This window comes from Ammospiza caudacuta, chromosome 9 (assembly GCF_027887145.1).
Source record: "Ammospiza caudacuta isolate bAmmCau1 chromosome 9, bAmmCau1.pri, whole genome shotgun sequence".
Lineage (NCBI taxonomy): Eukaryota > Metazoa > Chordata > Aves > Passeriformes > Passerellidae > Ammospiza > Ammospiza caudacuta.
This window is the reverse complement of record NC_080601.1, coordinates 21,113,994-21,402,351: the sequence shown is the minus strand read 5'-3', so window position 1 is coordinate 21,402,351 and position 288,358 is coordinate 21,113,994. Positions and strand designations below refer to the sequence as shown.

The 288,358-nt window shown below is 41.3% G+C and overlaps 4 protein-coding genes and 1 long non-coding RNA gene across 6 annotated transcripts; 2 read left to right on the top strand and 3 right to left on the bottom strand.

Moving 5' to 3' along the window:
• Positions 1–568: 568 nt before the first annotated feature.
• On the bottom strand, positions 569–112,848 carry WDFY4 (WDFY family member 4). Its single transcript, XM_058810186.1, has 62 exons — positions 112,745–112,848; positions 108,545–108,827; positions 104,909–105,023; positions 104,195–104,298; positions 102,685–102,831; positions 102,139–102,328; positions 100,861–101,050; positions 98,852–99,012; positions 98,035–98,487; positions 97,545–97,649; positions 96,505–96,695; positions 93,349–93,959; positions 89,278–89,371; positions 84,532–84,746; positions 83,559–83,659; positions 82,388–82,595; positions 82,042–82,118; positions 81,142–81,360; positions 79,967–80,151; positions 76,810–77,041; positions 74,745–74,896; positions 74,161–74,272; positions 73,859–74,049; positions 72,207–72,359; positions 71,814–71,887; positions 70,866–71,027; positions 68,610–68,701; positions 67,655–67,754; positions 66,638–66,843; positions 65,907–66,076; positions 65,417–65,542; positions 64,816–64,977; positions 64,506–64,703; positions 63,401–63,518; positions 62,662–62,819; positions 61,972–62,210; positions 60,033–60,142; positions 58,869–59,060; positions 58,183–58,322; positions 49,202–49,279; positions 48,056–48,259; positions 47,125–47,176; positions 46,093–46,259; positions 41,857–42,005; positions 40,607–40,727; positions 38,990–39,075; positions 37,599–37,661; positions 24,803–24,845; positions 23,893–24,012; positions 23,299–23,416; positions 22,517–22,626; positions 18,827–18,980; positions 17,128–17,219; positions 14,059–14,271; positions 13,389–13,536; positions 12,790–12,947; positions 11,072–11,230; positions 7,981–8,160; positions 4,938–5,123; positions 4,246–4,333; positions 1,944–2,055; positions 569–955 (listed from the first exon to the last, which is right to left on the bottom strand). The coding sequence occupies exons 2-62, from the start codon at positions 108,824–108,826 to the stop codon at positions 889–891; spliced, it is 9,603 nt and encodes a 3,200-aa protein (XP_058666169.1). The 5' UTR covers position 108,827; positions 112,745–112,848; the 3' UTR covers positions 569–888.
• Positions 34,015–34,869, top strand: LRRC18 (leucine rich repeat containing 18). The gene has a single exon (XM_058810205.1). The coding sequence runs from the start codon at positions 34,015–34,017 to the stop codon at positions 34,867–34,869; it is 855 nt and encodes a 284-aa protein (XP_058666188.1).
• A 6,969-nt stretch (positions 112,849–119,817) lies between the features above and the next one.
• On the bottom strand, positions 119,818–126,637 carry LOC131561541 (uncharacterized). The gene is made up of 4 exons (XR_009275076.1): positions 126,544–126,637; positions 123,743–123,787; positions 120,908–121,073; positions 119,818–120,201 (listed from the first exon to the last, which is right to left on the bottom strand). It is a non-coding gene; the product is annotated as an uncharacterized LOC131561541 (long non-coding RNA).
• A 172-nt stretch (positions 126,638–126,809) lies between these two features.
• On the top strand, positions 126,810–244,665 carry ARHGAP22 (Rho GTPase activating protein 22). Its single transcript, XM_058810469.1, has 10 exons — positions 126,810–126,882; positions 142,528–142,727; positions 146,661–146,748; positions 211,311–211,439; positions 228,219–228,426; positions 232,124–232,256; positions 236,655–236,728; positions 237,686–237,807; positions 240,089–240,992; positions 244,437–244,665. The coding sequence occupies exons 2-10, from the start codon at positions 142,548–142,550 to the stop codon at positions 244,663–244,665; spliced, it is 2,067 nt and encodes a 688-aa protein (XP_058666452.1). The 5' UTR covers positions 126,810–126,882; positions 142,528–142,547.
• Positions 244,666–252,758: 8,093 nt separating this feature from the next.
• Positions 252,759–285,651, bottom strand: MAPK8 (mitogen-activated protein kinase 8). 2 transcript variants are annotated; one of them, XM_058810911.1, is made up of 12 exons: positions 285,607–285,651; positions 270,490–270,656; positions 267,822–267,951; positions 266,576–266,634; positions 266,324–266,462; positions 262,045–262,210; positions 258,820–258,891; positions 256,813–256,995; positions 255,901–256,025; positions 254,896–254,959; positions 254,105–254,182; positions 252,759–253,703 (listed from the first exon to the last, which is right to left on the bottom strand). In XM_058810911.1, the coding sequence occupies exons 2-12, from the start codon at positions 270,609–270,611 to the stop codon at positions 253,687–253,689; spliced, it is 1,155 nt and encodes a 384-aa protein (XP_058666894.1). In that variant the 5' UTR covers positions 270,612–270,656; positions 285,607–285,651; the 3' UTR covers positions 252,759–253,686. The 2 variants fall into 2 exon arrangements, with proteins under 2 accessions (XP_058666894.1, XP_058666892.1); XM_058810909.1 differs by having other exon boundaries at positions 252,759–253,698.
• Between the last annotated feature and the right edge of the window lie 2,707 nt (positions 285,652–288,358).

The following is a 288,358-nucleotide window of genomic DNA, read 5'->3' as shown; positions in this document are numbered from 1 at the left end:
GGCACATGAATTTATTACACTATAGTGTCAGCCTTCATTTACTACAAATACTCACTTTTACCATAAAGGGAGATTGTGGAGTTAAATCCTGAAAGATGTCCAATATACTGAACTTCCAGAGAGTACAAAAACAAGGTTAAAAGGAAGACAGAAAAGAAGGAAAACTAATGAATATGTTGACTAGCCATGTCAGATCTTTCTCCTCACCAATTCCTTACATTTTGCCTGCCTTATTATAAAGAAAAAGTCAGAGATAGGAAACATTGCACCATAACACATGTTCACAGAGGTGCTGGATAAAGGCACCAGCATCAGGCTGGGAATTCCAAACTTCACTTTGCAAGCAAAACAGCCTTTCAAAAGGCATGCATATATTTTAATGCAAATTCAGGGAGAAGGGAAGAGTAAGAATGGAGATATTAATATTCTTGCATGTCAGTGAAGAACAAAAATACTGGGACATACTCATTTACCTGTTTGAAGCCCAAGTATTTTTTATCCCATTATATTAAAAATGCAATATGTTATTATTAAGCTACACTGCTCTTTGGCATAATCAAGGCAGTTTTATTTGCTAAATAATATTTGTGAAATACAATGTATTATGTCAAATTCAGTATCTAAAATAACATTTTAAATACAAAAGTTTTCCCAAGACAAATACTACAAAAATCTCATTGTCTATGTGCATATCTGTCAGTTTCTCTCAACTTTGGGGTCCAGTGTCTAATTTAAATTATGCTTGACTCCAGGGTCAGTCCAAAAACTCCCTTAAGATTCAGTCCCCAACCAGAGGCTTCCAGTTTCTCTGCTTCTCTCATGCTCTGAAGGATAAATTTTCTCTCCATCCAAAAGGTTGAAAAACCAAGAAATCTTGACTGTTTCTTCCTACCCATCCACAGACCAGCAGTAGAGTCTTCCCCAGTCATCACCAACTAGGATCTTGGATGAATTTCTTGAGAAAGAGAGAAAAAAACAAAGAAAACCATGTTGAGGAAGATGACACAAACAGGATCAAGGCTTTTTCTGTATGTGCAGAAATTAGGAGGATGCAATATTCAGGGGTGAACATTCTCTTTAAAGTTAAAATTGAAGACCCATGTTATAGAATATTCAGAGTTTGGTAGTTCAAAGATTGAGCTTAGAATTGGATCCAAAATTTCCTAGAGTTCAGTGGGTGAGTTTGGGACAACTTAACCAGATCAGAAGGTCTCAGCCTTCTCTGAGATTCTATGGATGTTAAATAATCTGCTGTCCAGATTCAGAATTCAGACTTGCTAGCACAATGTCCTGGTTTCAGCCAACGAAACCTCTGCTGCATGCAGTGCCACCAACACTAATGAAAGTAACCCTCACCCCGAACGTTCCCCCTCCTTTCAATGCACATCAACATCACACTAACTGCTCTAAGGCTGAGCATGCAGAACGCAGGGGTTTTATCAGCTGTCAAAATTGCAACACTTTCAGAGAAAGAGACAGTAAGTTTTTTTCAGTACATCATAACATCCTGGAGTAGGAGATAGCAACAAACATTACAGCCAGATGACTGCGGGAGGGGCTTGAGTAAACTGAAATACTGCTGGCTGTGCAAACTGAGAGGAGTTGAACAGCAAAGCTGTCCTTTGGCCAAAAACTTCCTGTTCACATTTTAAGGAGGTAGTATCTCCAGCAACTCCTAAGACAGGAGTTAGTTCCATGTTGCAGAGATGGTGTAGCAGCTACTAAGTTCTACAGCTATTCTGGCCAAAACCTGCTGTTGCTCCTGGCTTGTCTCCTACCTATCCAATGACTCCCCCAACATCATTCATTAACGCACCTAGCCAGGCTAGCTCCTTGGGGGGCTGCTTTTGGCTACAAGAGGTCCAGCTGAGCTCTCATAAGCCCCAACCCGAGGGAGCAGCAGGAGCCCAGCCCTGAGCCCCTCTGCTGGGCATTTTCCCTACCCGGACACGGCCAGCGCCGTCACCGCCACGCTCGTCCTGCTCGCCCGGCCAGCCAGGGCAGCGCTGGGGTTCAGCTCCCGACAGAGAACAAGATGTTTTCCACACCTGTTACCTGTTGTGCGGTTTAAAAATAAATATTTAGAAAGCGTCTAGGGGGCAGCACGGATGAGATTGTTATTATTTACGGTCAGCAAGTTGTTAAGTTGAGAACAAATATATTTAATCTTGGCCTGTGCTGTTGCAAAATAGGCCCATCCCAATTTAATTTGTGGCTATGATAGTTACATGTGCTGACGTGCGGCGGTATCAATTGTGTGCTAAATTGGATTTGTGTCTTATTGCTTTCTAAATTGCATGCCTAGTTCAGCAAAATTGTTCATCAGTTTTCACTGGCTCTGTGCTTAATAAGATGCCCCACAATACTTTGCTGCCAGGATATAATACAGCCTATAATTGCCTAGTAAAAAAAAATTACATAAAGCCCTAGTATTATCAACTTATCTAAATCTGCTCATAACAGAACCAATAATTAAATGCTGTGGACATTTCACATACACACACATACATACACACACCTAACAACATAACACAATCAGTTACTCTGGTCTTTCTAATGACTGTGTTTCGTATTAATTTTATTTTCTTTAATGCACAGAATGAGATGTGGGAATATTTGGTCATTTCAAATAATTCTGTAGTCATCTGAATAGGTTAAGGGAGTATGACCCTGCTTTGATTACACCTTTCAACTCTTTATTAAAGAATGCTGTTCCTGTATCCATCTGAAAACACACAGCCTTATGCTCATGTGCAAACAGGTGCTGTCTCTACACATCACTGGATACCTGGGGTGGGCACAAATCTTTTACAGTCCTCTTGGACGAAAACCACAAACAATAATCTTCTGCTGTGCTCCCATGGATGGCTTTTAAATCCTCATTTAGAGAACTGCTTAAGATATACATTTTACAAATAGCTAAAATATCAATCTGTTAAAAAACATGCATTTGGAATTATGCCTGGAAAGACCTGCCATGGGAAGTTATAGACAAGAACTTCAGATATTCTTGAATCAAAGGAGAATTTTCTATAGGTAAAGAGAATCCACAAAATGACTACAGGATACCACAGGGATTTTGGAAAGATGTTAAGTCTTTAGCTTTGACTTATTGACAAAACATTCTTCGATTAGAGATGAGAACAAAAACAAATATGAAGTTACCACAGCCAGACTACCTCACATCTGGCATCTCAGGTGTTCTTACACCTTTCGTAGAAGCATCTGGCTCTGGCTACTCTGAGGCATGACAAAAGGTTTGATAAGCATCTGGTTAGGCCATTAAACATACAGAAGCATATTGGAAATGTTTTCACATGGCAATCTAAGCAATGCTGATGCCAAGTTCCATGAACGGCACTTCTGAAGATCTCTGTGGTAATGCCCAATTACTGTATAATATCTTTCTTTTTGGAGATTTTACATCTATAGCTCTATATTTATGCAAATTGGGTGCCTAAAATTGAAGTAATAGAGAATGTCTGTAATGAGGACCACAGCAAATAAGTGGAGTAAAATATACATAATAACACCACAATTCCTTTCTCATAGAAAAAAGCGCTGGGAAAAGAAGAAAGCTGTGCTATTTAGGCTGTGTCTTTAAAGCTTTCTGACAGGTTTCAGCTCCTGTATTTGTTAGCACAGAGAAGTGAGCTTGAGTTGTTTTTAGTTCCAGTCAGCACCATAGTCCCACCATCTCATTAACCTCAGCTCTGTGAGAACTCCATGGTATCAGCTTCAGCTGCACACAGCCTTGAACAAACAGCTCCAAGCACTAGGGCCTGCTGCTGGCCTCCCACGAGTATGAAGGACCTCTGACTTGTTTTAAGGTGGCAAAGACAGCAAACCTCTCTGTTCCATCCCAGAGCAGGATCTGGCATTGCCCACTCTGCCAGGATACTTTAGTACAGGCCATCAGCAGGGGTGCCCAGGCAGTGGACTTCCTGCAGCCAGGACTACTTCCAGCCATTGGTTTATAGGTTCATGTAGAAAAGTCTTCTGAGGTTGACAGAACCCCTGGGAGGGCCTGTGCAAAAGCCTTCAGCTTCATCCAGGTGTGCCCATGAGATGGCTGGCTCAGGTGTGCTCTCTGTTGCCACCCACCACTGTGGCTGGTTGCAGTAAGACTGCACCAGTTGCCCACACCATCTCCCCTTCACACCACGGTGCTCACACCCCCTCTCCCTCCTCACCACCAACCAAGGCCTGCAGCACTGGGTCCCAGTAACCCCACTGTGCTCATACCTGTGCTGTCCAGCTCTTCCATCACCCCACTCTGCGCTCTCAGCCCAGCACCTTGCTCTGGGGTGTTGCTGTATTTCATCTTCCACAGCTGTGCCAGTGAGGGGGTAAACATAGAAAAATCATGGGTGGTAACAATGAGAGAAAGATTCAGCTCCTGCTTCCCAGCAAGAGAATTGGACTTGTAACACCAGGATTTCACAGCTGTGTCCCTGTCTGTCACTGTGCTGCAGGGTGTCACACTGGAGGAATGCAGGGAGCTGGTGGGGTTGCAAGGCTGACATGCTATCAAAAATCCCAGTAACCCGGGAAGTTCACCTACCATACTGGAGGCAGAATCAGCAGTGAATTCCTACTCATGAGAATGTAGGTGTTAATATACTGAGATGTGAACTCTCAGAAACCATATTCAAACATGTTACTAAGGAGTGACAGAATTTTTGCTTTCAGAATCACCCTAGAATGGAGAGCACATTTTCAAAATTCTCCCTGTATGGCAAGAAGTCCTCTTGTCAGGAGGATAAAAGTTGATAGGAAGAAAATATTTTACTCTGATTTTCATTTTTTGCCCTCTGCTGCACTTAATAAAGTGTCAGGGATTTTTAGTAGCTCTGTCCCTCCATTTAGAATAAAAAAATCTCAACCTCTGGTGTACATTGAATTAGGATTCCTTTTTCCCTCTCCCATCCACCTACCCTGACCACCCCATCTGTGCTTCCTGTGATGATGATGCTGCGTGTGTCCCAGTCCATCACTTCAGCAAAGCAGCAGCAGGTCAGGAGGTGGCAGCTGGGGCTGCAGGCAGTGCTGGTGCTTGCCAGGGGCTGCCCATTGACTGTCCACAGGTACAGCTGAGATCCCGCACAGGACACAATGTCACCCTGGAACACAGCAAGAGGCAATTTGTCTCCAAGCCCCACACTCATCCTCCTCAGAACTTTTAAATGCTGATTAGAAATTGCTGAACTCCTCTGATGTAAATTCTGACCATTGTTTTCTCCATTGGGCAGAAGATATAAACCAGACAAAGCAAAAATTACTTTTTTTTCCATGAAAAATTCTGACACTTTTACATCACAGAAACCTGAAATAACTGCCTCAGATCTAGCAAGATAATGCAGAAAAAGGGGCTTTTCCCCACATTTTTAAAATGAAAATATTTAATGAAATGTTCCTTTTCTGTTTTCCATAAAATCCAGGCTTTAAGTAAAAAAAGCAGACTGACAGTCTGACCCAGCTACCATCAGGGACTGTGCACAAGCAGTGCCTAGCACAGGTTCTGGGCCAGAACTAGTGCTCTTATAAGTTTTACAAATAAGCATTCCCTGACACAAGGACGTGGTGTTCACCTGCTTAGCTAGGAAGCCTTTGGTGATTCCACAATCCTCCTCTGCCCCTCACAGGGAGCTCACTGTCATCGCATTTCTGCACCGTGTTCTGCATTGGACCAATGGCCAGCTCTGCATCCAGTGCCCTGCATTTGTGATGCAGAAAACCTCCTTTGCACCTCTCCCCTCCACTCCACGCAGGTGCAGCCTTACCAGAGGCTGCTTGTAAGGAGCAAATACTCAGGTTAGTCTTCAGGGAAACACAAAGAACCAAGAGCTGATGTGGCAATTGTAAGTGATCTAATCAAAAGTGCATTTTGATCAAGGTATTAATTGAAATTCGACATGACTTTTCTACTCTTGATCTATAGCAAGCATCAGCTAAATAGAACCTCAACAGCAAAGTCATCTGATTCTGAGAAAGGACAGACATTTAAGTGTAGACACATTAAAGACACATTTAAGTGTGCCCTTAAATTAGCAGCATGCATCTGGTTTAAGTCAACTAACACCTTACTTCACCTCTGCCTCAATTGGGGCCAGGGCTCTTCTCACTGCTGGGCTGAATTCTGGAGATAAAAAATGATGGCATGTTCAAAACAGAGCTGCCAATAATTCAAGAGATTAAATTTCAGCTATGTTATCTGCATGAGAGTACATGGTGTCCAGGCATTTGGCAATAATCTACAGTGCTTTTCAGGTCTGGATCAGGGATTTAAAACTAACTTAAATAATTACAGCAAGCTTTTAAAATCCTCCTTAGTTTATGAACTTTTCAGGACAGTTATTATTTTGCACCTACACTACACAAATACCATGGGGTTTGGATCTATAGATGGAACGCAACTTCAAGAATCATGTAATGAAGAGCTATATAGGGTTCTTATTTCAGTGGTTTGTTTTTTTTCTTCAAAATTTTGCTTTGAACCATTCTTAATTTTTCAGGAAAAACCCCTTGCTACCAATCATGTAATTTTGTGTCAATCAAAACACTGTAGCACAATGGAAACACTTTGTTTCTATTTTCAGGTAGCTTTACATAAATATAGAGAGAAGAATTAAACAAAAATTACATTTCAGAATTAAGTGTTCTGTTTTGCTAATTTCAAAAAGAATTTTTTAATCCACAAGATATGGACCTTTTTATTTTCCTTGAAGCTTCAGTCATACTTTTCTAAGGTTTTTCCTCTATTAAATGAATTTTGATATACTATTGTCCAAACAGCTTGCCCTTCAGTAAAGTGGAGATCAGTCATTTGGATCAGTCACCAGACTGTTCCTGGCACAGACTGTCTCAGTTTTGGACAGTTCCAGGAGAGCAGATACCTGAAAAGGCTGCTGTACTGGCTGGTGCAGAATGGAGAGAGCTCTGTTCCCTTGGGATCTCCAGCAGCTCTGTGCCAGCCCTCCCTTCATTTCTGAGTGCTTGGCACGGCTTCAGCTCACTTCACAAGGGACCAGCAGGATATTCTGAGCTGGCCTGCTGAGGCCACTGGCCACTTTACACTAACCAGGACTGCTAGGGCTTGGGGCTGAGCTGGCACTGAACAGACAACTCAAATTGCCAGCCATCAGGCTGCATGGTTAATAAAGCTCTGATAGGAGATGACTGCTTTGGCACAGACCGAGTAGAGAATATCTGCCTGGTTTCTTACTGCTATGAACTCAATTTTACTTTTGTACAATATCCAGGACTGGATTCAACCTTGAATTGTCTGAGCAGCTGAAATCCTGTTTTAGTGTATTAGCAGAGAGAAAAAAAACCCCAAACAAATACGAAAGCAACATTTTTGGGATGTAGAAGGTTGGGAGAATAAAAATCCCATCCAGAGTGTTTGCAGTAAAATCCAATACAGAATATTTTCCTATCAACATGCATGCAATTCTGGCCAGGCACCCACCACAGATTTGTACCCACTGCTATCAGGAGCTCTCCCTGCACCTGGGAGTAGAAAGGGAAGGAAACAGTCAACATATCATTGCAAAGGTGTAAGGCAGTTGTCACCTGAGCTGGCAGACTGCAGTCTAACGTGTCTCAGCTGCATGAATGTGCAGCTCAGATGTGGCTCTGCTGCGTGAATGTCAGAAGGAATTAATTAAATAACAGGGGCAACAAGGTTATGGGTGAGCCAAATCCAGGAGGTACTTCATGCTCCATAAACTTAAAGTTGTTTAATCCTGCTATCTATCTATCCACAGATGCTTCTTAGCTACTTAGCTGCTCAGTCTAAGATGTTGCTTTTAGTGCTCGCTCTCATCATTAAAAACACTATTAGCAATCTCAGTAGAAAGAAAAAAAAATCAATGTATCAGACTCTCAGGATGTTTTTATGTTGGGAAAAGCACCCATTACATTATCATGAAATGTTCATGGATGCATCAGAAGAAAGATGATAAATGAAGATCTTACTGTTGAATTGTTGATGGCAACAGAGCGGAGGCTCTCCTCGTGGGCAGGAAGCTGGTTTATGAACGTCAGCTGGTTCAGGTCCCAGATGATGCACGTTCTGTCATCAGACCCACTCACAAAGATGCTGTAGGCTACAGATGCAGCAAGGCAGGTCACTGCCTGAGTGTGTCCATACAAAGCCTGGTGGGGAAAAACCAACCAATTAACCACAGCAGATGGTGGGTGATTTACCAGGGGATACCTCATTTGCTTAGTAAGAACAAGCAACCCAGTCATTCTTTGGAGAACTGAAGGGGGAATGAGGGGGAAATACCAAAGGATATTACAGAGAAGCATCCTTGTCCTCAACTCATAGCTGAAAAAAGCTGAGGGTCCAAGAGATTTGCCCAAATTACACAGTGATTCAGGCCCCCTGGCCTACTCTTCAGACTCTAAGACAGTGCTCTGTGGTCAGCAAGAAAAAAAAGAAAAAAATCACTTTGGTCCATGCAATTTTAACTAATATTTATGCTTGGAAATTTCTCAATATTTAAAAAACTTTTTGAAATACAATTTATCAAGATGCAATTCAGTAACCTTCTGAGTCCTATTTTCATGTGTATCTGAACAAGTACTAATACATTTCTAATATGGGTTAAAAGGAGAAACAGCATTTATGGAGCATTCTTGCTTTAAAGCCATGTAGGAATGCCTTTCTCTTTCATCATTACACAATATTCTATTATTGTTGTTGTTTTATAGGTTTAGGGACATAAGGAGTGTCCAGATAAACTTAGTTTTATTTAAACAGTTTCTTTAAAAAAGAAACATGCTTTAGGCAATTTAACAGCACAGAGAGAAGGCATGGATTGAAGTATGCTGCTAACAATTGTTTTATGCAATGCTCTCAAGATCTGCACACAATTACAGTATCAGCTTCAACCCAGCAGTCTCAGTACACATTAATGAAAAAAGTTTCATGCTTTTGACTCCCTACATATTTTCATTATCACTCTGCAAAGATTGACATATTTTTCCTTAATGGGAAATCTCCTGGAGCATATTTGCATAAAGATCTCGAGGCCAATCTCCAAGGTATTTTCACAAATATCAAAAGACAAAAAAGAGGGATGCAAGGATCACTGCAAGGATGTTTAGTCCGTGAAAACTTAAATCAAGTTTGACCATTCTAGTTAACTGTCTGGCAAGGACACAGACACACTGCAGATATGCTCCACACCTTCCTGAGAGGTCTGTGAGGCAGAGAGCACACCTTGCTCAAGTGTTTTGTTCTGCCCAGAAATTCTGGCGACTGGATCGCACAGATCCCTCTGCTAGTAAATTGCATGGATCAATACTCAGGCAATTATGCTCAGTCTTTAGTGTTCCACAAAACTGTGCAAGCAGATCCCACTAGAGAGGGAAAAGCTACTTTTTCTGCAGAAATATAGTTTCTGTACTTTACTACATTCCAAACCAGAATGTGTCAGTCCCATGAGACAGCTGGTAAGTGAATAGCATCCACTTTATGGCACATAAGCTGTTCTTAAGCAAAGCTCACTCTCTCAGGAAATTTTTTTGTTCAGCAGAAAAAGCAGCCACCATGAAACAGTGAATTACAGGAAAGCAGAAAGTAATTCACTGGAAGACATTTAGAACCATAGTTCAAGTTTACATCCAGTCCAGACAGTCATAAAAAGGAAAAAAACCTCTGCTGGCAAAGTAAACGAAAAAATACAAAATTTGTAATTGCATGATCTCATACCACTTTGTGGATTTTAGGTAATACCAAATTAATCACAGTGGAACACATCAGCAAAACTGATTTTAGATTGTTAAAGAGAAAGACATTGTAATGCAGATAAAAGACAGCATCTTGGGTTGCCTGAAACTCAGACTGACCCCCAAACTGTTTAGATGCTGATGAAAATTATTGCTTATGATTTTCTCTGATGCTATTTCTTCCATTTCTATATTCATGTCCTCCTTTGGAATAGTAACCAGCTGAATTAAAAGGTCATTAGATCTTGTCTCATATTTCTATCTTCTACAGCATTTAACATCATAAACCTCAAAAGAGAGGCTGCTCTAAAACAGTTTCCCCCCCTAATTTCAACACAAATTACAACAGGAATTTCTGGAAATGAAGATCTAAATACTTCTCTGGCATTCCAGCAGACAAAGAAATTTTCACTTCATTTAATGATAAATAAAATATGTTTTGGCTTAAGGTAGGAAGAACATTGAAATATCTGAATACCTCTCCAGAACAAACAAACAGAAGAAGCTTCTAACACTTGGAGACCTTGGTGATCAATGAACCCTTTGTCTTCCTAAAAGTAGCAGAGTTTTTTAATCAAGAGTATCTTCATTTCTTTCGGGAAGAATGGCCCCATGCTACCTTCCAGATATGATAGTGGCATACTCTAGTTCTCCTTGTAAAGCTGAGAACTCATCATAGCTGAACCACACAAATGTTGCATGAGAATTCAATTTTGTAAATGAAATAGCATGTATACAGGTGGTTGGTGACTATAGAAGAGCTCTAAATCAACAATCACTTCAAGGCTTTGGATAATGAGGTCAAAAACTATAGCATTCTTATTGGATGCATACCTCTCACACAGAGTGACAGATACATCTTTTATGTTCTGAATTAAGGCTGAGAAAAAAGAATCAAGAACTTTGCCTGGCTGAGGCTTCATCTCCACCAGCTAAGTTTGCAGGATATTTTAGAGATCCTGTCCATTGCTGTAGCAGCCCAGAACAAATTATAAGCATCTCTAGGTGATACTTGTTTCTGAAAATAACCCAAGGGCTGCACTTCAAGAGAGGAAAATATGCCTTATCTTCATTATTTCTTTTATCATGATGAACTTTGAAAATGCTACTAAAGGGAAAAAATCCACCAAGTGGCACTCATAGTGACGAGCTGTTGGTACAAGGCATATTATCAGCTCCTGCCCTGATACGGGCGGTCACATGCTTATTACTGCCTTTTTCCTGCCTTCTTGTTCAACAAAGGTGGTTCTTCTGACAATCATCTGAGAGATAAAAACCTTATTTTCTGGGTTTCATCAAGTTTCCATAGCAGAAAAGCCAGAGTATTTACCTGTCTCAGGTTTAGACATTTCACTTTGTCCTTGACCAAGGAGAATTCCCAGACACACACAGCTGAGCTTGTTCCAGATGTGATGATGGTAGTTGCTGAAGGACACACTGCACAGAGGCATTTTCCCCAGTCTGCCATGCACTCAAATGTAGTCACATTCTGTACAAGAAAGCATCTTTAAGTCAAATTCTCATTGGGTGATACTACGTATTTATGACACATCCAATTTTGAAATGACAGATTCAATTTTCAAAACAGACCCTCCATATTTTAAACATAAGAAAGAAAGTCTCATCATAACCAGTCTCTATGAGAGCCCAGCTGTGAACATGTGGACCTGCATGCAGCCATCTTGCAGGGACCAAACAGGAATGCTGACCAAAGCTCAGTATCTCATGTCTTAGGAGATCTGGGTCCCGATTTCTTTCACAACTTCAGCAAAGCTCATTCTGCCAACCACATTGTAACAGAAGGCAAACATTCCATGTAGATGAAAAAGAAGTCTCAGGCTGTGATGGCCACTGCCAACAGGGTTTCTGCCAGGCCCTCAAACCCTCCCTTATTTGGATTGAAAAGCCAAAAGACAAAGCACTAAATTCCATTCTGTGCTCTGTTAGCAGCACCCAAATCAGTCTAAAGCAGAGTCAGGTCTATTACACACTGCCCCAATCACAGCACAAGCGTCCTCCTGCACATTCTGCATTAGCTCTGCCCCACACAGCTGGGACAACACTCTGGTGCCAATGATTCTGGTGGAGTTGGATGGCACAGATACAAACCCCTGCCACAGACAGAGCAAACCTTTACCTACCTACAACAAGGACTAAAGTTTTTTATAAGCTCATGTCCACTGGCACTGCTGACCAGAGAAAATTCACGTTGGACTCTCAACTATTACTCACAATGACTGTGCAATCACACTCACTATGCTCAGCAGCACCCTGAGTTTTGAAGGGACAAACTGAATAATTGATGCCTGCAGCAACACTATGAACTGCTAAGCACTGATTTTATTAGACAGGGAGCAGAAATTAAAATATATCTCATGGCTTTTTCATTTCCATAGACTTTGGGTATGTCTGTAAAAACATAATGAATGCCACTTGCACAAATATCCAAGTCAGTATCTTGCTGAATTACATGTTATGCTATTCTGGTAACTAAGCTAACTCAGAATTCTTTGCATAGCATTGTCCCAAATACATCCAAAAATCAGTGTATTTATGGCAGAGGAAGAAACTAGATCTGTCAAGTGCCCTAACAAGCAGTGTGATGATATAGACCATTTATTTTTAACAGCAAAGAATTAAGAGTATTAACTTCATTATTTTGAATGAATGCACTGGGCTATGCTAGAGCCTGAGGGGAATTGACAGATGGGTCTGCCTTAATTCCAGCAGAAATTTCTGCACAATGAAATTTCTAATCAGTGACCAGGAGACCTTGTATTGTCCTTATGACCTATGGACAACACAATCACTAGATGGAAAACTTGGGATAATTTGGAGGCAAATGCCATGTTTTTGAGCAGTTTAAAATCATTTTACACTATCTTGGATATCCAGCTTGAGATTCTTCAAGAAGGTTGACAGTGAGAAAGTCCTGTACAGCATCCTCTGAAATCAGCTCCCCAACAGCCTCTGAAATGGGTGCCCAAACCAGTCAAAGACCAAAACATATAACTCATTTCTTGAATTCTTAGAGTTTTTCTTATTTACCTTCTCAGATCCATAGGTGCCAAAGCAGCAGGTGAAGTCCTCAAATCCCCAGCAGAATATTTTACTCCAAAGAGGAGGAATCAAAATTTTATTTTTTTCGACAGCCAGAATGCCTTTCTCTGTATGAACAATGTGCCCAATAGCTCCCTTGGGATAGTCTGGCAAGACAGAGAAAATATTTAATTCTTTTGGGTTTAGAGTGCTTATGTTTTCTCCTTGCACAGCTTGTGTGGTGAGACTGACAAGTCTCACATGTGGGCTCAGTGCTTTGCCCAGGCCCACAGACAGAAATCCACTCTGAAACTGCAATTCCACACAAAACAGTGGGAACACTCCTCTCCAGTGGACAGCATAAATACATGTGGAGAGGGTGACTTAAAAGAAAAGTTGTTTCAAACTCTACAATATAAGTTTGAAGAAGTTTTCAGCGCCGACTCCTAATACAAGGATACAAAAATCACAATTGGCAGAAGGGATCTTGATTGAACCAACCCATACAAAGCTGTGAGACTACTTTCATGATCTTGAAAATCCAGATTAATCCTTTCCAAAAAATGTTACCTGGTAGCTCAGAAAATGGAACACAGCCACTGAGGTACCTTTTATGGTAACTGGTGAGAGCTTCAGATTTTGCAGACTGCTCACAAGAGGAGGCAGAATTCCACTTGAGTGAAGGAACAGCCCAGACTCTCTTCCTGCTGAACCTTTCCCTTGAGCATTCCTAGATGGATGTGGCTTCGTGAAGAGCTAGAACAAAGGAATGTCATGGAAAAATAAATCTCTATTTGCAAGACCATGCAGACCTGTTTAAATCCTTAATCACAGACTCCAGGACCACCATACATAAACCTCTTAATTAAAATAAAACCTTACACATACTGCTTTTTCATCAGACTACATCCCTCCACCCCTCAGAGAGACAGAAAGTTAATCCCAACAATTGGATGAGAAAGAAAACACAGGTGAGACTTTGAGCTGAGGTTTAATTGACTATACCCATTCCCAGACTAGTGATAACTTGTGTGGCTGTACTGAAGGAGCAGAACCCAGAGCTGATGCTGCAGCTGTATGGGATACAACAGGAGCAGCATGGTTGAGAAGTGGGGGTGCATACTGAGGTAGTACCCAGCTTGGAAAAGCCTACAGCTCATCTTTCAGAATATTTACATCAGATTGTGTTTCTCATTTAAGTTACTATTACTGGTATGCAGTAAAAACACTGTAAGATCAAAATAGATTATGTCCTCTCTTCTCATGATAAAGCGGTACCTGCTTTGGTATCTGTCCAAAGTTGCTGATAAATCCCAGGATAGTGCCCTTAATCAGAGGATCTTTAATGTTGTTGAGGTCTGTCTTGTCTCCATAGAAGTAAGGGTGGTAGGTGTTAACTGCCTCCACTGCAGCTGAGCCATGCTGCTTGTGGCCAAAAATCAGATCGATCCAGCGATGAAGGTGGGCACTGACATAGTCACTTTCCAGTGCCTGGAACCAAAACAAAATTACTGAGTTCACCAGACTGTGTCCTTTACAAATGCATTACTGCTTTCCAGTCCTTGCTGGAGAAAAATTCTCTGCAAGTCAATCATCACACTTCTCCATTATCACCATTGTCAGCACATTCTCATAAAACACTAAAAGAGACTAAACTGGACCCCCACAGGAAACAGAAGGACAGGGTGCCACGTTTGACTTAACAGACACCAGAAGCAATATCCTCAGAGACAAGAAAGGTAGGTTCCACAAAGCAAAATGAAAGCATTCCACAGATCTTGGCACCCACAGCAATTGGCAAGTGGATTAATAGGACCAGAATGAACAATTACTACTGGACACACCGGAAGAGATGCTACAAGGTAATATATCCACCTAAATGTGAGCTTCATAGAAAGCTCAATGCATTCACATAGGAAAACTTGAGCTTGGAATACCCAGACAGCAAGTTCATAAGCAGGGGACACAAGTTCAAGCTGAACCTGTGCCCACCACCAGGTTAGCCAGCCTTACTCATGAGGCTGCACTAAATACCAGTGCTCCCACCAACACCTGCCTCACCAAACTTGTGTGTTTTCCCAAACAGCCTTGCCCAGTGATTCAAGCAGCAGTGTCAAGCTTTATTAAAAGCACTTTCCTCTCTCCGAATCATTTGACTGAGTAATCCCTGATGTTCAGTGAAAGGTCTTCCAAGCAGACCAGCCCACCCAAAGCACAGCAGAAATAAACAAACTAATGGGATCCAGAACAATGGCTCATTTCACAGAGCAGGCAGTTGCCCAGTGCAGCTGGTGTAAATGACCGTGCCCACAGCTATAATGATCACAGGGCAGCTCACAGAGCAAGCACAGTGTACAATCTGTCCCTGAACAGGCTCAGAACTCATTAATAAAAGCAGTTAGTCCATGAATTACAAACTGTAAATTTTGACTGGCATTCCTGCCAAAGCAAAACAGAGCAACTAACAGAGCTGTAACTGTGCAGCCTCTCAGAATTTCACTGAGCACTATGGCAAACCCAGCCAGGAAGGGAGAACTTGTGGTTTAGGGAGGAAGTAAATACATTTATTTAGTGGACTAGATTCCTAACTTATTAAGCATGAAACAGGAAGCTGCTCAGAGTTTTATGTCAAGAACAATTATTTACTCTCATATCCCCTCAGAACAGTGTCAACCTCAATCTGTTTTATGCACCAAACTCATTGTGAAACCTCTTAAAAATGGCCACAATGTCAGTAATTGGTACCTCCAGCCTTGTGGATATCATCAGAGGAGACAGAAACCCTCATGTTTCAGAATTCAAGATCTCTGACTCCTCACTTCAGGGTTAGACAAAATCTTCCAGGCAGGTTAATTAAGATTTCTTGCACTCCCCTGTGTAGTACCTAGTATCAGCTATGGTTGAAGAGACAATATTGCACTGACTCTACAGGAAATCTGATCAGGTCTGGCAAATTATTAACACAAGTCTATAAACATGATCTTTCATTTTCTAAGCTGTTCCTATTTGAGATTTAAATTAATTTATCAGCTGTGCCAATGTTATTAAATAGTACAGCCCAGTGGAAGCAGTTCTGTAAACAAATGGTAGAGAGCACCCAGTATCCACATTAAATGCACTCTGGGGGTTTTACTTCCAACTAAATCCAGATTGTTCCTGCAGGCTGAATGCTACCAGCATGTGGAGCACACAACTGGAGTGCAGTTTTTCCTTCATTTCATCCAAAACAAATCTAGTTCACACAATCTGAGATCATTCTACAGTGGCACCAAAAACATGCTATGCAGTGATAACTGTAGTTTGATTTCCAAACTGCACCATTACTCTAAAGCACAAGGCAAAAGCAAATTTCTCCATTGTATCCAAGTGCCTTTGGAGTGTTCATCATTACACAAGCAGTAAAGAGCTCAGCAGCTTATACTGCAAACAACACGTAGAATAGACAGGATGTCTCCCTGTGTTTCTCTTTAAAAAGCATCTGTGTAAAATTGCAGCATCTTACAGTCACACATGGCTTTTTTTTCTGCAGCATAGCTGGTAGGGAAGGACAGTGTTGCCCTTCCCTTATTTGGGGAACTGGGAAACAGACATTGAGCACCTTGGAAAGGCCACAAGACAGAGCATAAATTCATCACAGCTGTACTGTACACAGCAACAGTCTGTGTGCACTCACACATGCAGCTCACCCTAAGAAATCTGATGGGGTAATGCAGGAGCACTAGAGAGACTCACACCAAGATATTATGCTGCAAAGTCTGAGTTCACCACAACAATCTTCACACAGAATTGCACTTGCATTCACTTTTATGTAGCAGATGACATCACATGGAAGACTTTCTAATATTAATAGATAGCACTAATTGCAGTAAGTCTCAGGACCTTAGAGCTATTTGCTTTCAAATTGCCAAGGCTGACTCCATTAAGGGCAGAGAGTTACATTAGGTTTCCCCCATCCCAACCCCTCAAAATAAAAAAGAACCTTTAGTTCTGGTGTGACTCAGAGATGGAAAGTAATAATTTAAATAAACATACAGATTGTTACCAACAACATGGAACTGTATGCATATAAATTCCTGTGCATTATATTATGTTCTCTTACACTTGTGGGCTGAGATATGTTCATGCCACAAACCTACACATAATCCACATCTGGTCTGGAAAGTTTGCCTTGACTGAAGGTGAACTGTTAGGCAGAGAAGCAGTCATACAAAGTTCAGAACCAACACCAACTTCAGAAAGGCAGGACGCATTTGGATCCAATGTTTTAATTTGTGACTCTGGCCTTCAGAACTTCATTTTAAGTGGGACCCAGACAGCAATTTATCACAAATCTTTATATTCACCTACCTGTCTGTGCAGAAAAATGAATTTATGGGGGTCCCCATCTGCCCAAGGAGGAAGCTGCACATCTCCCAGCACTGTTCCATCCTGCATGCAGCCTGCAGGAATTACAAAGGGAGAATCCAAAACAAGAATCGGACACGTTGAAAATAGGAACAGCTTTACTAAAACACTGAAGTCAAAGGAAATTGAGGTGGTTTTCCCACATGCAGTTTCAGGTTCATCAAATTTAGTGCCGTAGAAGACTGAAGAACCAGTGTTCTGGGATTTCTGATCCAGTGACAAAGCAGTGAGAAGATGTTCCAGTAATTGTCACTAACACAGTAAAAATGTGCATGTCCTCAGCACAAGCCATTTTAGTACAGAATGCAAATGCAGACAAGACAAATGTGTTTGCACAACTTTCTTTTTATACATAATCCTGCAGGCCTTACTGCCAAATATTCTGACCAAAGCAGCCACTGAGAAGGATTTTGTTCTCAAGTCCTTTGCAACCTGATCCCTTTCAGAAGGTGAGCATGTGTTCTTAATCCAGAGCGCAGTGTTGTGCAACTGGATGAATTCAAATCTAAATTGAGGTTCAGCTCTGGGACCACAAGTTTCTGTACAATTTAGCAGTGAACAGATTTGGGTTCTTGGCTTTGCCTATTTTAAAATCTTCCTGTATATTTGCTCTCTATTGGCAAGATTCTGGTGCCCTTTGGGTCCCTGCACTCTGTATTTTGATTTCAGCCAGACTTTGTTTCTTAGTCTCCTCTCAGGAGGAAACTACGCTAATTTCTTCTTATCCTTCAACAAACTTCTAATAGATTTTTTTTCCCTTATTCTTATATAGAAATATAGAAATATAAACATTACTATCTTTTAGCATGCCTCATTTCACTGATACCTTAAATGTAATATTAGCTAGATTTCAATGGGTTAAATTGCCTTTGCTATCACAAATTCAGGATGATTCTTCAGGTATTTTTCCTCTGCCTTAATTGTTAACCAACCAGTGTCTATTAAAGAAAGCAACTTTGCATTGCAAATGGTGTGAAAGTCCTGTAAAATGAAGTGAGTCAGAACTGCCATGCCTATTTCTCACTAGTGTTTTTTCTGGATTCTCTCTGAGCCTTCATCATGGACGCAGAAAGGTCTAGAGACAGTGTACATTGAGAGGGGACTGTGATGCTGCTTGAGAATAGGGAAAATGTATCAAGTTCATGTAAGTTGTGCAGAACCTTTGAAGATGAGCATAAGGACATTTGGAAACTAATCACCTTGTGATCCCATGCAGAGTGAAAAAAACAAAAACCTTTCACCAACACCATTTAGCAATTGACATATCTCCAAAAGAAGAACACATTTTCAATAATTACACAAATATCATAATACGGCCAAACTTTCAAAAGCAGTCAACTAGATTGGCTATATAAAAATCTACTTTTGTGTGACAAAACATGCAATTCTTTTGCCCAGAAATTAATAGGAACTAGTTGCTTCTTTTCCTGGGCTGGAAACTTGGTTCTTCTGACATAATTCAGTTTTAGAAGCTTGTATTGTTGTAGTGTTATTTGTAGTGTTATTGTAGTGTTATTGAATAAAAACTGATCTCGTGGTTAGAAAGACTCATCCTGTCCAGAGACCAACTCTTAACATATGATCTGGATCTCTCCTTTTGGTAGGATGCTGGAAGAACACTTATGTCCCTTCTAGAACTTACCAAGTTCAAAGTGATTTGCATTGGTTAGGAACTCTGGCAAGTAAAAGAACTCAGGGATGAGCTCCCTGACATCACTCATGTTGTCCCTTGATGCTGATTCCCACGTGCTCTTGACACTGTGAAACATCCGGTCTGCAACATCAAAACTCCCACCCTGTGAAATGGAGACAGACAAAAGGACTTCAGGGTGAGCATTCTGCTGCATTAAAAACATATTTGCCAATTTTGCAAGAATCACTGCCCTTTTGGCTCCCCCTGCATACTTGCACACTTAGGTTTCAACTCCTTTAGATCTGCTCTGCTCAGTCTGGCAACTGCAAGTGAAGAAGTAATTTTTGCCATATCTTTTTTTAGGGAGAAAATATTCTCATGAAACAGTTATCAGAAGACAGTAGTCAATAAATCCCAAGTGCTGAAGCCCCACTCCTTGCTTGTTTTTTGAGATAGACTCACACCAAAACTCAACATATATTCCAGATGGAAAGATCCCACCCCTCTTTCCCCTAAGGTGAATTCTGGTCAGGCTTCTGGTCCAGCCTCATCTTTAAATGACAGCACAGTTCTGCTTTAGCTCCTCGTCCTTCTTCCTTATACCAGTGACAATTGTGAAGCCTTCCCACACCCATTCAAGGGACAGAGTGAAAAAGTGGCTAATCACATGAGCAAGCCTATCTGGAGTTAATCTGGTGCACAAGGTCATCTTGCTCTTGATCATTATTAGGCAGGGACCCTTGGAGTCAAATTCAAATTGAAATTAAAACAGAGTAGAAGGAGGACTATAAATAAATCAACAGCTAACAAGTATCTCATTGAAGCATATTAAAGGGCTTCGTATATTTAATCTGCACACAGTGTGCTGTGTCTGGTGGTGATTGATGCTTTTTCATCTTTTTTTGCAGCTTTTATGAGAGCTGGTGGTAATCTCCTGAGAAACAATATGATTTGTAATAAAAAGATTACCTGTATTAAATAAAAATAATATATACATAGGAAATGCTGTTAGCGCGACAAATCTGGTTAAAGATATTACCACCATGAAAAAATGTGATTTTTTCCCTGGCTGTCTAATTCATTTTAGGGAAAAGTAATATCTTTAAAACTTAAGCCTGTATTATTTATAAAGGAAGCAATAACTGATTTTCCCATTTCCTATATTAATAAATTTATTTGCATATATTTATATCAGAATTAATGAGTTTTCTCTCTCTATGAATGCAAAAACTGCACTGAAAGGGAAAAAGAGAATCAAGAATTGCTTTATGCTTTTAGATTGCAAGACAACGAACTCTTATGACTTTTCTACAGCTAGACAGAGTAAGTCTGTTTTCTTTCCTTTCAGTAGAGGCCTTACTGACATCAAAAATACTGGAAAAATATGCTTTTTAAAACTACAGTCCAGCAGGATATATACAAAGCAAGTAGGCAAAATGGTCTCTAGAGAGAAGTCAGAACTCCACAAATTCGTAACACTAAGCATCCATCACCTTGGTGCTGCTCAAGACCCAAAGACCTCAGTGTTTCTAAGAGCTGCTTATGAAGGTGCAAAGACTTGCCCAGAGATGCTGAGTTGTTGTTCCCTGCTGGTGGTGACTGCTCAAGGGTCAGTAACACCATGAGGAGTAAAGACCCTGCTCTCTATAAGTACTTTTGAGAGGGAAATGTCAGGAAAAGTCAACCTGATAGCTGAAATGCAAGAGTGGGATAAGAATAAAAGGGGATAAAAGAGTTGAATTGATCAAAAGCAAATTTCAGTATTGAGGGCAGGTTCTAGAATGCCTTTCCAATAAAGACACTGGACATGGAAACCTTACTGCTCTTTTGTGGTGCTGAGACCAATTCTTGAAAAGAATCCCAGGAGGTACCAACCAATACCTGTTTGAAAAGCCAATTTTTCCTCCATTCCAGTACAATATGAACAGCACATGCAAACTTTTATCCAGAGTCAGATTTCAATACATTTAAAAAAAAGTGAAATAAGGTTTCTCCTGTACAGTCCCACTACTGAAGGCAATGCTTCCTCACTTCAATGCTTCTGTGGTTAGGTGCAAATCAACTGTTTGACTCGAGAGACAAAATGTTATGCCAACATAAAGTTTCCACAGAGAGTGCACCCAAATTGTTGCATGTCCTTGTCATGTATTCAGACCACCCACTTGCAGATATATATGTAGCTTTTTCACTTTTTAAGAATCCGAGAAACTTTCAAAGCTCCCAAAGGCAGCAGCACCCTTCCAAGGGTTTAAGTGTGGGAGTTCTCTTTTTGCAACCTGACATTGACTTGATCACACAGTTCTCAGATCTGCTGTTTGCCTGAAAGCATCTCACAGTTAGCAATTCCTGAGCTACCACAGGACCAGTCACCTGGGGAACATGACAACACTGAGCTCAGCAGAACATGCACCAACATAAAAGCAAAAGAATAAGAAGAGAAGGAGTTCAGCAGTTTCTTTTAGTGGGTTCACACCCAGAACATTTTTTGCGTGTTTGAGATCTCAATAGCCTTTGAAGATAATTATGCTTACAAAACTGCTGGTTACCTGCTGCTCACACAAACACAGCCACAAAGCATTCACTCAGACTGTGAACTCATTATGCATGAAAAGTGTGCCAGGGAGATCCAGCAGCCTTTGTTGTTTACAACAAGAAATAACTGCTCCACAGTCATTCATGTCTGCAGCTAACATATGGCTCACAGAGTGTGATGGCAACTATTGCCTCAGGTGGTTCACTAACCCATCAGCTACTACTGGTAACAGCCAATATCATAGGGCTTATTACTTAATTAACACAGCACTTTATTTGTATTACTTCACTGGAAAAAAACCAAACCACAACAGCAAAGCAACGTGGAAAGCTGCAGGAGACATGGCCATCCTACACTATGCATACAGCACTTTCCAAGTGTGAAATATTCTGGCCAAGCTATCTTCCTGTATTTCTCCATAAGGCTAGGTAGATTTCAGCAAGATACTCTCTAAAAATATAACTTGGAGGATTGGTCCTCCTGGTAGACCCTGTTATAACACAACAAATTACAGAGAAGACAGTAACAACTCTCTGCTACAGCCCAAGTGTATTTGCTTGAACATTACCAACTGCCTGCTGAAAAGGGCAATCAGGAAATTTGGTGCCCCTGTATGCTGGGGAGGTGGGAAAGGTACACACAACATCCAATTTCCATAAATTCAATTCCATGGTGAAATCAGCTTGGCACTTCTTCAGGAAGTCGATCCCACGATCCCTATAATTTCATACCTACCAGAACCTATATGTCCTCACCTGGCCCAGGAATGTTCTTTATGTCACTACAACAAGCTCCTAGTACTTGCCAGTAGCTGCATGGCTGTACTTGGGCTTAGAAGACCTCATCTTACAGAATATCATACCAAGTCTCATGTGCCCCAAAGCCAGAAGCTTATGATCAGACAAGCAATAAAACATCTATTTGTTCACGTGCCTCAGCTCTCACAAAGCTAAATAATCCTTCTCCCTTGCATCAGCCATAGTCTCCTTAAGCTGTTTTCACTGAATTCAACTTTCATGGCATAAATGCTGCCCCAAATAAACCCCAAGTCGACATATAGAGTACATCAATTGTCAGGAGAATAATCCTCCTTCATTATACAGCCACAGTAACTCACTGCATGGTTCATAACAAGGAGCAGGAGGGAAGTTATCTTGCCCCCTTACCTGCAGAGAACAGAAGGTCTGGGTAAATGGCTCCATTCGCACCAGGTAAGATGCCACTATAATTGCTGATGAGTAGTGAGTACAGTAATGGCACTGGGCTGACAGGTCTCCTGGAAATTGCACACAAATCAGATTCCAGTAAAAAACCCCCACCATTTCAAGCCCATAGCATCCAGTTACCACAACACAACTAAACAGGGAATGGGTATTTTAAGCAGATGTGTTCAAAGACCTGTGAGCTTCAGCACCCCTTGCACTGACTACATGCACTGAATGTGCACAGTTACTACTGAATTATGTTCATTTTTTGACTTCCACGTTTCATTTTCTGAAGAACAAGGCCTTTAACTTTTAAAAACATCCCATTCTCTAGTAGTGCCACTTGGTCTCCAGAGGTCAACAGCCTCAACACTCTGTTTCCTTTCCTTAAGGTAGCTGTTAACCTGCGTGCAGCAGCCTCCTACATGTAGCTTAGCTAACAAATAAGACCAATGTGTGCAGCTTTGTTTTGTTACAGAAAAACTGTAAGAGCACAATTTTTCCAGGGAACATTGCTTTTTCCTGTCAAAGGGAAGAGAATAGAATGCAGCAGTACAAGGCACATAAGGCAGTAATTGCATTTATTTCAAAGAGACATTTCTCTTTGAATTGTCAGTTTGTATACAGCAGTGAGAAAGGCTCTCCTTGGCATGGTGTTTCTCTTAGCCACAGATCTGCAAAGTTTTTGAGTGCTCTGACAGGACTCAAGCCTCTGTTGTCTATTAGCCTCCTAAAACACTCACCCTCACTTTTTTCCACTTCATGGAAGCGCTGGATGAACTTTTGTTTCCTCTCCACAGTCTGTGCTCCCATGGGCTTTGTCAGGTCTCGAAATGTATGAGGATCAGTGAGGTTTAGAGTCTGAAAAGAAACACAGCAGAGATGCAGATTTTAAGATCTTAGACATCATAACTATCCCAGTGACACTGGGAGGTGGCAAGGCTGTGTTGGAAGTTTCACTCATGCAAGAAGGTTACAGGTTTACCCTCCTCTGGAACTTCACAAATAAAGGACCTGGCAGGTTCTAAATTACTCTTAAGGCTTTTCTATCCAAAACTATTCCTCTGTGTTCACAGAAACCTGTCCATGCCTATCTGCTGAGCTGATGCAGCATGTCCTTATCTAGGTCTGTATTAAACAGATGTTCATCCATGGAACGTGATCCTCAGTCTGCTGACTTGAAGATAAAGTTAATCTTATGGAATCAGTACAGTTCAAACTAACTACTTCAAATTTTAAACCTTTGGTCTAGACCCCTCTGCTTCAATGGCATCATTCACCAACCCTTTGTGCAGTTACTACCATAGAAAATATGGAATTCTGCAGCCAGCACTGACCTCAGAGTCGTAGTCAGCAAGGACCCATGGAAACACAGGATACTGCATGTAATCATTGTAGCTGCGGCCAGCCAGAGTGTTCAGGTACATGAGGTAATCAAAGTTGCTGATCTCCCTCTTCTGCAGGGAAGGGAAACAAGCATTAAAATCTCCAGACTCTGCCCCTAAAAAACCATGCAAAAGCACCCTCGGAGGCCTGTGGCTCCCAGGTCCACGAGGACAAGAACTATGTAAAATAGTGAAATCAATCATCCTCTCCCATTCAGATCAACACAATACCTCTTACACAACAGTCCCTTCCACAGAACCTGTCTTCATTCCGTCTCTTCTTCAGACAGGCCATTTGCATTTGTCTATAATCACACAGTGCTTTTATGCTGTATTTGCATAACAGAGCATTTTTTCTTGATTTAAAAGTGAGCCAAATGCATGCAGACTGGATATTGGAAAATCCTGGACAACTGCCTATACAGAAAAGGCTGCACAAAGTGCTACATATAAGCAAAAGGGTATGGATTTCTTCATTTGCCTTGAGTCACCAAGATCATGGCTACAGAAAAGTAAACGTCTCCCAGCTCAGCAAAACATCAGTGCAGTCATTTAGTTGTATAGATGATCTGTGAACAGGCATTCAACTAGGTGGCTCTCTTTGGTCTCAATTTAAAAATGTGCATAAAATCACACTTAATCTGCCAGACAGTAGCACCATATGTTTCATAGCAGGACGAGCAAAATCTCTGCAATAACCAGATGTAAATACTGTGCTCCTCTTGCCAACAACCTCACCTCCAGCAATGAGGGAACAGCTTAGGCCTTGAGATACACGTGTACACACACACACATCTGTGTGCAGACGTATCTGTGTGGTGGAATTCTTTGCTTAAATATGTGCAGCCAAGATTTCGCTTACCTGCCACTTTTGGAGCATTGTCTTTTCCCCTCCTGAGTGTTTCCTGTATGGAACAAACATTTGATTGAAACAGCCTACTTCAGGACAATAAGAGAAAGTCAGCACATTAACATCTGTGCTCCCTGCTCCCACCACACAGAAAGAGAGAACACCAAGGCTAGAAGGCTGAAGTTTCATCATTGACCAAATAATTCCAAAATCAGAGTGTCGTTGATTAGGTTAGTGCTGTTCTGAGTCAAGCCACACTGCTCAGCTTGTATTCGCAGCCTCATGCCATTGTAAAACTATAGAGCGCTAATGACAGGTACCATTAAGCCTGCCTGATTCTATTCTATTCTAAAACTTTATTCTCAAAAGCTCATGCTTTTCTGAAGCATTCAGAAAACACTGACTTAAAAACAAAACTCTCTCAGTCTCCATGTCAAAGACGTTTGTTGCACAATCCACTTTGAAACCAACGTCATTCTTAAAGAGTGGATTGCCATTTTAATACTTTTTAAAGTAATAAACATGTCATTTCCACATTTTTGCTTCTCAAAGTGCAACTTGATATTAAAACTTAAAAAAAAGCAACAACCCAGATCAACAAAAAGCAGGGGAATTCACTTGAAAATAAGAGTCAAAGGTTCTGAGGAAACAAAAGTTTCATTTCAACTGCACTGAACCAGAACGTATGTCATTATCTGAAGACCATGGACTTGTTCTTGTCAACATCTAGAGACCAAACTGAGACAAGTGACAACTGGATTATCATGGTTTAGCCCCAGCTGGTAAATGAGCCCAACACAGCCCCTTAGGCACTGTCCCTGCATAGTGATGAAGGAATTACAGGAGGAAAAGTGAGAAAACTTGTGGGTTAAGGTAGTCTAACAGATAAAGCATAGGACGTGCACGCAAGCAAAACAAACCAAGGAATTCACTCACTACTTCCCGTTGGCAGGCCAGCATTTAGCCATCTCCATGGCTCCATCACATGTAACCATGACTTATGAAAACAAACGTCATCTCTGGGAATGCCCCGGCCTCTTATTCCCCCAGGTTCATATGCCCAGTGTGACACAGTTTGCTGTGGAACGTGCCTTTGGCCACTGGGGATCAGCTGTCCTGGCTGTGTTCCCTCCCAAGGTTTCCCCCAAGCCTCCCCACGGTCCTGATGGAACAGTTTGAGAGACAGAAAAGGCCTTCACCCTGTATAAGCACTGCTCAGCAGTATCTAAATATCCCTGAATTATCAACACTGCTCCCAGCACAAATCCAAATATGATTTTCTTCTACAATGCGGAAAATTTACTCTATATCAGCCAAAACCAGTACACAGATTGAAGAGACTTTTCATCTGTCAAAGTAAACAGGCTTACTGATGTGATACTGGTGGTAAGAGAGGCTCTTCCCTTCAAGAGTAAAACAAATCCTAAGGGGCCAGCTCAGAGTCAGTCACTTCACTTCATGAAGTGTAAGGATATCTGTACAGCCTAGATTGCAAAACTACTGCAGGAACAACTAACTGCTACTTTTTACTCCTGTGTTCTGTATTGGACCACACTAGAAATCTACAAAGCAAGGCTTAAAGTAGCTTCAAAGATCTAAATAAAACACCAGAATTCTCTATGATCATTACCATTTTATTGAATTGGCAGTAGTGTTTTCTTGTCAACCACCTCTCATGCTTATGAATAATTTTGCTGCTTATTCAATCGTGGACCATTTAATAGTGTACATACAGGAAAAGCACTATGGTTGACACATTATTTATTTTATTCTTTGCTTAGAGAAAAGTGTGTGTCCAAGAGAAGGGCTTTGAATGCATAAACATGAAAGCCAGGAGGAATTCTAGCACATGGTCTACAATTCCTAAGCTTTGCTTAAGTCTCCTGCTAAGCATTTGAAACTTAATAACGATAGGCTATGTTTCTGGAAACCAGTACACACACAGGTGTAGAGTTCATGTCCAGTACAGAAAAATATCATCTTCACTCTTTGTCCTAAAAAAGACTAGCATATACAATTTACACAGTGTAAACCAGAGGGAATTCTATTGAGCAGTTGTGTTGCACCCCCAGTTTGAGCAACACATGGCTCATGAACGTGGGAACTCCGAAGTACAAAAGCAGTACCATGAACACTTACCCTTTAAAATACAGTCCGCTCACACTCACTGTGCATTTTACAGAGTCCTGCCCCAGTGGCCTTTGTAAGGCCTCCAAGACACATTTGGAACTCAGAGAGGGTATCTTAAAGGGATGTAACAGGATCAGCATTCCTGGCATTACTTGAAGTGTGGTTGGATTAGGCTGTTGGTTACAGAGTGATCAAGTTAGGTTCTTCCCTTTCCACAGGGGCATACTCTCTCACTAAAACCATCCAGGTTTATTTTGGATTTCTGGTTAAGTTAGAGAGCAGGGGAGAGCATTATAAAATGCTTCACATGGGACTAAACTGGGCCAGTCTTGTGTGGATGTTATGCAAATATACATACGTTGATTTGTGGGTGCCATGACCCCCTAGTGAAACATTTGCTCTACTCATCACAAGCCTTAAACAGCTAATAGGACCACACAAGGGTCAAAATAATTCTCCCTGCTGACTTTGGGAGTCACTACATAACTCAAAGCTGTTGACAAGTTCACCATGTCATAAAAATAAGCCAGGCTAAATGTAGTCTCTCCCCTGTAAAATCCATCCTTCGGGGTCTCAGAGGATGCTCCCTCTAATTCCCCAGAGATCTGAAATTCTTCACTCTCCTCTGTTGACTCAGGGTCTCAAAACAAGAATTGCATTGCAGGCAGCTAAAGCCTATTCCAAATTTCTCCTTGATAATCAGATAACATTTTTCCGGCCAACACCTCTCTAGTCAGCACAGCAAAAGCTCAGTGTAGATGAAGGTCAGCTACCCAACTGCAGTAAGTGAATTTAAAAATAAATATGTAATCAAAGGCTGGTTTGTAAAAGAAACTGAAGTGCTTTATCAAGATAAATAACTACAGTTCCAGAGGGAGTGAAATTATATGAACTCAAGAGAAGTACCTACAGACTTATCTATATTTTAATTTATAAGGTATTTGTAGGATACCAGCCATGGCAGAATGTAAACACGATGTGTACTAATGATGATCCACCTTTGGCTACTCTATATGTGATTTATTAATCCCTCTTCCATTAACATCAGACTATGATCTCACCCTTGGATAGTGAGTGTGCCATTTGCTAGAGACAGGTGGACCTCAACCCATTTGGAGATACATTGCAGATGAGATAATCTCAAAGGATAAGATTTTGCTCTTACTAAAATAAATGCAAAAATTCCAATAAATTTAATAGATTCTTAGATTTCTGCCTTAAAATTTTTTTTTCCTTCCATCCCTCAGACTACAGTCTAAAAAACTGTGCCAAGGCTCTCCTAAACCAACTTTTCTTTAAAAAACTTTGCAACTACCAAGGATATTGTAAGAAAAATCTCCTTTTTGGTAACCCACAACTTAGGTTTAAGTCATACTATTAACAGAGGAAAAAAGCCTTGAAAAGAAATACCAACTTTCCCTTATGAAATAATCTGTCTCTCTCAAACTTAGAAGAGTGCTAGGTTAGATTACTTTACTCTAAAGGTACAGCATCTTCCTTGTTTAACTGTATCAGTCCACCTTCTGGTTATGCTTAATCTGTGCTAAAGAATTGAGATGTAATTCAAAATAAAAAAATAAACATCATATTCAAGTAGGGCTCCTTGAAGCAGGGTGTCTTGAAAGGGCTGGAGGGGGGGGGAGAAAGGGATCTCCCTCGTGTATGGAATATGTGCATTCACAGTGCTTAAACCAAAGGGATAACATTTCCACCGTGGAGATGCTGCACTCAGGCATACTTCAGGTCATGAAGAAACACATCAAGTAAATCCAGTTAATTTGTTTAGGTAAGCAGAATGCAATCTCCAACCCTGGAATAAGACATTAACATCATCAGCTTCTTTATGCCAATAATATCCTGGTCCTATTATGAGCAAGAGAGGTCTCAATGTTGCATCTCCTGTAAAGAATACCCAAACAAACCACTCAGCTTCTTCTCATCCATAGTAGGATTTCTTTCAGATATTATTTTGAAATTATTGTGATCAGTTACTAAAAGCTTGAGCTTGGTAACTTCAGTCATAAGGACAAATTTCAACAAATGCGCATGCTCCAGATGGAAGTCATTATACCAAGTGCACTTTTGAAGGGTCACTGATAGATATGGCAGATAGATGCATATGAACAGATAAATTGCAGCTCAATACTCTCTGCTGCAGCATTGAATGAGCCTTCCCTCCTGTGTCCACATCTATCCCATCTGGCACGTGGTAGGGATGATATCACAACATCGTGAGTTTGAACACACACAGACAAGTATCTCTCACTCTGCTACAGCCAAGTAAAATGAAATAGTCAAGTGATTAAAATGGACAGTGTTAAGGCAATGTTAGAAGCTGACTAACAGCATCTAATGAGCTCCAGATGCTTTTTCTTTTGGCCTAATTTTAAGCACAACATTTCCAGCAGGGCACGCCATTCAGTTCTTTTCCATCCAGCTCGATCTTGCATTCTGGAACCAACCATTATGCTAATGATCTCCAAGGGCGTAGCACTCCTGTTGCTTGGTAACACAAGTTTCATAAGCTGCAGAAGCAACACTGAAAAGCAGGACCCTGGGCTTGGGGGAACCCTTTAGCCACTCCTCACCAGCATGCTCACACAAGCTTGAAGAGTTGCCATTCTCCATCAAGGAAGTACCATTCCGAATCCACAGGACTGTGCAAAGGAAACTGTCCTGTGTTTCATGCTCATGGCTTTATTTACAGACTGAAAGATTAATTCATTATTCAAAGAAGAGCGGACAGAGGACACCTGCACAGTACCACCCCACACTACTGAGAAAAACCGAGCAGCTTGTGACATCTGCACCGCATCCTCTGGGCCTTTCAAGCTACTTAGCTGGTAAGATCATACGCAGGGGTCAGCCTGGCAGGATTGTTAAGATGAAACAATGGTTTTGCTTATTCTTGGTGGGCCTTCGTTTTGCAAGTAACTTTGCACTGGGTGGTAATACAGTGGCCCTGAAGTCATCTGGAAAACAAGAATATTATGAAAGGAAACTTTTCTCAAACTATTTACTCATGGTGCAATTCAGTCTAAACCTGACTGCTTAAGACTGCGTTTAAAATGGTCATTGAATTAATCTCTTCCACAACAGATCACATCCAACAACAAGAAATGGTAACAGGCTTGTGAGCAGGGAGGTGGAACAGTTTGGCTTCACACAAAATCATTTGCTGTACGAATGATGGTTTTAAGCTCCGCATGCAAATATTTCACTATAGATGGTAGTATCACCTATTCCATGAGTGAATTAGCGCACATCACCTCACAGCCTTCCTGCCACAGAGGTGTGCAGGGAATGCAGAGCTCTGCTGGGCTTGTCAGGCCTGCTCTGCAGCATGCAGAATTCCAAGAGGAAATTCTCACAGAGTAGATCAAGATGGGCTCAAGATGGTCCTGTGCAGCTTTGAGTGCAGTGAACAAGGAAGCACCAGCTCTAGATGAAAGTAACAGGCAGAACCATGGAGAAGCAGGTCCCAAAGCACCAACCAGTGCTATGGGCAGAAGGCCAGTTCTGCTCCAGCCTGGGCTGGGAAAGGAAAGAGATGTTCAGAGTCCAAATATGCAGTCTTTTGGGATCAGAACTTCTAAGGGCAGGCTTAAGATACAATGGGTCATGACTGACCCCTGTGCAAGTGCATAAGTGCAGATAAGGACTAATCCCCAGTCCTTCCTTGCCTCAGAGAGACACTGACAGTCTTAGTAGTGATGCTCAGGTCTGTTCTATCCCTGCAGCTCCCAGCAACAGTGAGCACCACAGACAGTACAACATCCGTGACACACATTTTCTATTAATTTCTGTATCAGATCCACCTCTAAACTCTGGGCCTGTTAAACACTCCTAAAGCTTTGGTTTTTTAAAGCCCATCCAGGCCAAAGATTCTAACAAGTGTAGATAGAAAGGGAAAGGGTTTTCTAGTCAAGATCCATTTTAGTGAGATCTTAGACAGAAATACAGCACGCTCCACCTGAGGAAAAGGCTTGCCAACAACTCAGAGGGTGAAGCCAGCAGTGCAGTGCACATTTAGAGAAAACAGGTGGAAATTCTTATCACCATTTCTTAGATGGTAGGGCAGCACATGTACCTCTCCCTCTGCCTTTCCAGGAGATGCACTGAGGCATAATCAACATTTAAACAAGGAGGACTCCTGTGATTCCTGAATTTTTTAATATCAGTGGCTACAGAACTAGAGCCCTCTTACATAGAACCAAAGATAATGAGACATGGCTAAGTAAGCTCCATTATCTCCAGCTACAGCCCTGTAAAACACTGATAATTAGTTTGCAAGCATGCAGAGGCAGGAGAGCTATTCATCCTCTTCAAGTTCTTAAACACACTAAAATGTTTCTGCAGTCCTCTAGTACTAATCCCTATTTTGGGAGTTGCAAGTCATATTTTTCTAAGTTTGAAATATGGCCCCAACTTTTAACCCAAACTAGGTAGCACTTAGAGTGAGCACTCCTTAGGGACTTGATCAGTGCATCTGAGAGGTTCACAGCTGGATGTAAAAAAATCCGGCTGAAGTAGGCTGTGGGAAGAAACTCTTTGGAGTCTGCACATTATGCAGTGCATCATACAAAGAGAGAAATCACACTGAACTGTTTGTTTGGACTTGTTTAAAACTTGAAAGGTCTCGGTTCAAACTTAGTAGCAGCTTGGAGAGAGTTATTGACAGAGAAATACTCAAACCCAGCAGGCTGAGCTGCAGCAATCGCTCAGCCCTGTACGCCAGGCTCCCTCTAGTGCTGCCAGGCACGCACAGCGCAGAGGGACCCCGGCGCCAGAGCAGGGGCACAGATGAACGATTCCTTGCCTAGATGGTATTTTGTGAAATAGGGAAAGAAAATAGTTTGGCTCAATGTTCTCCTTTTGGATTTTAAATAAAAAGTAATAGAAAAAAAATTTAGGAACAGAATGCAATGTTTTCTGAGATTTAAACATGTTTTTTAAAAGCATTTAAAAATAAATTATAATTTTAAAGTTAGGAAAAAAATTTACATTTTTTCCTTGAGGCCCCCGTTCATTTTTTAAAGGCATACTTATTTGACAAGCTTCATTTATCAAAAAACACTCAGTGTCTTGGTCAACTCATACAACACAAAATTCTAACAAAGAAAAAGTCAGCCCCAAAGCTCATCTGGTTCATGTCAATTACAGGAAGCTGAAAATCTCTTTCCATTCTGCCAGCATGTAAGAAAGCTCCCCTACAGATCTTGTCCTGAAGCATGGTGGTGACCTCACCTCTGTGCACCAGAAAGGACTCAGGGTGCTCTGTATCAGCAGCAGGGCCCTGGTATTCCACATACAGTTCAACTTGATCTTCACAGAATTGCCAACAAGAATATTGCATAAAATCCTTAAAATGAGTGAGCTGTGATTAGAAAACCCTGTTTTGATCTCTAGAACTTTCTAGTCACTCCTGAGGAAATTATTTACACTAACATCAACAAAGGTGAAAAGAGTACTTATTTACACTGTAGAGTACTTTGCCTTTGCTTTAGTTACCAGTCAACATATAGATAGAACAGCATTGACCTTCTTGGTAATATGGTTCTGTAAGTACTCATGAGAGATAGAAACATGGGAGTGACACACAGAAACATTTCACTGTGAATATTTTCATGTAAAATAACAAAAAACCTATTTTGGAACTCGCCCTTAGGGCAAGACTGAATCCACTGCGCTGCTTCCAGTACTTCCTGAAGCATCTGCCTCATCACAGAGCTCTTGGGAGAGTGGGTGGTAGCTGGGTTAATGCTTCTGCATTATTTGGGCTATGGCATGTAATTGAAAATAAGCTGAAATGCCTTAGTTGTAGCTTGAGCTTCCCCTTCATGTATTCACACATGATTAATGAGTAGCCAAAAAGCCTGAAGGGTTTGTAGTGCAGTCTCTCTAATAGGGACATGTATTGTCGACAAATCTATATTTTGTCCTAAATAATCATTCATCAAAGCTGCAATTTGACTCTTCAAAATTAAATGCCAGAGCACCCAGACCTGAGATTACTCAGCTGTAACCTGTGCTCTTCTCTAAACTCTCACTGGGAGGGACATTGCCATCCATTTCCAGGGAATCAGCCTATTTCCTTTGCCATTAACCATAATTGATGGCCTTTGATTAGAAAGAGTTCACCAAACCAGAGAGTAAGTGGACTGTACTCTTAGAGGCCTCATTCCAGGAAGCATGTCACACACGCTGAGCATCAGTAGCAGTCAAAAATCTGACTCCTACACCTATATGGATTTTTCTGTGGGCAGGGCACCTTTGCAGTGGGAGACTCTCTATCCCACAGCATGAAGAAAATAACAAGGTTAGAGTATCCAGAGGAGGAGACACTTAGCAAGGCCTGGTTCACATGGCATTAAGCAGCACTGACATCAATCCCTGTTGCAGTTTGTCCTGTAAGTGACGTATGAATTGCCAATCATTCTGGCAAGCCTAGGAACCCACCATGTTCCTGAGTCCCGGTCAAAACAAAATTCTTAATAATTTCCTTTAAACTTTTAATCTTCCAATAACATCCACAGCCCAAATCTCAAGTCCATTACACAAGAAATTGAACCAACCTGTTAGCAAATGCTAGGCCTGTAAAGATGGCAAGTGTTGGTTTGGCAGAATGAGACAATTTTGGATGGCTTTTTTTAATGCAGTCTCTAAGGACTGTGTGAGACCTGCAATATATTTTTCTCCTCTCCTCTACTGGCTGATGGATAATAATGTATTTAATTCAGTTTCTTTATATCCTAAGCTCAAACCAGTATTTAGGAATGAAAGACAGCAAATGTGTCCCACTTGTAATTTCACCCTGTAATGTAACATAGATGTCACATTGCAATGAAATGATATTATAAATTATTAGAATTTCACCTACTGAAAATACTTCAAAGAAGAATTTTCAGAGTTGCAGATTTTCAGTTTAAAAGTTCTGACCTCAAAGAAAACCAACTTCAGAAAAGTCTAGCAGTAATATTAACATATAACTGTTATTAACATATAACTGTGATTAACAGCCATGGCTTTCAAAGGCCTTATTGGAGTTCTCACATTCTATCCACAGGGTCTGGTGTCTGTTTGTCAGCAGAGAGATGCCCAAGGGAAAAGGAAAAGGTCCACAAGGGAAAAGGATCTCCTTGAAAGCGGCCAAAAATTCAATGCGAGTACTTTTTAATGGAAGGCGCCGACTTGAGCTGAGCAAAATGGGCATTGCTGTCTTCCCCAAGGTCCTTCTGCAGCTGGCTGATGTGGAGGAAATTGATTTGAGCAGAAACATGTTAAGAAAGATTCCAAACATCATTGAGAAGTTCCAGAATCTGATATGGCTGGACCTGCACAGTAACCAGATTGATGAGCTGCCCCCAGAGATAGGCACGCTTCGCAACCTTACTTTCCTGAATTTATGCAACAACAAGCTGACCACAAAAGGTCTGCCAGAAGAGCTGACCCATCTCAAGAACCTGCGTACTCTCAACCTTGGCTTAAACTGTCTTGAGAGTATTCCCACCACTCTTGGGGCCCTGAAGGAACTTATTGAGCTAGGTCTTTTTGACAACTCCTTGACCATCATCCCGAAGAGTGTGAAAAAGCTCCCCAAGATTGAGAGAATGAACGTAAAAAGGAACCCTTTACCAGAATTTGCAGAGGAAGAGGAGCCGATTGACACCATTAAACGTTTAGAATCACTTTACTTAGTAGAAAAGAAAGACCTGTGTGAGTCCTGCCTGCTGACCTGCCAGGGTGAGAGGGACGAGCTGCACAAGTTAGAGAACATGACCCCCGTCCCCCCAGAGAAGCCCAATTTCACTTCACTCACCACACCCAATTCTACTGCAATAGATAACCAAGAAGAATGGAGAATAAAAGAAGACAATCCTTCAAATACACCAAAAGAAGACAATCCTTCAAATTCACCAAGGAACTCTACAGAACTTGAAGCTCCATGAAGTCCAGCCCAAGCAAATAAAAAGCTGACTTCCCTCCTCCTCTGTTTTCCTGCAGTTCTGCTCTTTAAAGATCAGCTTGGTTTTAGAACACAACATAGATATCTGTGGTCTCTAGAATGAAAACCATAACAACTAAACCAGATGTGTATTTGGAAAAGGCTATTTACATCTGGGTCTGTCCCTATAACTTGTTCTCCATGTTTGGGCTTTTTGGGGTCTTTTGTGTGTGCAGTGTCCAATGAAGGGATCTTTTAAACAATAGGTTTTTCTACTAAATCCATTCCCCCCATTAAGCCCCAAATATTATTTCTGCACATTTTCATAGGGTGAAACACAGTTGAACTATGTTTCATTTGGAGGAAAAGACCTGGGAACTTTCTGCTGCTGGTGGTTGCCACCAAGCTCTCAGAGTCTCAAATAGGCACTGTCAGTGTAGGAACTGCGAGCCTGCTCCAATTCAGCAGAGGCAGCAAACACAAGTGTTATGCTCAGGAGTAACTAAGCAGTACAAACACAACGCTTAGAGATAGCCAGTGATCCTGGATGCCATCAAGAGGCCAGATTCTGCAAGTTCTTTGGGATTTTGAGTGCTATACCTAGGTGCAGCAATCTCCAAGTTGTACAACACTATCAGCATGACTGCCTGTACTCAGCATTTTGCTGGCCTCTAAGACTCTCTCCAAGGAGGATGCAGAAGGGGTAGGAGAAATATTTCTTTTTTTAAGGGTCTCAGGTTTATCACTTAAGCAGTGACTAAAGTGATTAAGAGTCACTGACTTCCATGATCCAAGAGTCAGCTTCTGTATTGACAAAAAGTCTGGTACCCCCACAGCACTTTTAGCTTTCTGTTGGCATGTGCATATGGACATGTGCACCTCAGCACACACATTCACTTGCTGAAATCACATCTGTAGGGCAGAGAGTGCTGACATCCTGCAAACAGCAAAATACAGGGACAAGCAATGAGCAGATTGTAAAAGCACTCAGGCAGGACATGAGGTTATTATGGTAGTGGCCATAATAACCTATGGTGACAGCAAACATTTAAGTATATTTGAATGAGGAATAAAGTGGCAGGAGCACTTCATTTTTTAAATTACTACAGTAGAGCCTGGGAACTCCTGTGTGTTTCCTATGGACTAGGTGGAAAAATTGATAAGGGATTTCTCAGAAATTCTATTACCTCAATGTCATATGATGCATCAAACAAGCAATTTCTTCTTTCCATGCTTCAACTGTGCAATTATTAATAGTATGTCTGGGCAAAGAATTTAATCTGGCCTGCCTCCTTGTCTCATGTATGGCAGGAAGAGCTGCAAAGATGTGGAAGTTTGCCATTGTCCCCTTAGATGGGGAAGAAGCCCCAAATGCTGCTTTTGAAATTTTCCAACTCTGAAACAGCTCAACAAATCAAACAAGGGAAGAGTAAACTCATCAAGTTCTCAGTCCATTAGTTCTGACTGGTAAAGGGAAGCACAGCTACTGAGGTAATTTTCTCTAACTTTCCACTTTAACACAACTTTTCTGGCTTCAATACTTAAGCAGGGGTTAAAATAAATTTTACATTTATTTTATTTCAGTTCATGCTCTGACATGGCCCAGCCAAAGCTATGCCAAAGACCCTTTATATTCTCAGAGTGAATAAGTTTTGCAGGGGCTTCTCTCAGCTAGTGGAAAAAAACCTAAAGGCAGAGCCTTACTGGAATTCAGGACAGGCTGCTTTGGATCTAGGCATGCAGCCTCTCTCAAATTCTGAGATTAATCATGAGTCAAGTGTTTCTTCCAATAACCACGAGCACAATTAATGCCCAAATTTCTTGAAGCTCTAATGCATCTTCTCTCAAGACATTCTCACCTCCTGAGCTCCCAGCAAGCAGGGGGAAAGGAAATCCTAGAGCCAGTTGCTGTTTACACAGAACAGATCCCACGCTCCACAGCCAGCCAGCACCTCTGGCTTAGGGTGGGCTCTAGCTGGAGCTGGCTCCACATTGCACTGGTACTGTTAGCCAGGTGATAAAAATGAAAGCACTTTCAGCACTGAAAGTGCTCACTTACAAGACAGATAATGATCTGCAATGGGTAGACTGAAAATTAAAATGGAGATAGCTGACAAGCTGCAACAACTCAGGGGCAATGTGCACCTCAGGTCTCAACACAATTCCTGCCTCAGCAATCATTTCAGAGGACACCAGCTGGGCACTCAGGGTTGTGCTCCCCAGATACCTAAATTGAGAAAAGTTACTCTAACTCACGGAATGCATAAAACATTCTCTCAAGCACCTCCCACTAGGAGAAAACTTCTTCCTGCAACAGTAAATCTGAGGGACAAGTTAAAATCTCTTCTGTGCAGCTAATACAACATGCCAAAGCATCCATATGTACATCACTGTCTGCCCTGAGCACACAATGAAGACGTTGTTATGTAAAAGCATTATGGATTAGCTCTGTCCTCACCTCACTATCTCTTCCCACAGAAACCATTTGTGTAGAGTTTATCAATAAAGTGATACAAACGAGATAATTATTAATCATCTATGCACAGCCAGCTTTTTGACACTCATCTTCATACTGTGCTGAGGTATGCTAGAATACTTTTTGAAGTCCTACTAACACATTTGAATTTTTAAAGGGATGGATACAAATAGGTATGTTTCTATATGCTTTTTAAAGGTGTAACTTATTCACATAATTGCACTTATTACAATTATCCAATGTTTCCTATGTTTTACCTTATATTTAGGGATTCCTCTGTTATCCCCTTCGACTTCAAAGCAGGTTGGAAAGAACAGAATCTATAGGGGATATGAAAGGTCACATTATTGTTATGCAAATGGTTGTTAGGACACATTACATATCTATATAACTGCTTTGTCCTCCCAACTTTCTTCAGGAAGCCACAGCATTGTCCTGAGACTCTAACCTAGGACAGAGCTATAAGACAACAGGCCAAAGGGTACACTAATATTAAGGAGTTGCTAGGGGCTGGATAAAAGCAGTTTCTTTCCCCAACAGGACATTGAATTTACATACACGGTTGTGGATTTTTTGGTTTAAGATGCTATTGAAGTCAGAAAATAAGAACACACTCAGATATTTATTTAGCAGAAATGGCAAAAAGAGGCACCAACCCTCATCTCAGCCATTCATATTTACAATTGTTGTGGATTTATGATGACTGAAAACTATACCCTTGAAATATACACTTTTGGTGACCTTCAGCTGAGGATCAAAACCTTGTCTTGAACTGCCTTTGAAAGATTCTCCCAAGAGATTCTTGACAGAACTCAAAGACAGCAAAAATAAGGGCTGGCTCTGGGGCAGATCCTGGTGCAGGATCTAAGCAGCCTGTTTGAAAAGGAAGAACAGACAAATCTATACTGACTTTTTTATTAAATACTGCAATAGGGGTTGTTGAGAGATTTCAGGAGCAGAAGGAATTCCTGTGATTCTTTAGAAATTAACAGTACCAATGCTCAGTTTGGACTGCAGAATTTAGTACAGGAAGCACTAGCGCTGAAGTGGATTTTCCTGTGTAGAGGCCAGTAAATGCAATCCTAATCTAATGGCCAGAACTGCAGTAGACAGTGCAGAAAGTGCAAATTAATCACTTCATAATCTTACATTCAAGTTCCATTAAACAAGACAAACACATAAGGAGAATTTTTTTAAAAAAATGCCATTGTTAGAAGGTAACTTTACAAAGATAAAGTTGGAGAGACAAAAATATGTTATTCTTAAAGAATCTAGTGATTCTATGAAGGTTGGAAGAAACCTTCTTTCACCCAGTACTGTGAGGTGGCTCTCATCTCAGGGGGAGGAAGGAAAACAGCTACAGTCAAAATTTCCTGGGATGAAGGGACACATCACACCACTGGGTGCTGTAAAAGTCCTGCACATTAGGTCCCTTGATAAATCAATGGCTATATAATGCTCCAAACAGTCCACAGGTCAGCAAAAGGAAAATTTCAGAGCTAAAGTGTAACCCATTAAAACTCAAGGAAAAACTGGAAAACCAATCTCCTGCAGCAACATAACACAGACACCTGACACCAGGATAAATAAGAGTGGTATACCAAGCATCACCAGGAGCATTCCCACGTTATTGTGAGCTAGTCATTACCTTTTAAAGATCTTATTTCGGTCACTGTCATGGAAGACAAGAAATCTGGAGTAGCCATTTTTGAAGAATATTTCCAAGGCGACCTCCTGGAAAGGTAAATAATTTAGTGTGAGGAGCTGCAGAACAAAGCTTAGTGCTGCAAAGGGTCCATCATGGCCTGTCCAGTTCTTCAGAGCTTTAAAAAAACAAAGACCCTGACTTTTTTGACAAATGTGCAGAACTAAAGCAAAATACGTCTAATATTCTAAATTTCTTCAACTTGTAGGGATGGTCCCACAAGGTGACTAGCAGTTCAAACACTTCCTTGAAGCAAAACCAAACTCCAGATATTGGTTCCATCACTCACCTTTTCCTTTTGCTTCTGAAACATTTTTATCATGAAATTTCAGTGTGATTAATAGTAGCATTAAGTTCCAACTAGGTAATAAAGATAACACAGAGGGGATTCTAAATAAGAGTTTCTTTTAGAAAGCAGCCATACTGCTTGCTAAATTAGGACAGAGCTCAACAGAACTACCAAATAGTTTCTCCTGACTAGAAGCACCAAAGGAGAACAGGGATTTTACGACATTTTGCACAAAAACTTTGAGGAATTGAAGATGAAAGACAGCTTTGCTCCCTTTTCCTCATCCCCAAAATGTCTCTATACTTTCTTTTGCTGGGCATTTGAATATAATCCTCTTATTTATTTGGTGAGAGGTCCTTTCCCCCCCCCCCCCCCCAAGTCATTCAAGTAAAACTATAAATAACATGTAGTGTCTGGGAACCCAGACATGAGTTTCAATCCAAATGTGGCAGGTGCAATACAAACCTAGAGAAACACTCCGATGGCACGTGGCCCATACATGATTCACAAATAAAATATAAAGCAGAAAGGTAATATGAGAGCAGCTATGACAATAAACACCTTTCAGCAAGCATTTGTTCTGGAGCTCAGCTTTCCAAACCAGGTCTGCTCAAGTGTTGCCATTGCAGAACTGGGCCAGTGCTCTGCTCTGGGCTGGATGATGTGCATGGACAAGGGGAGACCAGCTGAGGCACAGTCACTGCCAAAACAGCAGATCTACCTGTCCTGCAGGGAAAGCACAGGCAATCAGCTTTCCTCTTTTTCTGAAATGTTTTTTCAAAGAAGTTTTTGGCATAGAGTCCCAGCACAAGCCTGATACGGATACCTGAGTTTTCAGTTCACTAACTGAACAAAACAACCCTGGAACAACAAAAAAAGACCATGGAACAACAATAAAAAACCCTAAACTACAAAACCCCTCCAACCAATAAGCTCAGCCTTTGCCCCAGTCCCATTCAAAGACTACTCATCTCCACTTTGGGTCACACCAAAAATTTCTATTTTGTATGGTTAAAAAAACCATGCAACACTGATAGCCCAACAATTGATAAGTCAACCACTCCAGTCAGGGTGTTCAAACACTGTGGTGTGTATAGAAAAGATATTGTATTAGCAAAGGCTAATAGAGCAATGATGTGACAAAAAGCATTTTGATACTCAAGCGAAGACATATCAGCAGTCTTAGTGGAAACTGAGCAAGTGATTTTCAGTCATATGTCATTACTGCTGTTGCAGCTTTCCCTCAAATGACTGAGCATGTTAATTCCTACCTGCAGGAGAAAGCGCATCAGATGGATCTCTTTGATATCCTGATAGGAAAAACGGGAACACGTCTGGTCTCCCACAGCATGGTCTTTATGACATAAGTTGAAAATAAATGGATCACTGATTCTGGATGAGAAAAATAAATAAAAAAAAAATTTGAAACAAAAAAAACCTGGAAAGCCCTCTTGAACATTTAAGTCCTCCTTTGAAGAAAAATAATACCAAGAGATATCAAGGTCAACTGGGACATACATAAACTGAAAACAAAGCTAAATAAATAAAGCTCAACACTAAAGGCAGATTTTCTAATAGTTACCCAAATAAAGAGCCTGTGGAGGCTAAGGGTAAGTTTGAAGTGGTTTTAGTATATGCAAGTAGGAAGACATCAATGTTTTGCACACATTGGAGACTGAGAATCAGCAAGGGAAGAAACTTGTTGGGAGAACCTGAAAGACCAAGTCAAAGGTAAGCATCATATGGACACACAGCTATTGTAAACAACAATTACTTGGAATTAATAATTAAGCAAATAATTAATTATTATTTTAGTAGTGTATATGTGTTAGAATTGCAATCAAAAGCCTAGCCCACAGAAAATCCCTTAGAAAAACAACCTAAGCTTTTATGAGATCCAGTCTGATCGATCCTCAAGTCACCTGATCAGATTGACTGATATTAGACTTCGTAAGATTTGGATGCAGAGTAGACAGGCAGTAAAAATGCTGAGCTTTTCACTGTCCCACTGGGCTTTGCACATGAGCACACAGCATGCACAAAGAGCTTGGTCTAACAGACTCATTTGCAATATTGATCACTCTCAATAAATCATGAGTCAAGAGATGATAGCAGTGTGCCAAATATTAATTACGATTCTGTCTTGGAGAAAGAAACAAAAATCTTATCAGACAATGAAGCTAAAGGCTCCTGTCCTAACTGTTCCATATGAATAAAAGATGTGAGTTACTCAGAAAGAAATTTTAACTCTATAGCATAACTGAAAACCAGCAATGTAGGTGTGAGATTGTCCAACATCTGTTGAAGATGGGTGTTCTCATGGCACCTCCAAAGCCTGTGAACAAGCATCTATGTTAGTTAAGTTAAATAGTTTTTGTAACAAATGGGAATGGTGGAAGACGACTTGCTGTGCTATTATTCTGCTTGAAATCCCCAAAAATCTGTGCAAACTCAAGGTATCCATGTGCCAGTACTGAAGTTGACCAAGCGGATCTCTGGAAGAGAGGAAAGAATGACTCACCTGGACAAGCAGTGATGAGTACAATAGACTTCCTCCTGAAGGGATAACACAAAGCACTCACAGATGTAAAAGTGCTCTTGGCCAAAGAGCAGCACCCCTTCCAGTGCTGTATGACCCCGCACAACTGCCACGGAGCACTTGAACGTCACCTAGGATGGAGACAAGCATAATAAGGCCAGGAGCTGGTAACACAGGAGACTGGGGCAGCAGGGAGCCAGAGCCAGTGATGCAGAAGAACACAAGTTTGTACCAAAACCCTGCCATATTGATTCTAGGGTTCACAGTGACAAAGTCACAAAAATCACCATATGACTGACAGAAGTCCAATCAGAATATAGGAATCTATCAATCTAATTGTCTTAAGGATTTAGATAAACATTCCAGAATATTTTTTTTTTTATTTCCCTTGATATACTAAGACTCAATTTCTTGTTTTTACTCCCAAGTAAACTAATTTGGCCGTTACAATAGAGGAATTTCTAAAACACAATTTAAAAACATGGGGAGTTTTTCAACTAAGTATTTTGTTTATTATATATGCCAGTTGATAGAAAGTTCTTGGGAATTGACCAGTTTTGATAAAGAAAAGAAAGCCCTTTTTCTGGAACATTTTTTATGGCTGAGAGATGGTGCAGAAAGTAAACAAACCAATTTAGAGATCAGAAAATTGTGTGGCCTGCAGAAAATTTAAAAACTCTGATTTTAAATCAAGCAGTAGTTCATTGCAAAGAACATCTCTTACATTTAGAAGCATGGAGTTCATTATTTTTTTGCATGAGCATATTTTATGCTCATAAAATATTCTATATATACTCAGCTCCAAAAGTTACATCCACTGGTTAGTACAGTCAACTGGGATGATCAAGGTCAACTCAGTGTTGTGCCCAGTTTCAACCAGAGTTTTCAACCAGTACCTCCTCTGTTCCTAGAAAGGGGGCAGTAGCTAATCATCCATTAGGCCCAGCCTCAAAAATATTGCTCCCAAAATTTCAAAACACTAATACTACCTTACCTACTAAGAAACTGCTCACTGCTGAGCTCCTCCTCTAAATTAGCACAATCCTGATTTGCACAGGATCCAGAAATGAGAGTAGAATTTTGCAAGCTGAGTCCTTCTCAAGCTGCAAGGACCAGAGGGTGGTATTTACATAACAGGACAACTTTTCTAATTCAGAAATGTAATGCAGTGTTCCTAAGAGAACACACTGATAAGTATGAGAAGTATCACAAAATCCATTTTTCTCTTAACATTTCAATGATCTTATCTCTACTAAACTTCATAAGGACTAGGGAGGTGTATTACTTTATGGAGCATGAAAAATTGACCCAGAAATGGAATTAGTTTTACTAGATCATGTAAAGTCAATATGATAATATGTAGAGTAAGTATGGTTCTACTTCACTCTTTGCTTTTGTTCCTAAACTATTTCTGGAGTCAAATCTATGACCTTCCTTGCTGCCCCAAACTACACATGATGTAGCTAAGGTCAGCTGAAGCAGAACCACGCTGCTTCACAAGCTTTTAGTCTTTGATATTAGGATAACATAAATATTAAATTCATGAGTAAATTAATAAAATCTTCTTTCCACACTTAAATACTTTACTGAAAAGCCACTATTTTACCAACAAATGGGGTGCTTCATTTTGAAATCACTTAGTGGGCACAGGAGGTTGTTTCCCTCATTCTGGGTTTAAGGCAGAAAAAACAGCCCTGGGAGATTTCTGTGGGTAATTTTTCATGAAAACCTCTTCAATCTCTCTCGCCTCTAAATGATTTCCAAGAGGAAGGTAGCATTTTTCCATCACCTCTCCCACAGGAATGCCTGTCTCTGCAGGGATGTGCCAACCACAGAACTCTGTACTGGAGCGCCTGCCATTACGTGGTTAGAGACATGTATGCCTGCACTGAGAATACTGGGGAATTCTGCTCACATTAGCAAACCACATGGTTTCCTGAAGTAATTAAATAGGAAAAAGATTGCTTCTTCCCAAAAGGAAGGTAACTGAATATTGAAACATCAGGCAGTTCCATAAAGCAGCTCCACAGACACAAAGTTAAAATCCAGGCTTCTGAGAAGTCCACCTCACCAAACCCAGAGACGATCTGTGTGGGTATAGGAGGCACGTGGATCATGAAGGAGGTCTATAATCATTAATATGGTCTGGCACAAAAAAACACTCTGCTATTCTGCCTAAGGCAGAACCAGGGCATATTAGTAGGACTTGCTGAGGGGGTAGAGCACTTAACTTCTCTTTCACAAATCTTAAACTCTAAGCCCAAGTATAGTGTACTATCCAACCAGAAACCGTCATCAATAACAATCCCTTTCTTCAATTCTATATTATTTCTTCAAACTTATATTGTTAATTAAATCTGCATTATTTGAAATACAAGAGCCCTTCAGCTGAGTCAATTTTTTTCATTTGGAGAATGTGACTTCTATTATTGCTGATGACTAACAAAGATCTGACTGAGTTGTATTGCAGAATCTCCACCAGGACAATGCTGTACCTGCAAGTCTTGTACCTTCAGTCTTGCACTGAAACACCAAGCAGCTTGGCATTATTATAAATTAAACAAAACCTTTCATTTTCTGTCAAAACAGATCAAAACCCTGTTCACAAGCTACTAGAATCATTAATCAATGAAGTAAACATGACATAAAATAATTGAATAATTACCTTTTAAGGTATTGCCCAAAGCCCTGCATCTCTTGATTGCTCTGTTCATTCAGATGTACAAGGGAACACATTCACTCAAACTCACACACTGACACACACACACACTCTCAATGACTTTTCTGAGCAGTGCAGAAAATAAAATGGCTGCAGTTGCCTGCCTAAAGTGCAAAGAGCTCAGGAGGCAGCCACTGACAAGGCAGGACCTCTGTGCACTAAGTGAGCACAGGACAGCTAATGTCACCCCCCGCTGCCTTTGTTAATGCTTCTGTCAGCTCGGCGAGGCAGGGACTGCTGCTGGAAAAGAACATGCCTGGCATTTCTGATGGCTTCCTGCAGAGTTACATGGAGAAGAGACAGACAGCCTGAAGGCTCAAAATGAGATCAGTGCATGGAAATCAGGCCTCACATTTTCATGCCTGTCTCCTTCTGCTGGGGAGAGGTATGGGGAGGAAGGGGCAAAAGGAGGAGGGGCAGAGAAATGAATTCTGTTACAGAAACAGACTGCATCAAGAACTCTGAGAAAGTCATATTAGAGAGCACAAGTGTGACCCCTTAGCCAGTGGCAAAGCATCAAGAAAATCTGGTGATGGTATTGAGATATTTTAATAAAACAGCTATTTCTATAGCTGCGTACAACTGTCACAGCACTGTGAGGTCTGAGTTTACATACTGCAAGTATTTGGCTTCCACTATGGGATGCTAACTCCTGGGCCACTGAGGGAATGATGCCACTGAAAAAAACAGGTACACTGCAAAAAGATCAGGGAATGAGGCCAGGTTGCCAATTTAATTGATGTTGTCTCAATTAAATTGACAACATCAAAGGTGCCATCTTCCTAAGAGTCACCCTTATTTACTCCACAACTCATTTCCCCTCCCAGTGCTCCTGAACCTTAAGCCCCTTCCTAGTATTGGGAAGAAACCTTGGTGAAGGGCATCCAGTCCAGTACAAGAGCAAAGAAGGAACAGAAATGTTGTGAATAGATAACACATGATGGAAGCATCAAAGAGGAAGCATGGAAAAGTTTATAGAGGGAAGAATCTGTCCAGTACTCATGGGGAGACAGAAAGAAAGACATGTAAAAGGAGGAAGGAAACATTTTCTGGTATTCTTCAGGAACACATGTAAACACCACTGAACTAGCAAGCTATACAAAACTGGCATACTATTCCAGAGGTTAGAAATAAATTTGATGTAGGCACTGCTCTGAGCATGAGTAAAGGTTGTAGAGCAGCACAGGAATTCTCATGAGTCTCAGAATTTTCCATGTCTTAGGCAAATTCAGACAGTGTCTCAGAATATCTTGCTTGCCATGCCCAAATTTTTTCTCTTACTTCAAGGAATTAATGTTAATTGCTCTTCTAGAAAAGTCTGGAGTTCATACAGAGTCTGGAAAACTGTATTTGCTCTAAGGAAACAGAGAATAATGATGTCTACTGTAGCCTGAATCCACCTGAACCCTGAACTGAAAGGAACAGATAGGCCTCCATATCCAATTCACCCTCTAAAACGCCATGACCCCAGAGAAAATTCTCTAGTTCATCTTTCCTACCTTTTCATTCTCTGCAAACTCCTGCAATATAATTTGTCTCTCCACGCACAGTTCCAAGAAGTCTTCTGAATGGAAACTTTCATGTAGAGCTGGGAAGAATGTTAACTGGTTACAATCCAATCCCTTCTGATCCATCTCCGTCTCTGCTCCATTTAACATCAGCTCTCCTATATGAGTATAAAAGAGATTGAGGTTTTAGTGGCAGCCAGATGACACCAAAAGCATTTGCAATTTAGTCTTTCACTCAATCTATTCTACTTTGGGAAATGGCATTATTTATCTCCAAAAAACAGGCAAGAGAATTAAAATCTGTGACTGCTGAAGAAGGATACACATTTCAGGGAACCAAAGACAGATACATGCAATCAGTCATAATTAATAAAAAATCCCTATATTCACAGAAGATTAGGAAATTAGGAAAAATTTTAAATGGTGGTCTTTTAGGGACATGGACTGAGCAGGATCTTAAGAAAACCCAAAGAGAGACAACCCACTTATATCTTGCCCAAGCTGTGTCCCAGGTTTTGCAAGCTCATGCAATGCATGCTGATAGAAAAGGCACAATCAGCCTTCTTATTAAGGCTTCATGCAGAAACTACATAGTGCTTCCATCTTGTGTGAAGTCTAAAACAATAAGCTCCACTCATTTATTTGCTAGGCCCTATCACAGTAAAAAGTATATATAAAAATACTGCATATTTCCAACAGCCCTTTTCCCAAGTTTGAGCAATTAGGAGCTTTCCAGGTCCCCAAAAGTGCCCAAAGCTTACACTTCAGAATAGCTTTTTTTCCTTTAGACCTTTCAGGTAGCAACAAGAGAGCAGAAAATTCTGAAGATAGTTGATATATCACCTATGAAATTTCCATCAGTTTTGTCACAGATGTTACAGTGACATTTTCACCCAGAGCACCAACAGTAAAGGGTTTTTTTCTAGATTAAATTGTGAACTAGAAATTCATACCCTAATTCCAATTATCTTTGACTGTTCAAGTCTACTGTCTTGATGATGCAATGTAGCGCTAAAAGGTTACCTGGATTCACTTCAGTAGGGGAAGTTGTTTCCCTTCTGTTTCCTAGGAGAACCTGAAAAGAGACTAGGTGTGACTAGAGTGGAACATGCAGATAGGTACCTAACTCAGAACCTTATTGACAGAGAAAAACACAGATTTAGAACTATGTTGCAAATAAATGCCTTGGAAATGGAAATAAACTCATTGGAAAGGAACAAATAACCATCACTGGACATCACTGGAAAGGAATCTAAAGAAACAAATGTAAACAAATTAAGAAAATAACTATTATCTTTCCAAAGATGATCGTACATGAACCCAGTTATAGGATAAAAATCATACTACTCAGTACACAGAAAACTGCCAGAATCCAAGCAGCACAAAAAATGTCTTAGGTATGGGAACCTTATATTAAAGTGCTTCAGCCTTTCATTGATGGAATTTGGCATTTTGACATTAAAGAAACAGAAATAGTAAGTACCCCACATTCACAGTTCAGTCTTAGCTTAAACCATCCTTATTTCCCCTTTTGGCCATTCACCACTTTTAGCAGCACTAGTAACAGGACAGTGCAGCCTTCTAACTGGACTCTGCTGCATACATTGGGAAGCACTGTATCATTGAGATACTACTAGCAGAAAAGTATGGACACCTTATACTGTCATCTGTCTAAGGAGATTTTGTACAAGAAAAGAGAAAAAAAAATTCTGTTGCTGTTAAATACATTGCAGCCTTTCTTAAGCCCAAAACCAGATCCCTTCAGTGGGTTCTCCATACATGGAGCAGCATATTTAGGAGTCAGGTGATGAGACCCAGAGGAAAGAGATGCACATATTTGTCAAAGGTTGGACTCTGCTTTTGAAGGTCTTGTCCAACCTTAATATTTCTCTAATTCTATAAAGTCACCAGCAGCTGTTACAGACACTGTGCACCTCCTGCAAAATCTTTCTACCTCACTCTTCCTTTGCATTGCTGCCACTTGGGCGTTCATGAGCTGAATCCTCCTCCTCATTCTTGAGGGCCCCTCAAAACAATCAAGCATCCATCGTGGCTCTAGGGATGATGAAGCATCTCTCCACGGGCCCCCTCTGTAGAAAAGTTGTTCCTCGAGTGTCATCCAGTCCTTGGCTGCTTTGCTGTAAGCACACTGCTGCATCTGTGGGACAGAAACACTTTGTGGTGGCTTTTGGACACTTCCCTCCTCTCAGCCACCAGTGCCACTGCCCCAGTGGTTGAGAGGGACCTACCCAGCCCAGCAGATGGGACCCTCTGCAGAGGGAGTGCTGCAGGCCTAACAACCACAAACACAAGTCCAGCTGACCACTGGAAGCGTGCTGCAGGAGGTGCTACTAGTGATAAAATAGTGATAGTCTGACTTGACAAGACAGTGACAAATAAAAGCATGTCAAAAACTTGAAAATGGCTGCTTTCATAAAATTTGCAAGTCAAAAGCAGGAGATCCACATCACAGAGGTTTTTATTCACTCCATTTGTTTTCTGGAAAACATGTGTCACAAATGGCAACAACAAGGTTCACTGAAAATAGTCTGAATGATTCAGTTGTAAGTGTACTATGCTCCCTCTGAGCAAGGCATAAACTTAATTCTTTCTACTTTGGTGTTGTGTGCAAGCAGTTAGGGAGCACTACCATATCAATTTAAAAGAAGAGAAGAGGTGAGAATTCAAAAGGGCAAAAAGTTGGTTGGTCCCTGATGGCCAAACCTGAAACAAAAACATGCCTGTGATGTTTTACTGTCTATGAGCTTGAGATATATTTAAAAAGTTTTACCGGCTACTAAAAAAAAAAAAAAAAAAAGTCAAAGTTCTCACTTTTATTTCTGACATTGGAAGAGTTGAATAATTCATTTAAACAAAGGGGGGAAAAAAGGTCCTGAAAATAAAGTGGGGAGTCTGATTGCTGGGTGATGCTGTATCACACTTTTGCAATAATGTCAGGAAAGGAGTGTGGACTCATCAACTCTCAGCAATTCTTTAGGCACCATATTCCTCTCACTTCTAAAATTCTCATTTTCTCAGGGCAGTCCAAGAGAACCCTTTCAACAACAGAAAGCTGTTGCCCAATATTCCTGTCCTTTACCTGCACGTGGTCCTTGCACAGACAAGCATAGAGCTCCTGCCCAACTCTTCGGTACCGTTCCATACATGACACAAATCCCTAGAAGAAACATCAGAACACATTATGCCAAGGTGCTGCAGGTGTAAATCCTGCCAGGGGCAGAAGCAGGCATTAGTTGCCCTGTCTTTTACTAGAACAGTTTGGGAATATGGCATGTGTTTGCAAGTTTGATGGCTCTGCAGGCAGTGTAGAGATGAGTCAACCACCTGAGAGCAAGTTGGACATTTACACCAGGAATATAAACATGGACATCATCTTAACAAGGGTCATTAGTGGAACTACTCAGAACTTTCTCAGAAGGAGAAAGAAAACACCAAATACAATGTAAGGTTCCTCTTTTTGCAGCTGAATTAGTACTGCAAATAGCATAAATTATAATCATCTGTTATACAGACCCCAACTGAGGTAAGGATCTATAGTGAGATTGTAGGAGAGGTGAGTGCCCCCAGTGCCATATGAAGGCTGTCACCTCCAGCTGAACTTCCCTGACAAATGTGAGATTGCTGTGAGTCACAACATGAGGCTGAACTTGCTGTAAAGTCCCAGCCTTGTACTACCTGGAGCCATGGGTCAGGCAGGTAACTTTCAAATGCTGGGACTCTGTGCCATGCTGGCAGTGGTGCCTCACAGCAAACTCCTGGCTGCTGCTTGCACTGGACTCTAATTAAGTTAACATACAGGGTCTGGGTGTTGTGCTGATTACTGCTGGCTGCCAGCCAGGTCTGTAACCCTGCTGTGAAGTCACATTTATTGGTGTTTCCCTGCAGGAAGCTCCTGTTTTACACTGATGAAAGTCATTATATTTTTGTTTGTTTAAAGCATCATTGAACCTGTAATCACAGTTGTGGCCTCACAAAACTATTCCACAATTCATATAAAACTCCCATAAAGGCTGACCTAGAAAGCAACAGCATCTCTGTGCTATTAAACCAGTCCTGTATAGAAGAAGAGCTGAGATCATGGCTCTAGATGGACTTGGGGCAAAACCATTCAGAGCAGAAAAATCAGTTCCTGCACTTTAGGTATTCAGAGGCTGTTCAAGCCAAGTCACTGCTCTACTGAAAGCTATTTCAAAGTTGCTCATAGTCTGTGTTTCGCTCATGGTCATCAGTGAGACCCCTCAGTCCAAGTCCACACTGCAGATTCTCTCTGACCCAGCTCCTAGCCCTTGGAACATATGAAGGGTCCTAAGAAGGAAAACTTCTGTTACCCACATCTGGTCAGCTGAAGACTAACCACTTTGGCTTCCAAATGAGCTATAGCTAGCCAGCTTCAACCAGATGAACATGTCCCTGCTGATCTCACAGGAAAACCATCTGGTTGTAAAGTGAAATGAACAGTTAACAAAATTGGAGATTACTATGATTAAAGGAAAAAAAAAGTCAGACAAGCCAGACCAACACACAAAAACAAAACCTGAAAGACATAACCAATAAACATGGAGAATATAGACCAGACTATTATTAACTAAGTGTTCAGTCAAAACATTTATACTGTAATGCTTAATGAATAACTAGCGCAAACAAGTTTCCAGCAAATAAACAGATTCCTACAATTAAATAATGTAGGTGCTTATGTTTTAAAAGAGCAACTCTTTATGGAGTAGATTAAATACAGCAGTGCCACAGTAAAATCTGTCTTAAATAAGAACATGCCAGCTTTGATAATTGCTAATGTAGTGTAGCATAAGGTTTGAGTTTCATATGCAGAAAAGCAGGTGTAAATGTAAGAGCTGTAATACACATTTTTGGGAAGGGCATACTAAAGGGCCTTATTGATCAATCCTTTCCTAAAAATCTAGGAAACCATAGTAGGAAATACTAGGAAATAATGCTTTAAGTCTTTTTAATACAGATTTCTCTACTTTGCAGCCTTAGGCAATCACGTTGTAAGCAGAATCAGATCATTTTGCTGCCACATATTCCCCAGTCAATATTTAGAGCTTGCAAAGGAGATAGAATTTACAAGTTACTTTCCTATTAAAAAACCAAAACAAATCACAGACTCAAAAACTTTCTTGCCTTGCTGCATGGAGTCCTCAAATAGGAGAGAAAATTATTAACAATGAGGAAACCCAGGGTGTGAATTTTATATAATTTCTTTCAAGTAAAGCAATTGAGACACTGGCTGTAATGAGAAACAGTGGAAAAGAAAAAAAGATTGAGGTGTGACTTATAAGCTAACAAAATTCTACTGAGCTTTGGAACACCTTATGTCTTTTTTTTTTTTTAATACATATAGATCACTTAACACTTCTGCACCTCATAAATATTCAGGCATGCCGTAATACAGCTGAATTTCATAATACAGAGAGCACACATACCACAGTTCTTTCCTAAAGAAACAGTATGTCACTGGGGCTCTGCACTTGGAGGCTTTCTTTGTGTGTTGTGTTACAGAACACACATGCTCACAAAAGTATGTGCCAAAACTCTCAATAAATGAAAATAAATGACAAGACAAACTAATTTTGGACTTGTAAGAGACACAAGGAAAGCCCAAATGCTCAAATCTCTTGCTGTGTCAAGTGAATTATCCTGTGGATGATAGCGACAATACCCACATACTTGTTTTGAAGCATGCCTTTTAAGTTATCTGTTGGTAAGGGCTAAAACTAGTGATTGTTCTTCTGAGCAAAATATTGCGAGTATATAAACATACATAGTAAGAGCATTAATGTAGCATCACAGCTATAACCCTTGTACTTTTGACCAGTACATCTTAGAGATATTTATGAGAGAAGACAAAGTCTTTAGTTTACAGATGGGGAAGCAAAGAAGTGAGTTTCTGGAGCATCACAGGATCATAGAATGGTTTGGGTTGGACAGGACCTTAAAGATCACCCAGTTCCGACCCCTTGCCATGGGCATTTCATTTCAGAAGAGGAAAAATTGTTCCATTACTCCCCAGGTAACAATCATCAAGCTAAGGCAGATGATGTTTTCCTTAGCAGACTAAAGAGCAGTTTATCCTAGTCCTTTCACATGCACTCTCCACACTGAGGGCTGTTTGCAGGCTCTTTTGAATCACAAAATTGTTATTGCTGTGTGGATTTTACTGTTGCTTTGCCAAAATTCATTTAGCTTTTCAACAGCCTGAGTTCCAGCAGTGAAGTGTTGCATAGAGGCTTCGTGCCTCAGCCCTCTAGGAGGCTAATGCAATGTGCCAACTGCTCCTAAGGATCATGGATGGATTCCTGGCATTGCCAGTTGGTTGGGGAATAGCAGACCTAATGAGAAAATCCTCCATATTTCAGTGCATCATAAATGTACTCACACACAGGGGTGGGCTTCAAAGGGTAAACCTAAAGTGTGGCGTGTTCATGTGATGAGACTTCCACACTGCATTTATCAGCTAAGGACAGGCAGTACAGAAGCCAGTCTACTTCTATAGCAACCATAAGTCTGTATTTGTGTGTGCATACACACAGCCCTTCACCAGATGACACTCCTGAACAGATTGTTTCCTGGGAGAACGGATAACTTGCCTCCTAATAACAAAAAAGCACAATGAGAGTAAAGGCACATTTGTTCTTTAATCCTGTCTCTGAGAATGGCTTCTGTGACTTTGGGGTAGTTCATTCAACCCCCTGAGCACTCAGTTCCCATCCTGTTACAGAAGCATTAGGTTTTACCTCGAAAGTGAAAGGTGAAGGTCAGACTTTGGCATTGTGGGGAACAGCAGGGGAGTCTCTTGCCTTCACTTGTTCTTACTCACTGTTTTCCTATTTCTATTTAAAATGCGGAAGTCCTACAGGTGGATGTAACTTAGGGCTTTATTACACACTATTATCTAAATGCATTTGTCCAACAGCCTCCTGTTCTGGCATTTTCTGATTACATTTGAATCATGTTTTTTTTTAGGAAAACTTGCCCTTCTATTCCTTTAGCTGATGAAAAAAATCTGTAAACATCAGTATATGCTATGGGGCCAGAGTAGAGGGAAAAAAAAAATCTCTCTCCTGACCCATAAAAATAAGTTTTTCTAAAATGACTTAGATTTAAAGGTGACAAGACTACTTCTAGGTTTTAGTGGATGTAGTTCAAGCTGCTCTGCAGAAGAAGTATAAATAGAACACAGATAGACACAAGCAAACTTTAAGTTGGCTAGCAAAGATGAGAGCAACAAGAAATGAATGGTCACAGACTTCAGCAGAGGTAACAACCTATACCCTGACCTAGAAGAAACATTTAAGTCAATCTTGCAGAGATTTCTAAGACCTCCCTCATTTTTTCTGTTCTTTTATTTTTCATTTTAAATTGACACTTCAGTCTTTTGAATTCAGTCCATTTCTTTCTGAATTTTTTATAAATAAAATTTTGACTAAAAAAACAGAAGAAAACAGACCTATTTGAATCAAGAAATATATAAAAAAATATTTGTCTGCGTATTCAGCAAAGAAAAGACTAATCTGTTTCAGTGGTTAGCACATGTTTCTAGGGTTTTCTGCAACCAAATAAAACTCCTCTTCCAACCACATTAACACCATTCAACTCATTTGGCATCAGCTCTGTTACATGAAAGTAAAACTCTGCAACCAGCAGCTCTTGAAAGATGAGACTTTGGTGCCAACAGCTTTAAACATGAAATTCCACTGTCTGAAATCCAATATCCAAACTTAAGCTTGACCAGACAGAATCTCTAGCTTGAAAGGCAAATGGATATTTTAAAACAATATGCAGGAGAAATAACAGGCAACATTTTTGTCCAATGTGTACTTCAATGAAGGGACTTGACTCCCACAGAAGACTACTGAGTTTAAAAACAGAGGAAAACTCCCCATGAAGAGCTATCCACAAAAAATTTGTAAGCCATATCTCTTGTGTTTCAGGTTTTGAGATGAAACTGATATCAATCAAGAAAGAAACAATTCTGCTAGGATAGGTTTCCTACTGTGCACTGGGCTATCACACCCCATCTCCTGTAGCAGCCTCTGATGAATTTTTAGGGGACAGAGGGGCCTGTGAATCTGAGCCAGCCTGAAGACTTGTATTCATCATGCAACACTGATTTTCCAATTCTCAGCTAAACACTTGCCTTCAATAAATGGAGAAATGATCCCCACTTTTCAGAAATTTCAGAAAATTCAGTGATTTGTATCACATAATATGAAATAGCTCTATATTTTATGTTTTCATGCAATTCTTATCTAACATTGACCTGTTGAATGATTTCTTTATGATCTTGTGAACAATCTGAAAATGATAAATGAGCAGTGTGTCAGATATGTGTGTAGGAGGCCATGAAAATTTCTGTGTTCAAAGTTAAAGAAACTTTTTTCAGCTCTCTACAGCATGCTATAATTTAGCTTTGAGCCAGTTATTAAACAAGACAATAATATTATAATGGAAATTGTTTAATATACATCATTAATACTAAAGTGCCTGCTTTCATTGAAGTAAAAAAAATGCGTGCTATGAGCAGTTTTGAAATGAATATTTGATTCCAAAGTTCCCTTGTGCATTTAATGGCATGCTAATTTACATTTTAATTACTTCCTAAGAAATCAAAGCATTTGTTGACAGAACATAATGTCAACTTCACGGTGCACTGTTGGTGGATAGTTAATGAACTTAATTAGATAATTAGTGATGTTAATTATCCTTCTATTATGAAGATAAACATGTTACACAAATGATGCTCTTTTCAAAGAAATATCATTAAATGTTTGCTTGTTTTAACTCAGTTAACTTGAAAAGCTTGTAAAAGACCAACTGAGTGACTGGTAAGAAAAAGATTTAAGTAACATTTCTGGCTTTGCAATTACAAGTTAGGAAGTCTCTTAACCTCTTCATTCTGAAGAATGAGATTTAAAAGGGGATTAAAAAGACCTTTTCTATTTCAAGTTATATCAGTCTTTGTCATAGAGGAATGCAATTAATCAACAAAAACAGTAGAGGACAGGCACAATCAGGCCTCCTGTAAAACTGAGAAGGCTCTGCATTTCTGTAAAGAGTAACAGCTATATCTACAGTTCTCAGGCAATGTGTCTCACAGGAGCTACAAGTGTGGTGCTTGCAACCTTGCCAGGCACCCATCCTGAAGAACCTCAGGTCAGGGCATGGAGAAGCTCTGACTGATTTACAGTTGACTGAAACACAATTGCTACCGTGGTCCTTTGCTGCTTTTGTAGCTTTTTATGATATCAAAAACTGTCACAGTCATTGTTAGCCTAAAATATTTTGACAGCAGAACTCGGTAGTAGGGGGAAAGGAGGAGAAAGAGCAAGAGATCAAAAGGCTCACTTTGAAACAGGAAAGTCAGTGATTTGAAACCTTTGGCACTATGTTCAGTCTTACAGACCATCCTGCCAGCAAATGTACCCAAGTCTGTCACCTGTAAGCAGCAAAAAATCCAACATTGTGCAATGTTCCTCATGCTCCTGCATGACTACCAACAAGATACAATCACCACAGCAGATCACTGCCATTCTAGTACCAAAAATGTAATTACACTCTCTTTTCTACATGATCACGCCTCCCAGACAAAGCCACAAGCAAAGCATGAGATAGCACAGTGTATTCAGAAATAGACAGAAAACACAGCTGCATTTGATGGCTAATTCTCACACTTGCCACCAAACAGCAGGAAATTGGCTCTGCTGAGGATGGAGAACATGAGCAAAAGTACAACAGGAACATGGGGTCTGAGCTTTTGCTGAAGTGAATAGTTTGAATTTTGCTGTTTTTTTCAGATTGAGGATTGGGTCTCAAAAGCACTCTTCCTATCTTATAAATAATCACAGGGAAAAACTTCAGAGGAGTGTTTTGCTGCTTGTTTTTGATTGTTTTAAACTGCAGCAAATATTACTACTGCTTCAGCATCTTTGTTTATTTTTCAGTTGATAAAGGAATCAAGTTAATAACCCAGTAAACAACCACTTTGTTCTTTCTACTGGGCACACCTCTGAATTCCTGAGTGAATTCCGGCACTTCTCTCAGTAACTTTACTCAGTTAGGAGCAAATATCTTTATTTTGCTATGGGATTTAAATTCTTCCCATTCCTCGCTATGTAGTTCATACTGTTATTTTTCCTGTAATCTCCATGTTTCAACCAAACATGGAGATTTCCTGTTGCTTTAGGACATAAGTCCATGACTGGCAGAAGTGAAGATAGAGGCCAATAGTGAAAACAGAAGTCATCTGACACAGAAAATGATACAAAATTACATCACACCACTTTTTAAAGTGATTACCAAAGTTGCCAAAAATACGAGTTAAAAATACAAATACCACTTACTTTTAATGTAACTTTTCTAATGTAAGTAAGTGTACAAAGGAAGAGGGCTGTTGAGAGGTAACTCAACATTTTCTTCCTCTTAGATTTCACCTCTCTAAAAAGAGCATCAAACTCTGAAAGACAGGCTGGAGGGAGAAAGGGGGAGAGGGAGAAAAGAGAAGAACATTTGGAACTGTAGCTTCATATCTCATTGAGAAGAACAATTTATCAGAGCTATGGAGCTGTCAGTGCTTGACATGATAAGGAATAACACCAAGTGAGTAATGTTTCTTCCAAACCCAGCTCCTTTAATTACAAGCAGCTTCCTTGCAGAAGAGAGACAGAAGATGTAGAAACACCAATTTCATGCACTTGTGCCTGAATAATGTCTCCGTGCTGCCTTTTCCAGATGGCAACCTTTTCACTGGAGGAACTAATGATGTGGGCATATTTAGGGAAAAACCAATAACAGAGTCTTTAACCTTCAACAGCAAAAAGCATGTTGTACAAAATGTTCCTTGGGATACATTTACAAATATCAATTACATTGCTCACTGAGGTGTAATCAGCTGTAATAATCAAAATTAATTTTAAAAAATAATTAAACAGACCCCAGGGCAAATAGTCAACACTCTTGCAGTATGACATCACAGTATGCATATGTACCTGGGAAGAGCTAGCTCACTCTGTAAGCAGCAGTGTGATTTTAAGGAGTGAGAAGGATTCTGCAGCACACTGAAAAAGCCCTTCAGCTCAGCAAGGCACTGTCAGACACATTAGCTGGGTGTCACAGTCTGCCTGGTCACCTGCAATTGGACCAGGTACCATCAGACATAGCTGCAACCTCCAGTAGCTCGAGCTAGAGGGTTAAGGCTCAGAACAGACTCATTATCTCCCCAGGAGGAAAAAGAAGATCTTAATATGTTGAGCACAACATTGAACCAAGCTTGGTTTAAAGCTCTGAATATTCTGTCAATACCCTTCTGCCCTACCCTATAGCTAGTTACTCTACCCCTAGTACACGCAAAAAGTAACAACTATCTAGTGCTTCTTATGTCTATTTTTGACAATGCTAAGCAAAAACATGGAAATGGCCCTCTCTTTCAGCAAAGGAGGAGTTCACACATGGAAAAGATAGCTCACATCTTCATTGCTGACAGGAGAAATAATGCATAGCCTCCAAATCCACCCCTGGATTATATACCAAGACTTGTATCTCTATTTCTAGGGGTTAAATTAAAATTTGGACCTTTAATACTTCATATTGAGTAGAAAATGTAAGGATATGGTAACACTGAAAATGTAAGCTCTATGATAACACCCGAGTCTTCCTGCTAATTCAGAGACTGAAGGACAAGGTTCACATGGGTGATGCAAGCCAACAGCAGCAGCAAAGCTGGCATCTCCTCACCTTGCTCCACCCCAAGCAGAGGCCTGTAAGCACAAACACATTTGGGCTGCTTAGGTTTTTCAAGTGCCATAATTGGGCCCTATACAGAAAACATGCATTATTAGACTGTATGAACAAGCTGCCAAGAAAAGTTCTTCAGGTCACTGTTTCTTTGTGATTATTTCTAGCAGCCTAGGAAAGGAACCTCAGCTGCAATAGCTGTCTAGTTTGCAATGGAACACGTGAAACAACAGGCACACTCAGAAGCCTCCCAAATCCAGATCCAGAGCTATATACAAGGCAGACCCAGAAAAGACAAAGAGCAAAACTCACCTCTGATTTGCATGATGTTTCCTTTGTGTTTCGGCCAGGTATGAACCTAATTGCTGAAGAGAGGCTTTCACTCCAGGAATTGTGCTTGCTCTGGGACAGGCTTGGCCCTGCTTTATTCTGGAGAAGCTTCTTTTCAGATACTGCATGGGAAAACAGACAAAAAAGCTTTTAAGATGAGGTTGAGCCTGTCAGAAATAGAGGGGTTTTATCCCCATTGCACAAGACAAGACAATGTGGCAGTGTGTCACTCCAGATGAATAACGTTCTACTTTTTATGAGAAGTGAATTAACACATACTTCTCAAGCTTTTATTTAAAAGAGGTCTGCCATAGATCAGTTTCAGTACACAGACATGAACATTGAATCACTGCAGCACTACACACATTGCAATGCCCTTCTTTCAATCATATATCCTCCCTTTTAAATCTTCCTATGGGTTACAATCATCTAAGGTGATTTCTCTTTCTTGCAGTATATCATGGGCCCTGTGACCCCACCAGGTGATTACAGGAGGGCTGGGTTATGACACAGTAAGTAATCACAGCCCTAAATGAGAGAAACTGAGAATGTGCTTTCTCAGCAGGTGAGGAAAGGCAGAACCAAGGAGCAGCAGCTTTCCACAAGGCACCCCATTTAGCACAATGTTTTTGCATACTACAATAAGTGTTCCATAAAAGAACAGAGACCTAGCAAGTGCTGCCAAGCTTTTGTCATAATTTCTTCCCATAAAGGAGTGATCTCCGTTATCTTCATGTCCCTTTCTTTGTCATTTCCTTTTACAGAAAGATCCATCTTGTAAATGTCCTCCAGAGCCTGCCGCCTCTGAGAAATGAGCTGCTTCCAGATGATTTCTACGGTCTTCAGAATCTCCTGGCGGACTAGGAAACAAAAGTAACACCAAATAAAAGTTATTAATTTATGTTTTCAAGTCAATAAGCAGCAAAAAACAAACAAAAAAAGCAGAAACATCTAACTTGGAAAAGCACAGGTTCAGAGTAACTCCAGAGTCAGTGGAGTTGCTCCTTTTTGCCCATTGCCTCCAAAGTTTCTAAGCTAGACTAGTTAATCTAATACAGAAAACAGCAGGACATTTCTTTTATGATATTTCAACTCCTTGAAAGAAACAAGTAGGAGTGACACATGTTTTTAACTGGTTTCTGATTTGGAAAACCATTTAATCAAAATTTTGATGGCCTTATTATTGTGCATAGAATGCTAAAGCACATAAAGGATATTCCTTTATGTTGCCAAACATCACTGGAGATGGAGGGGCAAAGGTAACCAAGTTGTGAAACAATTTTACACAGCAGGAGGATATTGTACAAGAAAGCGCTGAGTTTTTCTTTATATCCCTGCAAACCAGACTGATTTGATTGCAGCTTAACCAAGCCAATATATATTTCAAAGTAAAAATTAAAAAAGCAAAACACTACTCTGCTGCAGGGTTCAACTGACCACACTGAATCCAACACATTTTTCTTGTGTTTCTCTGAAATGCTCCAATACTTCTTTCTGCATACAATAGACAAACTCTGTATGGGCCTTGAAAAAAAAAAAAAACAGAGCAACAAATAGTGTATGTATCTCACCCCTTATACTGGGGTCATAACATGGAGGAGAGATCTCCAAACTGATACCCACTACTCCTGAGGATGCTGGGTGGGACTTTTGAATAAAAAGGCTTGATGCAAACACAAGTAATTTTTAGCACAACTCTCCTTTCTCTGTGCTGTGCCTGCAGTGCCTGTACACTAAAGAGGAATTAAGTGGGACTTGCACAAGCTGCTCTGAAAACTACTTAAGACAGGTATTCTCCTTCTAAGCCACCGGCAACACGTGCCATAAATTACCATCATCTGGAGTAGGCAGGCTGCCCTTTTCCTCTTCACTAGGTGCAAGGAAAATTTGGTGATGAGAAGCCAGCTTTGGTTTTGCATCCATCCCAAAACCTTCTGAGCAGCTGTGACAAAGGGGAAAAAAAGAAAAAAAGGAGGGCAGGTAAGGAAACCAGACTGCAAACAAACTGAGAATAGTGAAAAAAACTACAGGTGTTTCTGCACACCCAGTCCTCCTTGATTCATTTAGTAGACGAGTACTTTCAGGTTTGGATCTTATACCAGTTATGGAATACCAAGGAATTTTCATCAAGAGGGAACTTAACTGCCAGTCTGGCTTTCAAAGGCAAGGAGCAGTCATCATGACCCTGTAATCACTCTCCTGTATGTGCCTTATCCCTGCACTTTACTGCACTTGTATTCACTTCATTCACCCCAATTAGATGGAGCACAGGGCTGTCCTGACATAGCCAGTCTGCTTCAGCCTTCTTGCACCTCCTCTGGGCATCTTGTACTTGGTCTCTACTCTGAATTCCTTTGCTAGAGGTATCTGCCACTATGTGGAAAGCAGTGTCTTGCTCTACCCTGCACTTGAACTGCTTACTGAGTTTTTTGTGTCAGTGATGATTCACTCAGTTTCTAAAGTGCTCAGCACAAAAAAGCTATGAACTAAGCTCCATGGATACTGTTAGCATGCAGATGTGATTATTGAGAACATCACCAGGGCCAAGAGGACTTCCGCTTTGAGACTGGGGGCTGTGCCACAATCTGCCAGTCAGGAGGTAAAAGACACTAGGAACTTCAGTACAGCAGTAATACTTAAAAAAAAAAAAAAAAGAAAAGAAACAGGCTTGCTTAAGGTATCCAGAAAATCTGGACTTTCTCACAGAACTACTGTCAATAATAGCATTTATAAGCATATATAGCCACTAGTAACACAAAGCTCTTTCAATTCTGAACAAGCCCTGCTATCATGGGAGAATCAAATCCTTGGGTATGCAAAGCTGGCAGCTGGCATTTTTATTTCTGATTTTCTTTAAAATACCACATTTCTCATTCCCTGGATTGTTTAGCTTTTGGATAACATAAACCCTTCTGTTTTTTAAGGTTTTTTTAAATAGTTTGTGCTCTTACTCCATAAAAGCAATCCTCATCCCATCTCAACGGGTTTGGCCTGGAAATTATTATCTGACTGGAATAAGAACATCCAGAAAAGATCTCAGGAAGTGCAGCTCATTTCTGGTGTGATACTGTATTAATGGATTCCATTCAGATCATCAAAGCAGTACAGAAGGTTATCATTGAAGCAAGAAACATTAAAGTGTAAAATGCACTTGCCAATGTTTGGGTTTTTTTTCACAAAACTAAGCTTCCGAGGTAACTCCCCAGCTTGCATTAGCAAGAGTTCATCTTTTATATCAACATCTGTAAGAACAGCAAACAGTGGGTATGGATGTTCTAACTCTACCCAATGGCAGAAGGCGAAACTCCCAATGTCAGAACAACTAAAACATTGCAGCTCAGATCCAGGTAACAATAACACAAAGATCACAAGATCCATTCACACTTCTATATATGCTTTAAATGTACCCACACACAAATGACTGCTGGATCAGACAAAACCTCTCACTGAATTACCCCACGCAGATGTCTCAGAGAATGGCCACCCTCATGATTTGGGAGTGATCCTAGCCCACATCCCAGGAAGATTTCCAGCTGCTCATTTTCCTGATGGGCTTGTGAGCCAGCTCCACTGAAATCAGTTCAAGCTTATTAACTGCAGTTACTACTCTGAAGTGAGTAGCTGCTGGAAATGCTGGATCCAGCTCAATCTCAGCTTCTAGTGATTCTCCAGACTGGAAATTGCCTAAGTTATGTGACATCTCCCCCTCTGCACCCACTTCCACAGGTACAGCACAAATATAAAGAATCATAATGAGATGAACACTTGTACCTGCCCGAGTTCAGCTGGCAAAGGCAGTACATCAGGCAGATGACAAAATTACTATTTGAGTTGTAAGTTGCAAAGATAATGTCCCACTGCTCTTGCAGGACAATGAGAGTATTCAGGACATTAAACTGCTCAGGCAGTGATTGTTGAGGTCTGGATAAGCAGTATAGGATGGCTCTGTTTAAGCAGCTGTACAGGGCACTGAGGAAAACTTCCTTTTGAGAAACAGAGCTTTCTAAGACCTGTGAAAACACAAAGCAGCAGTTACTTGGCTTGCTCAAAGAACTTTCTCCCCAAGGACCCACTCCTCCCGCTTCATTTAAACTGTTGGAAACTTATTTCAGCAAAATTCCCCTGAACTACCTGTTTCATAAAAATTCTATTTTTTCTGTATTTCTGCTGAAGTACCCATAACTGTGGGGATTAATTTATTAATTTATCCTAGTTCAGCAAATGTGTACATAGCCAGCAAACAGTGTCACAAGAGAGTTAACTGTCCTTTCTTTATGCTGCACCATTTCTCTCTAATTTCAATTTACAGCTGTTATGTTCTCATGCAAAAAAACCCAGGAATAAAAACAATCACCAAATGGAGTACAGCCATCTTCTCCAGAATTGCAGTATCATGACCTCAGTGTAAAAAACCTGCATGTTACAGCATGTTAGAAGTTGGAGAGAAGAAAAGTGACTCACACACATAATCTGTTTGGCAATGAAGATCAGGATTTGCTTGGGGTCAGCCACAAACATTCTGCTGCTCAGTTTCTCAACCAGTTTCTGAGCAAAATAAGCAATATTCATCATGGATAGGGGTGCAGCTGATTCTGAAGTACCCTGAGGATCAGTGTTTGCTGGAGAGGATATAAGAGGGTTGATTATTGCAGAACAAGAGGAAATGAAAAAAAAGTGAAATGTGAGATTACCAGAGCTGAGAAGGAACAGTCTCATTCCATACTATCTCAGAGGTGGGACATGTCTAAGAAAAAAAGTCCCTAGGTATAGTAGAAACACCTTACTCAGATTGGAAATGACAGTCCCATCTTAAGCATGGAGGCAATCTCACTAAAATGCTGTAATGAAGAACTGGTTTAACTAACAACTCAGAAAGGAGAGCAGTAACATCTAAGTTAATGGGGCTGTTTCCAGAAGCATTCAAGGATGAACCTAGGTTTCTTTCTATATATTCCCTTTCTAATATTCAGAATCTCTTCTCAAAAAGAAAAAAGGAAGATGCTCTCCAGAAAAATTATACAATTACAATAACTGATGCAAACTGGCTTGCAATAATATAGAATGGACAGTGCAGCCTGTTGAGCTGGACTGTCATTCTAGCTGTTGTTTCCAAACCTTTCTAACAATGACACCTACATGCTAAATACCAGTTACAATGATATTTAAACAAGAGTTAAACAATCTGATTCTCACCACTCACCTCTTGGTCTCATTTTCCCCTCACTTTGGATGGCAACCTGAAAGACATCCATAGCAGACAGCAGAACTTTTGTCTGAAAAAGTCTCCTCTGCTCACTGGTGGCATCTTCTGGAGAAGCCTGTACAGTGATGGCACACATATTAGTACAGCAGGAAAACAGGAAATCTGACTCAGCTTCACTTTCAGCAAGAGTGCATATGTGGACAGCTGCTGGACAACAGATGAGATGGCAGAACTTCATTACCAGCTGGAAAACAAGGAAATCTTACACAGGACTGCACCATCTAGCTGACAGCCAGCACTGCCACCCTCTGCACGCTGAACAGAAACAAGGTTTTGTAAAGGGCCAGAATTGGCTCACAGGTTCTCCCCAAGAGGTCTTGTGGTCAGGGGCACCGAGCTCCCAGGATTCAGACAACCAGAAATCCAAATTCTATTTTAACTGTATCAAACTTCAGGAGAGTATATGTAAAACTTTAGGGAGCTGGTGATCCACAAGAGGATTTAAGTCATTAAAATTGCAGTCAAGCTTATTATAACAACTTAGTAATTACTATTCGTATTACTAAGCTAAGTCTGCATCAGAACCCACACCTGGGACACCTGAACTACTGACAATTTGGAGCTGAATCCTAAATTTTTAATTTTCCCCTTTCTTCAGACTGCTCTGATTCTCTAGAGCGCTTAGAGTAGTTGAAATCTATTATCCAGACTCAGCTGTTACAGCTTGTATTAATCTGTACTTACAGTGGAGACAGGATTTTTTTTATTTGAGAACTGAGATTTTCTTATCTCAAAAATCAGTACACAGGATGCTCCATGTGACATTTTTGGTTCTCAAATTCAAGGGGTGCCCTGATGACAAGCAGGTATTACTAAGGAAAAGGATATTTTTTCACACTTTCCTTTAATATTAAAGATTGCCTGAAAAATTTCTGTTTTCCAGGGACAGCATTTTCTTAGTTCACATTAATGCAGAGGAATTAGAGAAGTCCTTTCCTTTAGTCACTGTTAGCACTTTTGTTACTAGGTCACTAGAAGGATATGTCCTGTCCTTCCACCCCCAGTGCAAGGTAGAACAGCAAAGCCTGCTGATGAGATAAACCTCGAGAAGCAGCTCAAGGGGGTGTCCTTGTTTGCTTGCTGGGATGTTGAGAAGACTGTCCATCAGGAGGACTCGCACGAAATCCCACACTTGTTTCTTGGCAGGGTGTGGTAGCAGTGGGAGAGAGGAGGGGTCAGCACAGCCTTTCCCTTCAGTAATGGCTGGACCATCAGGGGCCAGGAGGCCTTCAGACCCACCCTGTGAAAGCAGATAGCAATGCATTTGCACTCAGTCTACTGTACATTGATTTTTTTCCTCCTAGTGACCGATCTCTGATCAGAAGAGCTTATGCTGGCTCCTGTGCACATACCTTGGGTGATCCTGAATGAAAAGCAATCATAGCCAAAGCTTTCAAGAAGTCAGGACAGTGCCACACAGGGTCCTGTGTATAACTGTGATAGATCAAGCACAGAAACTCGATAACATTCCCTGGATAGGCAATCGCCCAGGAGGCTTCTGCATCTGCAATAGGCTGAACAGACAAATGTGCATCTGGTCAAGGCAGCATTCCTCTCATTCATAAAAGCTATCTTTGTAAAAGCTTATCTTTGTTCCTCTTCAGGTATTCCTAAGCAAGCATGACACAGCCACAAATTCAGACAAGGCACCAGTAGCCAACCCCACGTTGCAGACTGAAGATACACCCAACCAGAGTCATCATCAAGAACGAAAAAACCGAGTGCTGTTGTGGGCAAGAGGTGCCTCTGGTCTCTCTCAACCATGAGCCCATCACATCCTGTGCTACATAACCAGGGCAGTAGTAGTTGTGCCCCCTGTTCAGTGTTGCCCTCTGAGGACAGAGCAGGACTAGGGATTACAGGGATTACAGGCACAGGCTGTCACCAGCATCTCTCACACCTGGGCTCTTTATTCAGCCACTCACACTGTACTGTCCTTGCAATGACACTTACCTTGTCCACAGTGAATCTAACCATTTCCAGCAGTAACACAGCTGCCTCTGCACACAAACCAGATTTGAGGACATTCTCTCTATGGTGGTGCTGCAAGATCCACTGCAACATAGACTCAAGATCTTTCTACACAGGAGGAAAGATTTCATTAAGAGATGGGAATTGTACATGATACAATTTACATGACAAGAACAATGCCTACTCTCTCTACATCAGAACAAAACCAACATGTGTCTACCTCCAGCAGTTCCTTCCTCTCCTATTAAGTTTGTAACATTTAACACCTGCATGAACAAGGTTGTTCTGAACGTAAATTTTCTTAAATAAAAGTTAATTAACTTAATTGAAAAAGTATGAATAGTTTTTATTATTACAAAGCCCAGGTAGGGTTGACATGCCTGAAAATCATCTCATGGAAAAGGGCATAAAATGTCAAAACAGTAATGCAATAGCAGCTTCAGGTGCCTGTCTGCTATTTTTTTTTTCATACCTTGACTGCTTCAGGTGGTTCAGATGGTGGAGTTGCCAGAAAGAGCTCTGCCACAACCAAGTAGATCTCAGGGATGTGAACATGATCAGTGAGACATCTTTGCAATACAGAAAATCCAAAAATCAAGAAGTAGCCATTGTCAGACACTGGAGGATGACTTTTTAAATTATCTTTAAAGGAAAAGAAAATGAAAGTGTCTAAAAATGAATGTCATATCAGCAGAAGGATTACTGACACAATTTTATACTTGTCTCTGTCCCAGAACACAGTAGTCTGCTAGGCTGCAGTATCAACAGTTTAAAAAACACCTCCAGACTAACAGATAACAATTTTTACCACTATCACTTTTGTTAAAGGGCTTTCTCCCTGAATTGTTCTTCTTCCTTTCTCAGATCCCCAGGTCTAATTATCAAAAAGCAGGCTGAACAAATCTTTAAGAAACAATTCAGAACAAGTTGATATCTGAACACCTTACAGGCTTATCGGTAGCCTGATTTTGTGCAACACAAAAAGGTCCATCTAATCAGAATTGCTAATTACCTGCAAGGGAGAAGTAATGCCTTCCACTTTTCAGCACAGAAATGCTGAAGTACCAGGACAAATTTGCCCTAGAAAGTAATTTTAACTCTTGGTCTACTGAGATCAGTGGGAATCCTCCTATCATGTGCACAGTGATTTTCTATCACTGTGCTGGATAAAGGCAGTGTTTTGGAATGGTAAACAGCACATACCCATTAGGATGTTCAACCCTGCAGAGCTGTTTTCCAGCCAACGCCCAGCCACTATCCCCTCCTTGAATTTGTTCAGCAGCAAACGATTGTGCAGGAAGCACAGGAGCAGTTTGATTCCCAGGACAACTGTGCTGAAGTGCAGGTAGCTCTGTGTGAACAGCAGAAACCAGTCTGGCCCCAGTGCCAAAAATGTCTTTTCTTTTTCCCTAGGAAAAACAGGTAAATGAAAACACATGGAAGGAAACGATGGAAGGCAGAAAGGAGGTATTATATAAGATTATCTTGAAGTGATTTAGAACCTCATGTTTCTCTAGGAAAAAAAAAATCTCATTAAAGGTATACCCTTAGAGAATCACAAAGATGTAACCACAGGCTCATCCACACAGCTGAAGTCATTCAATTCCTGCTACATCTAACCTTCTACTGCTGTCAGGCAAAACAGTTCATTAATGTCAAGCCCCTTCTGAGGGTGTGTATCAATAACCAAGGCAAACGACGTCACAGAGCAGATTTTTCAAGCTATGAAATTCAAAATTCTGGTTTAAATTTTCAAGTCCAAGATGTGCTAACTAATAAAAATGCACAATTACAGCTCCCAGCACTATGAAATCTGCCTTTCAGTTATGAAAGGCAGAATTATAATAATGGCATTCTGATGGTTCCGATAGAGCAGGGCAAGTAATCCCACATTAGATTGACTTGATTTTCAGAGACGGATTTCAGAGACAGGGGTTTCTTCAACCTCTGATATACAGCAGAAGCATCAATATCCAAGCTCCCCCTTCACTGTATTTTCTAAAAACATGAGACTTTCAAAAATGGATATAACATGTGTTATCAGACCACACAGCTGTGTGGATGCCAGATAAATCACTGACAAAAAAGTCTCTGAATCCAGTCTGCTCTTACTTAGTATTTGTTGAAGTTCAAATATTATCAGTGTGTTTAGTCCTGGTTTAGCACTAGGACGATGAAAAATCTGGGAGAAAGAGACACTTCCTAAACGTTTCTACTTACTCAGAGGACAGCTGAAGTTTGTCTGAGCGTATTACATCTAACAGCATCCTCAGTAGCTGGTTTCGAAGACAGATTGTCCTTCCAGATGTTTGGTTTAAGGCTACAAATATCAGAAAGCAATAAAGAATAAAGAACAGACAAAAGATGCTCCATTGTTCCATTGCTTTGGTGAACAATTTTGTTTGCACCCAATTAGCCCCACAGAAGTACTTCTATCTGGTTTTTGCAGAGTAAAACGATGCAGATGTCAAATTTTAGACATAAGGATTCCTGCTAACATAATAAACAACCAGTGCTTACATTGCCCAAGTACTCTCTCTTAAAACTCATTAACACTGCATGGTGAACAATATCTCAGGTTAACTAGAGAGAGAAATATAAACAGGCAATCTGACTTGTATTGCCCAGCTGAGATGTCTATTTACAAACTGCAGTTCCCACTGTCACCTCAATATGATCTGTTGTTTAGAGGTGCAGTAACAATAAAGCCTCAACTGAAAGATCCCAGTGAAAGGGCCAAATGACTGGATGCTCCTCCACATGAACCTGACAAATACACAGCCACTTTAAGAGGTGCAGAGCTCCTCATTATTATTTGCTACAACTGGAAATGTTTACAGAAAATCCAGGATGTCCATTGAAATTTTATTCCTTGTAACAGCCTAGTAGGTTGGTTTGGGGTTATTTTAATTTAATGTCCTTTCTCTCTGTGTATATCTGAAATCCAGCATTGTGTTGGCTCTGAACAATGCAGCAAAATACTGCTGGTTTATTAGCAGAGAGAGAGCAAAGGGTCACTTCAGTGCAGCCTGTCCCTTTCCATATGAAGGAATTTGAATTTTGTCTCTTCCTGCAGCAGAAGGCAGAAGCACTAATATTGCAATTAGGTCCTGGGGGAGGAGGGAAATCCTGTAGTTGAACTATCACAACAAATACCCCAAAGGCAGCTCCTTACCTTCAGTGGGCCTCTCAGCCACACTGTCCTGGTAAATCTGATTTTCATCCACAGAAGAAGGTTTCAAGGTGTAAACAAGGAACAATCCAATCCTAGCAGAGAAAGAGTGAAGCAGTTGTGGTCAACAGAAAGATATTAATTTACTTACTTGGAGGTTATATGCAAAGCTGCATACTGGTTAACAGTGACTAAAGAACCACCATTAGAAATTCTAGCCACTTCAGAGATAGGATGAAAACTCCATAAACTAGGAAGTAAATTAAAAAGTCACAGACTGTGCTGTGTTGGAAGGTAACCACAACGATCATAAAAGCCCAACTCCTGGCCCTCAGCAGGACAATCCAAGAGTCACACTTGTGCCTGAGAGCATTGTTCAAACACTTCTTGTTCTCTGTCAGCCTTGGTGCTGTCACCACTTGCCTGGAAAACTGGTTCCAGTGCCTGACCACCCTCTGGGGGAAGAGCCTTTTTCTAATACCCAACCTGAACCTCCCCTGACAACTTCAGGCCATTCTCTGGGGTCCTGTCACTGTCACCCCAGAGCAGAGATCAGTGTCTGTCCATTCTCTTCCCCTCAGAGGAAGCTGTAACTGCAGTGAGGTCTGTCCTCAGTCTCCTCTTGACCATGCTGAACAGACCAAGTGACCTCAGATCTCCTCATCTGGCTTCCCCTCAAGGCTCTTCATCCTCATGGCCCTTCTTTGGATGCTCTCTAATAGTTTATCTTTCTTATATTTTGATCAATGAAACTATCTAAAAACAAAGTAAAATATATTCTGCTATGGAAACATTTTCTCCACTTTACAGGTCTTTCACCAAGAGGAAAGGATTACTGAGTAAAGCACTCAGTTTATATGAAAGATTCTGAGCAGCCTGTGGCATTGTAATTTCACTGCTATTACCACTTGGCTTCCAAGTATATAGAGGAGAACAGAGAAACTTTAGCCAGTCCACAGTGAGGGGGACTGGCTTCCTTTTTTCACCTGTAGTTTATTTTGACACATTAGCTGGTTCTAAGGATAGAAAGATTAACGCGATATATACACATTTAGAGAAAGTGCACAATCTCCTCCTGCCCACAAGAAGGATATTTCTTAAGGGACAGAACACCAGTTGTTCTGCAGGAATAGCCCACACAGCAATTCCCTCTGGAAGCCCAAATCTGGGACCAGCAGAAGCTCCAGCACCTCTCAGTGCTGCTGAGAGCCTGTTGCAGTCTCTGCTGTCCTGGGGCCAGAAGAACAGGGACAGAGGGCTGTCTCTGCCCACTCTCAGCATCCATGGGCCTGACAACTAATCATGTTATCAGGGAATAACAAATCATGATTATTTAAGAAAAAAATTCCCATTCACACTCTTAAAATACGACTAATTTGATACACTAAATCCACAACTCTCACCTGTCTCACCACCTATATGAAAAAGAACAGACTAATTCCTACAAGCCCAGGGTAGGAATATATACATAAATAATGTATATCCAGGAGCATACAGTCACAAAAGAGCTGGAAAACACCAAGTTCTTGTATGAGCTTACTCCACAGTTAACTATTAGAGATGCTCATACTCTCCAACAGAGCAAAAGGCAGCGTCCATAGATTTGACATGCAACTCTGTTTTTACATTTTATTAAAACAGAGCTTTAGAAATAGAGCTTCCATCTGTGCAGTGCATTTCCCTGGGAATTAGGTGGCTACAGCCAGCACTATGTGGACCTCCCTCAGTTGATATCTTGCAGGTTGATACAATTAGGCTGTGAATATAAAATGAAGCAGTTCTCGCATTCTGTGAAGAGCAAACAAGGATTTAAATGATATGCTTCATGAAATCCTGACTAACATAACTGATTGAAATTCAGGAACAAAAAGGATTGTTACTGGGATATAAGCCAAACCAACAGGATTAGGTACACTGTTCTTTGGGGCCAAATTGTAATACTGTAGTGATACTTTAGGGACAAGGCTTTAATGAAACTAAATATTAAGTACATATTTGAGTAATCCCAGTCATACCTACAGAACTGTCTGTGCCACCATTATAACAGGAATCACCATATTCATCTTCACACAAATATAAGGTTGGAGTGAATGATAAAGTTTTTCATCAATTTTTCACCAGGGGATCCTGCAGTTGCCAAAGATCTGGCATTCTACCAAAGACAAGGTGAGGGAAGCTCTACTGTCAAGCTCTTTCCAACACTAGCACAAGCATAGCTCATCTGCAATCTGAGGAAAAGCTATAGGCCTTGAGGGTTACCTGAGAACATCCCTTGTATTAAAGTATCCTTTCAAGAGATGGGACAGGATAGTGCAGGCCACAGTGATCTTGGAGCTGCTGATTTCAGGATCATTGAAAAGGAAAACAAGCTTGGGCACCATTTGCACCTGGTAGGCAATTGCAATGTTCTGACACGCATCTCTGTAAAAAAAAACACAGGGACTATTAAAGGTTTCTACTAGAAATGACTAAATTTGCAGAGTTTCAGCTAAAAGGATTCTCAGGTTGCACTGATACTTTGCACTTTTGGCTTCTAATACTGTCTTTATACCATTTAAAACATAGTCAGACAAATTGAACATGTATCAGTGATGGAGATGGGAAGACTACTTTGTGTGTTCTACTCTTCTTTTTTGCCCTCTCCCCCACAAACTGCTGCATTCCAACAAACTCAAAGAAAACATTACTGCATTTTCAAGCAGCAAGTTGGTAGCAAAAAAAAACTATTCCTGTAAAACTTAGCAAGGGGAACCAGACAGCTCTGCAAAAAAGTAGGAATCTAGCTTTACTCAGTCCCTCTGCCATGCTTTGTCTCTTTAAACACATTCAACTCCAGTCCAGGTGATTAAGAATATTGATAAAGGGGTTGTGTTTTGATTTTAAACACAACTTCAATAATATATAGAAAAAAAAATTCATAGCCAATTCAAACATTAAGATTTCCCCTCCCCAGCAGATATTTAAACTTGCATTGTACAGCAGCGGTTCCACATGAACCAGGTAACCAGATATTTTTTCCCAGGCTGTCCCCCAAGGGGTTGATCAAATCACTAACTCCAGGCTTGAAAGAGCAATACATGAATGATTCACTCCCAGAATCCTCTGATTGCAACTGGGATTAGACCCTTCATATCCACCTCAGAGTTCCAGCTTCAGGTTAAAGATGCATTTTCCCCTCAGGTTTCTGATTGAAACAGAAGTTTATACCTGGAGGACTGCAAGATCTCCACAAGATGGGAAAGAAGAACAAGGTCAAGATTTTCTGGTGCTTTCATCCAAAGCTGAAAGAAAGGAAAGCAGAGGTTTTACTGCTCTGCTGAGCTGCGAGAACAGTAGCTGCATCGAGAAACTGTTAAAACTATTTGGGTAGGAGAGCATTATAAACTTTGAGTGTTTCTGTAATGCAGCCTGCAGGCACTGGGCAGTCCCTGCTCGTGCAGGGAGCTGCAGCTCCAGTTCTAGCCCTGAGCATCAGACCCTCGGGAGTGTTCCTGCAGACCTGGGGGCCCACAGTGTGAGATGCTATGAACAAACCAAATCTTGTATTATAAAGCCATCTTTAATACAGCCAAACCCACAGAGCAATATGAACAGTTTTACCTCAAAGTTGCAGAGAACATACTGGAATGCACTATAATTCTTGATGACAGAAGACTCAAAGCCCAGCTCAGCTGTGCCCACTAAGGAGAATATTAACTGTAAAATCCTGTTGTTTAGCAGCCGAGTTTTCCTCTTCAATAGATAGCTCAGCAACTGAAAAGAGAAGACTGAATAAGTATCTGCCAAGTATAAATCTCTATTTAATTCAAGACCAACATATAGTTTAATCACACGTAGCAGTCATGCATGCATGCATTTTGCATAAGCATCATGAGGAAAATGAAGATTTCAGTCCAGACATAAAATTTCATGCAGAACGTCTAAGGATGCATTTTTGAAGGAGTTGGCAACTCTGTGGCATTGAACAGGAGGAAAATATGTGCCATATTATGTTGAATGGAAATAGACAGACAAATATAACTGTAAATAACCACAGTAGTGTTCTATGCTATTCTATTCTTAATGGATGTATTTTTAATTGCTTATAAATGATGTTAATTTAAAAAATAATAAATTTTACCTCCCCAAATGAAAAACATTAGTGAAACATGGCCAGTTTCTCAACTGAGCCTACCTTTGATTATCCAACAATTCCTCCATAGTGTGAGATGAATGTTCAGAAAGCCATTACATTTTGAGCAGGTTGGGAAAAATAGAAATCAATTTGAAAATACATATCAAGACATATATTACTTGGCTGTTAAAAAAAACTTCACTCCATTGCAATATAATGATAACTTGGAGAGAACACTATGTAGCAAAAAATCAAAAGAACAGCTCATACCCAATACAAAGACAGGCATTGACCTACAGGAAAGAATTGGGCAAGCAGTAGCTAAGTAGGATAAACATATTCATATAAATTGTGATCAATTGATGAAAAATTTGCATGTGGGGAAAATGGAAGGTTTATAATAAATCATTAATTTAACTCTAATGTTGAGGGTCTTGTTTGGAACCTGCTATATTAAAGAGTCTTGTCTGTTCCTTCAGAGCTCTCTGCTTCACCTACACAGCACAAAGTAAATGATACTAAACTGAAACTTCATACTTGAGACTCAATCCATCCAATATTACATATTTATACTTTACATACAACCAAAATCTTCAATCTGCATAGCTTTCAGGTTTAAAAATTAATTTGGGACCGACCTAATCGATGCAATTCAGACAGCACTTATTTACATCAGCACAACTCCTCATACACAGTAAAGACTGAGCCATAGTAATTCATTGTCAGCCCTACACTGGGCAGTCTGTAAAGAGCAATCTTAGGCTGGATGAGCCAAGGGGACAAAGGAAAGCTGCCTGACAAGTGGTCTTTTGTGTGTGGGACCAAGTGTGTTGGTAAAAGGTGAAGAGTGGGTCAGTCACAAATCTGCTGCTCTGGCTTACTTAGTGTATTAAATCATGTCTGACCAAGAGGCATCTGCCCTCACATTTCCTTCAGCAGAAAACTGTTAGAGAGGCTCCCAGGAGCTGTGAGCACAGGATGTAGACCACCATCCTCTATCCCCCTCCTAACTTGCTAAGTTCCAACCACACGTGGCTAGAGTCAGGATATGTTTGGTTCGTTCCCACTGACAGATTTGGGGGTAAATATCTACAAGGGAAAGCCTATAACCAGGATGAATGAACAAAAGTGTGTCTACCTGGTATCCGTGGATGTGCCTCATCAGTTTTGCACTCAAGGGGCTGCTGTTGAGGATGGAGTTGAGGACTTTGACAGCTGCATACATGGTGTGGTCATCGTGGGCCTTAGCAATGAGACCCAGGAGAATGGCAGGGCCCCCAATAAAGTTCAGGCTGGTGGCTGCTGGGGAGGACTGGAACACTCTCACCCCTAGGAAATTGCACTGTTACTCTACCAGGAGGTCACACAGACAATCTATTATTGGACAGAATAAAGCTTCACTCTTAAAAGAATATTAATCATTAAGACAAGTGCATTTACCATATTGGCCCACAGCAACTGACCCAATGGTCCTCAAGGAACCTGAGAGGTGTCCAGCAATATTCTTAGCCAGGAATATTGGAGTTGAACTGTCCCGAGAATTAATCCCCATCTGAAACAGATAAAAGGCACTTTAGGAAAATTTTTGATAGTATCAGGGACACTAAAAAATGAATGCTCTAATAGTTTAAATTATTTTAATAATTTTAGACTAATAAGTGATAAAAATTTGATTGTAAGGACAAATATTCACCCACCAACAACATCCTTCAATGCCACTACTTTCATATATCAATAGACCTGGTATTAGAAAGAACAATAGAATAGCATGTAAAAAGTCCCTGTGAAGACATTAAGAAAACACAGACTGAAACAAATTATGCTAAAATCTGAAAATTATGGCTTCTGTTCCTGTTTCAAAAAATGCTTTTAATAGGTGAAAATTAACCTATGAGTAGAACAAAGTTAAAGAATGGAAAAAAGAAATTTCTGAAGGTACACAGCTAAGACAAAGTCAGAAATTTGGCTCTAGGAAACTGATTAGAAGCTAGAGAAAGCTTGTTTAAGAAAGGGAAATTTGTGACCTCTTTGGCAATCAGCCGACCATCCACTTCATTGTAAGAGCTCTTTATATCTTGGACTGTAGTGAGAGATGAGCACACGGCATTGATTCCAAAAGAAATCTTCTCTTCTGCCACCAGAGGTGCGACGATACGATCACTGCACTGGTCCTCACCTAAAACAACAAAGGCTGTGAATGTCTGAAGGAACTTCACTGTGCCTTATGCAAGACAGGAGAGAGGCAGGTGAAAAATAACTGGAGGAATGTTTAGGAAATAATTTTACTTTGTCTTAACTATAACCATGAAAAAGCATTCACCCTTTGCAACACAGGCCATGGCAGCTCGCATCACCAGCACATGGCTGCGTCCCCTGGTAGCTGCTTTGCCTTGATTCTGTATCCTCTCATAACATCTCATGGAGCTCAGAAATGTCCATAATAAACCCCTCTCTCTGCCCACACAGTATAAACAAACTTTCTGGACACAGAAAACATTTCAGAGGCCTTCTGTTTCTGAGAACTTTATTGGGGTACTCAAAACAAAGATTTGTGTGGAAGGAGAGCAGAGGCAAAAGTTCAGGGCTGCCAACTCACAACATTTGGGAAACTTTTCAATAGTACCAGGTTCAGCAGTTTAGTATGAAATTCTCTTATGCATTTCTTTAAAGAATTTCCTATTCATTCTCACACTTGGAAAAACTATATGTATCTTTATTAAAAAAAAAAAGTCATGTTGTATTTTTAACAGTTTTATAGACTGGGAAAACAGCTGACTTGCAAAACTGTTTACTAATGCTGGTAACACTGCCCTTTTAGACAAAAAATTAGTTCACACACCACATGAAGATTGACTATAAATAAAATGCCTCAAGACTGTGTCACCTTCCAGCAGCACTTGGTCTGCAGACTACGCCTCTGCACAACTTGAGCTGATTAACAAGAAGCAACGAGATAGTGGGGAGACAGGACACACCACCGCCAAAAACTCCCACTGCTGTTTGCAACAAGGTCAAAAACCCATTTTAAGGGGAAAAAAACCTCACTGTAGTATTTGGAGGGATTGTATAAAACTTTTTAGTCAAAATTTCCATTTGCCTGAGTTTCTTTGGATGTTTTGATGGAAATAGGGAGAGTGCAGAGAGAGTGAGATCATTTCACAATCAGGAGATCACATCTTATATGTTGCTCAGTGATCTCCCCTAAACAGGGCATCCCTAGAGTCACATGGCCACAACCTGTGATTAGTACTGAAGTCCATCTGGGAAGAACTATGCTGAAAACAAGCCCCCAGACTTCATAAAGTCCCAATGATTCAAAAAATCAAATCCTTCTGACTTCTAAGGTAATGTTTTTATTTCAGAGCTGTATTTTGACACCATTTCTCTCTCAATAACCCCTTCCCACACTTGACTTGCAACTTTTTGTGTATATTTACAGCATTCTGTCAGATGGAGTAGTCTCAGACAGTGGTTTTGTATTCTTTTAGGCTGGAGTATGACCAAGAAAGATTATTTTGTTGTTTTCAAATGAGAAATGGCCATCCCATTTCATCCTAAACTCTAGCATGGAGGGGAATGCACTACTTGTTGAACAAAGAGTAATCAATAACTGAAATGTTTTGTCTGTCTGTTTAATAATTGAAGCTAACAGCATACTTTAGTTAAAAAGCCTCTTCATTAAATTGAATGTAACTTACTCCCCTGCCCCTCTCTCTTATTCTGCAGGCATTTGCAGTTAAACTCCATACTTCTCCTTCTGCCTTTTCCCCCCCGTTAATACAGAATGCCTCACTTAAAGCTTCTGCTTTAAAGTTTGTCCAACAGAAATCACAACCTTGCAACTCAGGACATGCTGTCCCTCTTTAGTCTTCATCTCTCTCTGCTGCTTGATTCCTACCCTTCTGTCCAATTCACAGAACATTACAAGATCCTCATATATCTCACTACAATCTTGTACAACATTCAGTAATGCCATTTTCCAGACTTTTGAGTGATCTCTAGACACAGTTGGAACACTAATAGAAGATGAAAAGAATAGAAAGAACACTGCTCTAACAAACAGTGGCAGTTATGAGAATTGTCACATACCTTGAAGCTGTACTGCTTGGAAGTTGCTACAATACTGAGGGCCAAGCTTAATAATAACTTCCATGGTTTCCACAGAAATGGCTTCTTCAAACAAGTGTGTAGGACCAAGGCGCCAGGTCAAGGAGGACTTGTGTTTCCAAATGCGAGGGGTGGCTATGTAGCCGTAGACATCAACAAAGAAAGAGGGATCCATGGAAATGCAGCTACCTGGTAAAGGCTGGAGATACTGCATCTGCAACAGAGGAGGAATTCACTGGGGGGATCCAGTGCACTCAGGGTGCCCTGGGGTCTTGTCCCTGTATGGTGCTGCCTGCCACCTCTTTGCTCATTGAGGTCTCAGCTGTGTAACACAATCATACTGGGCCTGGCTCAGCTGCAGCTCCTTCTCCCACAGCAGCCTCACAGTGCTGTGCTCTGCCCTGGCAGCTACAGAGGGGTTGGGAACACACCAGAGCTCTGGCTCTTACTGAGCAGAGCTGGCAGCATCAGCTCTCCAACACTGCCCTCATCAAGGGGCTGGGGGAGGGAAAGATCCTGGGAGGGCACAAAACTAGGCCAGCTGATCCAAATTAAAAACAAATATTCCATACCATATAATGTCAATGTAGACATATAAGCTAAGGAAAGGAGGAGGAAGGGAGGGAATTCATTATTTACAATGCTTGCCTCCTATACCTACTGCTCCATGTGCTGAAGACCTGCTTCCCAGGAAGTGACTCAACAGCAGTCACTGATGGGAAGTTGAGAATAAACCTTTTTATTTTTTTTTCCTCTTTGCTTGTGCACATGAACACTCACTTCTGCTTAAATAAACTCAACATACAAGCCATTTTCCATCTCACTTTCCCTCCTCTGTCCAGCTGGGAAGGGGAGTGATACAGCTGCTTTGTGGGCACCTGGCATCCAGCCAAGGCCAACCCAACACAGCAATTATTAAGTACCGTTAAGAAATTGGACTTTAAGTACTGTAAACATAAGCATTTTGAATGTTTAAGCCAAATTATTGTTCCAAAAACACAGTAAAAAGAATTGCAAGTATTGGCAAAGGAAAACCCTGTCTTGACTCCAGACATATTTCCTTTCCTAACTTCATAACCCTGACTGGGACATTCAACACAGAAAGGCAAGTTACAGTTACTTTGTACTGGCATTAATGGAGAATAAGCAGTGTTTGAAGAGTGTAGATTGTCCAATTGCATCAGTGAGCTTCAGCGGAACTAACATTGTTTAGAAAACAGGGCCATTTTTTTTGGGTACCTGAATAATGATTTGGCCTCCTAAACTGAGTCTATTTTATTTAACTGTAGAGGAAGTAGTTGGAATTTTTGGTAAAGAGAAACTATATTGTACTTTGGGGCTTAGCCCTGTCTTTAATAATTTGTTGCCAGGATGGGAGACTCCAAGCATTTACTGGTCTCTGACTACTGAGATTTAGAAAACAGGGATGGTCAATATTAAGAGGCAGGAGTTGACACTTCAGTGAATAACATTAGACTTGTTGCAGCACAGTAACACACCCCACTCCAGCTCCACCAACTAAAAATATCCTTTAGTATTGTTAACAGCCTTCATCCATTTCTAACTTCTTAGGCCATCTTTTCTTCACTGTACATATCAAGATGAAGACTTACATTAACCAGTGAGCCCAACACTGGGACAATCTTTTGTTTACTAAAGGATTATTTTATTCATATGAACTGTTTCACTGAATGTTAAACACACTTGTTGTGAATTCTTTCATCAATTGCAATGTTTAGGCCTAGTTTTATTGATGACTTTCAGTCTCATTTGAAGGAAGTCAAATTGAATTCAATTTTCATTCTTGAAATGGATATAGGTCCCAAAAGGCATTTATAAGACAGATGATTTTTCTCAAGTATGGGAAAGAGAATACTTGGAATTAAACAGGTTGTGTTTACAACAGTGAGCTTTGCACATGCTGAGATTGAATTGAAATATGGGAACAAAAAGGAGACCAAGATTAAAAGTTTCAATTCATAAAAAGATTCTACTCAAAAACCAAAAAATCCACCACACCAACCAGAGATAAAATAGCAAGAACAGGCTGCATTTTCTACACTGTATTCAAAATCCAAAAACAAGACCTCTGAAATAGTAAGAGATTAACTGCAAAACCAGGAACATGATGATATTAATAATAGAAACCAGGGGCTATTCTCATTTATCTTGTAGATTATGAACCCTTCAGGTACATTTGGATTACTTTTTCCTGCTATTTCATCCAACTTGTGAATTGACTGCTGCGTGACAAAAATCACGAGAAATTGCATATTAGGGGAACTGCCAGTACACCAATATTAGCAATGAACGCATGAATTGATATCATCTGAACAACTAAACCTGAGGAACACCTATCTGTTCCTGAGTGCTTAGTGTGCTAGTGAGAAAAAGACCACTGACTGATTGTTCAAAGGGTGTAGGAGAAAGAGGACAGCTTGACCAAATAAGATATAAAATAATACATGACCAAATAAGATGCTTGAGGAAACTCCTCCCACCTTTGGATTCAGCAAAGAGCTGACCAGTCACAGCAGCTTATTTTTGTGTGACCTTTCCACTTTTAAGAGCTTTCTTGAAAAGAAGGAATGGAGACTCTCTGTGTAACTCATCATCTTTGCAAGTTTTAGCCTAAATCCAAGTCATCCTTGATTTAGGGCTCTCTGGCCACACCTTGATGTGAAGTACACTTTTTATAGCTGACAACCTCTGCAGATGTTAGGTTTAAACTGATAAATCCTCTGAATCACTAGTAAACTCAGAAAATGTTGACCTAAGGGTATAAATGAATTCCAGCAACATAACCCTGAGCTACCTGCATGCCAAGTGTCCCCAGCTCTAGAGGAGCATCACCACACAAATTGGCCTGGTTTTCTACATGCTGAAGGGGGAGAGAAGAGCAAGCGCAAAGCATCAGTATGAGCAGAGAACACAGTTCTGAAAAGCAGCACAAGTACTCCCTGTTTTGTACACATTTCTGACTCCACTCACACCCAGCACAGTGGCATGTGTTAAAAGTGTAAATCACCATGCTTTGAGTTTCTCAGATAATTACTGAAATCTCATGGTATTGGGAGATGGAAATGAAAAGCAAAGCAAGGCCAAAGCCAGGCACAGGATCTATGCAGAGAGCCTTTACCTTTGCAGAGCCAAGCATCTGGCCATTTATATAAGCTGACACAATGCAGTTCTTCTTTGCTTCCTTAGCAACTGTCACTGTGAGGTGATGCCACTGGCCAGTGACCAGAAGTTTACCACAGCCAAACTTGACTTGCCTTGGAAATGGGGAGGGATTTAGGACCTCAGCCTCAGGTTCCATAATATCTGTAACAGCAAAAAAAGCGATAAGTCAGCAGAAAGTTTCTCATCTTCACCTGCCTCTGGAACACAACTTTCAAATGTGACAGGAAGAACATGACATTCTGTGGGTACAGCATGCTTTGATGCTATTAGGTCTAAATTCTTTAAAACACTGCCCAAGGTCTGTTTCAGGACCTACAACTTGCACAGCTCTCAAGATGCCTCCAGCATACAACATGTCACCCTTCCAAATAACACCTGCTGTCTGCCTTGATGCTGCAAACCTGCCCTGAACTAGGACAAACCCAGCACATTCACTAAGAGGAGAACCCCTCTGTATATTTACAGAGTTAGCTGACACAGAGAAAAAGTCCCTAGCAGATCCATGAGATGACAGAAGTCTCTATATTAATTTGTAGCTTTTATGAAAAAAGGCTGGAATTTTTATCATTATCAGAGGCAATCAGAGCACTCACACAATGTCAGCTGTTCATCAAAGTCCCAGCTACTATTCCCACATCATTTCCAACCTCCTCTGGAATACTCAATCAAATTTACATTTGAAGCATCTACTCAGTAAGGAAAAAGGGTATAAATATCAGCAGGGAACAATATTAACAGACTGGCATAATAGAAAACATTGTGAAAGCAAGGAGAGGAAATTAGTTGTTTCATTAGGAAGCAAGATCACTCCCCAAATCCTCAGTCCTACTCTCCAAACCTGCTTAGTGTCATACAAAACTGAATTGTTCATGCCCAGTCTCCACAACTGCACTCCAGAATATAAATGACACTCAAAAATTTTCAATTGAATATTGCAGTAATTCACAGTGCCTACAGCAAACTTAAAAATTAAACACGGGCAACAATTACAATCATGACTGGATTCAAGAAGAAAACTGAAGAGAAATCTCATTAATATTCTGGGTACCTCAAAGAAGAGGAAATTTATTAATGAAAAATTCCAGATAACAAGAAGACACAGCACTGCAACTTGACTGAAAAGAGCCTTACCAAGTGGCTGGAATTCTACTTCCTCTGTAGAAATGACCAAAGAAAGGTCCTGTGGGAAGAAGCTTACAGAAAAGCAAACAAATTCTTGCTCTGCTCTTGACATGTGTCTGACAATGGTAAGGAAGCGGAGTGGGTGGCTGCTGTGCACCAAGCCAAACTTGCTCACCAGGAACCAGCAGGACAGTGTCAGGCCACTGGAGGGAGGGAACGTCCTGCTGCCTGTGGACAGGAGCAAAAAAGCATTAAGCAAGTTGCTTTCCTTGTGCAGCCATTAGCAAACTGCTTTTCATTCTTCCATACCAGGGAAGAACCATCATTAGATTATGGAATTTAATTTCTATTCTGTTGGACTCCATTGCCTGCATTCAATATCACAGAGATTGTACATATGACTCTCTGCGCATGTATAAATGGCCTAAAGCTGACTGATGGGAAATGAGCACTAGATCTCCATGCTGTGGAGCAGATGAATTAGCAATCTCTGAGCTAGAAACAAGTTCTCAAATTTCACAAAAACTCAGGAAGCAAAAGGTTCAGCCATTTCCCAGTCCACCCAATAGAGTATTTTGTTGTATAGGAGAATCCCATTAAGTGAAAGATACTATTCCTTCCATAGATCACCCTAAAATCTGGTGACTCTTACTGGCTAAGACTGTTTTCTTAGAAGCCTGCTTTAAATTTGTATTGCTAATATTCATTCATCACAGTATGAAGCTGCACCCAATTCCCCATTTTGCTGAGCAGTACAAGCTTTACAGTTCAGAGCTGGTCTGGGACACAGAGACACAAGTGTTTTGGAACACACAGCTTATGTGCTGCCCTTTCTTACAGCTGTTGAATATTTTCATTGGGGCTCAGAGTCAGTGCTCCCAGAAGCTGTAGGTGTGTCACAGTGCTTACCTATGCCAGTCCCTCCTGAGACAGATTGGTCTGCACTGGATCCCATGACAGTGGCCAAGGTAGGCAGGTATAAACACCTATAAAAAAGCAAGCAAGAACCCTTCATCAGAAACAAAATCATCCCTGAGGGTCACCAGTAGCCTCTGGTACTGCAGGATCATGGTAGCAAGGCAGAGCGGAGGCTGTCAGCAATAAGACAGTAACAAAAGGTACTGGCAACATTGCTGCATGGAAGGTAGCCAGAGGATATATAGATTAGGATGAAGAGAGAAGTGAATGGTTACTGTGCTCAGAGTAAGGGTTGGAGACCCCAGAGCAGCTAAAATAAAAGCCACAGCAGCAATACCCATAGCCTTCCATGGACATGTCAAACTCCACAAAGGATGGAGCCAAAGCAGCGCCGTGCAGCTGGAAGTTCCGAGGGGATGTCATGGAGATGAGACTCATGGCAGTCTGGAGTGCCAGTGCAGATCCCTTAGACAGCCAAGGAGAGCTCCTGACAGGCACAATGGTCTGAGGATCAGATTTACTGCCCACCACACTCTCTTCTGAACCTGAAAGATGAACACAGTGCCTAACCAGATCAATGTCTGCAAGTCATTTTCCAGCCACAGGTATTGCCCATATTCTAGGTATCCCTGCTCAGAACAGCACTTCATGCTCTTGAGATAACACTACCTCAGCAGCCCACAGAAATCCTACAGCAATACAAAAAATATTGCACTGAAGACATTTTAAAATCGGAGGTTTTCAGGAGATCCATAGTCATATTTTTGCCATATTTTCTTCCCACACATCTTCAGGCAGCTCCAGAACTCTTTTTATTAAAAAATATCCTAAACCCATTGGTTTCATTCTTCTTAAAGACCATTCATTCAACTGTGCTGTAACAGAATAGTCCCAAGCAACACACAGTAAGGATTTGAAGAATGACTGCAAAGAGCATAAGACTCAAATACAGACTATGCTGTATCAGGTGTCTCAGGCATGAGACTGGTTTAAGCACCAAATACTACTCTATAAATACTACTACAAATACTATTGTAGCCTCTCATCTATAAAATACATTAGAGCAGAGAAACGACTCAGACTGCCTGCATAAGCATAAGGTAGATTATTAGGATATGCTAGGGACTACAAAAAGCAATGCTCTTTATTCCCATGCTTATTCTCTTTCTGTCTGTAAATCACTAGAAAAATATGCTGCAAAACAAAGGAGACACTCCCCTTGGTTTGTAGAATATTAGTGTTTTTATAAACCATGTCCATGTCCGATCCAGCAAAATCTGAGTATATACTCAGCATCTAACTTGAGAAAAGATTTAATTTGATCTCTGCTAGCCATTAGATCAGCTCTCAGTGTTGGTCAAGTACCATCCAATTGGGGAAATACCCAGTGAAACTCTTCTAGGCATACTCCAGCTTCACAGGGACTGTCTTGGAGCAACATACTCAACAGCAGTTTCCAGTCATTGCAGAGGAATCTCTAACTCAGCCCCTGTTCATTGTGTGCTTACCTGCATTAGCTAAATCACTCCCCTGACAGGAAAGGACCTTGGTCTTGTTTGTGCTGGGTCTAGAAGGTACTAACTGAGAACCTCCCAGCCACAAAAATTGCCTAAAAAAAAAAAAAAAAAGCCATTTCAAAAAAGGAAAACAAGCCAGACACTTGGAGTCACAGCAACCATGCAAATAGAACTTAGACTTCTTGAGAGCAATTTATTTTACTAAACACCGATTTTTAAAGACATCCCAAATAGAACAGAAGAAACCTTTTCCATTGTAGCAACACAAATATTTTGCTTGCTTTATATTTCCTTTCAAGATTTTCATGTTGAAAAAAAATAACAAAGATTGCTTTTCTTCATCGGTATTTTTGAATGGTTCTAATTTTTCAGGGAAAAAGAACTATGGGTCAGAGATTTTTATGGAGTGATTTTTTATAAATCCTATTCCCTATTTGACTGAAAGAAATACAGTCTTCCACTGAATATATTCTTCTGCACTCTGGTAGCTGTTAGGTACTGTAATATTTAGCACTTGTCAGCATTATTGAATTAAATGCAACCTCGAACAGGAAACAGCACATGAGGAAAAAGGATGCACTTTTTATTTTTGCATCTGTCATTGACATGGATCTGAGACATGAGGAAGTCATTTTTACTCTGCAGAAAACAGCTTCTCCAGGAGAGAATAAATACCAGGAGAGAATAACCCTGTTTGTTTTACAGTGACTTAATTAGTTCATTCATAAGAGGCTTTATAACCCCTGCAGTGATGATGCAGAACACTACAGACACACACCATCTTCAGGAGTCATTTAAGCATATATCCTGCAAATCAGTGAGGAAGGAGGATTAATTGGGACTTGAACGAAAAGTCTGAGTCTTGCTGAATTAGAGCTCTACGTGAAGCATCTAATTATTTACTAAACTTTGCCAAAAAAAGCACCACTAAAGCAAATTGCTTCCATTAGACACAATCTTATACCTTAACACATGTGGCTCAACAGCCTGTGATGCAAGCTTCTCAAAGACCCTGGTGAGGGGCAGGTGCAGGGGGTGGCTGTCACTGCAGAAAGCATCCTGACAGGAGGTGATGACTGTGCTCAGCAGGCCACACTCACACATCACCTGACGGCTCTTCTCTGACTTCACCAAGGACTGGATATGATCAACCAGAGCACACTGGATCTCCTGGGAAAGCTGAAATGGACACAGAAGTAAAGTCAGAGAGCTGGAACTAAACTGTACAGGACAACTGATTTATTCTGTTTTAATTTGTTTTTCAATTGTCAAATCCCTGAGTGTTAACATCTGGTCCAGAAAAGAAGCCCCTGAGGCAAGAGGCTCAAGCAGAACTGCATGGCTGTTCTATCAAGCTCTGCACTAAAACAATGTGCATATATTCATCTGAGCAGCTGCCTGGCCATCCACAGCTCAGCTTTCCTGCCTCGTCTCTGTGGCAGTGAAGGAAGCAAACAATCAGCTGGCATTCAAAAACAAGGCATCACCACCAAGGACAGGTTACTGGGCATAAGCTGCAAGACCAACACAGGAATTCAGAATATATATAACAATAAGCCCGTGGAGAGCAATATTGATATGATCTCCTCTTCATTCTAAAAGCACTGTTCTTAAAGAAAACTGTATCAAGCAATGTCATGAAACAATTTTAAACACTTGTCTATATGATCTGCTGAATTGAAGCTTTGCTTCATTATTGCTTCTTAATGATCTTTAAGTCTCTCAATTCTCCTAAATTATCTTTAGAGCAATTAGTTTCCAGTTAGGAATGCATTGTACCCCATTGACCTAACTAGATTTCATGTAAAAGTAACTGGATCATATATTTAAACACAAATCTTACAAAGATTAATTATTCCCTATTTCAAAGAGCTTTCAAATTTTCTCACATGATGTTCCAGGAAATAGACATGCAAACTTTTAAAAAAAAGGACAACAATACGGACAGACACACAAATAAAGGCAATGGGATTTGATTTTATAACATGAATGAGAAGCAACCAGATTCAGAATAAGCTTAAGTGGAAAGAGGAATTGAGCTCTTTTTCATTCAACCAGACAAAGCCAACACAGGACAATTTCAAAGCCAACACAGGACAATTCGTGTTCAAAGTGCCCCCCGCTGCAGCACTTAGAAAACAATACATCCGTTGTAACATACATACTGTTTTTGCAAACTCAACTAAATTTGTCATATCTGAAGGGTGTGTTCTTTGTATAACATTTCCTAAGGGTGAGCTCTTTGGATAACATTTTCTTCTCTCTGAAGGACTATTCATTGCCAGGGACATACCTTTCACTGTGCATAGCATTACACACAGAAAGCATCCACCAGACTAAACTACATTATTTCTGAGTGTTTACAAGTTCCAAAACTTTTAAAATCTTTTAATTAACATTTTACTTCATTTCTGACTATATGCAGGAAAATATGTGTAAATAACACTAAACAGAGGATGTCACGGGTCTTGACTAAGTGAAGCAACTGTTTTATTCCAAAATAAATCCAATAAAAGCATAATGGTGTACAAAAAGATTGATTGTTTTCATTAGCCTAGCAGCTCTGTCAATACCAATATTGCTTTGTTTTGAATAAAATGAGCTGTTTTCATGGATTTTTGTTCCAGTAAAATGAGATTTTAGCGGAAATATTAAAGGTGGCCAAGAAACCATGCTGTGTATTTCTGTGTGCATGGATTGATTTTCTTAACACTTATTACTTGCACTGTGAATCAGGATATTGAAGGTGCAGTTAGAATGCAGCTGAGCTCTGCCTCAGAGTTTTAAGGGCAAATGTCACCTAGCAATTTGTCCAATCTGCTTAAGTAATTCCCAGATTCTTTCTCCTAAGAGCCCATAGTTTCAAAACTTGGTAGCTGAATTTAATTCCCTGTTATTCGTCTTCAGGTTTTTCATGCTATTTTCAAGGTATGCAAAAATGATGAACTTTTGTCACTGTGCATTCACTTCAAAAGGATGCAATTTCTTTAGATTGAAGAACAAAATAGCAATAATTATGTGTGCAGAAATACCTGAAAAATTTAACTTTTTTAACACCTAAAGGGAGAACAAGTAATTTAGCCTAAATTTAAAACAGGGATAAGTGTCTTTTTAAAAAATGCAAAATCCTTATTGATGTTGATTTCACAGCAGTGACTACGACAGCAGCTCATTATACAAGAGACATGGACGAAAACAAAAAGGAAAAATCCAGCTGTGGAAGCAATAGTATTACTTAGCAAAAGTGTAAATAATTTACATGATGAATTGTGTGAGGATTATTTTTTGTTGGTATTCAGAAGAAACCTGCCAGGATGATGAGACAGAACTGAAAAAGCTCTTATTCTCTTCTAAAAAATTCTTTCCTTTCCCTTACCCACTTTTGTCAGATCTAGATGATCTCTGTATCTGACATTACAAATGGGAAAGATTTGTCATGACACTTTGGAATCTTAAAATTTCAGTCAAGGATGACATATGTCTGAAAGGAAACATCTTTCTTCTCAAGGTAGAAAATACACTGTGAATATCCTGGGCCACATATCTGAAGTGGATGGGAACCTGTCTCTATTTACAAAGTGTTTGAAACATTTGCAAGGCAATCTTTCATCACTGAACAGACAACATATTAATGAAAGGAAAATCTATCTTGTATGTGGTCAAACAACAGAGTCTGATGGAAACAGGCTTAGTTCCAGTCATAGGCATGAACATGAGCAATGTCCTCTAAATACAACTTACTGACTTGAAAACTGCTTACTGACTCAAACCTCTTGGTCAGTTTAAAAGTTTTAAGCAAGTTTCTGGACCCATAAAATTCAAATTATTTTTTCTCATGCCTAGCAATGGCAGGAATATACATCCACAAATTTATTGTCTTCAGCTCTTAAATGTCAGAAAGTATAAGGAAATGGCTGAAGTGCAAAATCACCTGTTTTACTGTCTGCTACTGGGTTTTCTACACTGACAGGTTCAGCATTGATTCAGCCCATCATTTCCTGAGTCTGACAAAGGTCACTGAGAAGTTGCAAAATTGGCAGGAAATTGATATTATTTCTGAGGGTCAGAATTGAAAGTACATTAATTTTATTGAGTCCCATTAAAGTTTCCGTAAAAGCAGTGCTTTCTCATTGCTAATTCTGTGAAAACAAAGGAATCACACATGATCTGAACTGATTCTAAGATTTTTCCAGATTACTCTCAGACGCTTGGACCTAAAGTATTTATCATGGCACTAAAACAAGCAGAAAGACATGAGTTATTGTCCCTTCTTCTCCACATTTGCTCCCAAAAAGGGTACTTTTTGATTCAGTCTTAAATTCAGAGCAAGGAGTCCCTTAAGACTTTTTCATCAAAGTCTGCAGTACATCCAGAAAGCCATTATTTCATCTCATCTAGCTGTTAAATATTGTAGCACTAGAAAAAGAAATAGTAACCTGTTTGGGACAGAATATATCTACCCAAAGAGTAATTGCTTCAGTTATTTTCCTTTTGGCACATAGCTCCCCTTCACTAGCCACTGGGCTTAAACCTTTTGCATCAGATCTTACCTGACTCCTGTGTTCCAAGTAGAATCTCCTGGCACAAAGCCAATAAAGTCCAGCCTTTTATGTCTCTACCTGGCAGCATCAGTGAGCTCCCCAAGCTCTGAAATATTCCATTTATTCTCTGTCTCATTCAATGATTTTTCAATAGAAATAGCCAGGAAAATTCTATTTTTCCTTTAACCTTTTTGCAGGTTATTTTATGAGTATTCCTCAAGACATTTGTTAACTCCTAGGTAGGGTTTGACTCAGGACTTTGCATAATAGTGGTCCAATTTTACCTGAGGCAATCATATTCACAACAGAAATACTAAAACTCTACCAGTAATAATTTCTTATTGACTAAGAAAAGAGGAATGAGAGAAAAAAAGAAAATATAAGCATACTTAAATACATAACTGGAATTTGTGCTGTAGTCCTTCATACTTTTAAGAACACTGCCATCTACTGAGGATCGCAGAGGCTCTCCTTCTTACAGAGCTCATGTCCTGGAGCCAATTCCAATTTCTCAATGACACTCTCATCCAATTAACCCTTCTACTTGTTTTTCAGAAATTAATTACTGTAATGAACAAAATTTCACTAGCTGGTGGCTTGATTCCAATAAACAAAAGTTGGAATGTGCCAGCAGTTATTTGTTCCTTTCAGAGCTCTGGATGAAGAACCTGGGTTTATTTCAGTCCCTTCGTGTGTACTTTCACTGCATGTTAGACCAAACAGCCAATACAATCCAGGCAGTATATTTATTCTGAGTGGGTGTGTATATATCTGGATGGTTTGACAAAGAAAAACACATTCTAAGCTGCATTAAATGTTTATGGACCATTAGGTCCAAAGGGTCAGACTGTTCTGGTTGCTTGGTCTGTTGGCTATACTTAAAACAGTTTTCAAGGCACTTCTACATTGTGCCTTTGCAATAAGTATTCTGGGACCCAAATCCATACATTGCATCAGGCAGGCACAGAAATGCTTTGGCAAACTGACAGCCAATATTTTTTGTTGTTCTTACATCTACTGATGCAATGAAATTTGTGCTGTTCCTCCTGACAGGTTTTAGGTAAATTTTAGTATTGCCACATTTGCAAAGACTAAGCAATTCCTGGAAATGAAGCTATAGAGAAGTAGAAGACACTGTTTGGATGGCATTTTGATATATTCAGACTCACCTGAGCATATCCTTCTTTGTACAGCCTTGGCAACAACCTCACCATGACACAGACAGCACCTGGATGTACAATGGTGCAGTCTCTCATTTCCAACCTGCAGTAAAAGGACACATCATAATTATCATTAGAACAGCAAAGAGGTTCTAACCATGTTCCAGCAGAGCACAGCATTAAATCCTCCCAGCAGCAACCAGACTCAGCATTGGAAACCAAGCAAATGACCCAGAGCAGCTGGATGCCTCCTGAGAGTAACAAAGACAGGACATCACCTGCTCATGAGCTGACATTTCAAGGACCTGCACATTCAAAGGTGTGAGGCAGCCTCTTTAAACAAATTTTGCCATTGAAGGTATTTGCAGAACAGAAAACAGACAACCAGAGGAATCACTGATGCATCAGTCCACAACCAGTGCTATCCTTTTATTTTCTAGAAGTTTATAAATTGAGTCATACAGTATCCTTAGTACTTTAAAATAAAACAGAAATAAGCAAAGGTGAGACAGTCTTGATGAAATCAGTATGCCATCCTCCCCTTCCAACACTAGAATTTGCCTAAAGTAATAAAGTAAAATTGAATAGCTTTCCCACAAGTCTTCATTTTTGCCACTTAGAACCTTTTTATGTTCAGGCACAAGAAGGAACTGAGGAATCAGAAACATCACAGAGAAGATCTGCTAATGCCATGATGCAGGCTAGAGGTCAGATATAGCTCAAAGATGAACCCACAGCACAGTAAAAACTCTAGCTTAGGCACTACAGGCTCATCCTGTTTAGAGTATCATCAGCATTTCTGGGTGCACCTCTGAACTGGAGCTGTGATGTGCACTGTCAGAAACATCTGTCCCAAGCAGATCTCACAAGAAAAGCAAAGGCAACATCTTATGGCTGTAATTAGACTGACAAAATAAAGTATAATACTTTATGAACTGGATAAAACACAAGGTACAAGGATAAGAGTAATCATTAAAAAAAAAAAGTTTTACAAGGGATGTAAAGAAAGGTTAAAAGGCTGCAATTAAACATGTTTGTCAGCCACTCCCAAAAAGGCTCATCTGATACAGCAGAACAGGGAGTAGTGTGTAGCACACTGCCACACAGTGACAAATAATTTTTACTGCACTCTCAGGAAGGATAATTTCAAATTAATTGTTCTTCTGCAATATTTTCTGTGCAACAAATCAAAATCAGGTCTGATATAAAGAGTTGCTGCAGCAGTGGTTTCAATGTGGGTACATAGACCTGTACTTGACATGAAGGTGGGCAAGCTTTTAAATATCACAGAAAAAAGTACATTGAAAATACACTCTCCTCCCATCTCCCTGAGAAAACCCACACCATCTTAGAAGAGAATAATCCCAGCTCACTAAAATCAATAGGGACAAAATCATGGCTGGAAAGCTTACTGGCTGGAAACAAGCTTGGTGTGCTGGCCCATGCCCAGGTGAGCCAGAGTGTGCCCAGGTGGCCACAGGGCCAAGGGCATCCTGGCCTGCATCAACACCAGTGTGGCCAGCAGGAGCAGGGGAGTGATTCTGCCCCTGTACCTGGCACAGGTGAGGCTACAGCTCGAGTGCTGTGTCCAGTTCTGGGCCTCTCACTGCAAGGACCTCAGGGTGCTGGAGTGTGTGCAGAGAAGGGCAACAAGACTCAAGAAGGGTTTTTAGGAATAATATTCTGAATAATAAAAATTCTCTGTGCTCCTCATTTTATGGCCTGTCTTAGTACAAAAGCTGTGTTCCTGTACTCCTCACCTCTGCAAACAGCCCCTGTCTCCCACTCCTACCCCAGGGCTATCCAATCAGCCCTGTGATTCCACTCCATCTATCTCATCAGCTTCATGGTGTGAACTGCAAATCTGCTCTGCACTGGTGCTACTTAAATAAGATAAATAAGAGGGTTTGGGTACAAAATGAGATGTCACAAAGAACCTGAAGAGCCATTAGCACAGTGAGCTGTCTGTGGTAACAGCAGCTGCAGCAGCCATGCTGCTGGGGTGGGCACAAAGAAGGGCTTCCCTCCCAAGGAGATCAGCCTCAGTTAACACAGCTTGCAGCAGGCTATGTCCAATCACCAGGAACAAAAGGATAACCAGAGACCCCATCTGCCACAAAAGGTGTTTCAAACATTACTGCAGGAGCACAGAGGGCTGGTTTTTAGATGGGAAGGACAGAGTCAATTCCCAGAAGTTTGCTGCATCATTGACTACAAGACACTGGAAGGGGCTAGAATATTATCCAGCATTAAAATACTAACTTTGCTATGTATTAGCCACAGGCTCCTGCAGGATCACCTCCCTTCCCTGCCTCCTTGGGAATATTAAATATGTGTTGCAAGATGGGGTATCAGAGGCCACCTACACTGACTGCATTGAAGTTCCTCCTTTCAAGCTGCTGCCTGAAACCTTTCAGGAGGAAGTGTGAGTGTGGATTACAGCTAAGAGGAAGTTGCACTAGGGGAACAACAGGCTTTCAGAAACTATGGGATTTCTTATTTTTATTTTCATAAAATTTACTGGTGGAAAAGGATACAGGCTGTATAGCTTGAAGATTGTCAGCTTTCCAGTACATGTTCCTCTTTTGTGTTTGCATACAGCTGTCATGGACAGTCTTCAACCTCCCCTAGCTGATCTGGCTTCCTTTTGTGCCTTCACATCCCAGAATAAACAACCCCAAATCAGACAGACATTGTGAACTGAAAGTGTCCTAGTTTTCAGGATTAATATCTCCGCAGTGGTCTGCAGTTACTGCACAACATCACATCTCAGCAGGCAAAAGAACACAAGGAGATAGGAAGCCTTGCTCATTTCTTCATTTCAGTCCTGGTAACTTCAGAAAGACAGACAGAGCCACACCCCTCTCAGCATTGCCCCAACCTACTCTTTCTCCCTTAACATCCATACAACAGACAGTGTACTTCTCACAACTACCACCCTCTATGTCCTCTACACACACAGACCCATGTTCTTCCAAATCAGGCTAGGAAGATCTGCTTGGCAAAGAGCATTTATTCCTCCTGAGCTACCAAGTCCTCTCCCCAGCACTGAGTACTAATCAGAAACTTCCAGTATAACTTAAGGAGTAAACATGGAGTAAACATGGTAAAATCTGCTGCACAGGGAACAAAGAAATCCACCACACTTTTACTTGCTTTAAACAAGTATAACTATAACCAGAAATGCTTATTCAGCCTGCTTCAGTACTCAGGGAAAAGAGTTCTGCTGACTTCAGTGACTGCTGCTATGAGTGGCAGACATCATGTCTTGGTCTGTAAATTGGAAGATGACTTTGCAATAATCTACAGTAAGGGTTGAAGAAATCTCACACTTATCAACTTAGCCTTTTTAAGCATAACTCCAATCAGAAACAAATTTGATAAAAGGATTGAGATTCAAGATAAAGCTAGAGAAAAATGAATAGACAGAAAAATCTCATGAGTTACAAAATGCAGGTGCTTCAAAACAGATTGACAGCTGACAGCTATGCTGATTTCTGGTATAGTCTTCCCTTCCTACCAAGGATATATGTTTTGACATAAACCTTTATTCAATGAGGTAGGCAGCATGACTGTTCCTTTCCCAATTTTCTCTATTTCAACATGAATAAATGAGAGTGTGTCTGCACCCGTGCTTGGACACACATGCATGTTAAAATACTTTAGTGTAACTTTTATTTTCATTGTATCAAGTGACTGGAAGCAGCTTTCCACATAATTGAAAAAGTCAAAATTGATCAGAGCAGGTTCAAGCAGTGAGTAAGCACAAGATTAAAGTCCCACCAACCTTCTTCTAAGACTCCATTCCTGCTCCCAGTTTGCAGGTGTCAATCTTCAACATAAACTCTGCAGCTCTTGGGGCTGTGTCCTACTGATGCACTAAATCCTTATACCCCAATTTTTTATCATTTACCTTTCCAAAACCTTTCCAGACTTCCACTGCCTGGAGGCCTGGGAGTTGGGATTGAACTGGTTTGTTTACCCTTGGCAGGTTATATCACACCTTCCCTCAGTTTGCTACCATATAAAATGCACATATCAGCCTTAGTACTCTATTTCCTGTAGTAAATAAAGGCTTACTTCTCTTCAGGGTTCCCCCATAGCATATAGGCAGAGGCAGGTAATTTGTTGACTGGTCTTTTGAAAGGAACAGGATGCTCTTCTTGAGCTTGGGGGGCCTCCTGATCATCTCTTGCTTCTTCTCCCATCCCTGGCTTCCTCTCCTTAAAGTAGCTTTCCTGATGGAGGGTTCCTTTGACCATGTGATCAAGAAAATTCAGAATCCAAATGCAGTTTTTTAGCCATTCTGGGAGAGGTTGTGAAGAACAGAGTGCTGCATCCAAGAATTCTGGAAATGTCCTTGTCTTCTCAAGGCTCACAGGAATTGGCTTTTTCCCTCCTGTCCAGAAGCATCCGAGTGATCCCAGATCCTCTGCCATCTTTTCAAAGAGGCCATTCCTCTGGAAGAAGGTGCTGTTGACAGGGTCTAGGTGCAGGGCTGCAGTTATCCCCTGAAGAGCATGGAAAACCAGCTCCAAGATGCAATTCTGCCCAACTGCTGCCCACTGCCCAGATGGAGGGTCCTGCAGTGCACCCTCCATGTCTGACAGGAGGGACAGGAGCCCGTTGAATCCACTGCAGGTTCTGAAAGCTGAATGGCTCTTGGGACTCTCCAGTATCCTCAAGAGTGACTAAAAATGTTGGGAAGAAAGAAAAAAAAAAAAAAAAAAAAGAAGCACTTAAATCAAGGGGAAAAGAAGCTTTAGAATACTTTAAAATCACAAGTTTGCACAAAAATTCTTTGACCAAAATTTCACTCTTTGAGGGGGAAGGGGAAGGTGGTCAAAATAAAGGTTATCACTGCACAACTTCTCCCTTTCCCCATATACCCAGTGAATCATACAACCAACCCTTGAATGCACCCTTAAGCGCCACTAAAGCAGTCAGGTACAGAACAGTGCTCACAGGAGGAAGCAAAGAAATCAAATTTCCTGCTTTACAAATCCTAGTCACTTTGGCCAGAGGTAGTTTCATATCTTTGGCTGTTCTTTTACCAGTCTTCTCAGACTCTCTCAAGAAATCTGCTTTTGCCCTAGATAAATGCAAGTAAAGATTAAATTGTAAATACTCTCACATGGAAACTGGCAGGAAGGGACAGCTCTCTACAGACAACTCTTCCTGCAGCCCTGAATGCACATGAGAACCCACACTAAACTTTTGCTCATATGACTGAGAACCCCCTTTCCAAAAAAAACCCAGTGACACAGGATGGCATAAAGAATATTGCAAGCAGCAGGCTCTCCTCATTAAGAAAGACAAGAATATCTTTTCTCAGCTAAGGTATTTTTAAAGTTTGCACAACACTTCAGAGGAAAAAAGCCATAAAAAGTAAGATCTCAAGACAATGAAGTCATTAGATTTTATCTAACTTCAATAGGATTAAAGCACGTTATAAGTGAATGCCACTTGACAATATAACATATATAAACCCAACTTAAACTATTTTCCAATTTTTAATGTTATGGGCTTGCCATTTTAAAGCAAATCTGGAAAAGTTATTAAGAGCTGTGGAAATAAAATTGGTGAGAAAAAGGAGCTTGCAAGGAAACCGTCGACTGCATTTGAATATAATTGATCCCAAGTTTTTGAGGTGTTGCACAATTCATTTTGTACAGGGACTTTTCAAATTTGATGCTGTACTTTTGCACATTGGAAAGGGTTAATTTCATATTTAGATCTCCCCAAGAGATATCCAATGGAAAAGCTTTACTTCACAGCCTCCTGAGGAGGAACAGTTTTTAACAGAAATATATCTGCCTGTAACAGGAGCTAGGACTGTGAGAACTGAAGGGGGAGGGGGCACTCTATTACTGTCATTCAATTTTGTATGATAATGTATCAAACCAGGCAGAGACTTCTGAACAGGGAGTAAATTTAATAATTTAGAGTTGAAGTTATCAGGATGGCTTTAACACATTCCAGAGTAGGTCAACAGTAAACACATTTCCCCCAGCTTTAACTCAGTTAGAATTTAATCACCTATGAGTTAGTATTCCTCTGTCTTGAATCTATAAAACTGATGTCTGCTGGAAATCCCCTAACTCAGTTACTGCTAACAGAATTTATTTTGCACATTCCATTATTTGTTATTCCTCATAATTGTCCACGTGCCACACTGGAATACGGCAATGCTAATTGCATTTGGACTCAGGCTTTAACAGCTAAATATACATTAGCAAATCAATCTGAATTTGTGTGTAACACAATCACAGTCCCAATGGATAAAGAAAATAAATTCATTTGCTTACATTATACTTTAATACAGTTATCATTTGTCAAAATTAGACACTGAAGTTGCATTTATTTTCATATTAGTTTGGACACCATACTCAACTTTTCCACAGGTATTGTTAAAGTTTACTATTTCAAATCAAAGCTATAAACTTCATCCTTTTAACTTTTTTTAATAACATGGTTCTTTTGTTATAGAAGCAGTTGTTATATTGTATGGGAAAGTGAATTGCATTTACACTTGTCAGAGAAGGTAGAAAGAAATTTTAAAATCAGCGTATACAATAGTGTTGAATTGTAAAAGCAGTGCTTACACAGTGCTGCATTCTAAAATCAGTGATTACAAGAGTGCTGCTTTTCAACTGGATGTCTATGACCTATAAACCAAAATAAAGCACCGTGATTCTTTCCTCTGTTTCTTTGCTTAGGATCAGACACTCTGGGGTTAATAGAGGCTATGCCCAGTTCTAGTTTCTTCCTCCAAACATTCATAAAATTCTTCCTTTCCATTGCCTCATCTCTTTTTACATGTGTTTACACTCGTGTTTGTGAGAAATGACAAAATTAAGGACAGCAAAATTTCAATCTTGGAAACTTATCTGAATGAAGCTGTTAGTCTCATGCCTTTCCTGACTCTTCCAATCTTGCTGCTTCACATCTTTCATTCACATTTGTTTCTCCTTTCTCTGTCACATTGTATAGAACTGCTCATACAATTGTGCCTTTAGCATTTCCATTTTTCCCTCTTGCATTACTATTTATGTCTTCAAAATACTTTGTAATCTGATACTGAGTGAAGGTATTCACCACACAGGCATTGCTAAAAATCAAAGTGCCCAAGTCACCATAAACTAGAGTTGGCTTTTGGCTCTTTCTTCTGCTTTTACATCTTGAAAACAGATGGTTCCCAAGAAAACAATGTCCAAGTGAAAGCCACATTATTACCTTCAGAAGATCAAGTTTCAGGTGCAGTTCCCATTGAGTGGAAGAACAGAGGGCCCCAATAATAATGCTCATATATTCTTCATAATTGATGACTGATAACTGCTCCAAGATGCTGAGGGTAGCACTCCTGTAGCACTCATCATCCAAAAATATCTTGATATACGGCACCATTCCATAGTCCTTCAGAACAACTAGGGACAAACACATTGTCATTTTTCAGTTAAACTACCCTTTGCTTGTAATTTTTACAGGGAGATTTTCAGTGTTGGTGTGAAGTTCCACATTTCTAAAAATACAGCAGGACAGGTAAGAGCAGCTGGTTAAGCTAAAGATGACACAAACTGAATGGCACAAGAACAGCTAGGGATAAAATGACTGGATGACCATGATTTCCAATCATCAGAGATGACAAGTTCTCAATACAATAATGAATAAAAAGACACCTTATTTTCAGCTTAAGCATCTCTTTCATTTAGGAAGGGAAATTTTGATGATTTCCAAAAATATATTTACACCATGCAAAACACTGCAAACATGATGATTCTAGGGTTCCATAGTGAATTGAGTGGATTCCTGTATTCAGTAGCATTCACTCCTGTGCTACTGTGTTCCACAAGATTCCCTACAAACAGGTATAAATTCTTAGCTATAACACAAATATAGGAGTGTTCCTCAGCATGCACCTGATCCAATCAAGATTTCAAATGACAGATATAATGGCAGAAAATCTGGATGAACAAATGATACACAAGAGTCAAGTACACACTTTTTCCACAAGCTAGCTCTATACAAACACTTCAGGAGCATGTCCATGGATGAAGGAAACAAGCTGACTACTGGGGGCAAAGCTTATAATTCAGGATGAGAATACCTTTGTCATATTTCCTTCTAGTGTAACACAGTTATCCCTACACTTCTTGCTTTTTTCCTCCATTTTTCACTGAAGCACAAAAGTCTGAAAATTTGTTTGTGCTCCTTAAGACCATGGCCACTTACCCCCAGATATCACAAGGGTAACACAGTCATGTGTATTTCCTTACCCGTGTTCCTCACAGACCTTGCTGTAAGGGCAGCCACCATTTTCAGCATCACAACATTTAATTCCTTCTCAGTGCCTTCTTTCGGGTTAGGCAGAGGAGTTCCAGCTGTCAGCATATTAAAAGTTATGTTACATTATACAAGAAATGGAAGGAAGTATTTTTCTTGCTCCCATCTCAAGCTTGCATTATAGAGAACCCCAAATTAAGACTTGTTTAAAAGTGTGGGCTGAAGGGTACCACCCAGAAAAATTCAATGTACACTAGCAAAGAAAATCCCAGAGCTGTTTAGGCTAGGCTAGTGAGCAGAAAAACAAACAGCAGAGATTTCAGAGAGGACCCAGCTTGTGTGCCAAATTTAGGCCAATCAGCTTGAAGACAAAATCTAGCTACTCAGTATGGAAAAAATACATAAATTTACTGTAGAAAAAGATTATTTATTCCTATTGATCTGCCTTCTTCAGTGGTTGTTGTGAGTGGCTTTAAGCTGTACCTGATTTCCTCAAGATCTTGGCTTCCTTCCTCAAGAGTGCCAGCAGTAGGCCTAAGAGCCCAGAGTCTCGGAAAATGTCACTAAATAACAGGTCCTTCTGGGTCATGCTGAGAAGGCACTGGAGAGCTGTTAAGGTGCAGAATGGCACTATGTTTTCCTTTATCAAACACTGAACCTTCTTCAAAATCTCATGGGGAACATAGGACAGGCTCAGGACTATGGACTCCACCAGTCTGAAGAACTGGACTTGGACTGGGGGTGGCTTGAAGTGAATGATGTCAGTGAATTGGTTGATAGGTTGCAGTGTCCATTCCAGAAGAAAGAAGTTCACTCTGTCCCAAGCCCATATGGTACCAATTGCTGCCAAGATTCTTCCACACAGGTGCTGATCATTACTTCTCTGGAAAATGGATTGCAGCACCTGGAAAGGCTGGAGGTTTTTCACTGTCATTCCTGTGTGGAAAAAACCCAGGAGAGATCATTTTTACATGGCACTCATGTAAAAATATCTCTCTACAAGTATCCTAATTGTAATGTTAGATCATCTGAAAGTGGAAATGAGAGCAACAGACATGAGAGATGTGATGGGGAGGTATATTCTTGAGCTTGGATGAAATGCTAGAGCTAACATGGTCATTTCAGTTTGATGTAGGTGGCATTCAGGCTCCAGCAGCACTGACACATAGATCTGAAGATGCCACATCATACTCCTTTCTTCCATATTAAGACACAAAATGAATTTTCCTATGACCCCTCTACCCAGCCACATGTGCAGGTATATATACACACAAACACACTCACATATACACCACCGTACCAGAAGACTGTGTCCGTTCAAAATCAAAGTGTGGCAATTGTGGGTGCACAATATTGCCAGAAACTTTCAGTTCAGTTTTTCCACAGGTTGTAAGGCAAGTCAGCATGGCCAAGATCTCATCCAGATAAGGGTCTCCTTCATTTTGCTGCAAACCCTCACATCTAGGAATAAAACTCAGGACAGTCATGTATTCATGCCATAATTATGAAACACTTTGGGTACATCATCAGGCATGGAGCACATAGGAGTTACACAGACTAACCCACACCATAGTGGCATACTGAATCAGAACAAAACCTACAGACTGAAGGAAACTGAAGTGACACTGAAAGAGTCTTGTTAACAAATGGAAGATAAATATTTTAACTTAGTCCCATTATATGTCCTTAAAAAAAAAGCTAACTCAAAACAAGTCTGATTTGGAGGATAAAAATTTAAACTTTGTGAGAATTCATATAATTAAAACACACAATATAAAAAGGTGGACATATGGTTGGCAAGATAAGGGACTAGCTAACTGAGATAAATAACAGAAAAATCTCATCCCTGAGGAACAGAAAAATATTATATTGCCAGAGCTTTGTGAATCAGACATGAAGATTGCAGGTCTCTCTTAAGTAAGGAAATAGTTTGAAATGTAACCCCAGATTTGCCATGGTTCATAGACTGAAGTGACAGTCTGTCAAAGGACAGAGAACAGTTTAGCACATCATCTTATTCTGTAATTCTAAGATGGGTCAATTCTTAAGGAAAACTGCATAATCTGGGCATGGGTTAGAGGCAGAGAAATAGACTGATACAGTTAGGTTAGAAAAATCTCTGAAGAAAACAAAAAAATATTCTGGTTTCACCTAAACATGAAAAAGAACAAAATAGAGAAAATGCTCTGTTTCAAAGAATGCTATTAGCAAGACTTTTTTTACCTAAAGAAAAAGTTCCAACCATCAGAGAAGAGGGTACCTGCTCACACGAAACAATCTGGAAAGAACTCTCCATTATGCCAGCATATGCTGGGAATGAAGCCCTGAGCATCTGTTATTTCTGTCTCTTCAGCCTAGTTATATCAGTTGAAAGGGACGAGGACAGTCATAGCCCTTATGGAAAAGGATTCCGTGTTTCCTGCCCTAACATGGTTAGAATTTAATCAGAAATATGCATATCAATGCAGTTTATTTACAAGGGAAATCTAGACAGTCTCTGGTAATTAAAGAAAACACTGCCAGAAAAACACAATTTTTTTTCCAACCATAAATTAATAAATTTGTGCCATTCAAAAATAATGAACTGACATAGTCATTCACAGATATCTTTGACTTCATGATTCAATTTACAATCCTCTTGATCCAAACTACAAAATACCCTCCCCACCCCAGTCATTGTTCAGGGACCAAAGTTTTCAAAAGTGTTGGATGAATGCTACAAAAATAGGCAAATCCAGAAGGGAAACAAAAATATCTGGAAATGCTCTCTTGAGATTATGTTAAAGAAACTCAGCCTGGTGCAACACCACAAGGTGACAAAGGAGAGCAACAGATTCTGCTTTTTAATTTGGATTAGGATAACTAGTAGGGATTTTTCCTGATGTGTTTATGCTCATTTCAGTTCTGAAGAACGTAAACATCTCAGATTTAAGTTTGGGTAGATTTTGTTCACTTGTTTTTGCACAGCAAGGACACAGTGTTTCCCTCCCTAGCTGACTGCATTCCTGGATTAAAAGCTCACTTTCACTGAGACAAATGTCTCTGACCTACATCCTCTGTAAACTAATTGATGAACCTTTGTCTTGTGTTCAAAAAGTCCCCATCCCACCTGCAAACTAACTTCCCCTGTACTGTTCTCCTTCTGTTATGGCTAAAGTAGTAAAAGTTACACACTGCTTCCCTTCCTAATATAGCAATGCTTTGCATCCACACAGAATTACCTATGTGATTGATATTTTAAGAGACCACTATGCATTCTGAAAATTAAGCTTTACCATGCTTTAGAATCCTACTAGAAGCCTCTCTTACCTGAGTAAAATTTTTAGCAGGAGCTGGTAGCCATCATTACTTTCAAACTCTGTCAATAAAGCTGATGATACAGGATAAGAATCTTTGACAAAGCACAACACAATGCAGGCAGCTTCACACACATCACAAGCAGGTAGAGTATCAGCCAGTGTAAAGAGATTCTGAACAGCTATTTTAATGCAGTCAACAGCTGTGAAAAAAAAACCCAGCAGGTATTTAGGGACTGACAGTCAAACAAATTTAAAGTTACTAACAAAAATCAAACAAATTTGAAGTTATTTCCCACTAAAGTAGGAGTCAGATAACTGTTCTTCTAAAAAGAAAAGAGGACATATGAATATCATACTAATTTCAGAAGCATTGTTGGCTTTAAAATAGGCATGCATTTCTTTGCTTTACTACCAGAAACTAATTTAATCTCAGGAGTATAAGCTTTCAACCCCCGCAAATCACCAAAATTCATATATACTGAATCTAGCTGTCTGAGCACAAGGCAAGCAGAGACTAACAGATTTAATTGTCTCATACTAAGTCAATCACATATCCTGTGCAGAGTTCATAGATTCATTCTTTGCTCAATGAAGCATATACAATGGGGTACACACATTTTGCTTTGAGAAATGAAGCCTAGCTTTCTTGTCTAATCTCATGGCCAGTCCTTCCAGGGCAGCTTCAAAATATGCCCAAATAGTTCTTTCCATCTCACTCGGGAAGCCAAGTCTTTTGATTTAAAATATAAAAATATCTATATGCATTTACTCCATGATATGGAATACTCATGGTAATTTGTGCATGATAAAACTATTTTTTCACTTCTAAGAAATTGAGCCTTGTGACCTTTGTACTTCTTAATAAGAAAATAATTGCTTGAACTAATAAAGCCTAGAAAGAAGAGAGGGCTTAACCAACCATGCTGTTGTCCCTAAAGACACCATTACTCTGACCCAATCTTGTATTTAGTGTTCATGAGGCTCAGACCCACAGACTGAGTCACACAACCTAAAAAAAAGTACTACATCTTCCTCTTGCCTATGTCAGTGTGATTAAGTGGGATTGGCTCTTGCCTGTAATTTGGAGGGGTTTTTTATGTTACAATCCTTCAGTTTCCAGATGACTATCAGTACTAAATAAAGCTCCTCTCTACTAAGTCACAAGCCCATGCTTTGCAGCTGACTACTGAATGTTGTAAGGGAGATTACAGATGATGTAATATGTCCTGGGGAGACTCTTTTTGGTAATTCATTCCCAGGGGAGCAATGGGGAAAGAAGAAGCCAAACCTTGTAGATACACAATGCTGTTTTTGGTCTGAGCCTTTGAAATTGTTCTTAGCACACAGCCTGTAGGTACTTTCCAAGAGTGGCTGCACTGGTCCCACAGAGAAGAAGTTGCTATAATTAATGACTGAAGCTTATCAGCTGCCAGCAGTTCCTCTATGCCTTGTTCCTCTTTGTACATGTTAAGCATTATCTGAAAAGCAAACAAATATCAGCTACAATAAACACTCTAGAGATACCCAGGAGATGAAGAAAAATCCATTGGGGAAGGAGATGATAAGTTTGATACTAATGCCAGGAGAAAGGATGCAACGAAATGAAGAAGTAAAACTACCACCAGGACATTCTTAATGGATTTTCCCAGTTAAAGTAATATTTTTTGTTTAGTAAAAAAAGATGAGATAGTTTTTATATGGTTCCTGATGCTTATTCAACATTTTGCAGTCCAAGCTTACAGATTTTTTGCCAGCTTGAACCAAATTAACAACTAGGAGCCTAAGTGAACATCTGAGTACCCAGGGCAAATGAACCCCCAAACGCACATCTCACCTTAACAAGCATTTCCTGAGTTTGGGCATCATCCTCACTTGTCTCCCTATCATCGCTGGTTTTCTTCAGAGGGACAGTAAAGAACAGGTACAGGCACTGCATCAGAGCAGCTGGGAGTCCAGATCCAATAATGTTCCACAGAGTCCTCTAAGAAGAAAAATACAATCAGCTCCTCCAGCAGCTGACCACAGTTTCCTTGTGTTCCTCCACACTGAGAACAGCCATGGCAGATGAAAGACCCACTGGGGCATTTTGCCCTCATGGGTGCTCTAGGGCACACAAGACTGGCAGTCACACAGCATGGCTGTGAAGTCCATTGGCAGAATTAAATACACTTTGTGTATTTATATAGCTGCTCCCAGACTTCCTGCTCCAGCTGAACTCCAGCTTTGGCAGCACTCTGTCCTGCATATGGAGACATGCAGCCAGTGAAGTACACAACCTGCAAACAGCAAGGCCAGGGACAGACAGTGTCCCCTTTACCATTACTGTCCAGGACACTCTGCAGCTAGAGAGGTCTGGAATGCAAACATGAATTCTCCACTCCTTCCTGATTCAGAATAGCAGCAGTTTACCTATAATGCCTTCATTTTTTTAACATATTGAGTAACTGCACACACCTCTAATAACAGGTTTTATAAATGCAAATGGCAGTTTCGTCACAGTGTTTCTCAATACTTAGTTTCCTCTCATCTTCACTATGGCTGCACAGAACTTCCAGAGAAGTCCCAGTGTGTGTGCTTGGCACACAGTAGTCATAACAAAAATCAGCACCAAACTAACAGAAGGATGAGGTTTGTGATATGAAGTTTTGTAAGTATGTGTGCTACAAAAAATGGCAACGTCTTAAATCTGTGAAAAACACATCAGAAACGTCATGTTGTGACTAGCTATATATATATGTATATATAATTTTATAGAGCTCCTTATGATACAGAACATATCCACTATAATCTGACAGTAAGATTTTATTTTTGTGTCTTTGAACAAGAAAACTAACACAAACTGTTTAACTAAATGTCATGGATAAACACACCACAGATGCCACCAGCAGGCTGTACTCCTGATGCCAGTCTGCATTTGGGATGGCTCTACAAGTAGAGTTTGTGAAACACTTCAAAGTGAGAGACTATCAGGATTGAAAAGTAAAGTCAACCATTCTATTACCAGACAGATTCTAACTATTCATCTATTCTTATATGTAAACTAGACTGGTAAAGAATATACAAAAAGATACACAATGGGGAGGGGAAGCAGTGAAACACTAGAAAAACCAGCCATGTGACAACCAAAACTAAAAGGGTATCAGAAAGCACAAAATAGTTACTTCTATCTTTTAGAAAAGACTGGCCTACAAACCTGGTGGTGTATCCTTTAACTGTATACCTTGGGCATGCTCAAACTCAAAATATTAGGGATAATGCAAATACTGAGACTTGAGTCTTCTACTGCACCTACAGAGTTTCTCTGAAATAAAATGGAAAACATGCTTTGTGGTATTTTCTCTTACCAAGTCAGTCTGTGAGAGCAGATACACTGATTTCAGGAGCAAATGGCCATCTCCTGCTTCCCCTTTCTGCTTCAGCAATTGCTCCAAAGCCAGACGAGCTTCTTCTGTTATCACAAAAACATTAAACTTTAATTCCTTAGTCAAAGATGAAAACGCTGCATTTATGTTTTATCTATGCATTATGCATTTATCTATCACAGATCTGACAAATTAAACAAAACTACAGTAGCAGGAGTCCACTAAAGTAATCAGAAAAACAAAATTATTTTGATTCAGCATCAAGCTCAGTTCATGCAAACTACATATTTCAAACTGATAAATTTCACCAAGAATACCAGCTCAGTTTAGGAAGCCTGGCAGCTGACAGCACAAAGAATGTACAACAGCCACCAGGAAAGCCTATGTGGCTAGCAATGTTTTTCTCATTTTTAAGAAAGCTCCTCAGAATAGTGTGCAACCTACTCTTTCACTCTTACCTGCATTCTACATTACACACTTCCAGCTACAAGAGTTCCAAACTAAAGATCAGCATGTCATACAAGGCGAAATCGTCAGTGCAACCACCTCAAATCAGTGCTAGCTCACACCTACTAAAATATCTTGCTTGCTGCACACCATTTTCCTGGTCCTCCTTTATTTCCAGTGCAGAGTACAACTGAAAGACACACATTTCCAAAATAAGTGGATCCAATGGAAATTGTATGGGATCATTACCTGCAGGTTTTCCATTGAGGTTCCTCTTAATTTCTTTAGTCAGAAGCTTGGAAACCTCACTGGCTAACAGCTGAATGTTGGGGAATACAATTACTCCAGACGACTGTTCCCAGGCCTGAAATCCAAGTGCAACTGTTAAGTCTCTGACATATCATGTCTTTGGTAGATTGACAAAAATGAATAAACATAAATAAAGAAGCACAAGGCTAACATTCCTCTATAAAATTCAGTAGTCAGTATAATCCATTAAGCAGTATTTCTCAGACAGACAGGAATATGACACTTTGGATACAGAAGTCAAACTGGAGCTACCTTTTGAATCATGCAATGCACCTACTAGAGAACTACTTTTACAGTATTTTCCAAACAGTGTAAATGTTGGTCACACCTTGTGTCACTAATTTGTATCAAAAATTATGCTAGCCCCTTTCAAAATATGACAAACGCCCTGAAGAAACAAACTTATACACAAGCTTATAAACAACTTATTTATAAGCTTATAACTCACCATTCAAGAATGGACAAGCAATTAAGTACAAAACTTACTAGATAAATAACAGGAAGACTTGTTGATTCCCTGAGTCTGACAAACCCTTCTTATGTTTCTTAGCCCTATCTTTGGGGGAAAAAATTCAACATCAATAAAGAAAATATTCCAGCAGACTAATACTATTGCACCCAACCAGCCTTCAAGAACCAGGTGCCAATTCTTTTATATAAAATCTCTGATGATACACATATTTATGTATTAACAATAGCTCAGCATTCACCTCTAACGACCAGTCGGAGATATTTCTGTCCTCAGCAAACTCACAAAATTTACAAAAGTTTCCTCCTTTTAGAAGCTCTGAAATATCATGCCATAAGCCCCAATGATTAAAGGAAGAAAAATTACATGTCTTCCTAAAAATATTGGATCAGACATCCCATATTACTTTCTGTCAAGAAATCAGTGCAACTCTTCGTAAATGAAGATCCTCCACAAATACTATTCCCTTCCCTACCATGGCTTTCAATTTCTTTTCTTTCATCACAGGTGGCAGCTTGTGGACAAAACGTCAGTGACCTCTCAATAACCAGGCAAGCATCAACTTTTTACATCATTTTACTGCAGTCAGTAAGTAAAATGCACCCAAATCATCTTTCTGTGCTACAACACTGAAATGCAAGTGCACCGTGTGCCTATTATTAATTTTCATCAATCAGCCAATATTAAAATCAAACTAATTTTTTCAGATTTTGATCCTAAGTTAATTTCAGAACCACTCAGTTGCAGAAGCAAGATCCACAAATTCGTCCACTGCAGAAGGAATATCTGTAAAGAGCAGAAGCAAGCTGCGCAAACAAAATTACAAGAAACCTATAGTCACTTAAAAATACACAATGTTTGTCATTAAGCTATGTCCCTTTACAGAAGAAAGCAGTGCAAGATTTCTGCCCCTCTTCCTCAAAGAGGAACATCCTCTTTACGCTTCAGAAAGGCCTCACTATACTCACTCTTTTGCTAACAGAATGAGAAGGATAAGTTTTAGAAGCTTGGATCATACATAGCAGAGAGCAGTAACCAAAAGTTCATAGCAACTGATGAACGGAATAGTCCGTCTCCCTACAAAACAGGCCACTAAGGTTCTGATTTGATCGTGTCAGTGCTCTTCCTGAGGGCTAAAAACCAATCTTCAGAATACACTCTCCTTTAGGAACAGATTTCATTAATTTCATATTCATGTCTGAGCCTACAGAAGATCTATATCTGGGAGCATATCAACCTGACTCCATTGTAGGATGTCTGCCTTGAGGGGAAACTCAAATAATATGGTATCAAAGTAATCTTCTTTTCTTTCTTCCTCTTAAACCTGTTTCTACATATTTAAGATTCTGCCACAAGTTCCCTGTGTCTGCTGTTCCCATCTGCCCTTCCTATTCCATGGTTCATGGAGAGACGCTAGCTCGAAACAGCCGTGTAATAGAACATTCTGATACTCTCTGAGGCACCAAGAGGGAAGATACAGAAGGCACATTAAAATGACTCCCAGCCCAGGCCTGAATCACAAGCAGATGGCTGACATTTCCCTCCCACACCTTCTCCTTCTACATCAAGGAGCCGCAGTGAATAACGAGCCCCCGCACCCCAGGTGTCTCCTGCTTGGTGACCCCTCTCTTCACCCAGCCGAGCAAGAGCTAAAGCACTCAAACAAAAAGGCAGAGATGCATTGGCATCTGCATGATCAGAACAGGAAAGTAAAAGCAAGAGAAAAATCTTCCAAGGAGGGAGAAGGCTCACACAGAGCCCATTGTTAAACAGGGTAGTTTCTGTAAGAACTTCACAACGTGTACCACCCAAACTGAGATGCATTTCCCCAACCCAACAGAAGGCAGGCATATGAAGGGAGTAAAAGTCATGTGGGCAAGGACATGATGACTAAAAGCTAAAAGGCAGAATGTAATCTTAAATGAATGTTGCAAAGCCAAAATGCTCTAGTCACACTTCTGGACCTAAAGGCCTACAAGGCAGTGCAAAGCTCCAGTAGCATATCTAAGAAAAGTGGAGAGGAAGAATCTCATGCCTAGGGAATAAAATCAAGTGTTAAGCTAATGAAAAAAAATCACTTCTCCATTATGAATATATTCAGTAGCAAAGTTTCCTTTGAGAATTTAAAAGCCCCTTTTTTCAAGCATTACTGAAATTCAGTATCAGGATTTCACAGTCCTAAGGCTTGTGAAGTTCAGCCCTACAGGAGGGAAACACTTGATGCATATGCACGACATTGCCAGTCCCTCAGCAATACTCATCTTGCCTCCTGGGAGCAACTGTCCTTTGACCCTAAAGTACTGGTACTAACATTTATTTGCTTACTTATCGTGACATGTGAGAATTTTCTGCTATGTGGCCCAATTTTTAATTCCTAAGACTTCAAGATTTTATAACTTTTATCACCCTTGTTCTGCTTTCTCAGTTCTTTGAAAATTTCCTTCAAAAATTATCAGCACATTAAAGACATTCTTGCTATTCATACTTAGTTAAGAATCAGTAAATATAAAGAAGCTGTATATAGTCTCATCTCACACAACTTGTTTCTTTCATGCTCACTACATGGTATTCAAAAACTAAAGCTCTAATAGAACTTAGAAACTTTGAGATCTAAGAATTTCAATTGTAATTGTAAATTTGAGGTAGGAAAACCTCAATGGAAGAATTTCATATAAAGCCTGCAATACATTTCTTATGAAGACAGGAGGAAGCAGTTGAGAGAGGTAATCTTCTATAGCAAGGCCTGTTCATTGGTCTGAATAATACCCTAGAAGCATTAAGGATGTGTTTTCCATAGACCTTGAAGGGGAAGTGTGCTGGTTTGGTCTGGGGTAGAGGCTGGTCTGGTTTCAATGGGGCTGTTTCGGATTTGTGCTGCACACAGGGCTGATAAGAGATACTGCTGTTGTTGCTGAGCAGGGCTCACACAGAGCCAAGGCCTTTTTGTGCTGCCACGCTGGAGAGGAGGCTCCCAATGGAATAGAAATTTATCACCTAAAGGGATCCTGCTTCAATTAGCTACAATGGCTGTTTAGGTGACCACAGAATGGATAAGGCAAAAGAAACTCAAATTATTATCTGCACCAAAGGCAATAAAGAGAACAAACCTTTAAGAAGAGGGGAAGAAATTCTAGCAGCCTTCTCTGTTGCTCCTCTGGGATGAGAAATGGAGCCACTTGTTCATATTCTACAAATTGTTTGCCCAGAGTGTCCCACAGGATGGTATGGCTCTGCAGTGGCTCATCCTTGCCGTGGGGTTGCTCATCCTTGCTGTGTGCAGGCTGCTCCAGCCCTCCTGCTGTGTCTGCATCATCAGGGCTCTGCTCCTGCTGTCCTGTATTGTCAGATGACTCCTCCAGCTGCCACATGAGTTCAGCTGCTTGGTCCATGCTGAGATGAGACCAAATAAATATACTGTGTTATTTACACATCTTACCAGTCAAATCACCCAAGAAATTAGACACTGTTTCCATATTTCTAAATTCTAACTCCAGCAGTTAAAACCGTCATTCTCAGTCACTGACTTTTTCCAATTAAATGGCAAATCAACCTGCTCCTGGACAAGAACATTACTGCCCTGCAGCTGCATGAACAAGCTCTCTTCCATGAGATGTATGCATGTGCTACACAACTCATCTGGGCTTTGGCAGAACAAACCAGTAAACCACACAACAAATCTGGATTCCAGCCCTAGCTTTGCCACTGAGGCAGGTCCTCTCCCTTATTACCTTCAGCCACCCCAACTGTAAAAGTTATAATTATTACTATCAGCAGATCTGCAATAGAACACTAACTAAGAACCAAGTTACAGATTTCATTGAGTGTGGATGCTGAACCTAGCTGCACATGACTGATATATTTCCCACCCAGAGTGGGGCTGAAGACCATCTGGAATAGTGGCTGTGTGGAAAAGCCAAAGATTCCTCACAGAGCTGTTCTGGTCCAAAGAGGAAGCAACATTCAGCTCTTTTTGTGGCAGATATACAGCTCTGTACAATAGGTATTTTCATAACAACACTGCTTGTTTTGCTGATCCTGTAAACTGAAGCAGATATGCCACAATGAAGGAGCATGGTGCTTCTGGCACTCTCATTTCCATCAAAATTAAAATATGATTTTAATTTCATCTTACACTACACATCGAGGAATCCTTCTGGTACCCTTATCTCAACCCCAAGTCATCTCATCTACTTTACAGTCATTTTTTCATCCTTAGTGTTCTGGGTGCTCACTCAGCCCTACTTCTTTGCCACAGCCTCTGTGAGCTCACCCTGCTGTACTGAGCCTACATCATGACAACAATGGAGATCAGGCTTCTCCAGTTTCCATCAGGGTCATCCATCTGCTTACTGGAGTCTAGGTCATTGCCTGGCTACTCCTAAGACTACAACAGCACAAATTATGGGTGGGTGGGCAGATGGGAGTGGTCACCAAGATGAATGTAGCTCACTTTGCTTACCATGTATGTCGTTTTTTAAGAGCTCAAGAGAGTCTTTAACAAATCATTGCCTATCAAAGAAAAACAGTAATCTACCTTCATTTCTGGGAAATTGGTTCTTTCTCTACAGTGTCTCTTTGATTGCTATTCCACCATTAAAAAAAAATGCCAAAAAAGTAAATGTAACTAAAATTCTGAGTCAGATCTGCATTACCAACACATACACACATGGAAATAAATTTTAAAAGACAGTATTATGAGTCTGGCTTAGAATTATGAGCCAACACTAAAACAACATTTGGGATTCTCTTCCTTCTTCATCCATCAGTTACACAGCTAGCTTACTGCTTGCATTCTGCCCACTCCATGCCAGATGAGCCAGTCTCACTTCCACACTCTTGCAGTGATGAAGGGCAGGGCATTTATCTTGTCACTGTGCACCATCGCTGTGTACCACACCACCTGCAAATGATGGTCCCAGCAGACATCTGTGCCTAGATGCAAATGCTGGTCCTTCACACTGCACCCAGGCTAGCTTATTTTACCACAGCCCATACTCTGTCCTTGGCTAGGAGATGGAGGCCTATATAATTTTGATCGGTCCCCAAGGAACAGTCAGTCTGGAACTTCCTACCTCCACAACATTTTCTGTTTTGCTGCTGTTGTTTTCCTTAATTATCTGTATTAAGACAACAAGCCCTATGAGAAGAAAAAGTGTGGTGAGTGCACAGAGTAAACAGGAAGACTCTGTTCCTCATGACTGTGTGGGAGTTACATTTGTCATATGTTATACTTAACTCTGGTGTGGGATTTTGACCCACTTGAGTCATCCTGAAGCTGTGAGTGTGTTGGTTGAGAAAGCCTGGGTGCTGTTCTAGCAGTGAGCATAGTTCAGTTATGTTTTCAGTGAGGCTCAACTTGCATCCCAAATAGGAAAGCCATTCCCTTCCTCAAGGAGATCCCTCACCCTGGAAGCTACTCTGCTAAGCCTCAATCAGTGTTTACAAGTAACTCACTCCAGTGCCTACACTCACCGTGGTCTTCTGCACAGAGAACCCCAAAGTGCTTTGCAGAGGGATTCTATAAATGGTGAAATTAGTCATGGAGAGGTGAAATGAAGGGCTTCCACTGGCCTCAAACGAAGGTCAGTGACTGATGAGTCAGCTCCCTAAGCTGCACTGCATGGCCCTGGAAATGTGGTTACCAATTTTCTCTTTCTATTTATACTTGAGTGAGAAGGCCTTTCCTGTTGGTGCCACAGTTAAAGCAAGCAGAGATAGCCTCTCAAAGCGCTCACTCTGTGAATCCCTGTAATGAAAGAGTTCATTCCAGCTCCACAGAAACTCTTACAACCAGTTACTCACAAACAACTTCCTTAGTGAAGATCAACTTGTAACAGGCTATGTGAGACATTTAAAGTGTATGTGAAGCACTTCAATCTCCAAAACTACATGAAAGCAAAAGGAAGATTATGATATTCCTTGGTATTTTTTCCAACTATCTAGACTACAAAAGCCATATCAGATTAAATATCAGCACTCCAGTATCAGTCTGTTGACTACTTGCACAATATGCTTTATATTTTATTTCCACTAGAAGCCTTTTCTTGCATCTACATTTTGATTAGGACTTTTAAATCCTTTTAATTTTCTGATCATCTGGCAGGACAATTACTCTTTTAGACCTACCACAAAATCACATAGTTCATTATTCAAATATCTTTGGAATTAAGGATAAATTTGATATTTTGAAAAAGTCTTATATATTGTGTATTGTACACTCCACCACTTGTTATTATCCTCAGTGTAAGTTAATAGCTTATTTCAGTTTTGGTAAATTTTTTGATTCTTAAGTTTGAGAAGATACTTTTTGATAAGTATCACAATGATACAAAAAGTAAAATCTAAATAATAAATATTTTAAAAGATATAAAAGTGAAGACTAACAAAATAAATCTGATAGCATCATTCAGAATGCAGTGTCATGTTACAGAGAGAAAATGGAACTTAATCACGTATTTTCCCTTTTTTTCTAAATAAAGCTTGTGTGAAATCACACAGCAATGTGGTTACATCTTTACAGACTGAAAAGACAGAAGGGAAGAAAGGCCTGACCAAAACTGGCAGAAGGACCAGCAGAATACTGTTACTAACAGCTTACTAGTTGAACAAACATTATTTTTTAATAACATTTTAATTGTATTTATCTGTGATTACCCCCTTCAGCAGTTCATAGAAGCATCCCATTCAAGTAAAAAAATCCCAGTTTGCACCAAGACCAAAAGAGAATCAAGTCTCATACCAAAATTCAGGCCAAAATTGGTCCCCTTTTTACAGTAAGTGTCTTTAAAAAATGTTAGCTCAGTGTACATGGCAATCTTTAATCTCCAAAAGTACATGAACAAAAAATAAAGACTGTAATTGGCCTCCTTATTTACTTCAATTGTTCAGATAACAAGAGATATACTAGAAAAAATATCAGACCCCTAGCTCTAGAAGTACCAGCTTTAAAAAAAATCATCTTTTTCTAATATACTTTTCTTGACTAGTAAATTCCAGGATTGTGTGAACTATCAGAAACACACAGCTCAGATCGTCCCAAAAATCCAGTGTGATATTCTTTTATACTCCCTTTCATTGGCAGCCAAGATGACTCTTGAATGAACACAGTTATGACAGCTAAAAATTTGTAAATGCTGAAAACAGGAATTCCGCTACTTCCTAAAGAAAACTGTCTTTGCACTGCAGTTTAGAGTGAACTTCAACTGAATCTTTCACCAATTGAAAGTAATCCTATCAAAATATACCCCCAGTGGCAGCCAATATTGCACAGTGTTCCGTCTGCTTTCACAGACAATCTCTTGACATACCTGGGCTCCTAGATGTGGTAGCTCCTATCGCAGTCAATGCCCACATCCAGAGAAATGAGTGTTGCTGCCTCTGCCCTTCTAGGCATGCTGGTGTATGCAGTAGCTCCCACTCTGCTCTTTAAACTTTCCACTGTGAATCACTTGATAGGCCGCTGCACTTCCTGAGGAAAGCAGAAGTGAAAAGCAAATGAGCCACAGCTCAGGAGCCATCAAGCTCCCAAAGCAATTTAGAACAGCTCAGCTAACACACAAACCTGGGAGGCACAGCATTCTTCTCCCTGCATCAAGAGTAACCAGGTATTTCCCCCTCTGTATCATATTCACAAGGGGGAAGGGGAGTGGGATTTGTTTCATTTTGGTTTTAAATTTAAGGCTTACATAATTACTACTGGAATACAGCACCACAAAGCTCATGCTCCCTGTGCAACAATCTATGGCCAAAGTCAGGCAACTATTGTAGTCCTTCCTCAAATGCTGAACCCTTAAAATAAATACATTTGAATGACAAGGGGAACTCTGTGTCCCTGACTTCTTTACTGAAATTATCAAGGTAGCTGCTCAGATCAAAAGGCAAACAAGCACTATAAGCTCGCTGACAACATAAATGAACCCTGATTAGATAGGGGCTTGGGGGAAGATGACTTCTCAGTTGTCTAGTTGCTTTTTTGTTCTCCCTAATAACACATTTGAAAGGCTTTATAATTTTTTTTTAAGGGGAGGTGGAGTTTAAAGATTTTTACACAGGAGATTCAAGTGTTTCCAACTGCTTCTCCCCAGCAATTTTATGGTGATCTTGAGAACCAACAGGATCATGACCCTACAGTGACTGAAACCTGAGGGGACTCTACACTCAGTGGTTAAAGCCACCTGCTAACATATGCTTTATTCAAATGCTTGGAAAAGCATTCAGAAGAAAAATTAACCAACTTTCTCTTCCAACCAAGCTGCAATTTCATTGCATAAAGTGCTGCTAATCCAGGCTGAAGACTCCTAGTAAGTCATAAGCCAGGATAACAATTGCCTGTACTCCACAGGGACCTCTCTTGATGCAGTGGTGTTCCTGGCACAGAGCAATCCCAGAGGACAGCTCTCATCCCTTACAGGGAATGGATTGGAATACAGGCATCAGCAAAATCATGGGTTCAGTTTATCCCCTTACACATTATACCAGGATTTAAGCAGAGCTGTAGCTTTACAGAAAACAGAAATATACTTCAGATCCCAAGGAAAAGACTCTGCACCAGTCTATACATACAGCAGCCTCTAAACTGACCAGGCTTTGGAAAGCATTAGCTAAACTAAGTATAATTTAGAGAGTATTTTCCAAGAAGATGCAAGGTCACCCAGAGCTGTGCACGCTCGGAGCAGCTCCAGTGAATGTTGCATTTGGCCACTTCAGTGGTCCCCAGAGCCACTGACAGCCCCTGCTGCACTGCTGTGGCTGTGAGGCCTCTGGCAGTGTCAGCACAGGCTGAGCAAGCTCCTGCACCTTGTGAAGCTCTGTGCCAGCACATCTGCTGCTTTCCTGCTGTAGGCCATTCACATAGCAGCTGGTCCACTTCCAGCTGCAATCTAGATCAACCCACACTGCTGAGATAAATGGCAGAAACACAGAGATCCAGAAGAGAATATTAATACCAGTCCAGGGAGAACATCACTCAGACTTCCTAACTCAGAACCAAGCCTAAGTGTGCTCCATTTCCATCCTCCCACTACCACTTTAAAAGCACAGATGGTCATTTGCAGCAGCCCCACCATGCTGTTTGGTTAAAGAGATCTCCCCCAGTCCAGTGGTACCTCCTCACTAGACGATGTCAGGACTCACGCAGACACACAATCGTTAGGAGAGTCACAGCAGAGGAAGTTCCATTTCTCTTTTTCATACTTCACTAACTGTTGATGGGCCCGAAAGTCCAGTTTCAACACGCCCACCCACTTAATTTCTGCTTCACTGGAGCAAAACAGATGTAACCAAATTATCTGTAGTAAAAATAACTCAAGGGGTAAAGACAAACATAGAGTTCACATAGTAAGAAACAGTGCCAAAACCCCCTTTGTCAGGGTGGGTTGTTTATACTAAAAACCCCTTTGTACAAAAACGGGAAGAAAAATCCTTTTTTGTCCTCTTCCCTACAGTCTGAGGGAAACAACAACAACAACAGGCATGTCTCCCACTTGCATCTATGTCAAGGCACCTCATTCAAAGGAACCTTCACCTTGAGGGATCCAGAAAGGGCACTACATCTCCTGGTCCCAGAGCCAGCTGTTCCAACACCACTGGAAGCTACCATCTGGCTGGGCAGCACTGTGGTGTGATCCATGGCCCAGTGGAGATGGTGTCCTGCCCGAGCCAGACCTACAGCTGGCTTTCTGAGACAAGGAGCCAGAGATAACTGCAGCTACAAGGCCCACCTGTCTCACAGCATTCAATACTGTCCCTCACGTTGCTTCTTATCAAACTTCTCTCTTTGCCACTCCAGTCTCCACACACAAGTGGAAAAAAACAGATTCATGCCTTTACATCTATGATACCAGCCACACCAATTTATCTTATTTGTTCAGAATGCTAAGAATCACAGTACTTCTTCAGCCTGAGTCTGGAGGTCAGCTAATGCTGACCTTTGGGTTTTAGCTGACATTTAGGTCAGCTAATGCCCCTGCCTTTGCCTGAGGGCTTAGACTTCAGCCCAACTGCAAACCCAAATGGGATGGGGCTTTGGTGAAAAGCCTGTATTTCTCCCTTCAGCAGGTTTGTCTCCTTGTAGATATAAAAAAATAAAATTCATCTGAATCTGCTGAGACAATAAATTTTTGTGCTGTACATTTGTTACCTTCAATCTAGAGAAAAAAGCAAGTTAAACATGTGTTCCTTTCAACATTTCAGTGTCCAAAAGCTGAATTAGCTGCAAGTTTTCCCCCACTCTTTGCCTTTTTTGCTAATAATCCATCATCTTTTCTTGATAAAAAGAAAGTTGATTAAAAATGTTCATAGAATGATTATTCATTTCTTTAGGGAAGCGGCTGTGTTTCATTTTCCTCCCCTCTTTTCAGTGGCAGAACGGAAGCTGACAGCGAAACCGCAGAGAAAGGCAGCGCAGAAATTTAAACCATCTGCTTAACCATCATTTTCACTCATCGTTTTTCTCAGCAAACCTTGAAATATGCAATGAAGGAGGCATTCAGCTCCCTCAGCACATCCTCCCAAAGAGGCAAAAGCAGCAGGCACAAAGGAGCTGCAGACAGGGGGTCTGAGCAGCTCAGCTCCTCTCCACACACAGGGGAGGCATGGGGCAGCACCTGTACCCACCCCACCTCGTGGGCTGGGTCTCCTCTGGAGGTCAGAGCCCTGGGCAGGTGGAAGGAGAAGACAGCTTCTGTTGGTGCTGGCAGGCAGCCCCAGCTGAGCCAGGGCCCTTCCTGCCCAGCCCTTGGCCGCACCACAGCCCAGAGGGGAAGGAGGCGCCATGTGCCAAAGCACAGCCACAGCGTGCAGACTGCCAGGTAACTCACCTGTCTGTGCACCTGAATGGGGACTAACTGCAGCTGTTAATGGAGCTCATGCTGAGGAAACCATGAGAGATGGCTGGTGAAGACATACAGTTTATCCACAAGGAGAGTATTTCCTGCCTGCCAGCATCCCTTGCACCTGAGCACTCTCAGTCTGTGCTGGGAGCCCCATACATCCCACACTACCCTGTGACAGTGTTCACAGGGGGTCTTGGATGAGGGATGCGAGGAGAATGTTCACTCCATGTTTCAGAAGGCTTGATTTATTATTTTATGATATATATTACATTAAAACTATACTAAAAGAAGAGAAGAAATGGTTTCATCAGAAGGCTAGCTAAGAATAGACAGGAATCAGAAAGAATGATAACAAAGCCTCTGTCTCAAGTCCAAGCCAGCTGTCTGTGATTGGCCATTAATTACAAACAAACCAACATGAGCCAATCACAGATCCACCTGTTGCAGTCCACAGCAGCAGATAATTGTTTACATTTTGTTCCTGAGGCCTCTCGGCTTCTCAGGAGGAAAAATCCTAAGGAAAGGATTTTTCATGAAAAGATGTCTGCGACACTACTCTGGCACCATGGCTGTGGGTTAAAAACACAGGGCAGTTTGCAGCCTTGATCCTGTGGTCAAGCTCCTAATTGTCCCAGGAAAGTGATCCATGTCCTTTGCCCATGCTTCCACCTGAGCAAGGTCTGGAGTTCTGCAGCTGCTCCTCTGTGCCCCTGGCACCCAGCTGGCACCTTCCATCAGCAGCAGCAATGTCACGTAGTGAGGATAATCTGTCACTTGAATTTTGCTATTTCAAAATGTTTCATTGGAAACAAATTCCCTCCAACACAAATCTGTTAGTCAAAATGAATTTTTTCCAATGTTTTTGTTTTAACAGGAACCAAACAGAAGTGTATCCAATGGCCTGCATCTTACATGTTGGGCTGCAACAGTGGTTTTCAGCCTTTCAAAATCTGTGCAATCCTGATGTAGTTTCCTACAAACTATTTTGCAGCACATGTAAATCTGCTGCTTGATAGCTTCACCCTTTGGTCATTTTTTTCCTTTGTAAAAATTAGTCAGGGAGATTCACAGGATGATATAACTACAGGAGTGCACTGAATAATTTTAAGCTACACTTTTTAAAAATTATGTGCCTAAATAAATCTCAAAATTATTCCAGAGTCAATAAAATAGCATCAACTTTCAAAAAGACAAGAAAAAAAGAAGCCTCATTGTAAAATGGGTATGTAATAAAAGTGAAAACAGTTTTATTTGGAATTGTCAGACCCAAAAAGAACCGTATAAATAGAATATTTTTTCCCAGAAGGAAAAAAGTATCAAAAAGAAAGTTCCTCTGGGAAGCTGCTATTTTGATTAAATGTCACCTACTGACTAGGAAAGTGTTGTGCAGGAAAATTTTAAGGCAACTTGACTGAACACATGATCTCCACACAAGAACCCATGTTAGCCTAATAAGATGGAGGAAGTTGAAAGACTGGTGCAAAAAATTTAATTGGCATACCAATGGTATTACCCTTTCTGTACCTCAGATTAGTTCTCCACTACAGGACACACAGGAATTCATTATTTTCTTTTCAACACAAAAGTTGTTGAATTAAACTATCGTGATACAGAAGTTCTGCGTGATTTTTTTAAAATACTTGCAAAGCAAAGTTAGACTTTAAGACAGAGCCCTTATCAGAAAATAGCTCTCACAGACAGCTGCAGGTAAAACCACAAGATGTAATTACAAAACACACATTGACCAAGATCTGCTCTTCTTGGAAGATGCTTTCTTATGTTTTTCTTAGAATATTTACTCTTATTCTCTCTGCAGAAGGATCATCAAAATCTCTGCAGACAACATCACTTCCTTCAGTTTCATAAACGGGTCCTAGTTCCCATTTTACACCCCCTTTGCTTTCTGCAAGGATGTTTTGTAGCTTGCACAGCCTACAGCAACACTCATCATCATCATAGAGGAAACCGGGAGCCTGAAGTTCAGGCTAAACAAATTAAACAAGATCCTTCAAACACAAGTGTGAGAGCAGACATTTTTCCAGCTTTGGTATGCCCCCTGCTAACTACTCTTTTTTTTTTTTTTGGTTGGTTGGTTAGTTTGGCTTTTTTTCAGTTCCCAAGTCTACTGATAAACTCAAGCTCTTGTGGCCTTGTTCTCCAATAAGCTGTGCTCCCAGAGAGACTCTGCACATATCCAGGAGGGCTGCTTCCCCACAGTCACACCTGCTCAGGTACCTGCAAGTGCCTAATAAGCCAGGCTCAGTAAGCTGTCACACTCTATTCATGGATAAGCCTGGTTTTGCTATGTTCTTCTAGCACTGTGAACTAGACTCAGGTATCTTCCCTTTTCTTCAATTCTTTATTTATAGAACCAATACTCCAATTGCATTTGGTTTGCCACGCCATACAAAATCCCGGACAAAAGGAATGGGGATGAAAACAGCGGTTTCGCTATCTAGTATGTTCTGATTTAAAAACAAAAAAACCCCCAATTCTTGAAGCTGAGTAGCTTCCCTGGGGGCTGTTGCTTTTAGGTGTTCAAACAGCCCTGCTCTAGGCTAGTAAATAATAAGAAATAAACCTCCTTCATCTGTACTTAATTTATAGCCAGATTCTACATTAGTGCTTGCTTTTGTGCTAGGAACTGGACCAATATGGATACACAAAATTGCTGCTGCTAATCAGAGGTATTTTTAGTCCTGAAATTAAACCTGAGCACTGCATAAGTAGAAAATACTTTGTTAAGGGGGTAAATTAGAGCAACAAGGAACTAGTCGTTGGCTGTGTGATCATTTGGAGCTCAGAGCATTCAGCAGAACTTGAAAGCAGAGCTGTCACAGCAGAGGTAGCTACCACATGCAGCAAAGGAGGAACTGGTGAAAGAATGCAGTCCTTACCTTGCAGGGGAGCTCACCACAAGAGGGAAGTGCAACAGGCCCCTCAGCAGCTCCGTGTCACACAGGAGCCCCTTCTGCTGCTGAGCCTCTGCAGGGTGCAGAGCTCTGACAAACCAGAGAGCTCCTTGTGCAAGGCTGCACCTTGGGATGCCAGCACAGACACAGGGGCTCTGGGATCACCGCCCCCAAGAACCGCCTGGCTGTAAGAGGGAAATGCGAATGGCAGGCTTCACAGGGAGGCTTATTCACTAACAAGAGTTGCTAAGCTGTCTAAAAAACAGACAGCAGTCACAAGGTGAAGCTTAAACAATTGTTCTGTATCTCAGTACATCAGTCACAACACAGATGCCTCAAGTTATTGAAGGGAGCAGAAACCTAGCTTGCCAAAATCTGGGACCTGCATGCATTCAGAATGTAACCTGAGAGGTTTGCCCCCTTCATCCAGATATGTAGCAACAAACTAGTACCAGAACCTATGCTCAGAACATTGACAGAGCTACTAAAAAAAAAACCAAAAAAAAAGGCAAAATCATGCCCATGGCTTATACTTTATTCTGCACAAATGGAAGAATAGCTCTGAGGGGGGATCCATCTTAAAAGACATCTGAAATGCACAGATGACAAGCATATGACTAAACCCTTAGTGAGGTAGACCAGGATCTGGTGGCATTTTTATTTCTATTTAATGTATTTTTTCATTTCCAACAAACTTATTTCTTTTTGTTTCTTCCTCAAATGAGATGAGAATAAAGATGAAAAATTCAGACAGACAGCCTTTGCCCAACACAGACATTCCTGACAGAGATATTCAGGGCTGTCCCCTTTCCACAGGCCAGTTTTGTCCATATAGATCTTAAATAGGAAACTGTACCTTACAGCCTTTTAGCCTCTGTGTGAGCTCCAGAGAACATTACTTGCTTTGTGGTTCTCAGCAGTAACCTGGGCAGTTTTCATTCTGAGCATCTTTTGGTTGGCACCATCCTCCCTGAGCGTCACGAGGTGGCAGCACAACAGAAGGGCTTGCAAGGGCTGCTCCTGCATCAGGCAGAAAAATCTCACACACCTACCTGCAAGTACACAGCTCATTTTCATCTTAGAGTTGCAGCTCCCGTTTATTTTCCTGAGACCATGTTAAGATACGAGACAGTAGAGTGCCACAGCACAAAATACAACCACTCAGCTGCCCCTTTACAGGCTTTCAGCTATTTAAGCACTTATAGGATTACATTTTCACGCTCCCACCAGCCTCTGGAATGGACAGGTTTTAGCTGGGCACCCAGCAGAGAAGCCACTTAGAAAACAGTGCTGTATTTTGACCTTCTCCCCTTAGGGACGCAGCTTATAAAGGTGTCAGCATGTAGCAGAGCAGATAAAAGATTGTGGATGAGGAATGAAGGTCTAGGGGAAGCAAATTACCTGTACATTTTGTCAGCATTGGCAAAAGAAAAAAACATAATGGATATTTAGTTTAACAAATGGTTTTTGATACTTTCAAAACCAAACTAGTTGATGTTTTGTTTTGGCAAGGTATTTTTTCCTTGAACAAAAAATATTAGTAAGGCTAGATGAAGGATAACAAACAGGAATATACTGAGACAAATTATATTGGTGGGGAGTTCAGGTGGGTGATTTTTAGAGGGTTATTTGGTTGCTTTTAAACAAAACAAAAATCCCATTCATAAAACTTTAAAGAATAGTTTGTCTCTCTCTGAAAATCCAGTAATATAGAACTTTTCAGTACCTTATTTTTTCCAAGTTGAAATTCCCTGCAGGAACACAAGCTTAGGAATCTTGTTAAAGATTTAGAATCATGGGATTTTTTTGGTCCTACAGTATCAAATGAAGTATCTCTATGCAAACTCATGATACTGCAGCTATAAGCAGACAATCTCCACAGCAGGGCATATCTGAGAAGACATTTGTAAAAATAAACAGTTGGATGGTCCAAATGAGTCTGCTCTACATAAGAATATTGGGGGAGGCAAAGGGAAGAAGCATTTGTCTTCTTCCAGGAAAATGGTTCCCTTGTAAACAAGATGCTGATTACCAAGTTAAGACAATCTTTAATAGGATAACATCTGCTCTAAAATGAATGATGCTTTAAATTACTATGAATTTTAAATGAATTCTTACATTTTCTTCATCCATAGAGAAGTTGAAAATATTTTTAAAAATTATACCACATTGTTTCAATAACATTTTGATCCAAAAAATATTCATGGGAACATATTTTTAGATAACACTTATACATAATAAATAATATTGCTTATTCTTCCATCTTGAAAATCTTATCAGAGAGGTCAGTTTTAATGACTCCATTTCACAGGCCAGAAACAGTAACATTAAGAATTGAAATGACATACCCAGCCAGTTTTGTGGCAGAGCCACAAATAGTACCTGGGCCTCCAAACCCCAAGTCTGCAAGTCATTAACAACTCTATTTTAATTTCATTATTTTCTTATTCTCTGCTTAAAATTATTTGAAACAGAAGAAAAATGGGTCAGTGTTAAAATAACAGCACATTTGAAATTTTTAGCTCCCTCCATTTTTCACCTAGCCTCCAGTTTTCACCCTAGTTTCATTTTGAATCAGATCTGCCTAAATGACTATATTTTTCCCTGAGGCATCAGGAGGAGATACATTCTTGAGGATGCCAGTTTCAGTCCAAGGTGTCTAAAATATGCATGCACTGCTCTTTGATTCCTGCCACTAAAAGAAAAAAAAAGTAACATCCATTCTGCAGAGATAGCATTCAAGTTTTAAATAATGCATTTCTTTATCTCCTCTCCCAGCCAAGGACCTCATTTCTTCCAGGCCCACAGGTGACAGAAAGGATAAGCAATTGCCCAGGTCCCTGTGTTTTATGGAGCTGAATCATGAGGTCCTGCAGCTCCTTGTCAAAGGATATATTACTGTCACTGCTCTCAAAGGTGCAGGGAAGGTCTGGGGGGTGTACAGAAACAGATGAACAAGAGAGAAATCCATGATGTTTCCAGGCTTTCACATCCTACCTGTCTCAGGGATATCAAAGCTCAATCTGGCAAGTTTTGTTAGGTGATTGGAGCAGACTGCATAGCTGGGTAGGTGACACAATCAGAACCAGAGATGTGAGCACAACAGCACAGTCAACTGGGACTCGGTCATGTCAAGAAACTTGATCTTTACCTTTGAGATGCTTTGCTTACATAATGTAAAATCCAAACAACGTGAACTACTCCAATAAATTCTGATCCAGCAGGTCAGTTAAGCATGTATTTTGATGTGAAGCTTGTGAGCACTCTCATTATTTAAGTTTGATTAATTTCAAATGTTTTTCTATATTGGAATCAGGAAATTAAGTTCAGAAAGATCATAATACATTTCACAGATAATTTCAGTGAGAAGCTCACCCATTTAAAAGAGACAATGATGAAGGGAAGATCTTCAACTGCGATTCCCTGATTTAACAGCAATAGCAGCCCTCTTAGATCTGTGATGAACTGAAGGTGATAGTGAGGCAAGGGCTAGAGAGAAAAGTAGCATTTTGTTGGATCAAAAGATATAGCAGCAGAAAAGAGGCTTTAAGACAAACTCACAAACATGTTAACAGAAGGGACCTCTGGAGGTTGCTTAGTCCAGCCTTCTGCTTGGAACAGAAGTAGCACCAAAACCAAACTAATCTAATCATCTTAAAAATCTCTGAAGGCTGACATTTCCCCTGCTCTGCAGGTACTGCACCATCATCCTCCTGGTCAAAAAGATATTTTGGGCTCCAGTCCGAATTCCTAAGGTCCGAACTTGGGGGCAGTGCTTTTTGTGTTTCAGCATCTGTACTACCAGGTGCTGGATTTTATGCTCTGAAAATGCCCTTTAACTACATGTGGGGTGACATTAGATTCCTTATAGCCTTTGTACCAGATTAAGAAAATCTGTCTCCCTTAACTCTTCCTTGTAGGAGAAGTGCCCTAGTCCTCACTAGTCTGACTAGTCCTTATTCAGATATGAAACACTTCAAACCAAATATAATATAATTGGGGAAAAATTTATTTGTGCATACCTTAATTGTGTTAACACTTTCATCTGGCTGTGAGACACAAGCTGTCATCCTATTTCATATTGGAAAATATCCACTACATCTTGTATGGAGCAGAACCAAATGATTCAAAGTCTCTGATCTGCCCTGACATGTCCCCAGTAGATATTGCAATGGTTACAAGATTTCTCTCTGCCTCATTGATAAAGTTATCATCTACAAACAAAATTCAGATGGGCACTGGTTGTCCATACAAGTAGTATCCATTCTATATTTATCTCCTTTTCCTGTGAAAAGCAAATGCAATACAATGCTTAGAGGCATCCTGTCTTAGTATCCTTATGCTCACCTTCATTGCCAAAGAAACTCTGCTTGCAGGAAGATGGCAACAGCAAGAGTTTGTAGTACTAAAAGGGACATATAATTTCTGATCCTGGTATAATAAGAATACCACCACAAAGACAAAACAAAAAATACAAAAAAACTCCCAAAATCTAGGAACATAGCATACTTTATCTCCCTGCTTATGAAATCTAGAACATCTGGATTTATAAGACACTTACTGCTCTGGAGAAAGTTCTTGCATTCCCAATCTAAGTCTTGCTTTCCTGTAATACATGAAAGCACATCACAAAACACATTAGGAAATATTTATCAGATCATTCAGAATTGTCTAAACTTTTTTATTTTGCCACCTCTTCAATTGCACTGCCTAATAGCTTCTCAAAAGGTAAATATTTCTGTCAAAGGCTTCTCATCTCATTAGAATAGGGCACCTTGACATGGTCAGAGATCACTGTTTATAACAAAACCAGAAAGGGCACATCAACTTCTCTCATGTTTGTCAAGTATAAACAAAAAAAAAAAAAAAAGAGAGATCAAGCTCTGCTTTTTTAATCTACTAGGAAAAATAACATACAATTCTCAAGGTGTTTTTGCAGGCCACCTATATAAAATATCTATTTTTCTTTCTTGTAAGAAAGGGAACTGCTTTGGATAAATTTGGATTACGTTAAGGTATTTCCAATAGTAGTGAGATCTTACAAGGGTAAAGGTACGCTTGGTATATGTTCACCACTGCAGAGGGGAAAAATTGAAGTGTGGCAGGAATATCTCTGCAGGGTAGCTTCTCATCCCACTGATGTCCAGGGCAGCTGTGTTATAGGCTTCTCTCAAGCTACAGCTGCTCTCTAGAGAGTCACTCTTACATCCTGAAATCAATGATTAATTACTTCTGACCTGTTTGTGGAATGTGACTAGATGGGAAGGAACATTGAGTGTAAAAGAATAATAAAGACACACAGAAATTCCCTAGTTTTACTCTGAAAAACATTAAAAATTATTATTTTTCAGTGTTGCCCTTAATCCCCACTCCTGAATGTAGTTATGCAAGATCACAGTTCTGTCCTTTCCTAGCAGCCCTGATGCATTTGGCACATTCACTGCCTCCTGCAGCAACCATCACCCCTGGGAAGCCCAAGATGTCATTAGGCTTATACACTTTCTTACTTTTCAGCCAAATTCAAAGAAATTGTTCCAGTCTTTGTCCCTTGGCATTAGATAATCCACAAACTAAAGTTTTTCCTGAATCATCTTTTTTCCTGAAGGACACCTTTGAGCTTCCAGTTGTTCCCAGAGCTGCTCTAGAACATCCACACAGCTTCCTCCATTCTGCAATAACAGTTTACATGATACTAGAGAGGCCATCTCCAAAGAAGAACAGGAAAATTGTCACTTCATGGATTGAGTGCTTCTTGCTATAAGCCCTAAGACTGGTTACTGGAAACTGAAAAGACCAGTAGCCTATTTCACCTGGAATCATCAGCATCAGGAGATTTCAAGTGGTGATCATTTAGCCTGTAAGCAAGGGCTATATCAAATTGAAATTCCTCCTGGTCATTAGATACTTAAAAAGTTGTTAATTTATGCACAAACGTCTTCAGCAGAATTCCACAGTTCCTGAATACATAACCATTCAAACTTGCGTTGCAGAAGAAATGTTGCTGCAGTTAATGATCTCAAAGCGAACACTGTGGTCTTCCCTTGTTTCTCTGGACCCTTTTCCATCAATCCCATTTTTAACATATTAGAACAGATGGCAATTTTGGTTACAGTCTAAATAAACTGGATCTGAGTTTCAGTGGGGCCAAAGTCCAGGGTGATTTGATCTCGGGCTTTGATCCAGGTGCATCATGCTGATGAGCACAGAAAATGTTATCAGTCAGCCAGTTACAACAAGTCCTTGGCCCACAGATGGAAGCAGAAGATGAGGAGGAGGAAAAAGGATATACCGTGTGCTAATTGGTAGGTGACAGCATGCTGTGTGTGCAGCCTGGGGAAACAGAGACCCATTCAATCTGCCTCACAACAGCTCCAGCAACTTCCCTGGCCCACGCATCTTCCGTCTGCAGCACCCGCCGCGTTTCACAGCCTCCAGTCATCAGCCTCGGCGCCAGCACATGAATCACAGCTCCTGTGGGGGTCCCCACTGCAGCAACTCCTTATCAGCCTCTGCAGATAGATTGCACTTGCCAATCCCAGATCCCCAAACACTGCATTAATATGGACATGACCTGGGATTTAATATCTTGCTTGGAGCCATGGGAAATCAGCTGTCATTAAGACAAGAGACCCCATCTCCTCACTCTCCTAAAGCTTTCTAATCCCTAGATCACATCACCTGCCTTCATTTTGTGCTTAGCCATCAATGGGGAACACTTTTGACAGACAGAAGAGCTTTTCCACATTCCAAAAAGGCAGCAGATAATTAATGACCACATTTATTTTTAGATTCCCATAAGAGCTACATAGTAGCACTTCTCCAGTATGTAGTTAGTCAAGTGATTTCTGTTTTCTGGCCTACTAGATGCTTATTGCTCTACAACATATACTTTCACTCTGGATTTAACCAAGCAGAGGGATAGAACCATGAGAGCAGTGGTTATCAACACTGGTACACATTATCACTTTGGTATCCCAAGCCATCAGGGATGCCCAACATCAGTCTTAAAAAGTCCTGTTGCCTACAGCTTAGCAGCTTCCTAACTCACTCTAAGAAGCCTGCTAAATGGGACAGCCCTTGGAGCCCAGCTCTGGAATAGAATAACCAGAAAACCCCCTTTTCCACCTAAGGGTAAGAGAAAGAGAGCACAGCAGGACAGGCCATGGTACCCACAGTACTCAAATAAAGTAAGGAGGAAAGGGTTAGAAATACCCAGTTTCAATCAGTGCCCAAGTACATCCAACATGCTTATAGCAATGAAGAAGCAGGTCTAGGGCCATGCTAGGAAAGCATCTTACACCTCTAAAAGTGAAAATTACATAGAATAAAGATTACCAATACCAGACATAATCCTCTAATTACCAGGTAGAGCCATAGTATTGAAGAAAATGTAAGGTCTAGCTGAAAAACAGCCTCTAATCATAATCCAAATTCATACACCACTACAGAAAACCAATGTTCCTACCAGATAGGTTAAGCTGGATACAAGGTCCAAGCTGGGGCTTAAATAGAGGTCCTGGACCTGTGGGCAGAGGGTGTGGATGGTGACTATGTGGGGTGTATTAGGGCCATTAAGGCTATTTAATGCACTTCAGGACCACAACACAGGTGTCTCTCATCTTTGTAGAGTGTGTTTGCATGGGAGAACATCTCTGCTTCTGGGATGGAAAGGACCTGTTAAATTTACACAGGAGAATTAAGGTAAATACAAACCATTGAGGTAACTTGTCCCAATTATTTTCCTTAATTCAAGCTTTCAGTATAGAAGCTTTAGGAATAACACATTTCCACACAGTCTGGTCCCTTCTAGAAACTTGTGCTACCTTTCTACTGGATCTACTCTTAGTGTTTATATAAGGAGCTATTTCTCTAAGTTTCCAGACCAAAGCATTGCAGCTAGCGCAGAGCCACTTGCTGGAGGTGGTTGTTTGGTTATGTTTTATTGGTTTTTTTCTCTCGGATGGCTTGTTTAATTTGGTTTGTTTTTCTTTCCTTGGGAAGCAGCTTACTTCCCTCAAATAGTGTTTCATAATTTTAGATCTAAATTTCAGACCAGTACTTAAATGTGGGGAGAAAACCCAACCTCACCCTGACTTTCCTAGTCTTTAAAAATTCATTTATGTTTATACTTTAAAATGGTTTTGAGAAGAGCAAAAAATGTTTAAGTCAAAGCAAAGCAGGTGAAATTGAATGTTTCTCTTTCCACTGAGTATTTTTATTTAACAAGAAAATCTTAGAAGTTAGCATTTAGTGTTGAACTTGGCTTGAGTGTTTTAATTTTACTCATAAACATGATAATTATTTATATAGCTCACACTATGTAATATTTTTGCTAGAGAGGAAATCAAGTTTTCATGGGAAATGACTTAGCAGGATGAAGTGTTCTATGCTTCCCATGAGGTTAAAAGTTCAGTCAACTTTATCCCTTGTCGTGTTTACTGTACACACCTTTTGACTTCCTGGTCAAGCTGCAGAATTCTATGTGTAAACAGCACTAAAACAGACAGGAATTACTAAAAATACAGGGATAAAAAGAGTTCTAGTAAATAGCTAGTAAGGCAGGAGTGTAAAAAGCCCCTCTGCTGATGTTTTTCCTGCTTATGCACAGTATCAGGATGCTTGCTAAGTTTGCTGGGCAAGGGACCATCAGACCATCAGCTAGCTATTCTTCACTGTGCTGGAACCCAGCTGAAACAGGTGATAAGTGGGGAGGTAGCTGCAGGAGGCTGTGGGCTCAGAACTGAGACAGCAGTTCAGATCCCGCTTGTATCCTTGCTTACAGGTGTGTGAGTTTGAGTTCATGCCACCGTGACCTCAAGGATTTACAATTGCTTATAAGCTGCTGGTTTTACCAGCAGCTAAAGGTCCAAAATATCTTAGCTATTGCTGTAGATGCACATTGAGAAGTACAACCCCTGTAAAGAGCCAGAGAACCTCTCCCAGTACTGGAGATATGACTTGATAGCCAGCATTCAATATCCAAGATGTGATAGATCTTGGAAGAGGAGAAAACTGCCAATCTCAGATGCTTTTTGTCAGTATAACTCATCAATACAGGGTGATACGGCAGGGCAGGTACATTGCAAGGGAGTTATTTACCCCTTTTTGGCACTCACAGAAAGAACTGCTGGGTGGATGGAGCTAAAGCAGTCCAGGGTCAGGACATGTCCATTATTCAGATGCAATTATGCTCCAATTATCTATTTATATTTTATAGATGCTATTTAAGAGTGTCTATCTGTGTCAATAAACGTTTGTCCTTTCCTCCTCTTCATTACTGTCTGCAGAACTGCACACTTTCCTCCCTCCTGGGGAGGGGTGAGGGGTGAGCTAAGCAAACAGTACAATTAAAAATGATGGGTGCTAAAATGTCATGTAATGCAAAGTGTAATGAAGACATTCCCTTGTGCCCATCCGGCGGGTCTGCCAGCGCAGGCGAGAGATCTTTGTCTCTCTGGCAGAGAGCGGTGTGTCCTTTCTCTCCCGGCTCCCCGTCTCTCACCGGGATGCCTTCCCGGGAGGGATGCAGGGCACGGCAGGTGGCCGAGCACGCCGCCGCCCTCAGGACCGGCGCTCTCGGTATTTCTTCCAGCGCAGCAGAAACCCCGCTGAATCAGGCTCGGCTCCCGATGCGAGCCTTGCCGAGCCGGAGCATCTGTTGAGCGCAGGGCGCGGAGGCAGGCGCAGCCCGGCCGGGGCTGAGCGCGGCTCGCTGGAAGCGGCGGCACATCGATCGCGTTGATCGCACTGATCGCGCTGATCGCATTGATCGCACTGATCACATTGATCACACGGCCGCGCGGCCAATTAGCGCCGGCAGCCGGGGCCAGCCCTCGTGCCTGCGCGCTGCCCATCTATCGGCGCTAATTACCGAGACGCTTCATGCCTACTTTGGATGGGAATTAATTCGAGGCCGGATAAATAATGCATTAGGGTTTATCCAGCCCCGCGTGGAGCGGCGCCCCGAGGCAGGGCTGGAGCGGCGGCAGCAGCGGCGGGGATGCGCGGGGCGGCGGCCGGGGCCGGGCGCTGAGGCTGCGGGCAGCGCCCAGCCGGGAGCATGCTGAGCCCCAAGATCAGGCAGGCCCGGAGAGGTGAGTGTGCGACCCCCGCGCCCCGCGGGGGGGGGGACGGGGACCGGCTGCTGGCCGGGGAAACTTCGCGGCGGTGGTGCCCCCGCCGCGGCTGCGGGGGCTGCTGCCCCGCTGGCCGAAACCTGCCCTGGGGAGGAGTGACCGACCGGGGAGAATGCAGCCTAGGAGGGAGGAGACCTGTGCTGGTGTTCACCGGCGTGGTCTGCAATGTCTGGGCTAAACAGCAGCATTAATTAAGAAAAAATAGTACTCTGTCCTGAGACTCGACATCGCCTTTTCATCCCCTTACCAGTTGCTAATGCTGTGTTTCTAACGCCGTTCATTCCAACGGCTGGAGACAGGTGTGTCTAGTTTACCTGCAGCATCTTGAGAAGCAGTTTGCTGTAGCACATTATCTTTGCAGGGCTGGATGCAGGAGGTGGAGATACTCATTCTGTGAGCTGTGGGCAAAACAAAAGGAAGGAAGGAAAACCTGCCCTGGGTTTGCAACAGATGCTTTGAGCAGTCATTCGGAGCTGTGAGGTGTGGTGTGTCATGTTTGTAAAGCAGAGAGCTGGGGCTGGGCACAGCCGTTGTCTCCATGTCAGGTCACCTGGAAGAGATGCTCTGGCAGGGGATGCATTCTGTGATCTTCAGGGGCAGCACTCGTTTGACATGGCATTTGGGAATCATCTTTGCCACTCACAAACTAATGACAGTGACAGAGGGATCTCTTCCTGCCCACTGGAAACAGATTAATGTAGTTTAGGAGCTAAAGCAAACACATTCAGAAGAGTATGTAAAGATTAGGGTTTTCTTCAGCCATGCCAGTATTGTCACATAGGAAAGGTATCACTGGTTCTAGCTACTGTGATTCCAGCACAGGTACTTTCAGCCAAATGTCACTGCATCATGTATTGAAAGCCCTATTACGTGATGAACAGTCCCTAAAATACCAACAGCCCATTAAATAGCTGTTAGCATCTTGGAAAGAAGCTTCCTGCCATCTGGAGGTGTCAGGATCAGATATGTACTGCTGCACCTACAGTAAAGTCATAAGTACTTATTTTTCAGCTACACAGGGTTGTAGAAGTTCAGCAAGTCTTTTGTAGATGCTGCCTCCTTGCCATCCCCCTTCTAAGGGAGTCTTTTATTATATGTGTTGTCCAGCATTCCTGGTAGCTGTTATAGCTCTGATGAGACAAGCTAGGTGATGCTGCTAAGGTTGTACAGGAAGGCTGTGTCACGCCTGCCATTCTTCCACAGTCATCAAATCACCTGGAAGAGATGAATTTGTGTATTAATATATACTGAAGTGTAGTTATGGGACAGACATTCTACATCCCTAGGGCCTACTGATACTTGGGGGACAAACTATAGTGTACCTTTGTGATTCAATTTCAATTTATAGCAGTATGTGTCATTCTCTCTGTGTTTGTTCTGATTGGTTCATTACCTGTGCACAGGTAAGTTTATTTCTGAATTAAGAACTCATGAAAAGAGCTGGGATTCTGGGAAGTTTCTTACTTTTGCAATGCTGTGGCAGAGCACTGCTAACCCCTTGCAAAGTTTACCAAGTAGGACCTAATCCTGCAAGGTTCTTCTATAGCTCTTGTTCACAGGAACTGTAAACAGGCCATGCTGGAGATGCTGAAAGGCTCTTTAAGGTGAGTGTCCCACCTTGCAAGACTGAGCTGAATGGGAAATGGCAGTTCTCCCTGGAGTCTCAGTTGGGGGTGCTAATGAGGATTCAGGTGAGAAACAGTGGACAAACAAAGTATTCAGAAGGCAGTGAGAATGTTCTGCGTACAGCGAGCATCAAGGGCAGCTGATCTGCTGCAAGTTGCTGCTTGAGTTTGGCTGAATTTTCAGATTAGTGACTGTCAGCTCTGCCATTGGGACTTGTGGAAGGGAAGTAATGTGATTTCTGTGAACAGACAGATTAAAGAGAAGGGACAAGGAGGGATACTCAGGTATCCTGAGTATCTGTGGTCTTACTTGAGTGTGACAAAAGGCAGCAATGTGGCTGAACCTAGGGATGTTCCTGTATTTACAGAGTTCTTGAGGTTCAAACCCCAATATGTGTTTGGCTAGCTAGCTCTTTGCTTCAGGCTCCCCACGTTTGTGCAAACAGGAATGCTTCACCAATTTCTCTTTTATTTCCAATTCTCTGCTGAGAATGTGCCTTTAAACACGGAGTTGTGATGTCTGATGCTGTCATTTTTGTTTGACTTGTAGATTGTCCTCATGAAAGCTCCTGTGTTTAAAGATATTCAGACTTTTGAAAATGCCTGCTCTGGACTTGGGCCTGACATCCAGGGTGTAGTTCCTAATGTCTGTGAACGGGACAGTAGAAAACAAAGATAATTTTCCTTACTAAAAGTAACTATCATCTATAAGGCAGCCCTTGCTGTTCCACCAGCAGCTTCACATCTGTAATTCTGAAATGTGCATTCAGAAGTACATGTTCTTTCCATAAGATCTAGGAAGGTGTAAAATCTCACAGATGGAAAATCGTAATGTGAATAAATGAGCATTCTGGGAAGTCATTTATTCTGGCTGGGCCTGAATGGATTTTGCATTATTTTTTCATCTATAGGGGTTCATGTACAGCAATTGGTGTAGTCCAGGATCCCAAAATAAGTAGCTGCAATGGAAAACATCTATTTTCACTTTCTTCTTATGTGGTAGGGTAGAAAAATAAAGCCTTGCAGAGTGGGAGGAAGAGAACTTTCTGTATAGATTAGATGTAAGGCAATTTTCAGACTACATCCTTCAGTCTCAATGGATGGATTTTTGTTTAATTGTTTGTAAGAGATTAAAAAAAAGCATTTGATCCTTGGCTTGAAAAGTCCCAAAAAGGTTGCCAGCCCAGTTGCATTTAAATGTGCTAGAAAATGGCAGTTGGACTGGCTGCAGGCTTATGCATTTGTATTTTGAGTGATGTGATTGCCCTCTATAGAAAGAGAGCCTGCTGCCATCATATATAATTTACAGTATTCCTGTCTTCAGCACAATGTGTCTCAATTGTAGAGGCACTAAGAATACCCTTCTCCCCTTATTAGACTTTGTACTTTTGGGTGACACTATGACCTATTATTTCTGTTTGTGACATGCTCAAACATATGTTAAGATTTTTCCTTAGAGTCATAATAATAAAACTTTCTTTGGTGTGCTTTATTTCAAACTTAGAGTCTAGAAAAAGTGATGGGAGACATTGTGGTTAGTTAGGCTGGTACAAATAGATCCACTGATATCCTTCACATGCCTGTAGTGGAACAGTTATTTCCCTCCTGGTGTGTGAAGAGCCACCCTTTCATCAGCCAGGAAAGATGGAAAAGGGAGCTGTCATGTGTCTAGTGGCCCTCACCAAGTGCCAGCCTAGCACCAGGGCAGCACTGGTGCCTGCACAGCCCCAGGTCAGCTCTGGTTAGAGGGGCTGGAGCTGTGCACAGCTACCCCAGAGCACCAGTGTATGCCCAGGGCCCTGGCACCTCCAGCCTGCCAGGCAAATGGGAACACCCAGTTTCCCAATCCTGGAACCAAGGTAAACAGCCCTGGAGCTGTGAGCTCCTGCAAACACTTCCTTCAGCCCTGGGAGCCCACCAGCACTGCTGGGAGCACAGGGGGCCCAGGTGGGAGCAATCAGAGTGGCTGGTGCAGCTGGCAGAGCAGAGCCACCACTAAGGAGCAGCCCACCTGTGAGGGGCTGGTTCACTGCCCCACATCCTCACATGGCTGAGCCTGTAAGGAGGAGAGGCAGTTTGGGAGCTCTCCTCTGGAAAGGTATGTGGGTAAAAGGCAATAGTGAGGTGTTGGTAAGTATACTTGTATTCCAGTTTGGTGGAGGAAGACATCTCTGAGGTAGGGAGCAGGAGATGGTGGTAGGGCTGTCTGCAGCGTGAGCCTGGGTTTTGTCATGTTGCTTTGGAGGAGCTTGAGATGAAACTGCTGAGTTTAACTTAAAATCCTAAGGCAGGAGTACAGGGGCTGTGGAGGGAGTCATTGGTGCAGCATTGGATTAACTGCCCTGAAGGCAGTGTGAAGAAATAGGACCAGACTAAGGGGTAAAGCAGGGGACAAGTAAACCATGAGAGTCCCTTCTCACTGTGTGCAGCCCTAGGGAGGTGAATGAAGCATGGAGTAACTTTTGTTCTGTGGTACAGGCTCCCAGCACTGAGCTGCTCTGGTGTAGGGGTGTGTGGCAGTGACCTGTGTTATGAGCTCTGGGCTCTAATTGGTTTTTTTGTCTCTGTTCTGATTCAGTGGCCATGTGCATATAGAGAAAGGGTCAAGAAAGTGATGTTTGTGGGATTTCTCCAGAGGCAGGTTCACGTTCTCACCCTGACTTGGTGGCGTGTCCCATGAAGAAGGATGTGAGTTGTTCAACGGTGTAATCCTCTTATCTCTGTACAGATATCCCTCTCCATTTGGATTCATGGTGTATGTTGGAGTAATTGCTGCTCTTGGCAAAAGCAGCTTTCTATCCCTGCCTGAAGGCTCAGGCAGGCAGTCATTCTCCTTAGAAAAAGCCCTGAAAAGTTTGCAGGCAGGCACCAGCTTATTAAACACAGGCAATCTGAATTTGAAATAATGAACCATGGCCTCACCTCCTGGGGAGGGAAAGAGGCATTGAGAAAGAGCAGTAATTCAGCTCTAAGGGTAGCTGGACTGCTGGGGAGAGTGCCTGTGGGAGGGAATTAAATATTAAAAAAATCACAAAGTCATAGGCTCTCTAATTACTAATATAACATCACTGAGGGAGTACAGGGTGAAACTGTCAGTCTGTGTGTAAATAGCACAGTGGAAGGGCTACAAATGCTAGCACCTCTCTCCTGAGAGGACAGTCACCTGCACTTTTACCACCTGTATAAATGTATTACTCTTCATTGTAAGAATTCTACCATAATTACTTTTTTTCCTTGCTGGCTTTCCCCTTACATTTATGGTAAATGATAGACAAGCCCAGCAGCATACACAACCTCATTTGTTTCCTTCAGCTCCCTGCAGTGTGGGCAGGGGTAGTTTGATGCAAGGTTCACTGGTGGGAAAGGGAAACTCCTTTGTGAGGCTGCAGTGTGAGCTCTCTGCTGAGCTGGAAGAGGAAAGGATCTGTGCCCAGATTCTGCCCAGGCCTGCACATATTTAAGTACTTAAGACTAACATGGGGGAGGGAAGGTCCTTTGACAATCTTTCTACCAGGTATTCCTTCCACAGGAAGGAATTCTGCGCATCTTTTGTGCCCGATGAGCTGTAAATTAGCATTTATGAAGATCTCTAAAGAGAGGAGATACTAGTTTTTTGCTGTGGTTGAAAGTTACTTGTAATATCCTTCCTCTTAAAAGCAGGTGTTAAGAATTGTTATGTTCACTAAGGTTGTCATCCTGTGAACTGGTATTTAAGTTAAAACAGCCTGTGGTAAAAGCAATAAAGGATAAAGAAGCTGCATATGTTGTTTCTAAAGTGAGAACTGATTATGTTGCATGGGAAGGGATTGGGTGGCTCATGGTCTCTTTGGAAGAACTGTAGGCACAGGGTTACTACTGACTCCTTTGCAGACCTCCAGTTTAGGAGGAGCCACCTTTGCTTTATTAACCTGTGATGTCACAAGTACTTATGGCTTAATAATTTGAATACTTAAATTCAGAGTATGAATTAATGCAGGAGTAAGAATTCCTTTATTTCTGCCCTTGTACCCCAGATCAACCCTGGTAGTGTAGCATTTCACTCAGCTGTTGCACACAGTAGGAAGCAGGATTTGTTTGCACATTAAAAACAGGTACAGTGTTGAAATAGGCACGCTGAGCTCTTGGTTATGCCCTAAAAAGCAGGGTAGGAATGAAGACCCTCCTGACCTTTGGACGACTGAAAGAAGAGAAATACAATGTTGTGGCTGAATTCAGGAAGTTTATTGCTGAAAGTGGCTGGGTTCTTGTATCACTTCATCTTACAAACAGTTGCTGGTAAAAGGCCGTTGAGAGAGTTTTCTCTACTCTAGATTCTATTTTTTTCAGTCCAGAATAATTTTGGAAAATTATATCCCCTGAGGTGGGGTGGACAAATTTCTGTGGTGCTCATAACACCAATTTTAGGAGCCATTGATGCTGGCAGCCACTGTCTGAGGAGTATGGCCCATGTGCTTGGCATGGCACAGACAGTGTTTAACAAAAGCACGTGGGTGGCCAGAGTGCCTCTGAGGAGCCTGAGTTTTCACACTGCAGTGGAGCCATGCCTATGCTGCATCTGTAGTGCTGCAGAGCTACAGTTTTGATCAGGACTCCCCAGTATTTGGTTCTGTACAAGCTCAGGCCACAGTCCCAGCTCCAAACTGAACATTATCGTAGTCAGCATTTTTTTGTTTGTTCCTTAATCTACTGTGACTGGGAAGATTATTAAAAATTAATAGCCATAGCCATTGGGAGGATTACAAGGGGTTGTTTCTGATTGCAGAGGGAGCTCAAGGTATTTGTTCAGTCTTCCTTCTCTGACCTGACTTGACTCACTAAAATATCAGAAAGAAAAAATATGTTAGAACTTTCTACCATTCCAGTGAGCAACTATTCTTATAAAAAGGTCTCACCTTGTCAGTGTAGGAATGTAGGGCTGGGTGTGCTGGCAGATGGAAAGAGCAGAATGGAAGCAGGAAGAAAGGAATAGGAGTTTTTCCTTCTGGCAGGGGTGAGCTCAGTGTGGTTGTCAATGGGGTTACAAGAGCTGTGCCAGCAGCAGAGATGCCTTCAGCAGTGTGGGATATGCAGATCTCTTGTCAGGTATGCAGCTCCAGCCAGCCAGGTAGAGAACATGTACAGCTTCCTGGAGGTTGTGCCAGGGTTCAGTGGGAGTGGAGAGCTGGTGCTTGGCTCTGCTGGATAACGTTGTAGTCACAGTGTCTAACAGGTGCATGTGCTTTAGAGCAACACATCCAATAGCTGTGACCTGAGGGCTGCTGTCCCTTGAACAGTCTGCAGTGGATCCAGGTGGAAGATCTCAGAGGATAGTGCAGATAAAGGGACTTTAAAATATGATCTTTTTCTGGGAGCAGCTTCTGTGCTTGTTCATGTATTGTCAAAATGGTCTGTAACTCTGGTTTTGCAATAACAAAGGATGTGGGCTATTTCACTTTACTAGATTGTAAATTGTTAGGTCAATCTGTTGTAGCAGAAGGAATTAAGTCATTATCCTTCCATCTTGGCACTTATCCATGATCTAATGCTAGTGGTTTGAAAAGACTGGCATGGCTATGTGGATTTGCAGGACAGTTTCAAGAACAGCTGGTGGCAGGTTACCTACTGTATTTAAGGTTTGTTCATTGACAGGTGTCAAAATCACCACATTCCTACAACCTGAAGCAGTAATTCCAATTCTTTTGCAAATGCAAGGTTAAACTCATTTAAATTATTATTCTGTGGAGTTGAGACCTGCTGGCCTTCTTGCTGATAGTGATAGCAAATGAAGTTCAGGTCTACTTTGTGCGATAGCTGAAAGGTCTCCAGTGTGAAATGTCAACCAACAAAGCAATGCCCCTTTACCTATATGATAGCAATGGATTGCCAAAATCCTTCACTTTTCCTGATGTCCAACATGCCAACAATTTGCAATAACAGTTTGAAGATTAATGTCAATTGTTCTTCAGAAGAAAATGATTAAATTATCCCACTGACTATATGTTGGGTTTGTTTTTTTTTTTTTTTTTGTATTGTGTGGGATGGATCACATTGATTATCAAATATACTTGGGTTTTCCTTGACCAGTAAATACACATAAACACACATACAGCAACACAAACTGATATATATTAATGCAGGAAAGGTCCTGCATTAATATATATCAGCTTGTGTTGCTGTATGTGTGTTCTTTGATGTGATAAAGACATCGCCAGGCTGTTGGCTGAAAGAGAAACAAATCAAGGGAAGGAGTTAAACATAGCATGTAAGTTTGCGCTGTCAAGTGTTGTGAGGAGACAGGTGCAGCTTTACTGTGAAGAAAGGATGGAGCACAAGCTGGCTCTTAGGGTAGATTTGCTGAATTGTCATCCATATCACGAAATGTGAGCAGCTACATAGCTGTGTAGTGCCTCTCTGTTTCTGTAGAGACTGCTACTCTGTCTTGAGGGAGCTAAAAGCTCTTGTCAGTTCCTTATAACTGATATTCTTCTAATTGACTAAAAATATCTTGTCACCAACCACTTCAAATATTCTGCCTTTAATTATTTGCTTATTGTGTTTCAAGATGTTTAATTCTCAGATTGTACTGAGGAAGTACCTTGGTTTTGTTTGTGCTTACTGACTCTGGTATCTTAGCAATCAAATTCAAAGACAAATATGGCTCTGTGATGGACATAGAAAAATCTAAACCAAATACTTTATTGCCTACAATTCAATGAAAGGAAATTCAGTATCTGTTTATTGGCATATTACCTGCATTTCCAGTGAATCCTTTTTGTAAGGCCAAATTTGAATTAAATAAACCAACTGAGAATATAATTTATAGTATGGGAAGCCACTTCCCTTTGTGGCTAGTACTTTAAATGAAGACTATATTAGAAATAATATGCAGTGTCACAGTGTCATCAGACTGAAGGAACACCAGAGCAAAGTGCCTTTATCGTAGGACAGATCGTTGGCCAAAATCAATTATAATGGCTATATTGATTTTAGCTAACTGCCTATGAAATTTCAAAATATTACCTCTTTAATTGATATTGAATTGCATTGACTTGATTGATTTCCATGTCTGGTTTAAGTAAGTACTTATGGAGTGCTCAGATCTCTAGTGGTGTTCAGAGCTGGGAGTGGGAGAGGAGAGCAGAAGAGATTGTATAATATTGCCAGACAGGATTGAACTGGGGAAGGGGGGATGGTATGGACAGGGAAGGGAAGGTGTTGTCTGTGTTGTGTGCATGCTCAGGGTAGGAGATAGATGTCATGAGAAAACAGCAATGTGGCTGTTGCTTGGAGGCAGGTCTGAGTTACAGAGGAACTCCTGTAGTGGTGTGTGGCCATCTGGGTAGGGATTCCTGCCTCTGTTAGGAGTGGCAGTGTGACTCCATCCAATTTGACCCATCCACTCCTTAGGATAATCTCTGGTTTTACATTTAGAGGCATGACAACCAAGTATGGGGTTTTGGAGGGGAGTTTATTTAGTGTAGTCTCGGGCATTTACACAGTGACTGTTGAGCAGCACTTCACTGCCTTGGCTCGTATTCCTCCTCCCATCTTCATGGATATGAGAACTTCCATGTGCCAGTGTCACTTGCAGTCGTAGGAGTGATTTCGAGGTCTGCAGTTCTGATTCTTGCCTTACAGAAGGATTTACCCTCCCAGAATGGCCTGACTCGTTAGTGCCACCTGTGGGTCTGCCCGCTCTGTTCTTGCCTCGCTGTGCTGCACTCGCCTTGTTTTTGGGGATGGTGTGGGTTGTGGCTGGCATTTCAGTACTGCTGTGCTATGCAAATGAATCCTAACCCTTTTCCCAAGGAGAGTTTGAGCCCTTTCTACACTGATTTCTGTTTAGAACTTAGGTGTATGGCTAAATCAATAGTCAGCTAATGATAACGTGAAGAGTGAAAGCAACCTAGGTGGTGTTATTGAAAACACATTACTGGATCAGAACTCCAGAGCATGTAAAGTATTTACTGAGTTGTGAATCTGATTTATTGATTTGTTTTCTTCCTGTTCTGCTGATTCCATAATTCTGTTAAATAGATAAGCACAAATAATATATTTCTACCATTAAGAATCAGAGGCTTGGTGTACTGCATTAGATCATCAAAGCAGATATTTTGATCCCAGTGACCTAAGATAGCTGCTGCTTTAAAGGCAGGCCGTGCTCATTCTGACCTCTATGATATTATTGTAGTCTGTGAAGCATGCAATATAAGCATCAATGCTGTTGATAGCCATAAATAATTCCCCTTTCTAAAAATTTCTATCTGATCCATGCTGTTGACTTGCAGATGAAGTTGCTAAGTATGTCCCTAATGAAATTAACTATTACAGTCACGACCAGAAATGAAGGAAATGGAAAGCGAAGACAGCATGAAGAATTAACAATCATAGTAATTGGTTGAGACATGGTGCTGCATAAAATAAAATAAGAATAAGTTCTGCATTCTCCTGAGACTGATCATGAAAGCTTTGACTAAAATAAATAATTACCATGTGAGCTGTACAAATAGTAAAATAGTATCAAAGGGGGACTGAGAGAACACACAAGGTAACATATTTGGTAACATTTCAAAGCAAGATGTTTGATGTCTTTCGTGATGTCTGTGTCAATACAGATGGTAGGTTTCCAGTTGAATTAAACTAATTGCTGTTTAGAGTGAGAGAGAAAGTAGCAGAGGATGTATATAACTACATGCAAGTCAGGAAAGCTGGAGGCTGATGGGATTTTCATGCTGAAGTTGGAGAGTGCTAAGGTACTTCAGTGTGGAGATGACTTAGATACTTGCTGAAAGATGGATTTTGGTATCACTAGACTAATTGATTACCTCAATAGCCAAGATGTCCCCTAAGAACCATTATAGTGCCTTTGATAAAAGCAAATTTTTGGGATATTTATTTTTGTAATGACATAATTTGTAACAAGAGTGTGGATTGGAAATTGGACAGTCTAAACCAGATTGCACTTTGGTCATAGTTGTAAAATGGGGTCTGGGATGAGGCAGAGAGGTTTTATCCAACTCAATTCCTCTGGGCCTCTGCAAGAGAGATTGAAACATAAGGAATGAGTTTTCTAACTGTGAAATGGGGTCCTCCATGTCCTGATGGTGATGGGGAGGGGCTGGGTGTTCTGGTACCTCTGCCACCATCTGCCAGAGGATGCTATGCTGCCAGAAGGGGCCAATACTAAAGCCTGAGGATGCTGGCTGTGTGGGGGAGAGTGGTTCTTGATGTTTACAGGAATAAAAATAACTGTCTGAGAGAGCTCAGATTACTGTGAGTGAGCTTAGATAATACGCCTGGATACACTAAAGCCTGATTTTAAGTGAACTCTGTATAATTTTTTTTTTTTACTATTGTTTTGGCACATAAAAATAATCAGAACCCATGAGTACTGGGTTGTAAGACTGCAAAAGTTGCTGGTAAATTTTACTAATCTAGGACTAATGCTGTATATTAGCCCACATTAAATTTAGCAATGTATTTTAGGCATAAACTAAAGAAAGACTAATTCTGAAAAAGCTATGATGCTGCAGCAGCACTTCTTACAAAATTTCAATTTTTAAATTAATTTTGAAGTAAAACTAAAAGTAAAAATAATTTCTTACAGCACTAAATAGTTATAATTTGAAAACTAATTTCTCTTGATTGAGCCACAAGGCAAAACCTGTTATTCACAGTTTTGTGGAGAGCAGCAGGATTTACCTTAGCAGTTTAGAGAAATGGGAAAAAAAAACCCATACTGCCTGTCAGCCAGGACTTTCATCAAGTCTGAAATTTAACAAAGTGATGCATCTTGTGTCTCTAAATCTGGAAGGTTGTTGGGGTCAGTATGAGTGCCTGCTGGATGGTGACAGGAGAGGTGAGTGGATCCTTAAGACAGAGTGGAAAGATAAAGTATATGAAACTATAGAAGTGAGGATTTTATCACAGATTTTTTGATACTGGGAGGGTGTGATACCATTCAGGTCTGCCCTCTGCTGATGGAAGTGTTCAGTGTGTAGATGTGCTGCTGGTTTAGAGCTCTTTATAAAGCACAACATGATGACCTGACTGCCGGGTCGTGAGGAAGGTCAAAGCAGATTTTATCACAGGCAGCAATGTCATTTCCCTCACTGGATTACACTGCCGAGGTTCTTTCGAGATTTGACCTAAGTCCCTTATCTGCCTCTCCTTATTTTGCAATTTGCTTCATGGAAGTGAAGAAACAGGATCAATTTTAATGTTGCAAATGTGATTTTTTTTTTTTTTTTATTTATTCCCCAAACACTGCAACATCCTCATTATTTTTCTTTGGTGAATTCTGGCAATTTCATCACTCTGTAGTGAGGCACCAGGAGCAGAAACCAATCACGTGGTAACATCAAGGCCACGCTTAGTTCTCTGAACCCAAAAGAGGCAAAATTAGCCAGTACTCTCAGAGGCAGAGGCTTGCTGTGCCCTTTCTTGTGGTGGTTTGAACTAGCTGTAGTGTATCAGGGGTACCTGGATAAGAAGCTTGCCTGGTTTTTAGATGCCACAATTCACAGCGTTAATGTGAGATATTAGTGATGCAGATTTACTGGTACTGGCCTGTAAACTCATGCCTTGTTCCAAGTGGGCTGTTATAAATTGTGCTTTAAGTTAGCTGAATGCAGAAAATTGGAAGAGGCAGGATCATATTAGCTCTAAAGAAGGAAAAATGGCATGAAATATTAAATAATTATTATTATGAGATACTTCATAAATCCAAAGGAGATAGAGGTGGAAAATACCTATGAGGTCACCTAACCTATCTATTCTGGAGGACTGGCTTGCTGCCTACAAAATAGAATCAGTCTGCTACTCCAGACTAGTTCTGAATGCCCCAAGCTTTAGTATTCTTAATGCAAGAGAGGAGAAAAGAAAGGGTCATAGAGTTTTTTTCTATTTCTTAAACTTTCCATCACTTGTCTTCTGTTTCTGAAACCCTTCCTCAGATTTACGTGTTGGTTTTTTCCTCTATTTTGTCTTTTTATTTTTTAATTTTGTTTTTCTGCTTCAGTGTCAGAATGCCCTGAAGAGAGAGATAACTTCAGTGATTCTGGATAGCTGTGTTATCTCTGTCTTTTGTATGGATCACAGTCACTACTTTGATTGACAATTCTCTTTTTAAGTTTTCCTCAGTTTTTATTTTTTTTTCTCTCCTATGGCAGCTGGGTTCCCTGGCTAATCCCCCCAAACTGGTAGTGTGTGGAGTGAATATTTTTTAATACTCTATTCTTCTCTTTGTGCCCCCTCACCACACATTTGCACATCCTCATCAGTCGAATATCCTGTTAGGAGAGAGCAATATCGTTATTCCCATGTAGAGCTGGGAGGCAGTGATGATTTGCCACAAAGAATGGTTGTATGAGCAGTGGAGGTGTTGTGTCTCTTTAGACACTCTGGAGAGAGCAGTGCCAAAAAAGGTGATGTTTTTCCTGTGTTTAGCTGTCATGAGCTTGAATGTACACCCTAAAAAACAAATACCTGTTACAAAAAGGGAATCTGTCTGTCCATATCTGAGGCGGGAGTGTGGAACAATTATTTAGCCTGAGTGTTCTCGCTGTTATTTGTTTGTTTCACTTACTCTGTAATTGCCTTTGCAGCCCGGTCAAGGAGTCTGGTGATGGGTGAACAGATTGGGCCTCCCTCCAGACCATCTTCCCCAAACCCTCAGGAACGTGTGCTGAAGTGTGGCTGGCTCAAGAAACAGAGGAGCATCATGAAGAACTGGCAGCAGCGCTGGTTTGTGCTGCGTGGGGATCAGCTCTTCTACTACAAGGATGAAGAGGAAACTAAGCCTCAGGTATGGCTAGAGAGCTGCAGGAGGTAATGATTGCGACTCCTGTGTGATCACAGCTGTGCTTTGGTTGACAGCTCATTTCAGATGTTTTCTGTCCTCACCAAAAACATTCACACTTTAGGAGGTTCAAAGGCAGGAGATGTTGCAGGGAGGCTTTTCTACTACCAGACAAGTGGTGGAACTTGGGAAAAGGTTAGAAGGTGTTTACTTACCCACTAGGGCATGCTGACCTCCAGATCTTATTATTATGGTCAGCTGTGAGACTGGAGTTTGACAGGAAGAGCTATGGAGCTGCAGATTACTGAGGCAGGAGTGATTAACCTTCTTGCTCAGCTGGGACTCGTTATCTCCCAGCTAATTCTTGTTAGCCATGAGGTAAACCAGCTGCTTAGAGCTGGCTTGGGTGTGTGGGTTTGGCTACATGCTGAGAATGGGCTGTAATGTGTGTTTGAGTGGGTGTTGTGCTATGGGCTAAAGTTTACAGAGGAGATGAAGAATTTCTTATTCATGTTTTTCTAAGGCCTGTAAAATTCTCTCAGAGCATTTGAGCTAAGGTCTTTCCTGTTGCTGTAGTAGATTATGCATCATAATTCACGTAGTCATTGTTTTGACTGTCAGGCCTTTAACCAGAGTCATTGAGCAGAGGGAACATAATTGAATGAGCCAGACAATGTCCCTGTGCTGCTGGCTCCTGATGAGTCAGTACAGGCATTACAGAGTGACAGTCAGCCTGTGTAATATCATCACCATCCACACACTCATTATAGACAATTATTAAACTGCTTGATGCAGCTGCCTGCTTGACTGTCACACATAAATTTCATTGTAGAGTGAGAATGGAAATTAATATTCCCCTGTGGGCCTGACATAAATACGGTAGATGAATGAGGATGTTGACTGCATCTTGTATCTTGCACTCTCCTGATCAGGGATTTGGTCCATAATTATGGAAAGTCTGCTGTGTAAAGGCTAGAGAGATTTGAACTTGATGATGTACGTTGATTACTCGGGATGCTGCCAGCAACAGATGGATTTTGCACTTTCAAGCCAGGCACCTTATCTTCATATGCAATGCATGTGGGAGAGCTGGGCACCTCTGAACCGTGTCAGTGAACATGATGAAGAAGAAATGGCCTCAGGCTGTCAGGTTGTGAAGGGTCTCTTTAACCCTGGCCCTTTTTGGGCACAGGGTTACATTTATCACTGTGGGAAGATATTTTGTATAGGATGATACTATATTGAGGCTCTTCTTGTAGGAGTTAGAAATTAGGATTCACATCTCTTTAGGACTGTATGCATCCCACAGGAGGGGTGTGCTTTTGGGACTTATAGACAGCTGTTGTTTGGGATTCTCTGGAATGAAGGGGCAATGGCACAGGTGTGCCCATGCATCTTAGAAAGACAACTGAGACCTTTTGTTGTAGGGAGATTTTTTTATAGGTCATGCAGATATTTTCTCCAGTTGTTATTGATATTAATCCCTAATTTTCTTCAGCCCTAAAGGTACTCATGCCTGATCTAAGTATTTTTGTTTTATTTATTAAGCATGGCCTTTAAGCTTGTGTGTAAAAACTAAATCAATAGTTTCACTGAAGTTCCCATTGATCTTCCACCTACTTGATTATTTATACATACTCTGGAAGAGAGTTATATTCTCGTTGTTTATCTGATGAAGTCAAATGAGATTTATGGCATAATGTTTCAGAAGAGAAACATGAAACAACTTCTTTTTCTTCATGGATGTTGCCTTGCCTATTTTTATGAAAGCCTGTTGTTTCAGATTCTTGGAGCAAACTGTAGATACTCTTCCTTTAATAATATTGCTGAAAAGGTGGAATTGTAATCTAATGGCAGGAGAATCACACAGGCTTTCTGGAGTGGAGAGGAATTTTTCTGTTGTCTTAATGGATTGAGTACTGTTGAAGGTACTCAATTTTTATTTGTGTGCCACATGACAGTTGCAGCTGCACAGCCCACTCCATCAGAGACCAGAGGTTAGAGGGTGGATCTGCAGCCATGGCTTTTCTGCAGAGTTTTCTTTTTTTTGCCCCATGAGGACAGGGGGAAGGAAGGACTGACCTGCAAAGAGGTTTTGATGCTCCTACTGACTCTGTCAATATGTTTGTGTTTTTAAAGGAGTTTTGGGCTCGTTTCTGTTCCCAGGAAAGGAGAGAGCATACATCCCTCCCCAGTTTCCAGAGGAAAAGAAGCCACTGTGCAGCTGATTCATTAACCCTTCCTTCAGTATTGACTTGACATGATGAAAGGCTTTAATGCATCTGCAGTGGGCTTGAATTTTGCACTTTAGAAATAATTTTCTAGAATGTGTTCTGGCCACTGGACTTTAAAGATGATATTTTACACAATATTTTTGATGCCATTTGGATTTCAGATGCATTTGCATTTTTGTCAAGTTGCCTTTCCTGTGTTTTCCTGTTATTGATGGAATGTCTTCAGTTTATCTTCTAATTTCAGTGAACCTCAGAGCCAAATTGCAGGGCAACAGGATTGGGAGGTAAGGGTGGTGGAGGCTTATCCTGTTGTGTTAACTTATTTTGCCTCAATTTTAAATCTTACAACCATTCTTGAGAAACCACTCAGCATGGACTTTGCTAAGTGCCCTCCTCCACAGTGACCTTCCACAACCTTACCCTTACACTGGGTAGGGGACAGGAGCTGAGCCTTGACCCTGCTGAACAAAGCATTTGTAGGAGGATGCATTCCTGAGCAGCAAAACTATGGAAGTTATACTGAATAATGACAAAGTAATACATCTGGCTTCTTTTTTTATAGAGAAGATTGCAAAACTCTTATGATGAGTTGTCTTCTGTTAGTTGAAATTCAGGATTTTCTGTCTCATGAGACACTAATTGTATTACTCCGTTGTATGTGGATCTGGAAGCTGACAAATAGCATAACTAGAATTTGTTTTGATTACCAATATTATGATGGTCCAGTGTGTCTTGGATTTGGTTGTTGCCAGATCGGTAAACATGCATAGCTACATTCTCATCAACCACAGATAGGTGTGAAAAACCTGACTGAAACAACTTTCTTCATTTTCTGTTCATCAAGAAAAGATGTTCTGGACCCTGTCTGCATTCCAGGGCAGTTCAGTGCAGGAGTGGGAACTGCTTATTACCTTCTTCATGGCTTAACTCTTGAGAGTCCCAGAGTCTGTCTCATTGTGCATAAGTCCTGAAGAATGTTAGCTGGAAACCCATTAAAATATCAGAGATTAAATGCTTGTTTCACTCAGGTTACTGGAGAAGAGCTTCTTGTGATGTCTCTTTCAGTTTTTCCATAGATGAAGCGGATTTTGTTCACTTTGAAGATACTATGTCACCAGCTATGCAGAGTTCCCAAACTGGAATATATTGTGTTAATTATGCTTGGGCTCAAAGTGGAAATGAAGCTGAATACTGGCAGCATTTGAACTTGGGAAGGGGCTCAGGTTTTTTCTAGGGAAGCTAGAGTCTTTTGGAATAAAAAGTTGTCCATTGTCTTTCAAACCTGAATTAGCTGCTTTCTTCAAGTATTTCCCTGGGAACTTCTGTGTACTGAGCATCTCCGGAAAATCAGCCACTTTATTCAAATGCATGCTGCAACCAGAAATTCAGGGGTTCAGAAGAGTAGGTGTAATGTGAGATGAAACTCTTGCAAGGGATAATTAGGTGTGGAAACCAAGGAGAATCATTTCTGCATGCTCAGAATTGTGTTATTCCACAGGAAACAGCCTTAACCAGCAGTGTCCAGTGTGACAGAAAGGAGAATGAAGCAGGTGGATGACCAGCTCAATTATTTTCTTGCTCAAATCTGTGGAAAGGTGTTGGGCTCAGTAGATGAGCTGGACTTGAGTTTACTATGCATTTTATCATCTTTTCCTTACCCTTTTAGTGGCCTTTCCCTTTCCACTAACATTTGTGTCCATTACAGGGTTTGATACTACTACAAGGCAGTCAGGTGAACGAGCTGCCACCTAATCCTGACGAACCAGGGAAACATCTGTTTGAAATTACTCCAGGTATGCCAGCAGTTTTTTGTGCTTTCATTACAACATCACATCACTCCCATCAGTTGTCACTAATGGTAATTGAGTTGTATTGATCCCTCCTGAATGTTCTGATAGACTGGCAAGATTATCCAGTGAGACTGAGAAAAGGGACTTGACGACATGGTGTTCTTTGTTCTGGATATAAGTGCTGCTATGGTGCCTCAGTAGTTGAAATGCATCATGATCCTTGACTTTCCTGTTTGGAGAGGCTCTTTGCTTGGAGCATTGTGTGGTCGCTGTGGATGCATTCTTCTGGTTGTTGCAGGAGAAACAGGCACAGAACTTAGGGAAAAGTGGTATCTGGATGCAATTTCTTTCATGTATACTAATTATTTTGGGAAGTGGATGGGAGGGCAGACAAAAAGCTTCAAAACACTTCCCTTTGGATAAAAGGTTTAAGAAAATAAATGGCCTAGCATGGAAGTGCTGCTGAAGTTTTTTCAGGTAGAAAATCTAATGATCTGTCACTGTAGTATTAATGTAAAACTTTTGCAGTCATTTTAGCTCCGATACAAATGCTTTCTGGGTACAGAGTTGGTATTTCCAGGATAGATTTATAACTAAGTTCCCTATTGCAGGAGCAAATTGGTTCAGTTCTGATTGTATTTGGGAGTATTTGTATTGTATTTGTGTTCCAACCCTGCACATAGGTTGTCTGCAAAATGAAGATGTTTTCCCTAACTTATGCAGCTAAATCCCGTTTGTAACAAACTTAGTTGCTACATGGATAGTAAATATTGAAAACCACCATAAATAGCCAGTCAATACAGAATGTGATTGACACAGACATCACTGGAGAATGTGGCCCGAAGAGTTGCCCATTTTGTTCACAGTACATTTATTCTGTGCTGGTTTTGGCATTAATGCTTTTTCTTTTTTTCATGTGTTCTGAAATGACCGTGTTCTGCATGGCTGCCAGCCTGCAGAACACCCACGTAGTGAACAGCTCTGAAACAGATGCCAGATAGGAAGGGCAGCACAAATCATCTTGCAGTACCCAGATCTCTATTTCCCATCACTGCCCATCTTTCCCTGTGTTGAATGTATAGCCATGATCACATTTCTGTCTAATTGTGTTTCATTTATCCCACTATAAGCTGGGATTCTACAGTTTCTATAGCAATGGTAAGATATTTTTTTTAAATCTGTCATAGCTAAGTTTGGGATGTTGTGAACACAGGTATATTCAATAGCTCTAAGTATAGATTAGGGTTTTACTGTGCTAGTAAGCATCAGAGCTTTAACCAACAAAATTAAGAATGGAGTGGAACATTCCTAAAGTGTACCTATAGCTGATACGAGTTTATCTGGCAAAGAGAAGAGGCTGAGATCTGAGAAATTTCCAAAGAGTTCCAAAGTCTGTGGTACCAGTTATCTCCAAAACCCTATTTTGTGATTGATGGCTAAGGCACTCAGTGTCCTTGTTGTGCAGCTGTTGCTGTGATCTTGCCACCTTTCCTGTGCTGCAGGCTGTGTTAAGTTTGGCTGTGAGAGCTGTTCCCTCAGAGGGCAGGGAGTGGAGTAACAGCATGTCCTGTGCTGTAACAGAGCCTGTATTGATTTTCTGCTGAGTAACAAGAACTAATGATGGGCATTGTGTATTATTCATGTTTCATCAAGTTCATTTCTAAGCTGTATCGGGCGGCTGGGAGAAGGGTTAACTAGGGACACGAGAGGCTGCAGAACAGTTCTACAGTCAAACCAGGGTTAGATCTGGTGACAGGACTTCCTGAAATATATTCTCTATATTCCTTTCTGGGGAAACTGTGTAAATTTCTGGACCCTTTTGAATCCATTCATGCTTCCCTTCATCATAGAAGTTCAGAGTGGAATGGTGGGGTAAGCTGTGGGTGGAAGTGGCTCTCATACTCCAGTGCACATTAGCAGGCGGTGGGGGATGTTTTTGTAAAGTTTTGAGGGTAGTATGAGGTCAGGTGCAAATGTTGTACCATTTGGGGTAATCATTCCACAGCAGCTGGTATTTATGGATGAAATTATCTCTGTTGTTTGGGAGAGGAGTCCAAATCTGGCAACAGAAACAGCATCTGCTGTTGCCAGGGGCAACAGAATACTCAGTGCTCACCTGAGGTTACAGTGCATTTTGGAGTGGTGTAATGCAGCTTGTAAGAAGCCACAGGGATTAAGCTCAGAGAAAGTCTTAAGGAATGTTGATGACTTAAATGCTTCTGAAGTCTCACCTTTTAGGAAACAATGTCTTAATGTCTTGTGGCAAGGGGTTTTCATTCCCCAGTCTTTGCAGCACTATGAGATGCTCAAGTTCTTCTGCAGACAGAGAATTTCCTGATACATTAAGGTTTTTAGAATCAAGAAGGGGAGTGGTAAAAAGTTTCAGAAGTTAGGAGGTACTCATGACACACATTTTGATGTCCCTTATCACTGATGATAGTTAGTTCCTGCTTCTTGCCATGGTGCTTTTTGCCAAGGTGAACAGTGGCAGATCTTAGCTGAGACTTTGTGAGAATGAGAGTGCAGTTTTGTAATGAATTTAATATTTTTATTGGAAACAGCTGCTGAAGGGGTTGATCTTGTTTCCATATATTTAATCATATCTTTCATTTCAGCTCTTATGACTGAAAGAAGTTCTCAAACCAGTTTGACTTCAGGTCAATCCAACTAAGGTGGTGAAAACTGCACTTTCAGGTTGTTTTCTGTGCTCCAGTTGAGTTAGCAACAGCCCTCTCTGGTGAAGCAGTTCATTCCTCTTCATAGCTGTTACCTTGGTCTTTTTGCAGACTTAGCCAGAGCAAGGGTCACTGCCTATACATGATTTACATGTCAAAGGTTATTTTCAAAACTTTAGAAGTCAGTTCTCTATGGTGTGTTCTTTCAGTTAGTTATAAAGACTGAATTCACTATAGGAAACTTGCCTTTACAAAAGGAACTTGCATGGAATACTGAATCCTTCAAAGATGGATTTGTGGTTGCATTATGCCAGAAGTTAGGCTGGGGCAAAATAAAATGCCTCATGCAGAAACTTTGTGCAGGGCTTCTGCAGAAGCTACTTCATGGCCTTGGCTGCAGAAGAAGAAGGAAAATCAAGAAAGGCAGAATAAGAAGGTAGGAGTCCTAATTCTTACAGGAACAGTAATTGTTGTCTATTTGTTCTGTAGGGGTCCATTTGTGTTGTTACAGTATCTGACAGAGAAGTTGGAGTGGCAGCTTGTTTGTCTTGTACCAGTAGGTGGAACAGTGCCCACAGAGCAGTCTGATCTGTGGTACACTGCTGCATCCCAGGTGATCAACACCAATTAAGCTATTTTTGTGGCCTTTTAATCTCAGTTCCTGTTGAGATGCTGTGTAATTAAAATACCAGGAGGAGAAATTAGAAATTCATACATTGAAAATCATTCTGTGTTCTCTATTATTCAATGCAAATTGCAATTCCAATTAACAGCAGGATCCTGAGTTTGCCATTGGTAATTAAGTTTTCTCCTGAAGTCTACAGCTGAAAACTGACTGTGCATATCTAAATATGCAATGATGTTGATATTTGAGAGGTATGTTTAGATTCCTGTAATTTGGCATCCACCATATTGACTAGGGAATGGCAGCAAAATAAAGTAATTTTGGGTCCTACAAGGAAGTTTAAGACAGAGTAGTTGCAGCAGTGCATTCTGGAAACACTCAGCAAGAGAGAGCTGTGGATGTTACCATGTCCATGGCATTGCATTGGCCTGGACAAGAAGATTGGAGGTGTTGGTTTTGCAGTGGAGGGCCCTGTCAGATCTGTTTTTATTACTTGTAGATGTCTGGAGCATAGCTGAGAGCATGCAGTTGTATGTCATTAAAAAACCTGCCTCTTGGAACATAATATAGACTTTTCCATTTATTGAGGGGTGAGAAACAATAAGGGCTTTTTCTAAATTTTCTTTTCAAAGGAGTGCCCAGAATGATAAAATTGTATGCTTTCTTTGCAGTCATAGTCTGGTAACAGGTTTTTATTATTACATTTTATCTTGGGTTGAGACCTTTAAGGTAATAAGGTTTTAACACTCAGATGATGATGGATACATCTGCTTGCCTTTTCTCAGCTGCTGTGTCTTTTTATGCTCAAGTGCAGTTTGAGTTTGCTAGGAAGTGTGCGTGCTGAGTTTCTGTGCCTGGGGAGTGCTGGCGCGTTGCTCTCTGTTCTGCTTGCTCCGTCTCTCCTGAGCACTAGATGGTGCTGCTTCTTTCCAGCTTCTGCTCTCGCTGTCGGTGATGGCAATGCCGTGAAGCCCTGGAGCGACTTCATCCTCTCAGAGGAAACTGGCTACTCTGTTTTGTTCATTCGTGTCTCCTCCAAGCAAACCAGCGAGCAGGGGTTCCCTAACGACGTCTTTGCCCAGCCTGTGAAGCCAATGTTGCGCTCTGTAGGCAGAATGCAGTATTGAATACGTTCCTGCACGTTTGCTCAGTTGGTTAGAGCGTGGTGCTAATGATGCCAAGGTTGTGGGCTTGATGCCCATATGGATCATTGATGTAAAAGCTGGGCTTGTGATCCTTGTGAGTCTCTCCCAACCCAGAATATTCTGTGATTCTGTAGTATTCTGTACTGAACACACTCCATGTATTCACAATGTACAGCTGCTGTCTCAGATGCCAAAATCAACAGTCTTTGAAAACATTCAAGTTCATATTGTTTACCCATTTCAATCTTGTTTTGGTCTTAAAATTGTAATATAAGAGCAGAACATGTTCTGTATAGACACTGTGGGGAAGCCACTTGGGTGTAGGTCTCCACTGTTTCAGGTTAACCTACTGAGCCAGTGTTTATGGGCTATTTAGTGGCATCTGTCTGACTGTTTTCCTCTTTCCCCCATCCTGAGCCTGCTAAACTTATTTTTCAAAATATGTCTTTCCAAAATTTTGCAATTTTAATGCATTGGCATTTTCCAAAAGATATTAACTGCCTTGTGTGGGATTACTCCTTTCTTAATTCTACTGAGATTCTTTTATTGAACTGAAAAAATAGCTTTCATGGCCTGCTCAGACCTTAATAACTTCCTTTTGCTCAACAGAAGTATCAATCAGCTGCCAGTATTTCTAGGCTTGCTTTACTAATGGATGTAAGTTGATGAACTGGTAGTTGAGTAATTAATGGAGCATCTCATTTCCTTTGTGCAGATAAATGCTAGCAGCTCAAATCTCCTGTAAGCAAGGCTTCTCTTCTTACTGATATTCTGACCTGTACTTTCCCTGAATGCTTGACTCTATCATGTCACTGAATTCTTATGAAAAGAGAATGTGGAAAAAAAAGAAAAGAGGACTGAACTTTGCTCTCAATTCATGTAACCTTATTGATTTCAGTAAGTGTTTTGTTCAGTCCAGTGCTGTATCCCTACAGCTTGACCAGTCCTCTTCTACTTGCTTAGGGTGATGACTCACTGCAGGTGAAGGTCTTGGGGCTGTATCCAGAGTTTTGGGCAGAAAGGTTATTGGGCTCCTCTTTTCCCCTGAGGCTGATGAGGCTCCTTGATAGTTAAGAATGTTTTGGCTCGCCTTAAGTTATCAATTTAAAACATCTTGAAGGGCATCAGGAGGCACCTGCAGCCTGTAAATTGCCTTTTGCTTTGTTTTCTTTTTTCCCGTAGCATATGCAATGCCCAAGGCTTATGTTTGCATTTGGCAGGTAATGACCCTGCTTCATGAAATAAACAAGATCCTGCCTTTGTTTTATTAGAAGTGTTTGATCTACTTCAACTTGTACTGCCTCCATCCCCCAGTGCTCTGGGGCCATGGGCAGCTGAAAGTAGGACTGGAAATGGGCTGCAATAGCATACCTGTGTTCTGCTGTCCTGGGATTTGTGTTCCAGGAGAAGTTGTGCATTTGATCCCTGATCAGTAGCACCTAGCTGTCTTTAATGCACGTGCTGGCTTTAAAGAAGAATGATGGTTTTTAAAACTTCAATTGCAGTCTCATAAGGCCTGCTGTGAAAGGAGCATGAGACTTAAGAAGTTTCATGAATAGGGTTTTCTGCTAGTGCAGATCATTAAAATGTAACCTCTGACTGGGTTTGAGCCCTGAGAGACAAATATAGCATGTTATATAGGTTGCCCTTTGGGTATAGAAATATGGCTTTGTAGTGTGATGACACATTGTAGTGGAAATGTGCAAGGCATCATTTGATCTCCTCAGGTTGATTTTTCAGTGCAAATTAGGTAAGATTTTGAATACTTCCTGCTGAGACTTTCCATAGTGAGTTCTGCTATTGAATATTCTACCTTGAGGATAATGTACTAAGTCCTAAGGCATGTGTAGTTAATAGAGGGATTTATTTTTTTTTTAAGTATTCTGGTGCAAGTACAGCTTTGTTACATAGAGATTTGCTTATCAAACTGCCAGCATGATCAGTTATGTAGCATCATCTCTATATTTCTTGCTAGTTTGTCAGAAATCAAGTCTTCAGTGACATTTTACAGCTTGTGTGCTCTGTTGCTGCTGTTATGGGTTTTGTTCAGCCCCAGAAAGAGCTGTGCTCCCATTTGCAATAACAATGGATGAATTCTCCACAAGATTTATGCAATGTCTGGGATCTCTGAGGCCAATAAAGTACTCTATTAGGTTAGCATGATGAAGTAAAATAAGATACATGATATATGGCCATGTTACAGCACACATTAAATTCTAACAGAAGTGAAATAAAGACAGGAGGAAAAGGCCTCAAGCTGTGCCAGGGGAGGTTCAGGGCAGACATTAGGAAGAATTTATTCACTGAAAGTCTTGTCATGCCTTGGAACAGGCTGCACAGGGAAATGGTGAAGTCACTGTCCCTTTTCTTCACAGTGTTGAAGAAAAGAGTGGATATGGCATTTAATGCCATGGTTTAGTTGATATTGTGATGTTCAGTCAAAGGCTGGACTCAGTCTTGGAGGTCTTTTCCAACCCTAATGATTCTGTGATTCTGTTCTTTGACACTGGCAATCCTGTAGGGCAGCACCACTCACCCTTTGGAGGCACCTGTTAGCACCGCACCTTAACTGCTCAGTAGGATACACTGACTTGGAAATACCATGTGGAAGTCATTCTGGGAGGAAAAGGTAAGAGAACTAAAACACAGGTCCTTCTTATGAGGCCCACAAAAGGTGTGGGGGGAAAGGGAGGTGCAGCTGATAGTGTGCTGATCCAGGATCCAAAAGACAAAACTGAGAAACTGCTATCTGGGGTGTTTATGAATACACCAGCACCAGTTTGAAGTGGCACCTAGCCCAGTGTCAAACAGCTGTGAGAGAGGGTTCACAGGCAAAACCCCCTCTGTATTTGTCTGAAATGGCTTAGGGAAAATTAGTGTGCTGTCAGTGAGAACTTGTTTGCCCTGGGCTTTTTGAACTTCATAGGGAGGAGGAAATATGACAAGGATGTATTGCCTATGGGGTAGCATACCTTATACCCAGCTTAAGAAGCTGCAGGGGGCTTTGTTTGTTTGTTTGGTATTTGTTGTGGTTTGGGGTTTTTTTGGGGGGGGATGTTTGTTTTTTATAGTCCAGATATTTTTGATCAAGGTCAGACCTCTATGCCATTAGCTTTAATTTCTGCAGCTAGTGAAGAGTTGTCTCTCTGTGAGCCAAAGCAGTGCAAAAGCTTGCATACATTAATAGCAGGCTGTCTGCTCTGTGTACACTGGGATCTGTTAGGAAAGGGCTCCCTTTAGCAGCTTTGAGTGCTGAGGGCAGCGAGATGCCTTCAGGTATTTGCAGTAAAGCTGCTTCTTACAATCTGTGTGCTTAGCTGCTCTTCCCCTTTGGGCTCTGAGCTGGTGTGAGCTGTGAAAGAGCAGCTGTGGGTCCATGGCAGTGCCAGGCAGGAATTGCTGATACCAGCCAGTGTGCCTACCTGCTGCCCTTCTGCTGCCAAAAATGGAACAGGAACAGTGGCAGCTCTGCCACAACCAGCTGCAAAAGGGGACTTTGTCCATCTGTAAGGCTTGACTGTTTGGGATTTGTTTGGTGTTCCCTCAGCACTTCAATGCCAGAGGCCCCAGAGCTTGCTGATGCCCTCAAAGCAAAAACCTGGGGAGGTACTCAAGCATAGTGTGGCTAAAGCTGTATTGGAATTTCCAACCAAACTTTCTTCATTTGTTGATGCCTGCACCTAAAATTCTTTAATTTTTTGCGTTCATCAGAATTCAGGGAATTCTGTTTTGCACTTCACAAGTGCTTTAGGCTGCAGAGTCGTTATTTGAAAGAAAAAGCAAAGCAGGTGGACACCTACAAGTCTCCTAAAATATGGCCATTTTCATATTCCATTTGATATGAAAAAATGTCCTAATGCCAGTGAAAATTATTGTCATGGGAGTGTCAGATGGTATGACTGAATTTCTCTTGGAATTGCTGTGATTGGATGGAGAAGAGAAAGAAATGGATTTAGTCAAATCAGAAGAACTTGTTATAAACTTGGTGTCTTTTGACTCTTTCTGGACTAGAACTTCTTTAATAGGACAAGGCTAGATGTTTTGAAATGTTATTCCTGACGGAACAGGTGACTTTTGATCCTTTTTTTCTTTATTTTTTTAAGCCTGTGAGCCTTTTCTTAACAGATCTGTGCTCCATTGTAAATTTAGCCTAACCTGGTTAACAGGAACGCATTTTAGGTCACTTGGGGCATGGCAACCTGTAATACAAAATGTGTACTTTCATGAAGTCTCTCATACAGTCTGGTGATATATCTGCATTGAACTTGTTTTCTGTGCTAATGTCTTCTGTGAAGAACAGATGAACTATAAATTGTTCCTTTAAACCATGAAGGTCTAATTCTTCTCTCAGCAGATTAATTTTTCAGAGTCTTAGGAGCCTGGAGAACTGCAGTTTTCAAAAACATTTCCTTTGCAGTTTATATTAAACATACTAGAAGTGTGTATTTGGAGAGCAGGGGATGATCAAGACTGGGGTTTGAAAGGGTGAGGATGGTTTACATTGCTCTGCTGTCACAGGAAAAAGCCTTAGGGGAGGTAGCATGTCACTTTTTAAATAAATACTAGGCTAGAAAATTCACTTTGTAGTTTCAGGCTATTATAAGAAATGTAGTGGGTTTTTACGGGGGTTAGAGTATTTAGATATATATGAACTAAGACTGGTTTTAATGTACTCTTCTACCTCTGTTACTACACTGCCAGAATGGTCTCTTCTTTCTTCTGAGTCCAGTGGCTATTTGGAAATGTGTGGAAAGTCAGAGTGTTTCCACTGTGGCCTGGCAAGCCACTTCTTGCTTCACCATGTACTTTGGAAATCCTGGAAATATTCCATCCTGAATCTGACTTAGAAAGTAAACTTTGCATTTTATGAAGGCTTTAACTTTTGAAGAGGAAGTCTATAATTTCCCTGGTTTACAGATTATTTGATATGGAGATCATCATAGTATAAATAATTTTGCAGATCAGGCAAAACAAGCTTTTATTGGCCAAGCCTGAAAATTCTAACACATTCTTCTGAATTTTGAGCATGGGTGTTAGTATAAATTGTGAGCTTTCCATGAGTGCATGTTTGCTACCAGCTGGCTTAGGTCCATTCTCTATGAAGCCCAGCTCACCTGTTTAATAGTAAATGATGCAAGGTGGTGTTAACTTTTGTGTTCTTCAGATGAGTTGTTGCTTCTTGGGGAGGAGGGGATGGTGAGGAAAATCTCCAAAGCTATGTAATCATGGTCTTATGTCTAAAAAAGCTTCCAAAATAAATGCTTGCCCAGTTCTAGTGATGTAACTGATATAGATGGGAATCACAAAAGCCATTTGTTTCCTAGTAAAGGAATGATTGATATACACCTTCCGCCACTAATACTCTGTCATGTCTGCAATGAATCATTGAACTAGAATAACCTATTTCTCTGCCATCCTGCAATTTTTAAAAACTTACTTGGTTAGAGTATTTTTTCCCACAGAATATAAGTGATTGGCTTAACTAAAACTAAAATCTTTACCTCTGGCTTCCAGATGTTTAGCATTGTCCAGAAATATAAAAGTTCATTTTTCACACAGCAGTATTTAGCAGCTGGCTTTCCTTTTCAGTGGCAGAGAATACACTGAATATACACTGTACACATACAATATACACTTAAGAAATACACTGCTGTATTTCTTAAGAAATGAGAGGGAATATAAACTTTAAATCAAGAATTTCAGATGGTGGAACCAAGAGCTATGGCTGAGAAAAAAAAAAAAAGTGCAAAGTAGATGCGTTATTCAAAAAATCTTAGGGCACTCAGTCTGCTCCAGTTCATTTTACAGGGAACTGCTAAGTCCTTGGAGTTTTTGAAAGATCAGCATAATGTTTTAGCATTTGAAATCCAAATTTAGACATTGAACTCTGAGCTCCTGATTTTGTAAACCCTAGTCTAAAGTTGGTGTTTGCTTGGTGGTGTCTTAAGGAGAAGACGTGCATGGTTAAATCAAAAGGTAAGACAAATTTTTGTCAGTTTTCTAAATATTTTGCAAAAATAAGTAGAGTTTAAAACTGCAGTGTTTCAGTAATAGAAATGAAAAAAACAAAAAAAATTGTTTAAATGCTTTGTTGAAGCTGTCAGGTTGATTGTCTGAACTAAGTACGTGTGCCAAACCCCTCATCAGCCTCACCTGTCCATGTGAAGTGATATTCGTAATAGTCCTACATCTTCTAAAAAAAATCAAATTTCAGTATCTTGTAGGCAGTCTGGGAGTTCCTCTGACATACAGCATCCACCTTTCCATGGAGCTGACTTGGGTGCCAGGCTGGAAAGCTGGAGAGGAGGGTGCTTCCTCCATCCCTGTTATCTATCTGCCGCTGCTCTGGCAGTGCCCTTAGCAAACCCTGCGGCTTTTCCAGGGCTTGGAAAGCTCCTCCCTGCTGGGGGCTGCCTGGAGCTTCTTTAAAACCAAACGGATAAGTGCTGCCAGGAGATTGTCCAGCCCCTCAAGCAGGTGGTGCCCGTGCCTCTTCCCTGAGATCAGATCACCCTCTAGCCAAGAGGAAAGGGAAGTCTCTGCTGCTGTACAAGGCAAGGGAGCGCTCTGCACAAGAGATGGATTTCCAAGCAGCTGTCAGCTATTGGCACTCTCTGAGTTTAGAGGCTCAACAAAAAAACTGACATGAATTCTCACACATCTATCCAAGAGGAACAAGTTGGTACCAGCAAAGCCAGAATACTGGATTTCCTTCAGTTCTCTTGCAGGAATATCTTGAACTTCCTCTAGTGTGTTTGGCAGCAGTGGGAAAGCTTTCCTGCCCTGTCTGTCTTCTATCCTGTGTGGGATTTGGTTTTGTTTTGTGCTAACTAATGAATGCTCATACTCTGGGATTGCTCAAGTGTGCAGTTAACAGCTGAATACTCTGCAGAAGGACCTCTCTGTAGAACATTATTGTAGTTTTTTGTTTTCTTCTTTTTTTTCTTTTTAATGATGGGAGACCTGGTAGACATCTACCCTTTAGGTCATTCATTTTCTCTCCTGGAAGTCCATTCTGAAGAACTTTAGCTCAAGCTCAAAAGGCTGAAATATGTAATAGGAGCTGGAGCTGCATATCAGTTCTTGGGCTCAGGCTGTTTCTGGTATTTTAACTGTATTGAAAGATGTATCTCCTTGTTATCTCCCCCACCCCCAAACCTTTATTTGTGTAGCTTTCTCCCCTCCCACCCGAACTAATTTTTGTGCATTGCATACTGCTATCAAAGAGTGTATTCTTCTGCAGTGTCCAGCCTGGAAAAGACTTTATCATTCAGTCACTTGCTTGTGACATCCAACTCTTTAGCTTGACCCAAGCTTTGCAAAGGCAGCCAGTTTGCCTGTGAGTTGGTGTATGAAACAAACTGTGTCTCTGCTGCAGTGCTCAGGGCATTGCTGCACCTGGGCGCTGGGGCTTCAATAAGCAGGGTCGCTGCTGGAGTGAAGTGCTGCAGGGTCTAGGGAACAAGCACGGAGTGATCAGAGAGCCAGCAAACATCTGTTCTAGGGATGTTGCTCTTTTCTTATCCCAAAACAAAAAGCTTATCTTGTTTTTGTGGCTGGTGACTCAGTTAGGTTAATGCAATTAAAAGTGAGCATATAAACGAGCCCTCTGAATATTGCTAGAGCAGCGCTGACCTTTGCAAGAATGCAAGGTCCCTGTAACACTCAGTATCTCTGTGGAGACTCAGATATATGGTGTTTACTCTTGTGGGGGATATACCATATGACCCTGTCCTGTCGTGAGGGAGTTTTGCAAGAGGTGAAATAGTCTATCTGGTATCTTTCTATGCACACTGAAGGTTTGTGCAGGGTGTCTGTTGCCCTCTGGCCATCTGAGAGCCTCTCGCACAAAGCAGGCTCCGGTGGCTCTCACCCTTCAAAGGGTGACTGTAATTAATAAGCCAGCGCGGTTTAAGGGACAGGGAGCCGTGAAGCGCCGAGTTCTGCCTCGAGGCCGGCTGGAAACAGGGGCGGCAAAGGCGGGGAGCTCCAGGGCACCGACCTGCCGCTGTCCCTGCGTAGTCCCTGCAGCCCTATCCCGGCTGCCCGCCCCGCTGCCAGGGATGCTGGAGGCGGCCCCGCCTGGCCGGGAGCGGGCTGGCCGGGGCCAAGAGGGACGCTGCCACCTGCCATGGGGCTGTGCTCCTGCAAAGGCTGCCGTGAGGAGCCCAGAGGTAACTGACTCCCCCGGGATGTGGCGGGACAGCTCTCCTTCCCCGTGCGTGTGTGCCGGCGGTGTGCGCGCATCGCCGGGAGAGCGGCTCGGGAGCGGCCGGGCTCGGGCTCCGCCTGCGGGACCGGCACCGCCGAACCGGGCCGGCCGCCCTCCGCGGGCAGCGCTCCTCCGCGTCCAGCCCTCGGGAGCTGCCGCCGCTTCTTCTGTGCTTCAGCAAAACTAGGCAAACTAACCCTTAAAAACTGTCTCGATGTGGTCTTGTGCTTTAAACACAATCCTTGGCTCTTCTTCTTCTCTGCTAACAAGTAAATTTTGATGGGAGGGAAACTGGTTGATTCTTTTCGGAAAGGCTGTTAACGTGGCAATAGCATAAGCTGACAGTCTTTCCTCATCTTTTCTGTGTAGTGGAGGACTTGGATGTTTTCTGGAGGGTCGAGCTCCTAGTAGAAGAAGCTCCTTTAGGAGGCAGTGTCTCCAACGCACTTAATTCTCCTGTGGATTTTCAGTTACTTCCAGGGTGGCTCCTGCATGGGTTTGTGTTGGGACCAGCCTCTGACATCCTGTCTGTTTTGGGAAAAGTTTGTAGTTGATATTCAGGGGCTCTAAGAATAGATGGTGTGTGAGCCCAGAGAAAAGTGTAGCTTTCTTCAGTAGAAAGCAGTCTCATAAGAATAGTGCTCAAAAATGTTACTGTGCTTGGAGTCTGTAGAATAAATGCTTGACTGTTTTGACTTTTTGACAGCTGAAAATACTTCTCTTTTAGTAATCGAAATCCTCTGAAGTTGGATTCTGGAGAAAATAGGGGGGAAATTTATTCCTGTGCAAAACTTTGGAAGAAACACCCTTAATAGTTGCTATGCTGGAAATATGATTCAGATAATGTTAGGAATTTAGCACACATGCTCTAGTTTTGAGACAAAGGGAAAAGTAAACACATTGGTGGAAATTCAGTGAGTATGGGGCTGCTGTCTTCATCACTGCTGCATCAGGTTAAAGTTTACAAGCGAAGGTAAGCTTCATAAAGCTAAAGGTGGCAGTCTAAAAGCTAACGGAAAAGTGTGCTGATCTAAAGTAATATCAGTAACTGTCAGTTATACCAGAAGCATAAACACTGAAATAAATTTCCCTGTCAGGAGTAGAGAAGACCAGGTAAAGCTATATCTATTCTTTCAATTATTATTGAGTTGACTATGCCCGGATTGTCAGTGTGGCACCCGGTGAACGGATGTGAATTTCCCCCCAAAGACAGGATGAGGAGAAAAGATTTGAGCAAATACCCCTGAATTTTGTATTGGGAATATTGTAGGATTTTCCATATGCATCAGGTTTTAATCTGTTGAGGAAGGAGAGGCTTAGGTTGGGTGTTATCAAGAAACATTTGTCCTCATTCTGGCATGAATCCAGTCACCTCATTCACTTGAGTGAAATTGTATTTATCTTTTTTGGGTAGAGCTTCTACAAACAATGGGTGTTTCAGCTAGCATATTGCATTCAGGCTTGAAAGAATACAGTATGTTTGTGTCAAAATTGCAAATTTGTGTAAACCTGCAGACAGCAGTGACGCCACACCATTCTCTGAGAGCTGCTACAGTTGAGATACATATTTGTGTAAAATTGTACTTCACTTGTGTAACACTATCAAGTATGTAACACTAATAAATATTTTGGGGTCTTCTTTCAAGGCTAGCCCGTAAAAGGTTCTGCAGGATTGTTTTATCTTTTATTTGGAAAATATACCTAAAGTAATTCCTGTCTAACAAAATAAATCTATCTCTTAGTTTACTCTCATAATTCGTGTAGCAGGCTGAAGACTGCGCAAGGATTGTGTGCATGGAACTTAACCAGTCTCAAGTTTAATACAACTTTCCTGTTGATACTAATATGATTGGTGAGGTAAAAAGTCCATGCCCTGTCTTGCTGATCAGTCATTGTGAGGGAAGACCTGAAGTGCCAGGCTGTCATTTGTATTCTTAATTGGGAACCAAATTTGGCTTTGTATGATGCTGCTGAAATTCACTTGTTCCTTGGTGTTTGGCATGGGTCCCTTTAAAGCAGTAAGATTATTTTCCAGTGCTTTTCAGATGTCTCTAAATTTGTAAACTATGTAGAGAAGCCACTGATTTAGATTGCCCCTGCTGCTTTGCTTTTTTGGCTTTAAGGAATGGTTTAGGGACGCGGTGCACTGGCCTTTTGATCATGAGCTTCAGCAAGTCCTGCTTTGCTGTGAAAATGCTTTCAGCAGATGTGGGAGGGGGACCTGGGTACTGATAACAATGTTTTGTGTTTTTGCATTTGCCCTATCAGCTTTTTCTGATAGCCTTTTCGCACATCAGACACAGATAGGGCTAACTGATGAGTAGATTCCTACTTCTTCAAAGTTGCAGGCTAAAGTGTCTCCCTGAATGCAGTGGGTTATCTGCAGATAGCAGAGGCTTAATAAGCTTAATAAGGGGGAGAGTGTTTAAGGATATTTGCATTTGTTTAAGGCCAGAATGGAAAGCTTGAGTGGAAATCCTTCCCCACTCATCTCCCCTTCTGTCTCTGCAGTAGAATCCCCTACTGGCTGGACAGTAACAAATTCCTGGGCTGGAATACTGAATTGACCTTTACTGTCTGTTAGATTCACTTGATTGCTGTGTGCTGAAATCTTAATGTGGGAGAAGGATGTGATAGATGGTAGGAATTAGAAGTGAGCTAGAAAAAAAATCCTCCTTCCACCTCACCCTGTGGTACTGTTGGCTCCCACTAGCCCAGAACCTGAAGCTGTTGGGGGAGTGTTTGCCATGAGCTGTGGTTGATGGTTTACACTTCACTATTTCCTGAGCTTGCTTGTTTCAGTGTGATTCTATTTCTTTTCTTCGCATTTTTTATACTGTTCCCCATCAGATGTTTAAAAAAATTCTTGCACTCTAGTGTAACAAAGATTTCTGGTCGCTTTCCAGTGAGGCAATGTAACCAAGGTTGTGACTTCTGCCTTTACTTGGTTTAATCTGATCATCAATCAGTCCTGCTCAGTTTAGGTCCCTTGGGGAGACCCACCTTGTGTTCACTATGAAAAAAAGTTTCAAATTGGTGCAAGGATGAAGGACAGCTCTAGTTCTCAGCCAAGTGGTATTTGCCCTTTCAGTCTTGTCTGGTGTCAGCTGCCAAGGTGTGCTTTCTGTTACAATTTTGTGTTTAAGAAGTTGCAGTGTTTATATAGGACTTTTAAGACAGGGAAAAAGGGGCTCACCTGAGATGCCAAAACTCACTAGGTTTTTTGATAATGGTTGTGCTTTGTGTAAAAGGAGTAAAAGAGGAAGTCTGGAATAAGTCAGTTGCATCTCTTGAATGACCTTAATACTTTCCTGTGTAGAAGCAAAAGGAGTGAGGATTTAGGAGAAGACTATACTTTGGAAGTCTACAATTCTTAATGCAAATGAAACCTGTTCAGTATCTTCCAGTCTGAAATACTTTAGAAATGTGGCCTTGGGTTCCATACTACTACGTCACAGCCAAGAAATTAATTCTTCTGTTTAAAAAAAAAAAAAAAAAAAAAAGCTAAATTGTTTCCTCTATCTTCTTGTTTCAGATTCTTTTTGCACCTCCCCAGTAACTAAATATAGCTTCTAACAGAAGTCCAGAATGCGTTCTCACTAGAAGTGCTGAGAAGATTTTAATCACAACATTTGGCTCTCCCAGGGACAGAGTGATTGGCTGTGCAGTCGTGTGAAGCACACAGGAGCACAGTTGCAGTATTTTACAGCTATAAAGTCCCCAGCATGCGTGTGAAATAAACTTGTGTGCTTATTGTGTTGCACACTTTTTTTCCTTTGAGAAACAGTTCTCTGTGATGTGAACCTGAGCACTGTAAAAACAGCCTGTGCTGGGTGGGAATGTATATTAAGTTAGGATGTGAACTCATTCATCATTTCAACAGGGTGGTCAGTTTACATTATAACTGTAGTAGCAAAAAGGACTTCAGAGGTTTCTGCATTCTGCATTTTTTTTGAAAACTGAAGACATAACAAAGGAGATAAAGGAGGAATTCACAGTATCTTCCAAAGCATAAGATCAAGTGAATGGATTTTCTTAGTGAGTACAGCAGAGAATGCCACCTGCATGGTTCTCCAGCTGGCATTCCCTGTGTGCACCCAAATGTGCTTCCTCTCCTTTTTCCATGTGCTTATAGCTACTAAGGATGGAATTTGGAAGGCACGTTTGGGGCATGTGGGAGACTTTCATTATTTCTGCCCAAATTTTAAAAAAACCTAGAAATTTGAAAACTTGGGGGATTTGTTTTAGGAAGAAATATTATCCTGAAGTTATCTGGTCAATTATTACTTACCTAGGAAACGTCTCTGTGACTGGTTTTGTCAATGAAAGCAAGGAGCAACCTTTGACATAACACAGCAGAGCTGTTGCTATGTTAGTGGATGGAAAAGTACCATTTACCTTTATGGTCTCTACTACTTATGCTCTGAAGAGGAAAGGAATTAACTGATAGCATTTCAAAGGCTTGATCATATGTTTGGTCTCTTGTCCAATTCACCATCTGTTTTTTGATATTGCCTAGTTGCTAAGGAGAACTAATTGCAGTTCTTTTGTTGAGACACTTCATTAAAGACTTTTTATTTAAAACTTGTATTTCTACAGCTCTTGATTACTGTAACTTGAAAATATCAGTTTCAATTAAACAGATTTATTTCTTCCACATTATTAATAATTTAGCAGAAGTGCAAAATATTTTCTGTTGTCATTTTTATCCAAGAAAGTGTTACTTTGTGCAGTGTTGGACTATGTCCCTCCAAAATGAGCACATATGGCATATTAAGTGGAGTGGGATACAGTTTTGCAGGACAGGAAATATGGGTCCAAAACCAGAAAAGCCAAGCAGGGTATCAGTACCTGTATGTTAAACAGGGGAACTATGGAATACTGCTATGTTGGGGACAGGTGCACAGAGGTTTTTAATGTGTAACAACCACATAAGATGAGAAGCTGAAGCAGCTCTTTCCTTAGTCTGTGCCCCTTCAGTGAACTTCCACATATAGGTTAAATTGCCTGCTGTGTTTTATCTGTAGACAACTGAACTAACACCTGAAGATTTAGTAACATCTGCTGTATACATAACTCCTAGCTTGTATTTACTGTCAACAGTCTTGTTACTTGTTGATCTGCATTCAGGCTTTCCTACTGAGAGAGCTCATAAATGCAGCATGAACCCCTGCAGTGACATTGCTTCTGCCCTCTCTTACTGCATCACTCACTCGACAGGAAAGCTTTCCAAACTGCACAAAATGGGATGAACTCTCTCTTCTACAGCTTGTTTTATAGCCTCTCTCCTCTTTTTTCCTAAATGCAGTGTTCATCTCTACATAAGGGCTTTCAGTCTGGCCTCCTACCATGGGCAGAACTTGCATTCATTGTTCTTGGGGACATCTTACAGGGATGGTGACTTCACCACTTTCCTGGGGAGTCTCTTCCAAAGTTTAACTACTCTGAGTAATGTCCACCCTGAACCACTTTGAATAACTTTTTCTCTTGTCCTGTCACTGGTTACCTTGAGAGAAGAGACTGACCCTTGCCACAGCCTCCTTGCATGTAGAGAGCAGTAACTTCTCCCCTGAGCCTCCTTTTCCCCAGGATGAACAACCTCAGCTCCCTCTGCTACTCTTCAGAGGACTCAAGTTTCAGACTCTTTTCCAGCTCTGTTGCCTTTCTGCTCCAGCACCTCAGTGTCCTTTTTGAAGTGAGGGGCTCAGAATTAGACACAGGACTTGAGCTGTAGCCCCCCAAGTCCTAAATACAGGGAACAATCACTTCCCTGGTCCTGCTGACCACACAATTCTCAGTAGAAGTCAGGATGCCATTGGCCTTCTCTCCACCATGCTGGATCATGTTCAGCAGCTGTTGACCAACACCTCTGGGCCACTTTACAGCCACTTTGCTCCCAGACTGTAGTGTTATAAGAAAGATCTGCCAGACAGTGCTTTTGGGGTTTAAAGTGCCATTGGAAACAAGAGGTGAAGGTGTGATGAGCACAGCAAGTCTGCTGTCTTTGCTGCTCTGTTAAAAATGGCTGTCTAATTGGAGGTCAGAGCAAGTTGGATATTTCATTTCTATTCTCTTTTCTAGCCCACACTACTTAGTAGTACTGTATGTACATCTACTTAGTTTTGATTATGTAAATTGGGTGTGTTGTAGTTATTTGTGTTCTTCAAAAAAAAAAAAACTCAAAACCAAACCAACACAGATTTCTAAAGGAATTTCCTTAAGTATAGTGAAAATAGACAATAGAAGGGCTGTTTTCTGCCCTGAGGTGTTCTACATCTCTTACTCTAGGATGTTTCAAATTGAGAAGCCATCTCTGTGCTTGTAATCCCCATTCCTTCAGCATCCAGCGCATGCAGCCTGCTGCAAACATTCAGTACCACGCCTCTCTAATTGGTGAAAATGCTTTGTCTTACTGCTGGGCTCAGATCCACCTGTTTAGCTTTATGGTATTGTCCTTGTACTTTTTAGGGTGATGTTATTTGTATGTAAACATTGGACTCTGATGTTTGTCCCCTGAATTTCAGAAAAGTGTTTTTGGTTTTTTTTTTTCTTTTATACTTGTAAATTGTATTGTCAGCACTAACTGCTCTTGTTTTTTGGGGTGAAACCTTTCTTGTCCTGCAGCAGCTGCTGTCCCACACGGCCCACTGTGCCTCCAGTGACACTCAGCAAGGTACTCCAGAACTAATTGGGAACTCCAGAACCATTAGGAACTAAGTGGGACCTGGGCTACGTGCAGTTTGTTTCCCACCAGTCTGCTGCCCGAGAGGGTTTTGCCCAGAGTTGCTCTGGATACTGAGACAGGTGCCTAGGGTAAGTGAGGGAGCAGTCAGTCCCTTAAAGCAAAATTCTTGGATGAACCTTCTACTTTTCTGCTGTCTCCTCATGCTCTGTGAAGGCTGGTTTCTTTTCCATACGGAGGCCAGCATCTTCCTGAAGTTGAAACCACTTAAGCACCTCTAAAAAGGTGGAATCTGGGACTTTACTCCCATTGCCTAAAGCAAGTAGGCCTTTTGTGTCTAGCTCTTGAAGTATGCTTTGAAAAACCAGTGTTTTGGCTTTCTGTGTGGGAAAATCCGTGTGTGCCAATGTGTGTGCCTTGCTGATTAGCCCAGTGGGTCAGACACCCCTCCGGAGCACAGAGTCGGGCTGAAGGGTGGTGGGAGGGAGGGCTTTGACTCCATCAATCCCTTTCTGTCTGTGGCTCTCAGGAATGCTGAGAAACCATATGCAGTATTGTTCCCCCCGGCATATTCTCATGTGGCTTGGCTGTAAGCAATTCAAGTGACAGGCATCCAGCTCTCCCTTGGGAGGCAAAATATAGTTCAGTCATCACTATAGGAAGGAGAATGAGATTCCAAGGAAATGAGGGGAATCTGCTTGAAAACAGCAGCAATGTAAAGGGGCTCTTAGACTTTGCTGTTAGGGAATTACCCAGTCTCAGCCAGAGACAGACTTGGGCAGTTTTGTACCTGCTGACAGTGGCAATGACTTAGGATCTTAATAAGTCTTTAAGATCATAAGTCTGTATGTTTCTATATTATCTTGTAATTTTCTTCTGATTCTGAAGATTTAATATTACCCTCTATATGGTAGAGAGACTTCAGTATAGGAGAAGCACACAAGGGAGTGTGTGACTTGAGTTAATCTTTTGAAGCAAAGGAGACTAGACTAGTTGAGGTTTCATAGGCTGTTTAGGGGGCTGGAAAGGGTCCCTGAGCACACTGATGGTGAGATGATTTGTGAATTACTGCCTTTAAACATGTTGGTTCCTTGCTTATTAATGCACCATGTGTATTGCTAGATCACCTGACAGTATAAATGTGATTTTATCCATATCATCAATTAATCGGTGTTTATATTGGATAAGGCAGAGCACATAGTAGGGTTTCATGGTGGTGCTTTATGTCTCTGGAAGCAGACTATGCCTGATCTGACATGAAGAAATTTATTCTTTCATAGCATTAATACAGCTGAATAAGGCATACAGAATTCGCACCCTTGTTTTGTATTGCACAACTGGGATGTTTTCTGGTATCATGGAAAATGCCCTAACATTTGCTTTGTGCCTCAGAGAACAGAGGCCTTTCTAGTCTGTTGGCATCGCCCACTCCTGTTTCTCACAACTCTGTATCTTCTCAGCTCCACACTACTGATCCTCCCACGTGAATTCATGGTAGTCTTAGTTAATCAGGTAATTCCTCTCACTCACAGCATCCCAGTGATTTATCCATACTGAGTAACTCAAACTGTTGGAGACACAAGCTGGTGTTACTGACAGCTTTGGCTAGTTCAGGGAGGGTTGAAGACTCATTCGCTCTTGTTTCTCTGATGCTGTAGGTGAGTGCTTGTTAGTGTATAACTGAGCTATGAACGTTTTGAGTCAAGGAATATAAATAAGCTTTTGTAAGTTTGTGGTTTCTCCTCAAGAAAAGTAAAGTGTACTCTGATTTCATGAGCTTTAAAGCTGTTTTACCCACCTCTCATCTGCTGTCAACACTCCTTTCTGAATTACCTAAAAGCAGGAGTTATATCATCCTTGGGGAAATGTCTGCAGCAGTAGCCTTTTTCTGATAGTAGCTAAACCAAAACATGCTCAAGGTCTGTTTTCACTTACAGTTCAGTTTCCCTGGATAGAGCTCTTGCTGTGCTGTTAATATCAAATTATCAAGTCTGTTGTTTTCTTTTTTCTGAGAAAGCAGCAGTTGCTAGACTGGGTCCAACCCAGGGTCTGGTACTCTGTCTCTGGCAGTGGCTTGCACCAGATGTCTCTGGAGCAGCAGGTGGGAGCTAATCTACCCCTACACTAGCTTTTATCATGTCTTTAACAGCTAGTGATAACTTCAGCTCTGGTGTTTTCCTTAGTATTTTTCTCCTTTTTTATTTTTTCCTTTATTGGGTTGGTGCCTCAGAATATCTGTTGCCTTTATGTGGTGGTACTGCTCCTGTTTACTGAAATGTTAGTTTTTGTACTTTTTTTTCCTAGCTTCTCAGTGGATTTGTTAACTTTTTTCTTATGAAAGAGGAGTTTTCTTCTTTGTTGAAGCCAGCTCAGCTGCAGTGATAGTAAAAGTGCTTTTTGCTATCTACTGCTCTTGGAGGCTGCTCTGCGGAAGTGTGTTAACCTCTTGCTGCCTAGATGCCATCTGGCCACTTGTGGAAGCATAATGAACGTTACCTGCCCTGGTCTTTTGTTAGCTGGAGTTCAGTAAAAATAGCTCCACTTCAGTAGATGTATTTTCTAATAACTAGTAGATGTATTTTCTGTATGTTATAGAAAAAAAAAACTGAGGCAGAGCAAGAACGCTCTTTTATCAGCTAGAATTTGAGCCAGGGAATATGGTATCTCAAGTCCACTAATAGGCACTATTTCTTAAAGGAAAAGTCTGAGTTTGAGACATTGATCTGTTAGTTCACCTAAATATGAAGTGTATGATCTGAGAATCATGAATTCCGAGTATGGAATAGCCTCAATAGCACTGAGCACCACCCACATCTCACCACCTAGTGCAGTTCAGATTCAGATCCAGCAGGACTATTTTGTTGCAAATTTTAACAGTAGTTATTACCCTAGAGCTGCTTGTGAATGTCCTGGCACAGACAGCTAGAACAATAATTTGAATTGTCAGAGTTGTATTGCTTCAAGAGATCTGCAGCAGCTGTAAATCTGCAGTTGTTGAGTGCTCCATTGATTCAGAGCAAAATAAAGGCAGAGAATAAATGATGCCACACATTACTACAGTGCTTGGGAGTAATTCAGCTGGAGTACAGATCTAATCTATTCCTATTTTACTGATGAGACTGCTGAGACACTGAGGAGTTGAGGGACTGACCTTCAGAAGTGCAGTGCAGAACCCCCACTGAAGGCAGTGGGAGACAGGAGGGCATGGCAGCTCTGAAAAGCAGGTCCTGGCAGACTGCAGGAGAAAACCTGGGATTCCTGTCTCCCAGCACAGATTAGCATTCAGTAGTCTGTCCAAAAAAATACATGCTTAAATGCCGTGTTGATAGATGTTTTAACCTTATTCTTTGCTGTGTGACAATGCAGGTTTGTTTCTGTCTGTTCAGTTGTGGAAGGAATGCAGAGCCCCAGAGGAGAGAGGATGAAGACTTATGTGGGCTATTTTAAACAAGTCTCTTTGCTGTCTTGAAGAATCAAAAGGTGCACAGACTGTTCTTTCATGGGGTCAATATGTGGGATATTTTTTTACTAAATGAAACATACTGAGACAATTCTCCTTAAATAGCAGCAATGCTCCAGGGGTCTTGGTGTCCTTTTGTCCTGGAACACCAGGAATATTTTGCACTAAAGACATCCTGAAGTAGTTTGCTTTTGTCTGGTTTTAATTTTTTTTGTACTGTGCACAAGAATGCTTTCTGGGTTAAGGTGTAACATGGCTCTGAGAAATGATGGTTTAATACCATTGGGGTGCGTGGCCACCCCTGAAACTAAGGTCACTGAGTGAGCTCCATCAGACATTTAAGTGTAGCCTAAGAATAGATCTAGACGCTTGTAGCAGAATGGGTTTTATTTCCAACCCTTTCCTTTTTGCTTCTTTCAATTTAAATTCAATTTAATTCCAGGTTTGAAACTGAGCAGAGCTTGAGTGTAGGACATGAAATGATCAGTGCATGTGACAGATGTGCATGTGGCAAAACCTCAGCTGCTGTTAGCAGTCCAGAAAAAACATAGAATGCTGGGGTGTCATCCCAGGACATAGGTCCCAACCTGTGCCCTTTAATAGCACAGTAGATGAGATCTATCTTTTGTCAGTGTTAAGTGAAAGCCATCTTTAAGGCAGCAGAGGCAAGCTATTATTGCCTGGGTCCCAGTGAGACCCAAGGCTTGATGAGGGGTTGGGAAGGCATGCCCAGCCTCAGAAATCAGTGTCTGATCTGCAGGGGAGGCATTGATATTTTAGTGGTAATTTCCCAAAATATTCACCCTTTAGTATCCAATACTGATTCTATATTGAGTGCTCTTCATGTGAATAAATGTTGTCAAAGTCAGGGATAAAGGATCTGATAATCTCGGTCAAAATTAGTCATAGAATGGAGAATCTCCATTTGTGATTGTGTGTGGGGATGAGGAGGGTGATTTTCTTGGGTAGGTTTCTCCTGGGGGGAAATCAGTCAGTTCTGACATTCTCAGCCTGTGTTAGGATGTTGTGTCCAGTCAAATCAGAGTAATAGTCCCAGTAGTTTTCAATTCTGGCAGATCTATTCTAAAATGTAAATGCTCTAGGGAATCAATATGAACAAGATAATAGCTTTCAACTAAAGCCTCCATGAAGGTCTGCTCCTCTGGGAGTTCTGTAATTACTGTCACGTGAGCAGAGTTGATGTTTTGTGAGTTGTGTGCAGAACTAGTCCAGGTTGCCATACAGAATTCAGCAGCCATGAGAACTTTCAGAAGTGGCTAAATCATGCACTAAAGCATGTTTTTGCATTGTATGCATGCCTGTGATTTCTGCATCGCTGAAAGAGAATGAGCCTCAGAAAACGCAGGGGAGGATATCTTCAGAGAAATCAGGGAAGGCAACTTCTGCTTGTGGGCCTAGGAAAGGTTGTGTAGGTTTGGACACCAATTTGAATCTATGCAAATGAACTGGAAAGCCTGAGACACACAATATTGGAGGTCCAGCTTAGAATGAAATGGGGAAGAGTCATAATTTTATATAATATTTTTTCCCTTTTCAACCTTTAAATATATTCATACCTATTAAATACCTGTGAGATACTTACAGCTATTTAGTCTACAGTGAGGTCTTGTTTAAAGATGATATATAAATGCTGTCCAAAGTGTCCAAAACCTAATCCAAAGTGTCATCCCAGGATGAGGATTATTGGAAGGGGCAGAACAAGTTGTTTTGCACCAGAAGTGTGTTTGGCCTTGGCAACACTGACAGTGCTGTAAAGGACTTTGAGAGCAGTCAGACTGGTGCTGTAAGGTGGTCCTTGCTGTTGTGTACCAGCCTGCTCCTAAAGGAGATAGTTTTTACACTGTCCTGTTAGGGGAGAGCTGTGTCCTTTCCTGCTGCACACTGCTGACCCACTTTGCCTTCCCAGCTGGGTTTGGGAGGGGCAGAACCAAAACCAACAAATCCTCAGTTCCTAGTATCTGGCCATCTAAAATGTATGGAGAGCTCTCCCTTTGTAGTTTCTCTGACTTCTTATTCAGTTGTTGCATCTGGGTGATTTCAAGTGCCATGTGAGCGCTCACTAACAGTCACGTTAGTGATGCTATCCTAATGGACTGGCTAGACTGTGTACATGCAAGTAGCTATTGTTGCAATTAATTGCTCAGGACTGGTAGTGCTTCATAATCAGAGGGATGATTTTGACAGTGATTGTTCTATTTCCTTTATTTTAGCATCCATGGTGAGGAGGTGAAACTTAGGTGCTGAAACCCTAGCTTTTGTTATTGCCTAGAAAAAGTTCAAGCAGTTGAAGTATATCACAGTGTTAGCAAATTGGACTGAAAGGAATTTATTGAAAGCATTAACTTTTGAAGTACAAGTTGAAGTTCTATTTGGAGCTGTTATAGCAGGCAAACCTTCTTAGCAATGCTTGTCAATGGTTATGCATTATCCTGCTGTGGGCTTGTGGGGAGATCAGACTATGCATCATTTGTAAAGGGTGACTTTGCCGGTTTCCTTCAAATTCAGTGAACCTTCATCAGAAGGACTTTTGTAGCATTACTTAAGGACCCAATATATTATTCATAGCCCTATTATTCTCAGCACAGATGCCAAGAAACATGCAGTTTATAAAGTAAATACAAAATGACTGTGTGAATTAATAAAAATCTTTAAATTCTGGACAAAAATAGAGGAATGATTCTTCAGACTCTAAAATACTTCATAAATTCTGCTCAGGAGTTAAGGCTTCCAGCCCAAGTTAGACCAAAAAGAGGTGCTGAAGAAGACATATGGGAAAGGAGAACTATGTTGTATTTGGGAATGAACTTTTCACCTCTGGATCCAAACTGACTAGAAGCTCTAGATCAAGGTGCTTTAACTAATCAAAGAATAATAAAAAAATGCTGGAGGCTAGATTTAGTAAATTCAGAGTAGCAAATTAGCAGGTCTGTATCTAATGGAAGAAGAGCTGATTATAGTCCCTGCGGTGTTAAATTCCTGTTTCCACTGAGGTTCCCTCCTGCACCAGATTAAAATCTTCCTAGGCTTCAATTATTATTTCTGACAGACTGGTGGCCTCTTAGTTTATATGTATGTTAGACAAGACACATGCAAATATTTCTGTGTTGCTTGCTCACTATGTTGGGAAATCAGCAGCTGCAGCAGTAGACTCTTCCTAGTGTTATGTTGGGCTTGGTTTCCACATCCTTAGGGACAGTTCTTACCTTTAAGTAGTATCAAGATCTTTCTCAATGTGTGTCATTACTGCCTGGGCATTTCTGACCTTAGAGTATCATCAAAGTATTCAATTTGCATAAGGTTCTCACGCTGTTCACTTGTACTGAAGCTTTCTTGCATGCTGTAAGATTATGGGGTCTGCTATTGTAGTGACATTCCAATCTCATGGGGAGACTTCTAGAGTAACAATTTTTGTGCCTAAATATTTAATAAAGGGAGGAAAGCATGCAGTACTTATGCCTGTGATATTTTATTTTTTGTCTGCTTTATTTAATTCTTACAGCAAACCTTTATGGCTAAATCAAAATTTTGTACTCAGCTGATGGTCCTCGCTGGGTTACTTATGTCAGCTTTCTTGCTGTCAGTTTGATCCTCATTTGAAAAACATTTTAAGGAAATTGGCTCTTAAAATATAACTTGTTAGGAGAAAAAGTTTACACATAGCAGGCAGCCTGTAAATTGTGGACAGTAGAATAAAATGGTTGTAATTTGAAGTAATATTTCATTGGCTTGTTCTTGAGTCTAAAAATGTGATACACTAAGATTGCTCTGTATCTGGAATCTGGGGGGGTAAATTTTATTTTCAGTCCTTTGGCCTGACTCCAACATCTGTAGACTGTAGACTGTTAAAGCTGCAGTTGTTTGAAGATATGTCTGTCCCTGCAGTGATACTCTTGTTTCCTCATCCCAGTTCTCAAGGGCATGTTGGATTAGCTTGAATAATAAATGTGTCTAATTGAGGGGAGTTGACATTGGATGTAGTTAATACAAAATAGCGTTGGAAACAGGGTGGGTATTATGTAGCCTTTGAGAGGACATACTAATTTTTCTTTGGAAATGTGTGTCGTGAAAGACCATTATTGCAGGTGTTGGCATGCCATGGTTATTAATATCCTGTTCTCTGAGGCTTCATGGATACTAAAGCTGGATTTGCCTCTTCGATCCTTGTTTTGAATTGCTTGGCAACAGAGTGAGCAGGAGTGGTGTTTGTACTCTGCATCTGCATGCAGAGAATGGCCTTTGGTCCCTCTGTTTCCCTCCCTTCCTAACATCTTTACTATCTGCTGCTGTTTTTGCATAAAAGCAAATCTCATCCCTGCTGAAGAGATGACAGCTTATAAGAGAATGAGTTTTACATGATACAGAGCACAGTTTACGGCATAGTCACAGTGGGCCAAATATGAGAATCAAAGCAGGTGGTTTAAAACACCTCAGCTATAAAGAAAGGAGGTGGTGTGATAGGATCTCAGATTTCTGGTATAGCACTTTGTCTAATGCAAGTGCCACTATTAGAAATGAAAAAAACAAGGTAGGAGAGAGCCTCTGCTTAGTTTCATAACAACCTTTGTTTTTTTTTTTCTCTGTTGGCTCAGCAATGTGTGCTGGCTCATGCATAAAATTGTTTATTGAATGAATTGAAGGTTTTGCTTTTTTGAGAGAAGAAAGATTACTCTTTGCCACAAGAGGGAGAGCATGAGAAATGTCAGAGAGAGGAAACTGCACTGTGGCAGCTCTGCTCATGTCTTCGTTTTAGACCCCACAAAGGGATAGGGATGTTTTTGGAGCTGAATTCCTCCATCATTATGCCCACACACACTAGAAAATGGAGGCGCTAGAGAAGGTCAAAATCTAGCAAAGCCTTGCCTAATCAGTATTGCCTAGAGGTTCTTGCATTAATTGTGATTATATCATAGCTTGAGATGTATATCACTAAGGTTTTATGAATTAAACTTGCAGACTAATTTATACAGCATGTCAGTCATAGTGCTGGAGCTGGGACTTGGAATCTAGAGAAGAAATAACAGCAGTTGTTAGAATTCATCATTGCTTTTGTCTCATTGGCACTCTATTACTGAGCCCACTTAACTAAATGGAAATTGATTTTTAGTTAATTCTTTATCCAACCAAGTCATGCTGATACACTTTTAATGCACTCTGACTTCAGTTGTGCTGAAGGGCTACATCTATTTTAACTGTGTTGGGGTTTGTGTCAATTTAGTTAAATCTGTATAAAAGTGAGTATTGACAAGCTCAAAGTGTTTCCTAATGGAATTTTGCCTGGTAAGCTCACTTTCCATTAGGGTCAGGTTTAACCTCATCTTCTGTTCTTCATTTGGTCTTTGGTGATAACATTTTCTAGGTTTATCTTTTATTTTATTTTATAAAATCCAGCACAAAAGCAATTGAATACTAACACTCCAAGAATCAGTACTTCCAAGTCATGAAATAACATAAATCTGCCTTTGGTTTTGCTTTCTTCTCCTTGCTGCAGATGTGCTGTAATAATAGACATCTCATTCATTTATTTTGTCTCATATGATTTTTTTCTTCTTTCTCCTTTGATAATAGTTTTGACGTACTTTCCAATCCCTTAGTATTGTGATTAACTTGCAGACCCTGTGAAAGGTGTCTGTAAAAGTTAATTGCACACACACAGCTCAGCTCAGGTGAGTGGAATATGAGGCAGAAAGCAGATGTGCTGGCAATGTGTGTATCTGAGTGTGCAGGTTCCTGTGGTGGACAGTGGATCAGGCACGACAGAAGGGAGCAGTAAGGGTTCCTTCCCCTGCTCTGGTGATGCCTGTTGTGAACACACACTGCTGCCTTTGTCTGCCTGCAATTCCCTGCCTGTCTGTTCTCTAGTTGTGATGATAAACTCTGCAGGGCATGGACCAGCTCTTGTTGTGGTCTGAAGAAGCCAGGCACATGCTCATTAGCTGCTGCTCTCTCCTTAGACTATTTTTAGTCCCTGTTTGTGTCTCAAGCAGTTGTTACTCCTTGCAGACAGCAGAGACTGCCAGCTGCATGCTTAGACAGCACCCAGCATTTGGCAGCCCAGACCTGGTGAGCATCTTTAGGCACCACAGTCACTCTCTTTCCGTGTTTTAGTGCAGTGACACAAAGGATTTCTGGTATCGCCTGAATTTTAGCTGTGGCACTTGTCACAGCTAATTCAGTGCTGGTGTTATCAGCCACATTTCAGTGCATCTCAGGCATCAAGTTCATAAACTGAGTTAAGAGAGGCAAAGTTTCAGGCATAAAGAGAAGGGCCAAATTGCATAGTAGCAGTAGTATATAAATGAGCACATTGACTTCTATTTCCTGAAAACTGAGAGGGAAAAAAATCAACTCTCTTTAGCCAAAGTAAAATCTTCACAGTTTAGGCAAGAATATTAATTTAGGATATTTCATCCTGCATTTACAGCTTTTCAAAATTGTCAGGGCAGCCTGAGGTTTCAAAAACATTAATCCAAGGATGCCAAGAGTACACCAACACAGGCCAGAACATTCCCATTCCCATCCTGCTTGTTGGTGGTTCTTCAGCTGTGGGCAGGAAGTGGTTTGAGGACTAGAGGGTTTATTCTTCTAGTCCTGTCCCCATTCTGCTCCTACCCAGAGGCTCCCTAGATTTTTCCTAGCACATAAAAAAAAGTAAATTTTTCAGATAAATGAAATTCTGACAGCTCCTATGCATGCAATAAGAACACATCTGGTCATGTGTTAGAAAATGCCAGGACTCTACATTAGAAAATGCATTTGACTCTGTATGTGCACATCCCATTACAAGATGTCCCAAGACGTCTCTGTTGTGTGACACTTACCTGTCATGTAATTTCTGTAATGACATGATGGGGTGCCTCTTAATGCTTAAGAGCCTCTAGAGGAGTTGATTTGCCCCATGATCTGGAGTTATTGGGACACCAGAAATGGCAGACTTCCAACTAGACCCTGATTATAATTTTCTGGTATCTGCTGTTCAGCTTGTTCCCAATCCACTTCACTGACCACTCATCCAGACCACACTTCCTGATTTTGCCAACGAGGATGTTGTGAGAGGCAGGGATGAATGCCACACTGAAGTCTAGGTAAATATCCACTGCTCTTCTCTCATCCAGCCAGGTAGTTGTTTCATCATAGAGTGGTCAAGCATGATGTGCCTTTAGTGAATCCATGCTGACTGCTCCTGATCCCCTTCTTGTCATCCTGTGGAAGGAGATGGCCTCCCAAAGGAGCTACTCTATCTCCTTCCCAGGGAATGAGCTGAGGCTGAGTGGCTGGTACCTCCCCAAATCCTCCTTGCCTTTGTTGAAGACCAGGATAACATTTGCTTTCTTCCAGCCCTCAGGTATCTTTCCTGATTGCCACAGCCTTTGAAAGATGATCATGAACAATCTTGCCTTGGTGTCTCCCAGCTCTCTGAGTACTTGTGGCTGCATCACATCAGGGCCCATGGACTTGTAGATGTCAAATCTGTTTGGGTGTTCTCTAACCCAACCCTCCCTACCCAAGGGAAAGTTTTCCTCCCAACATTCCTTAACTCTCTCTTGGGTCAGAAATGCCTGAGGGCTGGTCTTGTCAGTGAGGAGGTGTTCAGTAACTTTGCTTTCTCTGCACCCTCTGCTCTACAATTTAGTAACATTATCCTTTATTTTTCTTTTGTTGTTGATGCACTTGGAAAAGCCTTTTTTGTTGTCTGTAACATCCTTGGACAGATTGAATTCCAGCTGGGTCTTGGCCTTTCCTGTTTAATTTCTGCTTATTCTGACAACCTCTCCACATCCACCCCAAGTGGCCTGACCCTGCTTGCATGTCCTGTGTTCTTCCTGTTTATGCTTGAATAATGACAGACAGTAATGGCAGCAAGCTGTGAGACTGGGGTGGCTCCCATGCTGAAGAATGGGCAGACAGGAGGCTGACTCCTGGCTCCTGCGACTCCTGCCTGCTGCCCTCTCTCCAGGAGCTCACTCATGCTTAGCAACTCTAGTGCTGCAAACTGAGCTGCAGGGCACAGTTAGTTTTGCAAGGGAAAGGGCATGTGAATAAGGGAAATGGTGTCACATCTTTGAGATGCTTAAGATGCAGCCTGTGCCTCTGTCTGTATTATGAATCTGTTGGAATTATTAATGTCTACTCCAGATAGTCTTGCTACTTTTTTTCCTTTTTTTTTCTCATGTGGTAACAGCTGCCTATTTTTATGTGAGTTTATGGGAAAATCCAGTATTTCCCCAATTAAAAATAATTCTGAAGCTGTTCAGATAGCTGCACCCATACAAAGGGCAGCCTAGCAGCCAAGGCAGTAGCAAGGGTTTGTGCCAAAGAACATGAAGAATTCCAGCTGTGAAAAAATGTGAGAGAGCAGCCTCTGGGTACCCAAGCACTGTTCCCTCCCAGCTATCATTTCTTTCACAGCTGTGGGAATGCTTTAAAATTATGGATGGCTAGGGAAGAGGGGAAAAAAAGATCACACTGATTTTCAAATATTTGGCTGAAAGCCAGAAACACTGTGAGCAGAGAATCAGCATTAAAACTGCAGCCATGAGAGACACTCAGAAATTATTGGGATTTATTTTTAAAGTGTACTTAATTCCAAGCTTCTTTCTCAGAGCATGTTGGCATGCTGAGGTCTGGCCTGTCCTTTCTCTCTCTCCTGGGAGTATCCCACTCCCAGTCTGTCTCATCGATTCCCCATAGCTGTTATTAATTGAGATCACTTAGTTAATTTTTCATTCTCCTTCTTTCCGCTATTTCCATTCCACTTTTAGTTCTTTAGGAAGTTCAGACAGCTGAGATGGGAGTGAGGAAGCTGGGTTGAATAGAGAAGTCAGGTTGCAGTCTCTGAAAGATGCTCACCTGCCAGGTTATAATACTGACCCTCCCACCACATCTTCAGGGAGCTTTTAGCTTGCAACAATTATGGTTTGTGATGGCTCAAGCTGTTCTTCCTTGCGTACCGGTTTGGAATTCTCAGCCCATATAAGTGATGTTCTTTTCAGTGCAGCCTTTCCTTTGGGTGTGGGATTTGGGATAAGGAGGTACTCAAGATATGTGAAATCTCATTGCTGGGGTTTTCACCATGCATCCAAACACTTTCTAGGTTTAGCTTGTCATCAATGAGAACTTTATAATCAGAGGTAGATTAAGAGATAATATTGTAGATTGATGCATATTCAGAGATTTGTTTGTGTTAGAAAAACAGGGGGAGACAAAACTTTAAGGTGTTATTTTTCGCATGTCTTTGTATGAGCAATTTTTCACAGAAACAAGAGTGGGCAAGGTGGTTTGCCAGCTCATCTGAAAAGTATCTGAGCACTAAAGAGACATTAGGATAAAAGAATGTACTTACTTCTCAACAAATACTGCCATTCATCCACCTATATCGTAAATAGTTTCTAAGATCCAGAGACTCCCTGCTCTTTTTAACTTGACCACAAATTCAGTTTCAGTGCAGTTCAGGCAGAAATGTTAACTACCCCAATAGTTTCTGTGAAAGGTTGCTTGGGGTCCATCATCCACCAGGAGGAGGTAACATGTAGTTACCACTTACCCATAAATATATTGGTTATCATCCTAAGAAGGACCACTCCTTCATGGCTCAGTGTAGTACAGCATTCAATGCAGCTCTTAAAACCAAAATACATTATTATATATAGTTAAAAATACACATCTTTATTCTTGTATAGGCATGTGAGAAGGATGAAAATAATTGACTTGTAAGGGTATTTGACTGAAATTAGACATAATAGCAGCCACATAAGGTTGGGAGTAAACACTATTATTGAAAGTTATGATGGATGGAGAAGTTAAAAAACCCTCATTCAATGAAGCTATTGACATCAGTATTCAATTATTTTATTTACTTCATGTTTACTGTACAAGACTATTGAGAGAGCAGAATCCATTCCCAAGCAGTGAGGTGTATAGATGGAGTAAAACTGCTAAAAAATGAGATCGGAGTAGATTTAGATAAGGGAAATGGTGTAGAGTAGAGATCAGAGTAGATTTAATCTTAAACCAGCAATGAGGTGATGAGTCAGTCTCTTTAACTGTGACTCAAAAGACAATCTTGCTATTACTAGAAAAACCAGTTTTGTTTGTTGCACCATGTTGATTGGTTAATGTTGTAGTTGTACAAATTGAGCCTTTGAGATTAATTTTTGTCATAAACAGGCAAGTGGTATGTATATATTGTGATGAACAGTTGTAAATAACTTGATTAGGTTGTGTGTGTGCCTCACTGCTATCGACACCAATCCAGCTGGAAGGGAGAGAGAGACAAGGAACTGTTGCTGTGGCTTCTTGCAAGGGCTCCCTGCAGGCAGGAGGAGAGCGAGGGGTTGGGGGGAAAGATGGATTCCATGTTGTATCATTACTGTTCTGCCCTGTTTGTTTTCCCTGTTTTAAGCCCAAAATGGCACCCCAGCTCCCTTTTGTGGGGAAGATCTTGCAGGAACTGAGGGTCCTGGCAGGGTTGTGAAGGGGGCAGCCAGCCCTCTCTCCCTGCCACTCTGGCCTTTGGTGCTGCAGGTTGTTGGCTTTCGGATCATTTTAGAATTTATTTTTTCTGACTTAGTAGCATGGCCCTGTGATGTTTTCACGTCCCTTTAAATAAGTTCTGCATCGCCTTTTTTTCTACTCACTGTCTTGTCTTGAAGCCCTGGAGTGCTGCAGGGGAGATGATCCCATGAGAAATGATTGCCTGTTCAGGATGAGGGTCAGCCTGAATTGTTCCTTGTGTATATTCTCCATGGTTTGAGGTTTGCATCATTTCTGAATAGTATTGTAGATACTAATGCTGAGGTTCAGTTTTCTGATCCCATTTCAGAAGATATGATCTTAAAGTATTAATGTATAACTTTACAGAAAATCCTAGGGAAACATGAGACAGCATTTAGGAATGAGTGTCAGTGCAAGACAATAAGGTTTATGTCTGCTGGTGACAACTGCAGAATTGCCTGCCTGGTTGAATAGCAACCCAGCACATTCAATATTAGTTTATAAGAAAACCCTGCATGGCATCTGTGCAGGGAGAAGGGGGGGAAATGGTTCTGAATCACATAAGTAGTTGTGATAGCCTTTAAAAACTGTTTACACTGGCTTGTATGTAGGCCGTATAGTGACAGAGCAGCCAGTAACATTTTAACCTTGCCTTTTCATGGCTAGGTCACCTAATAATTTTACTGAAAAACAAAACTTTCACAGAAGTCTGATTTTCACAGATATTAGGCTTGTTCCAATTTTAGCAAAATCTCTTAATTCAGACAGGAGTAGCAGGGAAAGAATCCTATCTGAGAGGCTGAGAAAGTGTTCAGCTGGGCATACAGCAGGTAACTGTACAACATCATCTGAAGTTCACAGAGCCATGTAATATGTTGGAAGAGGATTGATGATGTGCGATCTCTTATTTTTGCAGACAAAACAATGCTTTCTTTACTGCTTTTATCACATACAAATTCCTTCGTGATTAACCATTCCCTGTCAACTGTGGTTGTTGCCAGGATTCATTTTTCCATAACATTTCTTTCCATATAATACATTATTTTTCATCTCACATGGTTATTTTTGTCTTTGTAACCTATCTAGGATCCTTTGTTCTACTTCTGCCACTGCAGTTTGCAGTGCTTGTACTAACTTCACACGCTCTCACATATTTCTGTTTACAGATCTTTATAAAGATACTATCTGAACACTAAATAAAACATTAAAAGATGTGTTCCCTAGGGAGAGAGAAAGGTTGGAAGCCTCTAAATGGAGATGCAAACAAAAATCTAAATACAAAACTTGAAGAAGAGCTGAGACTAGAGCCTCATACTGTGTGCATTTGATGAGAAATTTAACATGTACTGTAGAGTTGACAGTCTGAGGCTGTTCAAAAACTGAACGTGGTTTTGGAGCTCTTAGTACCAAAGATGCAGGCATGTGATCCGAAGTACTGTTCTGATATAAATTCTTTTTCATGTTTCAATTTTATTTTTTTTAAGAAAATACATCCTCCCCAGGCTGTAAACTAGCAAGCTTTATTTTTAGTCAGATATGGTCTGCTTATATAGATATGGTCCACTTATATAGATGTGGTCTGCTTCTATCATTCCAGTTTTGTTGGATTAGGTATCTTTTCTTCTGCAGCTGGCATAAAGCTGATGTAAACCATTGTGTGCTTTCCCTAACTTGACAGAAATGGGATTGTGTCTGTGCCTGATCTAGCTCAGTCATGCCTTAAGTGATTTTGCAATTTAGAGCCAGCATTAATTTTTCTGGAGCCTCGGCCATGTTACACAAGACAGAAATAAGTGCTCCTCTTCCCCATTTTTGCATATGGGGAACTGTGGCAAAGGAATCAAAGCCATGTTCCTGTTAGGAGCAGAAATGGCCTCCTCTCTGTCAGCTTCTTACTCTGCTGCTGCCTATTGCATATTTCTTTCCAAGCTGAATACACTGAGTGCTATAATAATGCTTTTCTGAGAAACCTGAGTTTTAAGTACCTCTGATAGTGTTCATATTCCAGACAACTAGAGTTTTAGTACTAAGGAATTCTGGAGCCATTGACACTGAAACAAAATCCAAGCACATTGCCCCTGCTGCACTTTGCTTGTTTCACAGCCTCCTTGCAGCAAGCTAGCCCATTTTGTCTGGAATATTTTTCCCTTTATAAACCAACACTCTTTCTGAAACCCGTCATTTACTATGTTCCTGTTGATTAGTGATTAGTTACCTTTGTAGTACTAATATTCTTGCTTGGACAAGTGGTCTGGCTCAGGACAGTAATTACATGGATTATTTCTCTTTCTTTTTATGACTGCATGTAAAATATATGTCATGATAACACAAAGCTTTATAGGTAGCTGGAAATTCTGTACTTCATAATAATGTAAGCTTAAAACTTATGTTCAAAGGGACCGTCAACCCTTGGTTCCTTTAAGATAGAGTTAGTGGTAGGTATAGAGTTTGCTGTCCACCCAGCACTTTCATGTGTGCAAGGCCATTGGAGAAAAATGAGGAAACTTAATTGTCAAAAGTATTGTGTGAGGCCCTTGAGGTCCAACCACCAGTCTTAGCTCTGTTCTGTCAGCTCCTGGATGGAGTGGGCTAAATGCCAGATCATTCTCCAGGGTTTCCAGACTGGGAATTACCCACTGGCCTTGGGAAATCACTCTGGGAAAAGATCTGGAGAGGAAAGTGCTGAGGAAGAAGGTAGTGCTTTAGAGCACAGCAGGGAAGACATGAAAGCTGATTCGGGAGTGGCAGGCAAGAAGCCTTTATCTCAGAAGAATCAGTCGCAGAGATGTGCTCCCTTCCCCAGGTCCCCTTCCTAGGTGACCCAGTCAGACTCTTAGCAGAATTTCCACCAGGGCAGAAAGACTTGGACTGCTGTCAGTACCAGGCTGGAGGGGCAGATCCATCCTGGACCATGCAACCCTTTCTGCCCAGGGTGAGCTGCCCAGCCTGTGAGACACAGGTAATCCTGTGCAAAACAGCTGTGATACAGGTGACTGAAGGAGTCTTACAGTGCCTAGTGCTGGGTAATAACGCAAAATTCTTAATTTAAGAGTTGAACAAGAGTTGGGCAATTGGAGTTTTAACCCCATTTATCTTGCTCAGTGGAATTTTGTGATGAGATTGCTTAGGCTAGCTGGTCTGACTCAGCCTGTTCTTTTGGTAGCATTGTTGGGAAAAGTGGCTGCAAATGAGAAGTGCCTTCAGAAAGGCTCCTTGTCCATGGACAGTGCTCAGCACCATGTCTGTTGTACACTTTCATTGCTGCACAGTGAGACATCCTCTGCAGCGTGCTTCAAAACAGGAAAAGCCTGACACATTAACTAAGTTACTGCTCTCTCTATTGAGTGTATCAGGAAAGACCTAAGGACACAAGATGACCCCAGAAAGGGTTCTCACACTGGTTGTAGCAGCTTATTCAGAAGTCCTAAATATAGCTACCCGTGGATCACAAGCATGAGTGCTAGAACTTAAAATGCAGATATTCTACTACCATACTCTGGAACCACACTGTACACACACATTGCAGGAATGGGGGAGAAACAGCAAAGTAAAAAAAATTAGATGAGGAAATCCGTTGTTTCCCTACTCCACCAAGACACCAAGATGCTGGTATCCTGGGGAAAATCATCAGTTTCTTTGTTTTGATTAAAGTCTCACGTTTGTGTGACATTCTGAAATTTGTTTCAGCTAGCAGCCAGGTGTACATGGTATACCCCAAAAGGAACCATTTATTTACTGTTGATACTGGGGACTAGAACTTGTGAATCAAGATGTTCTAGGCTGCTTCATTTTCCAGATTGTTAGGTAAGTCCATAGGATCCAACCCTTTTGAGCCTAAATATATGAGGCTTTTGAGTGCCCCTGCTCTGATCCTTCCATCCTGTTATCCCCCTCTCTCCCAATCCTGTGGGTGCATAATGTACTTGATGTAAGTCATTGATCCCATGTTATCAAATCTAATCAATAATGATTTCTCTGTCTAAATATTTAGTTCTCAGTCTTCTAAAGTAGTACCATGATAGAAAAACATAATTTTTCCAGCTATAGGAAGCAGCTGTCCACAGCTCTAAAATTGACATTGTCACTGTGCAGGTGGTGATGGGCACGGCTAACTGTGTTACCTGGGTGTTCGTGTTCAAGTGATTAGCAGTAAATCATCTTAACCTGTTACATGAGGATATTTGCATCACCACTCGTGGGTTTTAGAGTTAACATCTCAATTCCTGGCTCCTCATATCTTCACCTGTGTATCACTGCACTGGCTTCAAGTGTGTCGGGATATTTTTCTGCTGCACAGTGGGGGAAAGAAACTTGGAGGGGAGGAGCCCCTCCCTTTAAATGGTGAGAGTTCAATTTAAAGCAGAATGGTGATGAGGTTGCACAGTACATCAAGCCTCACATCTATATATGCAGGATGCAAGGTGGGGAGACTGTTGCTCTCCATAAGGACAAATGAGTAAAACAAAGTACTGCAGACTCTGGGAAGTGACCCCTGTGTGCAGTGGGAGAGTGATGAAGATGCTGACAGTCCTTATCGGTGGGGCTGCTGGTGTGAAGTGCTTAGCTGCTGGGGTTGATGGATCAAAGCACTCTGAGCACAGAGTGTGCAAATGTCTCCTGCTGTCTGTGCTGCTCCACTGGGAAAGGAGGTGTTTGAGGCCTTGTGACACTCTCACCTGCAGGGCCTTTTGTGAACAAAGAGTAGCTTTTAGGGCTTAATCTAGATACCACTGGAGAAAAGTAAAAGCGTTGTTTAGTCTGGGGAAGAGGGTGTTTTTTGTTGTTTTGGGGGGGTTTGGGCTTTGTTGTGGGGTTCTATTTTTTCTCCGATTTTTTAAATTTATTTCTTGGCTACATTTTTTTTCCTGTGTAGGTGATAATCTCAGAATAAGAAATCTAGGGAAAGATATCAGTTAAGGCTTCCTGGGGAAAATCAGGTGACAGAGAGGTTGAAATTACTTTTCAGCAAAGCACAAAATTCATTTTGTGTTATCCCAAGACAGCAAACTGTCTTTCAAGTGTTTTTACTTAATTTTTGCATCGATTGCTTTTGCCTGAGCTTTTCTTCTCTTGTAGATCAGCTTTTAGATAAGAAATATATTTATTAGTAAAGACATTGAAATATTTTCTGCAAAATGTAGTATCTTGAGAGGTTTCAATTTAGGCCCAACCCATTTGCACTGAACTAAAAAACTGTTATAATCTCCTTGAAATACACTTTCATTTCTTCTGTCTGTTCTGTTGTGAAGATGCTTCTGTGAATCAAGGTGCTTAAGTTACTCTAGGTGTACCAGTCTGAGGCAGAATGTACATTTTATCCTCTTTACTGGTTAAAGATGAAAACAGATGTCCTCTCTGATGCCCACATCTGCCTTAGCAGACACTGCCAGTTCAATATCCATTACCTGTCTTTACATGATGCTGTTGTCAGCGTGGGATACAGGATGTGTTATGGTAGCAGATCTGCAGCTCCATTAGTCTAAGCTGATGGTGTTCTGGAATGGTGCTTCAGCCTTCTACCCCTCTGGCACCACTGGAAAAGCTCCTGGTATAAATCTAGCCCTGGAGCTCAGGCTCAAAGCTCTCAGCTGTGGTTCTGCTGGAAACAAGTGGGGTAAGTCTGTCAGCCAAGGATAAATCGGGCTATGCTGACATCATTATTGCTGACTGAGAATTTGGCCAAGTGTCATGGCTGTATTTATTTCTCCTGCTGTACCTTGAAATACAGGCAGCTTTTGCTGCATTGAATAAGCCTGTTTTCTAGCTGGGATAAAAACTGTTGTAATTGTTAGTTCTCAAGAGAAGGTAGAGGCAAAGGAAAATAGAAAGCTCACTGTCAAGTTGCTGCCCTGAGGAAGTGTCATCCAAAAAGAAAAAATCCTGGCCTGTTCAGGTCCCAGGAAAGCAGTGGTGTAACCCCTAAAGAAGATGCATTCTTGTTCAGGACTCTTAGAGGAACCTGCACTGTCTCTGTTTCCTCACATTTGTGCATGAAAGAGAAGTTCTGTGTCAGCCTCTGCCCAGTGGAGGGATGTGAAAATAGAAATACTGAACTATAGTACCTTTATTCTTCTGCCTGACTGTAACACAGAATTCAGATTCTGTTCAAAGCCAGTGACTTGCCAAGGCAGATGTTATATGCTTGAACGAGTTTAATAAGATGATCAGGACTCTGTTTATCAATTTGGCTTGCTTAGAGCAGTGCTCCAAACATCCAGGCAAACGGGAAGAAATTGTAATTAAAGGCAGCTTTGAAATTCAGTATGTGACTGATTTGCATTTTACTACTTTATTCCTCTTTCCCTTTCCCTGTAAAAGCCTGGGGAGGTTTGCATGGTGACTGGCATTGCTGTGGTACATTATCTATGCTTGAGGGACTGTGGAGTAGCAATTGTGTAATGAGGATGAAAATCGGAGCTTACTCTGAAGAGAAAAAAACCTTTTCCCTAAACTGGCGCCTGGGGCCTTTCCCCGTCCCAGCTGCACTTGTGGGGCAGAGCTGGGGTGCTCTGAGGGGCTGTGCTGGAGAATCCAGAAGAGACTGTGGGGGCTTGTCTGGGGCTGCTGACCAGCAGCTCTGCTGCGTCTCAGTTTCCATTATTCTGAGCAGGGTGGAGAGTACATGTGTCTGTGCTAAACTTCTTGTCTGTAGGACTAGGAACAGAATTGCATCTATTGCCTGTGCTGAGGCTGTAAGCAAGGACTCCTTCCCCACTCTCACAGCACTTACAGGTTTTGTGACTTACTCTGTTGTGGTTTACTTACTTGTCACTAAAAGCCATGCTTTGTGCCCAGTTGAAGCAGTAAAAATGTGTTACCAATCAGCTTATTATCTTAACTAAGCTCGACAGATTTACCATTTTGTCTTGTTCTTCTTTGTAAGTGCTGTAGATGCTTTTGTCCTCATCCTCTTCGGAGTACCTGAATAATTTAATTTCCAAAATGAATTAAGAAAACTGTGACAAGGCTCTGGGATTTCCTGTTGAGGGTACAAAGGCCTGAAGTTCTATGCTGTCTCATTGTGAATGCGTTTTCCCTTGAAAACCCTAATTCTAAATACTATGATTATGTAAAACTTGCAGCTTTCATCAATAAACAATCTCTTAATGCTTATGGATTTAAAATAAAGATACCAAATAGGATCAGCCAAGGCTCAGAAACTAGAAGATGGATAATAATGAAGAATTCCCATTGGTTGAAAGCCCATCTCCTGATTTTGGTGGGCTGACCTGATATTTATGAATGCCCAGAGTGGCAATGATTCAGAAGCCAGAATGTGTTCAGGCTGGTTGACCAACAAAAGTCACTGTTACTTTAAAAACATGTCATTCAAAAATCAGTTAAGATAGAAATGCCTTCTGGAAGCTCTCTGTGGACTTTGCGCTGCACTGTAATCTTCTGAACCAGATGGGTTTTCATCACTTAACAGCTACCCAGCACATGTAGCAGGGAAACAGCATACAGCATGTCTTTCCCTACCATTGCCTGTCCTGTTAAACTAGGAAAAAAAAAAAAGGAGAAAAGTAGGGCAAACTCTGTAGCCTTTATGCAGGGAAAATCCCATCAGCTTCAGTGGGAGACTTGGCTCGGGGAGAAGTACAGGAGCCAGGCCAAAGTTTTCATTCTGGTTTTTCAGAAGCTACTACTCCATGTTTGTAGCTGAATGCCACATAGCTTTGCAGAAATGAAATGCTTTCAACTCAGTGGATTTCTGGCATTTAATTCCTGCAATTTCCAGTTGCTGTGTTTTAAAAAAATCTATTCTTCATTGGAACGTGTTTGCCTGAATGTGACATTAGGAACACAGCCAGCAGTGCTCGAATATACATTGGCATAAATTTAATCCCATCCTTGCTAAGGGACAGATAAGCATGAAGGGTTTCAGTGTTCTCAGATAAATCATACTTAGCTCATCAGTGGGTGCCTTGATTTAATGAAGCCACAGTATGTTAATGTTAACACTGCAGAAAAAGCTGAAAAGTTACAGGCAGCCATGCTAACTAGCTACAAGCATTTAAAAGCCTGGGCATGAGCTCCTACTTGGCTCTTCTGGCCATAATTAATGATGACAAGTATGTTGGAAAAATAATTATTTTGCTTGCTTTTAAAGACAATTACTTCGCTTGAGGCAAATGAGGGGGTGGGATTTATGTGGCTGTAATGAGCATATGTAGATGGCATCTTCCCACAAGAATATTATAGCCACAGGATCTTTTTAATTGACCTGAGATTCCTTTGTTCTCCAGATACAATTTATGTATGTGGTCACAGACTAAAATGACCCTACTTGTTCTAGGGCAGGCTTAGTTCTACACTGCTGAAAGGAAAAAAAAAAAAAAAAAAAAAAAACAAAAACCTGCTTTTATCAGCCCAATCAGCAACAGATAGAAATCTCTCCTGGTCACTTTGTAGGGGGGAGAATTTTTTAAATTGGTACCCTGAGTGCATGCTCTTTTAATCTGATAAAATAGGGGTTGGGTGTATGGTAGCAGGCTGAGGTATTATTGCAGTCATCTGGTATCACTCCTGTGTCTGGGCTTGCAGAGCAGCTTTTGTCTGGCACACTGTGATGCCATCCTCTGACAGCCACCTGCCTGCTCATTTACCCTGCTGGGCTGCACAGCCTTGGTCCCTTTCCAGCCCGGACACGGTGCTGGAGCCAGGCAGGAGCACCTGCCTCTCCCCAGCTGCCATCCCAGAGCAGGCAGGTGGGACAGCTCCAGCCTCCTGCCACCCCTCCCTGGCACTGAGCACTGGGAGAGCCACACAGCCTGGTCACAGAGTCTGTGATGAGATCTGTGACCATAGGGCTGTGTCTCACTGCCTTTCTCTCTGGGTTTCATGCTAACTGGGCCCAGGTGGGAAATAACAGCAGAAAATCCCCCAAGGCTGCAATTCAGTGGAAAATTTCAACATTTGCAAACAACTAATGACCTTTAATAGAAATGAGGAGTTTTCATGTTTGCTGTCAGTCATTTCAGTGTTCATCTAAGATAGCAAAATTTTCTTGGGCCTCTATCTTCTTGGGAGAGAGAAGAGGAACAAAAAAGCTATGTGCTGCTCACATATCAGAAAAACCTCCCTGTTGTTCCCTTTTTTATTTGTGTGGTGGTTATACAGAAGTCACAGTCCCTTTCTCCAGTTCCCATCTGTAAGATGGAGAAGATGATGTTGTCTTTCAGTAAAGTGTTTTGAAACCTGATACTGAAATGTGTTACAGAAAATGCAGTAATGAAGAGCCATGGGTGCTTTTCTCCACACTACTTAGCCTGCTCTGTGCACTCCCAAGTCAGTCTCTCTGAATTGGGATCTGAAGTTGGAGGAAGGAGGATGAATAAAAGAGGAGAAATCCACTAATGATATGTTAATGTGGTTTTAGTACAATGATGCATAGCAGAAAAATTTCGATTTCTTGCAGTCTCAGTTGTATCTAGCCCTTTCTAAAAGCATTGCTAAAGAAAGAAGTTTTAACAATGATAACATTTGATGGCTTGGGTCCAATTCATCCTATCCTATCCTATCCTATCCTATCCTATCCTATCCTATCCTATCCTATCCTATCCTATCCTATCCTATCCTATCCTTTGTCTACAGATTTTTGTCAGGATGGAAATTTTTCCCTGATTCCAGTCTATTTGGAGAGCTGATCAGGGAAAGCTATTCCTGAGCACCAGAAGAGTACCAGATGATAAAGAATAAACAGTTCTCTCATGAAGATACAAATTCTTAGGGTTTCTCAGAGTAGGCTGTGGTGGTAGGAGGTGGGGAGGGGTGGAGAGAGATCCTGTGTTTCATGGCCCTGGGTGAGAGATACAAATGTTTGTTTACAAAAGTTCAAAGTTCTACCTGGAAATTGCAAGTCTAACAGGAGGGCAGTCTCTCTTTTTAGCTCCAAGGGCAGAGAGAGCTGGAAATGAGGCAGAATGCAGGTACTGGAGTTAAAAGCGCCAGGGGTTTGTGCAAGGTCATTAAGGGGCCAGGATCTCAGGCAGCTGGGAGGGATTACTGCATTAGTCTGTGTTTGACCTTGTGTTAAACTGGCAGAGAAGGGAGTTCCCTTGTGGTTGTGCTGTGGTTTTTACTGGTTGGGTTTTGGGTTTTTTTTTTAATTTACTGAGTGCAAAAAGGCGGACTTAGTTCATCAGGAACTCCAGTGTGGCGTGTCACTGCATGTGGGACATGTTTGCTGGCAAAGAGGAAGCTGGTGTTTTGAGGGCTGTTTGGGGATGACATCTTATCCCATGTACCACACAGTGATAGCACGAGGAAGTGCCATGAGGTTTAGGAATTAACTCAGAGTTTATCTTGGCTGTTTAACTTCTCCTTCAAAATAACTAGATTCTAGAAAAAATTTTTGTTTAGGGTCTGCTAGAAGGAATTAGGAGTCCTGGAAATGGCCCCCACCCCCAGATATTTCCAGATATCCATGGAAAGATTTGTGAGGCCATAAATTGTTACATCTGGGAGAATGTGTGAGGGAGTTTTTTGATGACACAAGATCAGGCAGTGTTTCCAGATTAAATATGGTGTAGACTGGGCTATATCCAAGGGCCCCCATTCCAAGGTGATGTGTTGCTGTGGCAGCTGAGTAATGCAGAATTTCTACCTGAAAAAATGCTTCCTCCTTTCGTGATGCTGTACATTCCCCAAGTCCAACCCACAGCCTGCAGTGGTTCACAGATGGCAGCTGCCTGTGTCACTGACTCATAGGGACTCTTTTCTCATCTCTTTGCTTTCTACTGTTCCTCTCTGCTCCATACATGCTGAAGAACCACATGGGGTTTTACAATATCAAGTTAATATGACCTTAGCTTGAGGTGTGCTGTGGAAGAATTATTTATGCCTGAAAGCTTGTCAGCTGATTTCAAAACTATCTAATGAAAGAGCAGACAGTTGTTGGGGTGTTTGGTTCAGGGTTTTTTTTTGTGTGATGATACAGATGCAAGAACAATGACATCCTATTGAATATCGTGGCATTTATGAATTCTAAATTGTGGTGAAGTTTTTCTGATGGCTTGCTGAATGGATTTTTCTTGAGCATAAAACTTGTCTTTCCCAAAAAAACTAATATTTATTTCCATGCTGACAACAAATGGTTCAAGAAAAGGTACAGCTAGGAGCTCCATTTCTTGTGAAGTGCAGCCCTGGTTTTTACAGTCTTCATATAGTGTTGTATATTCTTTTACTTATGAGAGCAATACTGGTTTCCTTTGGATCAGTTCCTTTGCCAGTCTAGAAAGCTGACTTCAGATCCACTCAGTGGGTTAATGGTTATGGATTACAAAACATTTTCCCTTGCTGACAAGTAGCTGCTTTCTTGTATCTCAGTGCACTGATGACTTGGCAGTACCCAAAGACTGGGATCAGTAAAAGCCAAGAGCTAAAGCAACACTGGAAGTATGGATTATCTCTATTTATGAATTTTCTATAAATCCATGAACCTTTAAAAGGGTAAATTCCATCTTTGAGTCATTACACATAGAAGGACTTGAAGCATAGAAACATTAGTATGCCCAGACTGGGTAGTCAAATTTCTGGCATTGTCCTTTATATTCCAAGGAATGAGGTGTTGCCTGTCCAACCAATATGCTGTGGTTGAGTGAATTAGAGGTGGGTGACTAGAAGGAGGCAAACACTGATAAATGTCATTGCCATAAATGTCAATCCCAACTGTATGGAATTAAAAAGATAGGAAGTCAGTACCAAACTGCCTTAAACACTCCAGAGAGGCAGCAGAAGCAACAGGAATAAGACTGAATTTGAAAATCAGGTCATCTTGGTTGAATAAAAGCAAAAGATTTTTAGGAGACCTAAAAGCAGCATGGTGGACTAACGGGAAATAAACAGCTGCAATCATATAGGACAAAGCAATGGGGCTAAGCCCTGGTTCTTCTCTTATTACCCACTGCCCAAGAGTCTCAAAGATTTTTTTTTTGTTTAAATAAAAGCACTGCCACACTGTTGCCCCATTTGAAAAGCAGGGAAACTGAGGCATGGGTGGTATGAGTGTCTGGAATCAAAACATCATGAAGCAAATTTTCTTGTGGAAATAAGGAGATAGCCAGAAGTGCCTAAGGAGGAAATGAAGAGATAACCCAGAGACATGACAGGAGATTTATAGTGCTACATTTTCTACTCAGGACAAGGACTGGTTAATAGAATCAGGTTTTTTACGTTATCCAAACCTGTTGGGTTTTTTTTTTCTTTTCAACATATGTGTCTGTAGCAGCTGAGTAATGCAGAAGTTCTGACTGAAAAAAATGCTTCCTCCTTATATGATACTGTACATATTGTCATGGAAATTGTCCTCATTTCCCCCGAGCACACTTTAAATAACTCGAACAGCAGTGCTAATGAGCAGAAAGATATCTGCAATCCCCACCGTGCAACTTGACATACTTTATCCCACTCTGAATTCCCTTTGCTCATCTCTGAGCATTTCAAAGATCTGGTATAATAATTTGCTTTCTCTCTTTGGTCCGTTCATTTTGCTCTTAGCACTTGATAATAAAAGGTCAGCTTTGGCTGAAACCTCAGTGTTGCAGGCATGCCGTTTTTTACTGCCAAATATCTTAAGAAAAGCAAGTGTCTCCGAAAGGGTAAGTCATTATATTTTTGACGTGTTTAGTGTTGTCTGTTTTGCTTTAAATCACAGTAAAGGATTTATTTTGAATTAACAAGCAGTGGGAATGGATCTATTCATGCTGCCTGTCGTTTAGCACTGGGGGTTTTGTTAGGCTGTGTGCAGTTGTGGTTCAAGATACAGTGTATGTTATTATCTTGCATTTTACATTCAGAAAAGCCGACTAAGCGAGAGGATGTTTAACTCTTTAAACATGGAGCATGTGTTTTGCATGGGGTTGGAATCCCTGATGCAGAAGAAAACAGCAACAAAGAATATGTGTGTTTGTTTTTACAGATAAGTTTGGGTAGGCAGCTGAGTAATGGTCCACTATTTTTTGTCTCTTTTGTGCAGAAGGAACATTTTATTTTCAATCTACACTGAAATAATAAAATAAATGATACTTAGTGAAGGAACAGCACATTTTGTCTTAGCATTTCTCCTCTGTAGGGGTACCTGAGTGCATGACTCCACTGAGATTTTTCAGCTTGCTGTTATGAGATTCACTTTGTGAATTGCTGTGTGGGCTTATTCAGGAAATACTGATTTTTCTCCAGGTGCATACAAAACTCTTCATGAGAGCAATCTGTCTCTAGCATTGTAGAAATTGACAGTGTAGTAAAGTCCCAATACACACATTGATTGTAAATTATTTTCTTCTCTTTGCATGTGTCTTCATTGTGACATTTGTTGTTTAGCCAGCAGTCCAGAAGCAGGGTTTGCATAAAAACAAATGGCAGTGATTTCGTGTGTCTGGGACATGCATTAGTTCCACAGGATCTGAGGAATCTGACTTACTCACCTGGATAATTTTATATATATTACATGGCATTTATGAATGTTGGTGTTTACTTAATAAGTGCATTTCTCAAATTCCTTGTTTGCATATTAAATTTTTCTAAGGGATACATGCAAATGGGAATTGTATAGGTTTTCATCACTGGTGTACAGATGAGGAAAATGTTTTGGAAAAAAGTTAAAGAAAACAAATTTGCATTAGTTTTTTGTTTTCTTCTGGGTTGCTATTTTAAAATAGGATTGTACAAGAATGTAGCAGTTGAGATGTGATAATTTAGTTAAGCTGACCTGTAGATGGTGGTTCCAACTATTTGGTATTTTGTTGAGTGAAATGTGTACACATGTACACAAATTTACAGAATAATTCAGAAATTCCTAAGGACAGAATCATCTCAGTAAAACTTCTTTTAAAAAGTGTTATAACTGGATTATTAATTTGATTGTGACAAATTAGTTTTTGGAGTTTTGTCATACATGTGTACATATAAATGCCACTTTGCAAGGTGGCATAGGATGATTTTTGTTCATGTCCTGGGGGCACCCAGCTGTCCAGGGCTTCGTTCCCTTCTGGTATGGGCCACAGTAGCAATGTGTTTCTAGGCAGGGGCTGGGGAAAGGTGCCTGCTCTACCTGTGTGTGCATTGCAGGGAGGGGCTGGCGGTGCAGCCAGGACAGGTAAGGCTTTGAGAGAGGACTGAGGGATGCTCAGGGAGCAGCTGCCAATTGTACTCTCAGTGAGTCACTACCAACAGGAAAACTGTCAGCCAACTGAACTGAGGGTGTTCCCTTTTGGAGCCTGTTTCTGCCAAAAGCTATGTGATCTGCAAAATCCACCAAACTGTCCAGAACATCTCCTGAATCAGGCTCGCTGGCAGGGCAGGGACTCCTGATTCCTTCTGGTGCCCTCTCTGCTCTGTGCTACCTTTTCTCTTCTTGCTTCCAGGATAGTGTGGGAAGGGCAGTGCTAAATCAGTGTGTGTCTGAGTGGGAAATGCTGAGGTAGCTGAGCTTCTCCATGAGCTGTTCAGTGTCAGTGTGTCACTGATCTTGCTTTGAAGAAGCTGGACTCCTGACAGCTTTTGAGCCACTTTCCATCCAGTTACTTAAGGCAATCCCCTTTAACTCCCTTTCAGAAAGCACTTCATTTGCAGAGGGTTTTACTGTCATCTGAGTAAGGACATCCTTCCCAGTAAGTAAATGTGGTTGTTCAAAGGCGCTAAATGATTAGAGTGCCCTAGGCATAGCATCAAAATGTGGTTGCATAAAAACTGTAGCAGCCACAGGCTCCAGTGGTTCTGACCTTGCTGTTCTCTCTGTCTCTGAACAGGGAAGGAGCAAACCATCAGGAGGAGTGAGATTAGTGTATGATCTGTGGTATTTTTGCCAAAGGTTCAGATGGTCTAGGGACAGAAGCTGGGCTATGGACAAGTTCATGGCCAAATGGGAAACAAAACTCCCAGGTAAATGCTCCTGGTTCAGCCTTGAGAGGGAACTGGCCTAGATTAATACAAGAAGTGGTCAGCAGAGATGGGAACTGGAAGCTGATTCTCCAAAGCCTGAAATTCCAGGAAGTGCAGGATTTTGTGGCTTAGTTCTTTTATACCAGGTTGTAGCTGAAGCCTGTTTCTTTCCAAGTGAGATTTATTCTCACAATGCACCATTTTATCTCCTCACTAGTATTCCAGGCCAGGCCACACTGTGTTTTGAATTAATTCTCTACTTGTTTTTGTGGAAGCTGCAAGAGTTTCCAGACATGCCTGAAAGGAAACACCCAAGGTAGAGTAATGTTCTCTCTTGCTGTATATCCCTTGCTATGCAGGCTGTTGGGCCTGTGGAGAATTCCTGTAGGTCTCATTTGGTCACACAGCCTTATCCTACTCATGCCCTCTGTTACACATGCAGCAATGACAGATTCTGGACTCTAAAATTCCTTTATTTTTCCCTATTATCACTTTAACCTCAATCAAACTCCTATCAGTTACATCCACACACACACACCTTATTTAAGGCATCAAAACAATGAAACTATTTATTAACCTCTGCAGCCTGTTGTCAAAACCTTCCATTTTCTCGTGTCTTTTTCCAATATTTTTTTTTGTTTTCTTTGGCCATTTCCTGAGCACTGGCTCAATACTATTCAAAACTGAGCTATAAAATGTCATATAGTCATATTGGCCTCTGATCTGGCAAGTCATTGTCAATTTTGCACTTATGTCTTCATTTCTAGTGGGCAAAAAAGAAAGTTTCAGCTTCAGGAAAGCCTTTTCCACTTTAATTCAAAAGAATTTAATAATGAATGTTTTATTGCCAAGTGGTCCCTACTTTTCTGCAGCTGTAGATTTACAGGACTTCAAAGCTGGATGATTAAGGTGCAGTTTTAGTTTGTAGCCAGGCAAGCCAAACAACCTAAACTTCAAAGGAGGGGAGTGTGCTTTAATGTTGTGGGCTCACCCTTTGTGCTCAGCAAATGGAACTGCTGGGGAAAATGCCATGTGCATCAGACAAGTGATGTGGCTGCCACTCCTGGGAGCGAGGGGTCAGCTGGCTGCTGCCTGGGAAGAGCAGCCCCTGCCCAGAAACCTCAGGATATTTGATGGCTGACAGTTAGGGAATTTTTGCATGATGTCGGCCTACAAGACTTTCAGCTTTGCTTTCAGTATTCTTAAAGGTTCTGTCTCTGGGGACCTCCAAGGCTGGTGGGGCTAATGGCAGGATTAGAGCCTGAGCTCTGTTACCTCTTCTGTTTCAGTTTGTCTGTGCCTGATTCTTTCCTCTGCTGGTGTGCTCACAGGGTGGATGGTTTTATACTCATTATGAAAGTTGAGAAATGCTGTCCTGGCAAAAGGAAGCATTCACTCCATACAACACTATGATTTGAGGGGAATAAGGTAGAGGATTGGAAATAAGGATGTTCTGCATCTATGGCAGTCATGTTGAAAAGGGGCCACTGTGATTTTGCCTTTTTTTTTTTTTAATACCCTATGCAGTTAGCCCAATCATATATCTCCAGTTTGATATAGCAGGGTTAGCAGAGAGAAAAAAGGAGCTTAGATAGATCCATCATTAGATGGACCTGGAAATTGTGGTGGTATGTGACTTTCCTTTCAACTCTGAAGCCCAAGCAATGTGACCCTAACCCTTTGTATTTTATCAAACCCTTTATTGCACTTACCTGGTAGATGCTCCAGTTCAGCAAGTAGAACAAAAGCCTCATGATGAGGCAGAAAAAGGCCTGGATAATTCTTACTTCTTGAACTGATGTGTTATTTACTAGGACTGTTTCCTTGACCAGAAATCAGTCTTAAAAATCCCTACAAATGAATTCATTCCATAGGCTTGGGATGCAGCAAGGTGCAAGCATGCGATGGTGATACCCTGAGGTGGTATCTGAGATCAAAGCAAGGTGCTTGGGTGTAGAGGATGAGTCCACAAACAGTCTGGATCCTGACTGTACACTTGACTGTTTTGAGTTGTTGGAGCCCTCAGGAAATGGTGTGCTGGACTCCATGGGCTGGGAGATAGGAAAGGAGCTGGCAGGACACCGCAGAGTCATGTCTGTCGCTCAGTAAATGACTCGCAAAGCCATGTGGCTCTGGTGCCAATCTCCCTCATCAGAACTGAAATCTGAGTGGAACTGGGGCTTTATCCCATCAGTATCTAGGCTTCTGTGGGATCTGGGCCACTGTCTCCACAGGGCTCTGGCATTCAGCAGCCAGAGGGGCCAGTGCTGCCAGGGATGGTAGTGCTCTAGAGGCAGAGCTGGCCAGCGCTGTGCTGCTCTCAGTGACCCACGTGCACTCTGTGGCAGAGCAGTGACTCCAGCTCACCAGTTAAAGCTCTCCAGAGAGAGGAGGTGCCAGGCAACCTCTGGAGCTGCTGAGCGAAGGAGCAGCTTTCTGAGACACAGTACACTCCTAATTTCCTATGTGGCTTTCCCTTTTTGAGAGCGCTGCTTTGGTGAGAGAATGGCCTCCTTTCCTCTCCTGTCCTGTGCTGGGAGAACAAGCTTCATGCTGTTCAGCTCTTTTCCTTTCATTCTTTGCTCTCTGCTTTCTAGGGCTGGCCTTGACTTTGCAGTTCCACACAACCAACCCTCTAAACAGTATTCCTTGCTTTGTGAGAATCCATGTCTGATTAATCTGGGTGCCTGGATGTGGTGGCTGTGTTTTTCATTCTGACTCTGCTAGCTGATTGCCAGTGTCATACTGGAAATCATTGATTGTCTTTCTATCTCAGTTCTGCACTGGTATGTAGGATTTTGTCATTGTGGCATTCTAAGCATTTTTTTTGTTTTTTGTTAAATACAGACAAGGCATCTTTCTCACAGATGCACAATATAACCTGGGAAAGTAGTTTCAGTCTCTGTGGCTGTTCTCCCAGGACACTTATATTTAATTCTATGTGAAAAGCATATTCCAACAATGGAGAATATTTTTTTAGCTACTTGAATTTATTTGTTAATAGCTAAAGCATACACTGAAAACATCACTTTTGCTTTCATATACTTATGATTGGTTTGCAGTTACTGTTGTGTGACTATTCTATATTTGAAAAAGGCCATCCAAGATGTGCTGGATGTTTTTAATTGGACAGAACAGTAACAGAACTGGACTGCATGAAGTTCATCTTAGGATAAGGAGTATGGTATAAAGAGTTCTTTCTAGTGTTGGCTTCCTGAGAACCAGCCTTCCTCATATTTAGACTCATAGACAGGAGTAGAATATCTACAAACAGGAGCATTTGAGGTTTACAAGTGCTGGACTGTGCATTTAGAAATATGCCCCTTCATTATGATCATTACAAGCATGTAGTGCTTTCACAATTAGGCATCCGGATCACCTAACTGGTGATCTTAAATTAAACAAGAGAATTAAAACCTCTCTGGAAGGCTGGAGAAGCTGTGTGTGTTTGACAAGTGCTTGCAGATTTGCTTCAGAGACCATGGACTGAGTTTTCACTAGAGGTAAAAGGCAGAAACCAGGCTTTGAAGACAATAGTTTGCTGCTGTCTTGGGTTTCTGCTTTCAAAGTATGAACCATTTAAATAAAGAACCTGATACATTGGAACCTCCTGTGTCTTTAATGCTAGAACACTGAAACTGGCTGTGGTCACAAGCCATACAAGTTTATAGCCCTTTTATTTTTCCCTGTGTTTTAGATTTATATCCCCTTTTAGGGACTTTCAAACTCATCTGATTGCTCTTAATTTAAAAAATGTAGAAGGGAAGAGTAGGGAGCACTTGCTATGGTCCCCTCATTCCTTCTGTAGCCTGACTGGGGCCCTGACAAATCATGAAGCCATCAGTAATTTTTTTTCCCAGCCTTGCAGACCATTAACCCAAATGGTTCTTCGATTTCCGAACCGTGTCCTCCCAGCCCCGTGTTCCACAGCTCACTCTACATCCATAATTCATTATTTGCAAAGCTGCTGTTTTAATGTAATATTAAAGAGGCAGCAGCTCAGCAGGTGTCCCCAAGGTAAGGCTGGCTGCATGCTGCTGGCAGCAGCTGCTGCCTTCAGGCTTATCAAGATTTCTTTGTTTTGAAACGGAAGCTGGAAGGATTTTTAATACGTGTCCTGTCATTGGCTGAGCAGATCCTGCTTTCTGGCTGTTATTCTGCCTTTGACTACAAAGACAAATTCTTATAACACATTCTGCCTGCAATGGCTGCATACAGTTCTGTGCCCTGGAGAAAGGAGCAGGGGAGGAGAGAGAGGAGGCTCACAAGGCAGATACGTGTGCCCTGTTTCCTCCTTGCATTTTTCTTAGTGGACCAGCCAGGTTCAGTGAATCTGTGCAGCAGCCCAACATTTGTCAGCATTTTCAAAATGGGCTTTATGCTTCTATAAGCATAAAAATAAACAAATTTATTGCCTATAGAGGGCATTCCAAATAGTGAGAGCGATATTCTGCTGGTCTCATGCAAATTCTAGTTCTCTGTGGCCTAAATCTGTGTAATTAGTTTTAATTTATGTTGTTCATACCACTGGTAGAATCTGCTCAAATAGCAATGCTGGCATTTCCATTTAAGTAGTATATCACAACAAGCATTGAGCAAGGCTTTTTGGTTCTTTGGAATAAGAACTTCAGCTTCTGTATTTGAACATCATAAAATGCATTGATGGCTGGGTTTCCCCGGAGTATGTGGGTCTTAAAATGGCCATATGTAAACTGCATGTGCAATGTTTCTTGCTCTGGGGATAACTGGGGTGTAGTTACAGAGTTTGGCTGCCCAGTGTGGTCGTCCATGCGGCAAATATGCTCTCACATCAGGAGGAAGTTGCTTTATTATACTTGGTTGCTGTACATACCTGTGTTAGCCTTCAGGACTTTTGGGGCAGGTTCCTGTAAGTTGTAATGTCTGCTGAGCGTTTGCCTCCTTTCTGTACTCCTTTGTGGAAATTCTTTTATTTTCCCTTGTTAATAAAGGGGCCCAGCTTTTTTCACTGCCCAGCCTGGAGTCCTTTAGCCACCCAGAGTTGTGTTCTGAGTGACAAGTGTGTACTTCCCACGTTTTCCCAAGGAGGTTGTTGTGACAGTGAAGAATGCTGCATGCTACAGTCATGCTTAGAAGATTTATTGGTCTCTCAGTGCTTAGCCAGATACAGGAGGAGGCTGCTGTAAAACTGTTAGTCTGTGCAAACTGTAACAAGGCTGCAGACTTGATCAGAATATCCCTGAGCTCCTAAGTTTGTATGTGGATCAGCAGAACTTCCATCTGCATTGTCTCATCATTAGCATTGGCAAGGGTTTCCTCAAACTTGTCAACGTTTTGCCAAAGGCCTACAGTATATATGCTTTGGCATTTCAGTCCTTTTTCTGTGTTAATGTGACAAATAGCTTCGTTTTTTGTAAAAACAAAGTCTGCAACTGTTGAGTCCTTAATGATAGTCCATTAATTTGCTGCTGCCAAAACTGTGCTTGTAAAGCTTCAGTTACTTTACTAAAGAAGATAATAATGTTTGTAATTGGTTGGCTTGAATTTCTGCAGTACTCTGTATTCAGTCTACAGAGAATCAGTCTTTACAGGCCCAGCTAGAAGCTCTGGCATCTGCAGCCTAGGCTTTACCAGTGGATGGCTTCTTTTCCATTCTCCTTAGCTCAAGGCTCAGAGCATTGGCTAAGATGGGAGACTTGTAGTCTTTTAAAAATACAGTGAGGATGTCTTTGGTTTCATGGTGGATTAAGTGCAGGAGAAAGAAAAAATAGGCATATGAGGGGCAAGGTGGCGGGAGAAGGTGATTGTAGGGAGGGAGATGCATTCAGAAGGCATGACCCACTTCATTCCTGTCATGGATCAGACCTGGCAAATGTGAGCATAACAGTTCAGAAAGGGTGCAGAAGTTGGATATGAAATTATTTTAAAAATACATAAGAATTAACTATTCTGATGTTATAGTAAGTAATTTCTTGTCAGAACATAAAATTTTTGTCAACTTTTGGTTTAGGTGTCAAAGATTTGAAGGAATTTATGAGAATTAGAAAATTACTTGTGGTTGCATGGTAATGAATAAAAATTATCCAGTCGTTTTCATTCAGATTTTTCAAAGCATGAAGTATCATCATCTTGGGCCAGGAAGGAATTTCCTCCCTTATAATAGCATGTAAACATAACCACAGTTGGAATACATAATTTGATACATTCTTCAGAAGTGTTGAGCACTTGCTGCTTTGGAGAACCATGTGGAACCATATGGCCTGTTTTACACTGTGCTACTATTTTCTTAGTCTTTCATACATATATTTGTAGTTTCTTTTTTGTACCCTCAAATTAAGTTGACTTAATTTAGATGCCTCCTGCCTTGTAGGGACAGACACACAGCTCCTGCCAGGTGGCCTGAAATGCCTCCTTGTGAGTGTGTGGCTTCTGCTGGTCTGAGAAGTAATTCATTCCCTCTCATTTCAAATCAGAGGTCAGCAAAATAACTGTAGGCACATAGTCCAGGCAGTTCCACACCATCACCATAAAGGTCTGGGCTCATTGTAACCCTCTGGGTCTGAAATTTGCTGAGGAAAGGCAGTGAGGGTTTGTTTTATGGAATGGAAGAAAGGAGGGTAAGGGAAAGCAGCCTGCTGTTGGTATGAGGCTGTCAGTAGAATGTGCTGGGGAAAAAAAAAGTATTGCTCCCCCTTGCCATCACCAGGTCTTCTTCCATGAGGGGATGAAATTACTTCATTCTCCCTTGCCCTGCCAGCACACCTGTAGAGAGGGGTAGAAGTTTTTTGATATTGGTATTTAATTCCAATATTTTGTCATTCTAACATGGACAGATGATGAAGTGAACAGCTCCCTGAGAGCTGGTGACATGTCAGACAGATTCTGAAGGAAAGATTTGTGAGTTCTGAAGCACAACTGTGTGTGAATGGAAGAAGATGAACTGCAACTATGCCCAGGCTCCCAACACTTTCAGATTCTTTTCCATTGGGAACTCTGGCAAGGAAAGCAGTATTAGCATTGGCGGAGGCAGCCCTATACCCTAAATTTGTCTGCTCTGTCAATAGGTACTGCTGTAAGAGGCAGTAAAAGTGCCCTTGCACAGTGAGAGCTCCACCTAAGGGGCCTCTGATATGATGCAGGCTTTGAATTGAACATGCTCAATCTCCACAGCAACCTCCTATCAGGAATCATTATTTGAGTCAAGAGCCAGAAGAATTTAAAGCATTCTAACTCCTGAGGCATCTTTGGATGTGATTAGAATATTGGTACTCTGGAATTCTCACTTGGGATGAAACACGCAAATCATCACAAAGGTGGTGTCATGCAGCTCCTAGGAACTGCTGGTGTAGTAGTTGTTGCTCATGTTAATTATTGCTGATTGACTCCCCTTTGCAATCCTCCTTGCTGGCCTCCTAAACTAGCTGTGACCATATTGCAAACTTTTCATCCCTTGCTGCTAGCTGGTAGAAGCTGATAACAAAGCAGTTAAAATACAACTTGTTTATAGGGATACTGTATGGCTTTGGGGGCACATTTCACAAGCTCCTGAAACCCTGTATTTGGGGAGGCAGTGTGACCATTGTTAATGTCTGTTCCTTTCATGGAGCAAAGTAGCAGTGGGCAGAAGGGGGAGGGATTGGTGCCTGGGCTGTGCTGGTACGAGGGAGATGCTGTGTCCTTGAAAAAAATGTACTTAGTTGCATGTTATGCTGGGCTCATGTGAACTCTAAATATTGGGCTGCTGCAGTAGAAGTGGCCTTTCCTCCACTGTGAGTCACTTCAGCCCCTGAGCTGTACCTCGTGTCCACAGTGAGCAGCACATCCCAGGCAGCGCAGTGGTACTCTCTTGTCTAAAATTGCAAATAACTGGAAACAGGGAGATGTGAGAGCATGGGTGTACTTGTACCATAAATATGTTTTTAATGCCAGAAATATAACTTAAGAATGACTGTGCCTTTTTTATTGAAACTTTGAGAAGTTCAGACAAGGGCAGATAAAGAACATTAAGGAAAAATCAGCTCAATTAGACTCATTACACAGCACTGAACTCATGTAAGCAGGTTTTACAAGCAGAAGTTCAAGGTGAAGCTTGTGTGCAATTCTACTTACTTTTTCTTGAAGAGTGCTTGAAGTTATTTTTCTCTCTTCCTCTTACCTTGCATCATTTTTTTCCTGCTTGCTGTGGTTCCTGGAGTGTGACATCACTTTGCTAGCATTTGGCCTACCTGGAATATGGGCTCTGTTTATTTCCAAGCATTGCTTTATTTGAAGTGGTTGGTAGTCTTAAGCAGTTCTTCACTTTAATTAATAGATAAAAGTCTAGAGTTATAAGGTCACATGCTTTATCAAGAAAGACATCTGCAGGCAGGAGAGTCAAGCTAACCAGACACAGGTTTTATGTATAACAGGTCAAAGATTTAGTTTAATCTCATTTCTTTCATATAGTTTCAGTAATCCTACACTTGAAACTGACAACTGACACAGATCACTACCCTTAGGTTTATATGGGGTTTCTGTAGGCCATGAACCAGTACAGAGAAACTTCATTAGTGACTCAGTTCATGTTAAATCTTGTCAGATGTTTTTGCATAAGAAACCACAGCTCTGAGGTCTCATCTCTTTGTTGGTGCATTTTTAAAGCAGTTTAATGGCTTCTGAAACCACAGAAGGCATGGGAGGGGAGAAGAGATCACAGGGCTTTTGGATTACTTAATAGATGGCAGTGGCTTTAGAATGTTTGCAGGCTTTTACTTTATTCTCTGGGATGAGGTCTAAAATATGGTATCAAAAAACCATTTACAGACTCATCAAAATCCTCTGCAGTGATTTTGACTTGGAAAATTTGATCAAATTCTTCTTGGAGCTACCAAAGAACTTGGTGAAATAAAAAGTGCTTAAGGAAATTATAAATTTAATATTTGACTGAGTAGTCAATGAGATTTTAGTGCATGCTTGTAAATCCTGCCCTACGAAAATGTGAATTGTGTCAGTTTGAGCTGAACTTCCTCATTACAATAAAGGGTATTTAAGATTTCCTTTTTCTCATTGACACAACCAAATGAATGTTGAATGCCAAAATCCCTCTAAGCTCCTTCACAACTGTGGAAATGAAGCACCTTTCACCTACAAAGGTGTCTGTTTCTTTAGAAAAAAATGTGATTATGTTGTCCATTGGAATTGTGACACAGTGAATGTATTTTGATTCAAAGCTTGTTTCTTTCATTTGCACTCCACATGATACTAAATCCTTGTGCCTTGTTTTTTCTTAGTTTTGTAAGCCTTTTCCAATACCATCATGCATCAGCTCCAAATCAGCTTCCAACTCATATATTCCATATATAAATAGATGGGTGGGTGGGGATAGATGGACAGATACAAAAAAAAATATCATGGCAAACACACATCACTGTTTACTGTACTGTTTAATTCCTCACAAATCATACCCCTCCTGGGAAACCCCCAGTTTTCCTTGGTTTTTATCTTACTCCTTGTCTACTTCAAATTTTACTTGCTGTTTTTTCTGTTCTCAGGCAGCCTAAATGGACCATTTCCAGATGAGTTTCATATTCACAGAAAATTTCTCCTTTTATTAAATAATAATTCAGAAAAAAAAAAAGCAGAGAAGTTTAAACTGATGCTGGTGGCAGGTTAGCCCAGGATTCAGCTGTAATAGACAGGCTCTATCTCCAGCACTCAGCCTCATGGAAACCTTTGGTTGGGGTAGAAAGTGCTCAGGGTAGAGGTTCAACATTAGCTGGAATCAAAGGTAAGAAGACTGAAGAAATGAAATTAGGTTTCAAGTGTCTAATCAAAGCATTCTTAATGAACTTTTGCTTGCTCATTGATATTTCTTTAGTCTCTTGATCCAAAGATCAAGATTGGTTTTCTTTGGGTTTTTTTCCCTGCTGTGCAAAGAAAGACTCCCTCTAACAGAGCTGCCATCATTCTTGACAGAATTCATCTCCTGATTTTTCACCTTCTTTCATTATCAGGGTGATCTTTGAGCCCCGAATTCTGATACTCACCTTAAAGTCAATCACAAAGACCAGGTCAGGGAAGATGAATCATGGCAGTTGTTCTTTTTGGCAGTGAGTGCTGGTTTTTGACCATTTGTCAAGACCTTTGTTGCTGCTTGTCTGCAGCCAGAGGCTTCCTGTCACTACATGCTGCAGCTCTGAGGGCAGACACGGCAGCTGGGCCGTGTTCCCACCAGGCACCCTCCCCATCCCGCCCGGAGCTGCTGCTCAGCCCCCCCTGGAACCGCTGCTGACAGCGCTGCTGTCTGCACCAAAGCCCTGCAACCAGCCAACACACACTGCAACCAGCCAACACACACTGCAACCAGCCAACACACACTGCAACCAGCCAACACACACTGCAACCAGCCAACACACACTGCAGCCAGCCACCAAACACTGCAACCAGCCACCAAACACTGCAACCAGCCAACACACACTGCAACCAGCCAACAAACACTGCAACCAACCAACAAACACTGCAACCAGCCAACACACACTGCAACCAGCCACCAAACACTGCAACCAGCCACCAAACACTGCAACCAGCCAACACACACTGCAACCAGCCAACAAACACTGCAACCAGCCAACACACACTGCAACCAGCCAACACACACTGCAACCAGCCACCAAACACTGCAACCAGCCAACACACACTGCAACCAGCCAACACACACTGCAACCAGCCACCAAACACTGCAACCAGCCAACACACACTGCAACCAGCCAACACACACTGCAACCAGCCAACACGCACTGCAGCCAGCCAACACACACTGCCAACACCCAACACACACTGCAACCAGCCAACACACACTGCAACCCGCCAACACACACTGCAACCAGCCAACAAACACTGCAACCAGCCAACACACACTGCAACCAGCCAACACACACTGCAACCCGCCAACACACACTGCAACCAGCCAACAAACACTGCAACCAGCCAACACACACTGCAACCAGCCACCAAACACTGCAACCAGCCAACACACACTGCAACCAGCCAACAAACACTGCAACCAGCCAACACACACTGCAACCAGCCACCAAACACTGCAACCAGCCAACACACACTGCAACCAGCCACCAAACACTGCAACCAGCCAACACACACTGCAACCAGCCAACAAACACTGCAACCAGCCACCAAATACTGCAACCAGCCAACAAACACTGCCAACACCCAACAAACACTGCAACCAGCCACCAAACACTGCAACCAGCCAACACACACTGCCAACACCCAACAAACACTGCCAACCCCCAACAAACTCTGCAACCACCCAACAAACACTGCCACCAGCCACCAAACACTGCCACCAGCCACCAAACACTGCCACCAGCCACCAAACACTGCAACCAGCCAACACACACTGCCAACACCCAACAAACACTGCAACCAGCCACCAAACACTGCAACCAGCCAACACACACTGCCAACACCCAACAAACACTGCCAACCCCCAACAAACTCTGCAACCACCCAACAAACTCTGCAACCCCCCACCAAACACTGCCAACACCCACCAAACACTGCCAACACCCACCAAACACTGCAACCACCCACCAAACACTGCAACCACCCAATAAACACTGCCACCACCCACCAAACACTGCCAACACCCTCCAAACACTGCCAACACCCACCAAACACTGCAACCAGCCACCAAATACTGCAACCAGCCAACAAACACTGCAAACACCCAACAAACACTGCAAACACAAACGGGGCAGTGTGTACACCTACACAAGCTACTGCAGTGGGTAACTTCTCATGTAAGCACAATACACAAGCACATCAGTAAGAGGAATGATGTAAGAAATGGATGAAAGGCAAACCAGAGGGAGGAGGTGGAAGTAAGAGAAGTTGCCGAAGCAAAGAAAGAAGATGCCAACTTCAGAACTCAACAACAGCTGTGCTTGAGAATATCAAAGTTCCTCCTTTTACATGCAATGGGGCAGTCTCATCCCCCATGCAGAAGTCCAGTCCTGTTCCCTCTGAATTTCTTTTCCATACGGACAAAGGGAATCTAAGGCTTGGCTTCACAAGTGATCTTAAGAAGGTTAAGCTTGAGTGAATGAGGTTCAAGGCAAACAAAAAAATTCAAGCTTTTCCTCATTGGAAAGGGCTGTATGAAGGCAGAGATGCAGCCTGTCTGTTGCAGTTCTTTGAACAGGAATATAGGGCAGGACAAGTGTAAGAAAATGGTACCTTTTGTTCTGCATGTTCCAGTGAATGCTTACGTGTCTAAGGATGGTCAAAAAAAGAATTTTCTGTAAATAGGGCCTTGAAGAGTAGATGGTGACCCCTGCTGCTGCTGCAGCACCCCATCTCACCTTTAGCAAGATTTAGTCTCAGTGTTTTTGGACTTGACCTTCCCTTTTGTGGGGCATGGGGGGAAAGCTGAAAGGAGGATCATATCTAAGGATTGGGAGGCAGACATTACTCTGAGGTGGCTGCTGCCATTGTCAGGTCATGGCTCCCAGGCCACATGAAATGAAGGAAACATGAGTGGAGGCAGAGGACAGCAGTTCTGCTAGCTTGAGTTAGTCTGTTCCTGGAGAGGAGAGAGCATTTGTGCACTGCAGCTGGGGCCTGGAGCTAAACTGCTCCCTCAGGGAAAGGTACCTACCAGGGTGGGTAAAGCACTTTGGCAAAGGTACCTTGGGGCAGGGGCAGCAAAGCATTCAAGTCAGCTGGGACCTGCAGCCCTTTTGACGGGGAGCACAACCAAACAGGTCTCTTAATCCTTCTAGGCTTTTACATGCGCTGTGTATGCTGACAGGGCTGCCATCACCTTTCCCACTCTTCAGGCTGTTTGTTTTCTGTACACTGGATGAGAGGAAAAACAAGCTGCCAACTTGCTTTGTGGATAAGGATGGAATCCAGTGCATCCTGTCCAGCATTCACAGCGAGGCTGCAGCAGGCAGCTGAATACAGGGTCCCCTGGTCATAGGCTAATGCTAAAGCAGTGGACTCTTCATCCCCAGAGTTAAGCCCCCTGTTCCTGCCACATCTTTTGACACACTTGCACTCTGTTTGTGTTTGCAGACAGTTTTATTTTGTCTTTAGTCTGGAGATTAAAGTAGCTTTGAGCAAAAGGACTGGAATGTCTGCCCATGGCAATCCTGAGCTACTCAGGGTTTGTCTCTGAGGCCCAGTCCTGTTCATATGGGAGCTTGATTAAAGATGAGTGAGAAAGGGATGGAGCTCCCTTAGTGGCAGAGAAGAGCTGAATTCAGTAGCTGAATATGAACTTCATCCTGCTGTGAGAGGCAAAACTAAAATTCTGTCTCCAAGGGTTTCTGGGCAGGAAGCTTTGAAATTGTTTTCTAAGACAATCCCTAAAGTCTAGTGTGTTTGAATTGATGGAGTGTTGTGTTTCCAATTGAAACCTGAAATCCATGATAGGATCCTGCTTTGTGTCTGAGCCCATAAAAGAAATAATCTGTAAATTTCAGGTAAAATTCTAGACTTCAAAGAAGTTTCTTGTGACATTGTTTCCTTGGGTTCTTTGTTTGTGGAGGTTGTTGGGTAGGTTTTTTTTTGTTGTTGTTGTTTTTAAGAAGTTCTAGGTGTTCAAATTGACTGTTTCTCATTCTTGTGACTACCAATGCTGAAAAGCTGTTGGATGTCACAACAATCTAGAGAGATATGTGTCTGAACTCTGCCTTTAAAAACCCCTAATTTTTCTGCTTGATGCCTCAAGGATGTGGTGGAAGTAACCTGCCAAGTGTACAAAGAAATATGAGTAAAATGTTGCTAAAAAGAAAAATGTTTACAAGTGGGTCTCCATGCTCTGCCACTGGATAGTCACATTATGCTAACATAAGCAATTCCGAAGTGCTTATTTCTTTTTTCTAAACTGGCCTTCATGTGTGGAGTTGCTTTCATTTGCTTGTACTTACATGTCTAGCACTACTGACTCTCCCACAGGCAGATTGTGGGGTCATGGCCTTGCTCCTATTTCAAGTTACAGTGGGGAAAGCCAAACATGGAGGAACTATATGTAGTCTTTGGCAGAATCTCAGGTCTGGTGTGTACAGAAATCTGTTTTTCCCATCCAGTTTTTGCTATTTGCAGACACAAATAGAAGTATAAATGTTTTTATATTTTTCCCCTAAATGCTTGCATGAAAACTGTCTCTGAAGGTTTGGAAAGCAGCTGGCTGGTCCAAAGTAGCATCTTAGGGGAAGGGGAGTTGTAGTCAGCTGGTACAGTAATTCCTTGGGAAGATGCTGATGCCAGTTTTGCAGAAGTCCAGTAAATCATCATCCTCTGCCTATTGTGCTTCTTATAGCAATCTTTGTACGGGTTAGTGCAGCTAATTCCACTGAAATTACAGTTTTTGATCAATTCTAAGACAAGCTTCTGGTCTCTTATTGCCCTTCATGGCTTGGGTGGGCAAGATCTCAGCTGATCCCTTTAAACTTAAGAACAAGATGTATTTTAGTCTTGACCAAACTCAGTCGTTTGCTGGTGGTGGGTGGGACCCATACAGTAAATGTCTTTTTGAGGCTGTTTCTTTCCTTTGAGGAATGATGGCCTAACTTGAGTTCAGGCCACCTATGTGCCAAATGCCACATCCTGAAACCCATTTCTGATGTGTATTGAGGGCTGTGGAAAGCCCCTTTCAATTGTATCTCCTATGAAACATTTGATTATGGGAAAGGGTGTGTCAGCAGGTCAGCTGGGCAAGGTGCAAGAATTCGACTTCACAACCTCTGCATTCACCATGAGGCTGAGTATGCTGGTAAAAAAAATTTAGCAGTGACAGGAATTCCACAGGCTGCGGTTCCCTGCACAGGCAGTTTTGTATGCAGAGGATGAAGCATGTCATCCCTGCAGAGGACGATGGGGGGACATTGATCTGTTCAGATGCCTGCACCTAGCCTTGAGCTACAGAGCTGTGCTCTCATATACCTTAAGGAATATGAATAATTCAGTAAATCAAAAAACAGGAGACTGTCCAAGAGGATTTGGGCACATGTGGGGAAAAAGCATCATGGCTTTTGTTTCTTAAGCTGCACAGCTAGTCCCTGGTGGCTGCTGTTTCTCCTCTTTACTGAAAGACTGCCTCAGTTTCCCAGTTAAGTGAATTGCTTCTCGGAGAACCACAAAATACTTCCCAAAGCATCTCATTTTACCACTTCTGCTTTGCAAATCAATAAATGTTCCACGAGTGTGTCAAGGCAAGAAAACAATTAATAGCAAGAAAAAGTACTTCCTTGGCTTGCAGGCAGCTCCCAGCTTGCTTCTTTCCCCAGATTAGCGAGGATTTAAGAAGCACATGTTCTGTGTATGCTAAATCAGCTCTGCAGAAACCACAGCATACCGTCATTCTGCCCTTATCTCTGAATTCCAGGGGCAGGCAATCTCAGCTGCTCAGCACAGGCTGGCAGCCTCAGCCTGCCAGGAGGTGCTGAGAGCCATGAAAGCGTGGAAATGGCAGTGACACAGGGCTCAGATGTTATCTGCACAGCACAGCCAAAGGCAGTTTCCATGGTGATGGGGAAGCTCCAGGCTGCTGGGGATGCAGCTGCTGAGTTGGACAGGACCAGCAGCCTTTTCATACAGAGGCTCGTCTAATAAGGCTTTTATGTGTTTATGTGGCACTCGCTAGGTTGTATCCAGCTCTGGAACATAAAATGAAGGGTGAGGGGAAGATTTAAATTGTTGGAGTGAGTGCTGACCTAAAAATGAAACTGGAAAAGCAAGGTCAAAATGTTTCGAGTATTGAAGTATCCACAAGGGACAGGTTTTTGTGACAGCTTGAGTGAATTTGATATTCTGGTCAGTGCTTTTCTGCACACCAACATTAATAGCTCCTAAAATTCTTACATCAAGTGGAAGAGTCAGAATCATATCCCCAGCTCTTAACTTTCTTCTAAATTGGATCCAAAGTCAGAATGGGTCTCTTTCTCTGTATTGAGACTATAAATATCCCAGAGACTTGGGGAAAGTGGATGATCTTGTGACTTCTACATTTGAAGCATTTTAAAATATTTTACACTCCACTTGGTCCCTCTTTTGGATAAAAATCTCTCAATACCTCAGCACAGGTATGTGCAATTAATTTCTTAATTTTCCTATAGAGTCTTACGGCCTGTGCTTTTACTTTTCTTATTGCTGACACAGTAGATACAACATCTCCAGGTTTCCCACACTGGAAATGCATAATTTGCACTTCTGCTTTGATCTTTTGTCAACCTGTGCTCTGTGGGTGCCACAGCACATCTGCAGGAATTGTCTGTAAACTTGCTCAATTAAAGTAGTAATTTAATTATTTTGACTGAGATTTTTGGCGGTGTTAAACTTTGGTTGCTCTCTTTTAAACAAGATGCTAAAAGAGATTTGTGTTCTGTCTTTCAGGTGGCGCAGGGGACCGGGAAAAGATGCCTGCCAATCATGAGGCTTTCCTGCTCATGGCTAATTCCCAGAATGAAATGGAAGATTGGGTGAAAGCCATCCGACGGGTTATATGGGCTCCATTTGGTGGAGGTATTGCAAATAGCTCACATGCACATAAATTAAAACATTTGCCTCAAGGTAAAGCATATTCTTGTGATACTAGGATATGTGTTACACTGTAAAATCATTGAGATATCTAGATAAGCTCCTGATTGTCTGAAGTGTTTTGAAGCAAGGGATGGGGTTGATTTTTTAATTTTTTTTTTTGTAGGGGATGGACAGGAGTGAAAGGGGAGTGCACATCCACAGTGTATAACTATCTCAGAAAGGGGTGGTAGTAACAAACATACTACTGTCAGTATTCAATTCTTTACAGCAAAATATTCAGCGGACCTTATGGGAATGAAGAATTCTGTCCCGTTATCTCAATTTTCTTCCATAAGGCAGATGCCCATCTTGACCATCCATACAGCCAGAAACAGCAAAACTTTAATTAAATTAATATAGGGCCCAGCTGGGAAGGCAAAGCTTCCACTGGCTTCACTGGGATGTAGCCTGAGGAAGAAGAAGATCAGGCTGAGTGAACACCTGTAGGGTAATACAGCTGTTGACAATCCCTGTAGTTAAAATGAACAAAACATCCAGATTTTCATTGTTGATATTCTACCACAATCTTTGAATTCTCAAGTCAGTAGACTAGGTAGGAGTTGTTTTCCTGGTTTTGCATAGAACAAGGACTCACAGATGTCTTTTTCTGGGTTTGGTGTTGGTGACAGCTGCTGCTGGCCTGGTACTGGACACTGCTTTGAAGTGGCTTGGGTACTGCTGATAGAGTGCATGCAGAGTGATATCATGTGCAGACAGTCCTGTCAGCCTCTTGTGAGAGGTACAGATAAAAAAGTGACAGATAAGGGTTAGGTAATACAATTACTCCTGCTGAAATGAAGTTACTACTTTTCCTGGATCTAGGGGGGAAAAAGTGACCTTGATGTACTAAGACCTAGTGTTTGTTAATAACTTTTGTCCTGGGTTTGGGGTTTTTTTGGTGGTTTTTTTTTTTTTTCAAGTGACTCTTGAAATTTGGGTTCTCTGGTAGCAGCACTTGGTTTGTCTGGAGGAGATACGATCTCTACTGATACTGATGCAGTTCTTTCCAAGGTCCTCTTTTCACTTAGCAGAGAAGATGTAGGTGCAAAAGTTAGCTTGTGTCTGATCTGAAGTTAGGTGTGATGCTGTTGTGCTGTGGGCAGAAAAAGCCCTCTTTGCTAGTAGAAAACTGTGCTACCAGAGTTTCTCCTCAAACATGAGGATGTGCTTCTTCTGCTTCCCTTCTGAATTCCAGTCCACACTGAAGGGTCTTTTAGACTGAGGTCAGTGTAGATCCTCCATCAGAAGTCTCAGACTCTCAGAGCTGGTATTTCTGGAGCTGTTTGTAGTTGATGTAATGGTGTGTATTTTATAACTTTGCAATGTGCATTCAAGAGATACTCTGAGGAAAAAGGAGAAATTCAGTAATGACAAAGGGTGCACTCTCTAGTAATAGCCATCTTTAGGGCATGATATTGTCAGCACTGCTGGTATCAGTGCAAATTTGACTTTGTGTTTTGCTTGCGTTTTGTCCGTCTCTTGAAGTAGTTTCAAAACAAATATCTTCAAGTATTAAAATAATAAATAATTAAAAATCATAATATTTTATGAAGCATGAAAATGGCATAAAGGTAGTGATGGATTTCCTGGTTTTTTTTTTTTTGTTTGTTTCCTTATGGGACTAGTATTGTCCTGATTAATTGGCTAATTTTCTTTACATTTGAATTTCTCTGCAAAGCAGTCAAATAATATTTTGGTCTTTTCTTTAAATGAAGCACATACTCTCACATTGATTCCAGGAAATGGAGCCTTATGAGGCATCAAAAAATATTAAATAATGAGAATGTGAAAGCCAGGCAGCACAGGGGAGATTAGTGCAGGGGGAAATACAGGAGCTTCTGTTTGTTGCTATTTTCACATCCTGCAGACTAGATGTGGTTCAGTGATCAAAGTCAGTAAAGGCTGCTCTGGCTGTTGGTGAGAGCCAGCTTAAGCACTGTAGAAGGGAAACACTGGAGTTTGCAGAGTTGGAAAGAATTGCAGTTGTGTATCAATGTTTTTTCTCTATCTGTGGATAAAAACTGGCCAAGGACATGGGTACATGCTGGGCAGTCAGTCTGGCCTGAGCTCTCTGCCCTAACACTCAAATACTTAGCCTGAAGCTAGCTTGACCGTGCCTGCTTTGCAGTCCAAGCCGCAAGAGCAGATCCTTTCGTTGTGGCCACTTCTCTGAGCTGGCCAAGCACCAGCTCCTGTCAGGAGGGGTCTCCTGCCCCCCAGCAGCTGTGTCCCACCACGCTGCCTTCTGCTGGCACTGGTGCTGTGAGTTGTGCCATAGGAAACGACCTGGGGAGGATGAGTTTGTAGGTAGACTGATTCCTTGGCCTTTCCAACAATGAAGCTGCAGCGCCAGTAATTCCACTGGGGATACACGATGGCGTGGAGAGGGGCAGGCTGCTTCATTCTGCCTGCAACCCACACATAAATTGGCTTAAAGAAACCACTGAGGAGCTGCATCCTCAGTTTCTTTGCATTTCAGAAAGAATGCGTGGGAATGCCAGTGACTGGGAAACAGTAAAGATATTCAAACTGTTGTTCCCAATGTTTTTTAGCCAATTTGGGGAAATGATCAAACTTACACCTTCTCCATCATAATCAGAGCAGGACAGTTTCTCTGAGTGAAATTCCAGCTTAACTCAAATTTGGGAGGAGAATAAACATAGCTGTCTCTGTTTTAATGGAATAATTTGAACTCTGCTTTGCCATCACCACTATTTGAAAGCTAAGTCTTATCTATCAACACTTTTTAATATATTAAGCTAAAGGGAGGAGTTAAAAAGCAGGCTTTATTATTAATATGTAAATATCCAGCCCTGGAGAAGGTTGATATGGTGTAAAAATGAATTATGCCAAGATAAAAGGAGTGGCTTAACCACACTTTAATCTTTGCTGATGTATTGAAGAAACATAAATAAAAAAGGGTTGAGGGTACCTTCTTATGTTGATGAGTGCTTATGAACTGTGCTTAAAGGTGAACAGCAAAGGTTTCTTAAAATAAAACAGAAAACTGCCCAAAGCAGCTGAGGTTCACAAATTACTGATTGAAGACACAGTCAGATTTAAAAGCTGTATGGAATGCGTTCTTTGAAATACTCTTCAAATGTGGCCTTAAAATAAAATTGTCGAGTTCCTAAGTCTTTTGAAGAAGAGCTGTCTTGTTTATAGGGAAAATAATTTCTAACAAGTTTCCTTGAGTTTCAGGCTCCTGAATTCCTGGGTCTAGTACATCTCATTTAGAGCAGAAGATTGTGTAAACTGAGATTTGAGAGTACTCCATACATTTTGATTGTCGTTAAGAAAGAAGTTTGTCACAGTGACTTGATAAAAGTGAGTTTTGGAGCACATTCTGACAGAGGATGATTCAAACTGGTTTTTATGATCCTTCATACCTCTGTGATTAATTTTGCTCCATGTTTGTACCACTAAAAGCTTATCTGGAGAGTCCTTCTGTGTCCTCCAGTCGTGCTGTTCAGTGAGTGCTCATTAATGTGAAGGGCAGGCACAGTGCCACAGTGCTAAATCAAAGGGTTTGTGGCCATAGCCTTGGGTGAGAATGACCCTGCACTTGCTCTCTCAAGCTGGATTGGAAGTTTTTGATGTGTCTGGGGGAGAGAGAGGAGGTCTTGGTCTGTACAAGTGTGGTGGGACTGTACTTCCAGTCTGAGGAGGTACAGCCACTGCAGAGAAGTTCCTTTCCATGTGCCTTCCTCATTTCTGTCTTACATCAGCTGTAAAGCAGAGTTTGTCTAGGACTGAATTTCTGGCCATGAGAGACAAAACCTAAACTTTTTGGTGCCTGAGTTGAATGCCAGGTGGCATAATTCTCTCACAGCTCAGCACAGCATGGGGACAGAATCATTCTGTGTTAATCTTGATTTATGTTTGTGTTTGTTTTGTTTTGTTTACATATTCTGTCTTGCCATGAGCAGTTCCTTGCTTCTCTGCCAGAAATGCATGTCTCAGCCCCTTTCTTTCTCCATTACTTTATCCTAATTTCTCCTCCTCTTCATCCCAAGCTTTCATCAGTTACTTGTGATGGAGGGGAGGTGAAGCAGTTGGAAGGGATGTGTTTCCCCTTAGGCAAATATGAAGAGCTTTACCCTGTGACAAAGTAATTGTGTTGCCAGAGCTTCATGAATAATTTTTTTTTTATTCAGGAGGAATAGTCCCTGTAAAACTGGTGGGGTCTGAAGAGATGTCCATTGAGGAAGCTGTTCTACTGTCACTAATTCCAGACACCTTTCCCATATAGATAAACCATGATGTGTGCATTCTTATTCTTCTGCCAGCAAAGTCTAGGGTTTTTGGGAATCAGGACCCTGTGAAATTGTCTTGTATTAGGGGAGAGCTGAAAGATGTGGGACAAGGTGTCTGAGGTGTAATTTAATTCCTGGCTCCATGTCCTAATGCGTGATGGAAGATTAACTCTGCATGGGGCTAATTAGGAATCCTGCTTTTGATGAGTAAATATCTTTGAGATAACATCTGCATGAGAGCAAACATGACTGTTTTGAAGGGCCAGATATTGATATTACATGCAAATCCACCAGGATGCCAAACTATTTAGGAGCTAGGGTACAACATTAAGTTTTTGGAGTCTTGAGTTTTAATTTTTTCCACCTGTAAGATGGGAATTTTACAGTAAGAGCCATGTCAGTGAATTTAAAATGCTAAAATACCACTGAAGAGGTAATGAAGAGGAGGAGGGATTTGGCTTCTGTTATTTGCCCAGTCTGAAGACAAAGATGTGATTTCTACTCCCTTGTTTGCTGGGTCCCACAGGGTGACAGCCTCAAGAAGGATTCCTGGCTGGGTCAGGAGGAGCCCCTTCAGGAGGTGTCAGGGTGGGCTTCCCCTGGCCAGGCTGCCCCAGGTGTGTGGGGAGTGGCACTGGGTGTTTGTTGTGCCTGATACCTGCTGTTATCTCTGCCCTGAGACAGCTGGCGCCTGATGCAGCTTATCAGTGTTTGCTCCTGCTGCTGTCTGATGCTGGGAGATGGGCCCAGCCAGGGCAAGAGGAAGAGAAGGATGATGGGGGTTATGGGGTCAGTACCTGCCCAGGACCAGGGGATGCCCGAGTCAGCTCAGATGTGAGGAGCTGCTGGGTTAGCCTTGCCCCCAGGCAAAAGTGTCACAAATGGTACACAAATGGTAGATGTGGAAACTAAGATAGAGTAACTAAAGTAAGCTAGCAGTGGATCCTGCTGCCAGAACTGTTTACAACAGAGAATGTTTTAAGATCTGTTTCTGAGGCCTGATTAAGTTTGTTTTTTTTTTTTTTTTTCTGATGTATCTCTGTCAGATATATCTGGGGCTTCTATTACTGCTTTATGACCAACATATTTTTACCATCCTGTTACAGCCTTGAGGTAGGGAAACACAATTGTCCTAATTTTTTGTTAAGGAGGGATCTGAAATATTGAGCAATCAGATGACTTGCCTGAGGTGACAGTGACTGTCTGTAAAAGAACCACTCTGATGGCATTGTTCTGCAAGGCTCATAGAAATATTCCACCCATGGACCTTGACTATAGGGATATGTTTGGAAAAATGCCATGGGGTATGATGCTGAAGAGAAGAGGGAACCAGGAGATCTGGTGGATTTTCAAGGGTTACTTCCTTCAATCTCAAGAATCCTCTTGCCTGGGCAGGAAACTGAGCAAAGGTGGCAGAGGTCTGCATGGTTGAACAAGATGCTTGTGACAAAGCTCATTAGCTAAAAAGGAAGCATAGAAGTAGAAGCAGGGACAGGTGACCTAAGAGGAGGAGTAGAGAGAAATTGCTGAGCTTGTAGGAGTGGACTTGGGAAGGCTAAAGCAATCTGGAGTTGGATCTGGCAAGGGATGTGAAGGGCAGTGCTGGGGCCAGGACTGTTTAACAGCTTTGTCAATGACCTGGATAGTGGGGCAGAGTACACCCTCAGCAAGCTTGCAGATGATCTTGGGAGGACTGATTGGTGCATCAGATGATTGTGACAACATTTAGAGGGGTCCTGATAGGCTGAAGGAAGGAATGAACAGGAACCTGATGAAGTTCAACAGAGAGTAATGCAAAGTCCTGCACCTACAGATGATGAACGTAGGCAGCAGCACATATGGGGAGCTGACTGACTGGAAAGCAGCTTTGCAGAGAAGAACTGGGATGCTCTTGAACAAGTTGAATGCGAGCCAGCAATGCACCCTTGTGGCCAGCAAATTCCTGGGCTGCTTTAGGAGGAGCCTTGCCAGCAGGTTCAGCAATGTGAGCCTTCACCTCAGCACTAGTAATTGAACATCTTCTGTTCTTTGTCCAGTTCTGGTCTGCCTGAGACCAGAAGGCCATGGGATCACTGGAGTGAGTCAAGTGAGAGGTCACTAAAATGATTAAAGGATTGTGCAAGAACATGCTTAGAGAAGCTGAAGAGGTTTGGATTGTTTAACCTGAAGAAGAGAAGGGTCAGAGTGGTTCTTATCAAGGATGATGTATAGTGTGTAAGTATTTCATGGAAGAGTCTAAAACTAGAATCAAAACTAAAGCATGTCAAGGTTTTCCTTACTGACTTTTAAAGATCTTACCTTTAGAAGTCAGATCCTGCTCCCCTGCTCCTTGCATGTGTTTCACCTCTAAAGCTGCTGGTCCAACACTCTCAGTGATGGTCAGTGCTGGTGCCCAGGCTGGGCTGGGCTCTGAGTGGAGACTGTGCTTGGTCATCCCAGAGCAGGAATGGGTGTTCTTGGAGTGCTGTATCAGAGCTCATTGAAGGTTACAGATTGCCTGAGGTATTTCTGATGAAGTTTGACTTGGATAAACATCCATGTGTTTGGTGTGCATCCTGTCTGCATCTCAATGAATGGCTGTGCTTAGGTTATCAACCCTGGGATATGGGGAGGCTTGGGATATGGAAAAGCTTCAGGACATAAGAAAGCCATGTCTGGCTTTCTGAATGGATCAAAGTGCCTAATGTGCTAAACGTTGGCTATGAATGGGGATCTCAGTCCCTGCCAGGTTCCAGGATGGCCAGAAATCCAGGTGAGTAATTTTATTCCATACTAGAGGTTTCAGACTCCATGATCCTTTCATTTGAACCCACAGCTGGGATCCATCTCTACTGATAAGACACTGGTAGCAACAATTACACTATGTCATAACTCTTTTTTACTTACCAACACCCAGAAGTTTTGTAAATCTTTTCTGTGCAGTGGGGGCATCACCAAGAGCACCGCTTGGAAAAGGTGACCTGCTGATCGAGTGCTTTCTACAGACATAGCTTCAGACAGTCATTTAGAAGCTGTCCTTTAAACATAGAGAGACATATGTAAGAGTCAATAAGTAAAAAATTCTGTAAAATATGATTTTAGGATGTGGGGAGAAAGAAGTTGTCTAGGGCACATTGGTCCAGATCACTGCTTGATAAAAAGCATTTGTTGCTGCTCTTGCTTTTTTGTTCTCTAAATGCCTTTGCCTTTCTTTAGAGAGAAATAGAGCAATAAACACAGGGGTTGGCTCTGGGTTCAGAATGCTGTGGTTAAGTGATATTTAGGTCTGTTTATAATCTTTTCTCTGTGAGCACAGTTACAATCTCAGTTTGGAGCACAAACTGGTCAGTCCATCACTGGGTAATTTATAGTGCTGCTTAGTCAGTTCCTTTGCTGGCATATTTTAGAGAGATGGGAAGGCACATCACACAGGTTAACAAGAATCTACTGTGGTAGAAAGGTGAGCATAGCTATTTGCAAATCTTTAACCCAGAGTGAGCTGTTTTATCAGTCAGTAAACAGAAGCCTGTTTACCCTCAAAAGATTTAATTTCCCCTGTAAGGGTTGAGACCCCAGCACAGAGCTGGTGAGGGGTGTGGGGACATAATTTTGGTTTGGGAAGGATCTGACCAAAGTGCTTGGAGAGGGAGGAAATGGGAAAATTTCTGTACAGAAGATATTAGTGCTGAAGTTTTTCCTGCTGGGTTCAGCTCTATGACTGATCACCTGTTACCAGTTCACTGCCAGTTTTCAGCAGATAAAAGATGTTCAAGTGCCCAGGTTTACCTGGGTTAAAAAATGAGTCTGTACAAGGTTCAACCTTCTTGTAAAATAGGGAACTTCGGCTATGGCTCTAACTTTGATACTAGGCCCTTTGTGTTCAAATAAAGCAATTTCCTAGATTTGAGATCCCTCAGATCTGCTTGAGTGTACCTGTATATTAGCTAATCCTCTAATTCAGCATCTAAAAATACACACACCCCATGGGCACTTGCTGGAGCTGTGCAAGCCAAGTTTGCTCACAGTCAGAGATGAGGAGAAATCCTCTGAGTTCATGCAGGTTCACCACTCCTGTCTGTTGCAACCAGACCCAAGATTGAATTTCACCTGAGTTAGACGCCAAGCCTGAAACATACCTGGATTTTCAGGGGTTGTGGGAGCTGTAGTGAGCTTTCCAGCCAATCTCAAGGCTTGTAGTGATGTGTAAAGGCAGGGTGCTATCTTCTGTTCTGGTACCTGCAAGAGAATAACTGCAACAGTGCCAGCTCAGGAGAGCAGGGCTGGGGCTCTCTCCCTGCAATGACACTGGGAAAGAAAACCTCCAGCTCCCCTGCAGCAGGTTTGTGGGAGATGTAATGTCTGAACAATTTTATAAACCTAAGCTGTTTCTTAGAAAATGAGAGCTGCTAAACTTTTCTGCAGTTAAAGAACTTCATACCAGTGTGGGAAGAGGGAGTTCAGTCTCCATTACCCATTCTCTCCTTGGCATATGTGTATAGGGAGATCTCCAGGTGGAAGTTTTCATGATCTATGCAATGTGGCAAATTCTTTGGATTATATTGCTACAATTGCAGTATCAAGTATACTTCTGGATCCTGCAGCCCCTGCAGTCCAGTGATTATGTGTGAACCTTGGATTTCATTTTTGACAAATGTGGTTAACAGAGAAAGCAGGATCAAAGGGTGACGTGCAAATTCAAAACACAGAAGAAAAATTGTGTGTATATATATATATAGTGATTTTTATTCCAGTCTCATCATATTCTGTAGTCTGTCATGAATTTTAACCCCGTGTTTTTAAAAGGTTTGAGAGCTTCATGTAAGAAGACAGGTGCTACTTGTGGAGTGTGTAGCACAGTGTTGCTGTCAGAGGACACCTATAGCTGCAGAGTTTCCTTGTGCAGGGAGCAACACTGAAGCAGCTGTCATTTTCTGCTTCACTTCTGATGCTTATGAGAGCAAGCATGTGCTCCAGAATTTTCTCTCACCAGAGAGCTGTGTTTGCTGTTTGGAGAAGAGTTTGCATCAGCTTCATCATCTCATAGCATTGTAAATTCTGCTCAAGTCTGATCATGCTTTAGTCATTGTGTCCTTGGCCACAGAGAAGCTGTGAATTTCACAGATTAATTATACTTTGGGTATAACAATATCCATGTTAAACATCATGACTTTCTATTTCATTGGATGCCTCCTTGTTCCTGTGTTCTGAGAGATGGAAAACAGAAATGGAGAAGTGAATGGAAGAACAAAATCTGTATTTGCTATCTCCTGTGCTTCCATCCCAAACACTGAATCCTAGGCTCCATAATGTTATTAGCAGATGTGGCACAATTTGAGGTGTTATTCCAGGAAATAGTGCCAGAGATTCTGGTGGCATCTCAGCTGCTTAAAATCAGATTTGTTGTGCTCACCAGTTAGCATTGTGGGCAGGCTCTCCCTAACCTGCAGCCTGTTGTGTTCACCACAAGGGAAGAGAAGACAATAAAAGGGTGAAGAATACTGAGGAGCTCATTTGTGCCTTGGGTTTAAGGATTTCCATCACTTTCTAAATATTCTTTAGTGTGCTTTAAATACTGCCTGGTGTATTGACTGGCCTTCAGGTGTCTAGCTGTGCAGAACCATGTTACTCAGAGTATACCTTAAATAGCTAGGGAATACCTTACTATCTTGCCAGTCATAGAATATTTGAGTTTGAAGGAACTCACTAGGATCATCAAAGTCCCAGCTTCTGGCCCTGCACATGAGCTCTAAGAATCACACCATCTTCAAGAACTGAAGCTTTTGATCCTGGTACTGACTTCATTTATGGTGAGAAGCACTCTATTCTTCAGGAGTGGGCAAGGGGTGGGCCACTAAGTTCAGGTGAGTGTGCTGTGTACAGTGACCACAGACCTTTTAACAGCTGAAGCAGATAAGCAGGTTCAGAGAGGATTTTTTGTTGTTGTTGTTGTTTGTTTGTTTTCTTTTCCTGAAAAGAGAGAAGTTTTCTCTAACTTATCCAATAGTGATAAAATTGCCCAGAAGCCCGGTGCAAGGGTTTTGCGTGGTGACTGCTGCAGATCTGCAGTCACATGAGTGCATTTTGTGAATGGAGTGGTGGCCTGACCTCTGTGAAACTGCACAGGGCATTGCATGGTAAGCGTTTTTGTTAATGACAGGCTTCTTACCCTGAGAGCGAGAGCTGGGCGGGGTGAGTGTTTTCCTGCAAGTGAAGTGCCTGGGTATTGGTTCACATGCAGGGAATTGTAGTCTCTTCCTCTACCAGTAATTCAGCTGAGTTATTAATTCAGGCAACTTCTCTGTAAAGAGCTAAAGCAGAGGCAGTAAGCACCAAAAATCCTGCCCAGGTCAAGGAGTGTAGCTTTTCCTAAATTTTGTTAGACTTTCCAGCATGTCCCAGAGCTGTGGAGGTACTCTCAGAGCATGCTGAGGCTACTGTGGGGAAACGTTCCCTTCCAAAACTAGGTTTCTGCTTCTGTTGCTTTGAGAGCAGATGGGAGGCCAGACCAGGTACCCGTTTGCCTGCAGCACAGTAATATTGCCTGTATCAGGAAGGATCCAAAGTGTGGCACGCAGACAGCAACTGTTGCTCAGCTTTTCCAGCTATCTGGAATAGATCTGACAAGCAATTAGAGCATGAATATATTACAGGGCCGATGGGGGATGCCTTTGTTAAAACTTGTGACCCATACTTAGCTGCTGTTTACATTGGCGGCTGCTGCGAGGGTGGGCAAGACCCTACCTGCCTGTCTTTCTGCTCTCCCCTTCCCCGCGCGCAGCGCTGCAGCCCATTGGATGTTTCAAATGCTTTCTGCACAAGTCATAATTAATGCCGAGCTGTGGAGCTAAGACCAGATGTGCTGCCGAGATTATCTCCCAGGGCAGATCGGCTGCTCTGTGCTCTGTAGCGCTGTGTGAATGGAAAGCTGCCAGTGCTGGGACTCAGAATGTGTCTGATGCCTGAAGTCAGGACTTTCTTTCTCTGCCGCTCCTGCTGTCTGACACTGCCTGGTTTCTGCTTGAAGCTCAGCGCCTGTCATGTAGCGAAGTGCTGCACAAGAACCAGAGGTATGAGATGATTTTCCAGAGTTTAGATTTGTTATGGTTTTCTTTTGCTAGAGGAAAAGCAGATATTTAAGTGTAGCCTTAGACAGAGGCTAAGAATCTAAAATAGGAGCTGACTTTTCAAAGAGGGAAGGAGTGGGAAGGACGCAGACTATGGCCAAAAATACTACTGGATACCAAGCTAGCATGTGAAGATAGTTCTGGGGAGAGGTGTTTCTATTTCATATCTACAGAATATTTAAATGGATGTGTGTGGATGAGAGCAATCAGCTTCTAGTATATGGACACTGCTCTTTCTGGGAATAGGGTCAGAAGACACCAGGTTGTACCACAGACTCATTTGTGTGACTCTGGGCAAGTTATGTTGTCAATTTTTCTTGATTCCTAGTGGTCTTTTGCCTCCTTTCTTTCCCCCCTTTTCTTGCATTTAATTGTTTAGTTGTTCAGGACTATCTCTTTTAGTACACATGGCTCCAACCATGAAACTCCTTTTTCTGTTGCTGCTGCAGTAATTCACGTAGTCTGTGCTTGGGTGGGCTAGGGGAGGGGAAGCAAGTTAAAGATTTGTGTGTGTTTTGTGCTGTGGAAACACACACATTTCTGAATGTCTGCCCATGATTTTTTCTCAGTGCTTTCATGTGTGAGAGGGACAGATAAATGGGAACTTAAGAATGAAAGTGGGAAGGTAAAAGCAGGCACTTACCTGTGCAGGTGAGCACGTACACAGTCTTTATATCCATAAACTGCCTGTCTGTGAGGCACCACATGCGTGCGCGGGTGTATGTGCTGTTGTGGAGCAGCATCCAGGTGTAAGCCTGATTATCTTCCCACACATCTTTTAACGTGTGTGGAATAAGCTGCACGTACAGCTGACGTAGGTGTGCCTGGACTTTTCACACTTTAGGTAGATGCGGAGTCCTCAGTCCTCCATATGAAGAAAATCTACTCAAAAACTGACTTTATCTCTGTCTTTATTTTGGTTGAACTCAGAGCCTATGATGAGGAAAAATGTAGCAGAGAGCATATATTTTCCTGCCCACTGCATGTCTGGACAGCATAGCTGAATGTATAGGCTTTGTATGCCTGGAGCTGGTGGGTGAGCTGTTCAGGCCAGGACAGAGAGCCTGTCTGTGTCTTAGTCAGTACATCATTCCTGGCTTGCTTTTTCCACAAAGAGTCACCTAAATCTTTAAAGAACAGAGGCAGCTTGTTGGAGTAGAGGGAAAGAAATTCTGTAGCTCTGCTAGCTCATTTTTTTAGTATCTCTTGAATCTTTCTGAGATTAAGGATGTGGTTCCAGGCATGCTGGAGTTTTTTTCTGCTTTGAAATCAAACAAAAGGGCCTAGCTATAGATAAGGGTATGACAAGGAAAGTTAACCCTTAGGTTGCTAGTAAACTTTTGGCTTTATTTCCAGCTTAACACTGTCTGGAGTGTGACTAGATGGCACTGGCTCCCCTTCTTTAGAATGAAGAAAAAGACTTTAATGTCTTCCAGCGGGATCATCAAATGGAGTGAAGCGCTGCCAAGTTCAGTCTGAGCTGCTGGGCCCAGTGATTAAAAACAGGCCTGTGCCTTGAGGAGCAGACAGATGAGGCTGTGTGTGACTGGCTCCACATTGCTTCTCCTTGCAAGGCAGGGCAGTCCCTGTCCAAACTGGAGATGCTGTCATATACTGGGAGTTTCAGGCACATTTAACTGCACATCACTTCTACAAGCTCTGAGACCTGACAGAAATGAGATGAATGATACAGAGCCACAGAGCCCCAGTTCCTCAGTTTGCCCTGTGTGGCACTGGGAGACTGAAGTAGGCACATCTGCTAAGTCTGTTCCCAGTGTGACTGAGAGGGTCCACGTGATAATTCTCCCAAACTTCATCAAGCAGATGCCCAGATAGCCAGCCTGAAACTGTCAGCATCTCAGAGTTCCCTTTGACAGAAGCCTTCCAGCCCACTCCATAAATAGCTTTTAGATTGCTCTTTCTATGTATCTTAACACTATTTTTCTTTTCTAAGCCGTAGACAAGTTCTGCAGCCACTGCAAAGACGAGCAATTTCTCCAAGGCCAACTTTTCAGTCCAGCTAACTGCAACTCTTGTGCTTTTCCTCTCTTAACACCAACCATAATGCTCTTACTGCCAAAAGACTCAGCCTGGGTGCAGTCCTCCTTCTGAGCAGCATCTCTGGTTGCCCTTGCTTATGACTCAGCAAAAAAATAAAAAAAAGTAGGATAGAGAGAAAGAAAAAGCATGGAGCTGCAGTGTAACTGAAAAATGTAACAAAGGAAAAGTTGCAGTTAGCAAAAGACTTGTCTTGGGTGAAATATTTTGTCTGAGCAATGTTTGGTGATCCTTTCTAATGCTTGCCTGGAAAATTAGGGTTCAATTTCAAGGGAGAATGAAAGTCATAGATCTGCAGCTGCAGTTGGGTTGGAGTGGGGCTGCCAAAACTGGGTGTGCGGCAGCTGAGGGAGAGCTGGGCTGCGAGAAATCTTTCACCCTGGCAATGACGTGAGTCCTCTTCCCATCAAAATCACCTATACAGACTGTGTGATCCCACTAGCACAGCCCTTCAGCAGACACTGTCACACAAGAAGAAACCCATGCTTTTGCCAGCTCCTTTCACTCATCCTGTGATAGGTAGGTCATCTTCTTCCTCAGTCATGTTTGTTTCATGCCTGGTTTTTCTTGTTACTTATTTGTAATGGTCTGAATGGAGGTGAAGAATACTGCAGTATAAGAATATTTCAACGCCTTTATTGCCTCCAAAGATTGCTGTTTTCATCAAGGAGAAAAGTGTAACTGACCTTAGTGTGTGAGGAGGAAAGATGGGATCCCCAGTATCTGGCTGTGCTGGAGACACCCACAGTGATGGTGAGACTTGTGAAGGGTCCATCTGCTGCTCCGAGTCTCAAAGGAGATCACCCTTCTATCTCTTAGCATCACATTCCTTTACCTCTGTGTTGGTGGTCCATATTTGACTGTAGTCCTCTTCTCTCCTGAAGTGACTCACTGTAGATTGCACCTACAGAAAGCTATTGCTGTTGTGATCCAAGTTGGCTGTGAAGGCAAGGACTGATGCTGCCTGAAATGCATTGGAGATGCTGCTGATCACAGACCAGTCAAGGCTGGGGAAAAGTAGATTCTCTTCAATTGAGATTATGCATGCACTTGTTCTGCCTGTGCTTGCTTATGTGTGTGTCTGACACTGCCTTTGTCCTTGATCTGAGTTAGGTGAAGAACCTCAGAACATGAGCTTAGAGGAGAACACTGTGCATGTGCTTTATGCCTGGGGAATGCAGAGCATTTACCTCCTTCCCAGAGTTTTCTCTAGACAGACCCATTAGGAAACAGATTCAGCAAGCAGGGATTTAAGAAAAGAGGGCTGCTGTTGCCCCGACACGTGCCACGTCCTGACCTCCCTGAATTTATGTGTCTTGCATCTGGAAAAGTGGCTACATATGTCATTTTAAGGAAATAGATATGCCCCATCATGACAGCAGGGATTACCTGATGGGATTACAAAGCAATCCATGCAAAACCAGAAAGAGATTCTCTTTCCTAGAAGCTGACTTCAGAGGCACCCAACTCAGTGAAAACTCAAAGAGATTATAAATAAGAACTAGTAAAACCTTTACTCTGCAATAAACCCAACACATACAGTGATAAAGATAAGTCACTCCCATGCTCCAGGGCATGCTCTCCTGCCAGTATGAGGGAATTTCCTTTGAGACTTTTCATGGCCCTCCAGCTTTGATACTGTAATGCAGTTGTGTAGGTTGTGGTGTAAGGAAAGTTTCTGTCTTCTGATGTGTAACAAACAGGCAAGGAAAAGAAATTGGGCTTCAGGATTCTTCTTGCAGCTTTCGTTCAGTGAGTTGAACCTGATAATGAGGGTTTGTTTCACTGAGGATTCAGCAGGCTTGGACTGAATATAGAAAGAGGTATGGTTTGACATGGTGTCTCCTGTAAAGAACAGTGATGGATGGTTAGGGAATATCCTGCCAGGAGTTACTCTCATGAATTTAGCACTAAAAAAAAGAAGACATGGTCATTAGTGGGGGAAGGTAAGTGGACCCTTCAGAAATGACCAAAATCCCTGGCCTGGTATGACCACATATGTGCAAGTATTAAACACAGCTTCAGGCTATTGGGTGTGAAACAGTGTGACTCCAGTACTGCATGCTGCTTTTTTTTATTTTCAGACCTGCAGGTTTAACTGAGTGTTGAATGAATGACCTAAAGATCCTTGATATCTACGGAAAACTTCTTGTATGTTTGAGAAATCCCTGAGTAGAATGTCCTACCTGCTCTGGTCTGGTTTCATCCGAAATTCTGAGAATAGATTCTGAAATTCTGGAAGTAGATTCTGGGATTCCCTCACTTACTGAACTTTTATTGCCAAAACATTATTAACTTGGATACTCTCTTCCCTTACTCCACCAAACATAGTAGGGTGCTAGAATTAGTGTTTCAGAACTCAACTCAGCAGCAGTCCTTTTAGATGGAGCAGTCTCCTAGTAATAGGGATTGAACTAAGATCTCTGGCTTACACAACCCCTTCTGTCTTGCTGAAAAACCCGATGCCAGACAAGTGGCACTCAGCAGCTGGTATTGGCCAGGAACTCCATACTCCCCAGAGAAACAGACAGTGCTTCATACTTAATGATAAATGTCTACAGTAGATCTGACTAAAGAATTAACCTAGGCCAGTCTGGTTTTACAGAATATGGTGCTTCTGATACTTTCAAGATGCAGGAAGTACAGCACACAATTTTTAGTAGGAAGGACAATGGATTATACATTATTTTAATATGGGTTTTTTTTCATTTTAAATTTTCATTCAGCAAGTGTAATGCAAGGAAAAGAAATAGAAAGAGTCTGCCAGGATGGTGGAAGATTCTCCCAATATCCAGTTTTGATGCTGACAGCTGTACTCTGCTCTGTTAGCAATCCCTAGTGGGATTGCTGTCTGTTGGGCTGGCCAGCTGCAAACTAGTGGAGGGCAACTGTGTGACAGCCTAAGCAGTGGGTGCATGCAGCAAGGACATGTGCCCCATAAAGTCAATGTAGCCTTTGTTTTGGTCTTCTTGGGATGGGAGCTGCAGTGAAAGTATAATTACTTAGTCTAAATCCAGCACAGCTGTGGATAACCATAAACATAACCTTAAACTCACCTTCCTTGTGTATGAGATATAAACCAGCTTAGGGCAGAGAGCAGTTTGAAGCACTGTCAAGCAGAAAAAAAATAATTCGTCATATACTTCTTGTTTTTTAAAATAGCTTTATCCTTCAGAGTCTGTTAGAAACCTTCCCAAGGCTGCCCCCTCCATGTGAGCGCTTCCCCGCCGCGTGCCCCAAGCAGGAGCTGAGGCAGGGTGAGGCTGACCCTGACTCTGGTGTCTGTGTCTCTCTCTGTGGTGCAGGGATCTTCGGGCAGCGCCTGGAGGACACGGTGCAGTACGAGCGGCGCTATGGGCAGCGCCTGGCCCCGCTGCTGGTGGAGCAGTGCGTGGATTTCATCCGCGAGCGAGGCCTCACCGAGGAGGGGCTCTTCCGCATGCCCGGGCAGGCCAACCTCGTCAAAGATCTGCAGGACTCTTTTGACTGTGGAGAGAAACCCCTTTTTGACAGGTGAGTTGGCATTGTCAAATTCAGGCTGGTGTATGTGTGACATGTAAAATCTGCCAGGAATATCCATGCAGTAGCAATCCTGGCTTGCTTGTTCTCATGTTCTTTCCACACCGTTATTCTCTCTGTTGAAAGCGCTGGTGGAGCTTTCTCCCACATGGTGGTGGATGTGGAGGCCTTTATTCAGCTCACTGGTGGAGCAGAGCTCATTGGTCTGTGTGGGGCTTCTCCAGTGTTTCAGCTTTAGCACATGTTGAATGAAAAGCATTGCTAGATTTGGGTGCAGCACACTGAGAGGCTGGTGGGATCCCATCAGAGAAATGGGTGTGACAGAGCTGAACTAGGTGATGTACTGCTTTCAGATGTTGAATTCTTCCAGCAGACCTGCCTGGAGCAATATCTTGACTCTTCCTTGTCACCAGGTATCAAAATAGTCACCATCATCTGACATGTTTTACCTGGCCTTTATGCCAGCAGCTGTTTTGTAGATGCTCAGCTTAATATTGGTTCCCATGGGAGGAGTGCCAGCCCTGTCTCAGAGTGCTCATCCGAGGGCAGCAAGGGAAGGGCAGCTCTCAGCTGTGCAGTCTCTGCATTGGCCCTCGGGCAGTCAGATGATCAGAAAGATAAATGCCATCAACGCCTTCAGCCAACAGCTGTCCTTACCCTGTAACTAACATTCCATCCACTCTGTCATGAGTACATCCTGCCTGGAGTGAAGGTCAGCATTGTGCAAAGCTCAATAGCCCTTTGTGAAATGGGGCTTGACCCTAACAGAGACCTTGAACTTCAGGGATATTTGGATCCAAGGGTGTTGTGTAGATCTGGTCTGATCTCTATCACAGGTCCATAAATGAGATAAGATCTGGGATCTTGTCTTGCAGGCCTGGCACCATTTCTTGCTGGTCCTCACTAGCCCAGGCTTTCCAGGTGATGCCAGTGGCATCTGGTGTATTACCAGCGCACTAACCTTGGGGGATTGCTTCCCCTAGACCTGCAGCCAGTCTCAACCTTGCCAATCCCTTCCCTTCCTGCCTACCACTGCAGGAAGAGCCAGCACTGTCTCCTGCGTGGGCAGAAACAGTGTTTGGTCTCATCTTGGGAAGTATATCTGCAGAGTTTATTTGGAACATTCTTCTAATTCTTCCCTTCCCTCAGCTTCCCAGACCACCCATCCTCCTTTCTTTGATTCCTAACCACAAACAGCATTTGCTCCCTAAATGGAAGTGTCAAACATTTAGAAATATTTCCATGAAAAAATAAGTTTGAAATCATCAAATTTTCTCAGTTAATTTTTTCTTAAACAAAACCTTTGTGTTTTTAACTGAATGTCTGGGTGTTCTAGTTCAGAATTAGAATTATCTTAATTCAGTCCTTACACTGTGGAACAGGAGTATCTACAGAAGGAATTAATTAGGAGTGAAAGTTTCAATTTCAAGTTTTATTTAGCCTTATCTAAATTCTTTGTTATGTAGATAAACCAAGCCTCCACACAGCATTTTTAAAGCAAAATACAATTGTACAATAGTTTGGATTGGAACGGATCCTAAAGTTCACCTCCTTCAAGCCCCTTGCCATGGGCAGGGATACCTTCCACTAGATCAGGTTGCTCAGAGCCCATTCAACCTGGCTTTGAACACTTCCAGGGATGGGGCATCCACAGCAACCTCTTGCAGTGCCTTACCCCAGCTCAAGTGCAGAAAGCACCTTTATTTCCACAGGCATTTGCACTGGCTAAACAGATCAGTGCTAAGTCTCCCCTTTGAGAGAGGCACCAAGGATCTCCAGGAAGGGATGGCTGCCTTGTGTGTGTCGGTGTGGAATGCAGCACGTTCACTGAAGGGTTCAGTGCACAATCAAAGGAAGCAAGCCTGGAGTACCCGAATAGTGGAAAATTGAGGGTGTCCCAGTTGTTGCCTTTTGCTCTTTCCACCATTCCCCACACAGTCTGTCTCACACACCTATGTCACAGAGAGCAGGAAAGGAGAGGGAGTTCCACTCTGGCTAAATGAAATCCTTCTCCTCCTAGCAACCAAAATTTTCTGTATGTGTAACTACAGCTTATCTCTGTATGGCCTGGGATACCTTGGCAGCAGAAGTGTGAAATCCTTATGCTTCTTTCCAAATCAGGTGCAGTGAAAGCAATATCCTTTCTTATTTCCCAGCTGCAGTCAGTGCTTTTAGACATCTTTTGTAACTACAGTGATATCCCAGGTTTATAGCCTGCCTTCCCCATGATGGATCAAACCTCTGTGATGGCTGACAATTCAAATATTTATTTTTAAAAGGCTTTCTTTTCCGATGTTCTCATGAAAGGCCAGGTGTTGCTGTTTTGGAAGTACCTATAGCAGTCTGCTCCTGGTGCACTTTCATGTTGACTGAAAGTCTGGCTGTATTTCATATGGCACCATGGATGAACCAGTTACTGCAGCCAGTGGCCCTGAAGCTCTGTTCTGGGCTCTGCTTCTCAGGGATAGTCAGATTCACCATCCATGCCTGAAACTCCACACTAAAGGAAAAACAAATAATAAGGGTATTGATCTCATTTGTAAAACACTATAATCAGCTGAAGAAAACCACTGTGTGAAACTCTGATACTCTTAAATATGATGGAGCTGTTTAATAGGAATAACATAAGCAGGATGAGGAGTATGGGGTATCTGCTGACAGTTTCCTGTTGTAGTTTTTCCAGTTTTCTTTTAGCTGTGTCTTCAAAAAAAAAAAAAAAAAAAAAACAAAAAAAAAAAAACCCAACATATTAAATAGAAGAGATTTAGCTTTTGGAGTGAAGAAAGGATTTGAAGCCTCTTGCCCAGCGTTCACTGATATGTTTTTCTCAGAATTCTTTAAAGACAGTCAGTCCCCTAATGGTGGGTAGGGAGGAGCTGGTGACAGAATCTGTTTAGACTTCCAACAGTCAAAACCTTTGAGGAGGTCATCTGCAGTGATTAACAGTGTTGTACCACAGGAAAATTGGAATGAGGGAGAGATACCCCCATACACCAGAAGCTGGGTAGCTGGAAAGGGTTTATCATGGGATCTGACACCTCAACCCCAATTTCAAAGAAAAGGAGAAAGAAGAGGGAAAAGGAGTTCCTGGACTAGGAGAGAAAATAAAAGCTGATATCCTATCATAACAGATGGGCTAGGATGTTCCAGATAGCACATGCCAGGCAGCCATACCAAAAGGCAATAGAGGACCAGGAGGAAATACAGCTTCCTCCATTTCTACTGAATGATTGAGCAGGGCACGTGGGAGCCCAGCCCATGAGCTGTACATGTGTGCTGGCTGGGGAGAGCATCAGGGAGGACCAGTGAGAGACTCAGAGGTTATGTTTCACAGAGCAGGGATGCATCTGTTGTCAGTGCTGTGTGATCACTGTGCACTTGCCTGCACTATTCCTCACATTCCTGGTCCGCACTGGCAGAGGAACCACAGTGTCACCCTGCCTTAAGCAGTATTATGGACAGGCATATCCCTTCCACTGCCTGTGTTACCTGAGGTGCATTTCTGTCTTGACAGAATGGAGATTTCCCTTGTTCCCAGGCAGAACTTCCTGCCTACTACCAATGACTAGGAAGAGCTTCCTTCCATGTGCCTGCTTTGTCCCTAAGAGGGCCCTTGATACACCCCCAAAAAAGGCATCAAGCTTTGGGGTAGTGTGGGTTTCTAAATTTCCTTCCCTGTTCTCTGTTGCAGCAACACAGATGTTCACACTGTGGCGTCCCTCCTGAAGCTTTACCTTCGAGAGCTGCCAGAGCCTGTCATCCCCTTTGCCAAATACGAAGACTTTCTTTCTTGTGGACAGCTACTCTCAAAAGATGAGGGAGAGGTCAGTGATCCTTCTAATCTGCCTCCTCAGAGGATGTTTCCAAGAATCAATGTAGTACAGGTTTTTTTCCTCATCTCTTCAAACTTGATTTAAATTAATGAAGTCCCTGGGAACCTTTCCCTGAATTTTCCTGGAGCTGTGAATGGGGTGCTGTTATCACAGGCTGCTACTTAAAAAAAAAAGTCAGTCTTGTAGCCTGGTGCTTCTTTCTTCAGAGCAAAGCTCTTGTGTAGCATAATTGGCAAGAGATGCAAGGTAGGAGGAAATCTGGATTCCTTTCCCAGCTTTGCTGTTCACTCACTAATAAGCTGTATGGAGTCACTCCCTTTGTGTTTTCCATTTTATATATCAGAACACTATACACTTCTTCCCAAAGATTTTGGTGGATGAGACATTGATCAGTGAAATGGTCTTTGTATTTCATAGAGGAAAGTCATTATGAGAAGGCAGGCTATGATATTATCCCAGAACTAGGGGGAAATAATGCTATGAATACTTTGCCAGAACCTTCTTACAATGATCTTCTCTTTGGTTTCCAGGCAAGGGAAAGGGCTGACAAAAGCTACCAAGTCCATGGCAGTCATGGAGTAGGATCATTTGCAATGTGTTTGATTGATCTTTTTCATCCATATTGTGGTGCTCCCTTAGCCCTTTGCAGATTGCAAAGGCACATTAGATGTGGTCTGATGTGGGTGCCACCTTCTAGGTCACAAACTTAAAGAGGCTGTTACTTGTGTCTTGTCTTTGCTAAAGAAGCCAAGGCCTGAGGGCTTGTAAGTTGTGGTCCCCAGTTCTGTCCCTTTTCTGTGTGTGGTCTTGTCTTTGTCTCTGGCAGAATTTGTAGAAACTGTTCCTCACAGTGAGTCTGGGGTTCACTTTCAGTTCAAGTGGCAGAAGGCTCTGTGGAGATTGCCCTTTATGATGCCCACAGGAAGATGCTTGTTTGCACGTATCAAATGGATCATATATATAATATGTTTTTATAAGTTTTTTATGGTTAAAAGGCAAATAAAAAAAATAATGTAACCTCTAGTCAACTGTGAGAAAGCAAATTTCCATGCATGACACAGCATGTTACCACATGTGGATATGTACCTACATTCTGGACACAGCCGCATCAGGGTGCCAGTGCACTAATGTTGTATTTTAGTGGGTAGAGGTGTGTGTCTACTCCCACCAAAACTTGCTCATTTTCTGCCTTGTCCTTAGTGAACTCAGGCATCTCTGCAGGGTGCTGTGCTACACACCCCACAGCTGTTATTTCACAAGAAACTGCAGCATTTCAAAGGCAGTGGAGCTGGTTTGATTTTGGTTGTAAGATGTGCAGACTGGGAAGTTTTGGATCCATTAAGCACTATTGCACAAGAGTAGAGACACTGCCAAATTGGGCAAACATAATTGTACATCACTGCTCAGCTTATTAGCTATGTTGTTTGCCCGATTTTGTCTGCACAGGCTGCAGCAGTTTGGGAAGCAGCATCTCTGTGAGCAAGGTCAGACTCATATGACTTGTAGGGCAGAATTCTCTTTAGATTAGAAAGGCAATGGGGAGCACTAGGTAGCCAAAATGAGCACTTAGAAAACAGCACTGCTCATAGCTCAGAGTTGTTTTGTTAAGGTGCTGTTGTAAACAAAAGCAATTTTGGTACTGTCAGGGAAACCTGGAACCCCAACGTGGGCTGTTTACCTTTTCAGAAAGGAAGGTGGAGTGCACACAGCAGGGGTGGAGAGGCTGTACGTGCGCAGTAGCACGTGGAGCAGAATGCAGCACTAAGTCATGCCCAGCCTATGGGGCCTGACTTTCCTCCCACGTGGAAAATCCCCCTGCTCACAAAAGTGGTTTCAGTGAAACTATGATTTTTAACATGTAATGGTAAGCAGGGAATTTAAAAAGCAAACATTTTGTTTTGTAAAGATATTTTGAAACAATGTGTAGTTGTACTGGTTTAATTTGAAGTACTGTTTTCTTTTAAATTTTCACTTGAAAGTTTTGAATGAGACTTTTGGACTCTTAGCATAATTTTTTTTTTTTTTTGCATGGCCACCCCTCACCTCACACCCAAAAAATCAGAATTGCCTACAGCAAAGTAGCCTTTCAGATGAATTTGTGGGACCTCATGCTGCTATACTGGGCCTATGGATAGATATTATTGTGGTGTTTATTAGCCTAGCTCCAGTACTGCCCTAAGTTTTTATTCAAATTGCTTTTCATCTTCATTCTGCACCCAGCTGATCCCTGGTGTTTGAGTGCAAACAAGGCTGTAACACAGACCTTGGGTGGTGCTGAGGTCTCCAGGTGTTTCAGCAGGACTGCAGCATTAGAAAAGATTTGATTCTGATCCCACCTGACTAGGAGGAGAGTTTGAAAATTTAGAGCAAGAGGGATCTTCAAAAGCCTCAAAACTCATTTTTTAGAGCAAGAGGGATCTTCAAAAGCCTCAAAACTCATTTGAGTCTGAGCTACCTTTACACGATGGTATTTTAGCCTTCCCTGCTACCTGTACATTAGAGAGGCACACAGCAGTTCAGTGGATTGAACACAGGTATTCAAGTTTTTTTTTTTTTTTCAAGAAGCATCTTAATTTTTTATGAACATTTAAAGTGTTGCTAGTTTTCCAGCCAAGCTAGAAGCTCTGATTTGGTGCTGATCTGTTACACACATTGCAAAATCCTTGGGTTTGGGATCATTCATTGGAAAGCAGCATTTTCAAGGAGGTAAGAGTTATTTCTGCAAAATCCCATGATAAATAACAGTACAGTGCTTCTGTTGCTTGCTGGGCTGCAGGCATTGGCAACGACCAGTGCTGTTTGTCACTACAGGGGTTACAAGTTTGTGTTTTCCCCTGTGCTGTCACTGTGGTGTTCCTAGGCTAAGCCTCTGCCTTATGTGGGCCAGGCCTTGGAAAGGACAAATCTGGCAGAGCTGATAAATGCTGCAGTAGGAGAGAGAACTTTTTTTACCTGTCAGGTGTTTGTACTTCTATGAATATAAAGATACTCTCTGTGTAGTCCCATGCCTGAGATTCCTTGTGACAAAGCATGGATTGTAAATTCTTAGAACTGTTTTTTCTTTCAGGTAGCATCTTTTACCTTTAGGTCATGTTTCCTGCTGTTCACATCTGCCTAAGTGTCTGTTCCAAAGCTTTCTCTTACATCCAGTAGAGCCAATGGCATTTTAATTCAGAGCACTTGAAATACAGTGCCAAATGTCATCCTGATTTCCCTATTTGAAATAAATTGGGTTACATAGTAAAATTCAAGAGAAATTAGGTCTGTTAGCTCACCTAGTTCTGGTTCAAACTTGTCACTTGGAAGTTGATTGACCTGAACAACTGACCTTAACTTTCACACCAGTAGCAGCTGTCTCTGGCTGAAAAATTTTTAGAAGTTGAAAAAAGAGGATTGAGATTTTCAGAAGGGACTGGCCTTTTAATGGTATCTCCATTGCTGTCACCATTAAACAAGCATAAGTACCTGTATATTTAAGGTAATAAGGAGGCACTACACTATGGATCCTTGTGACTTGTCTGGACCAGAGAAATCAGGAATACATTGCAAGAGTTTGGCCAACAGAATTCCCTTCCTAACAGTTCTTAAAAAGGGGAGTTTGAAATGAATGTTCGGCTGTACTTTTTTGGAACCATTTCCTTCTGGAATTTCTCCATCATAAGTTCACAGCTATCACTCTTCCTTAAATGTGCTTTGGTATCTGTTTTTCCACAAAAGGTTTCATTGAGTCCAAAAATAAGCAAATCTCCAGGGCAACAGCAGCATTGAGGAACAAGCAAATGATACTTGGGATTGTGGCAGGACAATAACCTCCTGAGTCAGAGGTTTTCATTAGATGATTTAAGTAGCTTCAGGGCTTTAAGTCATTCCTTCAGCTGATGTGTCATCTTACATTTTAATGTAAAGACAGAAATATGTCCCCGGTCAGAATGACTGCAAATGGAAGTATGTCATTAAAAAGGAGGCAGCTGAATTGGACTCATTTAGCTTTTTCAAGAAAAAACTTTGCTCTGCTCAACTGAGCATTACTTCAATGTATTTATTGCACTCAGTGCCTCTGAGTTTCAGATAGGCAAAGGCACATCTGCTGATACCAATGCCAGTGGACAGGCTTTAAAGGCTGCAGGCCTCACTAAATGAAGACTTCTATCTCAACCATTAAAGTTTACAGGAGGATTTCCACTAAGAACTGAATTGAGTTCTGGACATTGGGATTTTGGTAAGGCACAACACACTGGGTGACACCTCTTCTAAAGGAAAGCCTTTGTGTTATCCTCTGTTGTTCAGCATTTGGCTGTGGAAAGAAGACTTTGTAGTCCTAAAGGAAGGTCAGTCTACTTTGCAGCATTTACATTAATAGCTCTGCTTCTTGTTTTTCCTGTCCCTCAGGGTACCCAGGAACTGGTTAAACAGGTGAAGAATTTGCCCCAAGCCAACTACAACCTCCTCAAATACATATGCAAGTAAGTTAAATTAATTAACACTTGGAAAAGTCTCTTAAGTTTTGTGAGGCTGTCTTGTATGCAAATAATATACTCTGAAAGTATGAATATTCAAAAACCACCACTTAAGTGTAAGTCACAACTCCTTTAAAAATGTGGAGGTGAATGCAGCCTGCCTGAAGGAAGCTCTTGGTTTATCCAAGAGGATCAGCCAAGCAAATTGCTGCCACCTGCAGCCTTGGCAGCAGGCATGAATGATACTGATATATTATATTGTTTATTTCAGAAGCACCTACAGATCACTAAAGGTAGACACTTATTCCAGATACTGTACACTTGGAAGACTATGACACAAGCTGAGTAGCAGATGCAGTCAATAGCCAGGCTGGCATTTGCTCTGGCTTGGAAGTGGGGTTGGTAGTGGCTTCCTCTTGGATTGCCAAAGACCCTACAGCCTTGTCTCCTTTCATGTCTGCTGATTTTCCCAGGTTTTGGGTTGCCTCTTTATCTGGGGATTGGAAGATGACTTTTGAAGGCTGCTTCCAACTCCAACCATTTTATGGTTCTGTTATCTATATTTTGTTAGATTCAACCCAAGCCACTAAGTTCTTTCCACAGGCTGCTAGTTCTCAGACAAGGATATGACTTATTACTTCTGTTATAAGTGTAAGTGAAAATTTGCCAAAGTCAATCCATGTAAATTGAGAATTTCTATAAAATGCAAAAATCTGTCCTTTCAGACCCAGCAGTAGGCTGGGTCACTGCTAGGTGGGCATTTCTGGCAGAAAACATCCTGTCTTCTCTGGTTCATACACTGGGAGGGATCTGGGGTTTCACTGAATATCTAAGCTACAGTAGTTCCTCAAATCATTTCAGGGGTCAGGGTTGTATGAAAACAGGACAAAACTCAATGCTTTTAGTCTGAGAAGTGACTTATGAATTCCCTCTTCCTTTGATTTTTCTGGGGGGTTTTTCAAGGTTCCTTGATGAAGTTCAGGCTCATTCCAGCATTAACAAGATGAGTGTCCAGAACCTGGCTACAGTATTTGGACCAAACATTCTGCGGCCCAAAATGGAGGATCCAGTGACCATGATGGAAGGTAGGTGCTGTTCTGGGGGATGGCACAGCAGCTGTATTTTGGAGCTGTAAGTGAAAGCCATACATTCCTTGGTAGCTGTATCAGTTGCCTGCAGAGTCAGAACAAGTCAAGCCATCCCTTTCATCAGGGCCTGTGAGGGATGTTCCAGCTGGCATCTTATCCCACTCACCACTGGACTGGGAGTGTCTCTCCTCTCCACCATGAGGAGATGCCTCTACGCCCCTGAAACTCTTTCTGAGCCTATTGCTAAAATGAAAGCTCAGCTGTTTTTTCAGGAGGATTGTGCTTAAGTACCAAACTGCAGTCATTTAGTATTGGTGCATTTCAGTGGTTATACTGCTCCCTGTAGAGAACATCCGAGCCATGAGGAGAGGACTGTAGTTCTGGCTGTGGCACAGTGGCCACAACTAAAAGTGTCTTAGAAGTGTTGTCTTCTAAGGAGACTGTATGGATCAAAACTTCACATAATCAAAAATAAAAGAGTTAGTTTTGGATGTAAAAAAATCTGAAGCTTTAAAATTATTTGCTTCCAAACAAATCAAGCAAGTTGACATTAGGGCTGGGATACAGCTCTTCTCCCAGGTTCCACTGAAACACAACTACTATTGTGTTTAGCAAGGTTTTTGCATAAAGTTTTGTAGGATTTTGGCAAGCCTGCCAAAAGAATTGATTAATTAATTAGGCACAGATGGGGATGCTGTGCCCAGGATGCCTGAACTTGGCTCTGGTTCTGCTCCCTAGCTGTAGAGCACAGCTGACATGCTATTCTGTGTGATGCCAATCCTTCACTGAAGGTCAGTGTTGTCATGCCTTAGCAGCAGCAGTGCCTTGAGCTCTTCACAGGTCATGTGCAGATGTGTCTCCCACGATGGCAGCTCACTGTAAGGCAGCAGGACACCCTCAGAGCATGACCTGATGTATTATAGTAGTTTAGGGACTCAAAGCCTACCTCAGAGCTGTGGGCCATATTATTAAGGGTGCATTTGATAGTTTCCCTGGCTATATTATTAAGGGTACATTTGATAGTTTCCCTGGCTATATTATTAAGGGTACATTTGATAGTTTCCCCTGTCTGTGCAGAAGGTGCAATATCGGGGAGGAGCAGGGAGTGCGGGAGCAGTGCTCGTTGTTCACTGGTGGAGCTGGGGACAGCTCTGAGCAGCCTGTGTGTGATACTGGCACTTCCCCTAGTGGCCACGGGGCCAGCGTGGCTCTCGCAGCCTGGCAGCAGCGTGCTCCCTGCCCAGCTGGCACGGGGAACGGCTTTGGGCTCGCATCAGCCCAGGCATTTCGTTCTGCAGCTCATCCCATGGCAGGGGTGCCCGAACTGTGTGGAGGTGCACATGTGCAGGTGCTGGGGTCCCTCCTCATCATCGTGTAAAAACACTACAGTGATCTGACCCAGAATTATGTATTGCCACAGGTCTGAACTGTAAAAATATTGGGATATGTAGGCTGGATTTTTAGACTTAATAATGATAGCAGGATTGGCAATGTTTTTATTTGAGTTGAGAATTTAGTTGAGGTTGGTTAGATAAAAGTAACAGAGAAGTGGAAAGACTTTTTTTTAGCTTCAGAGTAGCCTGAGTTGCCTAAACAAACTGATAATGAGATCTTAACAAAAAGCACTCTAATTGTGTCTCTCTTCAAATTTAACCCATGCATTTCAAATAGAAATTCCTGAAGTTTGACAGCTAAATAGTTAGGAATGCCCTTATCTTCAAAATATTAATTCTCTTCCTGCATTCACAGACATGAAATAGAAGTGGTAGGTTAGCTAAGTACATCTTGCTATAGATCAAAAACTCATCAATAAAATCAAGCTCTTGCCTTGAACCCTGAGTATGTTATTCTCTTTCAGACAATATTAAAAATAGAATTGCTTACTCACCCTTCTAAAGGTTTTCCTCTTTTGTAGGAAATGATTTATATTAGATTTGGTAAGTGGTGTTCTCTATTATGTTCATAATGGTCTGCTCCACTCCTGGAAGACAGTGGCAGCACGTTTCTCTGGGTTTAAACAACAGAGAGCACTTTCAGCACTTGCTGTACACCCTCTGCAAGTGCATATATAATGCAGATGTTATACTTCCTGCAAGTTTCTCTAGACACTGAGTACAGCAGAACGCCTGAGCTGAAATTTGTAGTTTTTCAATAAGAATAGTTCTGGGCCTGTTCAGACCAAGAAACTGGGTCCAGCCTAGTCATGCCAACAGGCTGGGGTGAGTCGCAGAGGTCTTTCATGTCTCCTCACCTGCTTGCCTTTGTTTTCCATCCACAGGCACCTCTCTGGTTCAGCACCTGATGACAGTGCTGATCAGTGAGCAGGGGCGGATCTTTGCTGTTCCTCAGGCGGATGTGCCAGGGAGCCAGCTGGAGATCAAACCAATGCGCCAGCGCAGCACTGTCGAGTGGATCTCCGAGGAGGACGGGGAGGACAGCAGGTCACAGAACAGCGCTGCCAGCCCCACTGATTTGCCTTCTGGCAATGCTGTGGCTCTGGAGGCCACTCCAGGACCTGCAGTGAAAATCACTCCTCCAGAGCAGAGTGGCAAATCGACCCAGCCTGCCACGAGCCCCAGTAAAAGAGTGCAGACGCTGCCTCCATGGAAATACTCCTTCCGCCAGCAGGGAGCACGGTCTGTGAGCCCAAAGCTGGGCAGCTCTTCCTTAGACATCCCCAACCTCTCCTCCAGTGGGAACTGGTTGATGAACGGCCTGTACTCCCTCCGAGGCCATCGCCGGACAGCCTCTGGGGAGCGAGTGAAAGACTCCTGTTCCTCCCAGAGACTCTCCACTTATGACAATGTCCCCTCATCCAGCCTGTCCCTCAGCACCCACAGCATGGCCAGCACCACCTGGTCCACATCATCCTGTGAGATCTCCGTGATGGACTCGGTGAGCAGCTGCCCAGCCTGCCGGGCCAGTGACTCTTCTGCTTTGAGCTCCCTAAAAACCGAGTGGGTAACTCAGGGCTCGCTGTCCCAGAGCGAGGGCAAGACTGCAGATCTGGAGAACAGCATGGACAGGTTTGAAGCCTGCAGCAGCAGCAGCAGTGAACAGAGTGACCCGGCTGCAGCTTCCCGAGACTCTGTCCAATGCTCCAGGGCCTTACAGAGCTTGGTGGTGGAGCTAAAGACAGAGCTGAGCAAACAGAGGACTGAGTATGAGACTAGTATCAAAAGGTAATGTCTTCTGCAGGGGCACAAGGAAGTCATCTGTCAACATTCTCCCGTCTGAACATGGGTGTGGGCTGCCAAGGGTACCAGGTTCTCAGCCCTGAAGTTTGGGGTTGGGTGACAGCAGATTTGCTTCTGCTTTTTCCTTGCTACTCTGAATCCAACATTTCTTTCTCTGGTTTGAGAGAGCATCAAAAAGAAAACAAAGGGGACACAGGGAAATCCAATGCTTCATATTCTGTTGTGTTCACTGTAAATGAGAGCTGCACAGGTAATGCCAAAGTCCGCTCTTAGTGTCAGAGAAATAGCAAAGCAAACATCTTGTAGGGAGGAATTGGGACACAGGATGGTCAGGCCTCAACAAGGATAATCTGTGCAGGTGCTGATACTTGCACCAGACCAGTCTGAAACTGAGGGCTTCCTATTCTTTTCCCAGCTCCAGCATTCTTGAGGAAACTGCTCTTGATTATTTTCCACAGGTTTTTTTGGAGTGGTGGTATTTGGGACTGCATCTCAGCTGTAATGTTTTGAGCAGCCCTTTTGTGTTGAACTTCTACAAACCTCACTTTTGGTATCTGATGGAGAAGAGTGGTCCTTGGCTGATGGGGCAGCCTAGCTTGGAAGAGCAGCAGAAATTGTGTCATTTGCCAGCTGATGCTGTACTTTCCATTTGAACTCAGAAAAATTCATTTCAGCTTTCAGGAGAGTTGTGTGTACGGCTGGGGCTAGGAAGTAGGAAGTATTAATAACAAAGGAGTCATTAATTTGTGTGATATGTTAGGTTTTATGAGTGTATGTGATAATAGAAAGACTTTTAGGAAAGCATTCAGGGGAAATATGCACATGAAATATTGGTGCTTAAAGGGATTAGATATATTTTAATATACAGCCATGTGCAAAATTGCACACCATATTGTAATACATGCTGCTCTGCAGCACCAGTACTCTGCACTGAAGAAGGGCTGTAGTCCCATTTCTTACCAAGAGTTGAGTTCTCAGGGTTTGGGGTTTTTTTGTTTTTGTGTTGTGTTACTGTTATACTCCTTCAATTATTAAAACTCAGATTGGAACCTGAGGTATGAAAATGCTGCCAGTCTCCCAGACATGGTACCAAAAGCACGTAAGACTGTTGGGATTGTGTAGCACAGCTTTAGGCTGCGGTTTTTGGCACTTTTTTCTTGTTAAGGTAGTTTCGCAAAAATGTATCTGAACCGTGATCTCTTCCCATGGGCCAGTTGTTAAGGTAGGTATTCCTCCTGCTATCTTCCTGCTTTATTTTATGATTTCCTCTGGTGGTGGCTTGCCAGCCCCTTCTGTGTTTCTGGCTCTTGCACTGTGCTGCCTTGGTGTGTGGAGCTGGAAGGAGAATCAGGCTGTGCAGCAGTTCCAGTTCCCACCTAACATCCCCAAGTGGGAGAAAAGCCCCACCTTGTATTAAAAGTGTAAGAAAGAGCTCATGAAACACCAGCAGCTGCTAGCATGGGATGTTGGGAAAGGCCTGTGAATGAGGGTGGAAGTTCATGACTTACATGGTTTGCTTTTTTTGATGCCCTACTGATACAGAATGGGAGGAGGTGAGGGTTATGTGCCTTACATTTAATTGTGCAGAGCTGCCCTGGCAAGCCTTGTTGCAGGGATACAGGTTAATAAACAGAAATACCAGGCTGCAGAACCTGGAAATGTGTAGCTGCACATTCTTGCCTGCTGCCTGGGGGAAGAGATGGTTTCCCACCTTTTATCAGTAAAACTGTTCCAATGATGCCTTAAGCTGCTGCAGGAGCATCTAGGAAGACCTGTTCTCCATTTCAGCTGTTGAGCTGCTTCAGCTCCAACACCTGCCTTTCCCTGCAGCTGGACAGGACAGAGAGCACTGTGGCTCCAGGGGAGGACTCTAAATTGGCCAGGTCTGACAGGGCGAAGTAGCTGAGAGGAAAATGCCTAATGAACTAAAGAGTTTCATAAAACCAGGCAAGGCGCAATCACTCCTTTTTGTAATAAACAGGATGACTCCAGCTGTTTGGGCCTACAGCCTGAAGGACTGTGCTGTCAAGTCTAAGAATTTCAAGCCAAGTTTTTCAGTTCTGAAAAATTTTGCAATGTTTTTACTACATCTGTAGCAATTTATAGGTGCAAAAGTATGTTCCTTTTCAACTTGCATGGAAGTCTGCTACTATGGAAAGACAGGAGCTAACTAGCAAAGAAGGGAGGCTGCTTAGCACAAAAGATTTAGGCTGCCTCACCAGCTTTATTTTATTGAAGATAATTTAGTCCCCTGAAATTGTAAATGTGCCTGTGTGGTTTGCAGAACTGTGTGTATCTAGCAGGACATGTTTTAATGAAAGAATATGAGCTTTTCTCTTGGCACGTACATAAGTGAAGGGAAAGCAGAGTGAGTACCTGCCTGGGGCAGAGGTAAGGAACACTTGCTGATGGAAAAGCTGTTATTTCTCATCAACTGCCCATTTTCTCTCTCTTAGTCAGAGGGAGGCAAGTTTTATTGCCTTCCTGTAACCACTCTGTTCCCGAGCATTTCTCCCTCAAGGCTAATATAATTACCAGACATTCTCTGTTGAGTTTCAGTAATTCATGTTTACCACCTGGCACTCTTAAGAAAGTGTAAGCATTGGGAGAGGACTGTTATGAATGTAGCAATGCTGTAAGTGCTGTGACTCTGAATAATTCAGTCCTGAGTCAGCAGTTCAGGCTGCTGTAGTTGACCCCTAAACTCAGTGGTAGAAAATGTAATTGTCAACTCAGAGCTGTTACAGGTATGTGGGGCAGCATCCCAGCTTCAGAAGTGTCATATAACAGCTGACTCTGTCTGGACATAAAGGTCTGCCTTCATCCACAGGGACTGCTTTTTGTTGGACTTGGTGCAGGTCAGTGCACCTGTGACTTTGATTTGTTGTGAAAACTGTGACAATCAAACTACCATCTTTAGCTGTATGTAAGGGAGCAGAAAGGAAAAGTTTAAGGTGATGCATTGCCCCTTGTCAGTGATAAACTTCACAGAGAATACCATCAAATGGTTGGTGAGGAAGGACTGTGACCTCATTCCTATCCGATCCCTAAGGATGTTTCTCTATATGGGATATCCATATAAGGAAACACAGTATCCCTATATGGATAAAGATTATTTTGGGATTATATATACTTGAACTCTGCCTAAGTGAGGAGTTAAGGAGTTAATCAATCAATCTCCTCAGGCAGGCAGTCTGGTGCTGGAAAGTAGGCATTGTTTTCTAACATTTGAGCATTTTCCTCAAGATGCAAATAAAGGAAGCTCTGCCCTAAATTGAACAGTAATGAAATAGCATTTATTCTCTCCTTTAAAACTTCCTCTTAGAATATGTTAAATTTAAGTTGTTCCTCTTAGTTTTTTATAGTCATCAGCATTATTTATCCAGCCACTTTAAAAAGCCTTTTTTTTTCTTCTCGGTTGGTTTTAAGAATTGAAGAAACAAGTGCAGATCTGAGGAACCAAGTGGTTAGATTAGAAGAAGAACTGGACCAAGAACGAAAGAAGTACACGATGCTGGAGATAAAGCTGAGGAATTCCGAACGCGCTCGTGAAGATGCTGAGAAGAGAAATTACCTCCTGCAGAAGGAAATGGAAGAATTTTTTTCAACATTAGGATGTTTAACTGTTGGGAGTCAAAGTGCTAAAGTCCCCAAGTAGAACAAATATAGAAAATCCTATTCCTGACAAAATGAGTGAAAATGCATATTTTGTTCTGGTATACTCATGTATCATGAGTAATTCTATCGTGATTGTGCTCTCAGTGACACTTGCCCTGTTGTCTCTATATGTGCTATAATATTTGGGCCAGCTGGGAAAGACTGCTGACCATAAAGCTTGAAAATTTAGTGTCAGATTGCCAAGAAATAGTGGGTCCCCTCTGTATCCACAGAACAATAAGATACTCTTCTCCAGAGTGTCCTGCTGCCATCTTAGGACTCAGCTGCACCATCCTTTTGTTGGCTCAAGGAGAGTGGAAGGTCCTGCAGAGTGGGTGGATGGCCAGAACCAACAGACAAGCTGAGCCTGGAGCTGAGGGATCCCCACACATGTGCTTGGGAAGGTGGCAGTTCCAGCCTGTCACCACAGCCAGGACATTTGCCAGATGGATTTAATGAGGTGGCTTTCACCCTACTCCCTCCATAAAGTTTGTTCAAATTTCTCATTCCTAGAGTGATATTATTTTATGAAGATATTGCGAAAACAAGGTCTGCAAACATGCTGAAGATGCCAAAATCTTGACAATTCACTAAAACTGTCCCTTACCCACCTAATGTTTTTAGTGTTTCACAAAAATGCAGCTTTAAATTAAACTGTGATTAATAATGAGATTGGCTACACAAACTCTTTGGAACTTTAAATATGCACATTTTGCCTTAGGTATCTGAAGGTTTTCTGAGCCAAAAATAGAGCAGTATTAGCTGCAAGAAAAAAAAATCTTCTGAGATGATATATGTATTAAGGCAGAAGATGGAAGATCCTTATCATCAAAACACATCCAAACTTTAATAGCAAAACTTATGGTAAGAGAAATCAGTGCAATTGGGGTGGGGGTTGTCAGGGTGGTAAAGGGGGGAGGGTGGGGATCTATCCTTAAACTTTCCTGCACAATGTACACTTTCCTCCCTTGTAACATTTCTCCTTACAGCAGCTGATATTTTTGTTGTTAGTTCTTACAGGGATATGAGGGGACAGGAAGAATACTGCACACAACCCATCATCCCAACTTCCTTACTTCTGCTAAGGAAAAATCATTAGAATGAAGCTGTGAGTTCTGGTAATTTGCTGCTGGGCTGACTTCCCTTCCACGTGATTTCAAGAAGTTCTGCATAGCACTTGTAACACCCTGTGTCATGCAGAGCCTGCACACAGAAAATTGTTTCACCAGATTCAGCTTGAATTTCACCTGCAAGCCCAGCATCATTCACTTTGTCTTGGCACTCCATCTTTGACATCCCGAGGTAGCTTGGGAGTCTCTAAGGAGAAAGAATTTTAACAAAAAGTGCCACAACAACATGAACTGGCTAAAGGGAAAGTATGGACTGTAACAAAGAAGATTGCTTTAAGTATTTTGGAAAAGTGCCCTGAATCTCATTTCTTACTAGAGAAGACTTTGATTCACTGTCTGGAAATAACCTTAGAATGGGTTTTTACATACCAGGACATCGTCAATACTGAAAGATACACTTTCTCCTCAGCATTTCACAGATATCCAGGTATTTCAGTATTTTGAACATCTAGGTATTAACTTGTTTCTATTGCACTGTAAAACCTCTCCTTCTTACAGAAATGTAAAAAATTGTAAACCATTTAAAGTGAGCAAAAAGCAGAATTTAAACCTAGTCTTTCCTGGATAAGAAATGTCAAGCAAGGGGATACAGTAAATCATGTGGATTGGTGCACTCAGTTATTTCAAAACCTTTTTCCTACTTCCCAGGCTCTCCAGCTGCCCTGCATTCCTTACTGCCCCAGCATGAGGCAGGTACCTGCACCTTCAGCAGCAGCTGCCTGCCACCTGCAGGCATCAGCATCATCCCCAATTTTTTTTCCCACCTCTGCCTTGAATTCATTACCAATGGTCTCAAGTTATCATTTAAGGAATAAGATGGCCATTTAAAACAGCAGCATAATCAGATGCATAATGTGAGAGAGAAGCAGTAACAGTGACTGAGCTGGAAAAGCAAGCAGTGTGGCAGGGGGCTGGAGGTACAAGGTCAGTCATCACAAAAATAAACCTTAATATTGGAGGGTGGTCTAATGGTTGTAAGTAGAACACCAGAAAGCAGCATTCAATCCCATTCAGTACTAGTAGCAAGCAGGGTATTTTATTGTTCTTTTTATTTCTACCCAAATCATAGAAGGCTTTCACTGACAGCCCACACCTCCCTTACGCTAGTTATATTGCATTATCACCTGTATGTATCCAGTGCAGACTGCTCCCTTTAGTTCACACTCCAAACTCAAGAGAGTTAACCAGCAGTCCTGGCCCCTGCTCATCTGGTGTGTCTGGTGTTTAGTCTCCCAGTCAGCAGGGCTCAGTTCTTAAGTATTTATCCTTAGGTAACTGCTAAAAAACCCACCTATCCCAAACTTGCAGATCCAGGATAGGATCATGAAATCTGTAACACTGCACAATGTGGTATCCAAAATAAAATTAAGTCTTTTTAATATACAAAGAAACTCTATGCACTCAAAATGAGGAGTGAAACAAACCAGTTCCAGACTGGCTGTTGTGCTCCATCAACATCTATGGCTCCTGTTCATGAGGAATAAATTTCAGCTGCTTCTGAAGATGAGCCACTGCAGTAAATAAACATGGCAAGAAGCTGCAAACAACCCAGTTCACACTAAAACGCACTACAGTGGGATGTTAACCTCAAGTGCAGCAACAGGACCAAAATGCTAAATTCCTGATATGGGCAATTATGCAAGAAATGAGATCCACTTGTACACAGCTTTGAAGAACACTATGCCTTTATGTGAGGAAGCTGATAAACCTTTTCCTACCTTTCCTGTTTCCATACTCTTCTCCACCAATGCATTTCTCCACAGCAAGCACTGGAGACTACTCACTTTGCAGACATTTCACTTGTTGCAGTCCTTGATTTAAATGTCAGCTTTCTTAGCAAGTGTTTGTCTGGTTATTGTTAAACACGACAGAAGGTTCTTGGAATAGATAAATTTTACCACAGCTTCACCTGTGCCATCCTCCCAGCCTGGAATATCCCTTCCAGTATTATGCAGGCAAAAAACAAAGTAGTAAAAACTTTTCAGTGAAAAAAACTCCAACATATGCTTTAAAAAAAAGCAAAACAGCAACACTTCAGAATAACAAAGAAAACTTCGGTAGTAGTGGCATTTCTAACACAAAAAAGAACATGAATTAATAGCTTAATGACTCATCTACATTCACATGAGAGTTCCACTGAAGGCAGCAGCATTCAGGAGTGTTTCAGTCCTGAGGCACCAGACAAATCCTGGGCAGAACAATGACTCTCTGGCCTTGCTCTGTAATAACATTATCATGGGAAACTGGCTGCACTTTATGCTGATTTATGCAAATAAAGAAGAACATTTCTGAGTTCCCTACCACACTCCTAGAAGAACATCCCACAAATTGGTGTCCCAGATAAACAAAGCTGCCTGCACTGTGGTCACAGTCCCTCTCCCTTGAAATTGGGCACAAAGGCACCACCAGCACAGCTCAAGGGCAGCTGCAGTTGTTAAGGAAGCACTGAAACCCTGCTGGAAGTGACTTTTGTTGGGACTTAACTGTGGGAGAAGTGCCAGTGCAGTGGGTGCTCCAGGCATCCAAGTCAGCTCTCCAGAAGTCAGATCCTTCAGGCTTCTGCAAGATGTGGTGTTGAGAGATTCTCCCTTACACCAGGCAGCCCAAGGCTTACCTCTTACAGCAGCACAGCTCTCAGCTGTATTTCCAGGAATTAAGGTGGCTGCAGCTGGCAGCAAGGGAGCAAGAATGGATTCCCACTGGTCACAAAGACCATCAATGCTGTTAACAGTCGGTGGCACATCCAAAGTCCATGGGAATGAAGAAATGGGAAAAACATGTCACTTTGCCCACAAGTGAGCTCACACACAAGCCAGGCTAGTACCATTAAAAAACAGATGAATGCTCAGGAAGGACTCTCACTAATAAGATTACAAGTGCAGCCCTAGTATGCAATCCATATAAAATCCATTGCAGGCTGGCAATGAAGAAACATTAAATGCATGGTGGTCAAACTTTTTTTTCTTTTTTATTTAAAATATCATTATAACCAACTGACATACTAGATAACAATGTATACATTCCAGTGGTGCACATGTAATGACCTATGGCATGAATGAGTTAAAAAAACCCCACAATGTTCTCAGTAATGCCCACCAACAGCTTATTTGGAGGGAATAAAGGAAAAGCAGAAAAAGGTATCAAATGTGGGGAAGAAAAAAAATTAGTTTTCCCCAGTATTTTTAATGGTGTATCTTCCCCTTCATATTTCTTGGGACATAATAAAATTAAGAATATACTTCAAGAAGGGCAGAAGGAATGATCACAATAATTGGGGTGGGATTTTTTTTTCTCAACTTTAGTAATAAAAGTTAAAGAACTCTCAAAAATAGACTAGATATTGGGCCTACAAAAGTAATTCATCTGTATGCAAAGCTTACCAAGAATTATTCCTTTTGTAAAATGTAAAGGATGAGCTGACATTACTAGTAAGCTATTTTTACCCTACAAAACCAGACTACAGTAATAAAATCACCAATTTACAGCTAACACAATAATCTAGATGTACATTACTGTACACAGGCTATATATACATTACACATGAACATCCTACGTGAAATAGATAAGAAACATACTGATATTGTCTCAACATTGGCCAATAGGTTTGTTTGTCTAAAGGAGGTGTATTTTCTATTCACATTCAGTGTAGTTCCAATAGCAAGGGTTAGCTTTGCTTACTTAAGAAACGTAGAAAGTGTGAGGTAGATCAAGAAAACCTAGCTTAAATTTTGAACTGCAGAAATAGAAACACAATGTGATCTGTAACACAGACATACAAAGAGAAGGGAGTGAGAGACCATTTAAAATACTATTATCCAGTGCCCTTAACTAAGAATATATTAAATTAATTGAAAATTTGGGTAGGCAGTACAGTCTTATCACATGCTTCAATGAAAACCTCTTTCTAATTCTGCTGAAAAATACAGACAGGCTCTCCTTCAACTGCTCCAAACCACTTACAGGAAAATGAAATGTAACAGTATGGACAAGCTGCTGTCAAAAGCAAATAACAATATAGCTACAAACTGTAATTCACTCCCTTTAGCAACTTGAAAAAGTAAGACAAAATATAAGCTGAACCTTCTTCACTTTTGCCCATGATCTTTATCAAGAAACATTTACTGTCATACTCTTCAGATTATTGGCTGCGTAGGACCATCCTCCTGCAGGAGGTTTTTGATGTTTTCCTTCATGCACTGCTGAGCTGAATGCTCCATCCATCCATCCATCCATCCATCCATCCATCCATCCATCCATCCATCCCCTACAGAGCCCTGGGCAGCAGGGCCCTACTGGCACGCTGGTGCTGGGGACACAGGACACTCCCACCACACCACTGGTGCCGATGCTATGTCCGCCTGGAATTCCTGCCCGGAAAGATGCTGCTGCATCTCACATAGTAAACATTCTTCAAAGCTAAAAGCCCAAGCTTGGCCAGGGCAAAGTGCCACATCTGCTCAGCTGAGCACTGACCGAGGGATGAGCATGTTCCACCAGGGAGTTGTGCTTGGGCAGCACAGCTGCTCACACACACCAACACATCAGCTCTGACCCACTGACTTGCACCAACAAAGGGCTTCCCAGCACAGCATCCCAGTACTCTCTAAGGGTACTAATTCCCCCCACCCATCTCTATTTCAAGCCCTTGAACAACCTACTTCTACAGGAGGAGAGAGCTGCTTTACCCTTGCTGCATGGCACAGCTTTGCCCAGAAAAGGCAGACATCAATCTCGCTATTACTGCCCAACTTTGAACCTCACCTGAGGTAAGGGAGCAGACAGCTCATGGTAATTCAATCCATATCAACTCCCAGTGGATTGGAATGGCCTTAGAAAGTTGCATGCACTTCAGTGAAGCCTGTTGTCTTGAGAAGATTCCAAATCAAAGTCTAAAATAAAACTTACCAATATTTTAAAATTATACAGTGTATTGTATAGCATATAATCTAACAATAGACAAAGACAGCTGAATTCCAGTTACCCATTTGTTTGCTATCTGTGGCAGTGTACATCTATCTGAAAAAAAAATTATATTTCAACAAATAAAAAGGGAAGTTAAGACTAGGATGCTGTTGTGATAATTTGATTACTGAATATGATTTTGTCTTTGAAATTTGCCATCACTTTAATTTGCCTAAAATGCAAGCAACTGAAAAAAAGAAAAAGCAACACTCCTGTGATGATGGTGCCAAAAGTGAACTGTTGCCACAGGCAAAGCTCTGACCCTACTGAAGCAATACCTTTAAGGACAGCTTGCACACACATTGCAACAGGCTGCAGTGGGCAGTTCCACACATTCACTAACTTTGCCCTGAAAGAAGAAAAGATCAGTTCTCCTTAGCACAGATCAGTTCTCCTTAGCACTTATCAGCTCAGTTCAGTTACTATATATTTCAGAAACTGGAAAGCAATAGCAAAAAATATTTTTAAGTTTCAAAATATTTCAATCATCACTGCAATCCAGTGGGGTCTAAAATAAATTTAAATAGGAACTAGATTTACCAATTTATTTTTAACAGCACTGAGAGGCATCAGAAGCTATTGTCAGTCTTAACTTCATTACACTGTGCAGACCGCACTATCACTTGACCCTATAAAACAATGGAGTACTTTTGTTTGACCAAAAATTTTGGCTTAATTCACAGCTTAAACTTTGATAAAAAAAATTACAAAATAGACTGTTCCATTGGTCTCTGTTCAACATATTCTACATTCCAGTGCTAGATGAATCCAAACTTGTCCTGCCTGTTCTGAGGTAATATACAATTTGGCAGGATCTTGCAAAAATAATTGCCTTAACAAATGTGGCTTAGGAAGGCAGTATTAAAATATTAGATATAAACAAGGAAAGCAAAATTACATGCAGACAGCACTTACCAGCAGTCTAGCCAGGCCAGGAAAACAACTGTGCAGTTTATCAATTTAGTTATCTTTGAGACATTACCATTCCTAGCAACCCTGCATGTTTTTCAAAAAGACATGCTGGACATTGACATTACTATCACTTCTATTTTTCTAATACTTACTGCAAAAACAAATTTTCCTCTTTCAGTTCAAACTTCAAAAAGATGCTTATTTAACCGAACAAGCAGAAGGAACCACACTGAAGACCACTAGTCACTCCTGGATGACCTCTGCAGGCAGTTACATTATTTGCTTATGCTCAGTGCCTGGCAAGACTTCTGTATTTTTTATGCCCATTTTTGTGAGCTTTACCAATTTTAATTCCTCTTCACATTCTAATTCACTACACAAAATATGCATCTACACAAGGCAATCAATTATACAGCCTAGCTTCACTAAAATCTGCATTTTCCAAAGAAATGAATTCTGAATGATTGTTTAACTCATACATAAACTTAAGTCAGTTATACATAAATCATTCTGTAAATATAAAATGTAAACAGTTAAAATACTTCTGTGAGGAGCAGCACCATCTTACATGACTATTTATTAACTGTTCTATATATCTCAATATATCTTTTGTTTAAAAAGTGTATTGAAACTTGGAGCTTTGTTAATGAAAACTACTGAATATTTATGACTTAAAATGAACCACTGCTAAGATTTCTGCTACACTGATCTCATGGTGAAATGAAAGAGATAAATATTAATTTATACAGCACTACTTCTCCCCCCTTTGGATGGCATATATTGCTCAATTAATGCATTAGCTACAGAAATCCTGAGGTTCTCCTACCACTTCATGGTTTTTAGCAATCAGTTACTTTTGGTGGAGAAAGAGTAGCTGAAGTTTTGCCCCTATTGCATTCATGTCATTCCCTCTGTGACCCAAAAAGCACTCAAAAAGAACCTGCCTTAGTAGACAAAACTAGTAAGAACCAGAACTCCCAAGAACCACATCTCACATGACAGTATAGCTACAGCATATTGATATTCCCTCTTGTCAGTCTAAACATCCTGGATACACTTCATTTTGTGTGTACAAAAACAGGCTACGAGCTAGAAGTAAACAGTTTATTGGCATTGCAATGTATTATTCATGAAGTATCCTCATGTTTTATGGTGATCACAAGATTTGGCATGCCACAACTCTGCAGAAAACATCACATTACTCTGCTAGGCTGGATATTTCTGCAGCTTTGAAGATATGCTTTGCTTTCTTAAGTTCATAAACCCATTCAGATAATGTTACTCTGCAAAGGCTTTTTCTGTTTCTCTAAAAAAAAAACTCACTAATTGTTGCTTTTGCTGAAGTACTATAGGCAAGTGGCCAAAATAAAAGAGGATTTTGTTCACTATCCAGCACCACAGTAGTATGCCTGAAACTACAGCTGGCTGCACTGAATTCTCTCCCCCTCCACCTGGGACACAGATGTATGACCAAGCATAAAACTCTGAAGGATATCATGAACAAAACATCTGGAATAAATTCTAATTAAAAAATTGAAAACCTACAAAATCTTAAATAATTCATCATATGGTAATGACCACAACATTAATATGTGCTTTGATAAAACAAATCTTACAAATTCAGTAAAAAAAGATCAGCAGCATAATAGTAAAGCAAATATGCAGATTTTAAAACCACAATAAAAATTACCAGGTTTAATATTTTACAGTTAATTACAGCAAAAAAGTGGCTGCTTTAACACAACTTACAGTTTGAAATTACAGCACTTTATGATGAATTCCATGATTATTTTTGAAAAAACACTCAAAAATACCACCAAATTTTAAAAGTGCCCTATTAATGACTAAAAGGACCCCCCTCCCACCCCCCAAAAGACCAAGTAGTCATCTACAGCAACCCAGAGGTCCAGCTGAGGTTTCTAGACTGCTGTCTGTATCAGAGGCCAATGTTGGATCTGTTGACATTGAAGACACATCGTTGACAGATGATGATGAAGATGGGTGTTGAGAGCCATTGATCATTGCTGCACCTGTGCTATGAGAAACAAAACAGCAAATCAGTTGCAGATACAGTTGCACAGTTCAGTACTTGCATTAGTCTGCCTATTCCTAATGGCTGTTACTTTTCTGTTTTGGCAAGTTTGAAGAGATGTGTCTCAATCCGCCATCAAAATAAATAAAATCCACAAGTCTTTAACGTGGGGCTTAATAGATGGTGTGTCAGGAACTGAAATAAATGAAATATCAATTACGCAGGGACAACGATATGGGGATTGAACAGATCAGTAAAATGATGTCAGCCCTGAATATTCCACTCAAATATACAATGTCTCAATTCAAGAACCCTATTCTTGAGTTAGGGTTCTTTGATCAGCGTTACTCCCTCCTGACCTAAAACTCAGTGGAGCCTTGTACTGTGCTTTTATTGTAACCAACCTAAAGGGGCTGGCTGGCCACGTATAACCCCGTTCTTGGTTCTTTCCTCCAGGTCCATGACTTCCTTGTATATCAACTCTGAAAATGCAAAGAAGGAAAAAAAATGAATTTGCAACCCAAAGACTAGATCAGTAATACATCTCCTATTAAAATGTCCACTAAATTTCACAGGTCTATTACTGTTAAGAATTAGTTTTGAATAACAGATTATAGGCTACACAACAACTGGCAAGTGATATAAAAAAGTACATTCTTTTCTGTTGAATCTGCAGTGGCCTGGGACGCTTGAGAACACACTGGCATTACTCTAGGGCTCTTTTATTCAGGTTGCTTGGAGACCTGAAGCTAAGCTGAGTCCTAAGGCCCACTCAGTTTTTATCAATGATTTCTTTGGTAAGGGAAACTCAATCAGCAGTCTTTGAAGGAAGAGCCAAGACCACTTGAAGACTTGTCCTTCTAGGTCAGCATAACATACATAGCTCAAGCTCCTGCATTTTTTTCAACTGTAGCAGCTTGTCCAGAAGAGTTACCCTCCCTATAAAGGCTGTCCTATGGACTGCAAAAGGTGACTGAGATGAGCAGGTCTTTAGTTCACTTCAAAGGTTCATCTCCTTTGCTTGAATTGTTTGTGTCCCAACAATTGAGAGTCTGTGAAGCACTGGTCTGTTCCCCTGACGTCCAAGCAGATGAAGTAAATACTATTAGGTTGCTCAGAAGAACTTCAATAACAATAATCACTGGGGCCCAGCATACTCCCAAAAGGCTTATTATACTTCAAATGCCTTTCTTACCTTTCCACTCTTCTATCGTGTGCTCCCTCTCATCTAACTGCTTATCTGGTATTTTTGGTGGAGGCTGAAAAACAAAACTAACTCATCATAGAGCAATCAAAAGAACCAGTATAAATTAAAAATGAAAGTAACCATTCAGAACATGAACCTCATTTAAAAATAATATTTACATTATTATATATCTGCTCATACTTGGACTTATTCTGTTTTTTAGATGCTACCACAGTCTTTAAAGTTCTTCTGATTAACAAATTTGCTTAAATTACTGTAACAGAGAAACAGTCTGGTAGAAGAGCTCCTAAGTGCAGTAGTCTCCATCACAAGCAGCTTTTTTTAACTACTGTCAATTACTAAATTCTCTATCAAGCCATTACAGGGCACCAGAACTATAATTGCTCTGTCTAAATCAAGTAGTTTTTTCTATTCTTAGTGGCCATCACTGAACTTTTCTTATTTTTAAAAATAACTTTTCTCATAAACTGAAATTATCCTTCAACTTATTTCTCAAGGAAAAAATTTACATTAATCCCTTTCTTCATTAGTTTTAATAACTAAAAGCTCAAGATCTTGTATTCAGATTTTGCTGAAACACTTATTTCTAGTTGAAGAATAATATCAATTCGTACAACTGATGAAAGAATTTAGCTTCCCCAAGAATAAATACCTCAGAACCCATCAAGGGCAATCAAATCACACTGAAACAACTGAAGCTCAATACATTAGAGCCCTATAGAAAAGATTTCAGATGCATGACTACACGTTCAGGAGATGATAGGCACTTATACACCAACACAGAGATACACAAACACAGAGACAGGTACCTCAACCCATTCCCGATGCTATTTCTAATAAGCACATTTATCAATGTCAATAAAAACAATTATGGCTCAGTTAAGCTTCTAATGAAATGTGCAACAATCTTTTGTCAAGCAGTTGTTCCAAGCATCACAGCAAGATGGCCTCATACAGCAGATTGCCAAGCAGAGAACTAAACCAAGGACTTACAGCTTCTGCTTCTGATGGATCATACCAAACATTGATGTATGGGTGCTGCAGGGCTTCATCCACAGAGATTCTTTTAGAAGCATCTATAACCAGCATTTTTGATAACAAATCTCTTGCTTGACTTGCTGCAAAAATAAAATTTTCTCTTTAGATTACTCCCATATACAGAACACATAACACAGTGTTTCAAACTTTTAAAGAGAAGGGTCAGAGTAATCAAGTCCTAATTAAATATCTATGCAACCCTCACATAATATGAGGTTTATGAGAGTGGTCCATTTGATGGCAAAAAAAAAACCTGAATAGAATGACCCAGGTGGGAAAGGGGTCAAACGTTTCATTATCCATTTTCAGCATACAGTGTCCCTTGTAGTGACAGCCTTATGTGAAACAGCTCAGGTGGCAGTGCAGCCTTGTCTCAAATAGCAGCAGGCAAGCACCTACTGCCCCTTTGTCACATGCTTTTAGTCACAGAGAACACGGTGAGAGATTCCACTGAGTAAGTGGCCTTTAGAACCAAAAAGTCTCTGAAGTAACTATAGGGTATCTATATATTATGAACATAAATTCTTTATTCTCATCCCTAGAGAACAAAGATCTGCTCTGCCTACACAACTTCTATTCCAACCTACCCCCATTCTTCTCTAAACTGCTTTGGCATCTGCCATTGAGAAGAATATAGATATTTACATGTCTTTATAAAGACAGCTCCAAGAATAGGAGCTGTCTCATGAAGATATGAAAATGGAGGCAAACACATGTCAGCACATTCATCCACTCCCATGATACAAATATGTAGAACCTAAGCAGGATGATTCTATCTATATTGAACAAAACCAAGCTACATTTCTGTTCAATATATCAAAGTTTTAAAGCTTTTAAAACACACAACACACAGAAGACAGACCTTACCTTTAAGTTTATTGTGTTCGGAGTCAGCTGGGAAAAGGACATCTGGAAAGAGTTTTTCAAAACTATATCCAGCATATTTAGGTCTGTTCTCCACGTAAGTTCGGACTGTAGGCTGTAATTTCTTCATAAATTCGGGGCATGGTGTTCCTAGCTGCTCTATAACTTTATTCCATTGATCAATATCTAAGGTTATGCAGCTAAGAAAAACACTGTGTCTGGTTTTCAGCTATGTTAAAACCACATGAAATAACCAACATAGAAAACAGAGGAAATTATAATAAAGTATCAAGTTCATCATCATGACTTAGGACTACTTTCTTATATGGTGAAACAAAGCAAGACTATGACAGTGTAGTCAAGGCAACATGTATTTCACTCAAAATCGTTATTGGCTAGAAAAGGATATAATTCTGAGAAACAGAATATTAGAAGACTCACAAAATATTTAAATACAACAAATTTAACTTAAGTCCTCGTCTGGGTCCTGGAGAACTCACACCCTGATTTGAACATACATTGGAAGCAGTCAAGCTACTACACAGCACCAAGGCACTCCTAAGAATGACCCCAAGTGGGTGCTTTGTCCTTCTTTCTCATCTTGGTACCTCAGCCCAGTCCTGGGCAACCTCTCACCAAGGATGTGCAACACTCAGCACCAGTGGGCACACAAAGGACCAAGGCCTGGCCCACACAGGTCAGTGACAGTATTGTCAGGGACTTGAATGAAGTTAAAGAGTTTCAAGGATGCATAAGAAACATCTTAAGTGAGAAGTTGACACACTCTGAAAGGAAGACTGACCACTTCAGGGCAGAAGTATCTAATACATTTTACTGAAACAAAAAAAGTAAAAATTGGTTCAGGAATTCCTAGTTGCAGATGGTTAAATACTGGGGGAAAGCTCAGATAAAATTTTATATACACTAATTCATATTCTCCCCAACATTTTCTCTTTGGCTGCCAAAGACTGGATACCAGGCTACCCAAATCAACAGTGGGTTGAAGCACACCCTCTCTTATATTCTTAAAAATCAACAGCAGACCTCTACATAAGGATTCTCAAGCTCTGCTGAGCTTTGACAAAAGCAACTATTTACATTGTATGGCACCAAGTCTAAATTAAAAAGCCATGCCAGCAAACTAGATGCATAAAGCAAAGCATGGTTCAGCTCATGCAATGACAGAGCTGTGTGAAAGTAAGGATACTCTGGATTTCCTTACCATGGCTCAAAAATCTCCACCCCATTTTCACCCCTAAATGGTACTACATCAAATTTTAAACAGTAACCTGTACCAAAAGCAGGAAACATTTCTGATGGCATCTAAAAAAAAATACTCTGTAAGTAATAATAAAACAAATAGGATCTCAAAGTCCAATTATTTTCACTAATTTTAGCAAGGATCTAGAAGTTTTAGTTCTGTTTGTTTAGAGCACACTCTGCTTGAAATACTGTTCACAGGACAACCCATATAGACACCACCAAACCATTCACGGAATAGAAAGACAGAAATACCAGATATTTCTGAAAGCTCCTTGCAGGATCATTTCTGCACACAGAAAATAAATCTCCAGAGTGTAACTAATGAAGATGGTTAGGAATTTTGGTAAACATTCTCTATAAATGCAAAGAATAGTAACTACTAACATGCTCAGGCACTAAACAAGATTAGTAAATTACTACATAAAAATGAATTCCAAAGTAAAACCAATGCATATGAACCAAGAAAACACCCTCTAAACAAAAAGAACTCTGTCCTAATTGTGACAACATTCAAAAGTAATGAAGAGGGACTATATTACACTGGAAAAAGAAAAGAAGAGGGGAAAAAATGAAAAGAAAAAATAAAGCTGTTTGCCCAAGTGGTATATAATGAACTTGCAAACTGGTATTTGAAAAGGCAGTTTAAAACCAGTATTTTAAAAATTAGAACCATCTTAATCTGGAATTGTATCACTGCAGTATCTTTTGACCTTTTACAACTACATCTCAGGCCAAGGGTAAGGATACGATCTGTACCAGGAAATAAAACACCACCTTTGATCATTTCTCCCATGATGCACCCAACTGACCAAATGTCAACTGAAAACAAAATGCAATGATATTAACATAAAAGATAGTTATTAAAATAAAATAAATAAAAATATCTAGACACAGACATACACATGAAGTGACTATAAAAAGCATGTGCAATGAAAATGAGTGAAAGTGAATGTATGCTAACTACAGGACCAGCAGAGACTATGTCCTACTGCTAGGTGCAGCCTGAATATAAATGATTTTTTTTTAAGTGTATCACAAGAAAAATCCATGTTCATTTAATAAAAAAAAAATTGTACAATATGCATCTTCATGACACAACATCAATAAGAAGGTTAATGACTTCCTAACTAATTCAACCTGCTGCAGCAGCACAAGGATACAGTCCCTTCCTGGAAAGAGGATTTTGTGGCAAACCATTTCGCCCATAATGCACCCCACAGACCATAAATCCACTATGTTTGTAGCACAAAAAGAAGGAAAAGCAAAGCAAACGGTCATTTAAAATTAAAAGAAGCATAACATGACTGCATCCTATAAACTGCAGAGACAGCACAGGAAGAAGAGCAAGTCTTTGTATTAACCAATGAAAACAGTTTAACATACACCATGTGTAAGGATTAGCTTTTAACTGTCTCAAATACAAGGCAGAAAAACATCCTTTTGTTTAATATAGTGCTAGAGCAAGAGCTTGAGCAGAGAGAGAGAGACACGAATCAGGCAGAGTAAAGGTCTTCTCCACGGCTGGAGGCTTCAAAGGTACCTCTGCCAAGGGAACAGATTCAAGCACCAAAGACAGACTGATTCCTTGAAAGTAATTCCACTGTATTTGTAGGAATAATTCTAAAAGTAACTAAGTAAACTAACTTGTAAAAATATTGCCTATTGAAACAGTTCATGTTTTTTAAGAGAATTACATAGGAATTACAATTGGACATCAAGTATTTCCTAGGAGTCAGATTACCATGCATCTCTCTCTCGCTTTAAATAAAAAGCAAACAGAATCAGTAAAAGATCACTTAGAATTTTAGAGGATCAGTTAATGACAATGTTAGTATGCTCCTAGATTTTCAGTTCAAATCATTTGTTTTAAATTGTCTCCAGGTACAATGAAATAACATTTTATACAAAAGGAAAACTTAAAAGCAATTTTTAAAAAATGAAATACGCATTTTCTACATTACCTTAAAATAAATCACTCAGAAGACATAAAGATGCACAAGTTTACTTTGTACAGGTAAGCCAATTTCTTTTGCAGTTACTTTCAGAAGTATTGTTAATTCCATAAGCAAAAGTTTTCTTGAAGTCATAACAATGAAATTTTATTATTATAAGGACTTATGTCAAATATGACACTGGATTTTCAATTAAGCAGATAAGAGGGGGATTTAAGTGACAACAATCTTATAGTAAGAATTATATGTGAATGTTCTGAAGGAGCTCAACAGTGTCACGCAAACAATATTGCTTCTTATTTTTCAATATTTCTTCTCCTTTATTTATTAAAGTTCCTCTAAAATAGTATCTAGATAATATGATAGGAGATCAAAGTTGTGCATATTAATAGGTCAAAATTAAGGGCCTTGCTCATTTAAAAAATATTACCAACAGCTTAGTTTAGTGCTCTTTTTCCTTTAAAAACTTTTTTTTCAAATACTTAAGTACATATTATTTGGCTTAGAGACCCAAAGAAGCCAAGTTTTGCATTTGACTTTTTAAATAAAATTCTGAATGTTGACTTTTGATCTGCAAACAACCTGCTGCCATCACAACCCAACATATACCCAAATCTCTTGTAATTAGCTTGTGTCCAACACGATAAAGTTACCATGCTTCTGGTATCCCTACAAAACCAAACTCCAGATGTTTTGTGGTGTTTTGACTTATTGCTTTCTATAATCAAACAAAAACCTGTCTAATTACAGTTCTCTGATTTTGTAGCAAGCTGAACCAATGATACTGTGAATAATTTCACAGAAGACTAGCGAAGAAGAAATGTAGGTTCTGTCATGCACACTAACAATCCAAACAAATAAATATCTCAGTCTTGCAACAGAGGTCCTCTCTCATTCCTCTGAGCTGGCTTTTTTCATTGCTAGCACCATTCACAGACAGCCTGAAGTCCCTTGCTGCAATGGTATGCAGTTGCCAGGCAGGTTTGCAGACTGTGTTAGGAATGCTGAAAAGCAGAGCAAGCCCCAGTTGCGTCAGGAGGTAAGGAGCCACACCTCACACCCCCAGGAGACAGCTCAGGGCCTCCATGGAGGCCTGGCCAGCAGAGTTTGAGACACACAGGGTGACCTGTGGGCAATGCCAGCCTGAGGTGGTGACAAGTGAAAGCAGGGAGCTGCCTGAGCACAGGGAGAGCACAGCAGTGAAATGGCAGCAGAACCAGGCCTCTCCAATGACAGCACACTTGGCTCTCCTAATGGGTACCAGAGCTGTTTCCTTGCAGGTGCAATGTATTTGATGATGTGTTTCTCTCAAATGACAGATCTTTTTTTATTTTCCTGAAGAAGATACTGAGAGGCAAACTGGTCACAGAGTGAGTATGGTCAGGAGGAAGTGTATGCAAAGTAAAATTCCCCTGGAATTTGTCATGGACCTCAAGAATCTATGATGCATGTACTGTCATCTTGACAGCATTGTCTGCACGCTTGTCTCAAGTATATTATTGAGATTTACTTCAGCAACATTAACATAACTTCAGCAACATAGTAGGTAATCTTAACTTGTTTGTTCCTCAGTAGACTTTATGCTCCCTATCCCCTTTTATGCTCCCTACCTCCTGAAAGGTACCCAATCCAGTTATTTAGCAACGAATTTAGTACACATATCTACTGAAGAATTACAATTTCTTCTTCACCAGGAATAAAGTCAGATGAAGGTATATCAAAGTACATACCACATATTAAGAAAATATACTTCCAGTTCTTCCTGGACGTCATATAATCTACCAAGGAAGTTATTTAAAATTTTAAACAAACAAGGCCCTCAATTTCTTCTCCTATTAAATGCAAACATTTTCTAATGGGTTGAGTTGAATAAACAAATTGGTGTATCCAGAATCTGCATTTTGGTCACAAGATTAATTTATAAAATTTTTACAGCTTGAAAAAAACATTAACATGTAAAATGTGGTGTGCCAAACAAAAAAAAATAAAGCTATGCCAAAGAAAGACTATATTTGCTGACCGTTTTCTTTGTATCCCATCCCTAGGATGACCTCTGGTGCTCTGTAGTAACGAGTCACTACATAAGGCGTCATCATAAAACTAGTTCCTGCAGTTCTGGCCAGTCCAAAGTCAAGAATCTTCAAAGTGCAGTCTGACTTTACTACTATATTACTGGGCTTTAAATCCTTTAAAAAGAAACATCATAGATGACTGCTAAGACAAGCACAAAGTAGCCTGTGGTTCACATTTTAAAAAGATAATATTGCTAACATTAAATCCCACGCACACAACTAGGTTATTGCTATAACTGCAGCTTTTTTCCCCTTGCATCAATTTATGCGCATTCAGCAGATTACAGAATTAATTCCTTTATTGTGCTTGTAGATTTATATAGCAATTAAAGAAGGAAAATACAACCAGCATTACAAGATATGTTAGCAATGTCTGAAATAAATTGAGGTTAGTAAGAAGTGTTAGCTCTCAGGAAAGATCTAGAAACTGCTCACTGGAACAATAATTATTACTACAGTGCAGAACACAAGTAACATGACAATTACTTGATTCAATAATCATCTTGATACAAGAATTATTAGAAGTATAATGAATGTAAAAGGTTCATTTGCTAGTTGAGGTTACATTACCTCTTTTGAATCAATATATTTCTCTGAATAGAAATCTCCATGCCCACATGGTTTTAGTTTCCAATTTATGACTTGATTTTATATTAAGTTTGGCAACCAAACCCAAAAAGACACCATTGAAAAACTGCCAAAAATTAACACAATCCTTGAATTGGAGTGGAAAATGCTGACATGACTTCAGATTGTTTTGGTTAGCAACATGGTAACTATTCTCTACACTTGAACCCTATTGACAATAGTGGCTTTGCAACATTTATTTATACAAACACTACACAGGCTTTCTCTGTCATCACCTCAGCAAGATCTTACACACACCTGAACATCACAGAGTAAATATTATAGAGTAACTTCAGAATAACTTTGCAATCATAAAATCATCCACAGCACACAGGACAACACAGATAAGACTAAGATAATTCCTCTCCACACTCTACTGAGATTAATGAGAGAAAAACCTGAGATGTGACAGAGAACTCCAGCACTTGAGCAGCAAGCATTTAGTAAGTAGCCCTGTCATTGTTTCTTAAAGACTTGAAGGTTGATTTCTGCCAGATTTATGTAGTTTTCATTTGTATTTGGATGACTTTCAGCAATCTCCTCATAATGCTAAGAAAACTGCATTAAAGATTGAGAGGAAACAACAAAAAGAATTCCAGTACAACAGAATTTTAATGACTAGGTAAAAGTCTTGCATACATACATATTCACATGCATTTCCACACAAAGACTCTGCCGACAACTTTACCTTAAAACATTCTCAAATACCACAAATCAATTTAAGTTCTATAAGGCCTTCTGTCCATTTAATATGCATGTTTCAGATTCTGCTACATTCCTTTGTATTATCAGCTTTATTTCTACACACTTATTATTTTCAGGATGTTCACTGCAGAATGCCAGGCACATGCTCAGGGTATTAACTACACTCATCCTCCCCAAAGCAGCAGGATTAGCACTCAAAATGTTAAGAGATCTTCTCTTTGCTTACCAAATGCTGTCCATTCTTATTTCTGAACACCATGTAGCTGTCATGAAGCCTAGGATCAAAATGATGAATTGACTTACACTACATTAAAATTCATGCAGAGATGCAAAACCTGCATCTCTTATATATATATATATCTTCTGTTAAATAAACAGAAACTAAAAAGCTCATTTAGGAGTGATCAAATTAATTAGGATGGATAAATATAACCAGAACCTATAGCAAAAAATTTCTCACTGAACCTTGAAAATGTAAAATGTCAGTGCTTAAGAAACAGATTCTTGCATGGCTGTCTCCCCATTAGCCAAAGGAGACAGGGACATCTCTGGAGGGTAATTCATGGCTTCTTGGGGGCTCTTCACTTTCTAACAGAAGATTTGTGAAGGGCTTCCATAATTAGGCCCCTTGTTAAGTACTCAAAATTGGGCAGAATTCAATGTTTCAGAGCCTCCATGCGAGACTAACGAGCCACTCTGTGTCCCTCAGAAAGTCAGTGAGGCACAACTCTGCAATGCTGATCAATCATCCTCAGACTATGAAATATAAATGAACGTGTACTTCTATATTGGCTGGAAACTGCATCTCTGCAAAATGTTTGGAACAGAGTAATGTTGATTGGCCAACATCTGTTAAAGTCAGTGCAAAGTTATGGTCAAATCTTTACCATTGATATGGCAACTAAGTTTGCCCCTACGACTTCAAGATGAAACTGAATGAAACTCTTTGTGTTTGATCTCTGCCTTGTTCCATGCCTCTAGCTTGCTATCAAAAAACCACTTAATTCTATAGTACAAAAAGTTACCACTGCAGCCACATGGTCTGTGTGACACATGCCCCTTTGCAGGATATCTTCCTTGTACTCCAAGGTTTTGTCCAGCTTCCTCCACAGAGAAACAAAACTGTGACACTTTGCATCTTTATGCAAAAAGGCACAATGAACTTATCAGGTAACTCTGTGCCTGAATATCCTCAATCTTCTAAAAAAGTCTAAGAAGAAGCTGTAAGCTGAAAATCTACCCGGAAGATGTGCAAGTGAAATGTCCTTCAAAAGCATCTGCACATGTCCTTTAAAAGCACTCATGCATACATATGGTTCTATTTACATAGCAATTGTATTTAGTTTCCTTAGGATAGTTTATCCCTGTATGATAGGAAGCATTTCAAAGACTTAACCCATATTTACAGAGGAAGGAATTCTAACCTCAAAGCTGTCTTTACTCTTGCCCAACTACCTAAGTAGTTACTTCTTTTCTGTAAATGTAAAAATGTTTAAATTAATCCACAACTTCTACAGGATCAATGCCCACTTCAGAGGAGTACAAACCACCCTGAGGCAAGCACACTTTTAGAAGCTCCCTTAAGCTTGAGCTAAGATCCACAGAGAGACATTCTTACTTTACCTACTCTAGCATATCCAGACAATACACTGTTTTCTGAAACTAAAAAAGACCTAGGAAAATCCACAGCATTAAACCTGCACACGTAAATATTGAGGAGGAAATGTGAAACTGTATGCAAACCATCATTTCAGACCTACAGGTACATGACATTAGAACAGCACAGGCTGCATATTTTCAGTCATAGGCAATATGGTACCACAACAGTAAGTGGAACAATCTAGTTTTGCTGAGCATTCCAGAACAGTGCAGAAGGCCCAAGTGACCTATCTCAAATGCCCAAAAGCAGACCAAGCAACCATCATTGCCTGGTTGCAGGCAATGCTTCTCCCTCCCCTGCCCATCTCCTCCAACACAGCTGTTCAGTGAAATTGCATGCAAGAAGGAAGGTTTCACCTTCATTCCTTGAGCTCCTCACTGGAATGAAGCAGCTGATGAGTACTAGAACTAGCTGAGCAAAAGGAAGCAGCATTTTCCCGTTCAAACTGTATTTTCCATTCAAATAATCATCCCTGCTTCCCTGGGGAAAAGATGGCACACTGAACAGAAGTGTCAGACTGCAGATCCAGCTTGCAGACCATTCAACACCCCAATCCCAATGGCATCCTAACATAGCAATTCCTGTGGCAGTGTACAGGAAGTTATAACCAGACAATCTCAAGCAATTTTTAATCTCTATACCATTACATACAAGATGCTCACTTGAACAAGGAACCTTAAATTCAAAATTTCTTGACTAGATTGCAACACACACATGCCATTTAAAAAGCTGTAGTCAGTTTTGCCTGTTAACCATCTGAGTGAATGATTTGTGACACACAGGTATTATCCAAGTTCCATTGACAAGTCTTTATCTGGAGATTTCAGATAGTTATTCATTACTCTGTTAGTAAAGAAGAAATAAAATGGGCAGTTCTTTCCAAAGATGGAATTTCAGGTTTGGTTACCAAAACAATAAAGGCAGAGACACTTCCAGATATCCTTTCCTGCCATGACTACTAAAGTAGAATATTATCCAGAATTAGAGGAGGTAATGCAACTCACTGCAAAAATCTTCAGTGTGCAGATTGTTACCAAATCATTTAAACATTCAAAAAGCTCATTCCAGAATTATCCTGGAAAAAAATGTGATTTCCCTTCAGCTTTCTCTCCCTGCCTATGGGACAGGCTATGAAACACCCTTCATGCTTCTATTTCTAACTTCTTTTACCTTTTAAATACTCAAGAAAAAAACAGAACAGGTGCAATGCAAATGATACATTTTAGTTCGCTTACCCTATGAATAATCCCAGCTGAATGAAGATGTTTGATACCACACAGCATTTGATATAGAAGATAGGACATTCGTTCATGGTCCAGCTCCATCTGAATCACTTGGCAGAGATTTGCATCCATGAGCTCCATCACTATGTAGCTTACCAAGAAAAAAAAAAGAATAATCAGATAATACTGCCATTTTACTGCATTCTCTCTCTTAATCATCTTTTCATAAAATAAATTCTCAGCTTTAGCTCAAATCTGACTTACACATCTTGAAATTCTTCCAGGGATTTTTGTGGTGTGAACACATTCAGTAGGCCGATTATCTGCAGGGAGGGGGAGAGGAAGGTAATTGTACCACAGCAATAACAAACTTGCAGAATCAACATTTCAAAACTGGTAACTATTATTCTGATATGAACCTCCTGACATACACTGAAGCTCAAATGATTTTGAAAGGAGCATTTTTCCTCCACAAATGACATAATTTAAAGATACTCCATGTGTTAACAAGATGATATTCAAATCTTAAAACCTAAGTAGCTTAGTCACTCTCCCCCTTCTTCCTACTTTCAGTTTGAAGACCTGGTAAGATTTTTTTTGTACATGAGGAATAATAAAATTAAAACCAATGAAGACTCCCTAAAAGATACCCCATTGCCACTGACAGAGGTGAAGAAACAACTTCATCCAAACAGAAAAACAGGTTCTTACAGATGCTTTAGAACATTTTGCATTAAGAATGGATAGGACGTACAGAAAGAGGCCAAGCTACTACTCATCAGGAATCAGGCAGGCTTGCCATAGTTTATCATCATACAAATTATGCTGTTAGGTGGAACATCCTTCAGTGAATCCACATATAAACCACCTGTGTGAGTAAAATTACAAAAATTTTCCCAAAAAAGCCAGAAGACCGAGCAAGCTTCCTATGACATTCTCCCTCCCTAGCAGCCAGGAGAAATTTTATCTTCCTGATGGGGGATTAAAAGAGAAGGTAAAGTAGGCTGCACACATCTGACTCTGAAGGAAGAAAATGGCCAACATCAGCCTCCTGCAGTTCAACTCCAATGAATTTATCACCTATTTGCTTCCCATTTCTGTGATCTTGTCTACTGCACAGCTTCATAAATGCTGGACAGCAACTGCTGTCACAATATAAGCTTCTAAACTCATTCATCCACCAGGGGGAGAAAAAAAAGCAGTCTATTTCTTTTTTCTCTTACGTGTCTAGCAGCAGGATGCACTTACCAGCCATGGTACTCTTACTTGACAGCTGCTTGTAAATTTTAGCAATGTAACACTGAGTCCCTTGCTGAGTTTGAAGGGGGTATTTAAAGATTGGGCAGGTATTAAAACTAGTCAATAACAGCTCTTCTGCAAGACCCTTCTGTACTCATCATGGAGATACAGCCATGCAACGGAAATCTCCTCTGAAGTCACTTTCCAAACTTTTACAAAGGATAACCTTCCAGTTAATTCCTCAACATCTGAAGGAGGACACTACACTCACGTTTTTGTGATTAACACACTTCATAAGAACAAGCTCTCTGTAGGCTCTTTTAGCATGGGTTTGGTTCTGAAACGGTCGACTTAACTTCTTGATTGCAACATTCCGCTCCAGGATGGCATCATAAGCTGCACTGTAATTAAAAATAACATTATTACATCTCTAGTGTCAAGGTCCTTTAAGCTGTGGCAGTTGCAAACATTTTCAGCTAATTTGTACCATGTCTGCAGAAACCCCAAATTTTCAGTGTTATCCAGCTTTAGGATGTGATAGAGCAAAGTGCTCTTGTATGTTAAGTGATTCAAAACTTAAAAATATTTCCCAGCTTCAGAGCATTAACACATGACAATCTCTACAACATAATGCAGTATTTCTCCTTCCAAAGATACTGAGTTCTTGCCACTCACTGGCACTCAAGAATAGACCATCTACAAAAGATCCAAAACACTTCAAACATAAAAGGCACATCAATTTTACATAAAATCTTCACACTAAAAGGAAGAAGGCAGGAAAAGTAGGTTATAAAAAGGTCCCATGCTTTAAATTATGTATTTGCTTAATATCTAGATGACAATGACAGCATCAAAGTCAAGACAAAAAAAAATGCTAAGAAAGCTTTAACCTCTAGATGTCACTGGCTTTAACTTGTTGAAAAAAACCCCAACACTTTGTTTACAGACTAATGCCAACATTGTCATACGATTCAGTGACAGAGGATGTTTAACTGATGAAGACTGTTATTGGAGACAACTCCCTTACATATCACATTTCCATGACAGGAAGGCATGGCTTGTTTTTCCTGTAAGAGCTAATATAACAGATGACTGCCATGCAGACTCGGGAAATATTTATCAGTTACTAAAAAAGTCTCAATAGAGAAAATATTATTTTCTTGTCTCTTCTCAAGAATGGTACTCCAATCTAATGAAGAATATCTGCCAGTAAACAGTAGGATCTATTAAATCCAACTCACTACTTTAAGAAGTGGATTGTATATATGTGGGCTTGAATGATTTGTAATTTATCATCAACAAAACCTCTAGACACTACTAAAGAAAAAGAATGGGAACAACATGTACTGGTAACTTTCTTTGATGTACATTTTCCACTGTAACTGGAATTCCCCCACCTGCCCCAAAGATAAGGATTATTTTAGGAAAGGTGGCCAACATAGGACTTCTGTTCTAGTACTTAAACTTCTGCATTCCCTGTACATAATAGAAGCCTAGAGCCTATTTCAGTATCAGGCCATTTACTTAATATTCCTCCTAATCAAGTAGGATCAGTTACAATAACAACAAAAAAGAAACAAATACAAACCATGACCACCAACAACAAAAATTCCAATCCAAAGAACTGCACTGTATAGAGACACATGAGCAAGATTTAACCACAGTCCTCATCAGGGGAAAGCTGCTGCAATTTAACTAAAAAGGCCTCAATTACACCACTAGCAGCAACTACAGAATGGTCCTAGAGTAACTACATGGTCAGCTTTGGGATCTCTGCTCTAGGAAGGGCAACAAATTTGGAAAACAGGCAGTAATTAACATATGATTGGCCATCAGAAGGACAGTAATAATATCTAAAGCTTTTACTGGCATTTCCATAGCAACTAAACAAACTAGTCAAGCAACTGTCTACATCCTCAGTCTGCTAACACACATGCAAACAAAATTCAGTTCAGTTACTTTGTTGCTGCTAGTTAATACCAGCAATCTTAATGCCAGAAGTTACCATTTCAAAAACAACTTTCTAGTGGTTTTTCTTCAAACTTACATTTACCCTTTTCACACTGTTTTATTAATCCTGCTAAAATACAAACGTGAATTAAAAACCCACCTATACCAAGTATTCTCTTTACACTGATCAAGAACAAGATCAAGGTAGTAAAGAGGTGACAGAACTGAGATTACACTCTCCCCTTTCTCTTCCTTTATGCTTTTGTATTTTTATGTACCTGGTTAACATCTTAAGAGTTACAATAAACTGAAAAATTGGCTAGGTCCTGTGATATTTACATCCTTTTCAAACATTCAAAAAAGCTTCCAGGAAGTTTAAGCCCACATTTCTCTTTGAGACAATACCAATGCACAGGACACAGTGCCTACAAGCAGCTAGTTGTCAACAACTTAAATCAACTGGACATTTTTCAGTCCACACAGCAGAGCTCTTATTCAAAGAATGACATTGTCGGGTCATACTTTCCCAAACTGCATCAGGCACTTCCATATGACAGCCAGTATCCCAAATGCTCACTCATTGGTATCAAGGACTACTCAGATTGCGACACAGACCCCTATCAAGCCATTTCAAGTAGTGCAAACATTTACAAGCAGCAAATATTATACAGAGTATTTCTGCCTTTTGTTTCACTGCAAGCAGTGTGGTTTAGGATTAGGATTAGTTTCTTTATCCAGTTTCTTTTTTCCCCATTAATTTACAGGACTCAGCACAACTGGCTGAACTTGAACAGAAGGGCATCAATTCCAAAGTTGAACAGGTCAAAAAGCAACAGCAAGCCCTTGCTGAGGTAAAATGGTCATCAGTTACCATTGCTGTTTTGCCTGTAAAAGGTAATTCTCCACACTCCTGGCTCTGTAACATCCAACACTCAAAAAACGATGTTAAGGAAACCTAAAGGTACATTTTAATTTTAAAGAAACCTTACCATACTATCCCTTGTGCTCCTGATCCTATTGGTTTCAAATTCTGATACCGTTTCAATACGGTGAAAGTTGAGTCTCCAATTTCAACACTGTAAAAATTGTTGTCACGCTTGCTCCTGCTCATGACGGCAACTTGGTTACTTCACTTCATCCAAATTTTGCTTCTGGCCTATGAAGACATAAAATTGGAAAAACTAAGATTTCACAACTGTATGGAACCTGACATAAGGCAAAACTCCTTTTAAGACACACAAGACACTTCCCAAATAAATCCCAAGCTCACATTTAAGTTACTTCTAGTGACTGCAGGAGTAAGATGGCAGGTGTTTGAAATGCTGTAATGGATGATAAAAAAATCTGAGATGGAAATGACAGAAGATCAAAAGGCAGGAAGCTCCACAGCATCCAGAGAGCTTTAAGAGTCCTACCATCCCCTCCATACACACATGTACAGCACGGGAGCAGGGCCTGGGCCAGACACTCTCCAGAGACCCCATTCCACCTGAATTATTGCATAATTCCATAAATAAAAGAGTGACGGAACATGAACAAGTCTTCCAGACATTGCAATCATTAAAATACTCTTGGTCACAACCAGCAGGGATACCTGACACTGATATGGAAACACACACAGTCAATTGAAGCCAGAAAAGGAAAACTGGTCTTGTCACACATCTTTCATGAGGAAAAAGTAATAATCACAGCAGTATTTAAAAGAACTCGTTGTTTATTTTTACTAATAACACAAGAAAGGCGGGAGAGATATCCCAAAGTGAGGAAGGAGAATTTAACTTGCTGTTAAATTCTCATTCCCTTCTCTACAGCCCTACACAGTGTTCATCAAAAATTGTCAATCTGTACTGTGACAGCAAGAGGTACAGTCTCTCTCTTCATTTTAAATGCATGCTCTCCTAGAATAAAACAGATTTACTCAGTGCTTCAGAAGACATGGAGCCAATTCTCAGAAAAGCCATTTCTCCTTGCACATTTTGTTTCTACCTTAATTGGAAATATGCTATAATGCATCATCTCTTACTCTAAGAGTATCCTTTTATGCAAGAAATCATACATACTCAGCTTATTTCTACTTCAGTGAAGAAGTACAGCTGACAAGATATTTTCATATCCCAGTACCTTGAAATACAATAAACAGAAGAAATTAGAAAAACCAGAGATGGGAACAACCATCATTAATTACAAGATTCACATTAAATCAGACTTGATTTTCATGATCATGACTTCTAAAGCAATCCTCTCCTAAACAAGCAAGGATCAAGTGGGCTAAGTCTTGGAAGAAACTTTGGATGCTAAGCCAGCAAACAGTCTCAGGGACGAGACATGTCTGAGGTACAACACAAACACCAACTAACAGTGATCTGTCTACATGTGCTGGCACAACTGTTTTACAGTGAAAGATTACTACAGGAGCTGCTCTGAAGTAGGACTGACAGAAAATGAAAACCGTGACAGTCAGAGATGCAGAAATGGAAGAAAGCAATTTAAAAATAAAATAATCACACGTATTAATACATTAAATAGCAATATAATCAACATAATATAACAACATAAGCTACCTATCAGTGATGAGTCAATAACTCATTTTCATCGTGTTAGATATTAGAAGGCATCTAACACCATGAAAATGAATGTTCTGTAGGAATCTGTGGTTGACCTAGAAAAATCCAACAGGTCTTCAAGTACATGGCACTGAATGCAAAACAAATGGACAGTGTATATAAAGCTCTTGCATTAATGACTCTTAATTTCTTTGTGAAAATACAGTTCACACATAGCTGATTTGTATGCATCATGTGTTTTTGAATGCTTGTCTAATTTTCAGCTGTCATGTTTAAAGATATCTGGATAGCTGCTAAATGGATAGTTCAAACACAGCCTAGTTTTCACATATGCTTGCTTCAAAGGCTCAAATTTAGAAAACAGAAGAACTGTTTCTAAAGGTAACTTCATAGCTCATTCAGTTAGTCTCAAAAGTAATTACAGTTTCAATGTTTTGTTTGTCCATGTTGCCCTCGGAACTGAATGTTGTATTTTGCAATACTTCCAGCTCTGTGAAATATTAATGCAGATAGAACATTTGGATAAAGGAGTTAACATTAGCTGGGTGAAAACTGCAGCAAGATATTACTAAACCATTACAAATGCAAAAGATGTCTAAAAACCTGAAGCTTACTCTAAAGTGGAATATTCTCACTGATGACTCTAGGACTTGCATGGCTTTCACAGATCAGATGGTTTTAAGCTGAACAACCTCCAGCTGCCTGAACCACTCCTAATGCTGCCATGTGTTTAAGGAGGCCTCCAGCTGCTGTGCCCTGGCAGTGCCTCTCCCCTCAGCTCCTGCACACCTGCATTACACAGAGCCCTGCCTGCTCACACCACTCAGCACAGGAGGCACAGCACAAACTGAAAGTCGACAGCTCTGATCTCTGCTTGCAACTATTAAACAAAACCACAAATATACTGGAGTGATTCTTGTATAGCTTGGGTCGGAAGGACAGTGCAGGTACGTTTCTTAAAATAACTACATTTTAATGTATCTTTTGTCCACCAAGAAGTCAAACTTCACTTGTTACAGATTCAGTAAAGCAAAAGTGAACACTAGATCTCAGTGATCACCAGGAAAAGAAGTACTGAGGCTGGGGAAACCTGCATAAACATGACAAGGGCACATTTAGACTTCTGTGTTATGACTTGCCTACTGTTCAAACAGAATAAGGTAGTGTCACCCCAGTTTGGTCAAACACATGGAATTTAAGGCACATTTAATTTTTTTTACACTTTAGGACAGCTACATTTTTTATAGCCTTTTATACAAGGAGAATTCAAAGCCAATTACTTGATTTCCCAGAACCTGTTGAGTATTCAACAATAAACAGATGGCTTTCTCCACTGAAGATGGTAATTTCAGAAAAGATGACAGGCTCAGTATAGACAAATAAATTTGGATATAAAGCAAACTATTCCTGAGTACACAACAGCAAATGAATCTTAATAAAATGTAATATGGGCTGTTTAAATCAAGGAATTACTTGATTGGTTTGGCAAACATTGTTGCCAGATTGATATATCTCAGGGATATAGAACCCTCTCTGTTAATCTAACTGTCCTCAGTAAAATTTAACAGGGAACAACTATGTAGAGTCCTAAATTAATAAACAATGGACTAAATCCACTAATATGAATGCAACCTTTGCCATAATTTAATGTTGCAGTTTACAGGCTCATACAGTGACTAACAACATGCTCCAGCTGCATCCCATGATGACTTTCCAGTCATCTAGGAAACTAGATACAGTTGTCTTCATATGTGTCTGCCACCTCACTTATTAAGATAGTGTAATTGAGGAGTTTACTAGAAGGGGAGATCATACAGGGAAATAAACCACCCCCTTCTGCACTCCAGCAGTCTTTTCTTGGCCAGTAGTCACCCTACTACAGTTTCCATAGAACAGATGATAATCTATTTGAAGGTAATTGCAATCGACTGAACTTAATTATGCACTCCAAAAGTCACCTGGAGGCCCTTTTATAACAAGGAGGTACCTACTACTTAAACAGCACAGGTTCACAGTGTATGATAATCTGATTTTAGTCTTCACAACTGATGTCTTTGCCCAGACTCCAGTTCTGTTTGAAACAGACGAGTAATCCTATTATCTTTCATAGAGGGAGCTTTCTTGCAATGCTCAGCTCCAGATATAAGTACATAAATAGCATAAAGGGCCTCAAGAGCCACAAGGTCCTCAGAGTTTTCACCCTGATTAGTAGTGACTGTGGAGTTTTTCCAGATCCTGATTCAAAACAGAAATATTTATTTAAAATTTACCAAGGAGAACATGAAAATAAAAATAACAACAAAGCAGAGCCTGAATTAGTAGAGGAACATCTGGGCAGTTTTTAACCCCATCTGTAACACATGCAATGAAGATGATGCAGGAGATTAGCATCCAGCCTTGAGGATGAACTGAGGATGCTCTAGGGAAACACTAGAGGTACTGATAAATGCTACTCAATTTATCAAAAATTCTTCAACAGACTCCATGTTCAGCCCTCTATTTTTTCCTCTTACAAAAACAGGTGAACTTTTACCCTTTATAATGCTGTAGTAGAATTTGAGGGGCAGGAAAGGAGTAAACTTCTTCATGGAAAAAAAAAAAAATCAGCAACTTTTTCTTTTTAATCTGAATTACACTTAGCAAGCTTCCTGCATTTTAAATCTTCCCCACCCTAATATTTATGTACTTAATAAACTACAATAGAAGGGGGCAAAAGAAGTCAATAAAATTTCATATCTACTGAAAGCCAGCTTCCAGCTCAGAGACAGACTAGAAGTCATAGAAAGAAAATACACACGCAAAAAAAAGGATCTATCTTTTTTTATCCATGCAAAAAATGCATGTTCTGTTTTTCATTTTAATTCAAGTGACCTGCTGCTTTTTTCAGTCACTTCAGTCAGCCCACAAAGGGGCTGTGCCAGCAGCTACAGCACCTGGGTAGAGCACAGGTTAACAGCCTGATCCCCAACCACCACTAACACTGGGAGCTTCCTTGTTTGCTCTGAAGGGAGGGACAGGAGAGGGGAATTGTTCCTCTTGCCTGGCTGTCAGGAATATTCTTATTTCCCAAGCAGAGCTTCCAGCAGCAGCTGCTGGCAAATGCAGCCCCTTGAGTTTTTCCTTTTCAGGCTGTTACTCGCCCTCTGGTGAAAAAGCCAATTTCACTGACACTGAGGACAGACACGTTCTGTGGTGTCACTGAAGCAGGATGCCCCAGGGATTGTATCTGCACAGTCAGTCATACAGATAGGAACTTGATTCTCCAGTGCTTCCCCTGTCAGATCTCTCTGATCAATACTATAGCATCTAATCAGAAGTAAATGTTTCCACTAAAGATTGTGCTATTTTGGGAATCTCACCCCAAATGGTTTCAAAACTCACAATAAAAAGTTAATAACAAAATAAGGCATGAGCTCAAACAGCTAATTTTCAACATGATGTCTTCTGCACCAGTGCTGGAATTCCCTGCATCAAATTACATCAAATACATTCAATTCAGCCTGAAATAGCAATCACTCACAGGTGCAGTCACCAGTGCCAAAATATTAACAGCTGAACCTGAAATTAGGGGAACCTGAAGTTGGAGACAGGGATTTTTGTATAAGGCAATTGGAACTTGAGCTTTTCCACTTCCATGTCTCAAGTACCTTGGAACAGTCCATACACTGTCAGAAGTAACTAATGACTGAGACGCTGTTTAGCAGTAAGGAAACACCTCCAACTGGCAGCAGTAAAATTAAGACTGTAACTAGCAAAATACTGATACTGCCTATAAACAGGTAGTGTAAGATCACATACAAACATGCAGAAAGGCACAAGAAACAGCTCCTGTTGTTAAACACTGCTCCAGAGCCATTTCCTGGCACTGCTGGAAGGGACAGAACCAGTGAAGGTCCAGCAGTGATTTCACACACTGCTCCCCATGAAGCACAGGCAGAGTCAGCACCTCCACAGCACATTTCCCTCAGAAGCTCAAAGCAAGCATTTATGCAAACCAAGTACAACATACCAATGTTTTCTCATCCTGCCTGCTGAACAAGGGTCAGCTGAACTGCTGAACCTGCATTCACAGCTTCTGAGTACCCTCTATATAAAAATCAATATTACTGCACATTTCTAAAGCAAATTCTCACATTATGAAACATCTCTTGCAAAACATCCAAAATAAGCCAATAATTTCTGGTACCACTAAAACATTAGCTTTGTTTAACATCAAATTCAATTCATCTGAGAACTGAATTCTTTATAGTCAGATAAAACACATCACACACCTTGCACAAGCAGGATAATGAAGAACCAAGTAACAAATGCACCACAGTAAATTACTTACAAGCAATGTAAGTTTTGCGGTGATTCTCTTTTCAAAACAGATATTTTTTGGTTTTTATCAGTAAATTTCCTATTGAGAGGATTAATTCACCTTCTTCCTTTTGCACCCACATTTCCCTACACTCTAAGACACTGTCCCATAATGCCATTAGTCTACAAACTACAGCCCTTTTACTACAAAAAAAAAAACAAAACTAAAAACATGCATATAATAGCCATTCATGAAGAGCTAAGGCATTATTTGTTAATGGCACAGGACAATTAAAGAGACTGCCATAAAGCACAGGAAAAATGCCACATGGGCTGTATGTTTATCTTACACACACACATATTACCTAAACCAGTCAGGTAACTGATTCACTTCTGGCACTTTGAGCTAGTCAGTTTTATTTTTCTTTTACAACTGTGACTAAAGCAGCTGGTCATAGAAGAAATTATCCATACTTTTGGTTTAGGGCCTGCTGGCCAATTAGGTAAAACACACATTACAGCCACCAGCAGCTCTAACTACATCACGTGGGAAGTTAAAAAAAATTAAGATTCAGAAAAATGAGAAGTCAAAACACAGAGACTTAAAGTAGCTTGAGGACAAGGAAAGATGCACAAGTGAACACATGCTATCAGCTCCATGAAAAGGTGAAAATTTGTGCTTGCTTATCTACCATTCCTTCAGCCATTTCCCTCTCCCCTCTAAGCAAGGTGAGTCTGCCAGTTTGTGACAGGGAAATGAAGCCTGACATTTCTTCATCATCTGTGATTATTACGATTATTACACACCAAGTGCTATCCAGATTGCCAGGTTTCGGAAATATAATATCTTTAAAGGTACATAATCTAAACATGAAGCTATCTCTAGAGAAAGACACCACCATAAATACTTAAACTTCCTGAAAGTTGCACCATGAGTTACAAAGCGTAAGAATTGCCCAAACTTTATCTGAGGCTTTCAAGTTGATTTTGGTGATAGACACAGTCCTGGTGATCCAAATCAGCAGCAAGACAGCAACACTTAAAACTTCCCAGCACTTCTCACAGTCAACTCCTACAACACAGCTGCTCTGGAACACCAGAGCACCCTCTCTGGAAAAACCTCACCTGTGGCAAACAGCACTTAAATAATTCTTACCAAGTTACAGATGACTTCTAATCTAGTTCACTGCAGAGCACTCTGCTACAATATGGTATTCTGTATCAAATGTTTTTCAGGGGGCTGCATTTTGTGACAAGGCTACGTGTGACACAAAGCTTATCGCAGGAGGTTGTACAGTGAAATTATGTATTTGCAATAGAATACACCGCAGAGTCCATATATTCTTATATATTCTTGTTTTATTAAGTCATTAGACATCAGCAGAGACTGTTTTAGAAAAGTATGTTCCATTCCCTTTAAAGAGGGTTTTAGATTCAAATGCCAGGAGGCTGTAAATGAGGCAGGCTGCAGTATGCAATACTCACCAGCCTGAAAACTGGCATTTCTAATGATGAAGATTCTCATCCAACCTTTCCTCTTGACTTTTTTTATTGACTCCTGGACTGTGACTTTAACCATGAAGGAATTTATTAGGTAGCATTTTTCTAGAACAAGCATGATCAGAATGAGTAGTGCTATATTTACAGAAAAAAATATCACTCTGCAAACTCTGCTGTGCTACATCTGATAGGAGAACAGCTCTACAGCTTCTTCAGTGTAATGTCATATGAAACTCCACTACAGATTGGTTCCATGACAAATCCTATTATCATAATATATGATAATACAAGATGTTGTGTCTTCCAGGTCAGTTTTGTCACAGAAATCATAAACCACAATAGCTTCAACAAAAGAAAACTTGTGTAACTCTACATTTTGGTAAAGAAGCTGTTATGACAAGAGATTAAAAGACTATTCTTAGCAAAACTCTCCTTTTCAGAAATAATAGGATAAGACAAGGATCTTCCAATTCCTTAATCCTTTTTCAAAGAAAAGATTATAGAAAAGAATGGTAAATGGGGAGAAAATCAAGGTATGCATGTTTTTCAAAGCTTAAAATATTCAGGTTTATTGCAGGGCACTATTTGGCAATTTAATTTGGTTTGGTTTTTTGTAAATACTGCTCTTAAAATTTGAAATCGGTGAAAATTCAGTACAGCAACAGTTCAACAAACTGTTCTATTTCAAGCATCTGATTTAACTGTCAGAAGTGCAATCTAAGTGCCTGCTGCTGGACCCAGAAAACATGTTTAATCATAATCATGCCTAAACCATGACTGAAACCACTGCATTCTAGGGAATGCCATTCCATGTTGCCTTACCTAGATCCCTTTTCACACAATCATGTGTCCTGGCCCATTCAGCTCACTCAGGTACATGAAAAAACATAACCAGGTATAACTTGAAATTGACAGGAAAAGAATAAATTACTAATCTGAAACAAGACTGTTTCAGCTGTGCTAACTACCACCATTCCACAAAGGCTTCCCTTCATATGGTAGCTCTCTGCACATCCAGTGACCACTGCCACAGCAACAGAGGCAAACCATCAGCAAAATAAACCAGTGAATATAACTCAGAGTGCCTCAATCAGATCTGCACAAGTTTAGAAGCAGAATCCTGCCCTGAGAGCAATCCTGGAGTGGGAGGAAATGCTTGTTCTTTAACCTCTTTTTGCAGGGGGGAAAAAAAAGCATATAAAAGCTAAATGTTTCAGCAAAAAACAAAATTAAATGGTTTTTTAATTGTTTTCAAGAACAACAGTAAACAAAAGATACCAGATACCAAGTGACCTAAAATAGTAATTAAATATCAGTGATCAGGAGGACAATAGCTATAGAACATTAGAGGAAGGAAGGATTTGGGTAACAGCTGGGAAAAAAGTTTTCTGAATGCTTTAAAACTACATTAATTTTAACTTCTAATCCCAGCTACGAAAACTTAGAATCCAATTATGAATGTGCTACTTTTGTTAATTCATGCATTTATCTGTGAAATACAAGCAGATTAATGTGCTATGAAATCTTGTCTAAAGTATTTGGCATGAAATACCTCTACAATAAGAGCTTTAGAATGGAACAGAAAACTTGAACACATGACAGCTTCAGCACTAAGAATTCCTTCAGAGATCTTCTTGTAACACAATACAGTACTTTACACAATTTCTTGGGAGCAGGGTGGGGAGGAAGGCAGCACATTTCTAAATAAAGCAACTACTTTCTGGGTAATTTGTAGGAAACTACACCAATAACTACTAACAGCAACAGTCTGTTCTGTTGTCCCATTTCTCTTAGACTTCAGTAGTGCCTGATGCTGTACCCCAGGGCATGGGGTTTGCATGGCCAGGTGTTGGTGGCAGGGGGCTACAGGGGTGCTTCTGTGAGAAGCTGCCAGCAGCTTCCTCCAAGTCCAGCAGAGGCAATGCCAGCCAGCACCAGGACGGACACGCTGCGGCCAAGGCTGCCCAGCCAGGAGTGCTGGAACACCTCTGTGCTAACAGCCTCTACTGGGCCTGGCTCAGCTGCAGCTCCTTCTCCCACAGCAGCCTCACAGTGCTGTGCTCTGCCCTGGCAGCTACAGAGGGGTTGGGAACACACCAGAGCTCTGGCTCTTACTGAGCAGAGCTGGCAGCATCAGCTCTCCAACATTGCCCTCATCAAGGGGCTGGGGGTGGGCAAGATCCTGAGAGGGCACAAAACTAGGCCAGCTGACCCAAATTAAAAACAAATATGCCTTACCATATGGCAGAAGTTCCCAAAAATAGGAAGAGTTTGAGAACTTCCATTTTTTAAATAAGAATATTAGCCTTCAGAAGCACTGCTGTGCACCGTACACTAGCCCTGGTGGATATGCCTACAAAGAGTTGTGATGAGAGATCTTCTGAAGAAAACTAAGAAGAATTTCAAATAAACTAAAATACGGGGAGAATAAAGTATCCCTCATTACATCAAGGTTTTGTGATTTTCCCACAATGCCATGCTAGTATTAACAAAACCTTTTTATGTCCAATATAATCTTATCATAAACTGAACTGTCTTTTTTCTTCCGCCATCTTGACACTTAAGTAGCACAAGAAAGAACCTTGTAATGTTTTTTTAAAAAAAAGGCAAAAGAAACCCTATTGTTCAACAAGGATGAGTTTTGTACTGCTGCAACTGTGCAAATAAAAGTCACCCACTGCTGGAAGGCTTCACTGCTCATTAAATGAGCCACTGCCGTGCATAAGGACCTTCCTCTTACTGTGTGTCTCCTGAGCATTCACTTCTTGGCATGAAATTAAACAAGTGAACCTAGCCCACACCTTTCTAATAAACCTCTTTTAGTTCATCATGCTACTGCTTTTCAGTGAAGGTGACCAGGATGTTTGACACCACCCAAAAAGCAATGAACAATGCAGAATTTACCAAGAGTTATACTGGTTGGCATGTCAGCCATGGCATACACTTTTACTGTTTCCATAGAAAACTTAACATTAGGATTACATCTTCAAAACTGTGTATTTTTACATGGTACTGCAACATCATCTTAGGTGTTAAAGCTACTAAAGAACACATCTAGGATTCTAAAACACATGCCATCCTTAACACCAGCTTTCCTACACAATTCTCTCAAGAGTCACACATGAGCAGCTGCATTCACATATTAAAATACTACAGGTTCATACCAGGACAGCTGCTTTGTTAAGATACAAAACACTCACTCTGGGTTGTAACTGTCTGTATTGCTCACCTCACTTTCACTAAGACCTCTGGTTGGTTTTGCTAAAGAGACAAATATGTAAGAACTTCCAGAAACAAAAGAGATGCAGGACATTTTCTCAAGGCAGCAGAAGCATTGAAGAGAGATTTATGGCCCTGTTCCTTTCTTCCAGCTGCTATTAGTCCTGCCCGTCTGCAGTGACAGATTGCTACTGTGACCAGCTGGAACTCAGAGCTGGTTGGCTCCATGAAGCCGCTTGCTGGGATAACCACACTCCAGCTAAGCACAAGGAACCATCACCCACCCAGAAGCTGCTAACTTGTTCCTCCAACACAGAGAGCAAGACCTGGACTAACTTCAGCTGGCTACCAGGCTGTTGACTGCCTGCTGTTTCTTTGCAGATGGGTTTCTAAGTCCATTATGGTGATCACAGGCATGACAGGTACTGTAAGCCTTTTTTTTGGCCTTTATGCTAGCCTGGAAGCTCTTCTTGCCTAGTCAGCTGGGAAGTTCAATGCAGGGCAGAAAAATACATATTGCCACCATCAGACTTGAACTAAGATGCTCATCTCAACTCACGGCTCTTCCCTTCACAACTTGTAACAGTGCTGAGTAACCAGGTTTACCTAAATCACCATGCCTTTGTTTTCCCAACTTCCTCAAACTACTTGGAAAATACATTTAAAATCCATAAACTGTAGGATTAGAATATGGCTTGGAAGCAACCTCTGTAGATTATCTACAAAGCAAGTAGAACTTCAAATGGGTATCCTCTCAGGCTGCTCTGGACCTTGTTGAGTCTAAAGTCTGTATGGATGAAGACTTCATGGCCCTTATGGGACCTTGATCCATAAGAGGGGCTGACTGCTACACTAAGACATTCATTCCCCTCATAACCTACTGAAACTTCCATTTTTATGTCTTGCAGCCATTGATTCATTCAGAGGGGCTAGTGGCTCCATCACCTCTCTAACCCCTTGCTTAAAGCAGGTAAAATGCAGCAATGATGTTCTCCCTTAGGTCCAGTCCTCTGTGCACTCTCAGGTACTCGAGCCCGCACCTACCTGCAGAAGCCAGGGCTGGACTGCCCCGTGTGTCTCTCCCACAGGGGGGTGTGTGTGACCCCAGCAGCCCTGCAGGGGAGTGTCACAGCTGGGAACAGCTCCTCCCTGCCCCTTGCAGCCCAGGCAGTAATCACCCTTCAGGGCTACAGGGGCACAGTGCTGACTCCTGCCCAGCAGGAACTCCAGATCCTCTTCTGCCAGCAACCAACAGCTGAAGAACCACTTTCATTTTATAAACCTGGGCAATTCCATTACTTTTGAGATTCCAGTGAGAAACAGGATAGTCCCTGTTCATCATTCTTATTTCACAAATATCAAAACACCAGACTTGAGACATTTCAACATTTGTTCAGCAGATAAGGAGAAAGGTAAATGCTTCAATGGATATAGACTACAATAATGGGACACTTTAGCCATAGTTCACAGGTCAAAGAATAAATACTGAGTTAAGACACTTTCCTGCACACTTTATATATATATGTATATATATATATATAAATCAAAAAATTCTTAGTATAGTATCAGTAATGGAAGACTGTCAGAATTGTGTGCTTGTCTTTTTTTTCTTAAACACTCAAAAATCAATAATTACAGCAAACAAGCTGTCCAGTAGCACTGCAGAATCAATGTGTGCCCTTTTGGTTTAAGTGTACACACAAATGAGCTCGTATACAGTATTTGCTTTGTTACCAACACAAGTGACCATTGAGCTGAAGTATATTTTTCTGTCAGTCCTCATTTTACCATTAGTCTGCAATATTCAGCTAAGAATGATTAATAAGCATCCCATCTGTTCACATATCAAGTAGCATTTATCCAACAATAAAAATGACAGTACGGGCAACAATAGTTTTAGTCTCAAGCTTACAGGCAATCAATTTGAATAGAAAAAGAATCAAGAATTAATCCTTAATAACTTAAAAGAAAAGATCATTTAAAGAGAAATGTGTAGTTGTTAATTATAAGCTTGGCACACCAAGATCGTTATCTGTTCACACACAAGAATACCTTAAAAAGTATTTCAGAGTCCATGGCAAAACTGTGGTGAATTTCACAGCAGGCAAGCAACACAAGTAGGCTCAACTGGATTTTTAAAGAGCTTTCAAATGCCAAGACATCTTTCCATAACATAAACGGAAGCTTGTTTCTGCAGGTTTTGAATTAAGGACTAAGGGGTTTCTTAAAGGAACCATTTACAGCAACAAACATTTAACCTTTATTAAAAAACAGCAAGGCTCAAAACAAGATTGGTCTAATTTCCAAACACTATATATAGAGAAACATATAGAGAAAACAACGAATACAGTAAAACTCAATACATACAGAGCCCTTTTGTTGTCAAGGAGAGGGATTGGGAGGGTGGGAAATGAAGGTTAAGAAATACCACACCATATTTTTCAGGAGACTATTAAAAAGGACATATATATTTGTCCAGAATGCTGGATCAATCTTCAGAAATGAGGAGCTAAATGTGTAGTTTCTATGCATCTTTTGTTCAAATAATTTAGGCAGTTGAGGAAGGATGAAAAGAAACCCAAAACATATATATATATATAGTAAATAGCCATTTCGGGTAAATAACAGGCAGAAAATAAATTCAGTTGTTACCATCTTGAAACATTTATTCTTTAATATTTGCATAACAATTCTACCCAAGGCATTTGCAAAGAAGCTTACACCTGCACACCTAATAAGCCACCAAAAGACTTGGTCCTTAAAGAGCAGGGTTAAAAGTAAAAATACAAAACCCACACACAACTGCCTAAACCACACAGCCCAAAAACTACAGGACCTGGAACCCTCTTAGATCACCTTACTAATATTTCTGATTTAGAAGTCTCCATGAAGTATATGGTAGCCTACAAGACTACACTGAAAGCTCATGCAAGCCACTGCTCGAGAAACCTTGGGAACTTCTGCAGTAGAAAACATTAAAATGCTTTGTTTCAGAGTACAACTCAGTACATCCTCTGCAATTAGTTTTGGTTCAGCAGACACTTCTCTATTTCTCTTCTCCTATTGCACTTTTCCCCAGCTAGCCTTGAAAACCATCAAGCTCTGCAGGCAGTCTGCAATGTGTCTGGTCCCTGCCCTGGCATCCCATGTTATGCATCCCACCATTAAACTAGCCTGGATTACACATCTTTGAATCAAGTGGGGCAAACGGGAAGATGGCTGTGCCAAGAGACTGAGATCAAAGCAGAGGACTATCTGAAATTCAACATTTTTATTAGCTACAATTAGAAGAATCAAGAGCTTCCCTTCGTTATATACAAGGAACACTCAAGTCAGTGAAATCACTTTGACAGCACCCTTAAATAAGTTTGGCCCAGATTCATTTCATGTTACAGTTTAAACCATTTCCAAGTTATCTAACACACGGATATTCCCGCAGACACGCACGTCAGTTCCTATTCTGCCCTGCAAGTGCATTTGTTGGCACCTCCAGAACTGAGAGGGTCTCAGAGGTCTCACCTGACTGCAATACCATCTCCACACCTGTAAGTAAAACCCAGCTGCAATGAGTAGGCTTGCTCAATTGCACATGCACATACCCTAGGGCAAGTAATACTTTCCATCCTCGAACAAGCATAACACCCTTTGTGTTTGTATTATCAGATAGGCCAAAGCGTGTAGAATTTGTCGATTGCCTGAAAGCCTTCAGCAAGGCTGTTCTGTACAACAGTTCTGTTCAACACCACACCATATGTGCAAAACCATTATTGTAGCTAGGGAGTGGAACAAATAATCAAGTGGAATTTGTTTTTGTAGGTTAATAAAGAAGCTCAGATCAAACTTCACTGATGGAACTGCTCCAGGCAGAAAGGCATAAAGAAACAGGAAGGAAAGCTGGATGTAACGACACAGAAATCAAAAGCAAAAGAAATACAGCAAAGGGACAGCTCACCCCCTTTGAAAGAAATTTAAGAATTAAAAGGCAAAAGAATTACAGACATTGCCGGTCACCGCCAGCCCGTGCATCTAGAGCAGTTACATTATCCCAGAGAAGTATCTTTGTATCTTTTGCTTTAAGAGGCATTTTTAAGAACAAGGTCACGGTAGGGCTGCATTCCCACCACCCCGCCCTATAACGCTCCTTCCCCGAGCACGGAGCGGCCAGCCCGGCCTGCCCGGGTGCCCCCGCTCCCGGGAGGAGGAGCCCCGCGCCGAGCCTCCTGCCCCTCCTGCCACACCAACAAAGAGGTCCCCGCCATGATCCACCCGCACCTCTCCCGCTCCCCCGGCACCGAGCAGGCACGGAAGGTCACCGGGCCGGAGCGCCCCGCACCGCCGCCCGCCCCAGGGCAAGGGCACGGCCGGCCCCGGCTCCCTTCCCGCCCGCCGAAACGTAAACAAAACCGCCCGGGCCGGCCCGGGCCCCGCGGCGCGGCCGCTGTCCCGCCCGCCCCGGCACTGCACCGCCGCCCCGCTGCCCTCCGCCCGCCGCCGCTCCCGAGGGCTGCCCCCGGCCCCGCTCACCGACCACCGCCTCCGGCCTCGGCCGCTGAGTAATGAGCCGGCCCCGGGCCGCGCACAGGCTCCGCGCTCCGCCCGCCGCGGCTGCGGCTGCGCCGCCCCTGCGCTCGCCCCGCCCCGCCCGGCTCGGCGCTGCCCCGCTCCGCCGCCCGCCCGCCCGGGGCCCGGCCCAACCGCCTCCAGCCCGCCCGGCTCCCGCTGCCCCCGGTCCCCACCGCCCCCGGCCCGCCTGGCTCCCACCTCGTCCCTGCGGGGCTTTGGCACCGCGGCCCTCGCATCCCCGCTGGGCAGCAGCATCGCTCTGCCTCCTCCGCGCCCTTTCCCTGGAGCGATTCCTTTCCTGGATTACGCCTGGTAGCCAGAGCTCTCTTCCTGCTGGGGCTTTCATGAAATATTTGCATGTTTTCAGGCCTTTGGCCGGCGCTCCGTGCCAGCGGCTGGCACTTTCCCTCGCAGCCTGGCATGGGTGCTGCTCGCTGACACCGTTCGGGCCTCGGCAGCTCCCGCTGCACGCTGGCATGGCAGTGCTTTACTCATCACTGGGCTTCTGGAGTGGTGTAACCTCCTCTTGTTCTCTGTCTGGTTTAGTGCAGTTGTTCCTCTACATCTTTAGGGGAATTCTCTTGGCTTTTCCATACCATTGCCCTTGGTTTCTGGCACCTGACATGAGTACTCACTCCTTAGACTTTAAATATTTTCCTTGGTATATCATTGTGGGGAGTTTTTTTATTTGTTTGTTTTTGTTTTTCCTTTTCTTCAGGAAGGTCTCTGCTTAGAGACAAAAGGAGGCCACTCAGCAAGCTGCAGCAAGCCTTTGTATATTTTTACTGCAAAAAACAGGCCCTATGACCCTATGAGCAGTATTTAAAAATACATACAGTCTCTCAGTTAGGCACAGGGTACTGTGAAAAGGACATTTCACATTTAATTCACTGTCAAACATGTGGCCCATGTCACATTTTTGAAGATGCCAATCAATCAAGATTTTTGTTGATGACAGCTTTTATCCCTCCTTAATAAGCATAGACTTTTACATGCTAAAGGCAGTGCTTTAGAATATTCCTGTTTTACCCACTATATTGGTGCTAAAAGTTTCACCTCCATAATTCTGTCCATACACTACTCGTACACCCATTTTGGTGAGACCACTGCATGCTGCCCTTAAAATTCTCACGTAATTTAAGCAATTTCTTTCCATATGTTAAAGTGGTTCTTTTACAGATTTCCACAGGCAGCTATATGATGCCTCCTTTATATCTGCACATAAAAAACCACAACAAAACAAAAACTATTGCTCAGACTCTGTACCAGTCCTCCCCAGGTGCCTCTGGGCTCTGTGTGGGAGCACACCTTCCACATTACCTCTGATCATTTCCGTGGGACATCCCCCAAACAGAATTAGCCAGCTTTTAGCTCCAAGGCTTTTTCTTATTGCAGTGTGTTAGATCAGACCCAGGCATTTCATTCCCTTCCATGTTTACCTATGCCAACAGCAAAGCTCAGATGGCACAAGGGGCAATATGAATGCCCAAAGTACACAGCAGGCAAAACTTTATCTGGATAGGTCATATTCATCTTGGCCAGGTAACTAAAGCAGCCTGCAGATTGAGGTCTTGGCACCTTCAGATGTTTATTTGTGTTGGCACATAGACTTCCAGTGTTAACCTCTGGTCTCTGCACACTAAGAAACAGGTGAGGTGACATCATGTTCAGCCAGGTCAGTTATTTGCAACAAGTCGCATGCCCTTACAGAACTGATGTTCTCCAAATGATTTTGGGAGAGTCATTGTTCCTGATTATCCCATCTGATGTAAAATTGCACTCAGATTTGCAAGTGAAGGACAACAGTCCCTTTAAAGTATGATATGGTGTTTTGCTGAGGATCCAAGTTTGTCACATTTCTTTTTTCCTTTAAGGTATAATCAAACTCTCCTTAAGATTTTATAGTTTACAAACTTAATTATTTCAGAAAGAGACATATTTCTGAATGACTTTTTAAACCTAGTCCTCACAATTTTATATACCATCAGCATCTATTGCCATCTTGAATGTAAAGCTAATAAGCAACAGAAATAATGACGCAGAAATTATACAAAAAGATCAGATTGGTGTTGTAAAGCATGATAGTAGAGGCTGGAAAATACATAAAGGTAATATGAACGAAAACTCTGAAAGGAAGAATTTCATTCCATAAATTTGCTATTCACCATTATGTTGCTTTAATACTAAAGATAATGTAATAGATAAGCTATAAAGTTCCTGTACTGTATGGAAAATTTTCAAGACATCAAAATAGTAACTCTTCAAGTAAGAATGAAAAGGTCCTTTGATTGTGTGTATAACCAATTTTCAAAACAAGTCCCTATATAAGAAAATGAAACTTTGAGAATGTCATTGAGCATCACTATAGTATTGTTTTCAAGCATTGCAGAAATATTTTCTAATAAAGATTATAGCTACATTATAAACTCCTCTTTTACATATGTGTTTGTGGAAAAGTGTTTTCTGGATTGTCCTGACTGATACCCAAGAAAATACAAAACTAAATTCCTGATAACCATGAAAGTAAACAGGTATTTTGTAACAGGCTGCAACAAAGTCATCATTTTTCTCTGGGCCTCTCAACAGATCAGAATACAGTAGAGAGCAGGAGCATGAATTCATTAGGACAGAACATACAGACAACCAGATAGAAGATTCATATTTCTTCATAGAGAATCAGTAGCAGAAAGGAGAAAAGTTTTGGAGAACAATA

What these genes read in the sequence shown, in the direction of transcription:
- LRRC18 (XM_058810205.1), top strand. Translation starts at nt 34,015, where the DNA reads ATGCCCAAGGGAAAAGGAAAAGGTCCACAAGGGAAAAGGATCTCCTTG.
- WDFY4 (XM_058810186.1), bottom strand. Translation starts at nt 108,826, where the DNA reads ATGGACCAAGCAGCTGAACTCATGTGGCAGCTGGAGGAGTCATCTGAC. An exon ending in TGCTCTCACAGACTGACTTG is followed by an intron (nt 102,832 to 104,194) that starts GTAAGAGAAAAT and finishes TTTTCTTCTTAG; the next exon opens with AGGACTCTGTGGAACATTAT. An exon ending in GAGATCTTGCAGTCCTCCAG is followed by an intron (nt 71,028 to 71,813) that starts GTATAAACTTCT and finishes TTTTTTTTACAG; the next exon opens with AGATGCGTGTCAGAACATTG.
- MAPK8 (XM_058810909.1), bottom strand. Translation starts at nt 270,611, where the DNA reads ATGAGCAGGAGCAAGCGTGACAACAATTTTTACAGTGTTGAAATTGGA. An exon ending in CGAACACAATAAACTTAAAG is followed by an intron (nt 256,026 to 256,812) that starts GTAAGGTCTGTC and finishes TTATTTTTGCAG; the next exon opens with CAAGTCAAGCAAGAGATTTG. An exon ending in ATCCATCAGAAGCAGAAGCT is followed by an intron (nt 254,960 to 255,900) that starts GTAAGTCCTTGG and finishes TTTGTTTTTCAG; the next exon opens with CCTCCACCAAAAATACCAGA.
- ARHGAP22 (XM_058810469.1), top strand. Translation starts at nt 142,548, where the DNA reads ATGGGTGAACAGATTGGGCCTCCCTCCAGACCATCTTCCCCAAACCCT. An exon ending in TCTCAAAAGATGAGGGAGAG is followed by an intron (nt 232,257 to 236,654) that starts GTCAGTGATCCT and finishes CCTGTCCCTCAG; the next exon opens with GGTACCCAGGAACTGGTTAA. An exon ending in TATGAGACTAGTATCAAAAG is followed by an intron (nt 240,993 to 244,436) that starts GTAATGTCTTCT and finishes GTTGGTTTTAAG; the next exon opens with AATTGAAGAAACAAGTGCAG.